Below are 288,358 nucleotides of genomic sequence, written 5' to 3'. Positions count from 1 at the left end.
GCAATGCTGGCCTTTCTGTTTAGGTTCCAAGCTATTTTAGGGATACCCACACACCAGCTCAGGGAAACTGGAAAAATAAGTTTTTCTTTTCACAGGATTTGTATTTTGGATTCTGAAAAGCAGAATTTCTCTAGCAAATATTTCATCAACATTTCTACATTTTGCTGAGTCCCAAATGGAAAAGGTCCAACTAGAAAAAAAATATACTGATCCACCTTTTCCATATCCAATACCCAATACATCTGTTAAAAAAGAATCACAGATGTTAGAGATGGAAAAGACCCTACTAGTTCTTCTTGGATAGCCCAAAGATGGCAATGCAGGATTACTCCCCCAGTATATTCACCAGTGTCATGTACAGTCCAGTTTTAAATGTTAGGAAGTGACAAAGTTGTCAGGGGTATACATAATGGAATCTGGGAAACCCTTCATTGGTTGCTTTCTTTGACATTTGAAAAAGTGTCTAGAGATAAAAGGATTTATTCACACAAGGATGATGATCTCTGCTGAGTCAAAATGATTTTTCAAGCTTCCAAAGGCTTTTTTGGCCTCCCACATTTAGTGTGGGCACAGAGGCAAAAGGAAGAGACATATGTGCATGGTATAAGTGGCAGGCCACTACTTTTATTCAACTTAAACACAGGGGATGGGCGCTAACCACCCATCACCCTTACTCTCCTATACCAGGCAATTAATTGGTTCCAGTGTGGGGGTTACAGGGCTCCTTACCATTGAGCTCATAAATGGGCTAGGCTCTCCAAAGTCTATACCCCTTTCCCCCAGGACTCAGCTCTGAGTCCTCGCACCCTTCCCCCTGTGAGGGGGACAGAGGGTGCAGCAGGGTAGGGACCTCAGCCTGCGAAGGCCACAAGATCTCACCCTATCACTTGCACCCAAGGGCAATGACCAAAATCCCAGGTCTTTTACCTCTGAGAACCATTCATTTTATTCATAGAATCATAAAAGTGTATGAATAGAAGGGACCTCAAAAAGTCATCTAGTCCAGTCCCCTGCACTGAAGGCAGGACTATATTATCTAGACCGTCCCTGACAGGTGTCATCTAACCTGTTCTTAAAAATCTCCAGTGACAGAAATTCCAGAACCTCCCTACACAATTTGTTCTAGTGCTTACCTACCCTGACAGTTAAGAAGGTTTTCCTAATGTCCAACCAAAACCGCTCTTGCTACAATTTAAGACCATTGCTTCTTGTTCTATCCTCAGAGGTTAATGAGAACAATTTTTCACTCTACACCTTGTAACAACCTTTTATGTACTTGAAAACTGTTATGTCCCCCATCAGTCTTCTCTTCTCCAGACTAAACAAACCCAACCGTTTCAATCTTTCCTCATAGGTCATATTTTCTAGACCTTTAATCATTTTTGTTGCTCTCCTCTGGACTTTCTCCAAATTGTCCACATCTTTCCTGAATTGTGGCGCCTAGAACTGGACACAATACTGCAGCTGAGGTCTTATCTGCTTAGAGTAGAGAGGAAAAATTACTTCTCAACTCTTGCTTACAGCACTCCTGCTAATACATTCTAGGATAATGGTCACTTTTTTTGCAACAGTGTTACACTGTTGACTCATATTTAGCTTATGAGCCACTATAACCATTATATCCCTTTCCACTGTGACATTACTCCTTACTAGGCAGTCATTTCCCAATTTGTATGTGTACAATTAATTGTTCCTACTTAAGTGGAGTACTTAGCATTTGTCCTTATTGAATTTCATCCTATTTATATCAGATCATTTCTCTAATTTGTCCAGATCATTTTGAATTTCAATCTTAGTTGTGGCACCTCCTGCTGGCAGTCCTGGGAATTAGCTTAGTTCACCAGTGCACCCTTGTCTGGTGACGTCTTGCCACCGTCATGTCTGCTCCAGGAAGTGTGTTGTCCCCAAAGAATACAGCGTCCTCTTCAGGACACAGCCCTCCAGCTGTGTCACACTCTGTTCTCCCCCCTTCCAGGGGACCCATCGTCCACTGTCCAGTCACTTCCTCAGTAGTAAGTAGGGGTAAGGCAGGGACCCGGGCCTGCCCACTACTCCAGGTCCTGACCCAGGAACCATGTAGATGCTAGCCACGTGCTGCGTCCCCTCCGACCCCAGAGTCTACTTCACTGGGCTACTTCCCCGCAGCCCCAGCACCTTCTCCACCCTTGTCTCAGGGCCCCAGCATGTCAGCCGGGAGCTCACTCTTGCTCCCCTGATCCTGCCCAGCACTGCTCTATGCAAGGTGCTAGCTGCCCTCTGCCTGCAAGGCTGCCAGTATCCCTCCCTCCTTGAGGACCAGGGAGTGACGGCCTTGCAGCTCTTCTTATATGGGCCTGCCCGGCCCTGATTGGCTGCTCCTCGTAGCCCTCTCCAATTGGCTGTCTCCTGCACAGCCTCCCTACAGTCCTCTACAATTGGCTGCCTGTTGCACCACCTCCCTAGTGTTCTATTAACCTTTTATGGGCTAGTGTGGGGCAGACGCTCCACCACATCCCCCAAAGCACTTGCAACTTGGTATCATCTGCAAACGTTATAAATGTACTCTATGCCATTATCTAAATTATTTATGAAGATATTAAACAGAACAGGACTCAGAACCGAAGCCTGCGGGACCCCACTTGATATACCCTTTCAGTTTGACTGTGAATCACTGATAACTACTCTCTGGGAATGGTTTTCTAACCAGTAATGCAACCACTTTATAGTAGTTCCACCTGGGGTGTGTTTTGCTAGTTTGTTTACAGGAAGGTCATGTGAGACAGTATCAAAAACCTTATTAAAGTCAAAATATACCACATCTACTGCTACCCCCTATCCACAAGGTTTGTTACACTGTCGAAGAAAGCTATCAGGTTGTTTTGACATGATTTGTTCTTGACAAATCCATGTTGACTGTTTCTTATAACCTTATTATCTTCTAGGTGTTAGCAAATTGATTGCTTGATTATTTGCTACATTATCCTTCCAGGTACAGAAGTTAAGCTGACTGGTCTGTAATTCCCTGGGTTGTCCTTATTCTCCTTATAGATTGGCACTATGTTTGCCCTCTTCCAGTCCTCTGGAATCCCTCCCTTCTTTCATGAGTTTTTGAATATAATTACTCATGGTTCAGATATCTCCTCAGTCAGCTCCTTGAGTATTCTAGGATGTATTTTATTAGGTCCTGCTGACCTGAAGACATCTAACTTGTCTAAGCAATTTTTAGCTTTTTCTTTCCCTATTTTAGCCTCAGATCCTACCTTATTTTCACTGGCATTTACTATGTTAGACGTTCAATTGTTACTAACCATTCTGGTGAAAACAGGAACAAAAAAAGGCATTTAGCACTGCTGCCATTTCCACATTTTCTGTTATTGTCTTTCCCCCCCTTTCCCTGTGCCTCAGTGGTTCACAGATGAGGATGCCAGATTCAGAACAAACTGCTGAGAAAAAGGGCAGACTCACCCCAAACTGGTGGTTATTTTACCATTAGATCTACCAAGACAGTAACAAAAATAAACTTTTATCTCACCACACTGGTTAACAAAAAGTCAAAAATGCAGTCTCCTTAGGCATTCCAGCACTTATTTCACTACCCAGACACTAGACTTTATGAGGAGTGGTTATTGAAAATGAATTTAATCAAACAAAGGGTTCTTCTGATCTCAAGAGGTCAGCCACACAGTCAGGTCAATATATAACTCAGATCTTACCCAATAATAATGCTGTTGCCAATCCTTTAATCGCTAAAATCTAAAGGTTTATTTTTAAGAGAAAAGAAATAAAGAGTTAAAATGGTTAATAGATCATATAGTACAATCATTACAAAGTTCTTATATCAAGTTTGTAGCCATGACAGAATAAACTGCTAGTTTGCCAAAGTCTATCTGGAAATTACCCAAACAGCTGGGGGTTCTTAAGTTCTTGTTTTGAGCTTCCTTGTTAGAAATCCAGTCCAGAGAAACAAAGCAGGAAATGAAGACAAAATGGAGATGTTTCCAGGGTCTTTTATACCCTCTCCTATGTGGAGGGAATTTTACAATCCTAAACAAAGCTCCCTGGCACAGTTTGTGGGAAAGTACAGGCACAAGATGGAGTCCAAGGTCACATGAGCAAGTCACACCCCGTTACATGGCTTGCTGACTCACAAGGGCAAGCCATTGGCCACTTGGAGGCTAAGGCATCTGCAGGAAGAGCCACCTGGGTGGAATGAGTTTTGTCTATGGCCCATTCTGAGAGTCAGTTGCCTTTGATGGGCCATCAACACAAAGCTATCTATCTTCAATGTAGATTTTACGTGGTGGGTGTTACCCGGGAATAGAGCACATATGTAGGATGCCAGTACATAGTTAATATTTATAACTTCAGATACAAAAATGACATGTGCATAAAAACAGAACAATGAGGAGTCTGGTTGCACCTTAAAGACTAACAGATTTATTTGGGCATAAGTTTCCATGGGTAAAAAACCTACTTCTTCAGATGCAAAACAGGAGAATCATTCTCAGTAAAACATAACTTTTCCATTGACACCTTACATGACATTCTTTGTACAAGATCTGTTGCAATTATCTAACAGTGGCAATATCAGTGTTATACATGGCCATATTTCAATCATATAGCATCGCACCCCCTCACTAAGTAATGGGCCTACCCTGTCCTTGGTCTTCCTCTTTCTTCTAATGTATTATTTTAATCACACTGGAAACCAGCTGCAAGTTGCAACAAATAAAAAACACTACCCCAGCCCCTCAGTTAGGTACAAAGTGTGTTCTTACTTAACCTACTGTGGCTTGAAAGTGCTGTGAGGATGGCAAAAACCTCCCTGGTCCTCTGCCAATTGACCCATGGGAGAAAAAATTCCTTCTTGATCCCCTAAATAGGCAATCAGCTAGACCTGCAGCATCTGTTAGGCTGAGATCCCATTCCTATTTCAGGTGGATAGGGTGGGCTGCTGGAAAGGATCTGAAAGAGGATTCAGGCACCTGCACTGAGCTAAATCCCAGGAGCTGGGGAATGTTGGCCAATCAGTAGCCCTCTCCCCCAGCTGGTCAACGGGTGCCAGAGACTCCCGGGGGGACTTACCTATTGTCCCTTGGTGGGTATCTCCCTCCCTTGTTACTGGCAAAGTCCCCATTTCACTGCCAGCCCCATCAAGTTCCCCCATCCATTGATGCAGGAGAGTGGCATTTCTCCAATCTTATGATTCCAACCTAAAATCATCACTCTTTTTTCCCTTAAAAGCTGAAATCATGTGTCAGATTGAGTTTTTATTCCCCATTGCAGATGAATAATTAAACTTTTCTCATCTCAAACATTCTCTTCTCCAGTAGTCTACTTCTTCCTGTCTAATATTAGGATACAAATCTGGTACAACAACAACATTTTGGACACTGCTATATTTAGTGGAATCTCCAAGCACTGGGGAATTAGTATGGGCTCTTCTTGTACTTTACATCAGTGCTAAGAAAACATAATTGCACGAAGAAATTTTCTTCTTTGTAATCAGTGGCAATTGAACATGTTTTTACTACCCGGTCAGTGTGAGCCTGAATCACATTCACACACAAGCCTTAAGGTGTGGGTGGGAAATAACAGCTCAAATTTTAAAAATAAAAAAACAGTCATACAACAAACACTGAGCGATTTTAGTACATTTCTGGAAAACCTTGACAAGAGCTGTAAAGTACAAGTCAATATTAAAGCTCTGTAACAAATTAATACCTTTTAAAAACTCACTGGTATTCAAATTCAGACAAAGACTTTTAAGTGGTAAAGAAATAACCAAGTTATTGCTGTAATTATAAATTCAGGGCTCTCGTATCCAATATGAAAAGGAAATAAGAGTGTTGAGGTGAATATTAAACTTGTAGACAACAGGCACTTCTGAGAAAGTTTTCAGAATGCTGTGTAAGATTTTCCACTACACAACTTCCATTGTATAATGGGAATCAGAGAGAGAAATCCACCGCAAAGCTATCCTTTTCTGTTAATCATTTCATTTCACAACAGTAACTTTGCCTACTTAGCCATCTTTGGACTCAGGAAACCATTTACATTATATTACAGACAGGATTGAACAGCAAACAGTTTGGATTGGATAGTCCAATCTGGCATTTGAATCAATCCATTACAGGGCTAGCAGGGAGTGGTGAAATTTGGATTAATGATTTAAATTGGGATCTTATTCTAAGCATCAGCTATACAACAGGGTTTGAAAAATAATGACATGAAAGAACTATGGCAAATATAACTCATGAAAACAAAATTTCAAAACTAAAAAAAAATCTAAAACTTTTTAAAAAAATGTGTTATTTGGATAATTCTTCTAACCTTTAATGGATGATGAGATATTCATGCAAGACTCTGAAGTTTACACAAAATTCACATAACCAAAAGCTTTATTAAAGGAATGGCACTACAACTGAGACAAGAAGCAAGCAAACAAACAAAAACAAACACAAAATACAGCCCATAAGTCTGGTTACCATACATTCTGTTTTGGCCAGGACAGTCCCCTTTCTAAGCCCTGTCTCGGCCGTCTCGACTTTTTGGCAAATGTGGGCATTTGTCCCATTTGCTTTTGCCAACTTGATCAGGTGGCAAGAGCAAATGGGACAAATACTCGCTTTTGTCAAAAAAAAGTCAGATGGGGTGCAGTGTAGAAGAACGTGCGGGGGGGCAAGGGGCGATGCCATCCCCTTACAGCAGGGGACCTAGGGCTTGTGCAGGGGAGGGGAGCCAAGCAGGGTTCCAGCAACCAGTGACAGCCTCTTGCGGGAGACAGGCAGAGTTCCAGCAACCTCAGCCTCGCACAGGGGATCCGAGGGAGGGGGAGGCGGCCTCGGGCGAGGCGGCTCAAGCCAGCCCTTGCGGGGGTGAGGGGAGAGCAGGGCCAGCCCCCTGGGGGCAGGAGAGGGTTCAGGCCAGCTCCACGCAGGGTTCTGTTTTCCCTTTGGGAAATATGGTCACCCTACCCATCAGCTATCACAGGTGAAACATGTAAATCCTCCAACTTTTACATACAATGTGGAATACTGCCATTATGAAACTAAAGGGCCATTCTATTAGAGTGTGAGTAGATGTTATAGGGTACATGTTTCAAAATAAGCACAAATATCCTGAACATTTAATATTTTGTGGTGCAAGTTTTCACCCTTTACATTTGGTTGTGTGAAATTCATTTTGATGTTTATGGATTAGTTTTGGTCTGCAGACTACAATTTATCGCATGGATGAAAATGAGACAGAGAAAAATCTAATTCACAATATAAAATGCAGCTGGATGGACTACCATACAGCTGGTGTTCACAAATATGGAGCTGTCTGGTGGTTAAAATGTTAGGAACAATATATCTGAGCATTTCAAAAAGCATTAAGCATGATACATACTAAGTTTTTAAACATGAAATCACATCTTAATTTATTTTTTCCTCCCCAGTCTCTTTTGAGGAATAAAGGGTAGTAAAATCTGTTATCAAACACTCCTGGTTTTGTCTTGTACGTCACAGTGTGCCTTACACGATTCACACTGAAAAATGACCAAAGTGATAGTCTTGAAATTTTATTTATATAAAAAGAAAATCTCTCTCTCTATATATATATACATATATATGTATATATATAAAGATATTTAATTTTCAGCTGAGACTTTATACTCCAAGTTCATGTCCAGAGCAATTTTTATGACCAAGAAATAAATATCCCAAAATATGAGTTTACTATACAAAGGGTAACACATTAACTATAGAATTGTAAGAAGGTATCTGCAACTATGTTCAGCTGCAGTGAATTGTATGTAACTTGCTGCTGAAGTGCTGAGCACACCTGAACAGCTGATGCATTTCCACAGGAAGGTGTGTGTATACAGAAATGTTCATTCTGTGAGCAGATATAGGATAGGTTTTTGCCTTTGTTTTCTTGCTATTTACAAGGTACACAGCGGGGTTTGGAAAAAAGTTAAACACGTAAAAAGAGATGAGTATATAAAATAAATCAAAGCTGTGCTTTAATCTGGTTTTACATTGAAAGTGACATTTTTATTTAGCAAGAACACAGAGTGCATAAATATTTTCTCATTTGGATCCTGAGGTGGAGGTGACTGGAAAAAATTGTTTCCACAACTAAAATTTCATATAAATAGTTCTGAGAGTTATTCATAGCATTATAGTCCAGGTACAATGCTAGTGTACTTTTACTTGCTATTGATAAGTTTTTCAATAGTTTTGAGAGTGTCTTAGGGGGAAAAGACTTAAGAATCTTTATCCTTACTCTTTACATAAAGAGGCACTGTAAAAACTGACGGGGTTAACTTAACTGTGGTTTAGATAGCAAGCTTGCACCTCCACAAGCAACTCAGTCTGCAGGATTCTTATGGCCCAGCAGGTAGTTACTGGACTGGGAGGAAGTCACTACCTCTCTGTTGCTAAGAGTGCTGCGGAAGCCAGAGTAAAAAGAGATGGCACAAAAGGGAACCCCGTGGGGAAAAGAAGAAGATTCAATCCCTCTCCTCCCCCCCACAGCACAAGAGGAGGAAGCAGTAAGGCTGATTGACATTTTATGTTCAATTTTATTTATTTATTAACTTATGCAAAATTTGCCCATTTTTCCAAAACATTAGAATTTTAGTGCAAATATATCCATTTCCTCAAAATGTTCCGTTTTTCAGATTTATTAAAACTCTTCCAGTTATTATGCTTGGATCTCTTCCCCTGCTCCCAACCTCACCCTACCCCATCAGTTTTGATTGATTAGTTTAGACAGTTGGTGGAATTTTTCAGAACTGAAACATTTCATTTAAGAAAATTAAGATTTTCAAAAACAAAGAAAAAACAAAGCTCTGAAAATGTGCCCATATGCATCTCATTGAGGGATAATCCAGCCAAACCACCTCTCCTCTAGTGTAGCAGCAGGCTAACGAACTAAATGGCCAACGAAGCATCAGAGCTATTCCTAGGCACACTCACCATAAATATTTTAAAAATAAACCAAACTCATGGAGAAATTGCACACAAAAAGAAAGACAGCGGCTATGGTAGTAAATGTCATATTCAATATAGCATGGAAAATAATTATAGTTTTCAGGAATACCTAAATGACTGCAATGAAACAACTCTTTTTGTTATAAATGCCTTGTAGAGGAAAATTTGCATTGCATGACTGCTATGTGCTGTCTTATGTGTTATTAGTCAGATATATTTATTTAGCTGATAAAGATCACATTGAGTGATCAGTTAATGGGCAACCCACTGGGGATGAGAATTTTAGCTTATTACAGAGGTGATCTTTACTCTTGTCTTCTAATTTGGTTATTGTTTGAATCCTCTCCCAATCTTTTAAAAAAAGGTTTTCTGAGGGAAAGGAAAAAAAAGAATGTTTGAGTTGTGCATTGCATGTGACCCGTGTACTAGAGCTGGACAGCTTTGCCTAACAGAACCCATAGGAGTGGTGCTCATTCCCTGAGGCCATAGCTCCTCCGCTGGCCATATAAGGCTGGTGTCATCACGACTCCCTCAGTTCCTTCACACCAAACATCAGAAGTACAGACTCCGATGCGGAGAGGATGGAGGGGGGGATCATGTAATATACATCTGCATCACATCTCAAAGAACTGTTACAGGTAGATAACGATTTTTTTTCTTCTTTGAGTAGATGCAGCCCTGTATTCCATGTGGTTAACTTGTAAGCAGTACTCATAGCAGGTCTTGGAGCCTGCTTAAAGAAGGACTGCCACCCAACGTTTGCATCTGATCTAGACGCAGCCATAATGGCACAGTGGTTTGTGAAAGTATACACAGGAGACCAAGTAGCTGCCCTGCAAAAGTCCAATATAGTAATGTATGCTGTGTTGGTGTAGCCGTGTTGGTCCCAGGATATTAGAGAGACAAAGTGGGTGAGATAATATCTTTTATTGGACCAACTTCTGTTGGTGAGAGAGATAAGCTTTCGAGTTTACACAGAGCTCTTCTTCAGGCCTGAAGAAGCTTGAAAGGTTGTCTCTCTTACCAACAGAAGTTGGTCCAATAAAAGATATGACTCATCCACATTGTCGCTCCAATATAGAAATGTCATTTAGAAATGTTGTTGATGTTGCCTGAACTGTCCTAGAATGAGCTCAGACCCCTTGAGTAGGCATAGCCTGGGCTACTGCGTATGCTATCATCATGCAAGAAGTTATACACTTGGAAATTGTCTCTGAAGAGACCACTTGACCCTTCATTGGGTCCACATATGAAACAAACAGATGAGGTGATGAAAGGAAAGGTTTAGTTCTATCCAGATAAATAACTAGACTTCACCTGACATCCAGTGTGTTAAGATGCTGTTCCTCTGGGGTTGAATGTGGCTTAGAGAAGAACACTGGCAGATATGTAACTTGGTTCAAGAGAAACTGGGAAACCACCTTTGATAAAAACTTAGTATGCATGTAAGAAAGCCTGGAACTTGCACACTCTCCTTGCAGACGTTATCACCACAAAAGCAGCAATTTTCTGATACAGAAGGGGGAAAGAAGATGTCACCAGAGGCACAAACAGAGGTCCCATAAGGGCCACTAAGACAATATTAAGGTCCCACAAAGGAATCAGCTTTTTAATCAGTGGGTGAAGATGAATGACTCCTAAGAACCCCACTGCCATGGAATTTGAAAATCCCAACTGCCCATGGATGGGAAGTTGCAACAGGTACTCCAAGATGTCCAGGATACAAGCTAGCATCAGCTGAACTCCTCAGGCTAACGAGCATATTAAGAATTGTTTCCACTTGGCTGAATAGGCTGCCCTGTTGGAGGGCTTCCTATTGTTAATCCTCCTCCTCATCTAGTCATGCAGCATCCACCCTGTGAGATGCAGGGAGCTGAGTGCTGGATGCAAAACCTCACCACAATGCTGAATCAGGAGGTTGGGATGAAGAGGAAGGGATATGGAAGGGTAAACCACTAATGTGAAGAGGTTGGAGAACCAACATTGTCTTGACTATGCTGGAGCAATAAGAATGAGCTTGGCACGATCCAATTTCAGCTTGAGAATGACCTGTGGGACAATCAGAAAAGCATACAGGAGCGCTGATTCCCAGCTCAGGTGAAAAGCATCGGTCAAGGAGCCTGACTTAGATCCCCTCAGGAGCAGAACATCTGGCATTTCTCGTTTTCTCTCATGGTGAACAATTCACCACCAGGATGCCCCAAACTGCAAAGCTGAATTGCAGGGAGCTGGGCTTCAGAGACCACACATGAGTCAGGGAGAAATTCCAGCTGAGGTGGTCCACCCAGTGATTGTGTATCCCAGGCAAATGATCAGCCACAAGATAATGTTTTCCCTAAGTCAAAACTGCCAGAGCCTGATTGCCACCTGACAATGCACATTGAATGTGCAGCCCCACCCCGTCTGTTCACAAAATACTTCACGTAGTACTGTTGCAATGGATGAAAACCTCTGAGCCCGATGTGATCCTGAAAAGCCTGACACACTGTAGATGTGCTACAAAGATCATTTTCCGAGTCTTTTGCTTTGACCATTCACCCCTCCTCTTTTTGACCTCAATCGGCTCTCTCTTCTCTACTATATCAAACATAAGCTATTTGTCTTCACCCTCAAGGCCCTTCACGGCCTATCCCCACCCTACCTATCATCTCTCATTTGTATCAAAAGCTCGATTCCCACCACTGATCAACCCATGAGGCCAGCCTCCAACGCCCACTTGTTACATTTTCAAACAAACACCTTAATGCTTTCTCCTTGTGCTTGGGAGGTGCTCCCCAGGAACATTCGCAAAGCGACCTCATTATCCTCCTTCAAAGCCCTCCTCAAAACTCTCCTTTGTCATGATGCCAACTCTTCCTTGCTGTAATGTCAACAAAAAAAGCCCTGACAGTAGGCTGAGAACACAGCCTATCACGCTGACCAATATTGGCTCATTGCTTCTTTGTACTCCTCTGTCAGTATTCATCTTGCCTTAGACTGTAAGGTCCTTGGGGCAAGGATTCTTTTTTGTTTTCTGTTTGGACAGTACCTAGCACAGTGGGATCCTAGCCTATAACTGTATGATAATACAAATAAATAGTAATAACAATGTAAAGCATCTCAAGGAGATTCACCATTCTCTGGCATGGAAAACACACATCTGTTATTCTCTAGGTGCAGAGAAAGGGCATCTGTGAGCCATCTCCTGTATCTTTGACTAGTCTAAAATAGGCTGCTATTTTCTAGGTTTTCTAATATGTGACTGTTTGTAGATGAATCATAACATGATGCTGGAAACTTGGCAATTACATCAATAATTCTGCACTGTGCATTGTACATGACCTGCATTCTAAGGAAAGAGGATAGGAAAGAAAGCTTTTGCAGTTCCTGAAACTCACCTCATCTCATTATATCAGTTGTGTGCACAGTCTGAGTTGCTTAGAAGATAGATGTAAAAGCAGCAGCATCCTACAATTCATGCATTACTTGCTATAGCTGCTGAAGTTCCCCTGGAACAATAAAATAGCAACCAGTTATTCTGAGATTTGAGTCTGCAAAAAGTATAGAAAAAATGTCCTGCAACAGAGTCCTATTTGTAGCATCCCTCACAAAGAGATTTAAGAGAGCCAAACCACAATTTTCAAATGTGGGTACCTGCAACAAAGCACCTAAATCCTTATTCAGGCACCTAAATAAATGTGGCCTGATTTTCAGAGGTGCTTAACACTTACAGCACTCATAGTTTACCACTAAGATTATACAAAATCATCTTGCATAATCTACACCCTCGAAAGAAAAGTCCTCATGTGAAAACTCAGAAGAACCTTTGCAGATAAATGTGGTTAGTACAAAATAAATTATCTTTCTTTCCTGGAAGTAAGTGCCAGGGGCTCAGTATATTTTTCCAAACACACCCTAACTAGCTTTTTGTTCTATGAAGAGGCAACTGCCTACAACTCTTTTGACTGAATTTTCTCTTAACACACAATTTATTTTCCACAGAGGTTTTCACCCAAATTATCCCAAAATGCTTTATGGCGAGAGGATGCTTTACAGACCTGGGAATAGTGACTGCCATACAGAAAGGAAAACAACATGGGAAAGGAGTAGAGGAAAAGAATAACTGGGAGTTCATATTCATTCAAAAGCTGATTTAATTATTTATTTATAATATGGAGAAATAAAGATGCCACTGCATCGAATAGGAGCCCACAAAGAATTAACAAGATTTTTAATAGAGCGTATCAGTCTCTACATGAAATGCCCACTCTGTTGTTTCAATATTTTACATATGGCATTTTCCCTTTGAACACAGGTCATGGATACACGTATTTAAAGAAAATGCCTGCACTCATTTTCGTCTACATTCATTGTCATTGGGAAATGAGTGAAGGATGGACCCCAGAGTACAGTTCTCAAAACTCAAGCAATCTGTGCCTATTTTCTTCTTCGAACAGACACTATTAATTAAGGTGATAGTGAATAAGAATGACATCCAGTGGTTCTATTTTTCCTAAGAAACTAGTCTATTTCCCATTATTGTTTTCAATACCCATTCTTTCATTGTGTAGTGCAAATATGTATTGGCTTTCCGTTGTGAAGATAGTTAGGAACATTCAACTACTTTAGTTTTTACCCCTTGAGAAAAAACAAGGAGGAAATAGCTTAGTTTAAAATGATTGTCATGATCCACATCTTTACAATACAGTGTAATTCCTAGTAAACATTCCCATGATGACCCATACAGTTTCCACAAAACAGTATTTTCTGTAAACCATAAGGGTAATTGAACAAAAAAAGATATTGTTCATATTAGACTCAGTGGTAGTCCAAAAGATTCTCCTTGCATACTGGCTAGCGATATATTCTGAAAGATGCCCATATATTTTCTTCTGTCAGCTGCTGGGCCAAATTCTGGCCTAATTTGAACCCATGCAACTTTATTTATTTCATTATGGTTGCACAGGGTGTCAGTCAAAGAATTCACCCCTTTGTAATGAATATCTACACACCTGGGACATTCTAAAGGATGGCCATAGGGAGCTGGATCTAGGATTCTGTTCTATTTTAAACTGACAGGATGAAGTGAGCCAGGTAGAGCTGGGGGAAGCTGTATTTGCCCACTGCTCAGACAGGGTTCTTCCACCTTTCCACAGAAGAACCGTTTCAACCCATCTTCCAAAGCAGGTTATCAACTGAGAAAATTGTCAGTAGAAAGTAGTAAAGCATCAAAGTAAGGTATGCAATTCCCTAGATGGAAATGGTATGATAGAACAGACCATTGAAGAAGTGAGTATAATGGTATCACAGTCTGAAATTGTCCTAGATGGTGACTAATTCCACATGGCATTTGCCCAGTTGTTAAGACATCTAATCTGTTGTCTTTGATGAAAACTTTGATCAAGCAGGACGTACTCCTGTCCTGGTATCTTACATTAGGTACGTTTGCCAGTTAAAAGTATACAAGCTAATGTTTAACACTTATCTTTATAGCTCCTTGCAAATATTAATTAATTAATCCTCATGACACCCATATGAGGTAGCTAAGAGAAAATTACTTAATTCTGCTTCACCAGAGATACCACCTGTGCAGGATTCTCACTCCTGAATCTCAGCTCCATAGCATGAGACAGGCAGAACACCCCAAACTCTTATGATCTTTTGATTCCTAAGGCAGTGGCAGCAGATCAGACTGCGAGCAGCCCTCTACCATCCCAGCTAGTCATTAATGTCACCTTCTGAGCTTAACTGCTGGCCTTGGAGCCTTCTGTTCAGTTCCTCATTGAACAGGAAGCAAAGGAAATGTGATGAAAAATTATTGGGGAAAAAATGAAAGATGTCTCAAAATATAAATAATACAACAGAGGTGTAAAGCCCAAAACTACCTCAAACAATTCCCCTCCAGGTTCAGAAGGGAGGATCCTGAATGATATCTTCAGACAATGAAACATTATTTACTTTTCATTCTGCTTTTCTGAATATATCATCTGGCAGGAATCTCAATCCTGGAGAGTAGGACATTTGAGGGATTTCCAAAAGAAAATGTTTTACATTCACAAAGTGCAAACAGGCAACACAGTAAAGACAATTCCAACAGAGAGAAAATATGTATTTTTAAAATTTTAACCATGCAATAAAAAGTAAGCTAAAGTAAGATAACTCCTCAAAAATTAGGTTTAACCCTTTGAGAGCCTGAAATCCAAAAAGATGTTAAACCTTTTGACAAACTCATATAACAGACATCCCCAAAGAAACAAAATTTTAAGAAGCAAGAAAGTTGGGCTCTCCTTTTCGAGAAAGCAGTTCTGCAGGAGCAAGAGACTGAAACAAGATTCCATCCTAAAAGACATATTTAGGTAAAAGTGTATGTAAATGTCCAGAGTAAGGATAAGGTAAATACTTTGCATGTCAGTGACACAACATTCGTAATGCGGGTAGTGGAGGCTGCCTTGCCAAGAACCTAGGGTGCCTTGATGTTGGTCATCCATGGCTCAGGACAGCCAGATCATTGCAATGTGACATGCCCTGAAATTTCAGTTTAGATGTGGTGCTCTTCGAAACAGTACCGTCTGGTGATCTGGTGTCAAATGAAAACAAAAAGTTGGGTGGATTTTCTAAGGACTTAAAATCACTCCAAGTAGAAATACTTCACATCAGGTTTCCGGAGAAGGGTCAAGGGATGGGCATGGCAAAAATGTTTACAGGATAATAGATTCACTAAGGTGGAATTCCATCACTACCTAAGAAAGGAATCTTGAACAAGCCCATCCCAACACCACAGTGCTGTAAAATTTGGATAAAGTGGACCAGTCACAAAGGTACTTTGTTCACTGCCACTAAGAAAATGGCCCTCTATGTATGAAACTTCAGATCTCAGACACTAATTGGTTCAAAAAGAGTTTTCATCATCTTTGGCAAGACTACACTAACATCCCATGACACAGAAGACTTTTTAATGAGGAGTTTCAAAAGAGTTGAGCCCCTCCTGAACCTAATGACAAACGGTGCAGAGATACTGGTTTCTCTCAGAACTGTGTGACTGGGCAACAAAATGGCAGATTAAATTCAATATTGATAAATGCAAAGTAATGCACATTGGAAAACATAATCCTGACTGTACATATAAAATAATGGGGTCTAAATTAGCTGTTACCACTCAAGAAAGAGATCTTGGAGTCATTGTGGATAGTTTTCTGAAAACATCCACTCAATGTACAGTGGCAGTCAAAAAAGCTAACACAATGTTGGGAATCATTAAGAAAGGGACAGATAATAAGGCAGAAAATATCATATTGCCTCTATATAAAATCTCTGATAAGCCCACATCTTGAATATTGCATGCAGATGTGGCCATCCTATCTCAAAAAAGATATATTGGAATTGGAAAAGGTTCAGAAAAGGGCAACAAAAATTATTAGGGATATGGAATGGCTGCCGTATGAGGAGAGATTAATAAGACAGGGATTTTTCAGCTTGGAAAAGAAATGACTAAAGGGGGAATATTATTAAGGTCTATAAAATCATGACTGGTGTGGAGAAAGTAAATAAGGAAATGTTTACTCCTTCTCATAACACAAGAACTAGGGGTCACCAAATGAAATTAATAGGCAGAAGGTTTAAAACAAACAAAAGGAAGTATTTCTTCACACAATGAACAGTCTGTGGAACAGTCTTTGCCAGAGGATGTTGTGGAGGCCAAGACTATAACAGGGTTCAAAAAAGAACTAGACAAATTCATGGAGGATAGGGTCCATCAATGACATCCCTAGCTTCTGTTTGGCAGAAGCTGGGAATGAGCGACGGGGAATGGATCACTTGATGATTACCTATTCATTCCCTCTGAGGCATCTGGCATTGGCCACTATCGGAAGACACGATACTGAGCAATATGGACTTTTGGTCTGACCCAGTATGGCTGTTCTTATGGTTTCCTTTTGCCTCATTCATGACAGGCTGAAACAGCTGCCAAAGGCACCTGAAAGAACTTAGATAATTGAAGAAGACTGGCCTGATTACACACCCTATTGCAAACCTTTAGCACACAGAATTTCAAGTCCTTCTTGCTGACAGCTTCCAAGATGCCAGGGCGCATCAGTTACTTGCAGAATACAAACTGCCAAGGAGTCTTCATGGACTGCGATGTAGAAAAATGCCCTGGCTCTGAATGATGATCCTAGGCCAGACTCTCAGCCTGATGTGATCATTTTTTTTTTTTTTTTAACTAGAAATGGTTGGAAAATAGGGGTTTTTTCTCTCATAGAAAATTTAAACTTTTCAGCAAAATATCAAAACTCAAAATATTTCAGCTATAAGCCACAATATTTTTATTTAAAATGGCACTATGGTGTCTCATGGGAGTTGTAGTTCAGGTGCCTTATCACCCCCGTCTCCTCTATGGGCCAGCCTTCCTAGCCAGACTACATTTGCCACGATACACCACTTGCTCCCTTCTTGGAGACGGGTACATGTTAGGAGGCCCTGAATGTGGCGTGTCATGGGAGATGTAGTCTGGCCAGAGAGCTTGGCCTATAGAAGAGATTGGGAGCACTGGGCACCTGAAGTTCATCTCCCATGCGGCACCATGGTGCCATTTCGAATCAAAATATTTTGATGTCTTGTTTTGGTTTGTTTTTTAAGCAAAATATCCAAATTTTCTGAGAAAGGCAGAACTTTTTGCACACAAAAAATTGTAATTTTTATGCAATTTTCCAACCAGTCCTATTTTTGACCATGCGCAACAGAGCTGAGAACCATGTTTGTTTGTGCTGCTATGGGGCTATTAAGATAATTGAACTCTTTATCTCTCCTGAAGTTTGCCAGGAGTTTTGCTACTAGAGAAACTGATAAAAAGGCATACAAAAAGCCTCCTTAACCAATAAATGGAGATGATGTCCCTGGATAGACTGGTTTCTTCTTGTGGAAAGAGCAGAAGACTGGAATCTCATCTTTTTTCAGTGAGTGGCAAAGAGTTGCCTGGAAGAGATTAAAAGGAAGAGATTGATTAACATCACAGGGTGCTGTTGGGAGTAAAGGTATATTTAAGCCTGATAAGGAGACTGCCATGATTTTTAAGAGTCTGTTCTGATAAAAGTTAAGAGTTTAAGTATAATAGAACTGCGCATGTGTAAGAAATTGCCAAGTAATCATGTTCGGGAGGAAAAATAAAAGATAAAGTAACTACAAAGCTAGAGAAGATCTGTTTTAGCTAACGCAAAACTTATACTTGATGGGGAGGAGAGTTAACATGGAAATGAAAGACTAATACATATGTATAAGAAAAGATTACAAAAGTTATAAATAAGTCAGATTAACAACAAGAAGCTGAAGCTGTGTATTGTGTGGGGCTGGAGGTGACTGTGTGGTGAGATGACTGTCCTGATGAGCTTCCCACTTATGATTAACTGATCATTATTTGCTAATGTTTTGCCTTAATAAAGATTTATTAGACCCATCTGCTGAGTAGTGAATCTTTCAGTCCAGCCGGTGCTACATACACCAGTATGGGGGCGGGAAGGAGAGGAGGCGGCCTGGATCGCTTTTCAACCTGCTACCGCCACAGTTAGCATCCTAAAACTCTAAGAGCTTGCAGAGTTCCCCCATTTTTCAGGCTAAGGGGTTCAACATAGGAGCGAGAACTGTACACAAAGATTACCTGATTTTCCAGGTGGGGAAACTGAAATGGGGTTAAGTTACTTGCCTAAGGCTATAAAGGAAATCATTGTCAATGCCAGAATTGGAACTCAGTAGTTCCTGGATCCCTGTTCTGTGCTCAGACCCTTAGATAATTTTATCTCAATTTAAACAAAAATCATCTTCACTGTAACATAGCATAAAAGCCTTAAAATAAGGCTGCATTCTTTTTATTTTTTAGAAACACTATTAATAAGGAGAGAGAGAGAGATTGGGTGGCAGCTGTTAATGATTAGAACCTTCCTGAGCACAGGATATATTGTACTTGCCAAAGCAACACACAGCTCTTGGTGATGTAGGACTATGAAAAAGAGACAGAATTAATACAGCTAACATATGCTTACTCATGCCATCACTTCTGAATAAAATAAACTTTAATGGAATGAACCTGGAACACTAGATAGGGAGAATAAGATTTCCCCAATGTCTACTTTCAATCTTTTTTTACATCATCAAAAAATGTGATTCAATTATTTATCTACCCATTATTTATTTATTCACCTAGTAGTATCTCAGTAAACTAGCATGTGGTTTGGTTTCCCAGTTTTCCTCTAAGAATTCTGGCCAAGCACTCCTTCACAAAGGAAAACCAAGGAGCATTTTTATTTGAAAATGTACAGAAAGATATTTGAGAGTAAAGGAGGAGAGTATATATGCTCATCTCTACCTTATCAAATCTCTTTCATTACAACTAACTGATGAGGGACAAATCACAAAAGGTCTGGAGGTTCAGTTTAGCTAAAGCCTTCAGGTGCTCAGAGTCATATCTGACCCTATGGAGTATCTCATCCCAAATGAGGCCCACACAAAGCAACGCCCACAACACAGTTCCTCCTAAACATTTCCCATCCCTGTTTTGAGTTTCAAGAGCCATGCAGTCTGGAAAGCCCCAATCCCTTGAATGTGCTGAAGAACTTGATTTATCATGTGTGCCAAATACGGGGGGGAAAGACATACACAAGTTCTCATAATAAAACCACCCATTTTACTAGAACAGCTTACCTGGGTCCCTTAGACTACACTTGTTATTCTCTGAACACATAGCTCACAACTCTTGCAGCTTCACTTTCCTTTCACTTCCTAGTTCTCCTCTCCTGCATCCTGCCTTAGGGCTCTAAGTTACAGCCATGCAAGCCTTGCCACTTTCAGTTTATATGCCTCCCACTCTCCCCTTTTTCACTCTTTATTGAACAAACCTGAAAACTCATAAGCAAGAAACAATCATCAGGTTTCAGCTCTACACCCTGTAAAACCTAACACAAAATCCAAAAATCCTTCTCTGTATCTCATGGAGAAAAATGAGGTTTGTTCATATTTGACCAGGTTCGCATCACCAGTTTCAGCAAATGTGGGCCAAGTTTCATGAAAGCACAGCATAGCTCTACTCCCAATTATGCCACTCTGTAAATATAGCAACAGTATTTCTCCTGTTATTGGATACAACTGATAATTGTGCAGTAATTCAGTGTGGAGGCACTGGAGCTCAGAGGTAGCATCTAGCTCCTGCAACATATCTTTAAAAAGGAGGGACTCAGAGCTGGGGGAAGACTCATGGCAAGAAAAGTGGAGTTGGGAGGGGCTGACAGGCAGAGAGAGGTGGCATAGTGGGAATCAGGAAGCAGAGATGTCTATAGAAGACCACCCACCACAGAGAGTCAGAGGCCTCCTTAACCAAACTAATCTGCAAAAAGATACAGATTTGGGATGAGAGTCAAGCTGTATTGGACCACTCATTAACTGGTCCCTAATTTTAACACATTAATTTAATATATTGTGTAGTGAAGGATTAGAGCTCACTTAGTTTTATATCTACAGCTAGCTAGCTCTAAAGTGCAAACTGTAAAACTTGAGACAGTCTCTTATTTTTGTCTCTCAACGGGGTGAAAAACTTGATTAAACTCAGATATTAGCAATGAAAGTCTTGTGTTCATACTGTAAGCGTGAAGAAAGAAACCATATTGTAGGCTAGCAATTACTGTCCTTGTGTCTTAAACGATTTCCCCTATTTAGAAGTGAGGAGAGGCTATTCAGTCTCCAAGACCACTTTAGGCTTGGCATTTTCCTCTTCAGAGATTGTGAAAATGCACGTGGAGAACTTGTGAAGTGTATAAAGCTGAATAAACCCACCTTACCTTAACAGTGCAGCCTGGAACTAAACCCATATTTACTTCACTTCTTCATTGTAAGGATTATTTGTAAAGCTCTTCAAAATCCTAGGAGGAAAGGTGCAAGTGATCCTAAATACAAATGGATATTTTAAGACTGTATCAGGGAATAAATTCACCTGTGCACAGTAGCCTATGAGCAATTTAGGTCCCACTTAAGTCCTCAAAATAGGATTTACATGGTTCATAGGCCTTGTCCTGGCATTCTGCTCAGGGATGACATTTACCCTTACTGAATATTTACCTGTAGTGCCATGTTCAAAGAATTGTAAGCAATAAAGCAAATTGTTGTGACTGTGTCGAAGTGCTATAACTCAGGGATCCAACTGGTCAGGATATTTCAAGAAACTTCTTAAACAATTCAAGACATTCTCTCTTGGTTCAGACATGTACTGTACTTACCTTCCTCATCTAATCCTCTTTAGACAGTCCCTTGGAGCAATGAACTCTACAGTAATATAGCTAATTATAGTAATAAAAATGCATATGGTAATATGCCTAACTTGAAGATTTGTACGTATCCAATTTTATTTTTTGTTTTAAAAGGGCAATAACAACTAAATTATAGTATTGTGCAGGAGTCTTAGCATTTGCATCACACTCATCAGGACAGAATTTGTTATCATGGTGTTCAGGTACCAGATGATGGGCATGGCATAATTCCTAGACAAACCTGGGCACTTTAGACAAATCATCTAACTAATAGCATAAAGACACCTATATGATCTACAGTCAATGGGTCTTCAACTCCTAAATACCTAAAATGTTTTGGAAATGGTACCCTAGTCTACATTTTAGCCATTACACTATAACAGTACAGCTGGTCAAATTATTTGTTGCACTGAAGCTCAGTTAAGAGACTGTGCAAACAAAGTGATGCATCCGACGAAGTGGGTATTTACCCACGAAAGCTTATGCTCCAATACGTCTGTTCGTCTATAAGGTGCCACAGGATTCTTTGCCACTTGTGCAAACGTAGTCCATCCTGCTGCAATTCCTGTCCATGTGTGAAGTCAGCCTTAATGACAAGCAAAACAAGCAGCTTCTTACAGGCCTGCACCCATTCAACCTCTGCAACTCACATGCTGTCACTAGCCCCCTACTCCAGCACCGAACCTGGCAGGGAACGAAGTAACTTGCCATAGAATCCCTCCTGCAACAGGACAAGAAAGGCAAACCTGATTTTCCCCATTTCCAGCCAGGTGCTTCAACTGAAAGGCCAGCCATGACAACAAGAATGATGCATTTATTTTTCAACAGCATAGTAGTCCTTTCTCTCTTTCTGTGAAATAATGAGGTAATCTCAGACACAAACCTACCTACAACTTGGCTAGTGGAAAATTCAGATGCAAACACCAACATGTCAGACATCCATGGCTGCAGAGGTACCATCGCTGAACCATCTTCAGAAATAAACCACAGACTAGTTGTTTCACTTTAGGAACAGGGCTTGAGAAAGCCCATAACATAGTTAGACTTAGTTCCGTCTCACCGATCCCCTTTTAGGCCTTTCCTACACTTCTCTTTGTATTCTCTCTTTAAGTGTAAGACTGTGGTGCTGACTGCCACTGAGGCGCTACGCTATGCTACCCCAGGCAGTCATGTTTCCAGTACTTCTTCAAACACCAAATTAACATACTGCATATTTTAGTTTCACAAGAGCCGCAGGATCCAATTATCAAGGGGTATTTCAGTGGCACTTGCAGGCACCTAGATAGGTTGGCTCTCTCATATTGAGTGTTTCAATGCCTATCCATTTTCACTTAAAAACTCATAATGCTTAATACTTCAGTCAACGCCAATGGGGATTTACCATGAAGTTTAGTATCTCATCCAGATGAAGAGATCTTTTTGGACGTTCTTGTTTTCCAGTTGAGTAGCACGTGCCCATTGTAGCAGTAAGTCCCTCATGGTGTAACAGATGCCTTTATAATTTAATTCACGCTTGTTCCATGAATACTTATGTGTATTAGTTGAAAATTATTCAGTAGTTGTCACACTGTTCTATGTCCCCTACTCTACAAATAGGAAGAAATACCCATCCTTGCCAAATGTTTATCTGTTATTAATATACAATAACAAATGTCATATTCTCTTCTGGGAACATTATATTGTAATTTGTTGTTATTGCTTAGTAGGCTATTAGGGCATACCTGTCTATCAGAATGCAGAAGATAATGTTGCTGTTGTACATTGATTGATTTCTTGTGCCATCTTGTGGAAACAATATTAACTGCAATACAGTCTCATTGCACTACTTCAGAGTTCTGTGTAAGCAGAAACTGCAGATATCTGAATTATGTCTCACTGAACCACACAATGAAAAATCTGTGTTTGTCTATTCAACAAACGAGATACTTTTCATTATGATACATTCAAAAATATTTTTTCTTGATTATTCCCATTTTACCTGAGTCATACCCCTTTGTACACTCTCTGAATGGTTCAGAGAATTAGTTGTTTAGCTCTAATTTGAACCATTATCCTTGTTACAAACTATTTTTAGACCTTCCTCTGTGTTAACTTACTGGAAAACATATTGTGCATATTTTAAATTTTTCCCACTATGCAACAGTGATTTATTTATTTGAGCTCCTACTCAGAATCAAGTGACACTTTTCAGAGCAACAGAAATGGTAAATTCTTACAATACAGGTTCAGTAATTGCTTAATTAAACTTATGAAATGAAACAAATTTACCAAAACCAGCTACCGTAACTTTCAAACAAGAGAACTTGTTACTTGATGAAATTTAACTTTTTCCTTTATTCAGTGTAAAATCAAATAGTTCTAGTAGGGAAATGAATAAACATACATTCTGGAAAACGGATTTTGCCATGAGTACTTAAATAGGACTGTATTGGACTCACACAGGGCTCATGCAGGACATTAGCATTTTGCAAGAGGTTATGGTCATCTTTCCATTCTAAATCCATTTTCAGTCACTCAGAATTCATAAGAGAATTCTTTTCTGTTCTGTCCCCTTTAGCCATATAATATCCCAGCTGTAAGCAAACTAAATTAAATCCCATATCTCTAATCTATAGGCACTCACTAAGCTACATTCATGTAAGGATACAAATGATAAGCGCTCAGAAACCACAAAGAGAGTGTTGTAGAAAAATAGCAAGAGGTAAGTTTTCAAAGCAATGCTTCGAGGATTTAATTGTGCAGCTCTTTTTAGTATGAATGTGAGTCAAAACCTTAATCTTCATGTTCCTCTTTGAAAATATATCTGTGAGAGTTGGAATGATTTTCTCTTTTTTATGGTTATCCCTATATAATATATCACAACGTGTGAACATCATCAAATGACAAAATGATTGGAAGGTCTCTGAAATATCTACTTGCCGCAAGGCAAATAAGACCAAGTTTCACAAGCACAATGTAACCAGGCAAAAACTACATAAACTTTTCCCTACAGTTTTGACATCCTTGCACCTTAATTCAGATGTGAAACTCCATTATCCCATTTTTGGGCTCTCTAGAGTAGATCCTCCAATCATATAAATTATAAAAAATATGTGGTGGTTTGTCAAATATCCTCTAAGAACTAGTGTGAGATCAACAAACTCATTTTCTTTTATGACTTGTGGATGATTTAAATAAAGTGTCTTGACATAACAAGCAAATGCAATAACACACGGCAGCACATAGCTGCTCCAAACTGTACTATTGTAAATTAATTCCTCTGATCTTGCAAATACCTTTCTTAGTTCTCTACTGCAGCAGGAGCTTTTTTCAGTTAAGCTTACTGAACCTACCTGTAGGGATATGAATGCTTGTGGAGAATAGAGGATATTCTTTGATTGTGTCACGGTCTACCCATATGAGGGTCAATCAAGATATGTAAAACATCAAGGCCTCTGTGGCTTGTGGCAAAACTATAGCTCTGACAGGTTCCTTGCTACAGTTCCATCATTGCATTAGTACTCTGAGTGTTGAATCAATTAAAAAGAAGTCCCTCTCTCACAGTCTTTCTTGCCCTCTGTTCATTACTAAACCTCCCAGAAGACTCACAAAACAAGAAAACGGAAATTACCCCAATTTCCTGATCTAGAACTGTAGATCCATCACTTTTATAAGGGCTTGTCCACACAGGGAAAAAGTCCAGAGTAGCTACTGCATAAAAGCTATTCTGCACTAGCTCTCCATGTGGACACTCTTATTCAGGGATGCTGGAACAATTTGTATAGTGGGGGTGCTGAGAGCCATTGAACCAAACTGTATACCCTGTATATGATGGAAGCCACTTCAAGCCAGGGGGGTGCGTCAGCTCCCCCAGCACTCTTAGTTCCAGAACCTATGCTCTTATTATGCAATAAGTCTCCATACAGGGAGTTAGTGCAGAATGGCTTTTGCACCTTAGATTTACACCCTAGCTTATCCTTCCATAATTCAAGCCTCGTTTCCAGATTTAAGCCTGCAGTTGTAAAATCCCTATATAGTAGGACATCATACAAGTGTTGATGTTCTTTGTGATCCCTTCTCTGCCCACCACCTCTGCTACACATCCATATTTCCATCGGTTTTTAGAATCTGAATACCAACCTTGCTGTGCAATATCCCTAAGGTGGAATAAGAATTCTGGTTATTGGTGCAATTCATTCAAAATTGCTTCTAATGTTCCCATATCCAGACATTGTACTGCCACATACACTGGAACTCCTTATACTGAAGCCAAATTTATCCACTCTGTACTTAACAATTTAACACGTTGACAGTTTCACTCCAATGTTATCCTTCACATCTGCTATGTTCAAAACAAAAAGTATTTACAGAGCTGAGCTATAGTTTTAAAAAAGAGGAGTACATCTACACTTACATATTTAGTCATGTTTCAACAAGTGTCAGTTAACAGGGTTGTAAAAATCTAGTGCTGACAGGGTACAAATCTTGTCTGCATTAGAATTTATTTGGTTTGTACCAGGATGAACAATTCAAGCATAGCTGTTCTCTCCAATTCAGTTTTGCTGCTGCTATTCACCTACAATAAAGTAGTCTGCACCATGAATCTAAGTTATTTCTCCATTTTGTAAATGCTAAAATATTACAAGTGGACTTGTGCATTGGTTACCAATTCTGCAGTCAAAACTTTCCATTGTGTTACTCTCAATTTATGCTAACGTAACTGAGAGCAGAATTTGATCTTTGTTTCACTCTGGAACACTTCCCATTCTTCCCTCGTTGACCCAGATATTCCTCCTCAGATCTCCATGTGGTGAGGACCTCTGTGGCACCATTTCCCACCTCCATCCCCCTGCTTTTGATGGAGGAGGACAGATCACAGACTGGATAGGACCAGGTTGAATGTGTAGAAGAGCTCCAGCATTGCCACCCTCAAGCATTCAAAGAAGCATGAGTCAGCCCCCCAAAAATCATCAGATTGGCTAAAAAATCATTATTAAAAGAAAACCAATACAATTATATTTGCCTTCTGGCTTTTGAGCCTCTAGGGTTCACTCAGGTCATATTTTCCAGGTTCTCTCTGCAGCCATAAGGGCCAGAATTTTTTTTAAATTGAAAGCTAAAATAGTTATGTCATAACATGACTCCAAGAGCTGGGGCTTTAAGAAAAAACACCAAATACCACAAGACTATTGTGATAAAATCATGAGAGTTGGTAACACTGCATCCTCTTTTAGCCTAATGAAGATTCCCTGAAAAGCATAAAATGCAGTTTGAAGCAAAGTACTGCACAATGGGTTCTGATGGTTGCCATGGTCAGAGGAGGTCCTTCGTAGCCATGCCTCTAGATCTGAGACAGATTATCACTAGTAATAAAGATTCTACAGCTCAAATTAGGCATTTGGTAACACCTGTGGGAACTCAGTCTTCTGATTATCCATTGCCTTCAGCAGGGTTGCACATATGTAACTGACTGGAACCTGGCAAACAATTATGTTGATGAGGCACAAAAGGAATAAAATCCATTTCCCTCCTTCTCAGCTGTGTTGACTCTGCAGGATTAATTGGAGAAAAATATATTTTGTCACTACAGTGAGCAACTGTGGTGTAGGGAGTAGATACGAGGAGTAGAAAAAGCTGCCATTTTTCCATAATGACATTTCAGAGAAGAACTTCACTTTTTCCTTTTCTTCCCTTCCACTCGTGAGACACTCCCTCTTCAATATTCCCTTTAGCTGCTGTTTTATAAGCCTTGTTCTGCTTCATCTCACCTTCCTGAGCATAAGGTCTGTTGCAGTAGAGGGCATACTTATTAACCTCCCATGTTAGAGATTCTTGTTAATATCAGTTTGTATACCCAAGAATCCTAATGCATATTTACAAAATGTTTTGGTGATTCCTTGACATACTGTTGTAAATGATTTCTTAGAAAAGAGCTTTTTTACAGTTGATGAATAGTTGGTGATTGTCTGTCTTTACTGCTTAATTTTAAGTTAATTTGAAGTATAATTCACCAACTATAAAGTGTTCTGAGACTACTAAAAAATGAGTCACATTAAATGAACTTCATTATAAATCATCTTCTTTATATAATATTCAAATGTGTGTTAGGAGAAAAGTGGAGGGTATAAATTAATGCATCAAAGCACGATTCCCAATGTTTCACTTAAACAGAAAATTTATTTCCGAATTAATTAAAATGAACAGCACTAGGTGAGTATTTAAGTTGTTTGTGGGAAGTTGCTATTCCAGAGTTGAGAAACTAAGCTTGCATCTAGTAATTATTGATAAATCTGTAAACTTTTGGTGAATATTACAAGGAAAAAAATTTCTGCTACCTTTTACACTCACTAACCAACAGAATTTTCAACTGTTTCAGGTCATTCAGAAAGCAAAAGATTCAAAACTACTATTCAGGGTCCAAAGAAGAAACAACGGCCAATGGAATTACACTAGGGATGAGTTTGGCCTTGTATATTTAAGAACAATAAAATCTATTACAACAATGAGAACAATATAAAATCCTTGTACTATATTTTCAAAATAAATCGAAGATATCCTTATATCAAAATTCAAATAAAGGCTTCAAACTATTAATAAGCTCAACTATTTACAAAGAAATTCAATGAGAGAGTTCCTGAGAGATATAGTCCTGGATGACTAATGATCCAAATGCTGGAACCTGCATTTTTGTAAGAGCACAGTTTGTTCCATTGTCTCAACATCGGTCCCTTGGTGACACTTACTTGTTTGGAACAAGAAAGGAAAACACAGAGGTAGGCTGAACCAGTTTGAAAATTACCATGTAATTCTACTCATGTGGGTGTTTGAAGGCCTATAGTGCATGCACATAGGCAACCAGATCAGATACTCACACAGTTAGTCTGAACTAGCCATTAAAGATATTTACAATGAAACAAAACACTTCTCTGATGAAGGAAACATAGCATTGAACATTTCAAATGGATTTTAAAAGTTTTTTAAATCAATTACATAAGAGGGATGTGAATTCTTTTAGGAGGTTAATTGTGTTTGTTTGTGCACTGCCTAATGACATGCCAGTTCGATGTATTGTATTTAATCTTTCAATGGCACACTACACAGTTAACAACCGCCAGCTGGCTATCAAGACCACTGTTTTGGTTAATTTATGAATACACATCAGCTTTGACCTTTCATCTCCCTCCCATTTCTTTATCGCCTATCATTTTTTGTCCTAAGACACAGACCAAGCATGTGGAAAAATTCAGCCTGAATGGTTGAAGTTTGGCAAAATCATGAGCAACTGCTGAGAATGGGAAGCGTAGGGGACCTTAAATTTAGGTGTTGCTACCCACTCCGCCTGTAATTGTAAGGATTTTTTTTTTTTTAAGGCAAACACCTGAATGTGCACAGTGAAAGTTGAGTTTGTAGCCATAATATTGAATTTCTTGATTTTTGAGTGCTTGATATATTAATATACATTTAATATACGTTACATTCTCCTCTCCAGTGGTGACATATGGGGGGGCATGCAGGGTCACGTGCCCCCTCTCCCCCGATTTGCTGCTTGGCTTGTACTGAGCATGATGCCTTCACTCTTCCCCCCGCCCTGCCCCCTCCCCTGGCAGGCACAGGTTATCTCTGCGCCTCTCCACTGCTATCTAAAATAGATACATAAAATATTGAAAGAAGAGAAAAGAGGAAATAAGAATTAGAAAATTGGAGCCACAGTAGGAAGTTTATCAGAGATTCAAACTTGATACAGAGGCCTTTTCAAAATTGCATACTAGCTCTTAAACTTGGATGGAGTATGTGTGAAGAGTTTAAAAACATGTAACTGGTCCAACAAATTCCAGGCAAATTTCAAGCAGAGTTGCTGCAATCATAAACTAATGACTAGTCCAAATGGAATCACGGAGTCATAACCTCACTCTAACCAGGGGTTCCATTTTTTTAGTCTATGTATGAGCAGACACTTGAATATCAAAAACTGAGAGCCAGAGGGAATCCAGACAGAATCCAAACAGAACACTTTTAAATGGCCTATTTTTCTTACCCATTTTATATTTATCTGACTAAGCAAAGATCTACAAATCGAAGTCTTTATAATCACAGGACAAAACCCCCTAAAAAGTGTGGCACAGGGAGGAAGGGACGCTTGTGTGTGTGGGCGTGAGTGAGAGCACCACAAGAGATCTATTTTACTTGTTTTTAAGTATCTGATGCCAATGGGCAAGGGAAAGAGAAACTAGGTTAAGGTTGCCTAACCCACTACTTTAGTTTTGTTTTAAGTGCTTAAATATGTTCTTCCTTGGAGATTTTTCTTGGTTTAAATCAGAGGTCAGCCATGGAGAATGGAAAAATTAAAAGCTTTGTGAATGTATGCATGAAAATAGTATCTTTTAAAAGCTACAAAAAGAAAAGGAGTACTTGTGGCACCTTAGAGACTAACAAATTTATTTGAGCATAAGCTACAGCTCATGAAAGCTTATGCTCAAATAAATTTGTTAGTCTCTAAGGTACCACAAGTACTCCTTTTCTTTTTGCGAATACAGATGAACACGGCTGCTACTCTGAAACCTGTCATTATTAAAAACTACAGTAACTAGTGATGAGCAAACCTCCAAAGATTTGAAAACTGAGTATATTATGAGAAATGCAGGTCTTCTCCCAAATCTGAATCTGTGGAAGTTAACATCTCCTACCTCCATGCTTTCCCACCTGCAGCTGGCTCCTGGAACTCTGTGTCCCTAAGTAGGAGTGAAACTCTGCACTGAAAACTAAAAGATACAAAAGTCATTCTGCAGCACTGGGAAAATTCTTCTCAGTTCAGTATTGGTCTTTAGGTACATTCCATACATACCATTCACATTTAAATAAAATGGTACGTTTGAAACATTCAAGAATAATATAAAATTGTTAGTGACTTTTTTCTTAAACTGAAATGGGTGTGAATACGTATGTGATGGACCAAATTCACTGGCACTCTCCACATGTTCTGTGTACTGGTGAGACAGACCCTATAATTACAAATGTGTGTTGTAATTTGTAGTTACCGGACATTAGAACTATGTGTCGTGTGTGTATATAGGTATCCCTTTTTCTGTTTCTCCTTTGGATTTGATTTGCACTCCTCAATTATATTTGTCATTCTGTTAAATCTAAAAAAAAACCAAAAAACCTTTTTTGTATTTATACAAATAGTCCTTTGTATCACCTGATATCAGTCCTTTGTATCACACACACACACACACACACACACACACACACACACACAACCTCTCTTCCTCAATAAATCAAAAGCAGCAGGAGGTAATGGTGGAGGTATCAGAAGCTACACCTTATAAAATATACCTACAGGGGGTACAAGAAAATCTGCAAATGTCAAATGCACAAAAAAGTAACAGAATTCAGAAGAAAACATGGAATAATTGTAAGATAAACCCAGGGGGGAATAACACAAAGGCAGAGAAACCTATGATCCTAAGGTAGAAGCAGCACTACACTAATATATGAGAGAGGATGCAAAGGAGAAAACTCAGGAGACCGACATTCCAGTAATGAAGTGACTGCCAGGACAATGTATTACCCAAGCAAAGAGTTCTGTTTTAAGGTAGACTTACTAGACAGCTAACTACCAGCACAATTATCCAGTTTCCCATAAGATTGTCAATGCCAAGATATTTTGCTACATAACAAAGCATTAAATTAATGGCTATAGCAGTATCATGGACAACACATCTTGATCATATTTTGCTACTGAAATGCTGCATTCATACAATACTTTAACCAAATCAATAAAAAGCTTTGAGAAAGCGTGAACAAACATTCATAATACTATCATAGGACTAAAACTGCCTGCATGTCACGTCACCCTGGGTTATTCCAAAAAGCACCTGACTGATTTAGTAGCCATGACTTTAAAAAAACACACTCCACTTTGTGCCTCTAGGTTTAACAAAGTTTGCAGAAACTTATAAATCAATACTTGCATGTCTTTCCCCAAGTTTAATATCACTGAGAACAGAGTCAGTGTTGTAAGAACAATGTAAAATTTCACATATGCCACATTCTACACACAGTCTGGATATACTGTCTGGGGTGCCTGGTTTCCTAACAGTGACCATCTAATATGGACGGAACATATTCTGACAGACCTTTGTAGTTCTCAGTTCTGTGGATGCAGATATGTGGCAGTTCTCAAAATATCTCATCTATATTTCTGTGAAAACGCATTTTCTGTGAAGTGACAATTATTTCTACCTACAACCTCATGTTCCAGGAAGGGCTGTTTAAATAGACACACAGTGATTTGATTGCAAAAATGCAATTTTCCAAACCCATGTATTCAAGGTGAAATGTTGACAATATGGAAAGTTCTGATTAAATACCATTTCTGTATCTAGTCTGCTTATGTGACTGGTGCCAATATAGGGTCTGATGGAAGCCAAAGGGAGTTTGGCTATTAGCTTTAATGACCCATATTTTCTGCCACTGACAGTAATAATAAGCAGTAAAGAATGTGGATTCAAAGTAATAGGTTAAGAAAGAAAATGAATCATTTAAATATGAATCCAATGTCATCCTTCTGTCATATGATAACCCATTAGATTATTTAGGCCTTGATTCAGAAAAACATTTAAATACATGCTTAATTTTAAGCACATGAGAAGTCCCATAGAAGTCAATGGGACTATTTTTGTACTTAACGTCAAGCATATACTTAGATGCTTTACTAGATCAGGTCTTATACAGAGACTGAACAGCAAAGTCAAACTCCTAAAAGGCATCTCTTTCCTCCACACTCATGCAAAATAAAAAATACACTATACAGTCAGATCCACTTAATATCGATTAATTTAAAGGAAAACCCCACTCACTGGAAACATCTCTCCATACATCAAACCTTTTAGTTCTAGTTTAGCCCTTATGTGCTCATATAATACCAACTGCTATCAAATTATTTCCTGTTTAATGTCAATTGAAAGTCACTGGCTTCCTAATCCAAATAGCACTTGAATCTGCGGTCACCAAATGCAAAATGTCTTAAGACTTACTTAAAAGCTTATGATCATATTTAAAGATCTGATGCTTATTTTTTATTAAAGATTTTTCTATTAACGATGATTATTGAAAATGAGCAATGAGGGGACACCAAATTCAGAAATTGACAGTGCACCAGTTATGGGGATTTTGATTTTCAGCTGGAGGAAGAATAGATAGTTTATTGGAACATAAATTACAGTAAACTGAAGTTAGTTAAGCATGCTTGTCTTCACTTTGTTCTGGTGCATCGGCAGTCAAAAAAGGTAACTGAATGTTAGGAACCTTTAGGAAAGAGGTAGATAAGACAGAAAATATAATATTGCCTCTGTATAAATCCATGGTACGCCCACATCTTGAATACTGTGTGCAGATTTGGTCGCACCATCTCAAAAAGGATATATTGGAATTGAAAAAGGTGCAGAGAAGAGGAACAAAAATGATCAGGGGCATGGAACAGCTTATCTATGAGGAGAGATTAAAAAGATTAGGACTCTTCAGCTTGGAAAAGAGATGACTAAGGGGGGATATGACAGAGGTCTATAAAATCATGACTGGTGTGGAGAAAGTAAATAAGGAAGTGTTATTTACTCCTTCTCATAACACAAGAACTAGGGGTCACCCAATGAAACTAATAGGCAGCAAGTTTAAAATTAACAAAAGGAAGCACTTCTTCAAACACACAGTCAATCTGTGGAACTCTTTGCCAGGGGATGTTGTGAACTAGATAAGTTCATGGAGGACAGGTCCATCAATGGCTATTAGTCAGGATGGGCAGGGATGCAACACCGTGTTCTGAGTGTCCCTAGCCTCTGTTTGCCAGAAGCTGGGAGTGGATGACAGGGTATGGATCACTTGATGATTACCTGTTCTGTTCATTCCCTTGAAGCACCTGGCATTGGCCACTATTGGAAGACAGGATACTGGGCTAGATGGATCATTAGTCTGACCCAGTATGGCCGTTCTTATGTTCTAGTCTAAGGGAAGGACAGCTGTGAGTAGAGGAAAACTTAAGTTATGTCTACAACAGGCAAATACTGTAATATAGTGTGGGGTAACTTCGTAAGGGCTGATCCTGCAACGAGCTCTGTAGAAGCAGATGCCTATGCCCACATTAAGCCCCACTGAAATCAATAGGGATTCAGCCATGTGGAGCTAATTCTAAAGGATGGCCACTATTCTGCAAAGGGTTGAGGGGTACAGCACACAGAAACAAGAGACCAAGCTCTCCCTTTATAACTTGTATACCCTGCTCCTAGAGAATGCAAGGTTAATACTCACACTAATTCCCAAGATATATGAAATTCCTTTTCATTGCCTTACTGCATTCCACCCTTTGAAGCAGTGATAAGTTATCGCTCACTTTTCTTGGACTGGTTTCAATATTGAGTACTTTAAGTTTATTCCTAAGAGCCTTAGATTTTTTTTCTCCATTTTAAATTCCTATGGACTTTAAATGACCTTCCCCAGACTTCTGTACATTTTTTAAAAAGCAATCTCACTCACCATTGCTCCTTTTCTCCAATTTTACCAACAAAAAACTACCTCCGCTTGCTCTAGATAAATGACTTAAACTAAGATTTTTATACATACAGAAATAATGGCCCAGCCCCATCAGTGTGACTACTCCCATGGGTAAAGTTAAGCACATTCATGTTTGAAGGACCTGAACCTAATAAATAAGATTCTGCTACTGTGTGGAATCCAGTTAGAGCCCAAACCTGAAAGCATTCTGCAAGAGGAACTGCTACTAGCTTCAGTGGGAATTCTGGGAGAGAAGAACTGGAAGGATCAGTCCCATCATTTCCTCAGAGGAATGCTCACTAAAGATTTTCGTATGACAATATCAGACCATAATTACTTTGATATTGCAGTACAATTTTTCATTAAAAAAAGTTTTCAAGCTTGGCATTGAAAGAAAGTAAAAGTAAATTTAACGTGTGCAGCCCTACGTTCACTGGAAAATTATTCAAGGAGAAATACAGGAAACAAAAAATGAAATACAAGAATGTAGGAAAATACTGATTACAAAGACTTGAAGAATGCCAAATTCATGCAAAGCAAATATGTAAAAATGTGATATATACACTTAACACTTAATGCATCTATCTAGTATTACAATAAAACCTAAGTAGTAAATCTCTATGAAGGATGGGCAAAATTTCTCTTTAAAAACAGAGCTTAATCTAAAACATGAATGCAAATTTTTCTGAGATTCTGAACAGTTTCTCCTTACTTATTTATATTTTCATGCATCACCACATTTTTGGGGGTCCAGACAAAACTGGAAGTGCTGAAATAGCACAGGACAGGATGCTGTATTTCTACCCTAAGTAGAAGTAAGTAGTACTGGAAATCTTGTTTCAAAGTCTGTTTTCCACTCCACTTTTACTGACACAGGAAGCTCTGACAAGGTTGAGATAAATATCTGATTCTAGGTGCTTATTCTGATTTGCACCATCCAGTATTTTAACTTCTCCTTTCCACTAATATTAGTTGGAAGTTTAAAACAAACTCTGAACCTAACACTATGCAACTCTGGTTTGCTTAATGCTTATTATTATTATTTGTATGACAGTAGTCCTCAGAAGCCACAATTAGGATTGGGGCCTTCCTGCGCTCAGAGCTGTACAGATGAACAACAGACAACTCCTGCCCCAAAGATTAAGCTCATGGAGAAAAAAATAAAGTGACAATGCAAATGGACAGTTATAGAAACAGAAATTCCATCAGGATGAGCACAAAAGTATTCTGTGGATTCTACCCTAAGGCGGCATGTAGAGAACCTACACAGCATGCCCCCCAGCATGGCTATAGTCTAGACAGTGTGACACTGTTTAGGCTAGAAGAGTACGGATATGCCAGAACCCTACACATCTCTCTACACACCCAAGCAGCGCCTCCCATAGCTACACTGCCATTTGTAGCAATGTAGTGTCCCTGCTGCCAGAGCCTTTCATTGCTGCACGTAGCTACTCACTGCAGTGTGGACACAGACCGACTTTCACTGTGGTGCGTAGCTACCTATATCCTACATGCCACCACCAGTGTAGGCAATGCCTGAGATACAATCTTAATTGGCCACAACTTTAAGACCATGCCTTCGACCCCTGTCTTTAGTACTATGCCCCAGCACTATGCCTCATGGCATGGTGATGGCAGACCTGGCAGCTGCAAGGGGAGTCTGGTGCAATAGTGGCTGGAAGAGCCAAGCACAAGGGACCTATGGAGACTCTTTTCAGCCAGAAAGGCCAGAAGGCTGCAATAGCTCCATCCTGTACAAGTAGGATTTGGGGTGTGCTCATGTGTGGACCCTGCCCCAGGGGCTGGCCCCTTGGTGGTGGGGGACCTGCAGGAAGATGGGTGCACGTGTCGGTGGGTTCTCTCTTCCTGGGGGGTCACTCAGTCCGGGCTGGGCCCAGAGCAGTGCCTTCAGCTGGGTCATCCGGGCAGACAAAGCCATATCCCCTTTCCGGTGCTCCTTCCTATGGCACCACACCCACAGAGGGAGCCGGGGTTGGGGAGGTTGTGTGGATTCTCCTGCTGTAGCACTTTGACCCCTCCACAGTTCCTTCCCCTTGGCCCTCCAGTCTCATTGGTGGGGGAGCCACCCAGCAAGTGCATGGGGCACTGCTCCTGGTCTGGGCGAGGGCAGAAGCGGAGGAGCAGTGTGCACGGCGTATATCCTCTGGTTCTCCCACAGCAGCTCCAACCAGTGGCACAAATGCATTGTCCGTGTTGCACCTCAGCCAGTAGCCAGGGTCCACTCATGACTGCAACTGCCCCACAGGAAAGGGGCATAGGAGCTGCCTGCTGCTGGGTGGGGCCACTGCATCCAGCAGCTTCCCAGGGAAAAGGAAGGGCTCTGATCTGGGGATGGGCTGAGTCCCAGTGGTCCTGTACTCCTCTCCATCCCTGGGTTGATGTGTGTGGCCCAGGCTGGCTCCTAAAGCCAGGTCCAATACGCTCAGTGACAAGAGAGAACAGGATGAGATGAACCCCCCGCCCAAGGGAAGGACTGGGGACAGAGAGCCCCAGAAAGCCCAGCTCATTGCATCTGCGATGGGCTATTATAGCAGGGAAGCCCGAAGGGATGCATAGACTAGAGTTTGGTGTCCATTAATGAGTTAATTGATTGCCAAATAACCAGTGTTAACCAACCATCTTAGATCAGGGTTAGATTATAACATCACAGCCACGGGGCCCCCTGTGAATACTTAAGTACAGATCAGACCACTTCGGTAGGGTGACCAGATGTCCCAATTTTATAGGGACAGTCCCGATATTTGGAGCTTTGTCTTACATAGGCGCCTATTACCCTCCATCCCCGTCTCGATTTTTCACACTTGCTGTCTGGTCACCCTACACTTCAGTCTCCTTCATCACCACCATGTTGTAGTATATTCTTTCAATAGGCCTCTGTCTGTAGTGCTATTTGCATATATTTAAAAATACCAGTGAGCTCCCCCACATGCTTCAGGCTGTCTACCTCTGCCTTCCTTCAGGCTCCCACTTCTCCCTCCTTCCAGGGCTTCCCCCTCTATTTACCCCCTCAGCTGTAGCACCACTTGTTAATTGATCTTCCAATTAGTCCCAGTTAAACTATATTGGTGGGAATTTGAGTGACAGGGTGCTGAGTCAACTCCTGCCTCAGCATACCCTATTACATTCACCTTGCCAGGACTGCTTCCAAGTCCTCCTTCTACCCTTCCCAATGCAGTTCATTATTAGGATTTTAATCTCTGCTACTGGACAGAGTTTCACTTGTCCTGTTTCTGCTGTTGCGAGCAGACTTCATTGGCCCACCCAAGTGACCCTCAGAACATTTTCTCACACTGGCCCAACAACTATTTAAATATTTTTGTAAAATAAGTGAAACAGCTTCAACAGGAAAGACAGCAGTTCCTCAGAGCCCCTAGCACAGTGGTCCAGGCACTCATCTGGAAGATGGGACACCTGTGTTCAAGTCCCTGCTCTGAGTCAGGCAGGTGAGTGCTCTAAACACTAGGCTATGGGGTAAAGGGGGTCACCACCACCCTCTTGTTTTTTGTGAGAAAGGGCTGGCCTGGCTTAATCAGGTAACTCCACAGCAGCTGTGAATGCTAAGTAGAGGGAAACACCTCCTTCCAGCCCAGAGTTTGGTGCCTAACTTCCTTTAAAAGACAGGGCTTAAGCCACCCCACTCTTCTCAATGTTTCCTACTGGCTAGTTTAGGTGGCTCCTTGCTCAGAGTGCTGGCTCTCATAAATCCCATTCCTAGCTGACTAGCTCTCCCTGTGCAATGTATAAGGAGCCTGTATGCATAAGTCAGGGCCAATGATTCCATTGGCTGGCCGGGCACCTAAAGCTAGCTTATGCAATACCGAGTTTAAGTCCCTTCTGTGGATCTAACCCTGACTGACTTCACTAGAGGACTGAGACAGCCAGTTCCAATGTAGGATACCAGTAAGATCCTTTGGACCATATTTGTAAATTATTGCCTCTTGTTTATCCCAACCCTTTAGCAACTCTGGAACCTGTATACAAGCACTGAGTGCCTCAGGCTCCTTGTTTTGTGTAAGTACCTGTGACACTTGATCAAATAACACTAACTCTATGGTTGGTTGCTTTCAAAATACCCCACTGACAAAACAAAATTTTACTCCCACCAGTTATTGTCGCTCTGTCCACCTGGCTCAGGATCAAACACTGGTACGTCATCCGAAAGGAGTAGTGAGACCTTTTTCAGGGCACTTTGGTGTAACCACAAATTCCTTTAACAAAAACATAGCCAATCTCATCAAATATGTGATCAGTTTTAGACTATATATATATATATTCAACAATTTCCAGAACGAGGAAGTTATAAATCTTTGAAAAATATAATGTTTCACTCACAATTAAATTTATAACTGTATTTTCAAAATAAATGTATTAACTGCTGTTTATTAAAAGCAGACCCTTGCTAATATATGCATGCTAGTTTCCATGCACAAACCAAGAGATTAGATTTTCCTGCTAGGTTATTTTGGCAAAGATCATGCTCATGGGCATAATCAAGTTAATGAAAGCCATGACAGAAAACACAGTATGTTCTATGAATATATATGGTATCCACAGAACAAATTAAGGTGTTAGTATGGCACATTACCATGTAAAATAAACATTTGGAAGTGCTTTCTGGAGAAAGGAAATGTAACGTTTGGTTTATATTAATGGCACATATGCTGGAAACTATTTTAAGAAACCAGAATTCTACACCATATTTTAATAGTACAATGATTACAACATAGTGAGAACTTATCTAACAGAACAAAAATGGTTGTTCATGATGGCCTTGATCCAAAGCCCATTGAAGTCTATGGGAATCTTTTCATTGACTTCAGAGGGCTTTGGTTCATGCCCTATAAGAACATTTGTCATTATAAGATGCATCTTTTTACTTCAGACCATTTTTCAGAAGTAAAGTGCCCTTTGTCAATTCAATGGTGTCTGTGTATCTGGGTGCTTACACATCATAGTAGTAACTAAAGTACCTCACAGCCAACTTAAACTGTAAGCATCCAGAGGCAGGGATTGACTTCGTTATGTGCTTATACAGTGCTTAGCACGATGGGGTCTATAACTGGGATTAGTAGGCGCTATATATAAAAATGATTAATGAATTTACCCCATGATACCTGTGTAAGTTAGGGAAATATTACCTCCATTTTATAGATGGGGAACAAACATAAGTGACTGCCCAGAGTCACACAAGATGACTGTGGCTATGTTGCGAGTTGAAAGCAGCACCCAAGTCCCAATCCAGTCCCTTGTATAATGTATTTTATTTTTTGATGGGAATTATGTGCATATTAGGAAAAGTCTAGACGTGCCCAAGACTACCATGGGGGAATAAGAAGTTAAAAAGACAATCTCCATTTTGTGCATAGTTTTGTCCATGCAGACAGTTAAATGGACAGTTTGAACATTCACTTATGCGTGCAACTGAGAGAATTTACCCAGACCAAATAATCACTTGGGAGGAGAACTATTGCCTTCACATGCAACTATCAGAGTAGGTGCAGGGGGACCCCACTACATCTCTTGTACAGAGCAGCCTCTCTGGCTGACATGGAGCTATCAATACAGGAACTGTAGATATTGTTTTCATTAGGACACATGACCCAGCTGTCATGCCGTCACCCAGGAAAGAGTGTGCTGGATGGGCCTGCGATGCTTCTACAAAAATGCATCCACAAAAATGTTGCTATTCACATTAGCATTGTTACTGATTCCAGCATAGTGTTGGATTCGACATGTGACAATTCATGGTTCACATTACACATTTGATCCTGGAGTTATAAAACGAAAACATTGCTAAGAGTTGAAGAAAAGGAAGCATTCATGTTTTACAAGGTTTACATGTAGAGGCCATAACAAGATTAGAGATGAGCTCGAACTGCAAAATAAGGATCTGGGTTTCAGATAGACACCTTAAGGTTGTTTGGATGTGGGTAGGATCCATCAATAAACCACAAAATGAAAGACATTTCTTTTGTGCTTTTTTTTATGTTGGTGCGTGTTTTTCAGTATTCTAAGTATATATTTGAAATAGAAAGAGTCTTGTAGGTTGTCTCTAGTGAACACTATTCCAAGTGTAGAAAATACATTAATGAATGCTGTTGTTCTCCTTTGAAAAATGTGTCAGGGAGTAAAGGTCAGGAATAGGTTCTAGGATGGGAAAATGGAGGAAAGATAGAATGCAAGTTACCTGCTCCACAAGAAGAAATGAACTTGTAGTCCCAAGTATTACACAGTTAACCGTTAGGAGTCTAAATTATTCCACCATTACTTTATACAGAAATAATCATTCACTATGGTGGGACTTAGGCAAGGCAAGCAGAGATACATGAAGGAGAGGCATACCCTGGTTGGGGAAATGAGGTATATTGTGGGAACAGTCACAATGTGAGAAGCCTATAGTCAAATCTATTTTATAAGCCTTTTCTCTATCCTTTTCAGGTAGCATCTCAAATACATATTTAATTAAAATTTGATATGACAATAATGGAGTAGTAAACAGACAATATCAGATTCATAACTATGTCTTTCATAGGATTAACAGTTTTGTAAGATATTTATCTTTACCATAATTGTAAAATCTCAAAATATGTTTGGGAATAACCAGCCCCTATTTAATGTAAGTCACATTAACTCTAAATTAAATTCACATATGACACTGAAAGTCTTACCATTTTTAAGGCCCCAGAGACTACCTCAGCTTAGTCAGCTGCTGCTCTAGTCTGCGATCAAGTTTCTTAGATACACTCCATAAATTAGTAAAACAGTTTGTGATTCTGAAAGGAATTCATTTAATTTGTTAATGATGGTTCATGTTGAGTTCACACAAAGTGGTAAGTAGCAGGGTTTAAAATTCCTACAATTTTACAAATCCAGTTTCATTCCAATAAACTCCCAATTAACAGCCAGGAGAGATTTTGGCAGCTGTTATTTCTTGAAAATTAATTTTGATTCAGGATAGTCAATAGTTCCAGTCTCATAAAGTACTTCAAATCTACTTCCCTGGACTATTTTAGAAGTAATTGTTTTCAAATTTAATTTGAAATTAGACTTTGAGGCAGAGTGTCTAACTGAGCAAATATATCTTTCAGCCACAAAAACACAGTATGCAGCAACCAAATCACATTTATATAATCAAATCCTCTGGTGATTAATGGTTATTTGGTGCACAGATACAAACATTTGATTTAATTAAAAGGAGGTGGTAAATTCAGTCCTTAAGTCTTTCCAAATTATTCTGTATTTAGAGTTAACAAAAAACCCAGTGAGCAGATGTATTATTTCCCATTTTAGTCTCAGGTGTTAAGAAGGACAGTTAAACCATCAGGTCCGCTGTATTTGAGATAAAGTAAAGTTCCTCTTTCAGATCAATGGAAATGAGAAGTAACTATATCTGACCACGAGTTCCTTTAATATTGTATTATTTTAAAATCTGACTCTCCTGGAGATTTATAACCTGTGAACCCCATACAAGTTCCACTTCCTGCCATAACCTCAGTTATATTACTTCCCTCTGCTTGTGCAATGTGCCACTGCTCTGTTAAGATTTAAAGCTATGTTTTCAGTGTGTTCCATTTAAAGAAAGTGACTTCGTACTACTTCTTCTCTACTTAATGTTTTGCATTTACCCTGTTCTACCTCACAAGCATATCTTGTATTAGGACAAAAAGTTAAAGTTAAGTTGCTTGTGTATTGAAGAAATGACATGGGGGCGGGAGGGGAAGCATGAGGGAGGTACTAACATACATAGAATCATCTACAAGGATTTACTTCCTAATAAAACAAAGAATATAAAATAGTCTACACCAGTTGCAGCACATCCTAGGTGAATGAGAGTCACAATTACTTAGCCCTAGAGTTTGACATGTGCTTATGAAGATAGGCACAAGAAAAGGCTTTCAACGGGAGTTATTAGATTGTAAACTCTTTAGGGCAGAGACCATATCTTTTTATGCTTTTGCAGCACCTAGCACAATGGGGGCCTTATTAGAGCATTTTGGTGCTACTGTAATAGAAATATTATATACAAATAATAATTGGATGCTTTGGATGTTGAAAGATTGGATGTTTTTTGGGGGGAAGCTCTTTGATCTGTGTTATACAGGAGGTCAGATGAGATGATCACAATGGTCACTTCTGGCCTTGGAATCTATGAATCTCCTTGTGTCTCACATGAAAGGGCCTTCAGAATTGCAGTGTCTGCACTATGAGTTGCACAGGAATTGCTTCCTCAGTGTACCCCAAAGTTGGTTGGGGCCATAGTCCACACCCTCCCACTCAGCACTAGCCCACATAGGGGCAATATGCTTTACCCCATGACAGCATGAAGGGTGATCTAGAAGGAATTATGTCTCCTTGTGCCAGAATCCCCATTGGAGCTTATTGTGAAGTGGTGTAGCTATTCCCAAAGGGCACCTAAATCATTAAAGGAAATAAAAGTTTGCTTACTACTGCTAGCAGAAACTCTTTGGTTTCAGACTTGCAAAATGTCTCACCTTACACTCATGCCTAGAATCAGACCTGGTGCCTCCTTGCTTGTTCACATAAGACATCACTGTGGAGTTGTCAGTGAGTAGCTGGACAATCCTGCCCTGAATGTGAGGCAGGAACTACTGAGATATTGTGTGCAATTTGAGTATGTTTATGTGAAGCCCCAGTCTCGTTGGCAGTCCACAAACCCTGAGCCTGAAGGGTGCCCAGATGTACCCTCCCAGTCCTACCCCATGGCTCAGACAGCCCTTATCAGAATCATGGGTGGGGGCTTGGGGAGAGAAGAGAACTCCCTACATGTCTTGGCTCTTCCATCAGTTCAGCAAGGACAATATCCTGTCTGGGATGCATACCAGCCTATCTAGATGGGGAAACTGAGGATGATAGACTGCCTTGAACCATGCCCCCAGGGCCCTGAGGTGCAGCCTGACATAACAGATCAAATATGTATATGCGGCCATGTGACTTAAAACGTGAGGCAAATGCTGACAGTGGTCTGAGGATGGCCTTCAGGGGGATGCAAGGAGATCCCACTGAATTTGAAACCTGGAAAGAAACAGGAATGCTCCGGCACATATTGAATCCAAAATGACATCAATGAATTCTATTCTTTGCAGAGTGATCTCAACTTCTCTTTGCTTATTTTCAGGCCCAGGATGTTGAACAGTCATGTTGTTTGATGGACTGTGGCCTGTACCTGGTGTGGAAGGACCCCAGACTAACTAGTTGTTCAGATAAGGACACAGGTGGAGATCTTTTCTGCAGAGGTATGTAGCCACTAGTGTCATGCACTTGGTAAAAACCCTCGGTGCCAATGACAGGCCAAATATCAGGATGGTGAACTGGTAATGATCTTCTCCTACAACAAATCTCAGGAATTTCCTGTGGGCAGAATGAATTGCCACATGGAAGTATACATCCTGTAAGGTTGGGGCAGCACACCAGTCTCCTGAATCTAAGGAAGGGATCATCATAGCCAGAGACACCATATGGAACTTTATCTTCTTGATGCGGTTCTGAAGGTCTAGGATGGGTTGGAGACCTCCTCTGGCCTTGGGTATGAGAAAATCCAGGAAATAAAATCCCTTTCCCAATGAAGAGAGGACACCTCTTTTGTGGCTCCTAAAGAATGTAGACCCTAAACTTCTTGTCTTAGCACAGACTTATGAAAGGGGCACATAATGAGGGCTGTGGAGGGGAGTTGAAGTGGGGGTGGGGAGAAGAAAAGAAGTGCAGAGTATATCCGACCTGCTGAGCACCCATTTGTCTGAAATGGAGAACGGTCATGAATTTAGGAAATGGGATAGCTTGTCCTGGAAAGGTGGGGAGGGCCCAGTGAGATCCAGATCAGGTAGTATGCTGTCATCAACATAAGAGTTAAAATTGCTGCTTGGAGATGCCTTGAAGAAGAGACAGAGGAAATAGAAAGCAGTGTCTTTCTGCTCTGGAACCTTTGCCTTTTCTTAGATTGGTCAGCTGGATGAAAGGGGTAGGCTATCGTCTAGTCTGGTATTGAGGACAATATTTTGTCCTCTACATGGCAGGAGCATAGAGGCCCAAGGACTTCAGAACAGCTAGACTTCTTTAGGGTATGCAAAGCCTCATCCATTTTGGATGAAAACAAGGCACATCCTTCTAAGGGGAGGTCCTCAAATTGTGTGTTGCACTCCACAGGAATTCCAGAGGACTGTGACCAGGTGGAATGGCACATCATTATTGTCATCACCATGACCCTGGCTACAGAGTCTGCCCTATCTAGGGAAGCCTGTTGGGCTGATTGAGAAATAAGGTGGCCCTCAGTAATGAGTTATTTGAACTGCTCACTGAAGATGCTGGAATGATACTGGGCTCCAGTCATGTCTGGTCCAAGCATCCCAATCCATGGCAGAACTCTTTACCAAGCCACGGTGATGAGAGTGGGAGCTCTTGACTCTCTGTACTGTGACACTTGAGAGCCTACTTCAGAGTAACCTGAAAAAGGTGATGTGATACTGGAGGAGTCCTCTGTGACTGATATCTATAGAGGCAGGAACAGAGCTGGAGAGAGCACAGATGGCTTTCTAGTAGCTGGTGATGTGTGGCATGGAAGATTTGGAACTGAACCAGAGGAGGTGGGAGGAGGTGGTACTGAGCCTAAAGCCGGTGACCCCAGAGAGAAACATCCTGGTGCCAAAGATCTCTGTAGCTGCACAGGTCTTCGACCTGAAGCAATAGCAGTACTGACAGGCATAACAAGTCCCTGGTCGCAGCATAAGCCTCTGGCTTAGTTGGTATGGAACAGGTTGCTGACCTACAGGGATCACATAGATGACTGCTTAGTTGCCACCAAAGTAGCTGGTCTCAACAGTCTCTGAGAGGGAGCAGTGTTGACAGCTCTGGTCACTGTAAATAAGCCAGTACAGGGGAGCAGTGAGCTGAAGCGCACATGCTACCATTGGTACTGGCATGCCCTTCTGTGGAACAATCCCTCACTCTGGACTTCAAACAGACAGATTCCAACATCTGGTTATGCTTGTGCAGCTAAGTCTGGGGCCTCATAGAAGACAGTCATGGAGATGGGGATCTCCTGCAGCCTCTTTCTGCAGGCAGAACTGGAAGAGCACTTCAGGAAGGAGTCCTGAAAGAGTTTCCCTTGGACGACTCAGGATGCTCTGGAGCCAGTCTAAGTTATATTGGAAGCGCTCATCCCTCAGGTTCTTCATTCTGCTCTTGAAGCTGTGACAAATGGAGCTCCTGTCTCTAACATCACTCTCACCCCAGCACTTAAACAGCAGGAATGAGGGTCACTAACAGGCATAGACTTTTTGTAGTCCGCATAAGGTTTGAAACCTGGGGACCTTGGCATAGGGCACCTGGTACAGGGTGGGATCTGAACATCTGATGGAGTGGAAAATCAGACTCAAAACTAAATTTCAAAATGAAAAGGAGGAAATAAGAGGAAAAAACCTAAAATTCAAGAACCAAGAGGTTTTCTTTGTTCATAAAAAACACAAACACTTCAATCACCGATGGCTTTGCCTGTGTGGCCAGAAAATAAAAAATTCTGCCCGTGTAAACTTGAAAAAAGTCAGAACTTGATTAGATAAACTTTACTTCCAGGGACAATGTTAGTGCTATTGAGCTGTCTCAGGAGCATTGCTAATGAACTATATAATGTTACTCTTGGGTAAGTATCTGAAAGTCTTAAGCCAAATCTTCTGAGACTAAGTGATCCCTGTGAGAAGTCTTCTCACAACAAACCTCAGCTCACTCGCCTCACATCCCACACTGCCAAAGAGGGCTTCAGTGGAAGAATCCTTCCCATATGGAATTAAATTCAATTGTTCCTTTCTGTACTGAGAAGCAGAGCTCAAAATCAGATCACTAGTGAGATTGGGAGTGACGGCTACAGTGAAGCAAATTTTCCTTAGAGTATTAGAACTACAATGTGCCCAACAGGGGCAGCCCTAGACTAGCGCCCCCACCCCAAACCCCAGGGGCAGATCTAGGCTGAGGTTTTTGGTAAACTGGGAAATATTTTGCCCCTTTTTTTCCTTTTAATGTTTTTTAAGCGTGTTTTTTTTTTTTAAACAGAGGCTTGATTTTTCAGTTTGTCCATCCATCTGTCCAACCAATGTTTCTGAGATCAGATAAAATAGAGACATGAAATTTTCAGAATAGATTTGTACACGACAGCTAGATGATATTTCAGGCTAATTTCAAATAAAAATGCATTAAAAATGTTAATTATAATTTTTATTATTACAAATCCAAAAGCATCCATTACACTATCCTGCTTCAGCTGCCATTACCACCACATCCAATATAGAAAGAAATAAGAAAACTCTTAAATGAACTTTAACCTGTATTTACAAAACACTCTGAATAAAAAATACTCTGTGCTCTTAAAACATGACTTTTCTTGCTTTAAGTTTAAAAAATTCAGTCACTAGTTCTTTTAGATCCAGTTTTCCAACTATTTCATGCTCTATTGACATAGCAGCAAGTCCAACAAGTCTCTTGCATCGCTGTTGAATGCAAATATATTTTTATCAATTTTAACTTTGAGAAGCTACGTTCCCCACTAGCTACAGAAACTGGCAAAGTGAAAAGAATGCATAGAGCTATAAAAATGTTTGGAAAACTGTCTGAGTTTATTTTCACAAACAAACTTCAGTACTTCTTCAGGAGTGGAATGTTTCTTAAGTTGTCTTGAAAAAGCCTGAAGCTCACTACACAAATCTGTAGTATCAATGCCTTTTGAATTTTCATGAGTCAATGCCGACTCCAGTTTTATACAAAATTCTCTCATCTGTTTTGCTGTTTTCTTTTGCAAGCTGTGGATCTCATATAGAAAGCCAAATACTGACTCTAGTTGCTGCATCTGTTGAAATCTTTCATCAACCGAGTGAATAGCAGTGTCAAGGACTGCAAAGTAGAAATTAACTTTGAACCTTTGTTTTGGGTTCTGAATGGGTGTGTCTCATCCTTCATAAGAAAACTGCTGTTTCTTTTGCCAAATGCGAACTGGCTCTGGTTCAAATTCTGTCAAAAAGTCTGTTTCTTCAGCAAGCTTGAAATAATCTACCAGAGTTCTTTCGAACCCGTCATCACTTCTGAATTCCTCCAGAATATTTTTAGTTTGCTGCAGTTTTTGAATAGCAGAATGTACATTCAAGTTCTTTTCCTGAAGCTGCTTACTAGTGAGGTTAATCTTGAAAAGGATATTATACCACAAAATGAGTGAAGTCACAAATTTGAACTTGGAAAGGCCATTTGCAAGAGCTTCTGCATCTGAACGTCCCGTATTGCCAGATGATCCAGTAAAGGTAGTATCATCAGAAATTTCAATTAGGGCATCAAAAATGTTTCCAAGTTCATAGCGAAGAGGCTTCAAAGCATCAATGTGACTCTCCCATCTTGTCTGACTAAGTGGTTTCACAGTTAGAGAATTCACATGGAGAGTCAGAATCTCCCAACAGCATGTTGAGCTTGAGAAAAACTATATTATATAAACACATTGCACCAGGTCAAAGAAACTGCTTGCCTCCAAACATCTGGCAGCATCACTGAAAATCAAATTCAGAGAATGTGCACTGCAAGGAACGAAAAGGCCCTAGGATGGATTCCCTCATTCCCCTTTGCACACTATTGTCTTTACTCTTCATATTACTCCCATTATCATAGCCTTGGCCACATGAGCTTTCAACAGATAATGACATTGTTTCAAGCTCTTGTAGAATAGTTTCAGTCATAAATGCTCCAGTCGTGTCCTTCAGTGGTATGAAACCCCCCAAAAGTCCCTTTATAAGCACTTCAACATTATCTTCATCTGCAGACTTTTCCATATCCACAAAACGAATGATCATCGTCATTTGTTCAACTTGACTCACATCTGGTGTACAGTCCAGTATTATTGAAAAGTATTTTGCAGAATGGGCAGATTCTACAATTCTCTTTTTAACGGTATTTGCTAGGATTTGAATCAGTTCATTCTGCATATTTTTTCCTAAGTAATGAACCTGTGTTTCATGATCAATTATTTTAAGTAGATGCTCCTTCATGACTAGATCAAACAAAGCTAGGTATTCAACAAATTTTAAAAAGTTTCCATTACCTGGAGTGTATAATTTTTCATTTCTACCATGGCCGCGGAATGCTAAATTTTGCCCATCGAGAACTCTCACTAAAGCAATCAGACGCTCTAATATTTATTGCCAATATTCTTTTTCCTTGATCACACGTACATTTTCTTCATCGATAGTTTTTCCTTTTTTCAATTCTAATTCAAGTTTTCCAATTTTGACAACAGTCCAAATGTTCTGTACTTCTTTCATGTGAAGAGAGAATTGAAGATATGCTTTTCCAGTTCTTCGAACCATTTTCAGTAAGTGATGTACCAATTGCTTGATTTTCTAAACAACTTGCAGCAAAAGCAAAACACAGAGTCCTTCGACACTGAATTTGTAATCAGTTTCAATGAATTTCTTCCCCATTAATGAGTTTCCTCTTGTAATGCTGAGCAGAGAATTTTCTTTTATTTCCATCCTTAGGGAAGGGAAATTCATGAACTTGTTCGGGTCCATGTTCCACGAGAATTTGCCACACACTGTCATCACATCTGAGCCATGAAGCTGGGTCCCCATACTGTAACTTGTTTGTAACTTCCTCATCCTTTCTTCCTTCTACTTCATTTACTTCAATTTCTGCATGGGTCTCTGAAGGTGAATACATTTTCTCCACTTCCATATCAGTCTGATGCTGTGAGCTGCCTTCATCTAGAAGTAACTTTCCATCATCTTGAGTTTCCAAGTTGCCTTTTTGTGGATGTGAGCTACCCTCATCTCGAAGTAATATACCTTCATCTTGATGTTCCAAACTGCTTCCATGCGAGTGTGAGCTAACCTCCTCTCCAAGTAAAATTCCTTCATCTGGATGCTGTGAACTGCTCCCATCTTTATTTGAATTAAAGCAAAGATATTACAGGAAGGATCCCTGCTGTTTTGCTTGGTCCTTTTCCTTCTCAGCCTTTCATTGATGATACTCAGCTCCTGAGAGTTTTCTTTTTCCTCTTTGTGCCATGGGGCATTTGAATATTGTTATGTACTGTGCTCCCGACTGCAAGCATTATAGCGTTAAGGATAGTTGGCGATTTAAACCACATTGCAGCCATCCCAACATGTCTTTTCACTTCTTAAAGGTTCAGTGATTAGTAACATACACTAACGTACTTATTAAAACAGTTACTTACAGCTTTTACACGGAAACAAAATGACTTTTTTTGACGTTATAACCTGACACTGGTTGTTTGGAAAGTAATCCCCTTCCTCACGGTTACCCGCTTGGAGTGTGATGTCATCGCTTTTGTAGTCTATTAAGCGTTAATGCTGTAACTTTTCTTTTATGGACCTTATTTATTACATTTGAACCAGTTATAACAAAGAAAGTTCATAATTATATAGTCTGATAATAATGCTTAGGTTTAATAAGGCTTAAAGATACTCACATTTTGGATTTATAATGCTGAAAGACATTATTCTTTATTCTTTGGCACCAAGAAACAATTTTCCACAGTACTCGTTCAATTCTTAACCATCTACCTGCGACGTGTGTTAAAATGACCGTTTGACATCTACCAACTCATGATATCTCTGCTCTACATGAATTTCCAGCTATGCGACCTTGATGTATATTCGAGTTAGGTGTCACTAGCATTGCAGCTCTTGTTGCTGGTGGATGTTTCTCATTGTGGCTGAGTTATTGCTTATCAAAACTGTGAAGTGGGTCATCTTGACCCTACGTCGCAAATTGAAAAAAAAATCACTAAAATACTATTTATATTTGCAGTAAATAAAAGATGACATATTAATAAATTCTCAGAAATATAGAGAAATGAATTACAATTCATATTCCCTCCGTACACGCACAGGAATTGAAATAACATCTTAGTTATTTTATTTGTATTTTTCTCCATCTTTTTCTTTTTTTTTTTTATTTTTCCCCCTCAAAATTGGTGCCCCATTTAACTTGGCACCCTAGGCGACTGCCTAGTTGACCTACATGGATGGGCCTCCCCTGACACCCAACCCTGGCAGATCCAGGAAGCTCAGTACAAATGTTCTTATGGAGGGGTGTGCATGTGATCACTTAGAATTGTGGGTCAGGCTTTATGCCAATTATTAGTGTCAAATATTAAACAGTGTGATTAAGTGATGCCTAAAGAATGAAACTTCCTCTCAAAGCTCAGAAAAATAGGATACATCTGTATTTATAAATTTGTGTTATTTATGAAATTGTATCTCTGCTTTCAAATTAGCTTTTCCCCACATAAGTAAAAGCCTACAATGCTCTTGGAGTGGTACGGCAGAGTGACTTTTGAGGGACTGTTTTAAATCCACATGAACTGAGGCACTGAATTCATTGGCTGGGAAAGTCTTACCTCTTACAGATGTATCAAAGTCACAGAAGGGCGGGAAGGGACCTTGAGAGATTATCATATCCAGCCCCCTATGCTGAGGCAGGACCAAGTAAACCTCAACCATCCCTGACAGATGTTTGTCTAACCTGTTCTTAAAAACTTCCAATGACAGGGATTCCACAACCTCCCTTGGAAGCCTATTCCAGAGTTTAACTACCCTTATAGTTAGAAAGCTTTTCCTAATATCTAACCTAAATTTACCTTGCTGCAGATTATGCATTACTTCTTGTCCACTGGAGACGGGACATGGAGAACAACTGATCACAGTCCTCTTTATAACAGCTCTTAACATAGTTGAAGACTTGTAAGTTTCCCTTCCACCTTCTTTTTTCAAGACTAAACATGCCCAGTTTTTTTAACCTTTCTTCATAACTCAGGTTTCCTAGACCTTTTATCATTTTGTTGGTCTCCTCTGCACTCTCCCCAATTTGTCCACATCTTTCCTCAAGACTGGCATCTGTAATTGGACACAGTACTACAGCTGAGGCCTCACCAGTGCCAAGTAAAGCCAGACAATGACCTCCCATGTCTTACATACTACATTCCTCGTACTACACTAGAGTGATATTAGCTTTTTGCAACTGCATCACATTGTTGTTGTATTCAATTTGTGACCCACTCTAGCCCCCAGATCTTTTTCAGCAGTACTACCACTTAGCCAGGTACTTCCATTTTGTAGTTGTGCTTTTGATTTTCCTTCCTAAGTGCAGTACTTTGCACTTGTCTTTATTGAATTTTATCATGGTGATTTCAGACCAATGCTCCAATTTGTCAAGGTAATTTTGAACTCTAATCGTATTCTCCAAAGTGCATGGAACCCCTTCCTGCTTGGTGTTATCTGCAAATTTTATAAGCATGCTCTCCATTCCACTACCCAAGTTAATAATAAAAATATTGAATAGTACGGGATCCAAAACTGACCTTAGAAACAGTTTTTCAACAAGTGGAGGACCCCCACTTTATAGTATCTTCATCTAGACCACATTTCCCTAGTTTGTTTATGATTATCATGGTTTCTGAAAAGCCCACGGGTATATTTTGTACTACTGACTTTCTTCTGCTCTGTAGTAAAAGCAACTAAAATAGCTGGAAAAACTAGAAGCAACATCCCACCACTATGTAATGTGAACTTTGATTTTATATGCATCCTTTAGTTCAGGGCAGCATTTTGCAATTCAGATAATTGAAGTATTTATATTTTTCCATGTCTCACCTGATTTTACAATGTTTAGAATACTCAAAGGCCTGGAAATTAGCAGAGCACAAATGGGATAAATGGGGAAACAAATGCCTAAAGAGTTCCCTTACACTTCCCCTCTTCCACCATCAGTTGGATTGAGAGATGATTTAGGCTTCACATAAGGAGAAAACAAATCATAAAATGCTTGATTTTTTTTCTGATTGCACTGATACGCTAAATTTATGAGGAGTGAGGATGCAGATTAGGAGAGTTTATAAAACCAAAAATTGTGAAGATGTTGGATTGTATTAACTGTAGTAAACTTTAGGATGTATTGTTCAGAACTGGTTCCATTGTGCATCAGTAATTAATATTTGATTTCTCTTACTGGAGAATTTTGGACATCACTTGACCAGCCTTGCCTCTAATTCTTTGTCAGTAAATAAAAAAGTAAGCAAAAGAGAAGATGACAAGCGGAATATGCTGTTACATATCAAAGCCAAAATAATTTTAAAAAGACAAAAGTAGTAATTCCAAAATATTTATAATGTTTTATTAATAGCATCCAAAGCCACCTTACATGAACAAAAGCAGTAGAGCTTTTTCATTGTTTTCCTACCAGTGCATTTCCAAGTCCAGGTGAAAAGCTAGAAACCAGTAAAGCAGTGACATAGGCTGTAGGTTACAATGATGCACACCTTGTAAGTAGATCCAAATTGAGTATAGTAGTAGTTTAAAAAAAGCTGTAACCATGAGGAACTTTGGCCATTTCCACTTCTACAGTGTACTTCATTTCACAAAGTGTTGTAACAAAAATAACTTCTGTAGGACTGTAAAGATAACTTAATCCAACGTTTTGCATCACTTTATTGGATATTCCGTGTTGGATTTACAATTTATGACTATACTGTGTGTAGGCTATTACAATACTACAGTGCGTGTCTGTATTACAGAAACAGTCATGAAATGTATAGACCTGCTTATATATTTTACAAAATGAACCAAAAAAATACAATAAAACTGCATCCCAAGTGGATAATGTAAACGATTAAATTATAAAGCCTTTTCTTCAAAGTTCAAAATACTTAAATGAAAAAGGTATATAAAATGTAATAAAACATAAATTACATTTAAAGATCTGTACATGATTCATCTTGCAAGAAGCACAAAAACAGCATTCTGTACAATACTGCTTATTTTGGTCTTCTAAAATTCAAAAATCCATTTTCACTAAAAAGGCAGGAAACTAACAAGGTTTTACATGCAATCTAGCACTATCCTCACTCAAATCAGGTGAGTTCATAACCCTGCAAAAAGTTTTAAAATGTAGAAATATGTATCTTAAGCCCTTTTCTGTACTTGACAACCAACATGCAACAGAAGTTGGATTGTTAAGTTAGTGCACGGCCTCCAATGTGTCTGCTTTTGGTTAACAATGTATTAAGGCTACTTGCTACTAAAAATATGCAGCAGTGAAGGAACTCATTCACAGAGGAAATCAACTGATCTCATTGGAAGTTTCTGCCATAGTCCCTGGGAGTAATGTAAGAAAGACATTCTCTCTTTTCTCACGTTATGTCCCGTTTCCCTAATTTTCTGCCTATTGTAATACAAACATGGAACGATATTCTTAACTTGTTTTTTTCAGATTTAAAAAATAAACATACAATCTCTTGTCCATTATATCAAAGAGAAAATACTATACGCTAAGCTGTCCATCACATCCAGGGCACTTCTTCACACTCAGAGCAATCCTGCGTGCTACTGTAGTTTGATTCCTTTTTCTGTTATTGACTTAAGAATAATTCACTAAAATTACAATCACAGATCATGATATACATGATGTGCAATGCTACTCCGCAATATGTTGCACAGCAACAGTACATTATAGTAAAGCAGCCTCTCTCAAGAACGGTAGTCAAAAAAATTAGAAACAGCAATTCTATACCATCATGTTTGTTGCCATCAGATTTTTGCAATGATCAATAAACTTGGTATATCATTACTGCTGAATTTTATTTGATTTTATTTTTAAGTTTGGTCAGTTGTGGCTAAAAAGTCAGATCAAAATGACTGATCTTAAGTCAAAGGGACTACAGTCTCCAGCTGCACTGAAGTGATGTGAAACTTTCTCTTAGTAGTGAGTCCAATTTCATTAGGCTTCGGATTGAATCTCCGCTTCATCCATCTGAAGAGTGTCATTATCCCCTAGTAATTCTGTTTCTGGTACAGAACCCTCCTCCTCCTCCTCTTCCTGGACAGGTTTTTGGGCTATATCTTCTGCTCCATTATGTGTATCATCTGTACCCTCTGAGAGCAGAGCAGCCCTGTCGGCCACAGATGCATTGGAGGGTGCTGTTGTTACATAGCCTGTGCTGGTAGAACCACTCCCACTGTGATGGGAGCCTGGTTTTGGAATCATCTGTGGAGGCATTTGCTGTGGAGCCATTTGCATTGGGATTTGGACAGGGTAAAAATTTGGCAAGTAGGCGCCATATGCTGGCATCGGTTGATAACCATTGACAGGAATGTAGAGCTGAGGAGGTGGGACCATTGGTCTGATCTGCCCTTTCATTTGTATGAACTGTGGCTGAGGGAAAGCTTGAGTTTTCTGCTTTGGTCCAACATACCTAGCATTGCTGATATTACTAACAGGGCTTGTGCTGAGAGAACTTGTTTGTGTGGTGTTGCTTGCCCCAGAGGTTTGTGCTGAGCTGTTGTAATTAGAAATGTTTCCCCATGTTCTTAGTCTATTGTGAATATCTTTAAATCTTGGTCTTCTGTTGGGGAATTCATTCCAACATTCCAACATCAAAGTGTATATCCATGTGGGGCAGTCGTCTGGACATGGCAAAACCTGTCGATTCCTTATCATTTCAATGACATCCTGGTTAGAATAACCACAGTAAGGCTGCAGGCCATAGCTGAAAATTTCCCACAGCACAACTCCATAGGACCAAATATCTGAATCAACAGAAAATTTGCCGTACATGATAGCCTCAGGGGACATCCATCGGATAGGAAGAAGGGAATTTCCCATGAGTTTAAAGTAATCAGCAGAGTAAACTTCCCTGAAAAGGCCTAAATCAGATATTTTCACATTAAGCTTATCAAATACCAATATATTTCTGGTGGCTAAGTCCTTGTGAACGATATGATGACTTGAGAGGTATTCCATTCCCGCAGCTACCTGAGTCACAATGTGAAAAAAATCTGCTGGTTCCAGAGCTGATTTTACTGTCTTGTCATCATCAGTGCTGCCAACATCAGAATGGGGAGATCTCATAACTAAAAACTCATGGAGATCACTGTGGGAACAATAACTAAAAATCATGCTGATGGGCTGTTCTTTTGTCACTATTCCCAGCAAGCAGACAATATTTGGGTGCTGTAAACGTGATCTCATCATTGCTTCATGTTTGAATTCTTCCCGAAGAGCCAATTCTGCTTTGTCTTTGAGTGTTTTGATGGCAATAGCTTGTGTCTGTTCACCGGGCGTTGTACCAAACAGATGCCCCTTGTAGACTTTTCCAAACCTCTCTTCCCCTAGCTCTTCCATAAACCTCACAGTAGACAGATTGATCTCTTTAAGTTTAGTCTGGAAAAAAAAATCAAGGTAATTCATAGTATTTTATAACACTACAATTCTCTATTAAAGACAAAACTAATGGTTACATGCTACCACAGGATGACGGTTTTGTCAAAAGTTTATTTTCCATTTAAATCATTGTTGTATGTTCAACTAGATCTTAATTTTACTCATAACCCTGAAACGGATGATACTATTATCAGAAGTCCAAATTTAATTGTGTTGGAAGGTGAGCATGATTATTTCAATTGATAAATACAAAAGAGCACCATATTTCTGCAAGTTGAAAAGATTATCAATTCTGGGTAAAACTGGCAGCTTTAGAAACAAGGGAGTACTTGTTTAACCATAGGTCAATCAGACCCGGTGTATACTCCCCATACAGCTCTGCCATTAAACTTCATTCCTTAATGGATTCACAAAATTAATACACAGTTTGGTTCAACTGGCAATGTCCATTCTTTCAGCTGACAGTTTCCTGAACAGGTGTTGCCAACTGTACCAAATTGTGTATTGTCTTTTTGAACTAACATTTAGTAAATACTAGGATAAAAAAAATCTACTTTAGATCTGAACTGAATTCTAACATGGAGACCTTTTAATTAGCCAGAAAATCATTCATATTCTGGAAGTTAAAAAATAGAAGTTTATCAAAAATTTAAAAAGTCATTTTGATTGTACTGTCTTCTGAGGTACCCAGGCTTAGAAGAATATTGTACACAGACTCTTCCATATCCTCTTCCCCCGGTCCAGTGAGGACTTCAGCATATTGGAAACCAAAGTAGAGTAATTTGGAAGGAAAATTGTTGCATGTACTGCTGAAAACAAGCAAAACTACAAGCCATTACTGGGGCAAAATTAAGAATGAATCATAGATATCAAGATTTCTAGTCACTGAAGTAAGAAGACAAAGCAAAGAATGACTAGGAGTGCCACTTACACACACAGATACAAACTACACAGAAATATTTTTGTATTGAAAGCTGTATTGACTGTGGATTTGGGTGCTCAATTTTGGGAGATACCACAAAGGGCCTGATTTTCATAAGTTGGGTGCTTTGTAAACACTCTGAAAATCAGGCCTTTTACAGATGCCTCAATTTGGCCAAAATGTGAGGCATTCAAAACCACGACATTTTTCACAATCTTGGCCTTTAAAAAGTCTGCAAAAAATACCTGTTTGTGCTGATTAATAAGTGGCATTTCCATGTCCTGGCTAGGAGATGCCATCAACTGGCGACGTTGGGGTGTAGCAGCAGATGCCTTTTGTTTGTTCCTACACACGCAGACCAAGAAGAAAAGGCAGGCAATAACCAAAGGGATGGCTATGCTAGGAACCAGAATGTAGAGGATCCCCATTTTGCTGTTGTCACGTGGACCTGTTGGGATTTAAATATTTATTGTTTTCAGGTGATGTTGTTTTTTTAAAGTATTCAAAAGCAAAGTAAGTTTAAAAAAACTCGTGTGAATATTGAGAATAATCTTTAAACAAAAGAAGCAAATCACATGATTTTAAAACAGAAGTTACATTCTAAGTACAGGCTTTTAATTCCATCAGCCACAAACTAATTTTCCGTCCAATATTCCTGAGAATAAATGTTGAATGGACATGGCAACTAGTGGGTTCAAGGATACGCAACGAAAGCATTGGATCCATTTAATTTATAGTTTATTTTACATCTGAAACACTATTTTTGAACTTTCCCAGTACAGAAACTGCAGAATACAGACTGTTGTGAAACTGCATTAACTTGCTTACTGGATGAAGTACAGTGATTAGTCTTCATCATTATACATGTAGGTATGCATGCACGGGTGATCTCAATGTGATAAACTGCAGAGCCATATGACAAACAGTCCTTATCATCCAACTTTAACCCTTTCATCAGCACTTTGCCCACTACTTTAACTCTGCCAACACTACTGTGTTGGCCCACAAAATGTGAAATCTCTCCCCACCTCCAAATTATTTAGATACCATTGAACTTTTTGGTATCAAGGTAGTCTTATTTCTCAGGCAGACACGGATAAAAAATAGTGTCAATATATTTAATAAAGGCTCTCTAAAGAATTTCTAAAATATTTTTCTGTAAAATGTGTGGCATATACAGAGTACAGGACAGCATGGTATGGTACAAAAGGTTTTATTGGCACTCATGTGGGATGCCTTATGAAATTTGTGACTATGCCATTTGTGAGTGCTTCCCTCCCAAACTCATATGAATAAAATCTTCATAACACATCATCATGTAATATAGATTTTTTCTTTTTAAGTCAAATCAAGTAATGAAGTGAGGTAAATCAGAAATTTTACATTTTACAGTTTTAATTTTAAGTACTGCCTGTCTCTAATGAAGCAACGTTTGTGAGGCTTATACTTCACACTTATCGCAGCAGGGATCGTGCCTTTTTCCTTGTTCTGCACAGTACTGAGTTCACCTTTGGCACTCAAACTACCAGTAATGGCTCTAGAATGAATTCTATGCTAATGCATTGAAGCTAAAGGGACTGTACTAAAGTGTCACTATAGGGCAGGACTCCGTTGGGTTAACTAGGATGGCTTCTTGCTAATACTAATGCAATACTGATTCATGAGCATTTTCACTACTAGGTATTTAGTCTAGAAGATTTATTTTAAAATCATGATCTGCATGGTGCCTTTGATTCTATGCTTTTGATTTTGTTTCCTATAACCAAGTATAATGCTTTATCTCCCTCTACAGGATGTGTGAATTATCATCTCCTTTTTCCAATGCCAAAGCTGGGTAAAGCCGACTTTTGTTGGTTTCTTGGCTTAGTACATAGATTGCCATCCACCTCAAGGCCAGACTGAGAATCTATGTTCTCCAAACTAAGATGCCTTAGATAGAAACAGTAAGATAATGCTGAATAGCGTTAAATAAAACCAAATTATTTCTTAACCTATATTCAGAGCAACACCAACTATATTAACCAAATCAGAAACTAAACTGTATACGGAAATATGGATATATTAAATGTATGTAATATCGTTAATTATTGTCTCTGTTTTTTGCTCCAGAAATACAATAAATAGGCAGTACAGAGTTCCAGGCAACAAACTTTGGTCTGAAAACAACATTACAAATGTGTAACAAGAAACAATGGTGCCACACTACAACCAATGAAAACATTAGAATTGTAAATTTCTCAATGAGTGATACTCTAACAATTAGCAATATTTAAAACCATAAAAGCTTTAGGACAGTAGTAAAGGGGAAATAAAAGAGAATACATACTACAAGACGGTACTTCACACAGTTCCATGCGTACGTTTTTATTCTGTGTAAAACACCAGGGACCATCCATCTGACTTCCAGGATTTCGGCAATATGCATGTCCACCTCCTAGCTCTGGAAACTGTGTGCTTGTCAGATCATGGTTATGAGGATGCTGGGAATTCCAATGCTGACAATTGTGGCCTGATTTGGTGACACTAATGGTCCCTCTATAATCAGCTCCAGAGCCATTGTAACACTGGTGATCTGTAACAAGGGATTTCACATAAAATTAAAATAAATGAAGAGAACACTTTATTACTGCTGTTCTCACATGTAGAACTTCACCCATTAGAGGGAGTGCCATGAACCCTAAGAAGCATGGGAAATTATGCTTGCTATTAGCCCCTGGAGCCAGAGTTGATTGGCTGACTCCTTCCCTTGCTTGGTTATTCTCTTTCCCCTGATCCCAGTTGCTTTTGTTTTCTCCATTCCCTCTGGCTGGTATCTTTTCCAACTCCCTGGCTGATTTTTAATCCCTCTTCCCCCACAAACACACCTCTTTGGCTGATTCTGCTTCTCAGCTACCTGGAACTAATCAGCTCCTAAGTACCTCTGCATTGCAACTCAAATGGTTACATTTCATCCTAATTGACCCCGACCAGCTCTACAAAACTGCCCCTGCTGCTCAACTCTGCTGATTGCTAGAAGAGGAGGAGGTACTGAAAGGATGGGAATTCAGAGTAAGCTTAGCAGACTATGAATCTTGCCAGCTATCTACGTATAGTCATGTTAGTCTAATGTAGCTGAGCATGTGGGTATGGCGATCAGTTATAGGGGAATGGAGTAGGTAGAGAAAAATAGCAGTATACACTAACAATGAATCTAACCCTTGGATGCTAATAAAACACCCACAGATGTATGCATCCAGTATAGCAAGGAGAATTACACTCCCAGCTTGATTTGCAGGATTAATAGTCCATATTAAAAGAACGAAAGTTAATTATCCTAAAATGTATAGTTTCTTAACAGCCATTTCAAGTGAAGCTTTTGTGACCTACTTAAAGATTACTGAAATTCAAACAAAACCTACACATACATGGATACGGAGTCTCAGCCAAGAGGCCAAGGACTGAACAGGACAGGTGAGTGAACTGCACTCTTACTACACAGGGATCCTACAGAACAGAGTTGTGATACACTGACAGTGGCGTGGGGAAGCTTTCACTTGTTTCTGGTGTACTTCTTGTGTGGATACAGGCCTTTATCTTCCAGAGTTGTCAATTCAGCAGCTTTCATGATCACTCAATTCCTCTAAGCTTCCCATCTAGCTCTATATTTTGCAACAGTGCAGGTTATGATCAGTATTATGCATTATGAAAGGCAATCAGATCTCCTTATGAAAACATTCAGTATGACAATAAGTTTATGTAGCTAGAGTCACTGTAGACCATCTCATTTTATAATCTTGTCAGTGACAAGAGAAATAAAAAAGCTCAAAGCTTGAAACATTAAACCTTACATCTGTTGAGCCGTTCTACAGGGATCCCAATTCTTATGCAGTTGGCAGCCTCCAGAGTGTCAGGCAGTGGCAGGTCCTCACACTTGGGCAGTTGTAGTTGCATCAGGATGAGGGGATTGGACCTAGCAATGTTATATTCCTGCCTACAGAGGTCATTCTCCAGAACTTCACATTCATCCCGACACAGCTCCCTTGGCTTGGGGGTCCGAGAGCGCTCATCACACAGTGGAAACACAAAGTGGCAGAATGACGGAATGGCAAACTGCGAGCACTGATCAGATAAATGGGTAGAAGTGCCAATCATGGTAAATGCGGCTGGAAATAAGCAAAAATTACTGGATGAGCACTAGTACATAATAAACTAAACAAAACAAATAAAAGTTTTTACGTTAACACAGCACCCTGTGTCTTGAAGGATCTCAAAGCCTATCTTCGTGCAGTATCAATGAGGTGGAGTGTGGAAGCTAGGCCGACAAATAATGCACAGAATAGTGGAAAGGAAATATTGGCTAGACTTAATGGGGCAAACCCAAATGCTGTTGTATCTTTAACGTCCATGCAGAGTGCACAGGACCTCAGTTTCGATGGTGTGATTCAAGACACCCTTATAGAGTAAACTGTATGGTGCTTAATTTATTTGTCTTAGAAGGACTGAGCCAACCCTGTCAGGACTTGAATCTGTAGTGTCAAGGTTTCTAGTTAGGTCAAACCTGAGTTTAGATCACTAAGCCTCATGCTTTCATTTTCATCAATAAGCCAGGCAATCTTTATTTTCAATCCTTGCCAGACAAAAGGAAGGACTCTATTAACATTTGATGATATTTTACAATAAGAAGCCCGATAGCAGGTGCTGAGATAAAATGCATATTGATAATCCCAAAGCCCCAGTCCTATTAAGACAAGTGTCACAACTCACTAAGGACTTGATCCTCCCCATAGGCACTGAACGCCTACACACTGCCATTTATCTGGGAGTTTTCTTTAACGTTTTAAAGAAGAAGAGATAAATAATGATGTGCATCATGTATCCGAGGGATGAATCAAGCCCTAAATATAGTAATATTCCCACACAAAAAAAATTAACTTTGAGTTAGGGTTGTTAGACCGCTTATTCCACCAATGCAAACCATTAAAAGCAAGGAAATAAGCTGTTAAATCATTCAATGCCCCGTCTATGATCCACTCATTAGGTCCTCTCCTCAGCTTCACTACCATCCTTCCACCAATTATGCCAACATATCTCTTCCTGAACAGACAACGTGCTGCTGCTTCAACTTGAGCCCTGTTTACTGGTTATAAATTCAGGTGCTTTGATTATTAACATAGGCTTTCATCAGTTCTATTGTAAGTAGTTCTGTAAGCGTCTTTGTACTGGAGTAAGTGCAAGTAAGTGAGGTATTGTTTTCAGACGGCAAAACAGCTGTAAGATATGCTTCTCTGTAAAGTTTAGGAGAAAATGTCAATGTGAATGGGTGATCTAATTGTTAGTGACCGTTCGAAATTTGGTACAGACAAGGTGGGAGAAGTAATACCTTTTACTGCACCAACTTCAACAACAGGTATTACCTCAGTCACCATGTCTCTTTAATATCCTGGGATGAACACAGCTAAAATACTGCAAACAACTACATTTGGTAGTAATTTTTATGTAGGTATTACAGACTTCAGATCTGCATACGTGAGTGATAGGTGTATTCTGATGAGGACTTGGTATTGTTGGGTGCTTGAAGAGAACAGGGTTGGGGGTGGAGACAGCAGGGGCTGAAGTATGCCTCACAGATGTGCAGGAACATCAGAAACGTGAGGGAGGCATGTTCTTACTGGTGCACCAGAGAGCCAAGGCAGCAGTGCTGTGGAGCAGAGTATCTGCACAGGGGCCTTGGCTCTTGAAGGACTTTCTTATCAGCACTGCTGCCTTGGTGCACTGGGGCAACCTTCAAGGCCTAATGCCTTGGCACAGAGACACTGGTGCCCCTCCACTCCTGGCCTACTGCACAAAAAGGCTCTTCCCTCTATCTTAGTGGTTTGCAAACTGTGGGTCGCAGAATGTAAGGCAGTGGGTCACGGCAGCTCTGGTCAGCACTGCTGACTGGGCCGTTAAAAGTCCCATCAGTGGTGCTGCCCGGCTAAGGCAGGCTAGTCCCTACCTGTCCTGGCTCCGTGCTGCGCCCCGGAAGCGGCCAGCAGCAGGTACAGCTCCTAGGTGGGGGGCCTCAAGGCTCCAAGTGCTGCTCCCTCCCCGAGCACTGGCTCTGCACTCCCATTGGCCAGGAACCAGCCAATGGGAGCTGGGGGGAGGAGGGCACGGTGCCTGTGGGTGAGAGCCGCACGCCTCCACCTAGGAGGTGGACCTGCTGCTGGCCACTTCCGGGGCGCAGCAGGGCCTGCAGTGCCAGGAAGCCTCCCTTAGCATTCCTGCTGCGCCGCTAACCGGGAGCCACCCAAGGTAAGCTCACACCCCAGTCCCCTTCCCCAGCCCTGAGGACCCCCAAACCCTGAGCCCCCTCCTGTACCCCAAACCCCTCATTCCTGGCCCCACCCCAGAGCCCGCACCCCCAGCCCAGAGCCCTGGCCCCCTCCCGCATTCCATCCCCCTGCCCGGAGCCCCCTCCCACACCCCAAACCCCTCATCCCCAGCTCCATTGGGTCATGGGCATCAACAATTTTCTTCAACTGGGTCGCCAGGAAAAAAAAGTTTGAAAACCACTGATCTATCCCCTGCACATCCCTGATAAACCCTCATCTCCCCAAAGACCCACTCAACCCTTCATGTTTCTCAATCTGCCTACTCCCTCAAAGTCTCCCTAGAAGCCATCCTCATATCCCCTAGCCTCTAGCTTGCTTCCCTTATTCACCAGGTATACTTATCTAATTCTTCTTTGAACTCAGTTATACTTTTGGCCTTCACAGCATCCGCTGGAAACGAGTTCCACGGCTTGACTATGCGTTGTGTGAAGTACTTCCTTACGTTTATTTTCAACCAGCTGCCTATTAATGTCATCGGGCCATCCCCAGTTCTTGTGTTATGTGAAGAGGTAAATAACACTTCCCTATTCATTTTCTGCACACCATTCATAACTTTATAGACTATTACCATATATAATTCGATCATAAGCCGACCTCCCCCCAAGATGGATAAGTAAAAATGGAAAATTTTTATGACCTATTCATAAGATGACCCTATAATTCAGCGGTCAGCAAACTTTGGCTCCTGGGCCATCAGGATAAGCTGCTGGTGGGTCGAGATGGTTTGTTTACCTCAAGCATCCGCAGGCACGGAGGTAAGCCTAATTAAACAAAGTGTCCCGGCGCGCCAGCTGCTTACCCTGATGAGCCAGGACAGAGACTGATGGGGAAATTTTTTGCGGGGGGAGCAATCCCTGTGGCCACCCCCCACATGACCCCACCCCTAGCCTGGGACCCCCACACTCTTCCCATCTCATCCCTTCCCACCTTATCTGGGGAGGGCCAGGGGAGGATGTCTCTGGCCTGACCGGAGCTGCTCCAGCGGGCCAGACCGGGCGGCGTGGCCGCAGCGTGTTCCAGCGGGCTGGGCCGGGTGGCGCGGCCACAGCCTGCTCTGGTGGACGGGGCCAAGCGGCCTGTCTGCAGCCTACCAGCCCCAGAGCTGCAGCTGCTTCGGAGGCTGGGGGGAGAGCAGCATGGCCAGAAGCGGAGAGACTCTGGCCCCGCCTCTTCCCTTCTGGCTCTGCTGGCTCTCCTTGCACCTTCTGTTGTGGGGAGGGGCTGTGTCCCATCTCTTCCTCTCTATACCCATTCATAAGCCAACTCCCTTCTCTGGTGCTTCCCTTTTTTACTAAAAAAATTCGGCTTATGAATGAGGATATATGGTATATCCCCCCATTAGTCGTCTCTCTTTTCTACGATGAGCAGCCCCAGTCTTTTCAATCTCACCTCAAAAAGAACCTGGCCCAAACCCCAAATCATTTCTCTTGCCCTTCTCCGTACTTTTTCCAATTCTAATATATCTTTATGAAATGATAGGCAACCAGAACTGTATGCAGTATTCAAGGTGCAGGCATACCATTGTGACGTTATGATATTTTCTATCTGATTATCTATCCTTTTCCAAATGGTTCCTAACATTGTTAACTTTTTTGGCTGTTGCTGCATATTGAGCGGCTGTTTGCAGAAAATTATCTAAGACGACTCCAAGACCTCTTTCTTGAGTGGTAACAGCTAATTTAAACCCCCATAATTTTGTATGTATAACTGGCATTATGTTTTCCAATGTGCATTACTTTGCATTTATCAACACTGAATTTTCATCAGCCATTTTTTTGCCCAGTCACCCAGTTTAGTGAGACCGCATTGTGACTCTTCACAGTCAGCTTCGGACTTAACTATTTGGAGTAATTTTGTATGATCAGCAAATTTTGCCACCTCACTGTTTACCCCTTTTCCAGATAATTTATGAAAATATGTTGAACAGCACTGGTCCCAGTACAGATCCCTGGTGGCCACCCCTCTCCATTGTGAAACTGACCGTTTATTCCTACTCTTTGTTACCTATCTTTTAACTATTTAGTGATCCAGGAGAGGTCTTTCCCTCTTATCCCATGACTGCCTACTTTGCTTAAGAGACTGTGGTTAGGGATCTTGTCAAAGGCTTTCTGAACGTTCAAGTGCACGGTATCGACTGTAACACCCTTGTCCACATACTTACAGACCCCCACGCCAAATAATTCGAATAGATTGGTGAGGCATAATTTCCCTTTACAAAAGCTCTTCCCCAACATATTGTGTTTCTATATATGTCTGATAATTCTGTTCTTTACTATAGTTGCACCTCATACAAGTACTGTAGTGCAATGTCTTTGTCATGAAAGTGCAACTTACAAATGTAGATTTCTTTTTGTTATATAACTACACTCAAACAGTGTAAAACTTCAGAGCCTACAAGTCCACTTGAGAGCCTACAGTCCTACTTCTAGTTCAGCCAATCGCTGAGACAAACAAGTTTGTTTACATTTACAGGAGATAATGCTGCCCTCTTCTTATTTACAGTGTCACCCGTAAGTGAGAACAGGCATTCGCATGGCACTTTTGTAGCCAGTATTGCAATGTATTTACATGCGAGATATGCCAGACATTCGTATGCCCCTACATGCTTCGGCCACCATTCCAGAGGACGTGCTTCCATGCTGATGACATTTGTTAAAAAAAATAATGCGTTAATTAAATTTGTGACTGAACTCCTTGTGGGAGAGTTGTATGCCCCCTGCTCTGTTTTACCTGCATTCTGCCATATTACAGCATGTTACATGTTACAGCAGTCTTGGATGATGACCCAGCACATCTTGTTCATTTTCAGAACACTTTCACTGTAGATTTGAGAAAACGCAAAGAAGGTACCAATGTGAGATTTCTGAAGAGAGCTATAGCACTCGACCCAAGGTTTAAGAATCTGAAGTGCTTTCCAAAATCTAAGAGCGACAAGGTGTGGAGCATGCTTTCAGATGTCAGAAAAGAGCAACGCTCCAATGCGGAAACTACAGAATCCGAACCACCAAAAAAGAAAACCAACCTTCTACTGGTGGCATCTGACTCAAATAATGAAAATGAACATGCATTGGTCTGCACTGCTTTGGATTGTTATCGAGCAGAACCCATCATTAGCATGGATGCATATCCTATGGAATGGTGGCTGAAGCATGAAGGGACATATGAGTCTTTAGCGCATCTGACACAAATATCTTGCGATGCAGGCAATGACAGTACTATGAGAACGCCTGTTCTCACTTTCAGGGACATTGTTAACAAGAAGTGGGCGGCATTATCTCTTGTAAATGTATGCAAACTTGTTTGTCTGAGCGATTGGCTGAACAAGAAGTAGGACTGAGTGGACTAGTAGACTCTAAAATATTACATTTTATTTTTGAATGCAGGTTTTTTTCTACATAATTCTACATTTGTAAGTTCAACTTTCATGATAAAGAGATTGCACTAAAGTACTTGAATTGGTGAATTGAATAATACTATTTTGTTTTTTACAATGCACATATATAAATATAAAGTGAGCACTGTACACTTTGTATTCTGTGTTGTAATTGAAAGCCATATATTTAAAAATGTAGAAAACATCCAAAAATATTTAAATTAATGGTATTCTATTATTGTTTAATAGTGCGATTAATCAAGATTAATTTTAATCGCTTGATAGCCCTCCTAATTACAGACTTCGGGTACTGTTGCTCTCTGTTCATGTGAGAAGGACCAGGGAAGTGAGCAGGTGAAGGAATAAGCCTCCTAACAAGATTCCTCTAGAGAAAGTACTCAGGGGGAAGAGAAGGAGACAAACTGAAAGCTAGGAGAGCCTGACAAAGGGAGTCCTCTGATTAGAGACACCTTGCCCCTCACCACCTACCCCTTTTGGAGAAGGGGTTGAATTTGAGATACGGTGTAAAAGTGTGGACAAACTGACATGTATTGGTGGAGGGATTAAAACACCATAAATAAACTACAAGTTGGTGCTTACAAGCACTAAGGTCTCAGGGCAGTCTGAGTTTGCAAAAGAGGAAATGGTATCGCACGCTGCACTGTCACAACTCAGGGCTTGTCCAGGATTAGCTTGTATCCATGAGAATGGAGAACTTAACAGAGAAGCTGGTGTAGAGATCTGGCAGTCTGGGTGACGAAGGGAACACTGCAATGGTGGTGGAGCCACAAAGAGATATGCAGAAGACCGTCCTGACTTTCCAACCCCACAAGAAAGGAAACAGTTCTGGCCTGCCTGGTACGCTGAGCAGTGAAAGAGCCTTCAGGAATTTATAAGGGAGCAAGCTCAGGTTCAGCAGCAACTCTTGTAAAGTTTGGTGAGTCCTGCGATGGGAAACCGAGCACAGGACTCTGGAAGATGGGACCTGCAGGTGACCCTGATGTAGTTTTGCTTACTTTAGAAAAAGTGGACATAGGAGCCAGTTGGGACAGAACAATGTGGGCCCTTCAGCAGCCACCCTGTTTAACCAGGGAAGTACAGTTTGCGTATATGGCTCTCAGTAGAGACTTTGCCGTGGTTAAGGGAGCCACCCTGAACCAGGTGGGTGTGTCCACAGAAAAATACTGCCAGAAATTGAGACCCACAAGATGGACTAGGGGGTTACAGCCCTGTGCATTTGCACAGAAATTAACAGACTGTGCCACTCATTGGTTAAGGCCTGATACCCAAACTGGAGCGGGAGGCAGGAGAGATTATGGGCTCTGATTCTGGAACAGTTTCTTCAGAGTCGCCCTGACAATACCAGAGTATGGGTTAGGTGCATCAACCAGTTAATTTTACAGAGGAGTTTGCAGAGGTGGACATTCCCAGAGTAAGTCGGTGGGTTATGGAACTAGATCTGGGGAGGAGGAGGAGGAGGAGGACTGGGACACCTACAGCTGAAAAGGGCCCCAAGAAGATGAAGGAGGTGCCCGACGAAACTCTGGCAGGGGCTTGGGCCACAGTGTATTTCCAATGTGGACGTGACAGACATATACATGGACTGTGGGCTTTCACGGTTTTGTGGGTAGGCCGAGACCCCCAGGCAGGGAAGAAAAAAGAAAGTACTGTACCTACCATCTTAGTAATGGTAAGAAGGAGGTACCAAGATAGGGAGGAGGCGCCAAATGGATCTAGTGGACGTGGCTTCATTCCTTTTGCTAATAAGGTGGGAGTTAATGAAACCACAGAGGATACTGGAAGTAGGGTCAAAACTGAATGTGTACATGGGGACATGAAATTCTGCCCCATGGCACAGGTGTCCCTGGAAGTCAAGGGGACATGAAGGTGGAAACATATAGAGGTAGTGGATGGATTGCCCCACTCCCTTGTAGTGGGCACAGAGGCCCAGGAGGGAGGAAATACAACCTGCAGAACAAGGAAAAAAACGTAGAGGAAATAAATGAAATTATAAGCCGCGGACAGAGAAGTCCCCCCACTGACGTGGGGGTGGGACCAAAGGGTTCGGAGTGTGGGAGGGAGCTCAGGGTTGGGGCAGAGGGTTGGGGTGTGGATCTGGGGGGGGGGGTGGGGATGAGGGGCTCTGGGCTGGGGTAGAGGGTTGGGGTGCAGGGGGAGAGGGCTCTGGCTGGGGGTGCAGGCTCTGGGTTGGGGCCAGGGATGAAGGGTTTGGGGTACAGGCTGCTTCGGGACTACAGTGGGGAGAGAGGACTCCCCGCAGCAGCACCTGGGCTTGGCGGGAGAGGTGCCTCTCCTTGCCACGATAGCTCCGGGCCTGGGGCTGGGGCTGCGAAATAGGCACCCCTCCCCTGGCAGGGCCGGGCCTGGGTTTGGGCTGCCCACCCCCTGGCTGCGGCAGGTCTGGGGGCTGAGTTGAGGCCGGGAGAAGGGTGCTCCAGCCGCAGCAGGTCTGGGCCGAAGCTGGGCCGCTCCTCCCCCAGCCATGGCAGGTTAGGGGCTGGGCTGGGGCCTGGGGAGGGGTGCCCTTCCCTCATAGGTCCCAGCCAGGCAGGTTCCCTGAGCACCTGTGCGTGGCTTAACAGGCTGCTGCATGGCCGCGCAGTTTACATGGAACTTAGGACCCCATCAACAACAAAGAGGGCACAGGCAGGGAGAACAGCTCAGCATGCTGCCCTTGGTGTGATGACATGTGGGCAGAGACATAATTATGAGGACAACCCCCATCCACCCAATGCAATTTTTGTGGGTGGAGAATGGATGGACCCTATAATAGGACCCAAAATGAACAACATGAGGACTAGAAGGGGCAGAAGCCTGATAGATCCTCCTGTAAAGAAGGAAGAGTATGAGGGAAGAAACTCCTAAGAACATAAGAACAGCCATACTGGGTCAGACCAAAGGTCCATCTAGTCCAGTATCCCGTCTTCTGATAGTGGCCAATGTGAGCTGCTTCACAGGGAATGAACAGAACAGGTAAACTCCCTTCTGTTGGGAAAGGGGAGGAGGTATGTGACAGAGTACTGAGGGCTAGCACTTGAGCAATTACTCTAGTCACTATTAGGACTAATTAGGTTTCCCTGGGGAAGACTTAATTGGACAGTGGTGTGTACCTGGTTACCAGGCTAGATTGGCACTAGTGAGCTGATTAACAGGGAAGCTGTATAAAAGGGCACAGGAAGAAGGCTCAAAGGCTCAAGGGAAAGAGAATGAGAGAAACAGAAGGCTAGGATAACCTGACAAATGGAATCCTCTGAGTAGAGACGCCTTATGCTCCATCCCCTCCTTTTGGAGAAGGGGTTAGAAAGTTGAGCTACAGTGTAAAAGTGTGGAAACACTGATGTGTTTTGGTGGAAGGATTAAAACACTGTAAATAAAATACATGATGGAGTTTACAAGCAAGAACGTCTCAGAACACTGTGTTCATGGAAGAGACGGGGGTACAGCACACCACTCCATCATCACACTTACATACCACAGTTAGTAGTTCTGCAGTTGGGTATTTGAGTTCCTTCAAAACTCTTGGGCAAATATCATCTGGACCTGAGGACTTATTAATGTTTAATGTATTAATTTGTTCCCAAAGATCCTCTGTTGACACCTCAATCTGGGACAGTTCCTCAGATTTGTCACCTAAAAAGAATGAGCCAGAATGCATGTGAATCAACATGCACAAAGGAAGTTTGGAGTTCTTGAGGGCTGAGGTTGTTTAGCTAGAGAAACCCAAAGAAAGGTGAAGAAAATGGCAACTGTCAAGAAGAGTAAATTAAACAAACAAACAAAAACCACAGCATGCACAAAGGAAGTTTGGAGTTCTTGAGGGCTGAGGTTGTTTAGCTAGAGAAACCCAAAGAAAGGTGAAGAAAATGGCAACTGTCAAGAAGCGTAAATTAAACAAACAAACAAAAACCACAGCACATCAGCTGGCTTTTCTTTAAATTGCAAGAGTTGGCAACACTGTGAATAACTGAATACTTCACACCACCACAAAATGTCAGGCTACCACAGGTAAAATTTGCTCTTCAGTCCCTGAACAAGAGTATTTTGTTCTTCAGTGAAGTAAAAATGACTGCAAAGACCATATTGTTTACTTCAGTGAAAAAACAAAAACTGATTTTTCAGTGTTAAATGATACAACAATATTGCTAATCCTGAGCATTCAAAAATCATGAGTCAGATCTCCAATAATCATGAGATTGGCTTAAAATCATAAAAATAATAAATTTGGGTCTCTGTTTATTTGCCTTCTGACTTTTTGAGTCTCTAGAGGTCGTGTTTACAAGCTTTTCTCCAGAGCCATAAAGGCTGGAAAGTTTTTTTTAAATGAAAGCTGAGATTCTCAGATATCACATGACTTTAGGAGATAAGATTTTAATTAAAAATACCAAATATCAGCTGGCTTTTGTTTAAATTACAAGAGTTGGCAACACTGAACTGAATACTTCACATGACCACAAAATGTCAGACCACCATAGGTAAATTTTACTCTTCAGGCCCAGAACAAAACCCATACCTACATGACATTTTAACTGTCAGTTTTAGCTTTGGACAGTAGGTGTCCCTACTACCCATTCACAAAGAGCCACAGTCTTCACTATACAGTATATACCTCTACGCAAGTACAAATGGAGAGGTTTGGGTTTGTTTTTTTAAAAAAAGAGATTGCTTATTAGTTGAGAAACAGCTAACAAGCTCAATCCCCAAAATACGAAGATATTTGCTTAAAGGCTTTCAATATACACTGAAGGGTTACATTTAAGAATCTCCACAACAACTGAGCACATTGCAAAATCTATAGCAATTAGTCCACAAGGCATTTGGTAAACATCTCTCAAAATTCAGATACTTTAAAAATACTATTTGGTCATGCCTTCTCATTACCACCTATATATGCACTAAGGCCCCAATCCTGCAGTTGCCTCTGCATGGTGGATCCCTGCTCCTGCACATGGCCACATAGAAATCAGAGGCACTCTGGGCAGGCACAGGGCTAATGCCTGCACAGATCTATTTGCAGGATCTGGGTGTAAGTGCTGTATCAAACTTTATTAACTGACATCAACTCCACAAAAAACATAATTTGAACCCCAGGCCTGCATACTAAACACACAACCCCCACAAACACCAATATTACTCAATCAGCATGCGGAAGGCCACATGTATATGGGAACAAATTTAACTTGATCAAAAAGTAGCTACATTTTCTGGAAAACCTCACTGCAGCAAACATGTTAATCCTTTTCTTAAGAGTTCAAATATACAGTGATGATGGTGAGCGAAATGGTAATAAATAGGATCATGTTTGGTTTGCTTTGCTCCTTAGAGGTGTATGGATTTATCTGACTGCTCTAGCAGAGGGGCATTAGAATCAACTGCTGCTAATATCACTGATCACTCTGGCGTGGTTCTGTGAAGAAACTGAATGTTCATCTACTGTGCCGGAAAAATAATTAAACTTTTGAACACCAAATGTTTCTGAGCGTGTATCAAAATGGTGTTCACAGAAAGAATTAGCAGGAGTAGAGCATGGAAAGGTCATTACTTCGTTTATATAGATCAATGTTAAATCAGAACTCTCCTGGGATTTTGCAGAAAAAGGGAGGAAGCCTAAGGACAAAGTCACCACAACAGTTTTTCATTACACTACAATGCACTTGGACTTTTAAAAATGTACTTCCATTTGAATCTATCATGTAAAACACACCAATATAAATTACAAGCTGTTAAAGAGTCAAGCCTTTGACACTTCACTTAAGGTGAAAAATGTTTTTAACATGATAGCAGATTTTTGGCCTGTAAAACAATGTTTTTCGAATACAAGAGAGAGAAAGGGGATTGCTTATTCAAACCTCACTATAAGGGTAACTTATTGATAAGTCTATGTGGTAATAAAACTAGTAATGTTGGCACTTGAACTGGATACTGGAACAAATGATTATTGTCCCACTAGAGGCATATAATCCTACCAGTAATTCGGTTTTCAATTTCTCCTTGCATCTGGAGGGAGTCCACGTAAATGGTCCTGTTTCCAATGATTCGTGCACATGCAATTCCCCTGTAAGGCTGACAGAACCCGTCTTCATGGTAATCTTCTCTGCAAAAGACAAGGGGATTCTGTAAGTGCATCTGCAGATGTCCAGCTGTCCCCAATGAATTTTTAAGGAATATACTCTTAAAATGACTTAAATCTGAAACTCCTCAATACTCCAGGTGCTACTGTCTCCCCTATGCCTACCTTCACACCACTTTGGAAGTATTTATGGGGGCACCACTGCAAACATCTAATTCAAGAAAGAAGGTAAAACCAAGAATAATCTCTAAATCATAGGCTAATGGTAATGGGATTTGACATATGAACCTATTAAAAAGCTGTTAAACTGAAACAGTAATATAGATCATGTTACACATCCTCATGTATTTCTGGCATCTGACTGCATTGAATACAATTAGGCAAGCAGTTGGCTCTCGTCTCCCACCTCCTTCTACAATTCTTTATTTCCTTAAGCAAATAGCAAAATAGGACTTGCCCAAGATTCATTTAAAATACGGCATAATTCTGAACCAAGAGTTGGATAAACAGAATGAAAAGTAATTAGGTGTTAACTTCTTTTCTACTCCCCTTGTTTAGATTCTTGAGACAGACACTCCTTTGCATGGGTGAATAAAGGGGAAATGGAGGGAAGCAAACCTGTCACGCTGTGGTCTCCCACAGGAGGGGCCATCTTATTATAGACTGCCATTTATTACATATTTGCCAAGTGCCTAACATAATGGAGCTCTGACCTGGTTGAAGCCGCTAAGCCAGGGGTGGGCAAACTATGGCCCGCGGGCCGGATCCAGCCCCGGCACCTCAGGGCCTTGGATCCGGCCTGCGGGATTTCCCCCCCGTGGTGCTGCAGGCCCTGCGCCGCTCTCAGAAGCGGCTAGCACCATGTCCGTGGGGCCCTGGAGGGGAAGGCAGAGGGCTCCGTGCGTTGCCCTTGCCTCCAGGCACCACCTGCCGCAGCTCCCATTGGCTGGGAACCGGGAACTACAGCCAATGGGAGCTTTGGGGGAGGTACCTGGACGGGTGACAAGGGCAGCCCGCGGAGCCCTGTCCCGCCCCGTCCCCCAGGGGCTGCGCAGGGACGTGGTGCCGGCCGCTTCCCGGAGCAGCGGAGCCTGCCCTGGCCCCGGTGCGCACTGCTGCCACCTGAGAGCTACTTTAGGTAAGCAGTGCCAGGCCGGAGCTCGCACCCCTCCTGCCCCCACCCCCCGGCCCAGAGCCCCCTGCCACACCCACACCCCTCCTGCACCCCAACTCTCTGCCCTGAGCCCCTGTCGCACCCCAATCCCCTGCCCTGAGTTCCCTCCTGCACTCTGCACCTCTCCAGAATCCCAACCTCCTTCCCTGAGCCCCCTCATACACCTCACACCCCTCCTCTTCCCCAATCCCTTGCGCTGAGCCCATTCCTGCACACCGCACCCCTTCCCCCCGCACTCCCTCCCGCACCCCAACCCCCTGCCCTGGCCCTGCATACAATTTCCCCACCCAGATGTGGTCCTCGGCCCAGAAAGTTTGCCCACCCCTGTGCTAAATCCTACCACAATATACATGTTAAACATTAATAAAATAAGAATTCATCCACAAATGCTGAATGAAGATTAACCACCACAGAGACATTTCACTTTTCTCCAATGGGAACAAAGGACAGGTTGAATCAGAAGCTTTCAGGACAAGTTAATTGCAACAGTGAACAGTTTTCAGCTGCACACTCATTATCGTATTAAAACCTCATTTTCTAACAATTCCTAAATACTCAGAGTCCAAAAAAATTGAAGTGTTGCACAAGCTGCACAGTTTAGTCAGCCCAGACCACCCCAATAGGAAAGTCAACGATCTCCATAATGAACTGCATGAATATGAAACCCGTTTGATCTCTTTCACTGTTCAAACACTGATCATGAGGAACAAAGTCAGTTAAGAGAACTATGTGTAACCATATCTCACCCTCCTGCTCCACCTCTCTGCCAGCATAAAGAATTTGAAGGAATAAGTAATCTAATTAACAAGGTTTTGGTGACAAGAGCAGTATGATCACTCAGGTTCAATTTGTTTATTTCTGTCAGAACTTGCAAATATCGTTCAGATATGGTGTATATACACATGTTAATACAGAGTTTCTCTGTGGAATGTTATAGTCAACTACTGATTAAACTGAAATATGGCCATTATCTTGGATGGGCACAAAAATTAACAGCAATCAGATGTCAGAGGTTCTGACAGAAGCAAGACTCTTGTTATTAAAATGCCATGTTCCAAATGAATCCTTTATATCTCTCTAATATAGCCCAGGCAAAACACTAAAATGAGTCTGGCAAGTCTGGCTGACAACTTCAAAGAAAACGATCTCAAATGCTTATGGGTCAATGTATTAAGAGATAAAGTGTAAGGTGGAGTATTAGCTGGTGTATGCTACAGACCACCAAATCACACTAGGGAAACAGGATGGTTGGCTCCTTATGCACCTACCTATAATGTGTAAGGAAAAAAAGCTGCATGATCACAGGGGACTTCAGTTTGAGTGACACATGTTGGAGGTCTCATGTTTCCAGTGCTAAAATATTATTGGAATTTCTATATATTATACATGACATTTTCCTAACTCAAAACATGTTACAATCAACACAGAAGAATTCTATAATAGACCTAATCTTGACAGATAAAGAGGTACTGATCACAGAAACTAAAAATTAATGGTAGCTTAGGTACAAGTGATCATGACTTGATGATATTTATAATGTGCAAACAGAATAAAATCCAAACCAGTAATATACACTTGGTGCTTTAGAGGGGCCAATTTCACAAAGCTGAAAACAATTCTGAGCCATATCAGCTGCAAGGAAGAATTTAATCAGAAAAATGTGGAAGATAATTGGGAATAGTTTAAGAACGTTTTACTACTTACCCAAGAAGCCACAATCCCATAATCGAGGAAGAAGGCCATACTGGTGAAAATCAATCAATCACTCTGTGTGTGTGTACCCCAAGTCTCTACACTGAGCCCCCCCGTCGCACCCTGCACCCCAATCCTCTGAGCTCCCTCCTGCATTCCGCACCCCTCCTGAACCCAACCTCCTTCCCTGAGCCCCCTCCCACACCCGACACCCCTCCTCTGTCCCAATCCCTTGCTTTGAGCCCATTCCTGCACACTGCACCCCCTCCCACACCCCGCACTCCCTTCCGCACCCCAACCCCCTGCCCTAGCCCTGCATACAATTTCCCCACCCAGATGTGGCCCTCGGCGCACACACACACACGCACACACACACACACACGTACGTATACATAAAATAAATAGAAGAATGGGGAAGTTGAATGTAATGAATATAAATCAGAAGCTAGGAATTATAGAACATTGATAAGGGAAGCAAAGGAACACAAGAAGAACTCTATGGCCAGCAGAGTTAAGGTCAATAAAAAAAGATTTTTAAAAGTATATTGGGAACAAAAAGAATCCTAATGATGGTATTGGTCCATTGCTAGATGGAAAAGATAGAATTATCAATAATAATGCAGAAAAGGCAGAACTGTTCAATAAATATTTCTGTTCTATACTTGGGGAAAACAGATGATATAGTCTTATCATATGAGGATAACACTCTGCATTTCACTAGTATCTCAGGAGGATGTTAAACAGCAGCTACTAAAGTTAGACATTTTAAAATCATCAGGTCCAGATAACTTGCATCCAACAGTTTTAAAAGAGCTGGCTGAGGCACTTACTTGACTGCTAATACTGACTTTCAATAAGCCTTGGAACAATGGGAAGTTCCAGAAGACTGGAAGCAAGCTAATATGTGCCCATATTTAAAAAGAATAAAAACAGGATGACCTGGCTAATTATAGGCCTGTCAGTCTAGCACTGATCCAGAGCAAGACAATGAGGCAGCTGATATGGGGCTTGATTAATAAAGAATTAAAGGAGGTGTAATATAATTAATACCAATCAAGGTGGGTTTATGGAAAATAGATCCTGTTAAACTAGTTTATCTTTGGTTGATGAGATTACCAGTTTAGCTCAAAAAGGTAATAGTGTTAATATAATATACTTAGATTTCTGTAAAACTTGATACTGCACAACTTTTTGACTAAAAAACTACAATGATATAGAAGTTAACATGGCACATTAAATGGACTAAAAGCTGGCTGACATTGAGTAGGTGTGTTTCTAGTGGAGTTCTGACAGGGACTGGTTCTTGGCCCTATGGTATTTAACATTTTTATCAATGGCTTGAAAGAAAATATAAAATCTTCACTGATAAAGTTTGCAGATGACATAAAAATTTGGGGGAGTGGTAAATAATGAAGACAGAGTGATCTGGATTGCTTAGTAAACTGGGCACAAACAAATAATATGTGTTTTAATACATTTAAACATAAACGTATACATCTAGGAACAAAGAATGTAGGCCACACTTATAGGATGGGAATTCTGGGAAGTAGTGATTCTGAAAAAAAGATCTGGTGCGCATGCGGGATAATCAGCTGAACATGAGCTTTCACTGTGATGCTGCAGCCAAGAGAGCTAATGCAATCCTGGGATGCATAAACAGGGGAATCCTGAGCAGGAGTAGAGAAGATATTTTACCTCTGATTTTGACATTGGTTTGACTGTTGCTGGAGTACTGTGTCAGTTTAGGTGTCCACAATTCAAGAAGGATGTTGATACATTGGAGAGAATTTAGAAAAGAGCCACAAGAATGATTAAAGGATTAGAAAACATGCCTTATAGACTCAAGCAAAAATCTATTTAGCTTAACAAAGAGAAGGTTAAGGGTGATTTGATCAGTCTATAAGTATCTACACAGGGAAAATCTACATTCATAATGAGCTTTTCAGTCTAGCAGAGAAAGCTGTAATATGATCCAACGGCTGGAAGTTGAAGCTAGACAAATTCAGACTGGATATAAGACATATATTTTTAATAGTGAGAGTAATTAACCATTGGAACAATTTATCAAGGGTTATGGTGGATTTTCCATCACTGACAATTTTTAAATCAAAACTGGATGTTTTTCTAAAAGATCTGCTCTAGGAATTATTTTGGGGAAGTTCTCTGGCCTGTGTTATACAGGAAGTCAGAGTTGATGATCACAAAGGTCCTTTCTGGCCTTGGACTCTATGAGTAGTAGTGACTTTGAGTACTATGCTACATTTAATCCTTTTGAAAAGGTAGTCATGTTCAACAAAGCTACAGAAATGGTGGCACAGATAGCCCACTCCACGATTAATGTTCAATTAATGTTACTCAGCTGCGCATATAGTCACCATGGGGCATAACACATGGAGCAAAAGTACAGGGGGAATTGTTGAAGGAAAACGAGAGGGGCTTCATTCTCCATTCAAGCAGAGTTCTTTGGAGTCACATGAAGCTTTTGATATTTGTCCCAAACTAGAGGCCAGTAACTGAATTTCTGGATAGAGCAGAAGTTAGAGTGGCTGAAAATAGGCAGAAACACAGCCTCTTCAATTTTCTGCTGCTTGAGCTGAAAAGGTTGCTCAGATCAACGTTACAAGAACAAATCTTAAACTTAACTCAGCAGCTCATGACAGCTCAGTCTGTCCCAGGCTACTGAGATCCTAAAGATGAACTGCAAAGGAAAAAACTTTTTTGCTTTTGTCTTTTACTAATTATTTATGTATGTTTAAAGATTACCTCACTTTTCCCAGGTTGTTATTGTTGGGGTTTTGTCATTGTTGCTGTTTTTTGCTTTCTACTTGTTTTTAACAGAGAGGTATCAAGAAGACTAAAAGTCTTTACTTCCTGCTTTGTTTGTTTGGCTTTTTTGCTGAAGAATACTCTCAAAGTCTGGAGACCTAGAGCAGCAATTTCTTAGGCTTGGTCTACGCTACATTGTTAGGTTAACATAAGCTACCTTGCGTCGAACTAAGCTGTGTAAGTGTTTTCATTTGTATTTGGTTCCCATCGACATTAAGTGCCTCTCTACAACAATTTAGTAATGCCATCTCCATGAGGTACGTAGACTCATGGTCAACGTAATTAGGTCAACGCACTGTCAGTGTTGATGCTGAGTTTCTTACGTTGACTCCTGAATGCCAGCAACAGTCATCCCATTATGCCTGACACTGACAATACAATTGACATAAGCACTCCTGGTGAGGACACGCACTGCCGACACAAGGAGCCAAGTGTGCACACACACAAACAATGTAATAACTGCAGTGGCTGTATACCAACGTAAGTTTGGTCAACACATTTTTGTAGCATAGACTTGGCCTTAGTGTTTCATTAAAGGGGAGATGCAATGCAATTTTTCTTCAAAAAGAATTATTCTCCCAAGTGTTTGTCAGTAGTTTTAAACAAACAATCTGACTGAACATTCCCATTTCTCTTAACACCCAATTTCAGTCTCTTGTGATGATAATCCCACTGGCCTTCCTGCACTGCAAGGAGTACTCCAGAAAAAGAGAGAAGTCAAGAACTGATATTTCTAATGTAAAATCAAAGAAGGAGAACAACCTTTTGTGGGGAAAAGATGGGGAGGGGGAAGGGGGAAATAAAAGCCAAGAAACACCGAGGTTTGTCTTTATGCTTCATAAGAAAAGAAAATGGTCTTTTTAACTTTTGTAGCTGATGTTCAACTCATGCCAGGCTCACAGGGCCCATGTCAGAGAGTAAAGAGGGCTCAGCATTGATAAGAGAATGTGTGTGGGGGGGTGCAGTTAGCTCCTTATCACAGATACATTACAACCTGGTTAAACACAGTCTCTCCAACTGCTATCCTACAACTTTGAATCTGTGAAAGGAAGGAAATAGATATGCAATATGGGGAAAGCAAAACAATAAACAAAGCCCTAGATTCCTTTTCTCTATAACGCAAAATACACTAGAGTGCCATCTTCCCACTCAGGTGGCATTTCAGGCCCCCATAAACCTTTTGTGTGCTTTGGAAACAGGAATGTTATAAGAGATCTTTCAAAATAATCTGTTATGCAGAACTGAAAATATCCTCAATTACTGTTGTTTTGTTAAACATTTATTATTTCCATATAAATAATCACTTTGCAATCATGTAACGTCAACTGTACTTAAAGGTTATAGAACAATATAGCTTCATGCAAACATATATCTCATTTGAAATATTTACAATATATAAAACGCTGTGTACGACAGGCATTGCATAAATATACTGAACCCACTAATACATACTATTTACACTACTATTATTAATCATGTTTATTATGTAGTGCCTAAGAACCAAATCAAGAATAGGGCCCATTGCGCTAGGGACTGTACAAACACAGAGCAGCAGAGCCCTGATGAGCTCACAATCTAACTAAGCAAGACTGGCAGGGTGGACGAAGGGAAACACCACACTGTGATGGCAGCAAACAGCAGGTTAGTGCCACAATTTCTTTTCTGGGGGGGAAGAAGGGGGTTTAGAAAGGAGGGGATCAGCTACATGGGCAGAAAAGGGAAGGGAGAGGTGACACTGAAGGGAAGGTGGGTGAGGGAACAGGGCAGGGGAGAGGGGAGCCTGAGCGACAGGTGTGGAGTGAAGAGACTGCGTAAGGGGGAAGGAGAAAGTTGCAGCAAACAGCCAATCAGCACAGTGCAGTGGCGGCGTTTTCCTCATCATGGCCCCCTGCAAAGCGCAATTCGGGGGCCCCTACTGGCATCGCTGCCAGTCATGTTAGGAGGGGTTTGTGTCCCTGCATCATCATGCTGGGCAGTGTTTGTGATTCACTTTGGCTTTCACTTTGTCACCAGGGACAAGTAACTGAGTCACCGTATCGGAAGCCCAACTCACTGCTTCAGACCCCACTGCGATTGCATGGGTTGCAGGTGCCTAATGCTGCCACTGAGCATAGAGCAGAGACAATCCAGTCAAAACTGCAGCAAGTTCTCTGAATGTCCAAAGATCCCTGCTTTGGCTGCAGCTGCTCCTCTGGGCTGGAGTGTCTGGCTGGCTCCTCTTCAGTTTTTTAGGAGAGGGGAGGCATCATCTGGGTTCTAGTACCCCCAAAGTGGCGGTAAGAGAGAGTCTCTGCTGCACTGTTCTGGAGCCAGAGGTGCTAAGGGGAGGGGTAGCTCCACCTGGCCCCCATTTTACCCTTTTCCCCCAGTGCAGCAGTCCCTGCTTTGACTGCTTATCTAACTCTTCTTACCGTCTAGAGTCTCTAAATATTACTTTAACTTTATAGATGATACTCCACCACCTAGACAAAGACATCAAAGAAAAGACCTACAAAACGAAGGGGCCTTTCTTAATGGAAAAGCTGAAATGGTGAAAAGAATAAACATGGACAGAATGCAACACATGATAACTGTAACACAATCTATTGTACACAACTGTCACAGCTGAACAGGCTGGAGGGCACATTAGAGGAAAATGTCCAAAGAACTGAAGAGTGACTCATGGAAACTTCATTCTATATTAAATTCCTTTCCTGGAGGTAAATAGGAATAGATAAACCAGTAAGAGCCTAAAGTGGGCATGCACTTGGTGTCCTTGACAATAAAGAGGATCAGACCCAGTGGCTTATGTTGAAAAATGTAGAATATTCCTAGTTTAAATTTGGATGTTAAAGATGATATTTCATATGTTAATACATGTTACAAAATCCCAGACAGAACTTCAGGCAACAGGAACACACATGATGGCACACAGGTTTTACATAGATGGTGCACAGAAACACGATGATTTAGAGATTTTTAACTATCAAACAGAAGGGTTCATTGAACGCATTTTGAAAGCAGGTACTGCTAAGAGGGACCTAATATTTGCTAATGAGAGCTTTTCTTCTTTCTGTCTTGGTCCCACAAACTCAAGCTAGAACATAAGGAAAACTTATACATTAAAATTACTTTGTTTAAGAAGTTAAAGATACCATACTCTTTCCTGCAAAGCTGTGTGTCAACAATAAACAGGAATTCTCTTACCTTGAACATTTAACTATTGACTAACAAATTGTTAGCTAAGGCAAACTAAGGATATGAATTGTTATCCATTAAGTAGGTATCCAGAACTCGTTTATATCCTGTTCAACTGCTACCAGTAACTCATGGCATTTATGCACTGTTCATGAAAAATTTAGTGTTTTACTTTAAATCAAAGATGTCTGTGACAATATGAGATAGAGAGACTCTTAAGTGTTCTTAGTAATAATGTTGATTCATTTCTCTGCTCCTATAACAATTAACAGATCGAACATTAAGTAACTAGGAGCCCAATCCTGCCAGATAAGTGAACTGGAGTTGAGGGAACTCAGCAACTTGAAGGATATTAAACCTTAATGCAAAAAAGCATTTAAGAATGTGCTTAAATCTGTGCCGATTCAGGAAAACAGAGAGGCAAAAGCGCATGTGTTTTCCTGAATCAGAGCCTAAAAGATTAAATAGTAAAGAGCCTGATGGAGTTTACATTTCTCCTGATCGATGCAAAAAATAAAAATGTAATTGTACAAATATTTGGTCTACAGGATTGTTAGATCTGGTCTGGTTATTGTGCAACATCTATTATTGTCACTGTCCACTATGTGCACCCAAACATCAAGATGATCAGCATTCTAAGAATCTAGACAGATATATTTCAGAAAATTAAGTTTTAAAAATAAATATCCCATTAATCTATTGTACCATATGTAAGTAACACAAAAGGATTACTTAAAATAATTTGAGGGGGATTTCTCTTTTAATGTAATAAATGGATAAATAGATTCATGGCCCCATATGATTGTTATCAAATTAGTAGGAAGAACCCTCATATTATATTCTAACAACCATTTAAGAGCAGAGGTGGGTTAACTTTTTGGCCCAAGGGCCACATCTGGGTGGGGAAATTGCATGCAGGACCATGAATGTAGGGTTGGGGCAGGGCGTTGGGGTGTGGGAGAGAGTGTGGGGTGTGGGAGGGGGTGTGGTGTGCAGGAAGGGGCTTAGGGCAAGGGGTTGGGGCAGAGGAGAGGTGAGGAGTGTATGAGGGGGCTCAGGGTGCAGGGGGGGATGCGGAATGTGTGAGAGGGCTCAGGGCAGGGGTTGGGGAGCAGGAGGGGTCTGGCAGGAGGCTCAGGTCAGGGGGTTGGGGAACAGGAGGGGTGCAGGCTCTGGCCTGGCACCACTTACCTGGAGTGGCTCTGAGGTGGCAGCGGTGCACAGCGAGGCTAAGGCAGGCTCCCTGCCTGCCCTGGCCCTGCGCTGCTCCCGGAAGCGGCCGGCACCACGTCCTTGCGGCCCCTGGGATGTGGTGTGCAGGGCTCCATGAGCTGCCCTCGCCTGTGGGTATCTCCCCCAAAGCTCCCATTGGCTGCGGTTCCCATTCCTGGCCAATGGGAGCAGCGGGGGGCGATGCCTGCACGCGAGGGCAGCGCACCAAGCCCTCTGCCCCCCACTCCCCCAGGGATGTGGTGCTGGCCACTTCAGGGAGTGGCGCAGGGCCTGCGGCGCCACGGGGGTGGCAATCCCGCAGGCCGGATCCAAAGCCCTGATGGACCAGATCTGGTCCGTGGGCCATAGTTTGCCCACCCTTGATTTAAAGCAACCTATAGAATATAACAGATATCTATAGTTATTTTAAAAATTCTGTAGAAAGGATATCATGAAAGGAACTGGTAAGTGCCTTTAAAAATTTCCATCCATATGTCCACAATAAGCATGTAAACCTCAACTTCTGACTCTCTCCCTATGTTACTGACCTCACCTACTCCAAGATAAGAAATATTATTTAATTAAAAATTATTTAATGTGGGAAGAGGAGATTTAAGCCATCCCTAACGACAAGTAGGAGTGGAGTTGCAAAGATATTGGGAAGACTAGAGTTGGCTAGTGCAACAGGCTCAGTAGAGTGCCTAAACCTAAACAGACGGTACCAGATCTTCAACTTGTATAAACAGTCACAGCTCAAGCAAAGTCCATGGTGCTATGACAATTTATATAAGCTGAGGATATGGCCCATGAATGTTGGCACCACACACTCATTCAGTTTTGGAGCACCCCAGAATATAGTTGTTACAATATTTAATGTTTCAGGCCTTTAATCTAAATAAAGTGAAATGGGATGTTATCAGACTTTCACTGGCATTTTATTGGTTGGCGATTAACATTTATTTAATTTTGTTAAGAAAAAGTTATCTAGAAAGAATTCCCTGAAAAAAATGGTATTTCAAGCAAGGGGCATTTTATTAGTCGAAGCTCCAGAATTAATGTCTAAAAATATCTAAAAAATAAAGACTGTCCTCCAAAACAGCATCAGGCATGTTTAATTTGTTACTGTTAATTAGATCATGTGATGTAATGTATTAAACCAAGTATTCAGTATGCACCTAAACATGTTCATGGCATTCCTATTTGTTGAAATGGTCATACTGAAATTTTATTGGCTGAGCTCGCGAAGGCCTTACGCTCAATTTGACCGCATTTCTCTGTTTGTACGTCTGTAAAGTGATAACGTGCGGCATCCAATCAATTCTGAAATTTCAGGGAATGTTCTACGGAAGGTGGGTGAGGTAATAACTTTTATTGGACCAACTTTGGTTAGTGAGAGAGACAAGCTTTCAAGCTTACCCAGAGCTCTTCAGGTACACAGCAGCTGGAAGATGTGATTCCCTCCTTGGGTAGACATTTACAGGCTAGCTCTGCTGGACCTCATGCCTAAAAATAGCAGTGTGGCTGTGGTGGCCTGGACAGCTGGGGATTATACTTGGGCGCCCAGTCCTACCCACCACCTCTGCTGCTGCATCCACACTGCTACTTTTAGGTGCTAGCTTGACGAGAGCTAGCATGCATCTGTGCTTAAATTCCCTTAAATTTTCTATGACAACTCTGCCTTCAGATGATGGGTTTTTTTTGAAAGTTTCAGCAACAGTGGCTCAGTCATTTCTAAGAATGAGGTTAGGGAAAAATACATGTTTTGCTCATGATAAAAAAAATTACAACCATTTCATTGAGAAGCTTTGGCACCCTCATGCTTCATGAAATTAGGCGGGGGAACAAGCTTGGTGTCAGGAATGTGCCTTTTGCTGTTCCCATGAAAAACTGCCCAAATTTGGCCAAATTATAAGCCTTTCTAAAATCTCAGTTCACACACACAGAACAGAGACTTGACAGAATTTGCCAGTCAGTTCTCCAAAGATTCTTCCTGCAGCTACTACTTCTGGCTACTGCAAGTTGCTGGGGTGCTGGGACCTAGAACTGAGAACAGGGAGACTGTCTCTCCTGTGCTCTCAATGACTGCCCCTGCTGGCACCCAGGCAGTATGGAGAAAGAAACCTGACTGAAATTCAGAAGGGACAAGAACCAGACTTGCTTGTGATGGAAGGAGCAGACTGAGACAAGGAACCTGGCTGCGGGAGGGGTAGGAGAGAGTAGGACTGAGAATAGATGCGGAACCTCGGACAGGGAGCCTGGGAGTGAGGGGGAAGACTGGGACTGCAACAAGTAGTTTGGTGGGAATGGAAGGGGGCAGACTGGGACAAGAAGCTGGGGGATGGGGAAGCGATATGGTACTTGGACAGAGTTAGAAGTGTCTAATTACTAGAGAACACACCCCTCCAGAACCTGGAATGGAACCCAAGATTCCTAAATCTCACCATTCCTCCACTGTCAGCAAATATCTGTGAAACCCACTGGCCAATTGCATCTCTCATCCCCTCTAGTGCTGGCCCACACAGAGGATGAAAACCTGCTTTGGCTATCAGTTACTCACTTAAGAGGCAGAGATCAGTGTAGCAGAGCTAAAGTTTCCAACCCTGATGAGCCATGCAGATGTCAATATAATTCCACATGATTGATATTTTTTCAGTTTGCTATTTTAAAGCGCTTAGAATGACACACCGATCTCAACCAATGCCTCTGGAATTCAAGGGAAGTTTAAATCAAACAGCTCCCAACTACTATACATTTCCTGAAAGGGTGCAATATGCGTAATCCTAAGATCATTTTCTTTTAGTTTTTGTTCCTTTCAATTCAAAACCAATTACTGGGTGTCAATCATCATTTATTTCTAAAGCATTCTCTTTTTTTCTCCATCCTCCTTCGAATTCATGCTTCAGTGCAACATCTATTCATCTGAACTCTGCTACTATATTATAAAAATTAGTGGAAACTATCGTACAAAGCTCTGGTAAAGCAAACTGGCCTATGTTCAAAAGTCACAATTGTCATTTACTTTGGGACTCCATGCACGTCAAGTTATGCCAATTTATTGGTTATAAGCAATGGTACATGGCAACTGCATAAATTCACCTAATCATATGCAAAGTTAATAATCAATAAAAACACTTAGAAATTCAAGTAAGAAAACAAATATTGTTCCTAAACTTAGTACGGAAGCACTTAGCTCTTCATGCCTCACACTAATGTCCTGCATGTATTGAGATTTCTGTCAGCTTGGGTAAAGGAGATATGAATATACGATGACCATTATTTTCATTTCCCCCCCGCCACCCGCCCCCCCCCCAAAACCAACCCAACTAATAATGGCAGAAAAACACATTATTTTAATAGCAGCACCTGGTAACCTCCTAAAGCTTTTACACACTAATCTCAAACATGCTGCTGACAGCAATCAGAGAGATTGTGAGAGAGTATGAGAGCCACTGGAGCACTGGGCTGTAAACAGTCGACTAAGCACACCACAGACCATCTCGGATCATATTTAAGAAGCAGCTACAGTATTTCAACCCTACAAACACAGAATACAACCTCCAAAGAATGTTTTCTCTAATTTCAGATTCCGGTTTAACAGATTTGGCAGTTATAATTATGCTTTAGTGTAACATTTAATAAACTGCAGTCCATTGCAACAGAGGAGAGAATGGAAAGATAGACTCTGATCTTAAGAGAAAGAAAGAAAGAAAGAAAGAAAGAAAGAAAGAAAGAAAGAAAGAAAGAAAGAAAGAAAGAAAGAAAGAAAGAAAAAGAAAGAAAGAAAGAAAGAAAGAAAAAGAAAGAAAGAAAGACAGGAGTTACCTTCATATTAAACAATTTCCTAATACCATTGACAGCTCAGCCAGGTTTTTCCCCACTTTCTGGGAAACCTGCTGTAGTAACATTACACACATTTCATGCACATCTTTTAGCACTGCAAAACAATGAGCCATTCTATTGACACTTAGAGTGTCAAAAGAGGAACTTTTCAAAACTGATTTTGTAGAATAAAGTAGGTGAAAATGTCAAAATTTCTGTAGTTCAACATATCGAGAGAACAGTTTCACAAATATACAGAAGGGCTGTAAATGCAAAAAGAGAAAGTTTACCTCCCATTCTGAATTTGGAAAATACTGATTTTCCAACTCTAAAGTGGGGGAGATATAGCTTAGGCTTGTGAATTTCACTTGTAAACCAAAAAAAAATTTCACTTGTAAACCAAACAAAACTAAGTTTGAAACTACTTCTTTCATGCTTGCAGCTATATAAACCAAAACTGACAAAAATGTGGCTCTGAAGTAACTACCCCTTTGTTTCATATTACTATCAGACTTAATAAAATGTCAAAAAAGACATTGTGGTTAGTAATTTGGGGGGTGGGGGGGTGTAAATGTTTTACATTACTTAATTTTTAGAGAAATATTTCCTATGTCACCTCATATTTTAGACTTAATGGGGAATTAGAAGCTTTTTTTTTTAAAAAAAAAAGTCACTTCTATTGGAATTTTTAACCTATTTTTATTACAAACACCATCTAAGATAATTTTAGTTTAATTAAAAAGTAAAAAGCCGTCTTTTTTCAGTTTGTTTACTTTGTACTGTCTGTTTCACTTTTTCCTCAAACAACAGTCAATTAGGTAAGTTTCACATATTGTCTGTGTGGTTCTATCAAAGAGCAAAAGGGGAAAATAAAGCATTTAAAAATAAGAAAGCGTGATTATGAAACCATAAAAATAGGCAGAATGCCTAAGTAATACCTGAAATTACTTTTAACTCATTTTTTGAAATTGACTAGATTTTATGATAAGTGTTCCCTCTATCTTCTTGCCTCCCCTCACCCATGCATACCTTTCACCCACTTTAAGGCCAGTATGCATCCTAAGGCACTCTAATTAAACTCAATGTGGCATAAAATGCTGCACAGGAAGTCACAAGAACAAACAACTGCCCTTTTGTAGGGACACAATAAATACTTTGAAAGCCATTTAAGTTACTGAACAGTTGGGGTTAAAAGTAAATTCAAAACAAACTAAAGATCATCAGGGATATCCAACAGCTGCAGTAGCGGAATAAGCCCTAGGGCTATCGCTAATTCGCATATCGATTTACATATACACATTGTTTAAAAATAACAAATGCACAAACAAGCCCTACCTGTAACTTCTTTGACAGAATAATTTAAATTGTTTCTTTGATCTCACCAAAAATAAGTACCTGCTACCGATCAGCTCCCTTCCCAGCCTGTGTTCACTGGGAGAGGGCATCTGGGACTCAAATTTTATGAGGTCAGAGATGCATTTGGCCTTTAGCTGTACGCTGTGCACCTGAGTTACTGCTTCCCACTTGACCAATGTGATAGCATGCTGACTACTAAAAACAAACTGCAGCTCTCTAGCCAAAAAGATACATTCTGACCTCTACTGCATATGAAGGAGGCACCTGGGGAACACTCATACAAGTTGTGTGTCAAACCTCCCACATGGTGACATTAGACAGTGCATTTATATCTGTCGGCAAGTTTACATTTTAAACTCGAAGTATGGGATTTACAGGAAAACAAACATTTACCACATTTTTATACTTTTATCTTTCATCGAATACATTACAGGACTGTATGTTGTAGCCTATGTGAAGCAGGGTTGCAAGTAACATGTCCAAACCCTTCAGACAATCTTAAAAATTCTGAAGTATTATAAACAGATGGCAGTTTTCCCATTTAGCTATGCTTATAGCAATAAAAACAGATACATACTTCACAAGATGTGACAGAAGAGATTCAACTTTTAAGGATAAATAAGCCAGAGACAGATGCTCTATCTTCTGACCAAAGTCAACAAACAGATTTAGAAGAGTCATGTTACAGGGAAGAACAATGGCCCAGATCTTCAGTTGTGGCCAATGAGAACACACCACAATTAAGGAAGGGGAGGAGAGGCACCCTTTGCATTTCCCCCAACCCTGTATTAGCTATATGTCAGGTATGTCCACCGTAACATTAATTTAGCGCAGCCTGAAGTATGCTTTAAATTATGCCAGCTACCCATGTCCAGTAGGGGCCAATCTGACAGCTGGAGTTCTGCAGAGCATAAGGAAGCTCTGATCAGAGCCCCTTCTTTCTGTGTCAACAACAGGGTGCAGGAGCATAGGATCCCCAATGTTACTGTAAGATCTCACAATAAATGACCCTCCTATAGCTGATATTCCTGTTTTGAGGGCCAGGATCTGCTAGTGATGCAATAAAAATATCATGTTTAGACAATGGCATGGAAGAAGGTAAAGTTCCATTGTACGACTTCATTTTTATATTTGGGTTAGTATTTGTTTTGAGAATCCAAACCACGTGTATTAACAGCAACAACCTCTATTAGCCTATTTTTCAACTTTTCTCAGTCAACCCTTTCTTTATGAAATCCAAGACCATTTTTTATAGGAAGGGAAAAATCCAATCTGTTACAGTCCTGCTACCAATGCCACTCAAATGATCAAATTGCATGTGTAGAAACTAACATTTATTGAAACTAGTACATGTAGCATTAACTCTGAACACTTTTTAAAAGGAACCGTGAATGAAACCAGAAAGGAACAGACACCCCAAAGAACCTAAAAACTTTACTGCCTATGACCCTGTCTCCTTGGCCTTGACCTCCCCATCCCCCAAACAAGGGGTGAGGGACATGGTGGCAGAAACTGTTCTGGGGGACAAATGGGTCATCTCCTGAGCAGGGTTTGGGGGCCAGATACATGCTGGTCTTCAGGCACAGTCTCAGGCTCATTGTTCCTCTCCTGCATAGTCACAAGGCTCCCCAGGAGGGATTTTGGGTGCCAGTCCAGGATGTCGTGCAAGGAGTCCTGTGGCTACCTCATCGTCATGGGGTAGGTGGTTGGGTCCTATGTCTCAGTATTGATACTTTTCAGCATTTCAGGAATGCAGTTGTTCAGCATCCTTCAGTATCACAAACAACTTCTGCAGCCCCCCAGAAAGGAGCATCTGCTGAAAATGGAAGGGCGCATGAACTAATGGTTTTAAAATTTTAATGCACTGACGTGTATGTATTTCTTCTTTGAAGGCTGGTCATCAGTTGGAGAACATACAATTTTGAAAGTACCAGACTGGAAAAGGGCATGATGTGGGGATCCGGCAATCTATGCCAGAGAGATATTTGTGCTACTTGTTACCCCTGTACTTATTGCTGAATGGAGGGGTCTGGAGAGCTATGAAGGTGGACCAAGCAAATTGGCACTGCCATTGAACCTTAAGAACCAGCTTGAGTTTCTGCTGTACCAGAAATTTGCTGACATATGCTTACAGGACTGGCAGGCAATTTGCATGGAAATAGACTATATTCCAAGCTAGCAGATGGAGCCTGCATGGAGAGGGAGTCGCAAACCAATGCAAATGCCCATCCACCCCCAAGCCTCCCCCTGCACCATCAGGAAACCTGGTCCCTTTATCCAGCAAAGACTGGAGAAAGGAACAGGGAGGAATAAAGAGTCGCATTCCGTGAACTTTCCAGTCAAGACCGCAAGCCACTCGCAAAGAGACACTGCAGGGTGTCTGTGCAGCTGTGGGAGCGGATCCCTCACCCATCCCCCTTTCTCCTGACTTGTGCAGCCTGGCTTCAAGCAGGAAGACGCTGGACACTAGGGACCGGCAATGCTTGAGAACATTCATACTGTGACAGAGGACCACTGTCACATTCCTCTCAGAAGCAAAGGTTCTCCTTTTCCGTCCCGGCCCTGATACTAAACCGACCCTCCCTTTCGCATAGCTCCCATTTGTAGAGCTGTGGGGGATTACTGTACTGAAAGTCTGTGATCTTGAAAGGAGCAGAAAACAGCTGTAACTTTGGAGAACCATTAATCACATACAAATGTCCTGTCCCCAAACCTGAACTTTCTTCCCACCCCCACCCCCTCCCTTGCTGTCAGACTGTTGGCCAACAAACGCACAGACCCATGAGTAACATGATAGTTAGCTAATAATCTGTTCTATAGCTTCTGCCAAAAGCTGCATAGTGGTTCATGGTAATTCAATAAAATGTTGAATTTAAGTTGTGTTTTGGTTGGGGACCATTGTATGTGTTGACAGAAGGGGTGGGTGGCCTTCCAGTCCTCCATGCAGACCCAGAGAATGAGGGAGGGGATGTTGGTGGGGAGGGTGGAGTTTTAGCTTACTTGTCTTGGGTTCTGGTTTCTGCTGTGTCTCAGGGCCTCCCTCCTTTTCAGAAGGGACTTGCAGAACCAGCTCCTTCATGCAGAGGTGCAGGATAACATCCTCTTCTTCCTCTGGGGCCTCCTCCTCCCCTGTCCCCACTGCTTCCACACCCTGGCCTTCTTCAGCACCCTTCAGACAATGAGGCTGGCGGGTTTGAGGAAAGGGGTCATGTGTCCCTCAGGCTCAGTACTGGGACTGCTGGAGAGCACCCAGTCCAGCTCTTTGAGAATGGTCATGTTGGAGGCCCCTCCCAGCGCAACTGCTGGAGTCTTTTGCCTTGTGGTACTGGAACCTGGGATGCTTTATCTGTCCCTGGCACTGGGCTGGAATACAGTGAATGAGACTGGTGCCAGCCTCTCCCAAACTTCCCAGTACAAGTGTAAGTTCCTCATGCTGCGGGAGAAGTCGTGGAGTACAGTGAACTCAGACCACACATTGATGAGCTCGGCTGACCAGATGGCTGCTCTCAGAGCATGTTCCATGTTCATGTGTGCCGGTGCAGTGAAAACTGTTAAGTGGTCAGTGCAGCTTGCTATTATGGGTGAGAATGATGGGACAGAGACCTTTATAGATTTGGGTAAGGGTCAAGCAGGAAAGAGTTCGGCGCATTGTGAGAACAGGGCTGGAGGACTTTTGATCGTGGGACTCAGGACATGCTCCTTGCCCCTGTCCACACTACAAACTGGCAAAAGTAGAGGGCTATGCCATTGCCCAAGGCATGTTCATACCCACACCGCTCAGGTGTGCTAGCATTCTTGCCCCACACATGCCTTCAAACCCATATTTCTGAGGTTTAGATGTGGATCGCAGAGGGATTCTCATACAACCACCTGCTTGGACCCACATCCAGTTGACGGTGTAGACATAGCTCTAGGGCAGGGACAGGCAAACTTTTTGGCCTGAGGGCCACTTCGGGTTTCCAAAATTGTATGGAGGGCTGGTTTGGGAAGGCTGTGCCTCCTCAAACAGCCAGGTGTGGCCTGGCTCCGACCCCTATCTGACCCCCTGCTTCTCGCCCCCTGACGCTCCCCCCCACTCCCCGGGACTCCTGCCACATCCACCTCCCCCTGCTCCCTGTTCCCTGACTGCCCCCCACTGCCCCGTCCAACCCCTCCTCTCATTCCTGACTGCCCCCCGGGGACCCCCTCCATTTCCCACCCTCTGACCGCCCCAATCCCTATCCACACCCCAGGCCCCTGACCACCCCCTCAAACTCCCCTTCCCTCTATCCAGAGGTGAAAGTAAGCCGGTCCGGTCTACCGGCAAGAGCCAGTATACCGTGCCGGACCGGACCGGCTTCCCCGGCGGTGATTTAGAGGGCCCAGTGCTCCTGCCACTGCAGGGAGCCCCAGGCCCTTTAAATCACCTCCGGAACTCTGGCAGCTGGACTTGGGCGGTGCTTTAAAGGGCCAGGGGCTCCCCGCAGTGGCAGTACCCCTGGGCCCTTTAAAGCACCGTTGGAGCCCGGCTGCCAGAGCTCTGGCAGCGGGGCTCGGGTGGAGGCTCCCAGCATTGGCCGGAGCACCGGGCCCTTTAAATCCCCGCTTGAGCCCAGCTGCCGGAGCCCCGGGGCTCTGGCAGCCGGGCTCCAGCAGGGATTTAAAATGCCCGGAGCTCTGTGGTGGCCGGGAGCCCTAGGCCCTTTAATTCACCCCTAAGCCCCGGGGCTCCCAGCCGCCTCTGCAGTGGAGTGATTTAAAGGCCCCAGGGCTCCTTCTTTTCTGAGAGAAGGGCAAATTGCAATTCCTTTTCAGAAGTGAGTAACGTTGATCGTAGACGATAACAGGATTACACAGTAAAACAGAAAGGAAAGAGTTTGTGTCTAATCATTCCTCTACTGCTGTATTATGAAACGGAAAATGTGACAACCTTCATACCACAGCAAAGGATGGTCAGACACTTTAAAAAAAATAAAAACAAACAAAAAAACCAACTTTCCATTATAGATTTGAAAGTGTGCTTTTACCACGGCCATCAGCCAGGGAATTAAAAGTTAATGGTTGGATAATACAAATCACCAAACTAGAATTGATTTACAAACCAAATGTGGTAATTTTGATAAATCTGTATTTTTACATCTTTCTAGAAACATACTCCAGAACTTTACAGATAATTAAAAACCTTTATGGAAAAATTTTAAACCAACCTCTTCTAGAAAGTCTTTAAAAGAAAATTAAAATCTGTATGTCTTTAGTGTAATTGTTATACAACCTTATTTAGGCTTTTATTAAACCCTATTGACTTCATCCTTATTGAAGTCTACAGTCCTTTTTTATATGGGCAAATCTGACTCTTAATGTGTTTGGCAATCCTTGATTGTTACACAGTCTTCTAGAAGCCCGGCTTAGGACATGGCCGCAACATAAGCATATGGATTAAATTAAAATTTATATGATAGATTATATCAAACAGATAAAGGTTGATATTCTTTAAGACTTAGGGATTGTTTTAAACTGAGGTACAACGGACTTCAGTGTTCTCACTGAAGAGTATCTTTTTAAAAAACATTAATGCCAAGAGGCATGGAACTTTGTGCTTCAGATGGAAACTGGATTGGATGGCTAATGAATAAAAGGAGCCCTTTGTTCCACACCAATTCCTTCTGTAGTCTAGTTCTGCTGGCAGTTCAGAAGGCCATCTCTCTCCTCCTCTTCCCTCACTCCCTGCTCCCTCCCACCCACCCATGCATACATGACTGGTTGCATAATTTAAAAAAAAAAAAAAAAATCATTTGCAGCCAAAACAAAAATTAATACTTGACAAAATACAAGACCCCAAAATACAATGAAAAAGACATAAGTATTGATCGGGTATACCTGGAAAAAAAAACAGATATTTTCAACTAGAAGACGAGCAAATAAGAAAGCCCAGAATCTTGGTGCATGTCAGAATTATATTCAGCATACCGCAGAGAGGGGCAAAAGACGTTAAATAAAACTGGATTCTCTGGCTAGCAAGGCTACTTTAACCTATGCCTAGCAGCTTATGTTCTTGATGGACTGTTCTGACTGCTAGGAATAAATAGTTGGATCACCCCAGTCACATCCTGTTTTTCCCTGCCATGTCCCCTATGCAAAGCTTCTGGAACGGGAGCCTGAATCTGTCTCAAATACTTTTTAAATACACATATTAATTCCTGAAAACAAAAAATTAATTCCAAGGCATTTAAAGATTGCTAAAGTGATAATTCCACCACCAAACATAAAAGGCAAGAAAACATTAAAGTGCTCACCCAACCCTTGCAACTTCTTCTTCCATATCCACCAGCCAAAGAGCACACGTCTTCCCATTTCCACACAAAATGTGCAGTCTTCAGTTCAGACACTAGAGTCATCAGGGATGGATGCTTTCTAATTGTTTGGGATGATGATCTCATATTGTGTTGAAGGAGAAGGCTAGTGTGTATAGTCAGGTGAGGATTTAGTTGATGGTGACATTTAAGACTGGCGTGCTAGATTATTGTTTATGGGGCGTTTAACACTTTGTGAAGTTATTGTTGGTAACATTCCCCAGGAATGTTATTTAGGTGATGTAATGAGAACGTACAGTGCTGTGCACTGTTTTTCAATAGCTGATATGTGGTACTGAAGTTAAAGTTCCTCCTTGTGTGTGAAGATGAAGAGAGGAGGCGTGTGGCTCTGGGTGGTGGATATAGTCAAGTTACAGTAATGCTGAGAAAGCAAAATCATAGTTGGAAGTTGCAACTGTGGGGTGAGGACTAACTAGTGATTTTCTTGCTTTTTTATGCTTGTTTTCGTGGTATATGCACTTGGATGAGCACCTATGTAGAAGGAATTTCTGAGTTTCTAATGAAGTCTGTGTCAGTGGAGTGAAGTCTAATAGTTATCAACATTGTTAGCTATCAGTGGTGACATGTATTCTCTTCCCTATGTCTCCCCAAAACCCCACTCCGCAACATCTCTCTCCATACCCACATCCATTATTCCCTACCCACATTCCAGATCCCCCTATTTCCCTACCACATTCAGATTTTAAACATCAATTGTAGGTGGTTTGTGCAAAGAAATCTGTATTTCAAGTTGCCCAACAATTTCCATGATAAGATCCTGTTGCCAACTGTTAAATTTAAAGCATTCATGCTCAAATTGTCTATGTTAGGTGTCTGCCAATGGCCACTTATTTTTGTGGAATGTTTCAGGTAAAATGGTTCAGTCATTTCCAGAAATAAAGTCAGGGGGAAATATGTTGTTTTGCCCATGTTAAAAAAAAAAAAATCTTACAACTATTTCTCTGAAAAGCTCTAGTGCCTCCATGCTTTGGAGAAAAGACTTAAAATTTGACAAGGGATTGGGGGGGAGGGAGAGGTGAGAAGCTGGGGCGAGTCAGCCTGGTGTCAGGACTTTTGCCATACCTGTGAAAATGTGCCTAAACTGGCCCATTTATAAGCCTCTGAACAATCTACTACTGAACACTAGCTTCACAGAATTTACATGAAGAAATGATACAATAAAGCTTACTTAAATTTATTCAAACAAACGGCAAATGGCAAAACAAAGCCAATCTTCCTTTTCTTTCTTTCTTTCTTTCTTTTTTTTTTTTGGTAATTTGGTTAGCCCACCAACTCCAGGCAGCTGACAGAAATAAGGAAGCCATCATGAAACTTTCATGTATAAATTACGTTACATTACAGAACAGAGGTTTCCTAATTGCTCAGAGACAAATACCTGAACTAATTTTACTTGATTTTTCAAGTTACAGTAACATAACATGGGTAAAGTTACAACCGCAGTGACCTAAAATTTGACCTCTTCATTTCTGACCACCAGTGTTGCTCATGCTTGTCCTGTAAACGGTTACTGTCTAGAATCACAGTTTTGCAGTATTTTGCATCTCTAAAATATGAAATATGCAAGCAGAAGTTGCTTAAGAAAATTCTGTCAAACCAAAACTAACTGTAATACAATGCTATCCTTGTTTGAAAAGACTTCAGCCATTCTGAGGGTTTTCAATCAAGCTAAATATTTTTAGCAAAGACATGTGGTGACTGCCAGCAGTGTTTACAGGATTTATGACCCAAATTCTTTCACAGCAAAATCATTAAGGATGCAGTAAATGATTTCCAAAAAGTACTTACTGAAAATTGTGATTCGGGCTGTTTGTTGGACCTATGAACATAAAACAAATAAAAATTATTGATAAATTCAGCTCATGACTGTAGCATTAAGAAAAGCTAGTAGCAGGCTAAATAGAACTCCATAGATTTCTTTAAGGAAGGGTTTGCAAAGCATCAAATAAAAGACTGTGAGTTCCTGCCCATAATACGGTTATTTTCAAAACCACAAATAAAAATCACATGAATCTTCTGTCTACTCAGGCACAAACCTGAGTGGACTTCATTTTTGTTAGAATGCATCTCATGGTATAGAAACATACACCCTCAGAAATACAAAACATTATCTTGGCATATCACTTATTTCTTACTAAGCCCAATTAAAATCATTCTAGGCTTAATATCAGAGCTGTTAGGATGTGTCGGGGCATGCCTGTAACCTGTGTCACAAAAGGAACATGATATGATGCCCTAGTATTTAATACATCTCTCTAAACAAATAGCGGAGTTAGTCATTACCTTAATATTAAACAGTATCTAGGAAATGGAGTGTCCCTAGAGTTTTGTGCCATCACCTCAGGGACTTTTAAAAACCACATAAAAAAAAGTCCTGGTTGCAGATTAAGTGACCAATCCCTCAAAAGGGATGAGCACCTCCTACCAGGTACTGTGTGCCCTCAACTTCCATTAATTTCACCCATTTGAGGGCATTCAGTCTCTCACAAGGATTGGGCTCGAAACTACGAACACCAGTGAACATTTTGAACTGTTATTCATTCCCCTTTTCCTTTCAAAAGCTCTTTTTTACAGAGTGAGTTCAGGGAGTGGTCCTGCTTTGAGCAGGGGGTTGGACTAGATGACCTCCTGAGGTCCCTTCCAACCCTGATATTCTATGATTCTATGAATATTGTGATAATTTGAAAGCAATGAAACATACCATTTTTGTACCTTGTACTGGGTCTTCTTTAACATTTGTGATTTTCTTTGAGATGTATATTTACAGACCATTCCATCTATATTTCCTTTCTTTTATTGCAAGTAAATGGGTATCAGGTTTAGCTAAGAGCTCCTGTGCATAACAAGAGAGGCCTTAGGCAACAACTTTTATTTATTTCTTTTAATGCTGAGGGGGGTTTTTTAAACAGCAAATTAATTTCTCATTTTGCTATTGTGAAAACTAAGAACTAGGCTATAAACTATTTAAAGTAGTCATAAAAGCCACATTTTAATGCAAAATGACTCACCAAGCCTTACAAAAAGAACTCCTGTTGCAGTTATTGTCTTCATTCCATTAGTAGCTACACACTGATAGTATCCAGTGTCAGTAGTGTCGAGATCTTGGATTCTTAACCGTGAACCATAATCTGTTTTCCTTATGATGATCCTTCTTGGCTCCTGAACCACTGGTGCATCATTTTTTAACCATCTGACATTGGGGGAAGGATTTCCTGCTACTTTGCAATGGAGAATTGCTGTCTGGCCCTGGACTATGGTGATATTGTTGACTGGTTCCAGAAAGGTCAGAAAGTAACCTGTAAAAGTGAAAGTTCAGAAAAGATCAAACTTCAGTGGAATTTGGATAAGAGACTGCCCAAGGGCTCATTTTTTATGAGCAGCTCTTTAAAATGGTTTCAGTTTTCTTTTAAATATATGCTAGGCAGAAACACAATTCTCATCACCCTGGATTTGGAACAGTATCATCCTCCAATTTCTGTCTCATGAATGAGGGCTTACCTACACGGCAAGTTACACGGAGATAAGGTAAAATGTAAATTTATACAACTATAACTGCCTGTGTGGAATTCTGGAATAAGATTTTTTCTCGTCTATTTAGCTTGTGTCATAAGAATGGCCATACTGGGTCAGACCAATGGTCCATTTAGTCCAGTATCCTGTCTTCCAGTGATGGCCAGTGCCAGATACTTCAGAGGGAATGAACAGAACAGGGCAATTTCACGTGATCCATCCCCAATTTTTGACAGTCAGAGGTTTAAGGACACCCAGAGCATGGGATTGCATCCCTGACCACCTTGGATAATAGCCACTAACAGATCTATCCTCTTTGAATGTATCTAATTCTTTTGTGAACACAGTATATTTTTGGCCTTCACAACATCCTCTGGCAACGAGTTCCACACCTTTTGTCTGAAGACTGACAAAAAACGTGGATGTGGGAGAAGCTATGCTGTTGGCTCACTGGCAATTTAGTCACTAAGCCACAAAAGGTAGAAGCACTGCACAAATAGGATATTGACCCATGGTTTTGGTCAGGTGGGCAGAGATAGGGAAGACAGAGAGAACAGGTTACCAGAAATCAATGAGGCACTCTCCTGGAAGGAGGAGCATTAAGAAGGAAACATGTCCAGCCTCTTCAAAAGAAGTGGAAGTGTCACCTTGATGTAGGGCCTTTTTGAGGGAAGCAGTTAAAGATGGTAAATAAGACATCCTGAAACACCTCTTCAAAAATTTGATTCTTTTAAAAAAATAAGGGGGGAAGGGGAAGGAGGGAAGCAAAGAGCAATTCAAAAGGGAAAGAACATAGAAATGAGGGAGACAATGATTAAATGGAGCATCGGAGAATAACAAAAAATACAAGAAGGCAGAAAGTAAAATTATAAAATTGGATTGGTAGTTGCAAAAATAAAATTCTCCCCAATACTTTGCAATTCTATTTGATTGTCTGTATGAAGGAGATTACACAATCACGCACAAATGAAGCTACATTTGTTGTAACATAATTCTAGTTAGATTTTATTTTTGTAGTCTTTGAACTAAAAGGATGACATGCCTGCATGTAGACAGAACATCCTCACACTGAGGATATGTATCCGGGGGGGAGACCCCATTATTAGGAAGAGAAGAGTAATAGTAATGGAAGATTTAATTATTAGAATGATAGACAATTGGGTTAGTGATGACCAGGAGAACCTCATAATGAATTGCTTGTCGGATGCAAAGATTGCAGACCTCTCGAGTCACCTAGACAGACTTACGTGCAGTACTGCAGAGGCATTGGTAGTTGTGGTACGTGTAGGTACCAATGACATAGGGAAAGATAGGAGAGAGTCCTGGAGGCCAAATCTAGGCTGCTAGGTCAAAGATTAAATCCAGGACCTCCATGATAACATTCTCTGAAATGCTTCCAGTTCCATGTGCAGGGCCACTTAGACAGGCAGAACTGCAAGGCCTCAAGGCATAGATGAGCCGATCATGTTTGAAGGAGGGATTTTGGTTTATTAGGAACTGGGGAACCTTGTGGGAAAGGAAGAAGCTATACAGGAAGGATGGGCTGCACCTAAACCAAAATGGAACCAGGCTGTGGGAATGTAAAATTAAAAAGGTTGAAGAGGAGTTTTTAAACCAAGGGAAAGCTGACAAGTGCAGGGGAGCACATGGTTCAGACACAGACATTCTTTAGGGAAGGATTTATTAAAAGGGATACCCCATATCCTAATAAAGAGGAGAAGATAGAAGTTGAAAAGTACAGGTAGGAACTAAAGAAAAACTATCAAATGAAAAAGAGGCCCATTCAGTTACATTACATGAAGACAGACAAATATTGACAATTTTTATAAGTACTTCTATACAAATTCTAAGTCTAAATGCTAAAATGGGTTAACTTGGGTACCTGGTATTAAATGAGGATACTGATATAATAGGCATCATAGAAACTTGGTGGAAAGATGATAATTGATGGGGCATGGTAATAAGAGAACAAAATACACAGGAATGGCAGAGTAGGTCACAGTGGTGGAGAAGTGGCACTATATGTGAAAGAAACCATACAGTGAAATATAGTAAAAATCTTAAATGAATCAAAACTGTACCACAGAATAGCTATGGATAGAATTTCATGCTTGAACAACAATATACCAGTAGGAACACACTACTGACTCCCTCACCAGTATGGTGACAGGGATTGTACGATACTCAGATTGAGATTAGAGAGTCTACAAAAATAGAACACCAAATAATAATGGGGGATTTCAACGATCCCTGTATTGACTGGGAAAATGTCATCTCAGAACAGGATACAGAACACCATTAATGACTGCTTCTTGAAGCAGCTAGTTCTGAAACCCACAAGAGGAGAGGCAATTCTTGATTTAGTTCTAAATTGCGTACAGGATCTGGTCCAAGAGATTAATATAACTGAACCACTCGGTAACAACAACCACAATGTAATTAAATTTAACGTGTGTGTGTGTGTGCGTGCGCGCAGGGGGATACTAAAGAAACCCACCACGGTAGCATTTAACTTCAAAAAGGAGAACTACACAAAAATGAGGAGGCTCTTTAACCAGAAATTAAATCACAAGAGTGAAATGCCAGCAAGTTGCATGGAATCTTTTAAAAAACACCAAAATATAAGCTCAAATTAAATATATAACCCAAATTAAAAAAAAAAAAAAATTAAGAGGATGAAAAAAATACCACCATGGCTAAATAGAGGAAAAGAGGTGGTTGGAGACAAAAAGAAATCATTTAAAAATTGGAAGTCAAATCCTGCTTAGGAAAATAGAAAGGAGCATAAACACTGGCAAGTCAAGTGTAAAAGTATAATTAATCAGGCCAAAAAAGAATTTGAAGAGCAACTAGCAAAAGTCAAAAAACTAACAGCAGCAAAAAAAAGTACATCAGAAGCCCTGGACAACTGTGGTGCTGAAGTAGCACTCAAGGAAAACAAGGCCATTGTGGAGAAGCTAAATTAATTCATTGCATCAGTCTTCACTGCAGAGGATTTGAGGGAGATTCCCACACCTGAGCCATTCTTTTTAGGTGACAAATCTGAGGGACTGTCCCAGACTGAGGTGTCAATAGAGAAGGTTTTGGAACAAACTGATACATTAAACAGTAATAAGTCACCAGATGGTATTCATTCAAGAGTTCTGAAGGAACTCAGATATGAAATTAAAGAATTTCTAACTGCAGTCTTAATCTATCACTTAAATCACATTCTGTGACAGATGACTGGAATGTCATGCTTTTCAAAAAGGTTCCAGAGGTGATCTTAGCAATTAATGGCTGGTAAACCTAACTTCACTACCAGACAAATTGGTTGCAACTATAGTAAAGAACAGAATTATAAGACACACAGATGAACATGATATGTTGTGGAAGAGTCAACACAAAACTTTTGTAAAAGGAAATCATACCTATCAATCTATTAGAATTGTTTGGAGGGGTCAACAAACATGTGGACAAGGGTGATTCTGTTGATACAGTGTACTTGGACTTTCAGACAGGGTCCCTTAACAAAGGCTCCTAAGCAAAGTAGGCATACATAGGATAAGGGGGAAGGTCTTCTAGTTTAGTTTCTACACAGGGTAGAAATCAATGTTCAGTTGTCCCAGTGGAGAGAGATAAATAGCAGGATCCCCCAAAGATCTGTACTAGGATCTGTGCTATTCAGCATAGTCAAAGATCTGGAAAAAGGGGTAAACAGCGAGGTGGGAAAGTCTGGAGAGGATACAAAATTATTCAATAAATAAATAGGCAGCAAGTTTAAAATAAACATAAGGAAGTACTTCTTCACACAACATACAGTGAAGCTGTGGAACTCCTTGCCGGGGAAGTTGTGAAGGCCCAAAGTAGAATTGGTTCAAAAAAGAATTAGATAAGTTCTTGGGGAATAGGTCCATCAATGGCTATTAGCCAAGATGGTCAGGGATGCAATCCCATTCTCTAGGTGTCCCTAAACTTCTGTCAGAAGCTGGGACAGGACGACAGGTGAATTGCCCTGTTCTGTTCATGGCCTCTGAATCATCTGGCACTGGACACTTTTGGAAGGCCAGATACTGGGCTAGATGGACCATTGGTCTGACACAGTATGCCCACTGTGATATTCTTATGTTCTTAGAAAATCACCAGTTGATCTTTCTGTATCTTTTGATACCTTCTTTATTGGGAGGGGTACAAGTAACTAATTTCTAACTATTATTTGAATTTAACACTTCTGAAGAACACCCACACCCACACACCAGTATTTCAATTCGCAACAGAGAACGCACATCCATCCCACCACAAATGAGAATAGCAATTTCTAAGACTATCTCATCCTTAACATAGTATTTAAAAATTCCAAAACTGATATTGCCACTTTTACAAAGCCAGTAACAACAACATAGTTTACTTTCGCTTTGGGTTGTCAAGGCAGAGATGGGAGGAAGAAGATGGCCAGGTTGCAATAATTCAATATACTTGTCAAAGTATGGGTTTCCAATGATACCACTTACGTCAGAAAAAATATTTAATGAAAAGAAACAAAAATAAAGTTCTGCTCTCCAATTCTGACAAAATCATCAAGCCCTAAGTTTGGGACACTTGTATGTAAAGACATACAGTTGACAGCTCTAGTGTGGTAGCTATCTAAACGGAAGAGGAGTGGAACCATAATTCTTGTGACTACGGGTGGGGGCACAAGTTTAAACAGGAAGTTTAGCAGCTGAGTGGGCCAGGCTTAATACGTTAATCACAGGCGATGGGGCAGGAAGGTTCGGCAGAAAAGATGTGGATGAGACTGAGGTCTGTGTCGTGTGTGTTTGTTTGGGGAGTGGGGGGGGGGAGTTTTGGCTGCCAGAGAACGTTTTGCACACAAGAGTAAGAGACACTGGGATGCAGCAGCACCCTGTGCAGTTTGCCAGTCTTATCCCACAATGGGATCCTCAGACGCAGAGGCACTTGCAAACGGGGTGAGGCAGTAAGGGAATATCCGAGTCTCCGTTAAAGGGCACCCGATACAAAATTATTAAAAGTTTGGAGCTCAGTTTCAGAGACTGCTCACATCATTTATCCATCCTTAATGTCATCAGTGAGAATGTTCTTTGAATTTGTTGGTTTCATGGCAGCGTCTTTACCTGAGGACAGTGAAAGCCTGGGCACGATCATTACAGCACATAGTTCTATCACATACATAGGGCAGGATCTAATATAGTAGTACCCACCCTTTTCAGTCCCAGGGCCCAACTTTATTCCAAAAGGGTTAAGGGGCAACAATTGATACTTTGGGTCATTTCTTCTCATTTCCTCCACTATACTTGTGCCACCCAAACAGCAATCAGGGAGAAGAAGCCACCCACAAGTCACTTGTCTGGATTCCCCAGGCATGGGGGATTTTCGAGGGGCTAGCATATTTGGCTACTATATTCTCTCTCTGCTACCCCTGGCTGTTCCCAGGCTGTTATAACCTGAACCACGTCAGAGAGTCAGGGAGCTGTAACTGGTTGCTGGTGCTTTCCTCCTTTTCCTCCTCTCGTGGGCCTTCTGCATGGCTGTATGGAGGAGAGGAGCTATCCTTTACTAGGTACTTCCTTCGGCTCAGGCAGAACCAGTTGAATTCCCATCCTTGAACTACCCAGTTACTCTCTTCTCTCTTCCCTGTGATATAGCAGATGGCCAGATCAGAAGCTGCTCTGCGGTTGTAGCCGGGAAACAACAGCTGCTACTCAGAGCATTCCCAGGTCATATCAGAGCTGCTTCTGGTTCTGCCAGGCAAGTGGCAGAAGGCAGTTGGGGTCACCGTGCTCCATACCACCTCTCTGTAGTGAAGGGGCTGCTTTAAGCACTTTTGTTTGAAAGCCACAGGGTGCAGTCAGGAAGCACTCTTTCAACTCATAACTAAAAACTTTTTCTTCTTAATATGATCACCCTTGAGAGCCACAAATTGGCCTCTAGCTCATAGGCTAGGCACCACCTGCTTCAATACTTTTTACTGTCAGCTATTTAAAAATCTTAACTTGGAGTGAATTTGGCTAAATCAGCCTAGTCAAAGACATTCCCTTGTAAATTAAAATTTATTCAACTGTAGAATGGTATTTAATTCAGCGAGATAGGATGCACGAGAGGTAATTATTACAGATCAAAACCTCAACCAAAAAGGATTACTAGACAAATTGGCTCAAATTCATTTCTGTGCAATTTCAGTGAAACCAGTTACTCTAAGAATGAATTTGCACCACATCTTTTAAGTGATCCAGAATATGTGATCTGAACTTAAGAACCAGATACAAAAAGTGACAGGAACAAAACTGCTATCAGAGAAAGAAACACCAGTATTCTATGGCCAAATTCAGATCTGGTGTGACCAGATGCTATTTCCCTGAAGTCAATGAAATGAAATCCACTTTCACTAACTCTGACTTTGGCTCAAATTCATTTTTTTCTCCTGCCATTTTTACGAACATGTTCAACAATATTTTAAGTTACTTTGTTATGACAAATCAAGCAATAAATATTTTTGACCTACTGAACTACCCTGGCACCAATGTTTCCTACCAATATCCTACAGAAAAAGTTAAAAACATAAGCACAATGTACTACACTTACCCCATTTCTGTATCAGCACCCTGAAGCACACATTCTTTATTTGGTAGTTTCATTTCTTCTGAGAAATGATACAGAAGCCTGCTGTTTACAGAATTTACTAAATCTGAAGTAATTGTATGACATTGCAGCCAGCCATTTGTTATGCTGCCCTGTTATTTGAAGTTCTTTTCAGATAACCTATAATTGCAAATCTTCCAAACAAAGTGGAAAATTTAACCAACTATATTGTTAAGAATGTTTTCTTTATTTAATTTCTGTGGTGATAATGAACAGTTACTTTTTATGGTGCACGGTATGCCACAAATATTGTGTGGATTCCACTTAGATGCAATGATTTGGGGTAAGAAACTGATTTCTTTCATTAATTGTGCATCTCATGATTCCTAAAAAATTTGGTGCTCTCTCCTTAAAAATATTCTGTTTCCCATAAATGTATGAAAAAGTGAAATGCAATGTAACAGAACTTGAATTATGTTTACGTATTTAAATTGTGTCTTGTGAGCAATACTTCAAATACTGTGCCAGCCAACTAGAGACTTTGTAAACATAAACCGATTTAGTAATCTGCTATAGCAGTGGCATATGTTAAGAAACAAGGAAAGAAAAGCCCCTACAAAAATGGTGAAGGTTCACTATGTTCAAATAGTATTACTGCAGTTATAAATATGTGTTATGTTCCAACAATTACATTTGCGTTGGGATACAGATATTCAAGTAGAAAACTATTATTTTTAAAAGTCCTATTATATTGCACACTAATTTGCTCCATTATATATAAGTTATTGTTATGGAATCTTTGCTTTACTCTGACTTTGATCCAAAGCCCATTGAAATCAAAGGAAAAACTCCCATTGCCTTCAATAGGCTTCGGATCTGCTGTCTGAATGCCAAAGATTCAGACAGAAAAATCTATCTGCTGGATATTTCTGTATTTGCCATAGGCACAGTAGTTTTAAATTAAACTTCTCACTTGTTATGGTTTATAAAATGTCTTACAATCAATTCTACTATTCCATCTTGCCTGGACAAATTCAAAACTGTTCTGTCAAGAGTTTAGAGGTTAGCAAAATTTAGTCTACATATCAAATTATGATAGCCCTGGCATCCCACATATACACTAAGTTACAGAAACAACTGACACTGCAATATAGTCAGAACTCTTTTATATATTGAATTGCTTCTGTTAGATTGCCTGTTCCTCATCTTTTAAAATGGAATGAAAATAATACAAATTATAGCCAACAGAATCTCACAGTAAACAGATTAAGATGGAGCAGTGATTCTTGTGACTGCTGGAAAGACGGTAGAAATAAGGAAACTTCTTTCACAGATTATGGGAATATTATCAAACTGTTACCAAATTCTCAAGAACAGTTATTAAACAGGTTAAAAAACAAAGGCTACAACTACCCCTAGACTGATCATACTTTTGGGCTTCCCAATGAAGAAAATATATATGGTTTAAATAATATCCATCTTGGAACACATAGCTGACTGCAGCAAGAAGTGAAATCACTGCTACATGCAAAATCTCACTCACAAAGGAAGACCTTTTAGGTAAAGATCTCAAAACAACATTCTGGAAAGAGGCCCTACCCAGGTCAATAATAAAAAATGCATGTGCAATGCCATAGCTTACATTTGTGTGTGTGATCACCATGAAAACATATTTGTATACACACATAGGGTAGTTGCTTCATGTAAATGTAGGCACACAATTGTGGGAGCATTTGTCAGTTTAGATGTTCAGGCACACACATAGATGGCCCAATTTTCAAAAGTGCTGAGCTCCCAGAAACTCCTGGGTGCTATAAGGTTTGAAAGTTGGCCAGAAATTTCAAAGGCATCTAAAAGAGTTACATGCTTCAAATTCCAAAGAATTTCACTGGGTCTTGGACAAATAACTCCCTTAGGGTGGAATTTTCAGAAGAACCCGTGTCTAAATATTAATTTGGAGTCAAACTTTAGGCTTCTATTTTTTTAAATCTTGGCGGTCATTCTTCTATTTTTTCCAACTTTTCTGTTTGCTGAATATTTCCCCAAAATTTGTTTTCAGTTTGACCTGAAATTAATTCTATTTTCCAATTTTTCAGAGTTCCAAGCAAACTAAAATATAAAACAGTTAATAACCTTTCATAACGTTTGTTCTTCCAGATGCGTTGCTCATGTCCATTCCATGATAGATGTGTGCGTGCCGCATGCACAGTTGCTGGAAATTTTTCCCTCAGTGGTATCGGTAAGGCAGGCTCTAGCACCCTCTGGAGTCACACGCGTATGCGCCGGTATAAGGGGTGCCACCAGTCCCATACACACTCAGTTACTTCTTGCCAGTAACTCCAACAGAGAGGTAGGAGGGTGGGTCATGGAATGGATATGAGCAACACATCTCGAAAAAACAACAGTTATGAAAGGTTAGTAACCATTTTTTCCTTTTTCAAGTGCTTGCTCATGTCCATTTCATGCTCAGTGACTCACAAGCAATAACCCCAGAGGTCAGCTCATGGATGTGCTGATTGCAACACTGGTCTCCTGAAACTGGCATCGTCACGGGCCTGTTGGGTGATGGCGTAGCAGGATGCAAAGGTATGAACCAACGACCATGTGGCGGCTCTACAGATATCCTGGATTAGTACCTGTGTGAGGAACGCTGCTGATGAAGCCTGGGCTCTCATGGAATGCGCAGTCATGATGGCCAGAAGCAGAACCTTTGCCTGCCCATAGCAAGCTCAGATACAGGCGGTTATCCAGGATGAGATTCTTTGGGATGACACAGGTAGCCCGCTCATCCTTTCTGTTACTGCTACAGCGAGTTGTGTGGACTTGTGGAAGAGCTTGGTACTCTCAATATAGAAGGTGAGGGCCCGCCTAACATCCAGTGTACAAAATATGATGTTCCTCTGCCATCTTGTGAGGATTTGGGAAGACAGGAAGAAAAAGGTCCTAGTTGTTGTGGAACTGTGACACCACCCTTGGTAGGAAGGCCAGATGGGTTCCTTGAAGAACATCATATAAGGGAATTCTGACATCAGGACTTTGATCTCAGATACCCTTTGGCCAAAGTGATGGCCATCAGGAAGGTGACCTTCCAAGAGAGAAGCAGTATGGGGCATGATGCTAATGGCTTGAAGGGAGACCCAGTGAGCCTGAACAGGACCAGGTTTAAGTCCCAGGAGGGGATCAGCTCACGAACCTGAGGGTAGAGTCTTTCCAGCCCCTTGAGAAACCTGTCATCTCATGGGAGAACACTCATCTGCCATGAACTGGAGGGTGGAAGGCTGAAATGGCTGCCAAGTGAACTTTAATAGATGAGAGAGCCAGACCTTGATGCTTTGGGTGGAGCAGATCATCCAAGATAGATTGCAGAGAGGACCGGAATGGAGAGAGATTCTATTCAGAGGCCCAACAAATGAAATGTCTCCACTTAGCCAAGTAGGTAGTCCTGGTGGAAGGCTTTCTACTACCTAGCAAGACCTGTTGAACCTGTTCCAAGCAGGCCTACTCTTCAGGGTTCAGCAATCATGCCATCAGGTGCAGGGAGGTGAGGTTCAGGCCAAGCAACCGTCCGTGGTCTTGTGAAATCAAGTCCAGGCAGGGTGGGAGCATGAGTGGAACTGCCACTGAGAGGTTCAGAAACATACCGAACTGTGACAAGGTGCGGGGCAGGAATCCCTGAGCCAACAGACAGAAAGGGGGAAGCCAGAGAGTGGAAGGAGAGGGGTAGCTCTTCCTTCCTGACTGCAGAGATTGAGAATTCCTTAAGGCTGAAACCCCCAAGCTGTAGATGGTGAGAAGGTGGTGAGATTACATGCTGTAAATAAACTGCACCAGTGATTGCTGAGCCAGAATGTCTCTGAGTGGTTTTTGGAACAGAGTAGAAGCAGGAGCAAAGGGGGGGAAGGCGCCCCTGCTACGCCCTGTTACACGAACCAATGCTGGCGTGACCGCGCAGGAGTTATCAGGATAACCTTCGCCTTGTCCCGTTTGATCTTTAGGAAGACCTTGTGAACCAAGGGAACAGGTGGGAAGACATACAGTAGGCAATCTGCCCACAAGAGCAGGAAGGCATCGGAGAGGGAGCCCATGCTGTGCCCGTGCAGTGAACTGAACTGATGGCATTTCCTGCTGTGTCTGGTGGCAAACAGGTCCACCTGGGGGGACCCCCACTTCTTGAAGATGACACTGACTAGCACTGGGTGAAGAGACCATTTGTGGTGAGAGGAAAAGGATCTGCTGAGGCTATCCACCATCATATTTCAGACTCCTGGGAGATGTGACGCCTCAAGATGAATAGAGTATTTCACGCCCGAAGTCCCACAGCCTGTGGGCCTCTTGGCACAGGGCTGAAGATTGAGTCCCTCCCTGCTTGTTGATGTAAAACAGTGGTCTCCAACCTTTTTACACACAAGATCACTTTTTGAATTTAAGTGCAACCCAGGATCTACCCTGCCCCTTCCCTGAGTCCCCCCCACTTTCACCGGATTGGGGCTGGAGGTGTGGGCTCTGGGCTGGGACCGAGGGGTTCGGAGTGTGGGAGGCGCCTCTGGACTGATCCTGGGGCAGGGAGTTGGGATGCAGGAGGGGATGAGGGGAGCAAGCTCTGAGATGGAGTTTGGGTGCAGGAGGGGGCTCCAGATTGGGGCAGAGTGCTGAGGTGCATGGTGTGCTGGCTCTGGGAGGGGGCTCAGGACTGGGCTCCCACTGGGCGGCACTTACCTCAGGTGGCTCCCAGGAGGCTCCCTGCCTGCCCCAGCCCCACACACCGCTCCTGGAAGGGGCCAACGTGCTCCTATGGCCCCGGGGGCAGGCACATGGCTCTGTGCATTTTCTCTCTCTGCAAGCACTGCCCCTGAAGCTCCCATTGGCTGCAGTTCCCCATTCCCAGCCAATGGGAGATGCAGCAGTGGTGCTTGCAGGCAGGAGCAGTATGCGGAGACCACTGCCCCCCATGCCCACCCCAGGGCCGCTGAGGCATGCTGGCCACTTCCGGGAGAGGCCTGAGGTCAGGGCAGGCAGGGAGCCTGCCTTAGCGGCAGTCCCATTGTACCACCAGACTTTTAGCAGCCAGAGATTGCCATCAACTGGCAGAGGCTCCAGGATCGACCAATCTATCGCAATTTACGGGTTGGTGACCACTGATGTGTAAAACATTGATGCCGTGTTGTCTGTCAAGACCTGCACCACTTTGCCTGAGATCTGGGGAAGGAGCACCTGGCAAGCCAACCGTACCGTAGAGTTCCCTGACATTTAGATGCAGGGAGAGTTCTTCCTGGGACTAGAGGCCCTGGTTCCTGACACTGCCAAGGTCTGACGCCCCAGATCTGACACATCTGAGACCAAGGTTACTGATGGATGAGGGGCAGCAAAATGCACCCTTTCATTACAGATCCTGGGTCTCTCCACCAGGTCAGTGAAGCGAGGACCAGAGGTGAAATCATGAGTATCGAGTCCAGAAGGTGTCTGCTAGGAGAGTAGACTGACGCCAGCCACATCCAAAGGTGTTTGAGGTACAGCCTTGTGTGCTATATCATGTAGGTGCATGCCATGTCACTCGTCATGTCACCCAACAGCTTGAGGCAGACCCGAGCTGTCGTTAGTGGGTGGATCATGACTCTGGAAATCTGGTCCAACATAGCTTGGAAATGGGCAGCCGGTAGGGAGGCCATGGCCTGGGCTGAATCGAGCAATGCCTCGATGAACTCTATTCTCTGAACCGGGACCAGGGTTGACTTCTGCTCGTTTATCAATAGACCCAGTGGGTGGAAGGTGACCTGTACTGTGCTGATACTGTGCCGCAGCTGAGCCAATGACCGACCTATGATCACCCTGTCATCAAGGTATGGATAGACTTGCATGCTTCGAAGCCTGAGGAAGGCTGCCATCACCACCATATGCTTAGTCAAAACCCATGGGGCTGCTGACAGACAGAAGGGAAGAGTAGTGTATTGGTAGTGGCGTTACCCCACCATGAACCTGAAGAATCTTCTGTGGCTGCAGAAGATAGAGATGTGGAAATAGGCATCCTTTAAGTCAAGGGTGGAGTATCAGTCTCCTGGATCCAGGGAAGCAATGATGGAGGCCAGAGAGTCCATGGAGAACCTCACTTTCTCGAGATATTTGTTGAGGCCACGCAGGTCCAGGATAGGCAGTAGTCCCCCCATGGTCTTCGGGATCAGGGCTCGAGGAACCTCCTCCACCAGCTCCACGCATTGGAGGGCTTGCACCTCCTAGATGAGAAGCTGCTCGTGAGGAGTGGATGAAAATTGAAGGTTGTAACCAGCTGTTACTGTATTCAATATCCAACTGTCTGATGTTATATAGGATCATGCTGGGCTGAAGGGTGACAGGTGTCCAAAAACAAAAGAGGAGGCGCATCTGGAGCTGAGACTGGTATAATGCCCTTGGGCATACCTTCAAAAGGCCTGCTGGCCCCACCAGAGTATCTGTGAGAGCCTGACTGGGAGGCAGAGGTAGAAGGGAGGGGTTGTTGTCGTTTATAATCCTTCCCCTTACTTCTGTAGGGCTCCTGCTTGGACGGTGCGCGAACCTGGAAGGTTGCTGGTGCCTAAAGAGCTTCCTGGAGGCTGGTGGCGTATAAAAGCCTAATTAACAAAGTGTAATTCTTGAGTCCTTGAAGTTGTGGAGCTTCAAGTCTGTCTACTCAGAAAACAGGGAGGAGCCTTCAAAGGGGAGGTCTTGGACAGTCTTCTAAACCCCATGAGCAAGGCCAGACAATTGAAGCCACAAACAGTGTCTCATGGTGACAGCTGAAGCCATAGTCCTGGCTGCTGAGTTGGCCACATACAGAACTGCCTAAAGGGAAGTTCTGGCCACAGTCTTGTCCTCCTCCAAGATGGCCATAAATTCCTGCCTTGATTCCTGTGGGAGGGAGTCTTTACATTTGGACAGCGAGTCCCACAGATTAAAACTGTACCTCCCCAGTAGAGCCTACTGGTTGGAGATACATAGTTGGTGTGGAAGAAAAATAATCTAATAAGACCTTTCCAATTTTTTTAAGAACTCCCTATTGCAGAATAATAGTATGTGCTAAGGAAAGATGAGTAAAGGTCATCTTAGTGGGTGGCCAAGAGAAAATATGGCAGCAAAAGAGTTTCTGAAAGCCGGACTATCCAGCCAGTTCCGCTTAAAATTCCCCTAACCGCAATATTGTTATGGCCTACTCTTAACTGCACTTGGCCTATGATTTACCCTCAAAGCTTGCTTAAACTGGAAAAGTTGCTTATTGCTGCAATATGTATGATCTTGTCCTTATAAGGCATTGTTGGAAAGGTCTGTGGAAAAGTATCCATGCAAAAGTGTATTGTTCGAGAATGCTACTGAAAACCCTATATAAGTCTGTTGAAGTGTATGGAAAACAGAGCAGCTTGCCACCCTGCGTGGGGCTATGCTGACTCTCCTTGCATATATGCTCGCATAAAATAAAAAGCCTCAGGCGATTCTGACTCCTAAAAGATGAGTGGTTAATTTTCCACTACATTGGAAACTGCCCATTGAATAAACCTTCTGTCCAAAGAAGTCCAGTCTCTTAGCTTCTTTATTTTTGGGGGTAGCACTCAACTGCCCCTGTCTACCCTGCTCATTCACCACCGACACTACCAGGGATCTCAGGGGAAAGTACGAATAAAGGAAGTCAAACCCGCTTGCTGGGACATAGTATTTGTTTTCTGCCTTCTTTGAGGTGGGGGGCAGAGAAGAAGGGGTCTGCCACAGTGTCTTATCGGGCCCCAACACTACCTCATTTATGGGTAAGGCCATACTGGAGGGAGGAGCGGCAGCCAGGATGTCCATCAGGCTCTACACCAACTCCTTAAGCTCTTCCACCTCCAGACCCAAGTTCGCCATGAACGTTTTCAGGAGGTCCTGGTGGGCCCTGAAGTAGTCTTGAGGGAGCAGGGTACTACGGCCTGCAACTGCCTCATCCGGGGAGGAGGAGGAGGCGGCCTGTGCTGGAGGAGGGGCTCCCTCCTCTTCCTCTGCTTTGAATACATCCATTGCAACCACCTGCTGAACATCGGCACTGGGATCGATGCTGGAATCCGGTGCCCGGTGGATGAGGTAGTGGCCCACCTTTCTGACACCACCAAGTCGAGTAGTGGGAAGGGGATCCTGGTATCTGTGGAAACCCCCAGAGGTTCCAGTACATTGGCCAGTGGCCTGGTGGCTAGGTGCCGGCGGGAGGGCCGGTACCGAAATCTGGAGGCTGGGTATCGACAGGTCTTTGAAGGGGAATCCTTCACTCCTTCCAACTCCTAAGACGATTCTTTCCTTGGAGACCATGGTGGTGCAGTACTCGCTTCCACTATTCGTCAGTGCTGAGAGACTGGGGACCAGTGTCAGGACAGTGACCATGACTGATACCATGGAGGGCTTGCCTCAGGACGGTGCCTCATACTGGGACGGAGCTTGATGGACTTCTTCCCTTCTGACCCTGGTTGCCCTCGCCGGCAGGGGCCTTAGGAGTCAGCGGGATCAGGAGGGACAGCAGATCCTTCGCAACCTGAAAAGCCTCCGGTGTCAAGAGGGACAGGAACCATCTGGCTACATGGCTGTTCATGGGATTCTGTGGAAGGTACTCTAGGCGGAGTCTGTGGAGCCATCAGTGGCTCGGGGGAGGACAAGTGGACCGATGCAGGTCTCACTATGCCAGCTCCTTCCTGCTTGTCTCTATTCAGCACCGGGAATGGAGAATGGTGCTGGGAAGCACATGGTACTGGAGGAGTGCTCGGTGCTGATTCGGAGAGGCTTAGTTCTGAGGCTGGTTTGAGGGCCATCTGCATAAGAATGGCTTTCATTTGAATTTCCCTGTCCTTTCTGGTATGGGGTTTGAAGTCCCTGCAGATCTGGCCCTTCTCTCTGACATGAGACTGCCCAACCACTTTAGACAGCTAGTGTACGGCATCGGCTTGCAGCAAGAGGCACCTGGCTTGAAGCCTGGGAAACAGGGCATGTCCAGCCCTTGGGGCAAACAGTCCCTTGATGACAGGGACAACTACTATATACACTAACCCTAACTAAGAGCTATGTACACTAACTATGACCAAGAAAATCCAACCACTGAGAAAGAAAACCTTGCCACAGCAAGAAGGAGAGAGAGACGGAGTTATTGCACACAAAGAAAACTGTTAAACCAATGAAGATATATAAACTCAACACTAAATATGAAATAAGACTCTCCCCCAACAAGAGAAAAAAGAAAAGATAAATAGCAGCTTTGCTGAAAAATATGCTTGTTACTCCCCAGGATGCAATAATTTCAAAAGAGCCATATGATTCTGTCCCCATCTCCTCCTCAAATCCCTGCTCTATAATATTATCAGCAGTACGATGTTTAATGATACTACATCATGACCATTATTCTCGTCAATTAATAGTATTTTGCTTGTTTATAGCATCCTTTATATAGTGGCAGTTCTGGGGCTTTGTCACTGTTTTCCTTTCCCCACTGTGACCTTGCTTTAGTATTGTATGTGGTAAGGGAGCTGGCAGAAAGACATTACCAAAAACAGTCATGTCAAAATACAGGTAAGTAATGCAAACATGCATTTCCTGAGATTGTATCCAAACTGGAATGTAGCATCTCATAGGTATGTCACTTTTTATGCTCCCTATGGAGTAACAGAATGATATCGTTTTATTGAGTATGTAACAGAAACTACTATTTTTTGTTTTTTTGTGGTTCAGTCATCAAATTACCCAACACGTTTCTGAAGGAAAGTTTAAACAAAAATTAATCATGAGACTCCTGGAATCTAGATGAGATCACTGATGAGGGTGAGTATTTTCCATACCAATATTAAGTCACATTTGGGACACAACATGGGCAAGCCCTGTGGTACAGCAGTATGTCAGTGCACACTATGGAACTTTTAGTGCACATCAGTAGGGTCCACATGGACAGTTAGAGTGCAGAATGCTGGAGTACTGTAGATTTAAACCCTGGCTTGTCAGGCAGTAAGTGTTTGTGTAGACATGCCCTATCTTTCTCACAACATATTGATGCCTGGGTAAACAAAGGAAGTACATAACAAAAATAACTCCTTTGCATAGTACATTTTAAAGTACACTTTTACTCAAAAGAAGAAAAGAATTGAAATCATTCTTATTTTTACCTTTAGGTGTTGGAATTTGCCTGTCATGTCCATCCACTTGACTCAGAGGATCATTGGAATCTGGTATCTCCATTTCACCTAAGTGAAAAATAAACCATTGAAATTTTAAACCAGTTGAGATTGAGCTGATCTTTCTCTTCTTGAACAGAATAAAAATATTGGGTATTTAAACTCACTTGGGGCCAAAACTTGGTCCCACTGAAGCCTGTGGCAAAATTCCCATTGACTTCAAGGGGATCAGGAATTAGCCCTTATTGACTATAAGATCTATTCAGCACAACAAATTGAAGGTATTGTGCTTGACATAGTGACAGCATTAAAAAGTGTGTTACAGTTCTGTCCACACACAAAAAATAAAATTCAAATACTTTCTGCAAACTGCCTTTGTCATACCAGATTACTCAGTAGTGAAACTCTGTTGACATTCTTGAGCGAAACATGGCATAAGATTTACTTTTGAGAATATATTACATTCATTTAAATTCTATTTTCACAAGTTAGACCCATCTCTGATGCCTTGTGCTTCCCAGCCCCAACTCCACCTTTTGAATGATGATCTAACCACCCACCAAGGCATTGAAAGACAGCAAAAGAATTCAAATCAGAGTGTTTTATAACTACACATTATTTGCTATTTGTAAAAGTCTCTTAGAACTGGGGGCTTGAAAATCTAGTATTTTCTCCAGCCAGTTCTATCATTTTACCATTAGCGCACACTCAGACTAAGGCCAGAAGGGACCATCATGATCATCTAGTCTGACCTCCCGCACATTGCAGGCCAGAAACCTGCCCACTTCTGAAATAAACCCATAACCTCTGGCTTAGTTACTGAAGTCCTCAAATCTTGATTTAAAGATTTACAGAGAATCCACCATTTACTCTAGGTCAAACCAGCACACTGAACTCTCTTCCTCCCCACCCCAATATTCCAAATGGTGTTGAAATTAATATCTTTTTGTTCAACTTTTTGTTTACGCACCAGTATACAATATCACAGCACAGCACTGGAAACTGTTAGTTGGCTGCTCCTGAAGAGCAATAGGGACAGCATACAGAGGGTTTTTTTTTTTATTTTTACGGTTTTTGCGAAAATTATGACTACTGTTGCAGGGTTTTGACTTTTTTTGTTTTAAACATTCTTTCAGCAACAGGGAGGGGATGGATTTATAAGAGATACAGTTATAGAGCTGCTTTCACTAAACCTACTTCTCGCAAGAAACAGCTCAGCCACTAACTCCACCAGACGGGTTCCCAGCTCAAGCAGAGATAGGTGCCTCCCTGCAGCTCAGATGTTGGGCACTGAACTCTGTGAGGAGGTGGGGCTTGGGAATACCCCTCACTGACATCTCCCATTGGCTAGTGTGCTGGCTGTTATGGCTGCCATTCTCAAGCACCTCTCTCTCCCCACACATTGTATCGGGAGCACCTAACTCAAGCTTTAAGGATTCCAGTGTCTTTCAATGTGCCCAAGTCCCTTTGTGGATCCAGGCAAAACCTACTTCATAATCCTATACTCTTTCCTGTGGTTCACTTCACCTAGCTACTTTGGTAAAATTACACTGCCTTGTCTCCACTAGGATTGTTACAGTGGGACAGCTAATGCATGTTAATTATTCTGCTGTAAAAACACACTTTTTTTTTTTTTTTTTGGCAGTGAAGCCAAAGCCTCATGCCAAGAGTTGGAGGGGAAGGCAGAGTGTGACAATCCTGGAGAGGCGGTCTTTGAGTCACTTGTGCATAAACCCAGCCTGTTCTCAATGTTATGCTCTCAACTGATGACTTCAAGTGATCGGAGTACACTGGGAATTACAAAAGAACAGGACAGTTTTACAAATAAAATTTTGGACAGGCGCAGTTATGATACATGATGACCTACACTCACACTCCTCTATGGAATGTTCAATGCCCATGCAATGATTTAAGTGTCCTTGACTATTTTTTTTATGTTATTGATCTATGCTCAACTTCATTTCCTGTGTTTTCTGCATTCCTTTATCAGTTAAGTGGGATTCTCAAAAGGGACAAACATGAGAAGCCTATACAGAGCGGCCTCTCTCTTCCCACACCCACATCCCTAGTTGGTGTTTTTTAACTCTCACATTAGAATGGAATGAGAAAAAGCATCTGCTGATTTTAAAATGCTTTAATAATAGTTTTATGTAATTCCTCCTTGTGCTTGGTATGTTTACGTCTGGCAAAAACATTTGTCTCCAGATGTGCCTTATCAGAAAATAACTGCAAACCACAGACAGTATACACCAGCAAAGTCTCCATGACTAAGCAATGTTAAATTGAAAAATGCTCTGTGTGGGCTGTAAATTATAAATCCGAAACAGATCTGCCATTTTCAACTGTCACTATAATGAAAGAAACATTTTATCTTTTAAATATTCTAATCTGAAAGTTTTCTTTTTTAAACCATATTTATTATGAACTCTTAATTTTAATTAGGGCTGTCAAGCGATTAAAAATAATCACAATTAATGACAAGATAAAAATAGTAGCAATTAATCATGGTTTTAATCACAGTGCTAACAACAGAATACCAATTTAAATTTATTATAAATATTTTTGAATGTTTTTCTACATTTTCAAATATATTGATTTCAATTACAACAGAGAATACAAAGGTTTCAGAGTAGCAGCCGTGTTAGTCTGTATCCGCAAAAAGAAAAGGAGTACTTGTGGCACCTTAGAGACTCACAAATTTATTTGAGCACACGAAAGCTTATGCTCAAATAAATTTGTTAGGCCTGGTCTACAGTACGCGGTTATTTCGGAATTATCCGAGTTACCTCAAAATAAAACTGGTTCCGTCCACATGACCAAACCAGTTTTTTTCGATTTAAAGGGCTCTTTACTCCAATTTCTGTACTCCACCTCGGCAAGTGGAGTAGCACTAAAATCGAGATCGCAGTTCCGGGTTACAGGTACTGTGGACACAATTCGATGATATTGGCCTCTGGGAGCTATCCCAGAATGCTCCCTTGTGACCGCTCTGGACAACACACTGAACTCTGATGCACTAGCCAGGTAGGCAGTAAAAGCCCTAGGAACTTTTGAATTTCCTGTTTGGTCACCATCAGCACAAGTGACCATCAGCACAGTACACCATCACAGGTGACCATGCAGAGTCCACCATCACAGGCAATCACGCAGTCCCGGATTCGCAGACGAGCTCCAGCATGGTCCGAACGGGAGGTACTGGATCTCATTGCATGTTGGGGAGACGAATCTGTTATGGCAGAACTACGTTCCAAAAAAAGGAACGCAAATATGTATGCTAAAGTCTCCAGGGCCATGCCGGAAAGAGGCTACTCCAGGGACACAGAGCTGTGTCGTACATAAATCAAGGAGCTCAGGCAAGTGTACCAAAAAGCCAGGGAGGCAAACGGGCGCTCTGCGTCACAGCCCCAAACATGCTGCTTCTACCGTGAGCTGCATGCAAATTATGGGGGGTGATGACACCACTACCCCACCACTGTCCGTGGACACCTGCAAGGGGGGAGTAGCACGGAGCGAGGAGGATGAGTTTTTCGAGGACAAAGAGGAGGAGGAGGACGGTGCACAGGCAGCAAGCGGGGAATCTGTTTTCTCCCCTAGCCAGGAACTATTCTTAACGCTGGAGCCAATAGCCTCCCCCTACTCCCGAAGCATGCTCCCAGACCATGACCCTGGAGAAGGCACTTCTGGTGAGTGAGAGCTTGATCGGAGCCACGCAGGGGGTGGCGGGAAACCTAATCACGCTGGGCTGTTCGCATTTAGTTTAAAGGGCTCATCCCTGCTCAGAGCCTCATCAGAGCCCTGCGGGGTGTGGGAAGGGGGGAAAAGGGGGAAGGGTGTTGTGTGAAGCAATCATCCCAGAGAGCTTGCAGGCTGCCTGCAAGCTGAATTCCGTTGCCTGGCCGCTGCCTGCAAGCTGAATTCTGTTGCCTGGCCGCATGTAATGGCTTACTCACACCAAAGTGGCAAGCACTTCAGTATAAGAGGCAAAATGAGACCTTGTACAGAAAGAACATGTGCTGTGTATTATGAATTGCCTGTTTCACTGAGAAACAGTGTCCCCTTTGTTCTCTAAAATGTATCTTTTTAAATACTACCCTCCCTTTTTCTCCTCCTGCAGCAGGTCCAAATGTTTCAATGTGGCCCCTATCTACTCCATCCCAGAGGCTGGTCCAGATTAGAAGGCAGAAAAAAAGAACTCGGGACGACATGTTGCAGAGCTCATGCAGTTCTCCTGCACTGATAGGGCCCAATTGAATGCGTGGAAGCAAACAATTGCGGAGTAGCGTAAAGCGTTACATGAATACGAAGAGAGGAGGGATATGCGCAATGAGATCAGGCAGGATGCTATGGTCAAGTTCATGGGGAAGCAAACTGACATGCTCCGCTGTATGGTGGATCTAATGCAGGAAAGGCAGCAAGACCACAGACTGCCACTGCAACCCCTGAATAACTTCCCTCCCTCCTCCCCAAGTTCCATAGCCTCCTCACCCAGACGCCCAAGAACACGGGAGTGGGGGGCAGGCTATGGGGACCCACACAGTCAACCCCAGAGGATTGCACAAGCAGCAGAAAGCTGGCATATCCTAAATTTTGATTTGGTTTCTGGACTTGTCCTTCCCTCCTCCGCCACCCCCCAACCCAATATCCCTCTTCCCCCGTCTAGCTTCTGATTTCTCTCAATGTTTTGTGCAACAAATAATAAAGAACGGTTTTTAAACAACTGTGACTTTATTTCCTTTAATATATATATATAGGGGGCAGGTAACTTTAAGAGAAACAAACACAACTTTTACACCGTACCCTGGCCAGTCATGAAACTGGCTTTCAAATCATAGAATATCAGGGTTGGAAGGGACCTCAGGAGGTCATCTAGTCCAAACCCCTGCTCAAAGCAGGACCAATCCCCAATTAAATCATCCCAACCAGGGCTTTGACAAGCCTGACCTTAAAAACTTCTAAGGAAGGAGATTCCACCACCTCCCTAGGTAATGCATTCCAGTGTTTCACCACCCTCCTAGTGAAAAAGTTTTTCCTAATATCCAACCTAAATCTCCCCCACTGCAACTTGAGACCATTACTCCTTGTTCTGTCATCTGCTACCACTGAGAACAGTCTAGAGCCATCCTCTTTGGAACCCCCTTTTAGATAGTTGAAAGCAGCTATCAAATCCCCCCTCATTTCTTCTCTTCCACAGACTAAACAATCCCAGTTCCTTCAGCCTCGCCTCATAAGTCATGTGTTCCAGTCCCCTAATCATTTTTGTTGCCCTCCGCTGGACGTTTTCCAATTTTTTTCACATCCTTCTTGTAGTGTGGGGCCCATAACTGGACACAGTACTCCAGATGAGGCCTCACCAATGCTGAAGAGAGGGGAACGATCACGTCCCTCGATCTGCTGGCAATGCCCCTACTTATACATCCCAAAATGCCATTAGCCTTCTTGGCCACAACTGTTGACTCAAATCCAGCTTCTCGTCCACTATAATGCGTAGGTCCTTTTCTGCAGAACTGCTGCCTAGCCATTCGGTCCCTAGTCTGTAGCGGTGCATGGGATTCTTCCGTCCTAAGTGCAGGACTCTGCACTTGTCCTTGTTGAACCTCATCAGATTTCTTTTGGCCCAATCCTCTAATTTGTCTAGGTTCCTCTGTGTCCTATCCCTACCCTCCAGCATATCCACCTCTCCTCCCAGTTTAGCGTCATCTGTAAACTTGCTGAGAGTGCAATCCACACCATCCTCCAGATCATTTATGAAGATATTAAACAAAACCGGCCCCAGAACCGACCCTTGGGGCAGTCCACTTGATACCAGCTGCCAACTAGACATGGAGCCATTGATCACTACCCGTTGAACCCGACAATCTCGCCAACTTTCTATCCACCTTACAGGCCATTCATCCAGCCCATACTACTTTAACTTGCTGGCAAGAATACTGTGGGAGACCGTGTCAAAAGCTTTGCTAAAGTCAAGGAACAACATGTCCACTGCTTTCCCCTCATCCACAGAGCCAGTTATCTCGTCATAGAAGACAATTAGATTAGTCAGGCATGACTTGCCCTTGGTGAATCCATGCTGACTGTTCCTGATCACTTTCCTCTCCTCTAAGTGCTTCAGAATTGATTCCTTGAGGACCTGCTCCATGATTTTTCCAGGGACTGAGGGGAGGCTGACTGGCCTGCAGTTCCCAGGATCCTCCTCCTTCCCTTTTTTAAAGATGGGCACTACATTAGCCTTTTTCCAGTCGTCCGGGACTTCCCCCGATCGCCATGAGTTTTCAAAGATAATGGCCAATGGCTCTGCAATCACATCTGCCAACTTCTTTAGCACTCTCGGATGCAGCGCATCCGGCCCCATGGACTTGTGCTTGTCCAGCTTTTCTAAATAGTCCCGAACCACTTCTTTCTCCACAGAGGGCTGGTCACCTCCTCCCCCTGCTGTGCTGCCCAGTGCAGTAGTCTGGGAGCTGACCTTGTTTGTGAAGACAGAGGCAAAAAAAGCATTGAGTACATTAGCTTTTTCCACATCCTCTGTCACTAGGTTGCCTCCCTCATTCAGTAAGGGGACCACACTTTCCTTGACTTTCTTCTTGTTGCTAACATACCTGAAGAAACCCTTCTTGTTACTCTTAATATCTCTTGCTAGCTGCAACTCCAGGTGTGATTTGGCCTTCCTGATTTCACTCCTGCATGCCTTGTCTTTAAGATCAGCAATGATTTCACTGTTAAGCCAAGCTGGTCGCCTGCCATATTTACCATTCTTTCTACACATCGGGATGGTTTGTCCCTGTAACCTCAATAAGGATTCTTTAAAATACAGCTAGCTCTCCTGGACTCCTTTCCCCCTCATGTTATTCTCCCAGGGGATCCTGCCCATCAGTTCCCTGAGGGAGTCAAAGTAAGCTTTTCTGAAGTCCAGGGTCCGTATTCTGCTGCTCTCCTTTCTTCCCTGTGTCAGGATCCTGAACTTGACCATCTCATGGTCACTGCCTCCCAGGTTCCCATCCACTTTTGCTTCCCCTACTAATTCTTCCTGGTTTGTGAGCAGCAGGTCAAGAAGAGCTCTGCCCCTAGTTGGTTCCTCCAGCACTTGCACCAGGAAATTGTCCCCTACACTTTCCAAAAACTTCCTGGATTGTCTGTGCACCACTGTATTGCTCTCCCAGCAGATATCAGGGTGATTGAAGTCTCCCATGAGAACCAGGGCCTGCGATCTAGTAACTTCCATGAGTTGCCGGAAGAAAGCCTCGTCCACCTCATCCCCCTGGTCCGGTGGTCTATAGCAGACTCCCACCACGACATCACCCTTGTTGCTCATGCTTCTAAACTTAATCCAGAGATTCTCAGGTTTTTCTGAAGTTTCATACTTGAGCTCTGAGCAGTCATACTGCTCCCTTACATACAATGCAACTCCCCAACCTTTTCTGCCCTGCCTGTCCTTCCTGAACAGTTTATATCCATCCATGACAGTACTCCAGTCATGTGAGTTATCCCACCAAGTCTCTGTTATTCCAATCACATCATAATTCCTTGACTGTACTAGGACTTCCAGTTCTCTCTGCTTGTTTCCCAGGCTTCTTGCATTTGTGTATAGGCACTTGAGATAACTCGTTGATCGTCCCACTTTCTCAGTATGAGGCAGGAGCCCTCTCCTCTCGCGCGCTCCTGCTCGTGCTTCCTCCCTGTATCCCACTTCCCCACTTACTTCAGGACTTTCTTCTCCTTCCCCCAATTAACCTAGTTTAAAGCCCTCCTCACTAGGTTAGCCAGCCTGTTTGCGAAGATGCTCTTCCCTCTCTTCGTAAGGTGGAGCCCGTCTCTGCCTAGCACTCCTCCTTCTTGGAACACCATCCCACGGTCAAAGAATCCAAAGCCTTCTCTCTGACAGCACCTGCATAGCCATTTGTTGACTTCCACGATTCGACGATCTCTACCGGCCTTTTCCTTCCACAGGGAGGATGGAAGCTTCTCTGATGTGTGTCGTCAGAGAAGCTTCTCTGATGTGCAGCGCGCCTTGCTGCGCTCTTCTAATTGCCCTGTTGTCTGACTGTGCGAAACTGGCCACCAGGCGATTTTCCTCAACCTCCCACCCCACCATAAATGTCTCCCCCTTACTCTCAAAGATATTGTGGAGCACACAACAAGCAGCAATTACAATTGGAATATTGGTTGTGCTGAGATCTAACCGAGTCAGTAAACTGCACCAGCGCGCTTTCAAACGTCCAAACGCACATTCTACCACCATTCAGCACTTGCCCAGCCTATAGAATCATAGAATATCAGGGTTGGAAGGGACCTCAGGAGATCATCTAGTCCAACCCCCTGCTCAAAGCAGGACCAATCCCCAACTAAATCATCCCAGCCAGGGCTTTATCAAGCCTGACCTTAAAAACTTCTAAGGAAGGAGATTCCACCACCTCCCAAGGTAATACATTCCAGTGTTTCACCACCCTCCTAGTGAAAAAGTTTTTCCTAATATCCAACCTAAACCTCCCCCACTGCAACTTGAGACCATTATTCCTTGTTCTGTCGTCTACTACCACTGAGAACAGTCTAGATCCATCCTCTTTGGAACCCCCTTTCAGGTAGTTGAAAGCAGCTATCAAATCCCCCCTCATTCTTCTCTTCCACAGACTAAACAATCCCAGTTCCCTCAGCCTCTCTTCATAAGTCATGTGTTCCAGTCCCCTAATCATTTTTGTTGCCCTCCGCTGGACATTTTCCAATTTTTCCACATCCTTCTTCTAGTGTGGGGCCCAAAACTGGACACAGTACTCCAGATGAGGCCTCACCAATGTCGAATAGAGGGGAACGATCACGTCCCTCGATCTGCTGGCAATGCCCCTACTTATACATCCCAAAATGCCTTGGCCTTCTTGGCAACAAGAGCACACTGTTGACTCATATCCAGCTTCTCATCCACTGTCACCCCTAGGTCCTTTTCTGCAGAACTGCTGCCTAGCCATTCGGTCCCTAGTCTGTAGCGGTGCATAGGATTCTTCCGTCCTAAGTGCAGGAATCTGCACTTGTCCTTGTTGAACCTCATCAGATTTCTTTTGGCCCAATCCTCCAATTTGTCTAGGTCTCTCTGTATCCTATCCCTACCCTCCAGCGTATCTACCTCTCCTCCCAGTTTAGTGTCATCTGTAAACTTGCTGAAGGTGCAGGCCACGCCATCCTCCAGATCATTAATTAAGATATTGAATAAAACCGGCCCCAGGACTGACCCTTGGGGCACTCCACTTGATACCAGCTGCCAATTAGACATGGAGCCATTGATCACTACCCATAGAGTTCGACAATCTAGCCAACTTTCTGTCCACTTTATAGTCCATTCATCCAGCCCATACTTCTTTAACTTACTGGCAAGAATACTGTGGGAGACCGTGTCAAAAGCTTTGCTAAAGTCAAGGAACAACGTGTCCACTGCTTTCCCCTCATCCACAGAGCCAGTTATCTCATCATAGAAGGCAATTAGATTAGTCAGGCATGACTTGCCCTTGGTGAATCCATGCTGACTGTTCCTGATCACTTTCCTCTCCTCTAAGTGCTTCAGAATTGATTCCTTGAGGACCTGCTCCATGATTTTTCCAGGGACTGAGGTGAGGCTGACTGGCCTGTAGTTCCCAGGATCCTCCTTCTTCCCTTTTTTAAAGATGGGCACTACATTAGCCTTTTTCCAGTCATCCGGGACTTCCCCCAATCACCATGAGTTTTCAAAGATAATGGCCAATGGCTCTGCAGTCACATCCGCCAATTCCTTTAGCACTCTCGGATGCAGCGCATCCGGCCCCATGGACTTGTGCTCGTCCAGCTTTTCTAAATAGTCCTGAACCACTTCTTTCTCCACAGAGGGCTGATCACCTCCTCCCCATGCTGTGCTGCCCAGTGCAGCAGTCTGGGAGCTGACCTCGTTCGTGAAGACAGAGGCAAAAAAAGCATTGAGTACATTAGCTATTTCCACATCCTCGGTCACTAGGTTGCGTCCCTCATTCAGTAAGGGGCCCACACTTTCCTTGACTTTCTTCTTGTTGCTAACATACCTGAAGAAACCCTTCTTGTTACTCTTAACATCCCTTGCTAGCTGCAACTCCAGGTGTGATTTGGCCTTCCTGATTTCACTGCTGCATGCCCGAGCAATATTTTTATACTCTTCCCTGGTCATTTGTCCAATCTTCCACTTCTTGTAAGCTTCTTTTTTGTATTTAAGATCAGCAAGGATTTCACTGTTAAGCCAAGCTGGTCGCCTGTCATATTTACTATTCTTTCTACACATTGGGATGGTTTGTCCCTGTAACCTCAATAAGGATTCTTTAAAATACAGCCAGCTCTCCTGGACTCCTTTCCCCCTCATGTTATTCTCCCAGGGGATCCTACCCATCAATTCCCTGAGGAGTCAAAGTCTGCTTTTCTGAAGTCCAGGGTCTGTATTCTGCTGCTCTCCTTTCTTCCCTGTGTCAGGATCCTGAACTCGACCATCTCATGGTCACTGCCTCCCAGGTTCCCATCCACTTTTGCTTCTCCTACTAATTCTTCCCGGTTTGTGAGCAGCAGGTCAAGAAGAGCTCTGCCCCTAATTGGTTCCTCCAGCACTTGCACCAGGAAATTGTCCCCTACACTTTCCAAAAACTTCCTGGATTGTCTGTGCACCGCTGTATTGCTCTCCCAGCGGATATCAGGGTGATTGAAGTCTCCCATGAGAACCACGGCCTGCGATCTAGTAGTTGAACTGCTCCTTACTACTGTCCAGGGTGCCTGTGTACGGCTTCATGAGCCATGGCATTAAGGGGTAAGCTGGGTCCCCGAGGATAGCTATATGCATTTCAACATCCCCAGAAGTAATTTTCTGGTCTGGGAACTAAGTTCCTTCCTGCAGCTGTTCAAACAGACCAGAGTTCCTGAAGATGCGAGTGTCATGCACCTTTCCCGGCCATCCCACGTTGATGCCAGTGAAACGGCCCTTGTGATCCACCAGTGCTTGCAGCACCATGGAAAAGTACCCCTTGCGGTTCATGTACTGGCCACCCCAGTGTTCCGGGGCCAAGATAGGGATATGTGTTCCGTCTGTCGCCTCGCTGCAGTTAGGGAAACCCAGCCCATTAAAGCCATCCACAATGGTCTGCACATTTCCCAAACTCACTACCCTTGACAGCAGCTGGTCAATGATTGCATTGGCTGCTTGCAGCACAGCAGCCCCCACAGTAGATTTCCCCACTCCAAATTGATTCCTGACTGACCGGTAGCTGTTGGGCGTTGCAAGCTTCCACAGGGCTATGGCCACTCACTTCTCAACTGTGAGGGCTGCTCTCATTTTGGTGTCTTTGCGCTTCAGGGCAGGGGACAGCAAGTCACAAAGTTCCATGAAAGTGACCCTACGCATACGAAATTTTCTCAGCCACTGGGAATCATCCCATACCTGCAACAGTATGCGGTCCCACCAGTCTGTGCTTGTTTCCCGGGCCCAGAATTGGCATTCCACAGCATGAACCTGGCCCAACAGTACCATGATCTCCCAATCACCACATGCTGTGGTCCATGTCCTCATCACTATAGTAATCGCACTGTCGTCGCTTCCTCGCCCGGTTTTGCAGGTACTGCACATACTGCTGGATAATGCACGAGGTATTTACAATGGTCAGAACTGCAGCGGAGATCTGATCGGGCTCCATGGCTATGGTGCCTGCATGGGTAATCCTGGAAAAAGGGTGCGAAATGTAGGAGAGCAGAGTGGCAGCGGAAGCTGTGCTGTTTGGTTCATGGTAGCTGAACAAAGGCTGAAAATGATGGTCTTCTGTGGATTTCACGGAGGTGGGAGCCCAGGACAGACAACATGGAGAAGCTCGGAAGCATGGCAATAGCAGGAGAGCAGAGTTGGCAGCGGAAGCTGTGCTGCTTGGTTCACGATGGCTGAGCACAGTTGAGTTGGAGAGGTGGATTCACAGTAGCAGGAGAGCAGCGGTGCACTGTCTGCTGAAAGCAGTATGGTGTTTGCATGCCAAAAAGGCACGAAAAGATTGTCTGCTGTAGCTTTCTGAAAACACACACCCGGAAACACCCGTGAGAATCTTTTTGCCCCATCATGCACTGGGAGCTTAACCCAGAATTCCAATGGGCGGCGGGAACTGAGGGAATTGTGGGATAGCTACCCACAGGGCACCACTCCGACATTCGATGCTAGCCTTGGTACTGCGGATGCAATCTGCTGAATTCACGTGCTTTAGTGGAGACACAGAAGACCGAATGTATAAAATAGCTTCCAAAAATTCGAATAGAATAATTTCTAAATAATTTTGTCCTGTGGACGTATCCTTAGTCTCTAAGGTGCCACAAGTACTCCTTTTCTTTTAGAGAATACGAAGTGTACAGTGCCTCACAGGGGAAGGGAGGACAGGGTAAAGGACGAGAGGGAGAAATTATTATTCTTTATTACAAATATTTACACTGTAAAAAACAAAATAAATAGTATTTTTCAGTTCACCTCATACAAGCACTGCAGTGCAATGTCTATCATGAAAGTGCAACTTACAAATGTAGAATTATTTTTAACACAACTGCACGCAAAAGACAAAACAATATAAAACTTTAGAGCCTAGAAGTCAAAGCACGAAGAGGCATATGAATGTTTAACATATCTGGTAAGTAAATACCTTGCAAGGCCACCTATAACAGTTCCTGCAAACGCCTGTTCTCACTTTCAGGTGACGTAAATAAGAAATGGGCAGCATTATCTCTTGTAAATGTAAACAAACTTGTTTGTCTTAGGCCTGGTCTACACTGGGGGTGGGAGGGGCAGAAATCGATCTAAGATACGCAACTTCAGCTACATGAAGTTAACATACTTAATTCTACTCACTGCGGTGTCTTCACTGCATTGAGTCGACTGCTGACGCTCCCCCGTCAACTCCGCCTGTGCCTCTCGCTAAGGTAAAGTACAGGAGTCAACGGGAGAGCACTTGGGAGTCGATTTATCGCGTCTACACTAGACACGATAAATTGACCCCCACTGGATCAATCGCTGCCCGCTGATCCGGCGGGTAGTATAGACATACCCTTAGCTACTGGCTGTACAAGGAGGACTGAGTGGACTTGTAGGCGCTAAAGTTTTACATTGTTTTGTTTTTGAGTGCAGTAACATAAAAAAATAATTCTACATTTTTAAAGTTGCTCTTTCACGATAAAGAGATTTCACTACAGTACTCACATGAGGTGAGATGAAAAATATTATTTCTTTTGTTTTTTACAGTGCAAATATTTGTAATAAAAATAATATAAAGTGAGCACAGTACACTTTGTATTCTGTTGTAATTGAAATCAATATATTTGAAAATGTAGAAAAACATCCCAAAATATTTATAATAAATTTAAATTGGTATTTTACTATTAAGAATGCGTTAATTGACAGCCCTAATTCTAACCCTGACATTTCTGAACTAACAGTTAAAGCAACACAGAGTTGTATTCAATATGAAATATTCCAAAGATTTTACATTGTACATGCCTCTGAATCAGACCTGCCAATGAGTCATTTTGCACATGGAAAGCTTTTTCCCTTTAAATTAAACAATATGAGAGAACCACAGATTCAAAAGTGCCAAGAGCCGCTCAGAGGAAGAGTTCATGCACCCACTTCTCCATTCCTGTTGACTGCTTCTCTCAATTCTTCATAATTTTACATTCCTGTCGTCTTAATACATTCTCCTCTACTAGAACTGGATCCACAGTGCTGAGCTAAAACAGAAAATGATCCTTGATGTATCCCCCATCCATTCACTCCCTGGATTGCTATGGCAGAGGGAGCCACGTTCCTTGTGATCTCTGCATGAAGTCTACACTGCTGGTAGTCCTTTGAGACCTCACACATCTCTTCTCCAGCCTACATCTGAGACCTTGTGTGTCACTGCATCTCTTCTCCACTCCGCTGTGTCAAGATCCCAACTCTGATTTCCCAATTTGCCCCTTCCTGGTGGCTTACTCTCCCATTTTTTCCTTTCTTCCCGTGCATTTTTCACACCATCATGCACACATGGACTGAACAAAAAACCTCCAGTTTATTTCCTTCCAGGGCATCCTGTTTGACCATTCTAGACTGTAAATTCCTTGAGGCGGCTACGGTCTTCACTGATTTCTTGCAGAGTGCACAGTATATTTATTACTAAGCATATGAATAATAATTACAAATAAAAATAAAAGTAACAGTAATAATGGTATATCGTATCTGTGTTCCTAAACATTAATTTGGCTGGGAGTCTGGAGAATAAAAGGTTTTAAAACTTAAAGGTTCAAGCTGTTCCTCATATTGTACACAGAATTTAAAATATTATGCATTTAAGGCCATGGTTTAGATATTCCTGCTATTACAACTGGGCGGAGAACTGGTTGGCTGCCATGTTACCCAATACTTTAATTGGTAGTGACAGAGGAGCAGACCTACTGGATCTTTTCAGATGCATGACTTTTATGTTTGTGCTACAGTGTCTTTACAAGTAGATAACTTTTGGTAGATAAGACCTAATTGCATATTATTACATTAATTTCAGATGTGACAAAAACACCAGACTTCATGTAGTACACAGTTCCAGCAGTGCTGCTCAACCTTACCAAAAAATGCCACCCATTCACTTCAACGGGTGGAGGACTTGACAGGGCTGGCACTGAAGAGGGAAAAGTCCCGTGCAGCGAAGAAGGAAGATATTCACTGTGGGATGCCAGATAGCTCCCCCCTCCCCTATGGGAGTCTTGATCCCCCACTGGCCAACTGGGGGGAGAAGGATGCTGCTTGGCCAGCATGCCCCAGCTCCCAGGATTTAACCTAGTACAGGGGCCATGCGGAGCCTCTTTCAGCTCCATTCCAGCAGCCCTGCTCTACCCATACTGACCTAGGAATGGTCCTGACAGATGCTGGGCCTGGGGCTCATAGGATAAAGTAAGACCTTGTGGCCCTTGAGGGCCATGGTCCCCCGCCAGCACCTCCTGCACTCTCTGTCCCCCTCGCAGGGAGGAGGATGGCAGAACTCAGAGCGAGTTGAATCCTGGTAGGTAGGCTGAGGAGAGCCAATCCTGAATTACAGGTTCTATGGTAAGGAGCATGTAACCCCCTCACTGTAACCTATTAAATACTTGGTATAAAACAGTATGGGTGATGGACAGGTAGTTCCCCTCTACTGTGTTAAAATGTATTAAAAGTTGTGACCTGCTGTTTATTCCATGAATGTGACTGTCCTCATTTTGCCACTGTGTCTGCATCAAAACTTAAGTACGTCAACTAGCAAAGGATGGATACGCAAGTGAGCAACCAGGATTACAGGTATGAAAGAATAGGTGGAGGATGAACTGCCATCACATTAACTGTATGCAAACAGCTATAATTAAATAATTGACTTAGAGAGAAATGCACATGATCTGAAGCCTAGCTGCGATAGTATCAACTCACATTGCTAAAATGTTAGCTGAGTAGCATGCTGGTATGTAAATATGTAGTTAACTGAAGTCAGACAAACCACCATGGCTACTGTGGAGCACTCAGTAACCAGAGTGTCAATAGTCCCCTTTGAAAATGCTGACTGACAGAAAAAGGAGCTATTAATCGCTCAGGCCAACAGAACAGATCCTTAAGAAACCACAAACAGAAGAAAGAGATTGATGTAATTTCATCTTTAATGCTTTATCTGAAAGACAGCAGCATCGGATAGTACTGCTCTCTCTTTGGATTGGTTGAATTATACATTGGTCATAAAGAGTAAGACTACAGAGACAGGTGTGTGAACTGAACTCCTAACCTTTTGGTACTAAGCAATTAAAGTATACTGATAAAATCTGAAAGAGCAGTAAGTCTCATCACTAAGTTCTAGCGGTTTCGTTAGTTCATTGGGTGTGCTATATTTGTTGTTTGCATAGATAAGAAATCTCTTAGTTCGTAAGAGCTTGTATGCCATAAGCTAGTTATGAAGATTTTATTTTTTAAAAAATCTATTCATTATTCAATAAAAGGAAACATAAGAGAACAGCCTGTATTTTTGCACATACTTTGCAAGGATGCAGCCATGCTTGCAAATTTCAGAAAGAAAAACAGTAATGTAAAAATCAAGGTCCTTGCCCAAATTGGATTTAAAAACCAACCCTCTACACTAAGCATGGTATTATCCCTTCCTCTGTCAATTCCATCCCTTTCAGAATGTACTCTTTTGTGATAGAGCATGAGGAAAAGTGGTCAACTTGATAGGGATTTGGGGGGTAGACAGTTTAGGCCACCTTTTATAAAAATTCTTGGGACTCCTTCTCATGAACTGGCATAGAAGTAAACATCCTGTAAGGCAGAGGCAAGATTGTCCTAGCACATGTACCAACACAGAATTCGTGATTTCTCAGTTGAACAAAAAGTCTAATCACAGGGCATACACAACTGGTAAAATAACAGTTAAATACTCATTTCAGAATTTAACTATTTCTTTAGTTCAGGGATCATCTCAGTATATGCAAATCAGTTGTAATAAATAGAGTTGATAATGTTTATGGATGTAACGCTATTAAAATATTACGTGGCATGTTTATCAGCCACACAAAAAAACCCCCCAAAACAGATTACATGTAAGCTCCCACTGCTTAAACACTAACCATTTTTATATTTTAAAAGAATTATTTGTAAATTATAACGAGGAGCAAACCTTAGATCTTAGTTCTGTCCAATCCTTTCACTTATCAATATATATTAATCCAGGAGCTGAATTAATTTTCTAGAATTAAAATAGTAACACACCCCCTTTACCACTCACTATGTCAACCTTTGACTTAGGTTCTAACTTTATTTCAATAATATAAAACTCCCAAAAGAAAAAAAACTTCAGTTTAATACCCCCTAATATTCTGTTCTTTTCTTCATAAAACTTTGTTGACCTTCTGTCAATTACTAACCTCTAGAACTCCCCAAACAAAGGGCCCACTGTCGGCTATGATTCAGCTGCCAATCTGAATACTTTGGATTTGGGAAGCAGGCTATTTAGGTTGCTGAATCAGGGCCTTTAATTGAAATTCCTTTTCCAACATCTTCAGCCCTGGCAACCAATTGCAAAGTGGGCTTGGCAAACCTGTAAAGGGCGGTGAACAGTCCACAAAAGATGCAGTTAGTACTACATGATCAGTACACTGCTTTTATAGTTACAGAAGATTTAGGAGTTCTACTTTTTCTGTGACAGTTGTCATTTCACATAAAAATACAAAAGAGGGAAAATGTCTATACTTTTTGATTCAGTTGTTTGGTGCCAGAGGCATTACATACAGTTCTTAGAACATACACAACACACTGTGAAGTTATCTAAACAATTATTTCAGTGTAAAAGTTCATTTTTTTGATTCCTCAGGGAAAGTATCCTTTAATGTGATCTCAAGCTAAATTGACAGCAATAGGAGCTTTCACTGTTAAAATGTTAGAATTTGAGTCAGCCTTTCTACGTCTGCTCTAACTTCAACAAGAGCTAACCAGCAAATTCACATGATACAAGAATGTTGAACCTAAGAGAAACGCCAACCTTACAAGTAACTAAAACTCAAGTTGGCACAACACACATCTAAATAAGAAGCCATTTTACTAGGGGTCAGAGAGATATATATAAGTTGTCCTCATTATTTATAAGCATCTCTCTTGAAATCATGAAACTTGTTTCCTTAACATAAATTTGTTCTGTTTTTCATGACTGCTAGACTGAAATGGTTCATTTTTAGAAAAATAAGAAAAAAAACACATTGAAACAAAATATATATGAACTAGAGGGCTAGCTCACATTTGGGGCCAATCAACCTCGACAGTGGCTAATGCATTCACTTTTTTGGTCAGAAATTTTTGCATAAAATTAAAATAAGTTTTTAAGCAATGCATGCTATATCACCTTCATACAATCCTCTCCTGTATTATCTACAAACAAGATTTCCAGGGTGGACTTTTGTATAGAGGGTGCCCAATCTTCAAATGATTGCATCTTAATAGGACTTCAAAATCGCATAATCAGAGACTCAGTTGGCACTTAGGCACTCAAAAACGGAATTTGCATACATGTACTAATCTGAATGTTTGTGCTCATATGCTTATTATGATATATTAATTTGCCTATGTTTGAAAATTGATCCTCCAATATCAAATGCATGTCCCCAAAAAGAGATAAAACACCTTATTCAGTGTAGCATTAAAAAAAAAAGCTGAATCTACATAAAGCTGGAATGATCTTGATCTCCACAGGAAACCTTACCCCCACTTCCAAAAAGAAAAACCTTACAATGAAGATTTGTAGTATATCTACTTTTTACTCATCCTCCAGGTGCCCCTACATGTAGCATCAGGTCAATGTTAAACGCAGAACCAGTCCAGCCATCTAAAATAATAATACCAGAGATTCATACACAGAGTTCAGCGAATCATCTGATTCATTCAGACTCCTCATATCTTTTATGCATATTCTATACCACACAGCATTTCCAACTCCCTACCAATCTTTTGCCTTCCATTTACACAGCTCACATTTTGTGAGTTAAGTTGTTAAAATGACTTAAAATTCTTCCCTCTGCATATCATAGTTGCATCTTAAAAATGAAAGGTCAAATGCTATATAAACCTTAGAGAGACACACATGGAATAAATATTTATTCCGATCTCCTTCAGAATAAAAACCTCATTGAGAAATAACAACAACATTGTGGTAGCAACTAGTTATGGTTTCATTTTTAAGTCCCCATTTTCCAATACAAATTATTTCTGAAAAAGCTAAACTATGGTATAAAAATTGTCAGTCAAAAAGATCTTTAAAAAAGGGTAGGGTATAATCCAACTTGTCTGCTTTTGTTAGATTGAGAGAGAGAAATAGAAGGTAATAGAAGACCTGAGTTCAATTCTCTGCTTTGCCACAGATTTCCTGACTGGCCCTGATCAAATTACCAGATTTTCACAGGTATTTAAGCACCTAGAGATGCAGATAGGCACCTTGTGGGATTTTCAAAAGTGTGTAGGTACCTAACTCCCACTGACTTCAAAATCTGTCCCTTAACCTCTTTGTTCCCCATCTGTAAAATAGAAATAGTAGTATTTCCTTTCCTCATAGGGAATTGTGAGGCTACATATAATACAATATGATACAAATTGTGAGGTGCTCAGATATGATGGGGGGGAGGGGACATATAAGCACCTAAGACAAGACAGCTAGAAAGATCTAGGCATGAAAATAGGGGAGTGCTCAGCAGTTAACATAATTTTCAGAGTTTTAACTGTAAAACAAGTCCTGATTTGCCAGGGACTTACTCCTCAATGAAAAGGAGTACTTGTGGCACCTTAGGGACTAACAAAAATTTATTTGAGCATAAGCTTTCGTGAGCTACAGCTCACTTCATCGGATGTATTGAAGTGAGCTGTAGCTCATGAAAGCTTATGCTCAAATAAATTTGTTAGTCCCTAAGGTGCCACAAGTACTCCTTTTCTTTTTGCGAATACAGACTAACACGACTGCTACTCTGAAACTCCTCAATGAAACATTTAAAGGAGTTTGGTTTAGAAATAATGAAGCTATAAAAGCAAAGAGAAGGACGTGAATGAAGGTGAAAACACACTTGCTAGAGCATAGGACAGCAGGGAACCCTATCAAGAGTCCATAAACTTTATCTACTAATAGAGGCCATATTTTTCTATACTAAATGGAGAAACTATATTGTCTGTGTACTCATAATAAAAAGGGGCAAAGAAAACAGGCTTTGTGAATATTAATAAAGAGATGGCCAGGGCCAAATAAAACTGTGTTTCAGATAGTTAATAATAAAACTCTGTGGTATTTATGACATAAAACACTTGAGTCATTTAAGACATGAAGACACGTCAAAGTCATATGTGATTTTTGCAACTTATGAACCCGTAAATTGACTAGGTATCACAAATACACACCATGTCATACGTAGAAACCATATCTATGTTAAACAGCTCTGAAGCAAAAACACACACCGCTAAGTCAATACATTCAGGAACATGTAAAAACCCTTAAACTTTGTGGGGTTTTTTTTTTTTTTTTTTTATATAAAGGTAAAGACATGGAACTCAAGCTAGCTTTCATAACAGACAGTAATTATTGGTTAAGTGTTCTACTACATAAAACCTTTTGGAAAACATGGACACATTCCAAAGCTCTTCTCCACCTCAGCTGTAAAATCTTAACTTAAAAGCACTCAACAGCAGCACTAAACACACCTGCAGCTCAAAGAACCTCAAGTTAACAAGACAATTATTCATGATGTTATTACATGATTCATTATTTTACTGCTTCTGGCTGTGAAAATAAAACAGTCTCAACCAAAAGACTAAAAATAATCATGATTTACGAGTATAACACTCCACCATTAGGAGAAAACAATTTTCATAGTGCTCAGTTTCTAAAAAATCATTTAAAATCCAAAAATACAAGTCCTGTGTGCAGCCTTGGGCTGAAATCTTTAAAGGCCGCACATGAGAAAAACACCCCTATTCAAGGAAGACACTTAAGCATGGGCTTAACTCTAAGCCCATGCTTAAGTAATTTCCTGTATTAGGGCCAAAGTAATAACATTAGACCTTTGTTATAGGAAGTAGGCTAAAAAGAATATAGGTCACAGTTGAGTCTGACAAAGAAAAAATATTTTATCCTAAAAGTCATTTTCACATTTTGATGGTTGATTACCATAAATTATGATGCTGCAATAACGTTAAACTTTTGGAAGGCTATCAACTAGGGCTGTCGATTAATTGCAGTTAACTAAAAGAAAATTAATCGTGATTAATTGCACTGTTAAACAATAGAATACCAATTGAAATTTATTAAGTATTTTTGGATGTTTTTCTATATTTTCAAACATATTTTACAACACAGAATACAAAGTATACAATACTCACTTTATATTTTTATTACAAATATTTGCACTGTAAAAATGATAAAAGAAATAGTATTTTTCAATTCACCTCATACAAGTACTATAGTGCAATCTCTTTATCATGAAAGTGCAATTTACAAATGTAGGGTTTTTTTGTTACATAACTGCACTCAAAAATAAAACAATGTAAAACTTTAAAGGCTACAAGTCCACTCAGTCCTACTTCTTGTTCAGCCAATTGCTCAGACAAACAAGTTTGTTTACATTTGCAGGAAATAATGCTTCCCGATTCTTGTTTACAATGTCACCGGAAAGTGAGAACAGGCGTTAGCATGGCACTTTTGTAACCAGCGTCGCAAGATATTTACATGTCAGATGCGCTAGAGATTCATATGTCCCCTTCACGCTTTGGCCATTGTTCCAGAGGACATGCTTCATGCTGATGACACTCGTTAAAAAAAAAAGGTGTTAATTATATTTGTGACTGAACTCCTTGGGGGAGAATTGTATGTCTCCTACTCTGTTTTACCTGCATTCTGCCATATATTTCATGTTACAGCAGTCGCAGATGATGACCCAGCAAATGTTGTTCATTTTAAGAAAACTTTCACCGCAAATCTGACAAAATGCAAAGATACCAATGTGAGATTTCTAAAGATAGCTACAGCACTTGACCCAAGATTTAAGAATCTGAAATGCCTTCCAAAATCTGAGAGGGTGAGGTGTGGAGCATGCTTTCAGAAGTCTTAAAAGAGCAACACTCTGATACAGATACTAGAGAACCTGAACCACCAAAAAAACCCAAAACAAACAGTCTGCTGGTGGCATCTGACTCAGATGATGAAAATGAACATGCCCTGCTTTGGATCGTTGTCGAGCAGAACCCATCATCAGCATGGACGTATGTCCTCTAGAATGGAGGTTGAAGCATCAAGGGACATTGAATCTTTAGCGCATCTGACATGTAAATATCTTGCGAGGCCAGCTACAGCAGTGCCATGCGAACGACTGTTCTCACTTAAAGATGACATTGTAAACAAGAAGCAGGCAGCATTATCTTCTGCAAATGTAAACAAACTTGTTTGTCTGAGCAATTGGCTGAACAAGAAATAGGACTGATTGGAGTTGTAGGCTCTAAAATTTTACATTGTTTTATTTTTGAATACTAGTTTTTTTTGTACTTGATTCTACATTTGTAAGTTGCACTTTCATGATAAAGAGATTGCACTACAGTACTTGTATTAGGTGAATTGAAAAATACTATTTCCTTTGTTTTTTACAGTGCAAATATTTGTACTCAAAAATAAATATAAAGCGAGCACTGTAAACTTTGTATTCTGTATTGTAATTGAAATCAATATATTTGAACATGTAGAAAATATCCAAAAATATTTAAATAAATGGTATTTTACTATTATTTAACAGCTTGATTAATCATGATTAATTTTTTTAATCGCTTGACTGCCCTAATATCAACATCTTGTAACTATCTTCCAAAAATAAAAAAATTACTTCAGTCTGAAAAGAAGGGGTGGCTTGAGTGCTAGCCAATCTACTCTCCTACAAATAACAAGTGCAAAGTATTATACAGTACTCAAGAAACTAAAAGCTTTTTTAAAAATGGTAAAATATTCGTGGGTAAGCACTTACCATCTCTATCTTACCAATACAGAATTTGAAATAGAGACAAATTAGCACTAAAATTTTCAAACCTGTGAACCTAAAGTTAAATATTAATTGAAGTAATGTAAGCACCTAAATAAAAGGTGATTTTTCAGAGGTGCAGCGTACTCAAAACTTCCTAATGCACTGTAGTACAATATTTATTCTCAAGTAGTTTAGTGGATGCTTAGAATTATTTTCTTTGAAATCAGCTGACTTGGCAATGCTAGACAAATTCCATGCAGACAAACAGGCAGATGTGCGTTATTACCACCATGTTTGGGCTTGTCTTCTCTAGAAAATTAGGTCATTTTAGAACACAACTTTGCAAAGTCATGTTAACAAACACAATGGGACTGTGACCATTGTGTTTAAAACTTCATGTCAGCTGCTTGCAGATCAACGTTACTTCAACCATAGGTTTACTCATGACCAGCTGACGTGATGGTTAAACATAACATTTCTGGATTTGTAGATTGCAAAGTTGTGTATAACACTGCATTAGTTAATATGACTCCTCAAGGTGGTGTTCTAACAAGACAATTTTCTAGCGAAGAGAAGCTTTTAAATACAACTACTGCTTATAGTTTCTACATATACAAAAGGTGGCCACCTCTCTCCCTTGCTAGGGATAACTGTACAGAGATGAATGAAACTGGATGGCTCTGGAAAATGGGATAGAGTCTCTGTGAAACATGCCACCAGTCTGAACGGAATTCAGGTAAGCAACATCTGAAAGTCATTACCATTTTGGTGGATTTGTGTGGTCTAGGTGAAACAAACTGTTCTAGTTCCTACAGCATATGTATTCTCATCACAAAAACTGAAGTACTATTGCAGTTGATGTTAACTGGCATCACTGTTGACCGTTTCAGTGCAGCCCAAAGTCTGTGTTAGCACAAAGACTCAGGGCTGGGGTAGAGGTGCATTAGCAGGTAAGCTTTCAGTACTACTCTGTGCTGTAACTGCGTTGTGGACAGAGAACTTCTCAGTCTGCATGTAGTCAATCTGAACTTTCACAAGCAGTCATGGATGGTTTTTAAAAAAATAAAAAATAAAAACAAAACTAAAGTGTGTTTAGTGTATGGAATCTGAATTCCCAGATAGGGAGGATTCAGGAGTAGAGCTGGTCAAAATTCTTCAATTTTTAAAAACATAAATAAAAATTTTAACAAAATCAGAGAAAAAAATCATGAACGTTATTTATACTGGTTTTTCAGTCAGCTTCTTCTCATGTTTGGGTTCACTGCACCCAAATTACTACATTTTGATGGCAATTACATTCTCTTTTGAATGGGCTTTCTTTCCAATTTGAAATGCACACAAAAACTATTCTTAGTGCACATCCCACAGTCCTGCACGTACATATTGGGGCACCAGGGCTAGTGGTATTATCTTGAGACATAAGAACAAGGACCTTGCAGGTACACTTCGTGTTCAGGCATGGTCAGTGCTGCATTTCCTATTTGCCAGTCTTGGAGTGCTGCTTCGGAAACTGCCACACTGCACCACTTTCTCAAGCAACCAAACCACCTCTGTTTTCTGGGGAGCTATAGGGGGATGAGTTTTTAAACTCAACACAGCTCAGCCTACTTTCAGCACTGAGCTCAGGTTCACATGCTGTTTAACGGTTCTAGGCAGGACAAGTGCTTCCTTCTCTCACTGAAGAGCCTGTCTGAGCTCTCTGATTAAAACTGAGAAAGGATAAACAATCTCCACATGAGAAATTCCTGTTTCTCCTCCTTCTCAAGCCTCCCTTAAAGCTACAGGAATGATTCATAGCTCAGCAACCTAAAACAGAGCTGCTGCCAGTTACTCTTAATATATTTATTTTAATTGGTAGAGCTATAACAAAAAACTTTTTTACACTACAAAAAGACAAAATTTACTGAGCTTTATTCTTTCCTCAAAATAAAACACGGAAGCAAGTAACTGAATGGTGGGAGTATACCCAGCTGGAAACACTTGCAGCTTTCAGTGGGTGGACAGCATGCAACCAAAACTAAAATCTGGTCACAGTTCCACAGATTCTAGCCAACAAGCTCATTCTCAACAATACACTGATGTACAGAAAATGTCTTCTGCTGAGCCTGCCTGAATGCAAAGGGCACAGTTTCCTAAATCAGCATGTGGGCACACGCACTTGTGGGTGGGTTTTCAAAAGCGTTGGCAGTTTGAGCTGAACTGCGACATTTTCTCTAAGTCAGGCAGGGAACTCCTATAACTCATTATCCAGTTACATGACTGCAACTCATATTAATCACAAGCAGTTCATCTGTAATCACATTATGATGATCTACTCTTAATAGCATCATTTAAGGAAGTCGCCACACTGTCACATTAATGAATTGGCAAAGTAAATGGCTATCCAGAAAGTGACAGCTACTGGAAATGCAGTTCAACTCAGAAAATGATTGTAAAACTGGCAACTTCTTACTCAAAAGGTCTGTTCCCTGTGCATACTTGTATCTGCTTCCTTTACTGTGTAAAACATGCTTTACTATTTTAAATTCCTATTACCACTGTAAAGCCAATACAACTTTAGGATAGTGAGCTTCATAAAACAATTTATGAAGTTTTGATCACAGAATTTCCATTGTTGTTGATACATAAGCCAGAAACACATCTTGACCTTTAGATTCCAAGGTGAGAACTGAAAATCAAAGAAAAAAACAAACCCCACATCTAATAAACTGAGTAAATTTGATCTTGAAGTCAGTCACATTCAAACACAGAACACCACATGCATGTTTTTACACTCATTTCCATTGTATTACTATAGTTTAATTAAGGCCACTTAATTTCAACACATGCAATGAAAACTGATGTCCATGGAAAAAAGCGTTCTAAACATATTCATATGCAGAAGTGGAACAAGCTGTGCTCTATTATACCCCAGCAGTATTTACTCATGTAAAATTGATTGGTTCTACCCTTAAATTATGAAGTCCACAAAAGTAGACACCAAGGCCAAGCAACTGTCAGATACACCCAACAGTACTCCTAACAGTTCTGAAATATGACATAGTTTCACTTATCTTTGGCATTTGAATGGGATTTTGTTTTCAAGACATTTGTGAAACAGAATACTATCCACAGTGAGAATACAAAGTGAGCAAAGATATGCATTTCATCTTAATGCATTCAAATAAAATGTCTACACTTCAAAATATAGATGATATATATATTATAGGCGCTTTACAATCCCACAGGTATTTATGTACACACCTTAATTGTCACTTTTAGATTTGATCCATTTACTTACAACCACTGTTTACCTAATCAAAAAGGACAGGTGTGGTTTTCATTATCCTTAAGCAAATATTTGAACAAGTAATACTTATTTGTGTGATACATTACAATAAAGTTATGCAAGTAAGAGTCAAAAAAACACCAACCCACTTCTCTTGCAAATGAATACTTTATAACAGCTAGGGGCAACTGCCAAAGAAATTGTTCCCAGCACGTAAGCAATCAAGTTCCTTTACATTAGTTATAGGTATCTTTTAAAGTTTAGGATATAGAAAAGGGTACAGGTTGGTAGATCTAATATACAGGAAAGCACACAAGAACCAATAGCGCTTCTTTATATCCAGGCACTAAACAGAACAGTGTTAACAGATTATGTGACTGTAGGTCCTCGGAGGAGATGCGGTAATGAGGCTTCACGTGGATTGGCGCACTCCATGTATCTGATATTTGTAGAAGCAGCATGGTTATCTTGTGCAATGGAAAGTGAGAAAGCTTAGGGGGTAAGGATGCAGCAACGGTTTCAACAGCAAATTATCTCAGTTCTTATAAAACACCTAGGAATATGAATCCAGTCAGGTTATTCAATTAACTAAACATTTCAAAGCCTTTCTTGGGAGAGTGATGTCATGGAAGGAGATTACTGAATAGCTCAGGGTATTAATGAAATACAACAGACTATCACTTCTAGTTAGGGTGGCCAGACATCACCAGGGCTGTTCAAGTCAATTCTGTGAAACTAGGGGTTTGTTCTGGTTTGTACATATCACCTGGTCACCTTCTCTGTGCTTCGTGAGTGGTCTTCAGCCCAGCTGTACTTGTACCTATCGGATTGTGAATTATGGTGCTTTCCCAAGTGAGTTCCATAATCCATAGTGTGACAGTGCAGCATAATCAGTGAGGAGTTTGCCAGAAGGCAGAAAGGTGACACGTTGGGATTAGCATACAGCTGAGGCTCAGATAAGGAACATGAAGGAGGAGATCATAGCAGCAGAACCCAGGGTCCATAAAGGTAGAGGAAAGGGTGGGTCATAAGAGAGTGGGAGGGTAGGTGGCTGACAAGAGAGGCTGAAAAGCAATGGACTCTTCCTCCAATGTCAGAAAACTTTGCAACTCACATCACCCATCACCATCAACATTCCAGTAATAGGTTTCTCATCTTAAAAATCTGTTCACTAGCTGAGGTTGGGAATAAAAAGTAGGCAGCTGATGGCTGCTTCCTGGTAAATGAGCATTTGCATCACAAAAGACTACCATCAAAACTAGCAATAACTGGCACTCGTTAGCAGTCTCGTAGAGGTGCCAACATTTAGCAGTCAGAAATGATCCCTCAGAGAGATGCAGGGTTCAATTATACTGTCAAGGCGGAAGGGGTGAGGGAGGTTTACAATACCTGGCACCCAAAAAGTAACTTTTATTAACACAAAACTTGTCTCCAAGCCTGTCATACTTGAATTTCTCAGCACCAAGGGGTTTTTTTTAAGTGATGTTACTTTCATTCATTTTGTGAACTTACAAACTATTTCATTGTCCCTAATTGGGGGATGGACAGAGGCAAATGTTTACATTCTGATCTAAATAATAAACCACAGCTAAATTATGAAGATCTTTTTGGTGGGAGGGACTATAATTTGTTGCACTGGGTATTTGCTGGCATTGTAATAAAATATGCGGGCATTGCTGCCATGTAATTTGTGTACTTTGGGGAAACATTTTAAAAATTCTGTTCAAAGCATTAAACAAAAACATACCATGTTAATCAGTGTTATGTGTTATGGGACTGAAGAAATGCATGTCTGAAAAGATCAGAATGACTATTTGTCTGCACTGCACTTTCTGCCACGAGATAAGAAGTTACGATGCACTAAAAAAGCTCCTCTAGACTTTCCATTACATGATGGTTCTCAGTTTTTCTACAAAGCAGTTGACATGAAAGAGACTTTGTGATTTACAATGATGCTGTATGGATGTAGATAAGATCCGGTCAAAGATCTAACACCAAGAACTCTGTACTACTCCTAGAATGGGTTCTCAAATATTTAAACTATGACCCAGAAACTCAAAAGATGGATATATTCCCCTCTGACCTTGTTTTATTCTTTTGCTGGCTCTGTTCTTCTCTGTTCTGTTTCTGTGCCCCTTTAGTGTAGATTAATTTGAAATAGCTAACCTGATTTGCTTGACAGAATAAGCATTGTATTTCTAATAAATTAAGAAGTGCTCTGCTCAATTATGTGTTTGTCCATTAGTGTCTCTTAGCTTCATAGCATGGGTTCGATAAATGAGGCATCTCTTTTGCTCATGTGATGATTCATCTAAGAAAAACATCAGTGGGAGAAGTTATTAAGATACTTAAGAGTCAAATGTCAAGTAACACTTCAAATGTTTTAAAAAGAGCAGTTAACTTCAGATTATATTAAAACGCAAAAGGTGCTATCTGCACAAACCTCTTGTTAAACTAAGACTCACACATAAGTAAAAAGCTGGACACTACATGGTTGTATGCATCAAAATGACCGGAATCGCCATGTTCTAATGAACTTCTCCAATTACCTGCAATAAAGTTGAAGGCAGTCAAAATTCTTACCTCACTTCCCTCAAGAAATAATTTGATAAAATAAAGGCAAACTCGTTCCTTTATATATATTTTTTCCTGTATAGGCAGATTATTGATAAAACATAGGCAAAACTTTGTACCAGAAATAAGTAACAGTCACTTTGAACATACAAACATGACTTATGAGTTAAAAAAAAAAAAAAATGAAAGGAACTCAAACATATTCACTTATATACAAGCAACAAAAATGACTGCAGAATATCATGTAATTATTCAGCATTTATGTTTACACACAAACACACACACAGAGCTATGTGAAAAAAATTAGAAAATAACCTAAAGTTTACAGCTGCTGTATAAGACAAAAAAAAGATGCTAGAAATAAAATGGCCTGGCACTGCAGTTCTTGCATATTCAAAATTTGCATTGATATGAATAGAAGTCTGAGTATGGAACAATAACATATTTGAGTCCTTAACTGGACTAAATCCCCTTCCAGGAATGGGTATACAAAATGGGCAAAGTAGAATAAAATAATGACAAGAGTTCCATAGCATGTAATAGTTGAGTTGAGACATATCCTATCCCAGTCACACCATCACAACTCAAGTCCTAACGGGCAATAGAAGAGTTGAATTCCTTTATCAGGATCCAATTTTACCCTCTTTACCAATTACCGTTTCATGGGACAAAAGGTCAGAGGAATTGTTCTCCAGTCATATTAACTTATTAAACAACTGCATAAACAAAAGAAGCAATGTATACACCTTCTTATGCTGCTAAAGCAAGGCCTTTAAGGGGATTACAAATGACCTTATTGATCTGAGTCATGAAAAAGTGATCTTGGTGTACTCATAATTTATGGTCAAACTTAATTCATTTGGAAAGGTTCTTTGTGGCTTTAGTTTAGAATATAAAATTAAATCTCCTACTTTATTAAATTTTGATCTGCATGTTTTTTGTTGATTTAAAGCAAAAGGAGCCATGATACGCTGGCTATTAATAGAGCTCCAGCATGCTATTACTAATCAAGTCACTAATCAAAGAGGAATTAAATGCATGTATTCATTTTGCTACTCATTAAAAGAAACAGACTCAACATCAACACCCAGGCCTAAGCTACACAGTTTTTGCACCAATGTAATTATATTGATATAAAACCTAAAATTGTTAGATTGGTGTAACAACATGTAGAATAAGTTATATTTATTTAAAGTATTAATGATAGGCAGGGTCTGTAGGGTCTAGACCCAAGGATGCCCCAAGATCTATGGGATTTCCCCCTTGATAAACAGTTCCTATTTTACATGAAAGAGGAACTACACTGATGCAGTGAGGTTAAATAAAGCCTGATATTAGCTTTACCTACCTTCGTAAGTCTGATATTTTCTCCCCTTGACTTCATTGAATTTATAGCTACATAGCTACACTGTACGCTACATACTAGTATAGAAACACCACAGCGAACATACTGAAAAATATTACAGGATACACTGCTGATGTCCAACATTCAATACAAATACTTTCATCACCAATAAACTTTCCTTTGTAAAGATCCTGAACCAATAGCATAATGATTTTACTCTTTTTCAAAAGTTATAACAGACCAAAGAGCCAACGATGAAGCAGAGATTTGCATATGCAGCCAGTCTAGCAGCATGAACTCAGGGTGAACTATCATTAAGTGCAGATAACCCAATCAGAATGTAGGCATATTCACTGAAATAAACTGGGACTGTAAATCTGATTGACAAAAAATTAGGACCTTCTGAGGGGAATACTCATGGAGTAAGGTATTCAATTGGTGCACTTCTCTCTCTCCAATATTCACTTGTGGCACATAAAAAGCTGGTCATCTATGGTTTCATTTTGGTTGTGGGGTTCAGTGTGTTGGTGGCTTGTGATATATAGGCAGTCACACTAGATGTTCTGGTGGTCTCTTCTGGCCTTTAAGTCTGTGAACATGAATAAAGGTGGCAGAATCTAGCCCAGAGGTGAGCTAACTATGGCCTGGGGGCCGCATCTGGCCCCCCAGACATTTTAATCCAGCCCTTGAGCTCCCACCAGGGTCCGGGGCTTGGCCTGCTCCGGTGCTCCAGTCGGGGAGTGGGGTCTGGGGCTTGCCCCACTCTGCACGGCTCCCAGAAGCAGCGGCATGTCCCCCCTCTGGTTCCTATGCATAGGGGCAGCCACAGGGCTCCGTATGCTGCCTGCGCCCCAAGCGCCGCGCCTGCAGCTCCCATTGGCTGTGCAGGCAGCACACAGAGCCACCTGGGCACGCCTCCGTGTAGGAGCCGGAGGCGAGACATACCGCTGCTTCTGGGAGCTGCTTGAGGTAAACTGCTGCCCAGAGCCTGCATCCCCGACCCCTTCCCACGCCCCAACCTCCTGTCCCAGCCCTGATCCCCCTCCCGCCCTCCAAACCCCTTGGTTCCAGCCTGGAGCATTGTTCTGCGCCCCCAGCCCTCATCCCCAGCCCCACCCCAGAGCCCGTACCCCTAGCCAGAACCCTAATCCCCACCCCAACCCCACACCCTAACCCCCAGTTTTGTAAGCATTCATGGCCTGTCATACAATTTCCATACCCAGATGTGGCCCACAGGCCAAAAAATTTGCCCACCCCGATCTAGCCCATCATTTTATTTCAGAATTTTTTATTTTGTACTATTAAATATTATACAGGTTTTGATCTTGATTACACATAGGATTTGTGCCTGTGAGATGTAAAAAAACATACTACACTCCATACTTAAAAACAAGAGTTCATCAAAACTCAAGAAGAAAAACAAATTAGAGTCCCACTGGAAACTACTGTATTAATTCCTCTGTTCTACGCTGTTGATGGTCTATACAAGTAAGCTTTTAAGACAGGTGGAACAAGATCTGCATTGATTGTGTGACTGACAAATCTCTTTTCACTTTATATTTCATGTAGTAGTTTGAAAGTGTGCTTCTTGATATTAAACTTGTGGGTGGTTGTTGCTACAGTTAAGAATGTGTTTACATTTTATTATAAATAAGAAAAAGTTTTTGTCATAGATATTATTAGTAAAAGTCATGGACAGGTCACTGACAACAAAAATTCACAGAAGCCTGTGACCTTTCCCTGACCTTCACTAAAAATATCCCTGACAAAATGGGGAAGCGGATTCAGCACCCACTGCTGCTGGGGGTCCTGGGGGTCCATCCCCCCCCACCACTGAACTGAGTGGGAGCTCCAGGGTACCCCTGTTCACGGGCACTGGGCTGCTGTGAGGTCCCCTCACCCACCACTGTGGCTGGGCAGCTGCAGGGTCCTCCCACCAGGGCAGTAGCTGAGAGCTGCCAGGGGGTGGGGGGTAGGGGGATGGCTGGGAGCTCCAGCCCTGGGGCAGAAAATGTCAGGGAGTTCAATGGAAGTCACAGATTCCATGACTTCTGTGACATAATCATAGCCTTAATTATGAACACAGTTTCCCGCCCCCCTCCCCCTCCGCCCCAGAGGTTTAAATCCAGGCCATTTTAACTCACATCAAGCTGAAGCTTGTCAGGAGATCCAGGTGCAATACCCAGCTTTGCCACTGACTTCCTGTGTGACCATGGACAAGTCAGCAAATCTCTCTGTGCCTCATTTCCCCATTGGTAAAATGGAGATACTTCCTTACTTCTGCTCTGTCTGTCTTGTCTATTTATATTGTAAGCTCTTAGGGACAGCGACCATCTCTTATGATGTGTTTGTATAGTGGCTAACACAGTGAGTCCTACACGTAGTTGGGGCCCCAAAGTGCTTCTAGTATACAAATAATAAATAATCACAATAGTCAAAATATTCCATAAAATGGGCCACTAATTCCCAGTAGGAGTTGTAATACTTCATATTTCGTAAACATTAACTTTTTTCAGCAAGGTGGAAGAGTTAGCGGACAAGGTTATATAACTGAAGACCAATTTTAATTGCAATTCCCAAGTGCAGAGAATGTCTCAAAATCCTCAGATGAAAACCAAATTAAGAACATACTTAGTGGTGGTGTCAGAAGTTGCTCCACAATAGCTACCATCAGGGCCGTCCCTTAGGGGTTGCGGAGCCCAGGGCAGAAGTGACAGATTCATCTTTTTTGGGACCAACCACACTGGTCAATTGCACCGGGCCTCAAAAGCGCGGGGCCCGGAGCAGCCGCCCCAATTCGCCCTACCCAAAGGACAGCTCTGGCTACCACAAAGATGTAAATATATCAGAAATCAAAGAATAGGTGACTTTTACTTGAACTAAGCAAGAGTGTTCTTTGCTGCATAAATAAAGTACTTAAATACAAAAGGAAGAGAATCTGACAGAGAAGATCTATTAGTGCCCTTTGCCAGGTTACCTATTCCTGTGAACAGAAGGAAGCCTGGTCTAGTATACGTTGGTGAAACTGATTTAAGACCTGGGATCAGAACTGTTGAACAAAGAACAGGACCACCTATGTATCGGTCTGATTTAACTCCCAAAGACATCAATCGGAATTGGATCAAGTGCTATTCGAGCACAAAGTCTGGACACATTCCTGCCAGTAGTCTGCCGTGTAAATCAGATTTATTGTCCTATAAGAGTGGGTAACCATATGACTGACTGAATAAACTGAGGGAAAGTGCCTGGGTTTTGTGACACATCTTGATTATTTTTCTTAAAATGGATCTCCAGATACAACTCTAACCACTAGGCACAACCACCCATATCCCAGTCACTGACAATTCCTATCAACATACTGCTTTATATTCATAATGGGACCAATTCATCTCTTAAAATCAATCCCTTTACATCAGGTATTAACTTCAGGGTTTTTTTTATATCTACGTATTATCATGGGCTATATCCCTATAGCACCTCAGTACCTCCCTCATCCCCAACATACCTCTCTGGCTGACTCTTTGGAGTGTAGGGTGCAGTCTCCTGGGTGTAAGTCCTAGGGCTGCAATTCCCTCACTTCAAGGCATAACCTCAGTCCAAGACGAAAACAAGGGCAAACAAAATAATCCTGCAGCCCACAAAATGGGCCAGGATAGCTGTGCTGTTCCTCATAAGGCAGCCTCTCTGAAGGGCATTCCTACCCCCCTTTGTGTCTAATAGCCCCAGACTGAGCACCCTGGCTCTAATGAAAAGGAAGTAAAGCAAAGATAAGATAACCCCTCTACCTCTCCGGTGGAACCAGGTAGCAGAGGCTTGTCAGCAGCTTGCTGGGCAGGCAGCCCTGCTCTAGGGGGCTAGGAAGCTTTGTGCTGTAGATTTGCTTCCCTCCAAGTACTGCCCTCCACTGGGCTTAGACTCTCTCTTTTAAGGATCTGCCCCTCTCCAGGTGCCACAGGTGCACCAAGTTGGGGCTCATTGTGCCCAGAGGAGCTCTAACTCCTTCCTGACCAGGGTGGGAACCTGTCCCACTACATAACCTGCCCCACAAGATGGAATTCTGGTTCCCCTCACCCCTCCATGTTCATTCCCTCATTTCCCACAAAAAGACACCTGTATTGTTGTGTTTTGCTCTGTCACAATGTTGCACCCTAAAACTATAGCGCTGAAGAACTAAGTGCCATTGCATAATTCAGGAATATGTTCCTTTCATTGTGTTTAGCCACCAGAATAGGCATGGTCTGTAATGAAGGAAAAGGGGTTACCAAGTAAATAATACCTAAGGGACTCTATGGTTCATTTGACTGAGAGTGCCTCCTTTTCAATCACAGAGTAGGCCATCTCCTTGCGAAACACCTTCCTATTTAGATACAAAACTGGGTGCTGCTCAGCATTCATCTCCTGCAACAGTACCACACCAGGCCTACCTCTGAGGCATCCATCTGTAAAATAACTCCTTCGAGAAATTTGGATTGAAAAGACAATGAGGCGTCCTTGTGGCACCTTAGAGACTAACAAATTTATTTGGGCATAAGCTTTTGTGGGAGATAAACCACTTCATCAGATGCATGGAGTGGAAAATACAGTAAGCAGGTATAAATATACAGCACATGAAAAGATGGAAGTTGCCTTACCAAGCGTGGGGTCAGTGCTAATGAGGCCAATTCAATTAGGGTGGAAGTGGCCCATTCCCAACAGTTGACAAGAAGGGGTGAATATCAACAGAGGGAAAACTACTTTTTGTAGTGACCCAGCCATTCCTAGTCTTTATTCAGGCCTAATTTGATGGTGTCAAGTTTGCAAAATTAACTCCAAAGTTCTGCAGTTTCTGGCTGAAGTCTCTTTTGGAAGTTTTTTTGTTGAAGAATGGCGACTTTTAAGTCTGTTATTGAGTGTTCAGGGAGATTGAAGTGCTCTCCTACTGGTTTTTAAATGTTACAATGCTTGATGTCTGATTTGTGTCCAATTATTCTTTTGCGTAGAGACTGTCAGGTTTGGCCAATGTACGTGGCAGAGTGGCATTGCTGGCACATGATGGCATATATCACACTGGTGGATGTGCAGGTGAATGAGCCTCTGATAGTGTGGCTGATGTGATTAGGCTCTATGATGGTGTCCCCTGAATAGATATGTGGACACAGTTGGCAACGGGCTTTGTTGCAAGGATAGGTTCCTGGGTTAGTGGTTCTGTTGTGTGGCGTATGGTTGCTGGTGAGTATTTGCTTCAGGTTGGGGGGCTGTCTGTAAGCAAGGACTGACCTGTCTCCCAAGATCTGTGAAAGTGATGGGTCGTCCTTCAGGGTAGGTTGTAGATCCTTGATACGTTGGGGAGGTTTTAGTTGGGGGCTGAAGGTGATGGCTAGTGGTGTTCTGTTATTATCTTTGTTGGGCCTGTCCTGTAGTAGGTGACTTCTGGGTACTCTTCTGGCTCTGTCAATCTGTTTCTTCACTTCAGCAGGTGGGTATTGTAGTTGTAAGAATGCTTGATAGAGATCTTGTAGGTGTTTGTCTCTGTCTGAGGGGTTGGAGCAAATGCGGTTGTATCGTAGAGCTTGGCTGTAGACAATGGATCGTGTGGTGTGATCTGAGTGAAAGCTGGAGGCATGTAGGTAGGAATAGCTGTCAGTAGGTTTCCGATATAGGGTGGTGTTTATGTGAGCATCGCTTATTAGCACCATAGTGTCCAGGAAGTAGATCTCTTGTGTGGACTGGTCCAGGCTGAGGTTGATGGTGGGATGGAAATTGTTGAAATCATGGTGGAATTCTTCAAGGGCCTCCTTCCCATGGGTCCAGATGACGAAGATGTCATCAATGTAGCACAAGTAGAGTAGGGACATTAGGGGACAAGAGCTGCGGAAGCGTTGTTCTAAGTTAGAGATAAAAATGTTGGCATACTGTGGGGCCATGCGGGTACCCATAGCAGTGCCGCTGACTTGAAGGTATAAATTGTCCCCAAATCTGAAATGGTTATGGGTGAGGACAAAGTCACAAAGCTCAGACATCAGGTTTGCCGTGACATTATCGGGGATACTGTTCCTGATTGAAAAGGATTCACTCCTGGCAAAATCAGTTCTTCAAGGGGCTATAGGCCTTTTTCACAGTGGTCGCACCAGTGGATCTTCCTCAGACTACAACCTTTTATTAGGTAGCTAGAAGGGTCGCCATGGTGGTGAAACCAGGGGCAGATCGCTGTAATAGGCGGGCAACTGAAGGACTTGTCTTATCTGTTTTTTTGTTTTAAGAATGGGATGTGCTGACAATGCCTGCACTTTGCTAACTAGCAGCCTAAAGTGGCCTCTTCCTACATATAACCCAGGCAGGTAACTTCTTTATTTGTCAATTTCCATTTGGCCAGATTGGCTGAGAGACCCGTTTCAACCAAGGACTGGAGAACAGTTTGTACTTGTTGCATGTGATCACCACAGTTGGCACTATATATAGCTTTATTGTCCAAATATGCAGTGGCATAGTGCTGAGGAGGCCTGAGCACCATTAAACGTTGAAACATTGTGGTTGCTCAAATGTAAGCCAAAGAGCACTGACCTGTAATGAAAGAGATCAAAGGTTCAGAAGGCTGTGTTTTCTTACAATGGGGGTGACAAAGGGATCTGCACTTTTGTAAGATCTGAAGTACTGATATATTTGGCAGCCCCTAGATGCTCCAATGGGTCATCCAGTTGTGGCATCAAGTACGCCTCACACTTAGATGTCATTAACTTTTTGGAAGCATGCAGAAGCATATTGAGCCATTGGTTTTGGGTGAAATACAATGGGACTTTGTCAGTCATTTCAGGACTCCTCAACTACTCCTTGATCCAGGATAGTCTATAACTCCTCAGAGACTGTCTTCCACATCTTCCAAGGTAAGGGCTGAGGATTATCTCCAACCTGTCTTGAAGCGATAGTATACGAATTGGCTCTGACAGCTACAGAGAACACACTGGGGAAGGAGCAATGAGATATAAAACTTGGGCTCTTTGTTCTGGTGGAAGTTCACCCACCCATCTGCACTTGTGCTGACTCTTGGTGAATGGGTGCTTGAGCACCTTACCTGCCAGAGCTGGAGTTAATATCATCCCCTCTCTGGTTTTCCAAGGCTTGAGCAGGTTTCACATGGTACAACTTAGCTTCTTTCCACCTCCCAGACAAATAGATCTCACTTTCTACCAGGCAAAACTGATGGATCTCTTCAAAAAGTCCTTGCCATCTGTGAGCAATTTGAGTTCCAGTCTGCTCCTCCCGCTGTAACCACTGCTAGCAATGGTCCTTAGTTTTTGTGCTACCACTTATGGCCAGGCTCCCGGGATACATTTCCAACCAGAAGCACAGGTAGTGGTATATCTGATATTGAGAAAGTCCAGAACGGCAGCCTTCACCAGTGTAGAATCCTGTAGAGACACAGGACCAAGCCCCTGCCTGGAGTGGGCCAGCAAAGTAGGGCCAGCACAAGGGCTCAATGCTCTGGAAGACACTGCCACCCACTCAAAAGAAGTCAGGAAGAGAGGTCAGCATGAGGCCCCAGATTAATCAGCTTCATGGGTACTGGTGGGAGTACAGGCCCTGGGCTCACAGCTCCAGCCATTGGATCTTGGGCTGCCTTGGCCAGATGTAGCCTCATCAGTAACTGCTGTACCTGGTTTTGTTACAGGTCTTTTGGCTAGGTCACCATCTCATGCAGCAGCTATTGGGTCACTTGGTGCTATTCTTGAGTGGCCCACAGTTGCAACAGTTGCTGCTGGCACTGCTCTACTGGGTTGCCTGTTGTCGCTGGCTCTCTCAGCCACTTGAACTCTGGATCTATGCTGTTTAGGTTCTTTCATGCATGGGCTTTCAATCTGCCTTTGATTTACTCTTGCATGAGGAATGGAAAGTGAATGCCTGCATTCTCCAGCATGTGTCACAGGCTGTCCCTCTCTAGAGAGCCTCTCTCATCCCCAACATTTCTCTCTGGCTGTAGGTGTTGCTCTAGCCTTCAAGACACGACTGCAACCCAAGACAAAAGAGGGCAAACAAAATAATTCAGCGCCCACAAAACAGTCTTGGCACACCCTGCTGCTCTTTGCAAAGCAAGAATCATCACACTGAAATAAATCAATGAGGGCTTACATAAATGTTCTGGTTCCATGTGGTCCCCACCTGTGGCTGCTGCCAAACCCTTCAGGAGGATTCCACAGAGCTGTCATCAAAATGATAGTGTCAACATTGCACACATCGGTAAATTGTAGGGCTGTCAAGTGATTAAAAAAATTAATCACGATTAACCGCTCTGTTAATAATAGAATACCATTTATTTAAATATTTTGGGATGTTTTCTACATTTTCAAATATATTGATTTCAATCATAACAGAATACAAAGTGTACAGTGCTCACTTTATATTTATTTTGGATTACAAATATGTGTACTGTAAAAAACAAAGGAAATAGTATTTTTCAATTCACCGCACACAAATACTGTAGTGCAATCTCTATCATGAAAGTGCAACTTACAAATGTAGAATTATGTACAAAAAATAACTGAATTCAAAAATAAAACAATGTAAAACTTTAGAGCTTAAAACTCCAATCAGTCCTACTTTGTGTTCAGCCAATCACTCAAACAAGTTTGCTTACATTTGGAAGAGATAATACTGCCTGCTTCTTGCTCACAATGTCACCTGAAAGTGAGACCGTTGTAGTGACATGGCACTGTTGTAGCTGGCATCGCAAGATATTTACATGCCAGATGTGCTAAAGATTCATGTGTCCCTTCATGCTTCAACCACCATTCCAGAGGACATGCGTCCATGCTGATGATGAATTCTGCTCAATAACAATCCAAAGCAGTGCAGACCGATGCATGTTCATTTTCATCATCTGAGTCAGATGCCAGCAGCAGACTGTTTATTTTCTTTTTTGGTGGTTTGGATTCTCTAGTATCTGTATCAGAGCATTTCTCTTTTAAGACTTCTGAAAGCATGCTCCACACCTCACCCCTCTCAGATTTTGGAAGACACTTCAGATTCTTAAACCTTGGGTTGAGTGCTGTAGCTATCTTTAGAAATCTAACATTGGTACCGTCTTTGTTTTTTGTCAAATCTACAGCTAAAGTTAAAATGTTCTTAAAATGAACGTGCTGAGTCATCATCTGAAACTACGATAATATGGAATATATGGCAGGATGCAGGTAAAATAGAGCAGGAGACATACAATTCTTCCCCAAGGAGTTCAGCCACAAATTTAATTATCGCATTTTTTTTTTTAACAAGCGTCATCAGCATGGAAGCATGTCCCCTGGAATGGTGGCCGAAGCACAAAGGGGCATACGAATGTTTAGCGTATCTGGCTCAAAAATACTTTGCAATACCGGCTACAAAAGTTCCATGTGAATGCCTATTCTCACTTACGGGTGACACTGTAAATAAGAAGTGGGCGGCATTATCTCCAGTAAATAAACTTGTTTGACTTGGCAATTGGCTGAACAAGAAGCAGGACTGAGTGGACTTGTAGGCTCTAAAGTTTTGCATTGTTTTGTTTTTGTGTGCAGTTATGTAACAAAAAACCCCCTACAATTGTAAGTTACACTTTCACAGTAAAGAGATTGCACTACAGTACTCATATGAGGTTAATTGAAAAATACTATCTTTAGTTTATCATTTTTACAGTGCAAGTATTTGTAATCAAATAATATAAAGTGAGCACTATACACTTTGATCTGTGTTGTAATTGAAATAAATATATTTAACAATGTGATTAAAACTGCAATTAATCAAGATTAATTTTTTTAATCACGATTAATTTGAGTTAATCGCATGAGTTAACTGTGATTAAATCGACAGCCCTAGTAAATTGCCATAGGTATGCATGGGTGGGGGAGAGAAGGGAAAGAATGCCCCGGGGAGTACAGAGCCCTGCAAATCCGCCTTATATCCAAGGATATCCGCATCTGCGGACTATGTTTGCGAATCATGAATCAAATGCAGATACAGATGTATCGACCAGGGCTCTAGAGATCTGGTCATTCCCTTAGGTCCCTCCTATCCTCTGTCTCTAGAGCCACAATGTCATTATGTATCCACAGAAAGGTTTCTACAAGATTGATGCAGGAAGAAGAAATGATTCCACCAAGCTTCTGTTCTCTCATACACATGGGGGCCTGCTGCATTTGGATCTCCTCCATGTGAAGTCGCAGAGGGGAGTATAGCACCTGCATGTTAAGGATTGAACAGAAAAATGAAATCTGGTTTGGTAGACCCTTAATGTCACTTGAATGTAGTCCATTTAGCATTTAATATACTTCTACCTGTTTCTTATTTTTCCTGAATTAACTTGGTCTTTTCTTCAAGGTGGAAAACACTTCTTCCATAAATCTGTGCAGCCCTTAGAGGAGAAACCTCACGCTACAGACTTGAGTTTGGGGTTTATTTTGCACATCAGGTGTTATTGCTTTGAAAAACGTTGCTGTATTATAAATAAAAACAGAACATTAACCAGACTAATGAAAATAGGGGGGCTAAAAAGAAAGTTAACACATCTGTGAAAAAAAATCCTATGAAGTAATTCAAAAATCCAAGATCCCCACTATTAATGATTCCGAAACATGCCAGTTAAAACCAATAACTAACTTTAATTCTATGTCCCTGCTCACGAATGTAATAGCACATGGGCAGTTTACGATTACTTGTGTGGTCACAATCTCAGACTAACTGGCGGTACATACTGTGGTGCTCCTGTACAAATTCTGGACTTATGCCATAGAATATGAACCATGCTCTGTTTAACAAAAATTCCCTGAACCAGAGACACATTACACCTTACCCTTTTGTCTGTAAAGGAAAACTCGTAACTTTACCCATGTTGTCATTTTTTACAATCTCATCCAAAAGACTATATTCACCATGGCCAAAATATTCAAACCTGGATGTTTAAAATTAGGCTTTAAAATGTCAGTCACTTAAAGAAAAGGGGCCTGATTTTCTGAAGTCTAGATCAACCCCAGATTCCACTAAAGTATATTGCAGGTGCTTCATACTTTTGGAAAAAATCAGTCCACTTTCACTTTGTTTCTTTAATATGGATTAAAGCATTTATTTTAAGCACCTAGGTTTGAAATTTTTGGCTCCTATTTCTTTAGCCAGAAGAGGATCAAACTTTTAAAGTTCATGTTCTAATTTCTGAAGCATATTTCTGGACTGAAATAGTTTTTCAAAATTACCTTTTAATGTTATTAAATTTTTACATATTGGCAAATACTGTACGTAAATAAATGTAATTTAATGGATACTTGTTTTCCTGATTCTTTTTTCCCCTAATTTCATCCAGTTACGAAATATTTACTAAAAACAGACTTTTCTAAGATGAAGATTTATTACTAATAATGTAGTGAAGTGCTATATTCTGTTTACAAGAAGATATAGCTTAATGCATTTTGTGGAATTCTTTGCTGCCAGATGTTGCCCTAGTCAAACCTTGTACCCAGCAGAGGAAACGTAACGGTGAAATCTTGCCTGTTGGCAAAGTGACAAAATATACATACACTAAATGTCGACTCTCTATAGTTTACATCACTCACACCCTCCGTCTACAAGGACCTACAAATTACAGCTGTTGAAGTTTTTGCATAACCTAAACTTTCAGCTCCAGAGAACTCTTAGTTGTCTAAATTTATTTATATTCTCGGTAATGGAGTGGTTCATTATTTATACTAGTTGTTTAAACAGTAACAGGGTTGTTTTAGGGATTGTGCATTTGTGTAGACATGGGGTATAACTTTTTATGCATCTAAAGAAAATCAAGTTTCAGTAATCATAATAAGATAACCCAAATCTGAACGCTCAAAGTAGTAGAAATTTTCCCCTAAATTGTTTAACAAGTGTTTTTTAGCAAGGAAATTGTATAGGGATTAAATCTTTGCTAGCTCTGTAGCACCACTGTTTAGATTTATCATTGTTAAAAACTAAAATGCAGTGCTTTTTATTTATAGCTTTTACTTAGAGTATCCTTTATTTTATTTTTTTTTTCATGTGTAATGTTAATTATATGTTAGCAACTACTCTGTGGAAATGTGGTATCAGAGAGTTATTACCTATGTAATAAATAATCCCCTACCTGAACCCAACCCAAATCCAAGTTTGGCACTCTACAAATATTCAAAGATATGGATGGGTGAACCTTGTTGAATTGGAAGAGTTTCAAGGCTCAAACTCATTTGCGGGGCGGGAGGGGAGGCAGTGTTTGCAGCATTCATTGCAGTAGCTGGAATACACACATCTTTTAACCACCAGTGTTTTAAATCCATATTTCTTTTCAAGGCTGATACCATTAAAATATTTAGTCATGATTTGTAGTTAAACAGAAATCTATGCTAAGTTAACAAGAGATAAATGATGCCTCAAAATGTAGGTTGGCATAAGCAGGCATACTGTGTGCATGTGTGTGCACATCCCCTTCCCACCATTTTATTATTATTTTTTCCCTCTGCTGTTTCCCTCATACACTGCCTTTCAAGCAGAGTGGAAACCCAATAATGTAGGAATGAGTGTTTCATATTTGAAACCTATGATGTTTAGCGGGTTCAATATAAGTAAAAATTAGTTTGCTCATACTCCAAGAAAACTTTCTTAATCTACTCTTCAAGAATTCTAAAACATATCAACAACATATTCTGGATCTCACTTCCCAGACCTTAAATCCACCTAACAAAGATGTTACAGAATTCATATTAAAACATGGTAGTGACCATGTACCAGCACAAAGGTGAGTGTTTATGACCTTAGTGAGATGGGATTTCCATTTCCTTTAATGAGTCAAGACATCAGAGCAGCACTCAACTCACTCTTCTACAGAAGCTCCCCCTGGGACAATACATCTATTTTAGGGGAAGCAAAGCTAAGTAGTAGTGCAGAATGGGGGAGGGGACCTGCCTAAGAAATATTTGGGCAATGAGGCTCTTTGGGGTGGCCAATCTTTTTCAGGACACTTGTTTACGAAAGGAGAAAACACAGATCATACAGTGATGAAAATTCTCACCTAACTGAGAAGGCCTCTGTGGCTCATAGTACTCCCTGCTCTATGTAAGCAGTACCTCATCATCAGCTAACTTTTTGCTTTCAATGGACACTCCAACAATGGCACATATCAATGTGAATTACTTCTTTTGGTAACTCTCATTAGCCTGATCTAAGTGTCAGTTGATTCACTCTGTACATTTCCCACTGCCAGAATGATGACCTGAGCTGATGGAATGGAGAGTTTTCTCACAGCAACATGGCCTTTGATATGATGGAGACTTGTCCTTCATGCCTGGCTTACAATCACATACCATTTAGTGTTGGCTAGGAAAGAGTGCCAACTAGGCCAGAAGTGGTGCATGGCATTTTGGAGTTTATGGTGTCATTCTGCCATTCACTCTTTCCTACCCACTATAAACGCATGTATCTCCTCCAACTGATACACCTAAATTCTCCACATTTGGTATGTATGGTCAAATATACTTAACCCAAGCAGTTCAACAATATGAAGATTTAAAAAACCCAACTACGTTGGAAAGCTCTTTGGAGGTGTAAGACAATGGCGGGTGGGGGGGAGGGAGAGAGAGAGAAAGATACACTTCAGTAAGCCAAATTAGTTAAGACTTACATATGCTGGATATATGATGCACAAGTGCTCAAGCAAATTACTAGCAGATGTTTCATACCCTGAAATGCTTTGATTTATTTTTCTATCATTTGCAGTATTGAAGGAGAAGCTGATACAGCAGACTATATAATCTTGCATAACCAAAAACAATGAGTTTATTTTTAGAAGAAAGCACTATCAAAGTATCTAGTTTGCCTCTGAACAAATATATTTTATAAATACATCTACTGCTAGGTTTGGAATTCTTAGAGAATGAAATGGAGAGTTGCTCTTTGATATTGTGAATTAGACTATATTCTCACGACTTTTAAAACAAAAGAGGAGTTGGTATCTAAACTATATTTCTCAGATTCCTAAAATTTAGGGTTCCACTTGCTGAACTCTTACAAAAATGCAACCCAAAAAAAGTAACGCGCACAGTGTGGTTCTTTGAGGTTTATGAGTCTGAAGTCAACTGACCTGGTTCTTTACCTCATGCAGTAGAGGCTTACACTTTTAAATCCAGAGTGTGACGGGTTCCCCCTGGGGTGCCCACTGGAACTGGGGTGCCGCGGAGCATTCTGACCCACCAACCTGGGCTCCCTCTCACTCTGTGATGCTGTGACAAACTGCAGACTTGCTCCTGGTCTTACACTTCCACCAGCATACACACAGGTAGAGACACACCCAGCTGCAGTTACATGCAGGCTCTCTGACCAGCCACTGCATATGAACCAACAATAGAGAGGCTAAAGCCAACACAACTCTCAGCTCCCCAGGCACGCACCCTCTCTGGAGCATAAACCCCAAATTATACTATCTTGCGCTGCACAGGGAACTGTACAGTATAAGCTCAGAGTCTGCCCACCCCAGCCCCGCACCCATGTGGAGAGAAATATGCAACAGCCTCTCTGAGCTAAGATTCCCATGCACTTCATTCAAAACTCACTGGTTTAGATTAAAACAAAATAAAATCTATCTTTTGTAGTTAATAAATTGAAGAGATAGCAAACACATCAAAGCAGATTACCTAACAAATAAACAAAAACGCAAACTGAGTTTAATATACTAGATAGATTGGATATGAATTAGCAAGTTCTCATTGATGGTACAGGCAGACTTGTAGATTCTTAAGGCACAAGCTGCATTAACTTTACAGCTTGGGTTTCTGAGGTCTTTCATACATAAGTTAGAAATCCCTTTAGCCTGGGTCCAGCACTTCCCCCAGTTCAGTCTTTGTTCCTCAGGTGTCTCCAGGAGTCGTCTTGTGTGGAGAGTGAAGAACAACAGATGATGTCACTCCCTGCCTTATATAGCTTTAGCATATGGTGGGAACCCTTTGTTTCAAAACTTGATTCCCAGACCAGTTTGTGGAAAAATACTGACATCCCAAGTTGGAGTCCAGAATCATGTGGCTTGATCACATGACCTTGCAGTGTTATAACAGCCATTGCTTACAGGCTGGCCAAAACACCCACAGGAAGATTAAGATATTCCACAGTCCATTGTCTTTGCTGATGGGCCATCAGCATTGTCTGGCTTCTTCAGTGTTGTACCAGAAAGGCTAGTTGTGGGTGTCACCCAGAGTAAGCACAATTGAAATACAGATACATAGTCAATATTCCTAACTTTATATACAAGAATGATACATGCATACATGTAGGATAATCATATTCAGCAAATCATAACTTTTTCAATGACACCTCACATGACTTATCTTGTACAAAATGCGTAATAATTATGCCATAATCATATCATAATAATACTACTATGACAAATATAGGGTGCAGTATCACACAGAGGACCCGGGTTCACTCCCTCTAGAGGACCCAACCAGGGATGTCATTACACAAACTATAGGAAACACAGAACATTATGAGTAGGAGCAAGGTAATAAAAAAAGTAAGTGTTGGCTAACTTTTTAGCCAATTTTCAAAAAGGCAATGAAGTCCATATATGCAACTGGCAAAGTCTACTCAAAGAAAGTTTCCATAGAGATTTGCCTCTAATATCCACCAGGAATTATACACGACTCACTCTCTTATAATTTCCACTTGCCTGAATTCTTCCACAAGGAGAATAATGGGGCCCCTGCCCTATTTCCTGTAGATGAAATGAATAGTGGCTCAGGGCACAAAAGGTGTAAGAGGAGCCACTCTGGAGGGTCTGCTAGCTGTGAAGGTACAATGACTGGGAACTAAATGCCAGAAGAGCATGGACGACAACTATGTGTGTGGTAGAGCCCAATGTTAATGCAGTAATACAAAACTCTTTTTAGTCCATTTTGCCTAATAGTAGATTGAGGCAGCAAATAGAAGGTCCAATTGTGTGATGGATCTAAGAAATCAAATTATAAATTTAGACATTTAATTTCCTACTTAAAATAGGCCAACCAATCTTAATAATCCCATATTACATACACTACTACCTATGGGTAAATAAGTTATAGCCCCTTGTCATTTATTATAACAGTATAGTGCAAGTTATTTTCCTCTGAAGAATAGTTTTATACCAATTAGCAGTGCATTTTACCTCAGTAGCAATGTATTACAAAGCATTTTCATTCGTTAATATGATTTGTCATTTCAAAAGTGAAACTTTAAGGCAACTGGAATACGACATGAAGCTACAAAGTAGTACTTGAAACAGAACATTAAACGTTTAAGGAAAAATGTGTATATTTTAATACAGAATGAGGTACTAAATCAACTAAAACCTACTTCTGTCAGACTAGTGATGAATTATGGGATTTTCACTAATCCTCAGCTAAACAAAGTGAATACTGTTCTTGATGCAGAAATTGCCTGTTAAATCATACACAGCATAGTTCTGGTATTGCTGGAAAATATGACATTACCTTGATTGTCAGACAGCCTTCTAGAAACACGCAATTTTCCAGCTGCCCACTGTATAAGCATACAAATTAAAAGAAAAATTATGTGATAGAAGGTATAAACACATAAAACACTACCTAGCAATGTAGATGTTTAAAAGAGCTTTCTATACTCATGATCAAGGGAGAAAAACGCCTTTAAAATGTACTAAGAAAGCAGTAAAAGGAAATAGATGTAGTTGGAATTATTTTGTCTAAGAAAATGAAGCCCTGTCATCCTTCACCAACGAAAAGCTCTGAAGGTACTCCGTGTCTGTGTCAGTTTGTTACAGACAAGAGGTAGAATACTGCATGTTTGGTTTCATGTCTGCATTACAAAGATAATCCACATCCACGTTTGGCGGTGAGACTCTAACACTGCAATTCATGACAAAACTATATTTGTGTGTAATGCACTGGATTATGGAATCACGAATAAAACATATTTGTTTCAAAGAAATACCCCGTGAGTAAATGCAACATATGTAGGGCTCTACATTGCAAACTGAAGATTAGCCAAGGCAGGATTTGCAAATGGAGTCTTTCCAGTTTAAGCATTTTATTTTAATGTTTATCAAGTACTTCTGGTTAAAAATTTAAGAAGTGTAAACGGCAGATCAACAGAATTAGATTATATCAGTCTCCCTTCCTAACAGACACATAATATTATGTTTTTGTTGAATAGGAAAATTTATCCATGCTTTCCTCAAACATTTCTTTTCTTCAGGTACTCAGGTCCACAGATCCCACAGTGGATATTCAACTAGCCTGAAGTTTGGAAGCACAGACCTGTTACAGTCTTTGGAAATGGCTTAGCCCTTTAATATTTCACAGTAAGAAAGTCTTTGTTCAAGGAAAAGAAGTAAACAAAGTTTATTTGCAGCTCATCCTTTAAATATCTTCACCCAAGAGTTATGGATGATGCAGCAATGGAGGCAGAGCTAGATTAACCAGTTCCAGAACTGGCTTGCAGATGCTTTGATGGATTCTGGCTTCTAGTCCTAAAGTCTGTATCTCAAGCGGGCAGCCTCAGTAAATCCACCAATGCTATCAGGTCCTGTAGGTATAGTCCTCTTTCCCTTAAAAGTGGAGATGATGACTTCCCCCCCATGCAGTACGCCATAGTGGTGCAACCGCACTGTTCTGGAGCCAGAAAAAAAAAAAAAAAAGCACTAACTCATTTTTTCCTGTTACACAAGCAACTTACGTTACCTTTTTACAAAACTGATCTCCTTGTCTTCTGTTACTTGATGCTAAATTCTCATGTTTTCCTGTTTTAATGTTTGCTGGGATACATTATGTAATTTTTTTTTCCCATCGAGTTTAAGGGTGACCTGCACACTGCAGGCACAGAACCTCACCCACCCAAGCCTTTAAAGACCCCTAACTTCTGGCTGAGTTACTGAAGTCCTCAAAACATGATCTAAAGACTTCAAGTTACTGAGAATCCACCATTTACACTAGTTTAAACCTGCATGTGACCCATGACCCATGCTGCAAAAGAAGGTGAAAAACCCCCAGGGTCTCTGCCAATCTAACCTGTGGGAAAATTCCTTCCTAACCCCAAATATCGCGATCCATCTCCAATCAGCCTCTGGCATTAGGTGTTTCACATAAAGTCTCCTCATCTCCAGTGAGCATCTTCAAAACATTTTGAGATGAGGTTTAATTACCATGCAAATGGAGGAAAGTCCTAATACAGAAAACTAAACATTAACATTGTGACGTTGCACTCTATATGATTTTATGAGAATATGCTAATGAGTATGAATATAATGCAACTGGAATATGCTTCATGCAAAAGGTCTCTTGTAAGGTATCATTACAAAGCTTATAATCTACTGAGTATGGTCATCCTATTTGTATAAATGTATCACTCTTATCTGAAACTAGAAATATGAAATATAACTGAGGGCCTACTGTAATTATCCAAAAGCGTGGGCCATTAATGGTGGTTGGGAAACTTGATGGCTCCCATCAGCCAGGACAATTGACTGTGGATGGCTCTGTTTGTAGAAAGGCCTTCTTGTGAGTCAGGCTGGGAGTAATGAAGGCTTGGGTCTCACAGAACATGTGACCATGTCACCTGGTACTGAAATCCATCTTAAACCTGGTACTTTTCCATTGTGGGGGGGACTCAGAGAGACAAAGGATTCCCGCCTTGTGCCAAGGCCATATAAGGGGGTGGAACAGAAAAAAGGAGGCAGCCATCATAAGAAATCCCCTAGCTACCACCTGAGCTGGAACAAGGGTTGTACCGGGAAAAGGACTGTACCCAGACTAGGAAGTCGTCCAGTCTGTGAAAGAAACTTATTGAAACATCTCTGAGGGTGAGATTTTATCTGAATTCAGTTATGACTGTATTAGGCTTAGATTTGCGTGTTTTATTTTACTTTTGCTTGGTAATTCACTTTGTTCTGTCTTTTACTACTTGGAACCACTTAAATCCTACTTTCTGTATTTAATAAAATCACTTTTTACTTAATCATTTTTTTACTTATATAAGCTTTATACAGGGTAAAACAGGTTTATTTAGGGTTTGGACCCCACTGGGACTTGGGCATCTGAATGTTAAAGACAGGAACACTTCTGTAAGCTGCTTCCAGTTAAACCTACAGCTGTTAGGGAACGTGGTACAGACCTGGGTCTGGGTTTGCAGCAGGCTAGCGGGTCTGGCTCAAACCAGGCAGGACACGGAAGTCCTAAGCTGACAGGGCAGGAAAGCAGGAGCAGAAGTAGTCTTGGCACATCAGGTGGCAGTCCCAAGGGGGTTTCTGTGATCCAATCCGACACAAACATTACCATGATTAATATAGTAGATACAGTTCATATTATACAGGCTCATCATTGACTATGACAGTTACATATGCATTCTTATTATTACTTTAACTTCTATTTTATTTATCCTGGTGAAACTAAACATCTGCGGTACCCACTGACTTTTCTACTAGGTCCTGGTCTACACACAAAGGGGCATCCATTTAATAAAAAGTGTGAAGCTGCACTGATTTAGTTAAACTACTGCACCTTTAGGCTGGTTTTTACACAGGTTTTTTAGGGTATGTCTTCACTGATAGAGTTATAGCGCCGGCAGTTACCGCGCCGCACAGAGCGCACTGAAGAGAAACCGCTGTTGTGTGTTCACACTGTCAGCTGCCTGCACAAGAGCATGTTCACACTTGCGGCACTTGCAGTGGTTTTCGGAGCAGTGCTCTCTGGGCAGCTATCCACAGAGCATCTCTTCCTCTTCTGCTGCTAAGAGTTATAGGAAGATGGAGGGGGTTGCAGGGCATCCTGGGTCCTGTCCCAATGCACAGTGATGCATTGTTTCGCATCCCAGCAATCCCTGTGCTTCCATCCACATTTGGCGCCATCTTTCAACCATTTGTGTACTGCGCGCTCTGCCTCTTCAGTCTGCAGGAATAGATCCCGCACTGTTGATCAATATGCTGCTCACTCTCACTAACACATCACAAGTGGCAATGGAGTTATTCCTTAAACTACAAAGGGCAGAGGAGTTCAACACTGATGTCACCACGCATAGTAGCTATGACACGAGATTGCTTGTGGCATTCACGGAGGCACTGACTATAGCGGAACGCCACTTTTGGGCTCGGGAAACAAGCACTGAGTGGAGGGATCACATCGTCTTGCATGTCCGGGATGATGAACAGTGGCTGCAGAACTTTCGGACAAGGAAAGCCATTTTCATGGGACTGTGTGATGAACTTGCCCCAGCCCTGCAGCACAAGGACACGAGAACGAGAGCTGTCCTGCCGCTGGAGAAGCACATGGCGATTGCACTGTGGAAGCTGGCTACTCCAGACTGCTACCGATCAGGCGCTAACCAGTTTGGAGTGGGAAAGTCAACTATTGGACTCGTGTTGACGGAAGTGTGCAGGGCCATTAATCACATCCTGCTCTGAAAGACCGTGACTCTGGCAACATGCATGACATTATGGATGGCTTTACACAAATAGGCTTCACTAACTGCAGAGGGGCGATAGATGGCACGTATATTCCAATTCTGGCACCAGACCACCTAGCCACCAAGTACGTTAACTGGAAGAGGTATTTCTTGATGGTTCTCCAGGCGCTTCTGGATCACTGTGGGCGTTTCATGGACATTAACGCAGGCTGGTCCACAAAGATGCATGACGCACACATCTTTTGGAACACTGGCCTGTTCCGGTAGCTGCGAACAAGGACTTTCTTCCCAGACCAGAAGATCACCGTAGGGGAAGTCGAAATACCCACTGTGATCCTGGGAGACCCTGCGTACCCCTTAATGCCGTGGCTTATGAAGCCATATATTGGGCACATTGACAGCAGCAAGGAACAGTTCAACAACAGGCTGAGCAAGTGCAGAATGATTGTTGAGTGTGCTTTTGGCCGTTTAAAGACCCGCTAGCGCTGCCTATATGGGAGGCTGGACCTGGCTGATGACAATATTCCTATGCTTATAGCCGCATGCTGTATGCTCCGTAATATTAGGGAAGGGTGAAAGTTTCACTCAGGGCTGGACAGCTGAGGCTCCGCCTGAAGGCTGAATTTGAACAGCCAGAGACCAGGGCTATTAGAGGGGTGCAGCACGGCGCCATAAGGATCAAGGATCCCTTGAGGCAGCAGTTTGAAGCTGAAAGCCACTAGTATTTGTTGCTATGCTCAGGAGTGCAGTGCTTGTAATACTAGGAGGTGATTGTGATTGGTGCAGTTGATGCACTATGAAGGTTTAAGAAAATTGCCTGTTGCTTTGCAGGGCTCTGTTTGCTTTCAATTACTGGAATAAAGATTGCTTTCAAACCAAAACAATTCTTTTATTAAAAAACAACAACCGGAGGGGAGAGAGAAACAAAAAAAACACATCAGCAGCGAGGGGCATGGGGGAAGGGAAGGTCCCAGGAGGAGGTGGGGTCCCAGGACGATTAAAGATTTGTGTATGTCCAGGTATTATATCCAACCTTCTCCTTTGGAATACAGTGCATCAGGTACTGTACTTCAGCAGGGCTAAACTGCAGAGGGACGGGTGTTGAGTGCAGTGGGTACTGGGAGTCTGCAGTGATGGACTGTGACAGGGAAAAAGTGGAATGCCGCGGGTACAGACTGGAGCCAGGAGGTTGATAAGAGTGTTTTGGCGGTGTGTGGGGGGCGCATCGGAAAGAGTTTTGCAACAGTAGCTGCAGGGGAAGACAGGCATGGAGCTGCCCGGTTTGCAGGGCCAGTAGCATCTGGAGCGCATCTGCTTGGCGCTCCATAATGTTTAAGAGCTGCTCCATGGCTTCGCTCTGGCACGTCACATTCTCCTTTCAGTCCCTCTTCTCGCTGTCCCGCCACTCCTTCATTTCTTGTTTTTCGGCCGTGGAGTGCAGACCTCACAGAGAAAGTCCTCTTCAGTACTTTGTGGCCGCTTTCTAATTCTGCGCAACCATTTGGCCACCGATAAAGAGGGAGGCTGGGCTCCCAAGGTCATATCTGTGAAGCCAAAACGCAACATTTTACAGCAGGAGTATTGTTTGCAACACACAGACCACTGATTCAGTGATTTAAAACACAGCCACTAGTCACATACCTATCACTCTGGCTGACCCCAGGCAAGCACACATCAGTCACAAGACCCCCAAAATGGTAAATAACCACATGGGCAGGGGAAATCAGAGTTCCAGGACCGTACTGTACCCTGGACACATGGCTCTTCGGGAGAGCCAGCACTTGTCGTGAGGGGCCTGATAATCATTCCTATCCCCACATTTTCCACAGGCTGTGGTCATTATGGAAGATATCTTACTGCTGAGGGTGAGCAGGTGAATCAAGGGAGGGTCTTCTCCAAGACTGCAGCTTCCACCCTAGCCCTTATGTGGCTTGCCTGTGTGCAGCCATGGTCCCCGCCTCCCTCCCTCTCCCGCTCCATACGACAGCAGAGTGGTGCAGGAAAGTTACCCTTAATGGGGCAAGAAACAAAGCAGCTCTGCCAAAGAACCTGTGGCAGTGGATTGCCCAGTATCTCCATGAGAGTTTCATGGAGATCTCTAAGGCAGATTCTCATGAAGTGGGGGAGTCAGTCAACACTCTCTTCCACTGCTCAAACTAGGCATGTGGTAGTATGCGCATCATACAGACACAAGCCTGGTTTCTGCAACCCTCTTGCCCCCAACAACTTGCTTCAGCAATTCCCAAAATCAAAGACACTTACCAGGGGCCTCCTCTCCTGTTTGCGCTTTGCCAAGCTTCGACAGCTGTGACTGGCTAGTCTCCTCCAGGGTAGAGAAGAGCTCCTGATTACATGCATCTCTGACCTCCGAGTCATCTTCTGCCTCTGGGTCCCCTTCCCCATCCTCATCCAAGATTTCCTCCTTCTGGCTCGGTCCACTCTCAAGTGGCACGTGAGCTACCGAAGTAGCCACAGTAGCCTTCGCAGTGGAGGTTTGGTCACCACAGAGTATCAAGTCCAGCTCTTTGTAGAACTGGCAGCTTGTGTGGGCGCAGCATTGGAGTGGCGGTTTGCCTCCTGTGCCTTGTGGTAGGCATTCCGCAACTCCTTCACTTTGATCCTGTACTGCAATGTGTCCCGGTCATGGCCCCTTTCTGTCATGCATTGTGAAATCTCTCCATAGCTATCATAATTCCTACGGCTGGAGCGCAGCTGGGACTGGGCAGCCTCCTCTCCCCAAATGTTGATGAGGTCCAGCAGCTCATCATTACTCCAAGTGGGGGATTGCCCTGTGCATGGAGCAGGCCTGGCCACCTGGAAAGATGCACTGAGACCACTGCACGTAACACAGAGCAAACAGGAAGGTGACTTTGAAAATTCCCAAGAAATTTAAGGGTTGGGGATGATAGTTGGTCGCCTGAGGGCAGGGCAGTAGAGTTCAAACCGATGACCAGAGAGGAGAGAACAGGCATTGTGGGACCCCTCTCAGAGGCCAGTCGCAGGGCTGTAATCGACCACTGTGTCTACACTGGCACCGCAGCGCTGTAGCCTCGGCGCAGAAAGCTGTACGCCTCTCGTCAGGGTGGGTTTTTTTACAGCACTGCAACTGCACAGTTTCTGCGCACTAAGTGGCTTGGCAGTGTGTACACCTCGGGAGTTACACCGCAGAAAGCTGCTTTACTGCGCAGAAACTTGCCAGTGTAGACAAGGCCTTAGACCAATTTACCTCTATCTGTTCAGAAACTGATTTAGGGTTGTCCATACTTAAAATGCTACAGCGGAACAACAGCAATACTGCAGCTGCACCAGTGTAGCACTTCAGTGTAGATACTCCCTAAGTAGATGGCAGGGATTCTCACATCGACAGAGGTAATCCACCTCCCTGAGAGATGGTAGCTATGGTGACAGAAGAATTCCATCTGTCTACACCGGGACTTAGGTTAGCTGAACTACACTGCTCAGGGGTGTGACTTTTTCTTACCACTGACTAATTTTCTAGTGTAGACCAGGCCTTAGTTAAAGTGATACCAACCCCCTAGTAAGGACACAGTTATGCTAATATAAAGGTGATTATATTGAGATTGTTTGTTTCTGTTCCTTTACAGCTTCTGAATTGATGTAGTTAAAGAAATACAAGAATTGGATGTCGGCCAGCCCTTTATGTCTGGACACTCTTACACTGCTTTAAACCAGGTTTACATCAGCTTAATTTACCACAGTTAAATAAAGCCACTTCTACACACAATAGTTGTACCAATTTAACTTAAATTGATTTTCAACCTGCTTTGGGAAGGAGAAGTGGTAGTAAAGAAGACATCTGCAATTAATGAAATAAAAAAGTATAGACAAAAGCAAGTTAGGGAACAATATATGGGTCCAATTTGTTCTTCCATCTCAGTGGAGAATGGAATAGCAATCTCTGACAGACTATACCCATGTTCACACACTATTGTAATAATGTTTGTACAAGGTCTGTCTTGTGAAGTATCATTTAAAAACACATAATCTGCTGATCAATAATATAATGGAAAATGCATGTAGCAGCATTACATGTGAAGTTATAAACAAACTGATATTATGATTAAAAATATGTTTTCTAGAGAAGTCTGGGGAGTGGCCAAACCAGTTCCTCATAGAAAAAGGGTAAGCTGACACCTCAGCCAGAGATAAATAAGGCTGATGGATCATTACATGCTAAGTGGCCATTCTTTGGCAGGAAATGGGGCAGAGGCAAAAAAAAATCTGCATCTCAGCAAAGAAACATCATGGAGTTCCCTTCCACACAGACTTCCTTGCTCCCAGCTGGAAATGCTTCTCAAAGAGGGGACAGGACTATAAAAAGAAGGGGCAGACACCCCCCTACCAACTGCATTCACTGCACCTGAAGCGACAAAGGAACCATTCATTGGACAGTGGGGAGGGTCCTGACCAACAAGGTTTGGTCTGTGAGACTGCAGGAAAACTTTGCTTGAATCTGATATAGCGGCTAAGTTAGGTAGTTTCATTAGTAAACATCTTATCTTTATTTTTCTTGTAACCATTTCTGACTTTTATGCCTCGTTACTTGTACTCACTTAAAATCTCTCGTTGTAGTTAATAAACTTGTTTTACTATTTTATGTCATCCTGTGTGTTTAAATTGAAGTGTCTGAATAACTATCTGAAATAATACACTGGCATATTGTTTCCTTAAAGGAATAATGAACCTAAAATATTTTGAACTTGCCTGGAGAGGGCTGGGCAGCACAGGACATACATTTCTGGGGGAAATCTGGGACTGGGGTATGTTTTGGGTTCTCCCTGCATAAGGGTTACAATCTGGCTCTCACCAGCCAAGTGTGGCTGGCAGGCTGCAGTTACACACAGACACTCAGGGTGTGGCTTGCATGCTGGCAGGCTGTTTGTGACCAGCCCAGATGGAAGCTACTACAGCAAGGCATTAAGGCACCTACAATTGCAGGGCAGGGGTGACACAGCTGCTCATTAGTCTGGAGTGTACGCTGGTATGTCCCACACTCCAGAAAACCTCAGTACAGGAGTACTATTAAAGTATTCAGAACTGGCCAAAAGACCCTGAACAGGTTTAGTAATTACATTTTTCTAACTTGATAAACAGAGATTCTCTCTTTTAAATAGTGATTAATCTCAAGAGAAAAATCCCTACAATATCCTGCCAACTGAAGTGTGTTCCAAAACACAGATTAAAAGCTCAAAGCCAGATTTTCAATAGAACTCATCACCCCAGAGCTCCCACTGAGAACAGAAGCAGCTGCTGGGTGCCAAGCACTTTTGAAAGTCTGGTCCTACAAGTTCGATTTCCATTTCTAAAAACTGTATGCCACTTTGTTAATTCTTTCAATTCAGAAAAATACAGGGAATTAACTCCGATTCACGCCAAACTCACTTATGCATAAAGAGATAAACCTTACTACTACAGTTTGTTAGGAACTATGAATTTAAATACTACACTTTTTTTAAAAAATAGCCAACAGGAAACTAATTTGTTTGCAGCAAAAAAGTATAAAGTTATGTTTGTGACTGAATTCTCAATACCTGAATTCGGATTAATCCTCTCTAAATCTCAAGAAATCTATATCAGTTAGAATCTGACAGGGAATAACATATTTACCTTCATGTCTAAACAATTTTCAAAAATCTTTCATGAAGATTTTTAAAACAAATATTTAAAATAAGGCAATAGACCTTCTAACAGGTAATTTACCCAAGTGAGAATAGTAATTTAGCCAACAAATTTCATTATTCTCAATTTATTACGTTAATTTACTTTTTTTAAAAATGTTTACAATTATGGAAACTCATAGAAATTACCTTCAGTCATCGGTTCACACATTTTCCTGTTTCTCCTAAAGGCCTAACAAAACATTGTGAACCTTGTGCTATACCAGCTTTGAAAGTAGGCTGAAGAGACAAACCTGCTAAACTAGCGTGCACTTGAGCAAATATTTCCACCCGCCACACCCAGAGGAAATGTCAAAATAGTTCTCTAGAATCACTTGAAGAGAGACAGCCTTACTAGGCATGCTATTAATCCAGCTTTCTTAGTTCCTGTCGACTTCACACACCACTGAAGATGTCTCAAAAACAACGATATAATTAAATTTGCAGTCTCAGCCAACTCCTCATGGGGACCATGAGGGGAAGAAGCTTTAAAGGAACTGAGTTAGAATGCAATGGAATGCATATCTTCATATCATTAGGAATTTATTTTCTGTTCCGAAGAGTAACTGTGCATAATCCCATTTGCAACAAAAAGGCACAAGACAATGGAAAGCAGTTACTTAAAACAAGGAAAACCAAAGCAGTAGTTTGTTTTTCCCACCACATTAAAACCGACAGACATTACCTGCTCAGAAAACGTCATCTAAACATCCTGGATAATTCCAATAAATCTTTATAACACTAAGGATGCAACAAACATCGTCAGCATCTCTCCTTCCAATGTATGTGTTCCCTCCCATTATCCTTGAGTAAAACAGAAACACTCACCTCCCTTGCCTCACATCAAGTACTAAACACCTCCACAGACTACCCCAAAAAGAGGAACCTCCATGCCTTGCTGACCCTGCGCTTTTATGCTGTAGACTCCATGACTGAGTCTTCCCAGCCTCAAACTTGACATCCTACTGTAACATGCCTCTCCCCTCCTGTTTCCCAGATAAAAAAGGAAGGGAGCAGCAGGAGACATCAACACTGCAGAGAAGTGAGGTGAAAGGGAGGCTGGGAGTATCCAAAACCTCCCTGGCACAGCGCACAAGCACTCTAGGAAAATAGCCAGCTCCCAGTAAAACTGGGGATGAGCCAGTTTTGTAAGGGTTAACAATTTAGTTTCTGTCCTTTCTTTATAGCTGTTCCCGACAACATGAAATTGGAGGCGGGGTGGGGAAGGGGTGTGTGCAAAGAATGAACTTTTGTGAATTATGCAATTCTTAGAATCATTTCCTTTTCTCTAGGGCCAAAAACTGTGTTCACTTCAGTCTTTGCTTTTCTAAAATACATATTTGTTGTGTAGTTTCTGCCAACTTAAATCAATTCAGCTTGTGACAACCTTTAAAGAGTCATAATTTGCTTGGTCACACAAAGTTTGACTTTTTTTCAAAGAATTGTCAACATAATTTAACTAAGTTTTACAATTAATGTCACTAATTATTCAGATCTGTGTCACATAACTGTAAATTAGTGAACTGTAAAGTGGCATCAGTGAACAGTGAGCTCTAAACACATTTTTTCACTCAATAATTAGGACAGTAATAGCTTATTTCTTCTGCAATGGCACAACCTATATCTAATGAACTCTATTGTGGGGCTCATTTTAACAAAACCAAGAACTGACCATCGAACTGCCTCACACTAAGGGACACTGGCTACAGATTTTATAAAGAATATTTTCTAAATATGTATTAGAGAGAAGCTTTTCTTAATGTATACCACAAAGTTAAACATGTCACTCTGAAGTACTCCAATTATCTGACTATGCAGATAACTGACATACCCAATAATCCACTTATTTAAAACTACAAAGTGAAAAGGAAGGAATATACAAAATGTTATACCAAATTCACGGTCCATTTTGGTCAATTTCACGGTTATAGGATTTTAAAAAATCATAAATTTCATGATTTCAGATATTTAAATCTGAAATTTCATGGTGTTGTAACTGGAGGGGTCTTGACTCAAAAGCAGGTTGGGGGTGGGGGTCGCAAAGTTATTGTAAGGGGGTTGCAGTATTGCCATCCTTACTTCTACACTGCTGCCTTCAGAGCTGGGCTCTCCAGCTCCCCAGCTCTGAAGGCAGTGCACAAGTAAGGGTGGCAATACCGCGACACCCCTACAATAATCCTGCGACACCCCCATAGTCCCCTTTTGGGTCAGGATCCCCAGTTTGAGAAACTCTCGTCTTCCCCATGAAATCTGTATAGCATAGGGTAAAAGTACACAAAAGACCAGATTTCACAGTCTGTGATGCATTTTTCATGGCCATGAATTTGGTGGGGCCCTAAATATAGGTAACTGGGGCTCCAATACATATTTTCTAACCCATTTTAATGAGCTCTAAAACTCAAAACAAAGCACAACATTCTGTAATTTCTTTTTCAAGTATACTATAGCTCATAAGGCCTCATGGTAAGAAAAGGGAGGAATTTCACAAAGCAATGAACATCCCTTCCCACCCAATTTTTTAGGTGGGATTGTAACAGGAAGATGTGGTCTAAAAATGAAAAATTAGTTTCACAAAATTTCCGTTGTTTTCATTCTGAAGGGTTCAAACTAACCCATTTTTGTTTTATTATAAAAGAAGAGAAATCTAGCGCAGAACAGTAAAATCAAAGGAATATTGGTAGGTGGTAGAGATAAAATCTTAAAGTCTTCTGTGCAGGGATTGTGTGTTCATGTGCGTGTTAACAGCGTACATAGTTGGTTCTCACAGAATACAAATAATTAAACCAGTAATAATTAATAATAGTCAAGTGGACTGTAATACGGGAGTATTTAGTTATCCCTCTATTACTTTCAAAGAAAAGACAGAGCATCCTACTTTAAATGGTCCAAAACAGTACAGATTACAATAATGCTGTTACAATTTCACTATTGTAAATATATACAGTATATATAGTTTACAGTATAGTATACAATATATATACACACACTGTTTATAGTTTACAGTCGTGAAACTAATAGCACTATTGTAACCTGTACTATTTTGGACCATTTAAGGTAGGATGCTATCTACACACACACACACACACACACACACACAGGATGAGGAAGTCAGACTATTATGTCACTGCATGGTTCTGAATATAGAGAAGGCATTTGGCAGGGTGAATGGGAATCTCTCTTACCAGATGCAACAAAGATCCATGCTTTTTCATCAGATAGGTCAACTCAATCCCAGAGCATTAGTGCTCTGCGATTGCCCAGGTTTTTCCTCTTCCTCATTTTCTTAAGGTTTAAAATATAATCTACTGTCACAAGTATGTTTGTAGTGCACTGAGGAATATGCAAATTTAGCCCCAGGCTTCCATTGTTTTGTCTCTTTATGACACATCATATTGTCATTTATTTTTCTGTCTATACACTATGACTGATTTGTTTAGTTATTTTATGATTATGTATCCAAGAGGCAAAATAAAGAGGAAAAGTTTTTAGAAGACTTCAAATAAGCTGAGACTGAACCAATCATTTACGAAGTCTCCACTGCCTAACACCATAATAAAAATCCTGCAGATCTGTTAAGTCAAGACAAATTCCAATATACTATTTATGCAAAGCAAGAGTCTGATGCAAATCCCATTGAAGTCACTGGGAATCTTTCCATTGACTTCAATGGACCTGTGCTATTGAGGTTTGATGCAAAGTGAGATATGTAAGCAAGTTACTTAATATTTACAAGAAAACACCTTTAAATGATTATGTACCATAAAAAGAAAAACTGAAGCTATTAAATGTGTGCTCACATAACTATGCCAGGCCAAGCTGCCTTAGGCCCGTATGCTCCATTTACTCTTACATCAATTTATCTCAGTCCATTTGTAGTTAGAGTTTAAACAAATTTCTATTACTTTTGAAATATTCTACCAATTTGACCAACCTATTGTCCCTTTCAAAATACACCCACAGTAATAGAAAAAAGATTTCACTGGTCAACAAGAAAAACAGACTGTACATTTTAAATCTGATGGCCAAAGGAAAAAGAAAGGTGAGATTTAATCGACACCAAGCTTGTAGCCAAATACACAAAGATCCCAGAGAGCTATCCTACCAAAGAAAATAGTTTATGAAGTTCTGGCAAAATAATTTGTACCTTTGAAACCTCAAGGTATTACCAAAGTACAGGCAGACTTACAGATCAGGTGCATGGGGAGCCAGTGTAAAAATTTAACTTCTCTGAACCTCAGAGGTTCATATCAGCACTGAAATAATCAGCTTTCCAGAGCTTTTGATATTTTAAGTCATAATTTGGGGCCCAAACATGCAGCCACTATGCAAATAGAACTCCATTTGAGTTCATTTGGGAGTTCCAGGTTTAGAGTGGTTGCAGAACTGGGCCTATAAATTGAACTGTAAAAATTCAAATTTCCAATTCTTAAGACACTTAACAGAATTAAATCCGAAGTTCTAAAAGTCACCCACTTTAGGTACAGATAATTTGTGTTCCAGGGGCTTGTCTCTTCTAAACTTCTCACTTCTAGTTTTGCTTGCAGTAAATTTCATAGAAGAAATGGTTGTAAGGGATAATCTTGGCTCAAGTGATCATGAGCTAACTCAGTTCAAACTGAACGGAAGGATTAACAAAAATAAATCTGCAACTAGGGTTTTTGATTTCAAAAGGGCTGACTTTCAAAAATTAAGGAAATTAGTTAGGGAAGTGGATTGGATTGAAGAATTTATGGATCTAAAGGTAGAGGAGGCCTGGGATTATTTTATATAAAAGCTGCAGAAGCTATCAGAAGCCTGCATCCCAAGAAAGGGGAAAAAATTCATAGGCAGGAGTTGTAGACCAAGCTGGATGAGCAAGCATCTCAGAGAGGTGATTAAGAAAAAGCAGAAAGCATACAGAGAGTGGAAGAGGGATCAGCAAGGAAAGCTACCTTATTGAGGTCAGAACATGTAGGGATAAAGTGAGACAGGCTAAAAGTCAAGTAGAGTTGGACCTTGCAAAGGGAATTAAAACCAATAGTAAAAGGTTCTATAGCCATATAAATAAGAAGAAAACAAAGAAAGAAGAAGTGGGACCGCTAAACACTGAGGATGGAGTGGAGGTGAAGGATAATCTAGGCATGGCCCAATATCTAAACAAATACTTTGCCTCAGTCTTTAATAAGACTAAAGAGGATCTTCGGGATAATGGTAGCATGACAAATGGGAATGAGGATATGGAGGTAGATATTACCATATCTGAGGTAGAAGCGAAACTCAAACAGCTTAATGGGACTAAATCGGGGGGCCCAGATAATCTTCATCCAAGAATATTAAAGGAATTGGCACATGAAATTGAAAGCCCGTTAGCAAGAATTTTTAATGAATCTGTAAACTCAGGGGTTGTTCCGTATGATTGGAGAATTGCTAACATAGTTCCTATTTTTAAGAAAGGTAAAAAAGGTGATCCGGGTAACTATAGGCCTGTTAGTTTGACATCTGTAGTATGCAAGGTCTTGGAAAAAATTTTGAAGGAGAAGGTAGTTAAGGACATTGAAATCAATGGTAAATGGGACAAAATACAACATGGTTTTACAAAAGGTATATCGTGCTGAACCAACCTGATCTCCTTTTTTGAGAAAGTAACAGATTTTTTAGACAAAGGAAATGCCGTGGATCTAATTTACCTAGATTTCAGTAAGGCGTTTGATATGGTGCCACATGGGGAATTATTAGTTAAATTGGATAAGATGGGGATCAATATGAAAATTGAAAGGTGGATAAGGAATTGGTTAACCGGGAGACTACAACGGGTCCTACTGAAAGGTGCACTGTCAGACTGGAGGGAGGTTACAAGTGGAGTTCCTCAAGGATCGCTTTTGGGACCAATCTTATTTAATCTTTTTATTACTGACCTTGGCACAAAAAGTGGGAGTGTGCTGATAAAGTTTGCGGATGATACAAAGCTGGCAGGTATTGCCAATTTAGAGAAGGACAGGGATATCCTACAGGAGGATCTGGATGACCTTGTAAACTGGAGTAATAGCAATAGGATGAAATTTAATAGTGAGACGTGTAAGGTCATGCATTTAGGGATTAACAACAAGAATTTTAGTTATAAACTGGGGACACATCAATTAGAAGTAACGGAGGAGGAGAAGGACCTTGGAGTATTGATTGATCATAGGATGACTATGAGCCGCCAATGTGATATGGCTGTGAAAAAAGCTAATGTGGTCTTGAGATGCATCAGGAGAGGTATTTCCAGTAGGGATAAGGAGGTTTTAGTACCGTTATACAAGGCACTGGTGAGACCTCACCTGGAATACTGTGTGCAGTTCTGGTCTCCCATGTTTAAGAAGAATGAATTCAAACTGGAACGGGTACAGAGAAGGGCTACTAGGATGATCCGAGGAATGGAAAATCTGTCTTATGAAAGGAGACTCAAGGAGCTTGGCTTGTTTAGCCTAACCAAAAGAAGGTTGAGGGGAGATATGATTGCTCTCTATAAATATATCAGAGGGATAAATACCGGAAAGGGAGAGGAATTATTTAAGCTCAGTACCAATGTGAACACAAGAACAAATGGATATAAACTGGCCACCAGGAAGTTTAGACTTGAAATTAGATGAAGGTTTCTAACCATCAGAGGAGTGAAGTTTTGGAATAGCCTTCCAAGGGAAGCAGTGGGGGCAAAAGATCTATCTGGCTTTAAGATTAAACTCGATACGTTTATGGAGGAGATGGTATGATGGGATAACATGGTTTTGGTAATTAAATATTCACGGTAAATAGGCCCAATGGCCTGTGATGGGATATTAGATGGGGTGGGATCTGAGTTACCCAGGAAAGAATTTTCTGTAGTATCTGGCTGGTGAATCTTGCCCATACGCTCAGGGTTTAGCTGATCGCCATATTTGGGGTTGGGAAGGAATTTTCCTGCAGGGCAGACTGGAAGAGGCCCCGGAGGTTTTTCGCCTTCCTCTGTAGCATGGGGCACGGGTCACTTGCTGGAGGATTCTCTGCTCCTTAAAGTCTTTAAACCACGATTTGAGGACTTCAATAGCTCAGACATAGGTGAGAGGTTTTTTGCAGGAGTGGTGGGTGAAATTCTGTGGCCTGTGTTGTGCAGGAGGTCAGACTAGATGATCATAATGGTCCCTTCTGACCTAAATATCTATGAATCTAAAAAAATTAAACACATTAGCAGTGCAATAACCCCTTTTTGACTACCGTAAGTCTCTCTCTCTCTCTCTGTAGGTATGACTAATTGACAATATGGAGGTATACAAACTCAGATGAAATTTCAGTAATAGCCAAAATAGCTAATTACCCTAAATCTGATAAACTGACTAAGTCAAAACCAACCATAACTCAAACAAAATTTCAGCTCCTACTCCACAATCCTATTGCTATTATTAATCACTTCCATGCACCTCCGCATATTGTGGTGATGGCAAGAGTTGGCAGTAGAAGCGTCAAATTAAGCAAGATAGCCAGTTCTGTACATCCCAAAGGACTGAAGAACTTGGATAAGGCTCAAGTCAACACCCCAAAATTTGCACACTTATCCAAAATTATCCTCTGAACATTGGTTTGTCCAAGAACTAGTGAAAATAATAGTGAAATAAATGTTTAGCAATAACCTGCATGGTTGCATTACTCAGAACTTGATCAGATCACCATTAGAATTACAGTTATTTAAAAACATATGTAGAATAATTAATTATTGATTATTATTATTATTATAAACCTGCAATACGCTAGCTATTTTACATAAAAAGGACAGGTCCCTATACAACACAAACTAATATTTGAATGGCAAAATTTAGAACCTTTACAGTCTTTTCTCCTTATAGACTACTTATAGTAAATAGGAATCTTTTAGAAGAGCACAGAGAAGAAGAAAAAAAAGATTGGTTCCTCTTAAACTTCTGAGGTTTAAAAGCTTTCACATCCAGGCTCTGCTGTTGAGAAGCCGGCATTTGTATTGCAACAGTTACTTTTGATAAAGAGCTTACATAACTGGACAGATAAGGAGAGTGGAAAACTGGGGATTTCCAAGCTCTTCTCAACCTCCCAAAGACAGGCTCTGAGTCGATGATGGAAGTTAGTTAAAGGCCAACCAACTCCTATCATCGATCAATAGAGTAACTAATTTTCAAAATCTGTTACCTTGAACAGTCTTATTGTTGAAATATTTTGGGGTGCTTAGTGCCTACAGAGCAGCTGTTCTTTGTCACTAACTGATGAACCAGGCTTGCGCTGACATGGAACAGGACTGCAAAGGGCTGTCATACATACACACTGAACCAGGGCATATGATCAGTCACTTTTTGAGCCCAGTGACCTGCTCTTTATAAATACTCCCATGTGTTTGCAATTAGTTAGTGAACTACTTTAGCACAAAAAGAGGGTTGCTGAAGTCCGTTTTCCAGAAAAAAAATCTTTCTGAACAACCAAGACTCAGCCTTAGCATGGTTTATAACACGACAGCCAAACAGTAGGCTCCTGCACGTGTATAATCTCACTGAGAAAATTAAACGGAAGGATTCATCTGCTTTCTTCTGCAAAAATCGGTCATGTTGTAAATCATAAGGACCACAGATGGACTTGTGCAGCTCTCAGAAGCTGATGACAAACAGACGCCTTGAAAAGTATAGTGAAATTTTTAGAAAATTCACATCTATTTTTATCCATTTCAATGAGGTCTTAATACACAGAAGCTCAAACTTTTAGGATTCTGACTATCACAGATACAGAGGAAAGCATAGGATAGTTTGTGAAGGATTAAAATATCTGCTGATCTCAATCTCATAGTGGAAGTGGTTTAATTACTGCATTCTGTTAGTCGCATGTTTCCCACTGAAATTTCCAAGCATCTGCCCAATGAAAAAGCTGTAGGTTGTATCTCAAGAAATATATGCATTTTTTCTTTGCAGGAAGGCACAAAAGTGGAGGCCCTTCATTTCCAGGAATTTACGTAAAACAGAGATGCAACCAACACATTACTGGAGTAAAACACCACAGCCTTGAAACATGCACATGGGTGTATAATGGTGACCTGCATCATCTTCTGAGTTACTTCACAATATATTGAGACATGACATCCATTTATTGCTTTTATATCACAAGATAACTCAGATGTTTAACACGTCACCACTGTATTCAGTAATTATGAGATACTGTGATAAGGGTAGACGTCAAATAGTCCATGTGTTGTAATAATATCTTGAGATAGCTCAATAAACACAGATGTTAACTTATCATTAATGGGATTGTATGCTTAATTATTCTCATGGAGAGTGCAAATTTCAAGATGTGGATAAGCAAATGAAGAGAAAACATACATTGTAAACAATGACAGGTTTCAGAGTAGCAGCCGTGTTAGTCTGTATTCGCAAAAAGAAAAGGAGTACTTGTGGCACCTTAGAGACTAACAAATTTAGTTGAGCATCAGCTTTCGTGAGCTACAGCTCACTTCATCGGATGCATCCGATGCTGTAGCTCACGAAAGCTTATGCTCAAATAAATTTGTTAGTCTCTAAGGTGCCACAAGTACTCCTTTTCTTATTGTAAACAATGTTCAAATTTTGAAAGCCTATCTGAGTTACTGGCTGAGATTTAAACTGTAGCACTTAAACTAAGCAGCACAACAGGGTACAAATAATTAAACAGCAGATTCAAGTTGCATTATATCCCAGGAAGAGTGGCTAGCATCGTTAGCAATGTATCAGCCACCCAACTACAAGGAGAATTTCCAGACACCTTTTTAAAAGTCAGGGCAGCTACTCAAGCTTTAAGAAATAAAATTAAAAACCCAAATTTGGCACCTGTGCCCGGAGTCTCATCTGAGTTGGTGATTCTGTTTCCCGCATAGTATTTTCATTACAATGGGCAAAAAGAGTGCCCAAACAAACACAAGAACATACTTTGCCCCACACATGTTTACAAGCCATTTTCTCTTCTTTAGGTCATCCCATTGGTACACTGCCTGGTGACTGCTCAATGTATCCCAAACAGTGGCAAGCCGGCTGAGTCAACAGCAAGCATCAGTGGCTACAGTCAAGAGCAGCAGCAGTTAACTTGGGTACAATTCTATATTACAAGAACGATTTCATTCTACGGTGGAAGTCTCCAATTACATTTACTAGTGAAATCAGCAATAATTTAGAAAATATGGAACTAGGGAAAGAAAACACTATGTAAAGTTGGGATTAAAAGTAATTTTTCGTCCTTCATTTTATTGTATTCTATACAGTAAGTTTGCTGATTACACAGAGAATAGGTAAAATGCAAAAATACTCCTAAAACAAAAGGAGAAAGTATCCCTGAAGTAGACCTTAGTTTCACCAATGATTTTAAAATTTGTATTTAGTTGTCACAAATTATGTTTTCTCTGTTAGCACATAACATGAGTTTATTAAGAGCTGGAGTCAGAAAAATACTCTCAAGGAAAGCAGACAGATTATTATTTATATAGTACAACAGACATACATGACATTTTACAGAACAATTGAAGTTCCAAAAAGCGTACAGGCAGGAGGCCGATTCTGCAAAAGACAATTACACTGAGTTCCTATCAGTGGGATTACTCGTTATCAGGGTTGCCAAATCAGGCCCTACATTAAGAAAAGAACTAGAGAAGTAGACAATACTGGTAAAGGATGAAAATGGGCAAGACAGAGGTAAGGACAAAAAAAATTATGCCATCTCTTGGGTGGCTCTTGACGATTTACATGTCTGTGTAAAAGAAAATTACTGGATACTGAAATTCCATATCTGGTCAACAAAAAAAATCAAAAATATATAGTTTGAATGTAATTAATGTATTTTATTATATATTTAATACAGATGGGTCAAAAAACAGAACCAACCATCTGAACCCCTGCAGTTTCTTGGAGGAAATGGGAGTCCAATCTAGGTTAGATCCAAAAACCAGATGGGATGGAATTTTCCAGTACTGATTCAGATGCCGACAATCTCACAAGGTAATCTGATCTCATATTCTTACCATTTGGGGATGAAATGCTCTGATAAACTGTTCCCAGGAATTCAGCATAATTGAAGTCAGACCCACATCATAGCCAGGATTCAGGCTTGAACCCAAACCCTAGGTGAAAACTAGCCCACATCCAAATGCTGCTTCCTCAGGCACCTCTAATAATTAACACTATTAGAAATGCAAGAAAAACAAACCTGAGTAGAACATCATCATCATTAGGGAAATTTGTACTATTCTATGATAATGGATAAGATCAATATTTACTGTTATCTATTTAAAAACAGTTACAAATGAAAACTAGGTATGTCTCATAAGGCAGACTTCTTGGATACTTCAACGCTCCCCTTGCCTCTCTACGCTGTTATTGTGAGCAGAGTGGAGGAATAAAACATGTAAGGTCATAAAGGCAAAGTAACTCAGCATCCTTTTGTTGTGAATAGACTGTTAATTTCCCAGTACTTTTAGTGAGGCAGTAGTTACAAACCTTGTTTTTGAAAGAACATTTTAAAAATCAGGTTATTTATAATAAAGATGAAATTGTATGTTTTACCTTTACAACATCCCTTTGAAAAAAATAAGAAGAGAGAATTAAAGAACATAAGCTTTGTAATAGCTTCTTTATAGGCACTATTACATGTCACAGATTATCAGGAAAAAAATCTGTCAGCAATTTACACCCCAGATTTATCAAAACTGATCACCACTGTACTAGATACAGAGGATGAACTGTAATGTGGGTCCAGCGGAGGGTTTCACTTTATATACTTCATCCACTTGGGGGGGAAAAAAAATCCCAGTAGTAAAGTTATAAACCTTTTCATCACTGTGTAGGAAACTAGTTGGAAATTTCTGCCCCTGAACACTCAGTATTTTCAGATCACCATCATCTCTGTTTATACGGAATGTTTCCCTTTATAAGCAGATGGCGTAGTTTGATGTTGTTACAACATAGTGACCTCTGATGTCAATGGCTTTCCAGAGTTTACAAGCCTAAGGCTTCACTGGAATCCAGCACAGTATCTCATTTACAATTGATTATAGTTAAGGAATGTTTGTCGTACGAAGGAACCAGCAGGCAGATAAAGAAATAAATGTGGCCAGTAATATGACTGTGAAGAGAGTCTAATATCTACATTGATTTTACATTTCTTATCCATAATGTATTAGTCACTAACAATATTTTGCACTTATGATTCAGAAGTGCTAACGGATGTTAAAATATACAATAGATCACCTACTTGTCTCCCTGCCAAAAAAAGGATATTTTCTAGTGTTTTACCCAGTCTAGTTCTGCAAGTCTTAAGTAATGGGACTCCCACCACCTCCCACGAGAAACAGTTCCTGAGAGCAAAATATATTGACAGTGAAACTGAAAAAACGTTGTCTTAGTTTCATCCCATTATTATTCCTAGTTATGTTGTGCCCGTGTACCACAATATTTCTGTATACACCATCCAAATATTTGTAAATGTTGTAAATTTAAGTCTCTCTTCATGTAGCCATCACTTAGCCAAGCTATTCACATTTAGCCCTTTCAACCTTTCTTCATAATTCCATATCTCCAGCCCCTGATTATTTTTGTTGACCTTTTCTCAACTCTCTCCAATTTGTGATCCTCTTTCCAATAATATGGTAAACGGATCTGAACAAGATATTCACTTCCTCAATCCACTCAAGAAGGGTCTGACTTAAGTAAACATGACAGTTCCACCTCTAAAGAGGAAGAATCAGTTACACCAGTATCATATGAAGGACTGGGGGGGTTTTTTGTTGTTGAATCAATCAGCACTGTTTAAAGAGTAAGGTCACTATGTTCCCATAGGCTCTAGACCCGGGGCGGGCAAACTTTTTGGCCTGAAGGTTTCCGAAACTGTATGGAGGGCCGGTTAGGGGAGGCTGTGCCTCCCCAAACAGCCAGGCGTGGCCCGGCCCCCACCTCCATCCAATCCCCCCTGCTTCTCAACCCCTGACGGCCCCCTGGGATTCCTGCTTCATCCAACCCCCCCCGGAGCCCCTGACCGCCCCCATATCCCCCACCCCTAACTGCCCCCCGCTGCCCCATTGAACCCCTCTTCTCATTCCTGACTGCCCGCCCAGGACCCCTGCCCCATCCAACCACCCCTTCTCCCTGTCCCCTGACCGCCCCTGGAACCCCTGCCCCCGACTGCCCCCCACCACCCCATCCAACCCCCCTTCTCCTTTCTGACTGTCTCCCCCCCCCCCGGGACCCCTGTCCTATCCACCCCTCCCTGTCCGATGACCGTCCCCGGATCCCCCACCCCTGACTGCCCCCCCCCGCTGCCCCATCCAACCCCTCTTCTCATTCCTGACTGCCCCCCAGGGACTCCTACCCCATCCACCCACCCCTTCTCCCTGTCCCCTGACAGCCCCTGGAAACCCTGCCCCTGACTGCTGCCCCCCACTGCCTCATCCAACCTCCCCTCTCCTTCCTGACTGCCCCTCCGGGACCCCTGTCCCCATTCAACACCCCTGTTCCCCGTCCTCTGACCCCTATCCACACCCCCACCACCCCGACCACAACCCTGAACTCCCCTGCCCTCTATCCAACCGCCTCCCCCCCACTCCCTGCCCCCTTACCGTGCTGCCTGGAGCACCGGTGGCTGGCAGAGCTACAGCCGCACCGCCCAGAGGACCAGGACAGGCAGCCATGCCGCCCGGCTGGAGCCAGCCATACCACCGCCCAGCATAGAGCACCAGGTCAGGCCAGGCTCTTCTGCTGCACTGCCCAGCAAGAGCTCACAGCCCCGCTGCACAGAGCATTGCGCCAGCGACGCAGTGAGCTGAGGCTGCGGTGGAGGGGGAACAGCGGTGGAGGGGCCAGGAACTAGCGTCCTGAGCCAGGAGTTCAGAGGCCAGGCAGGAGGGTCCTGCGGGTCGTGGTATGCCCACCTCTGCTCTAGACCAAGGAAACTGCTACCAAAACCGAGATCTTAAAAAATCAAGAGGCATAAGGAGAAGCTATCCCACTGCCTCAATAAAATATATGCTGATCAACAGTATAATTAAGGCTCAGCTGTGTATTTATGATATAAATCACATTGGAGATTAAACTCTTGGGGGGATTGTGCTTCATGAAGTCACAATGCATTCTGGAGCCCCTGAGAACACAGGCAGAGTACTTCCATTACACCATTCTGTTAAAAGGTGTGCCATCTGCTTACCTTATACCTCATCTCTTTGGCAGATGAGAATGCAAGGCCTTGAATCATCCACACTAACTCAAAATGTTCAAAAATCTTAAGTTGGGGAGACTAAGTCACAAGATTTTAAAATAATAAGTCAGATAGGGTATATCTACACTGCAACAAAATCACCATGGCTGCCCATGCCAACTGACTTGGGCTCACAGGGCTGGGGCTACAAGATTTCAGTGTAGGTCCTGCAAGATCCCAGGGCTTAGGCCGGAGCTCGAGCCTGAGCCTCTACACAGCAATTTTGTAGGCCTGCAGTCTGAGCCCCGCAAGCCTGAGTCAGCTGACATGGAATATAGCCGCAGGTATTTTATTGTAATGTGGACATACCCAGAGTTCTTACCTGTGTTTTGAATTCTCACATTTGGGAGGAAGCCACTGATTCCCTACTTGTGTGCTATCACCCCTCAGGGTAAAAATACCATCCTTAAATACACAAAAATGTTACCCCCCTATTCATTGACTGAAGAGAATTCTACCCATCCACTTTTGCCCCTGGGGTATGGAGAGTATCCCTCACTTATTCCACACTACCTAGACAGGAAAGACAGTTGCGCCATGCATGTCCTCCCTACATACTCCCCCACCCCGTCTCTTGTCCCACGTGCACCTCCTAAATTCCCCTCCCTTTCCCCTTATAGTCTCCTACTCACAGGGGTGAAAGTAAGTCTAGGGACTTACCAGTACGGGGCTGGACTGGTGCCGGCTCTGGCCTCCGGAAGGGGCGGGGCCTCGGGCAGAAGGGGGGTCAGAGCGAGCCCTGGCCCACCCTGTACCGGTAAGTGCCTCCCCCCGCTGGGGTAACAGCGGCAGCTGGGGCTCTGGCAGCGGTTTAAAGGGCCCGGGATGGTAGCAGCAGCCGGAAGCCTGGGCCCTTTAAATTGTCCCTGGAGCCCCACCGCCGCTTCTCCAGGGCTCAGGGAGCAGGGCTCCGGGGACGGGGCTCCGGCCGCCACTACCACCCTGGGCCCTTTAAATTGCCGCCCCAGTCCCCCCACCCCCGCCGCTACCCCAGGGCTCTGGCAGCAATTTAAAGGGCTGGGGACTTCAGCCACTGCTGGGAGCTGCAGGCCCTTTAAATTGCGCCTGGGGAAGCTGCAGGTACGGCGTACTGGCTTACTTTCACCTCTGCCTACTCATCATATTCTCCCTCTCTATCATACCATATTCCCCTGCAACACCAGTTTCCTGCCCAGGTCCCCAACACATCCTCTTCCCCACAGTCCAATTCCAACACCTGTTCCACATTCTCTTGACTGCTGCCGACAAATACAGTGACTAAGGGGTAACCTTCTTCTCTGAGGACAGTTTGGCTTCAGCCTCTTTGGAAACAATAATCCATCTTTTCTGGTGGCACTCTCACCTTCATTGCAATTGTTAAAGTGACAGAGGCCATCTTGCTAAGGGAAATCTGTGGCTTTTGTCCCATGACAGGAATGGGAGATGGTTGCTATTTTGGATCAGAACAATGTGGGAGATTCAAGTCAGAAATTCACAAATCCCCTTCTCCCACTCCCCCCGCCCCACCAACAAATCAAAAAAACCCAAACCCAAGTTATCAGAAGACTTATAAAGTTATGAGAGATGGCAACATTGAATTATGCCCACTCATCCAGTAGTTGGAAGTTTCTTGGGCTCTCAGACTTCATACAATGTCCAATACAGGCCCCCAATATCCAACATGTGCATTTCACATCTCCCTTCCTCCTCCTGTACGAAATTTAAAATGTAATTTTTATAAGGACAAATGCATATTTTGCTCCGTAAAATATAAATTAGTATGCTAATAATTATCTAGACCTATTTTGTATCATTATCATATTTCCTTTTGCTTGTAGATGTAAGTAACATATATGGCAGTTAGAAGATGGCCTGAAATATTCTCCGTCTGATGTGCGCATACTTAATATTGTTGCCCATTGGAAAAGAAATACAATAGCTGAAGGATTGTGATGTTTCTGTAATTTGTGATAGTATAATAATTGTTTTGGATGATGGATGAAATAACCAGCCAAGATGACTGCTTTGAAATGCCTCAAACACGTTAAAGATCAAAGGTTTAGGACTCTCTCTCTTTCACCTCTCTCCTCACGACAATAAAGCATATGTCTCACCACCTCTGATACAGAGATACAGGGAAAAGAACAGGTGATCTGACAGAAAACAAGAAAGAATAGGACCATTATTGCCACAAAGTATTTATAAAACATCTATCACTGTAGTACCTCATTGCACTATATAAAGGTCAGAACAGTACCAAACTTTTACTCCAACATAGAAAACATTTCCTTTACACTTGCAGGATATGACCCAGACTCACTTAGAGTATACATGATGGCAGATAGTAGCCAGTAAAGAAAATCTCAGGAGGTTCCATATTCTGCAGTTAGTGAAAAGCCTGAACAAAGAGGACTCTTACACCTTGCACTGAAAAATGGACAGGTTCAAGAGCCTGTCTCTGAAAGTACCCTGCCTCCTGCTTCTGCAAGTTTCACCTTTGGGACAAATATCCAATACCTTCCTTCTGAAAACAGATGTTATAAGTGGTTCAAGATAATGGGCGCCTGGATCAGTAAGGACTGTATTTAACAGCATCTTCAGCTCCACCCTGAAGTGCGCTGGCAGCCAATGAAGAATTGATAGCACAGGTGTAATAGCTCTTCTTCAGTCTGTTTTACCTCAAAAGTAAGCAAACACATTTTGCACTAACTGAAGCAATATCAAGGCTAATCCCAGGCAAAGCACACTGCAATAGCCTACCCTCAAAGTATAAAGGCATGGTTGATATTTGAGAGGAATGGTACCATCTCTCAGCCAGCCAAAGATGAAAGGATATTAAGGAAAACCAAGCAAGAATGCCATAAAAATATGCTTCTACTTGTTGCAAGGCTCTGATGAATTATGTGCAAGGTGAACATTACAGTGCCAGGTGAGTTAGTCAGACAATACAGATCTAAACATAAAAATGCTGCCAATTTAGGATGAAATGAGGTTGTAAAGGCTTTACTGCCTTTGATCCAGGGGGTGAATTAGCTTTATCCCTCTCCTTTTGTGCTATAGGTTCCATGGTTGTATTTTGATAATGTTTCTGAGAAAACAAGTAAGCTCCCATTCTACATGGCCTCTGACTGAGATACTAGACTTCTTTCCCCCTTAGGGTAACAGCTGCCTTGGTGCAATTAGCCCAAATTGACCCCACAATTGTAGGCTGATGGGATTGCCTGCATTCCAGACGTTTTCTTTCCTTTCTGTGTGCACAGTCTGACATTTGAGAGGGAGAAAGAAAAACAGCAATTCAACAATTAGGAGGTCAAGTTACTGGGACTCTCTCATAAGGCAGAACAATTGTAGAGGAAGTGTCACAGCAGGACAAAACAGGCCCTGTGGTACCAAAGTATGCTTGGTGGTGATCAGAGGTACTGCTGCCTGTTTGAAAAAGGAGGAGCTACAACCCTTCAGTTCCAAACTAGCATACTAAGAGTACTCACAATGCTTTTCTGCTTTATATGGACATCTGTCTTAGTTAATTAGGGGTATCAGTCACCAGTATCTAGGCACAAAATACAATGTAAAGATAAGCCTAATAAGATTTGAATTCTACTCTTTCTACCTTAGCAGTTTAAATAAGCTTTTGGTTTCTAGTCTGTTCCTTCCTGCTTCTGCCTCTTATTGAAGGTCAGCTATAAAAACAGGCAGCTTTAAGTTCATTTTGATACCTGCCAGGAGGGTGTTCGAAAATCTAGGACTCACAGTTAATGCTGAGCCTTAAGCGTTTATACTTCACACATCCCTGATGAGGGAATTTGCAGCTGATGAGGCAATCCTTGAGACAGCATAGTACAAGAACAACATCAGCTTTAACTAGAATGAAATGAGGAGCCAGTAGTGTGCGCCTTTCTCTGCCCTCAAGATGTGGGCTGTAGTGTGCTGTATCATGTATGGAGTTTTTGGAATGGCTTTGACTAACACAGGAAGTTACAGTAGTCCAGTCTTGAGGTGACTAATGTGCAGATCATGGTTGCTAGATCTTCATCCAAATTTCAAACATGATTTGTGTCAGAAGTCCATGTCCTGAAAATTTAAGGAAGAGATGAGCATTTGGGGATGTATTCATATTCCGGCCCAAATACAAAAACACAGTTGTTCTAGCCAATACCTTATTTATACTTCATTATTCACTTTCCTTTCCCTGCAAGCAGAGTCAAGCAGTGCATAAATCTCTTAAGGCCCATGTTAAATATTATGAATAAGCATTTATTTTAAAAAGGGGAGGAGATTTTAAAAATACATCCCATCAAGGAAAATATTGTTGAAATGTGTGCAGATGTTATGCATCTCTATCTTTTAAGCCTCTGGCTTTAAGAGTTTTCAGCTCTGCAAAAGTGACTTCTGACCCTTCTCAGCCCATAGGAAAATATTCCATTTCATGCAACAGGACAGTGCTTAGTAACCATCATCCTCAAGAAGTGCTAGCTCTCAAATCAGCTGCAGAAATCCTGATCTAGCTTTTGGAATCTCAGTCATGACATGTGGATACAGTTCCTTTCTAGTCTACCAAAATTATCTGGGATGAGAAAAGCAAAATGAGTTCCACAACACATATCTCAAGCCACTTCAATTCATTAAAAAGTGATTCAATACTTCCAACCCAGAGGAGGCTCAAATAATAATATCTATTCTTCAATTATTTTAGCATTATTCAGTTAAGAATCAGGATTTACAAGGTGTTTCTCCATAGCTCAAATCTTCCCTTCCAAATTATCTGTTTTAGAGTATATCTTTATATTCACAAGTGTTACCATAATTAAAAGTGCTTGGGGGGTGGGGGGAGAGGTTAAACCACATTTCCTATGTTTTTTCCTCAGTTACTACTATGTGCAGCTCAGAGATAAATTATACTGCCCTCATTAGCCAAGACGAATACAGTGTAGTGTAAATCACTGAAATAATCATCTGAATACTAAGAATTTGATAGGCAGGGCTGCTAGTCTCAAGTTAAAAAACAAGACAATGAATAGCATTATTTATGTCACCATACTCATTCTCTAGACCACGTAGATTTAACAGATTAAGTTTATAGTCCAACAAAAGGTAATGCAGACTGTACATGACTGCATTTACATTTATTTTTAAAACAACGCAAAAATAATATTTTCAAGGCCTACAGTCTAGTCAAAATACCAGCATTATATAACCTCACAGCCACATCTATCAAAACAGTAGAACTCTCCGGAAATATAAAAATATGTTTTGTTTATGTTATTTTTTTTTAATGAGTCATTTTCACAAAAGGTAATTTTCAAAACTGAAAAGTGATTTCAGAGTTAAATAAAACACTTTTCCTCAATCCTACATTTCATACAGACATGACCCATTAGATGCAGCACAAAGGTTTACCTAAAAGTTCTATTTAAACAACTTCTTTTGACTCCCACAAGGCCCAAGATAAACAGGGCCCTAATAAAAGTTGATAGCATGGGCTCTGTTCACGTGAAACCACTTTATAACTTGACCAACTGTGTTCTCTGCCAGGAAATGATTGCTTTTCCAGTTCAGCCCAAGAATGTTGCTCTGCCTTATGTCTGCTGGCAACAATGTCTCTGTTTATGGGTGGGCTAAAGAGGGAGGATTCAGAGGCTAAGTTTAGGCCTTAGATAATGGTGGCAGAATTAAGATTTGGTCCTGGATTTTACGGTTCTGTCATACTGCTCTTGTTAGAAGCAGCTAACATATAAGGAAGGCTCTGTAAGGTATTACGTAGTTTGCTAAGCATCTGTTTTTCTTCCCCTTAATTTATACTTAGCCAGTACTTCATCGTTCAAATCAGAACAAGGTTTACAATAATAAAACCACAAACATGCATTATTTATTTAACTTACTATACAACATTAAAAGATATCATGTACTCTCTTGTCTAAATTGTTATAAACTCAATGTAGTTCTTTGTAAGAAACTTTGTATCTGACAGCAACTTCCTTTTTGCTTGAAGATCTTTCCATGATATGGCACTAGCCCTGCAGCAAAAACAGCCATGTCTCTTTCCCTACTATGTACTGCAGCACCCTCTTCTTACTAAAAAGAAAAGGAGGACTTGTGGCACCTGAGAGACTAACAAATTTATTTGAGCATAAGCTTTCGTGAGCTACAGCTCACTTCATCGGATGCATTCAGTGGAAAATACAGTGGGGAGATTTATATACATAGAGAACATGAAACAATGGGTGTTACCATACACACTGTAAGGAGAGTGATCACTTAAGATGAGCTAATACAAGCAGGAGAGCGGGGAAGAGAAGAAAGCCTTTTGTAGTGATAATCAAGGTGGACCATTTCCAGCAGTTGACAAGAACGTCTGAGGAAAACGGGGGTGGTGGGGGGGAATAAACACGGGGAAATAGTTTTACTTTGTGTAATGACCCATCCACTCCCAGTCTCTATTCAAGCCTAAGTTAATTGTATCCAGTTTGCAAATGAATTCCAATTCAGCAGTCTCTCGTTGGAGTCTGTTTTTGAAGTTTTTTTATTGAAGAATTGTCACTTTTAGGTCTCTAATCGAGTGACCAGAGAGATTCTCCAACTGGTTTTTGAATGTTAAAATTCTTGATATCTGATTTGTGTCCAATTATTCTTTTACGTAGAGACTGTCCAGTTTGACCAATGTATGTGGCAGAGGGGCATTACTGGCACATGATGACATATATCACATTGGTGGATGTGCAGGTGAACGAGCCTCTGATAGAGTGGCTGATGTGATTAGGCCCTATGATGGCGTCCCCTGAATAGATATGTGGACACAGTTGGCAACGGGCTTTGTTGCAAGGATAGGTTCCTGGGTTAGTGGTTCTGTTGGGTGGTGTGTGGTTGCTGGTGAGTATTTGCTTCAGGTTGGGGGGCTGTCTGTAAGCAAGGACTGGCCTGTCTCCCAAGATCTGTGCGAGTGATGGGTCGTCCTTCAGGATAGGTTATAGATCCTTGATGATGCGTTGGGGAGGTTTTAGTTGGGGGCTGAAGGTGATGGCTAGTGGCGTTCTGTTATTTTCTTTGTTGGGCCTGTCCTGTAGTAGGTGACTTCTGGGTACTCTTCTGGCTCTGTCAATCTGTTTCTTCACTTCAGCAGGTGGGTACTGTAGTTGTAAGAATGCTTGATAGAGATCTTGTAGGTGTTTGTCTCTGTCTGAGGGGTTGGAGCAAATGCGGTTGTATCGTAGAGCTTGGCTGTAGACAATGGATCGTGTGGTGTGATCTGGGTGAAAGCTGGAGGCATGTAGGTAGGAATAGCTGTCAGTAGGTTTCCGGTATAGGGTGGTGTTTGTGTGACCATCGCTTATTAGCACCATAGTGTCCAGGAAGTGGATCTCTTGTGTGGACTTGTCCAGGCTGAGGTTGATGGTGGGATGGAAATTGTTGAAATCATGGTGGAATTCCTCAAGGGCCTCCTTCCCGTGGGTCCAGATGATGAAGATGTCATCAATGTAGCGCAAGCACAGTAGGTGCATTAGGGGACGAGAAATGAGGAAGCGTTGTTCTAAGTCAGCCATAAAAACGTTGGCATACTGTGGGGCCATGCGGGTACCCATAGCAGTGCCACTGATTTGAAGGTATACATTGTCCCCAAATGTGAAATAGTTATGAGTGAGGACAAAGTTCAGCCACCAGGTTTGCTGTGACATTATCGGGGATACTGTTCCTGACGGCTTGTAGTCCATCAGAAAATAGTCTTCCTCCAAAGCAGATTCCCATCCATGTTAGCCATGAGGTATTGCCAGGGTATAAAAAAAGCATTCTCACGCACTAAGATTGAAGGCATCACATCAACAATACGACCACAGTCTCTAGCACAGGCAGTGAAAGACAACCCTATGGATTATCTAAATTTTCATTCTAATGACAGCAAAATGCCTTACCATTAAGCTACCCTCTTCAAATAAATAAGGAATTTTTTTCCCATCCATGAGCATTAGGCATAATATTTAACGTCTGTCATGACATTAAATTCAAAAAATTACGTTTTAACTACCCAGTGACAATCTGTGTCACTGTCAAACAGTCTCCAATATTGAGTATTTTGGGATAGATGTGTTTCATTTCTTCGTTAAGTATGCAACCTACAGTTTCAACTGATCCCTTACAGCAGGCTGCATGCCATTCCTTCCTTAATAAATGTTGTGCAGCACAAAAAGGCTTCAGTGTTGGGCCCTTTTGAAAGGAAAGCCAGTAAGGTAACAAAGCAGAATGACTGTATCAGAGAGGAGTAAGGCAAATGAAGAAGAGGATCAGCCCCAGGCTTTTTCTAGTCAAGAAAAGCAGAGGAGAGGGAGAGAACATAAAGGAACTGCCCCTAAGAAAAAAAACAATGGGAACATCTCTCTCATGATGTCCCAATTTTTTTAAAATTAAAAAGTATGTTGACTTTAGGTAGGCCCTGCAGTAAGTGCAAAAAATCTTTCTTTATGCTGCTTACACTACTGTGCTGCTTGCAATACCTGGTATGCTTTCTCCCTTCTTGGCTCTCCAGTCAGAGTGTACAATGTACAGAGTTGGAAAATGAGTGAATTCAGTAGCATGGGATAAGCACGCCTGCTGAGAGAAGTGAGCATGAGATCACAAAGTTAACGGATCAGGATTATGCAGCAAATAGAGGTGGTCACAAAACTAACGTTCCCACAATTTTCATATACCGGACAATCATGGAGGAAAATGAGGAATACAGCAAGATGGGAGATCAAAGGGGCAGAAGTCGTCAGATAAGGCAAAAGAAACAAAGGGGAAAGGAAGAAGAGAAAAGAGGGGAAAGGGGCATAAAAGGTAACTAAAGAAAGATGAAGATAATCCAGCGTGCCAGAAACAGCACTCTTGCCACAGGCGATTGTGCCTTGAGAAGCTGATTCAGGCTTAAGGCTGTAGGAGCAATATGCAAGGACCATACCACCCTACACGGACATTGGTGGATGCAAGTTTATTATGTTCCACTATGCCATCAGAAAAGCAATTATATTACTAGGCCTCCATTTCCCAGGCCTACTCTGAAGGTTAGATCTGGAGTATGCGAGCTTGCATGACTTTACCTAGCAGCTGCTAAAGTAACCGCATGGTTGTAATGCAGGCCTTGAGATCCCTAGCAAAAATACAAGTTATTAATGGGCCCAGCAAGAATTCAGTTAGCTCAGGCAGTCATCTAAGAAAGTAACGAGGTGATCTTTACACCACCAAAATTCCTAAATTAAGGTTTCCCACTATTCAGACAAAGCACACTCAAATTTGGAATGGGGTGCCTCCTACAATTCAGGCCACATGTAAAAGGGCATGACCACACTCCATTCATGAGTTTGTCCTAAACTGAGTATTTTACAGCAGATGGCACAGCCAAACAGGGTGAGAATATTGTTAAGCAAGTCTAAATGATGAAAATAAGGTGCAACATCTCGTCTATATCAAACTGTGGAAAACTAATGAACTAGCACTGGCAGGAAATTAGGCTCCTTGTGTATTATTATCTCAGAGTTATGTCCAAAATTGACAATTGGGGGATAAGTGTTTAACACGATTTAATCTGATTAGTAACCTCTTTGAATCTTGTTTTCCCAGATCCATCATTACAGATATTTGAAGACCCCATCGACCCAAAATTATTTCTTTCCACGTCCTCCAAATACTCAAACTGGTAATGCAGATTAAACTATTTTGGCCATCCTAACAGGGCCTCTGAAGAAGAGGCCCATCTGTTTAAAGTGGGGTCCCAAGAGATGGACCACAAATTATGCTCTCCTTGGACATCTGGAAGAACACACTTCACTTCATCCTGCCTGCTACCATCTGAGTAGTCTTTGGCCTGTTTTTTATTTCAACTTGCTCTCCATTAGAGGTGAATAAGAGGGGACAAATTAGTTTTGGATAAAATTTTGCCATCTTTTAAAAATAACCCTTTCATTTAGCCTGCTTCTCTCTTTTCCACATTTCACTTGCCAGAATTTCAAATATCCAAAAGGGATATCTTAATGAGCACACATATAGATATACAGCAAGCTGTATTTCTTCCCTCCCCACCGCAAATCAGACTCATCCCAAATTTTTGAAGGCTTATCCTAATATCAAATTCCAAGTTTCATCCATAACTTTCAGTAATTTTATGGAATAATTATTGAAACACTATTGGTTTAATTCTCATCAAATTCTGTAAGACTTTTCCAGAAGAGTCACAACATTCCATGGAAATAACTTGAACATTTAATTACATATTAAAAGAATAATATTGCATGATGGACTTCTTTGTATCACTGTAACGATTCACAAAAGGCTTGAAGGAAACTGTCTGTGGACTTACAGGTGAACGGAAACATTAAGTAACAAATTGGCATTTCATTACTATTAATTGGTGAATGCCCTAGGGAACAAAAATATCTAAACATTTGAACTGTCTCATAAGCATGCACAATGTTTTACAGACTTAGAATTAAGACAGTCGTGCCCTGGGGAGTTTATAATTCAAGACCAGAAAACTAGTGCATGAAAACCAGCGTGCAGAGACATAAGTGAGGGCAAAAATGTCAGAAAGATTAATAAAAAGTGAGGAGGAACTTGCAGTGGTAGGCAAAAAAAAACAAAACAAAAAAAACCAGGAGACTTCCAAGCATAGTGGGTAGCAAGATCAAAGGCAAAAAGGTTACCTTGGGGAAAGGAAACAATGAAGTAATAGAATAGGAGGAATGTGAAGGAGTGAAAGGAAAACGAGGGTGAAGTGGAAGGGACAGGAGCGGAGATATAGATAGGGGAGATATTATGTGGGACGAACGAGACAGAGAAGGAGGAGATGACGAGTGAGTTCAAAGTGATACGGTAACAGACAGGAAGCCAATAAAGAAGTGGAGCAGGAGAGGAAAAGAGAGCAGCTGGAGAGCAAAATGATTTTAGCATCACTATTTTGGATATAGTTTGGATATAATGAAGAAGGTTACTGTAACCAAGATGAGAGTCAATATGTGGACAAGGATACAGTGAGGCAAGCACTTCTGCTGGTTGATTTATTTGGGCTCATCACCTTACTATCCAAGAGCAAAACATAATGTGAGGGGACAGAACTTAAAAAGATCCTTGTTGAAAAGTGTAGAGGAGGAGGAAGAGAGAGAAATCAAAGACAATCCCAAAAGTTGAGAGCTGGAGTGAAAGAGGAAGAATGTCAGCAGTAAGCAAAGGGAGGAAGTGAAGTGATATTAGTAGGGAGGAGAGTTTGGACAGACAGCTTTTGAGATGGACATCCAAGAAAAGACGTCTGAAACTCAGTTCAAGATGCAATATTGGAGATAGGATGAGTTGTCAGCCCACTGTCAACTAATGTAACAACAGATTTGGGTGTGGCAGTTGAAACCCTGAGAGAAAAAGAGGTGTCCAAAGTATATAGAGTGAAAACAAGAAAGGTCAAAAGACACTGATGGGGACGTTTTCCCTTATTTAAAAAGGTATCAAGTTTAACGTATGGAATTTGGATGGAAGGAATTTTCAAAAAAGTACTCAGCATTGGCTTAACTCCATCAAAGTCAATGCCAAGTGAATACCACAGCTACCGTGTATAGTATGGGCCAACTGGTTTGGACAGGGCCCACAGATCCATACTTATACTTCTTGGTATCTCAATAACCTTCTACACAGTTGTTCAGATCATGATGTACTGATGGTCATGTGTGGACAGAGAAGAAAATTTTAAAAAGCCTGAACTACTGAAAATAGCTTGAATTCCATGAATACAGAAAAAGTTTCACTAAGTATCAAGTGGGTATCCACAGTGAGACCCATATGCTGAAAATGGTTATTCACAAATGTGAAATTACTGAAGATAAGGGTTTGTAGGATCGGGATCTAATTCTGCCCATAAATTTGTTTACTGTAATTATATATTTCCATCATTAAACAAACTGTCCAGAGCCTGGAAAAGAGACCAAATGACAAAAGATGGAGATTGTATTCAAATCACCGTCAGTCAATTATGCACACCACGGCAGTGGCAATGTAGCCTAATGCTAATCAATCACATCAATACCATTGAAAACACATTACAAATTAAAAGCACAAGAAAGCCAGAATGGAATACAGGCAGTCCTCAGACTTGCGACACAACTGGTTCCTAAAAATTAATGTTGCAACTTGGAACCACAATATACTCCATTGAGGGACTGAGCGTCGTAAAGTCAAAACCAACTGTCGTAAGTCGAATCAGGGTGTCAAATCAGAAACGTAAGTGTCATTCATTGCAGATCGAATGTCGTAAAGTCGAGGAATGCCTGTACCTTTATCATTGTCAAAACTCGTTCAAGCTATTCATAACAAAACTGAACACACTGAAAAAGGTGGCACCTTTTAGAATGCATAGGTTTGTTTGTTGTTGTTTTTTAAATGTAGTTTTAGACAATTTCTGGTCAAATTTTTTTTGAAGTTTAATACTGATTCCCCGTCCCACACACTCACTATGTAAACCACACACCTGGGGAACTTTCAAAACCACTATTCTTGCTGGACCCTCTCATTACCAATCACTTATCATAAAAAGCCTCAGATTGAAACTTGCTCTAGAACGCCCAGCTGTTTTGTAGTCTTTCTATTTAGGGCTAGATTATGCCATGCAAGTATAACACAGACTAAGCAGTGGTACACAACCGCATTGTACCAACAGGAGTACCACCAAGCAGCCTAGAGTGTTCCCTGGGGTTCCCTGGTATGACAGGGTGCACTTGCTGCTGCACCCAGTTATGCAGTACAGCCTTTTCCCTTCTGCATGCTTATCCTGCTCCATGTGCCTATGCAGAGGGTTACTGAAGTATGATCCTGCCTTCTCTTTATCCACACTGGGATGCTGTATCCCAGTAACACAGGGATGGTTATCCTCCCTCGCCTTAAAGGAGGGACTGAGAGGGGTGGGAAAGACTTCTTATGCTCTCCCCCTACTGCCACCTGCATAAAGACTAGGAAAAATTGCAGCCCCAGCACTCAACATTTAAAAATTTGGCCCTTAGATTGTAACCTCCTCTGGAGAGTTAAAATGTCTTCTTCTGTGTCATACTTTGCACCAAGTACACAGTTAGCCCTTAGAAAACAGTAAAGGATCCAAAATGAAGTTTTGTGATGGCTTCTTTGGATAATGCAGACAAAAATCATATCGTACTGGTTCTGTTTCCTCATCTGAGCCTTCCCATGTGAGTGGAGGCCATTTTGACTAACTACAGTCTCTCTCTGAAAAAGATGTAAGTATGCCCTAAATGGAGACATTTAAAAATGGCCATTTTTTACCCAACAGCTCTGTCTCCTGTGTGATTCAGAGTAAGGCCCTCATTTTAAAGACAACAATAAGTAATTTTCACTACATTTTACTTCCATTATTCCTGAAAGGCCATGACAGTCAAGAGGAAGTAAAATAGATTGTGTTCCTTTTTGCACATCAATATGCTCATTTACCGACTACCAAACAGTAAAACCTGCATAACCACACTGAAGACAGTGGTGTTACACAGCTGTAAGTAAAGGCACAATGTGTTATCCATGATGATTCATGAGATTAAAGAGACTCCAGCTTGACTTCTTCACACAATGCACAGTCAACCTGTGGAACTCCTTGTCAGAGGATGTTGTGAAGGCCAAGACCATAACAGGGTTCAAAAAAGAACTAGATAAATTCATGGAGGATAGGTCCATCCTATTAGCCAGGATGGGCAGGAATAGTGTCCCTAGCTTCTGTTTGCCAGAAGTTGGGAATGAGTGACAGGGGAGTAATCAATTGATGATTACCTGCTCTGTTCATTCCCTCTGGGGCACTTGGCGCTGGCCACTGTCAGAAGACAGGATACTGGGCTAGACGGACCTTTGGTCTGACCCAGTAGGGCCATTCTTACATTCTTATGACTCAGAACCCATGCTGAGTTTGCAGGGCTGGCAGTTAGAAAAAAATATTTTACTCCAATAGAACATTTATTATATAAAATTTGAGATAGGACTCCATGATGCTATTTGCACAGTCACTTTTCAGCAGAACTATGTTTACAGCAGGGATCTCAAACATGCGGTCCATGGGCCATGTGCGGCCCGCGGATTATCTCCTGCAGCCTGTCATAGGCACCGACTCCACCGGCAGCCAAGCTCCCCTCCCTCTCTGCCTCCCTCCGAGGGCACCGGGTCCCCGCTCCTCCGCCTACCTCCCAGCACTTAGGACTTCCCAGGAGGGAGGGGGAGAAGAGGGGACTCAGCGCGCTCAGAGGAGGCGGCGCAACAGAGGCAGGGCCAGGGCGGGGATTTGGGGAAGGGGTGGGGCCTGATGGACTAGACAAGCAATCTGAGGTATGAAGTTCCACATGTATGATTCTTTGCTGTGAGCAGCTGGGAAGAATGTTTGCTAAAAGTGGCAATGTATTTTGTACAAATAGTGACTTTAAAAAGTTGCTGCTATTACAGCTATCTTGATAGACTGTTAGTGTAGATCAGCATCCGTGTGACTGACCACATAAGGAATAGTTACAGGTATTTAAATTTTATTAAAGCCCCTCTTCGCATTGCAGTTTTTAAAAAGTTAATACACTGACTTTTAATAGCATACTATATTACTTTTTGTTTTTCATTTTTGACTATATTTTTGTATCGTTGTATGAAAAGGTTTCAATGATGCAGCCCTCAGGCCATGTACTAATCCTCATGTGGCCCTCATGGTGATTTGAGTTTGAGATCCCTGGTTTACAGCTTATTTGAGACCATGATGTTTCTGACTATCTGTGCTTTTACTTTATCACAGACTAAATAATTATATACTCAGAGAACAGATTACTATTCAAGCTCTGAATCCATAGATCTCCCAAAGTTACTGATTTAGTTTTATAAGGAGAACATGAGCAGCCCACCTTCTGAGGGGACTGGGAAGCCTATATTCCTCAAGGCTTATTGCCTTGTGTAATTCTCTGATTTTCCCCATCTATGTATCACATGACTGAGGCCTGATTCAAACAACAAGTTTACGCAATTGCTTTGTTTAATCTTCCCTTGGCTATACAGCCAGGGAATTGACTGGATTTTAATCCATTTGACATTAGAACTAAACCCTGCATTCTACCTCACTTTTAGACCTGGAACACAAAGGTCTTTTCTAGTTGAGTAAGGCATCAGTGTGTTTCAACACATAGATAAAATGAGTAGTAGCAGCACCTTTAGCAACAGAGATCATTAATACATCTCCAAAACATGCATTATTACCAAAGCCAAAATTTTCAACAGGATGAAAATCAGAACACCCAACACTGGACACACACATTAGTTAACTTCTGAAAATCTGCCTACAAGACTCTACTGCAGGAAGTGAGAGAAGCTTCCCTATAACTCCCAGATAGTTCTATTTACATCTCCTTTACAGCTAGCAACATAAATGTCTACAGTCAAAAGTGTAATTGGTATGAGCAGGTAAACAAGGACTGGAGGGTGGAGAAAGGGAATATATGTGATCTTGTGCTGTGCATACTGCTACTAAGTTGTGAGTCTCTAAGGACAGGATGTTTAGCTCAGCCTCTAGCACCTGCAACCACTTTAACTAGTCCAACTTCATGACATCATTGTAAGGACCTCCAGGTGCGAAGTCATCTTTACTGCCACAGGAGGCAGTAACAGTCAAATTTCATGCTGTACATGGTACAATGGCTGTATAAGCAATCCACAGAAATGTAACAGCTGTACTTGTGTTTCCTCGAAACCCAGAAGACATGAACCAGTCATTTCTCTGCACATTACTGGATTTTTCAGGTACTCTGAAAACAACAAGTGAAACTGTTGCATTTCCACAGAATGCTCATATAGCCACTGCAGCATGTAAAGCATTGGATTTTACGGCAGCACTACCTCCTGTGGCAAGAAAGATCACTTGGCACCTGGAGGTCCTTACGACAGTGCCACGAAGTTGGACCAGTTAAAGTGGTTGCAGGTGCTAGAGGCTGAGCTAAACATCCTGTCCATATCCTCATTTACTCATGAGGAACTGCCTCATAACTAAGTTCAAGCAGTATGCAAAACCAAAGGATAGTGACTGTGATAGTGCCATTTTATCATTTGCCAATTTATACTGATGGGTCATGGATCTGAGGCTCCTCTGATTCCGAGATACGTGTTTAAGTGTTTTCCTAAATAGGGGACTAATTTGTAATGTAAAAAAGAAACATGCCAACACCACTACTACAGGCAGGAAAAAACTCAGTACAATGCACTTTTTGGGTGCAGAGCAAGGAAAGAGGCTTTCTTCAAACATAATAAAGAAGCAAAAGGGAGGCAAAAAGCCAATATTTTATTTCTCTTCACATGTCATTCTGAAATCTAAAAATCTGTGTTAGCCATGATGTGTGGCCTTGAGTTTGAGAAGCATTAGCCATGATGTGTAGCCTTGAGTTTGAGCAGCAAAGAGCGGTGGGGACAAGACATACAAGGAGATCTTCAGGGGTGAAAAGGACCACCCTTCTCCTCCAACTGGAACTCACACAACATGCTCCCTAGTAAAAGTTATCTGAATATAAACTGTTTAAGTTGAATGTTAAGAACCGAAATATTTACAGTACAACCGGTAAAGTTTAACAGGCTTTAAAATGTCCATTATAAAACAGAATACTAGTAGATAAATGACAAAACTGCATATGCATGGAAAAATATTAGGAATGGGTAAACATTAAATCTCCATTCAGTCTTCTTTATCTACACAAAGTAAAATTAAGAGACAAAGACATTTTTCTAGCCAATTAAAAGTAAATGAAAGGAAATTTTAAAAAGATAACTTCATCTTGCCTCATTCCCGAGAGCCCCTCTGCCATCCAATTTTACAGGTGGTATGTCCAACTTTACTCTGTTTGCAAGCTATACAGCTACTGCCATATATTGTCTTTATTGCCTTTTCTGCATTAACATTATTTTTAATGTGGTAGTACCTAAAATGCGTTCAGTGCCTTACAAACAAGGAAAACCACACTGCACTAAAGAGCTTCTATGACCCCAATCCTCCACAAAGATTCATATAGGCTGATGCTTGCCTCCATGAGACTAGTGAAATAAAACAATTATAACATCAGTGGAGCTCTGTTCATGTGCACAGGTTAGGGATGCCACCCCTTCCAGACTGGCCAGGAATCTTCCGGAATCGGCCTCAATCTCTCAGTTGCTATTGAAAGCAATCCGGGAGATTTTAACCCAAACGTCTGGTCGGCAGGGATAAGGCAGGCTCCCTACCTGCCCTGGCTCCGTGTGGCTCCTGGAAGTGGTTGGCATATCCCTGCGGCCCCTAAGCGCAGGGGCAATCAGGGAAGCTCCACACACTGCCGGCTCCACAGCTCCTATTGGCCAGGACCCTCAGGCAATGGGAGCTGCGGGGGCAGTGCCCACAGACGGGGGCAGCGTGCAGAGCCACCTGGCCACCCCCAAACCTAGAAGACACAGGGACATGCTAGCCGCTTCCAGCGGCCACCTGAGGTAAGCACCCCCCAGCCAAAGCCTGCACCCCAAACCCTCTCCTGCATCCCAACCCCCCTGCCCCAGCCCTGAGCTCCCTCCCACACCCAAACTCCCTCCCAGAGCCCGCATCCTCCACCCCAACCCCTTGCCCCAGGCTCAGCCTGGAGCCCCCTCCCACACTCCAAACCTCTAGGCCCCACCCCCCAGCCCGCACCTCCTCCCACACCCCAACCCTCTGCCAGTGAAATTGAGTGATGGTGGGAAAGAGCAAGTGATGGAGGGAGGCGGGATGGAGTGAGAAGGCGTTTGGGATTGTGCAACTAGACAGTTGGCAACCCTGGCACAGGTCCATCTGTGTGCATCCTAGTGCAGGACTGGGGCCTAAATGTATATCTTATTCCCTTTGAGGTCTTTGATATATAGCTGATACAAAAGGCAGTATCGAAAATACATCTGTTTTCTATTTTGACTAAATATTGAGAAGAAGTAAGATATATTGACTTTAATGTATCTTAAAATATGAAGAAAAAATGAAAGTGAAGTAGATGATCAGTGGGAAATGTCATCCCACTATAATCATTCATGCTACATCTTTTTAAGTCATTTTCATAAAACAGACAGATGTTCTGTTCTTAGCTAAAAAAAGTGTATATAGGAATAAGAATACAGAGTTTTGCCACACACAGTAAAACTGTACTTCACTAAAACTGAAAAAAAGGCTTCTTTGTGCACTCTAAGGGGAAAACTAGATTAATTTCTGTTTTACCAGAGAGGAAAACCTAATAACCAAATCCCGGGCAGAGTGTCAAAAACGACATTAAAATAAAGATACAGAAAATACATACTGCACAGGATACTGATGATATCCATACTTCTTAAGGGCAAGGCTTACCTCAAAGCCTTTAATGATCCAAATATGGAACAATAGCACTTAAAAACTTAATCATGTAACAGAATATGAAGTAACATTTACACAAAAAACCCAAACCTTTGGACCAATTCCTGGCGCCGCTGGTTGAGCGGGGAACCACAAGCACAATGTATTTACAGCAAGTTTTCCAGATCACGCTGCAAGAGCCAGGAGCTGTTTCTGTACACTGGAGGCCTCACCCCACCCCAAGAAGTCACTTCACATCCGAGTTGTGTGCATTTAATAAAGCCTCTCAGTCACATTTTTGTATTTTCATGTCACATTGTTTATATTACTCTGTATTAATTTCCTCTTTGTAAAATTCCTCCAAACTGCTTGTAAAACTGCCTAAAAAAGGAAGAAAAGGATCCGGGTTGGGAATCAAGGAAGAGAAACGAGGCTATTGTTCAGTAGAGCTGCAGAGAACAAACGTGAAAGGAAAAATAATTTAGAACGGATTGCTGTACGGAACTTTCCAACAGATCCAAATCATGGATCAGAACCCGCACTGTGTGCTTCTGAGTGGTGCTGAGCATCCTCACTTTCATCCATTTCCCTGGAGACCCTCAGGGCCAGACAAAGGTATTTAGGCCTCTAAAAATACAGATAAGTGCCTAACTCCCATTGATTTCAAGGAGAGCAGTGGTGTAGTTGAATTGGAGGATACTGAAACACTGTTTTGGTACTACTGAGCAGCCCTGCTCAGCCTTCTGACCCCTGCCCAGCTGTACTCCCCGCTACTGCACCTCTCAGTGTTTCCGCCAACTGGCACCAGCTCAGATGCTCCCAGGGGCAGGAGACTGCTGCACCAGGGACCCCTGAGTAGTAGCAACAGAGTCCAGGGCCCTGACACTTAAAACCTCTGGCCGGGTAACTTGGTGCTGGCCCCAGCTCCTACTCCCTTCTCCAGCCTCAGAGATGGCAACGGAGAAACTGCTGTTCTGGTTGGGCTGCTCTGGCCCTCAGAGTCAGTGCTGACACCCGTCAATCTCCCCGCCTCATCGCTGTCCTTCCCTCTCCCCCCAAAAAATCAGGGAGTTCAGAGTCATCCCTCAGGGCAAGGAGCCCAGACATCTCATGTCTGCAGCGCATGTCTGAGCGGTGGCAAGGCCAGCTCCAGCATAAGCTGCTGCATTGGTGAGGAAGCCCCAATCTGACCCTCCCCTATCCCCTACTGACTCCTCTACTGAGCTCCTACCTTCTCCCTGAGCCCCCATGCCTCTAAGGTACAAGCAAGAGGGGCAGACAGGGGTGTCTTTGGGCAGCGGCAGAAATTGGAGTCGGGAGCTGGAGGCACCACTTCCCAGGAGTGACTAGGAGAAGCTTCTCTGGGATTCTGGGTCCCACTGCATTAATTCTCCTTAGACCCTCTATACTAGACACTCCTGGTCTGAGCCCTAACCAGCCACTATTCCCCACCCTGCATAATAACCCCCCGTTCCTTCTGCGCCCACCCCCAAGTCTCACCCCCATTCTCTGCCCTTTTAGTGAGTGGCATTCCAGAACCTTCAGATTTAGGACTACACCACTGAATGGGAGCTAGGCATTTTTTGAAAATCCCACTAGGCACCTATCTGCATTGTTAGGGGAGACTAAATACTTTTCCAAATCTGGCCCACTGTTCCTTGCAGGATCAAGCTACATAAGCTTTAGTGCCTGCTGCAAGAAAAAGACCACTCGTATGAAGAATGAGGCAAAGCAATGGTAGGAAAAGTTGCTGAAAATTAACTGTCACAATCCACGAATAAGAAGAAAAATCTTAAGACCCACCTTTGTCATGATGTCATCGGTAACCATGATAATTATTTCCAACTGCTATCTTATAAAGAGACATCCTTAAATTCCCATTTTCATAAATCTTCACTGATAAGAAATATTTATTGCTGTTGAAAAGTGTCATTGAGTTATTACAAATGTTGCAAAGTTTCCATTTCTTCCTCTTTATTTTTTTTTTTGAAAAAGGACAAATATAGTCTATTTCTGTTTTCATTTAAGTAATCACTTACAGGTTTCACGTAGACCCATCCCTCTGAGTAGGGCTGCATGTCTGCCATTAGGTGCTAAGGGGATAAAACTGCCCTTTAGCAGCACTATTACTTTTGTGCTATCAGTCATTTTGATTTCCACTGTTTCCTTCGTTGGACTCCATTCTACCACCCCAATTATATTCACATCAGACCCCTACCACACGCCAACCCCACCCAGTGGAGAAGAGCAGGAAGAGAAGCAATGGAATCCTGTATTTTGAGTTCCTATGTTGTGCAGCAAACAAACCACAATATGGTTTTGAATCAGCAGAAAAGCAGTAGGCAATGACTGCATGTTTCCTAGCAACCTCCAAGCTCTGATGTGAGGACAAGAGATAAAATATTATCTCAAGTGCTTTGGCTTCTTTGATCCTCCTCCAAGGACAACTCAACATATTAGTTTCACAGGAATATTGTGAACTACTGTTTGTCACCCAAAGTTTGGGAAAGATGTCACAGGGCACAAGTCATCCAGTTAGGCTCTAAATGATATTTAGAGCAAGTAATTACTAAAATAATTTGTCGTTAAGATTCCAGCATTTGTCTCCATACTGAGTCCCGCTAAACATACATTTATCATACATTTGGATTATCTGTCTATTCGAAAGCCATAATTGTTTGACTAGAAACTAAAACAGTATTTAAAAATAACCAAGATCTGGCTGAAGTTCAATATAGACTTAGGGTCAAGAGTTTCAAAACTGACTAATGATTTTGAGTGCCTCCATTTTTTTTGGTATCCAACTTGAGACGGCTTAAAGGAGCCTGATTTCAAGTGGGCAGTGCTTAGCACTTTCTCAAAATTGGATCCTTTTAAGGTGTCTCAAGTTGAGCACCCAAAAAATCAATAGATTTCTAGATCAAGATTTTCAAAAACGATTAATTTTATGCTTAATTTTTTTAAAATCTTGCCTCACTTCATTGTGGTTTCTCTCCCACTACCAAAATTCTTGCAATCTACCTACACCTCTTAATTTTAAAGACATGATTACAGATTCAGCTCCTAATATTAATATTTTCTATTCTAACCAAACTTCTGACAGGTTATAATGATAGCTAGACACTTTCTCCACCAAGGAGCCAGCTTGTTAGAAGTACAATGACGGTCAGTCTCTCTCTGCTGTTGAGAGCACAAGCCAGCGAGGCACTAAACAGTGGCACCACAAGCAAGGTAGAGGCCACAGAACTTCTAACAAGCTGGGTGTCTGGAAGGACTGGTGGATAATTCTAAGGAGCTGCCATATTGGTGAGGGAAGGAGTGTCATCTCCAAGCTGGCTCTTGAATACTCAGCACTGTCAACTCTCACAACATTACTGCAAATCTCACAGTATTTGGTTTTTTTCTTGAAACCCCAGCTCCCGGAGGAATGTGAATAGTTGTGAATCTTAGTTTTCATTTAACAAATAAATTAAGTTTTCTGGCCATAGTGGTAAAAGCTTGAATACAGAACCTTAAACACTCAAATACTAGAACCCCAAATTATTACTTTTAAAATCTGATTATTTTTAAGCTATCATCTTTATTTTTTAAATCTAATTCATTATTTTTGAAAGCTTGTGCCGAGCAATGCTGGATACTCCCAGACAATGTCCTTCTCCAACAGCAACACGTGTAGGCTGTGCACACACCTACTCTGACTCTCCCCAAAAGAGCACATGAATATGCAATTGCCACATCAGGAAACCAGCGGGTGAGCATAAGCAAGGCCTAAACTCATGCTGGCATAGGAAGAAAGCAGCTCCTGGCCACAGTCCAGGATTTAATTTAAAGGGAGAGATTTTCCTAAAGTTACTTTTTAGATTTTCATTTGCGATGAAAAGGAGGTGAAGGCTGAAACTTTTCATAATGTGGATGAACTGACTGGAAACCAGGATTAAGCAAAAACCAAGCAGCCAATCTTAAAAACTGTAAATCTAAATAAATTAGAGGGGGAAAAGATCACCACTAAGTTTCTCACAATCAGAAAGTGGAGAGCTAAAAACATGTTATCCCCAAAGTTTTGCAGGAGAGCATTTCAATTATCATAAATGGATTACCAAGGTAACATAATAATAGTAAACCATAAACAACATTTAAGCATTGATTTCTTGTGGATCATTTGTTGGAAGTTCTGCACAGTTGAATGCAATATATAATTAACTATCCAATACCTAAATTTTAAAAGCTACTTAAACTTGATCTTATTTAACCGAAGTGATTTATTGCCATTCTAGTTCCCCTCCCTCATTCAAAACTGTTAAATAGTTTAAATAAACTAACTCTGGTGTAACAGTGAATCTGGGACAAATTCTGCAGTTGTTAATCTGGAGTTTTACTCAAGTAAAGAAGTAAACCAAAGTCATTTCATTTCAGTCTTAACATCCTGTGTCATAAATCCTCTTTCAGATGCCAGTGTCCTTCCATTATCTGTTTTCTAGCACTGAGATTCCTCCACAAGCTACCTTAAGTACTTCAACAACTGTAAAACATGCAGAACGTAAATCAGAGTACATTTTAGTATTTCTGGATATAGAAGATCTTTCTTCAACTAAATCCCTACCTAAAGTTACCTTGATTTAAACCTCTGCTCGGAAACAGACTATGTTGGTACTTACTTTAGGAGGTTTGTCCTAACAGATTCCAAGCATAAAGGAATCCATACTCCCTTTGTGTCCTCCCAGTATACTTTCCACACACTGAATTGTTCACTGGGTGGTCTAGCTGTAGGACAGCTTATTTCCACAACTGACAGGTCACTGTCTGGAAGGTGGAAAGTCAGAACTGGGAGGATGTGACCTGACCCCTGCTATTCAGTACTTTCATACAAATTATTTCTGCTCATTCCAAAACACCCTTTGTAATATTTAGCGATGATTGTTTCCAAAGAAAATCATCGACATTTCAAAAGAGTGCACAGATCTCCTTCTGAAAACACTTCCTACAAGCATATTCAATTCTTAGAAGTGAAGAAAGCAAGCCAGGGCTAACATGAACTTCAGGATACAAAGGACAGAATTTTGAAGGAATTTTGTTTGCACAAAACAGAATTGAAAAAAAAGAAAGTTTTGCACTATTGAAAGGAAAAAGACTGGTATGAAGATTATATATATGGCAATTTAAATTAGTGATAGGAGAAACCTGAAAAGATTTAGCCCCCCAAGAGTGATTCCTTTCCTGACCTGACTTTTTTCTACCTTCTTACAAACAGTGCCTCACATCCAATTCCAAACTATCAAGGCCCAGCTGCCCTATGTATAAAACTATTCCCCTTTCCAATCAAGGCTGTCCTAATTCTTTCCCCTAATTATTTATCCTTATGCTTGAAGACCCAACTCCTGTGATTCTGAATAGATGACAATACCTTCAAATGTTTCTACAGCCATTCATCAGAGGGGTAGCCATGTTAGTCTTTATCCACAAAAACAAGGAGTCCGGTGGCACCTTAAAGACTAACAGATTTATTTGGGCATAAGCTTTTGTGGGTAAAAAACCCACTTCTTCAGATGCATGGAGTGCAAGTTACAGACACAGGCATAAATATATTGGCACATGAAGAGAAGGGAGTTTCCTTACAAGTGGAGAACCAGTGTCGACAAGGCCAATTCAGTCAGGGTAGATGTGGTCTGACATCAGGAATGGTAACATACAAAAGCCAGTAGGAGAACACTTCAATCTCCCTGGACATTCAATAACAGATATAAAAGTAGCCATCCTTCAACAAAAAAACTCCAAAAACAGACTTCGAAGAGAAACTGCAGAGCTAAAATTCATTTTCAAACTTACCACCATTAATTTGGGCTTGAATAGGGACTGGGAGTGGCTGGCTCACTAAAAAAGCAATTTTCCCTCTCTTGGTATTGACACCTCCTCATCAATTATTGGGAGTGGACCACATCCACCCTGACTGAATTGGCCTTGTCGACACTGGCTCTCCACTTGTAAGGTAACTCCCTTCTCTTCATGTGCCAATATATTTATGCCTGAATCTGTAATTTTGAAGAAATTGAAGAAACCCATGCATCTGAAGAAGTGTGTTTTTTACCCACGAAAGCTTATGCCCAAATAAATCTGTTAGTTTTCAAGGTTCCACTGGACTCCTTGTTGTTTTTTTTACAGCCATTCATGACTTTCTTTAAGCTCTAATTTAAAAGAAATGTCTTTAGCTCCAAAGACAGGTCCTTTGGATCACAGACAAGTATAGAGGTTCAAACCATCAGTGCCAAACCAGTGACCCACACTGCTTCCTTATCTCAGTCAGTCCAGAACGCAACAGTACTCAAAATAAAAGCATAAGGTAGTAACGGCAGTAAGAGTAACAGTACTGGGTCAGGTGATTCACTTCAGAAGGGTGTGGAGGGTGGAAAGGGAGACAGGAGAACACCATGTCAGATATTTGCATGGTTTTCTCTATAAATTGTGAAGAATGCCCTGATGACTTTGAGTAACATAGAAGCTGCCAGAGGAAACTAGAACTTATGTATCCAAATGCCGCAGGAATTAGCCAATATGCTACTAAGAAAGGTTAAAAACCCCATAATGCCTGTTTTTAGGTCATACTGGACACGAAGAAAGAGAAACTCCTTCATGTCCCCATCAGGTGTTCAGTTTATACTTAGAAGCTTGGGGTTTAATTGACCACAGCAGTACCTTCAACCACAGAGCGGCAAATGTTTACTGTCATAAAATAATCCAGTCTTTTTCATAAAACAATCCAGCTATAATATTTGCCTTGATAACCTCCACTGGTGGTGAACAGCACATATATCAGCTAGCTGTACATTGCATAAACCATCACAGTATTTCCTCTTATTGCTTCTCATTTACTACCCTTAAATTTAGCTTTTAGTGTTTTCATATTATACAATGAAGTAAAAAAGGAGTGATTTGATCATTCCCACCCCATGTCTTTGCCTCACAGCACCACTGATGTTACAACGAATTGTGCCAATTTAAGAATCTAAATAGATAATTCTACATTCTTCAGTCCCAGTCCCATCTAACTCTATTCTTTTCCATGCCAAATAATTCTAGACTATAATGGAATGAACATCACTTAATTTTTTTTTTTTAATTTGAACTGACCTAACCCTTTTTTTAAAAAGAGCTTTTGTTTACACAGGTGGATGTGCCAAAGATGTGAGCCAGCTCTGATTTTTTTCCCTGCAAAGTGATTTGTTTTAATATATCTGATCATGACAGTGTCTGAGAAAATAAATTCATTTAAAAAATTCCTTAACAATTCAAGTATATGAAGAAAAACAACAGCAGGATATTATCTTTCATTGTTTCATAGTTACCACAAGATATATCCCACATTGACCAAACTAGCCTCTCTATAGTTCAGCATTCTCCTTTTGATGTTGATGGAAACCTGCTTTCTGATTAATTTACAAAGTGAAGCACACATTTCCACTGCAACTCCAATGCTAACATCTCAAGGTAGTATAGAAACTCCATGTTAAATGCAAAACAGATGACCCTAAAAAGAAAGTTATTTATATCATGGAATCTTTCAGTTAAATTAGGAACTAAGGGTGACTTATCACCTGTGGCTCACCACTAATGATACTTCAACATGGATATTAAAACTATGCATATGTTGAAGAGAAAGGGAGGGGAAAAGAAAATGAATTTTTCACTAAATCACAAACTTTTATAAAACGATGAAACTTCTAATCTATAAGTTTTGGAAGAACAAATTAATAAGAAGAGGTTAACTAGTGAGGGTTAAAAAGGCAAAGATTATTTAAAACTTCCCATTTTAATATTAAGCACAGCTCTACTCTGAAAAGCAGCTTTCTAAAATGGCATCATGGGGTTCCATGTTTATTGCCCCTCAGTCTTTTCCAGAGTAAATGTGCTCAATTTACAAGTTTTTTCTCCCCTCATGCGACAACTCTACAAATTCAACCTGGATACAGAGAATCAAGCTGGGCTCTTTCCTTCTTGTGTATGAACACAGGAGAGGATAGCATTAACATTCAAAATGATCTGGACAAAATTAGAGAAATGGTCTGAAGTAAACAGGATGAAATTTGATATAGACAAATGCTCCACTTAGGAAGAAACAAATCAGTTTCACACATATGAAATGGAAAATATGCCTAGGAAGGAGTACTGAGGAAAGGGATCTGGCGGTCACAATGGATCACAAAGTAAATATGAGTCAACAATGCAACACTTAGCTGCAAAAAAATATACCAAACATCATTCTGGGATGTATCAGCAGAAGTGTTGGAAGCAAGACACAAGCAGTAATTCTTCCACTCTGCTCCATGCTGATAAGGCCTCAACTGGAGTATTGTGTCCAGTTCTGGGTGCCATGTTTCAGGAAAGATGTGGACAAATTAGGAGAACAACAAAAACCATTGAAAGTCTAGAAAACATGACCCATGAGGAAAAATTGGGGGGAAAAAAGTGTTTGTTTAGTCTCAGAGTAGCAGCCGTGTTAGTCTGTATTCGCAAAAAGAAAAGGAGTACTTGTGGCACCTTAGAGACTAACCAATTTGAGCATATGCATCCGATGAAGTGAGCTGTAGCTCACGAAAGCTTATGCTCAAATAAATTGGTTAGTCTCTAAGGTGCCACAAGTACTCCTTTTCTTTTTGTTTAGTCTGGAGAAGAGAAGACTGGGGTGGGGGAGAACATAACTACAGTTTTCAAGTACATGAAAGGTTGTTACAAGACAGAGGGTGAAAAAATGTTCTCCTTAACCTCAGAGGACAGGACAAGAAGCAAGGGGCTTAAATTGCAACAGGAGAGGTTTAGGTCTGACATTAGGAAAAACTTCTTAACTGTCAAGGTAACTAAGCACTAGAACAAATTGCCTAGGGAGGTTGTGGAATCTGTCATTGCAGGGTTAGCCAACACCTGACAGGAATGGTCTAGTTATTACTTAGATCTGCTTTGAGTGCTGGGGACTGGACTAGATGACCTATTAAGGACCCATCCAGTTCTATACTTCTATGATCAGCAATAATGAAGGCCAAATTCTGCCCTCTGTGACACCTCTGCAACTTCATGGTCTTCAGTGGAGTTGTACGGGGTGTAATTGATTGCCTTGTAATTGAAGTTTAGTAAACTATTCCATACATGGTGCACAAGGAGGAATAAAATCCAGCTCACATTCTTAGCTGTGCTGAGTGCAGGGTCAACATGATTAAAAGGGCGTACACATTTATTTTAGTCACTGATGTCCACAAATATACCTCTAAATACACAGAGTTGAACAAGAAGTTGCCATTCTTACATGGTTACTTTTCAGACTAGATCCACACTTTAGTAATATTAAAATTAAAATGCTTGAACTAAAAAAATATAGGGCAGTGATAGATGTGAGTAATGCCAATGAAATCAGTGTGACTACACATGTGCATAAAGTGAAACACTTATGTAAATGTCTGCAGGATCAGGGCCTTAAGTAGTACCACATGGAGAAACCATATATGTAACACCAGCATACATTGATTTAGTTCTGGACCTAGTAATTCAAGAGTCAGATAGTCATCCCAAATACAGGGAAATAAATAAATTCAGCTACAGAGAATATTGTAGTTTGGGGTATATATACAGTGATTTATAAGAGGAAAATACCTCTTCCTTGCCCACACATATTCTCAAAATAAGACAGCGCCTGTAAAAGTTTCCACATTTTGGATACACCAATCTGGACCGGTGGGTTAGTAACTGACATGCACCATGTAACTGACATCTAGTGGTGCCAAACCAACTGTGCCAGATATTGTTGTACAAAGAACTTGTCATCTTCCTTTCTCCTTTTTCCCTCCCTCAGTTAGGGTTTCTATATCACAGAGAACAAGAAGGGAATATTCAGCAGAATCTGATTACTTTCCCCACTAGAACGCCTTAGGGACAGCAAACAGATCCTTGTTCACCTAAAAGCAGTGGGCTTTCATGAGCCAGAAAGCATAGTGTGTTATTCTCAGCAAGGTCTTACAGTGCCTGTTCTAATGGTTCCTCAGAAAGGTTCTTCTCTCCCTCATTATACAGGTTGAACTTGAGCTAAGTAGCAAGATCTCCACCTATCCCTGAACATAACCAAATGACATTTCCAGTATATGGGCAGAAGCACAAAGATGACTCTGCCTCCCCTCCCTTGAGAAGGTCAGAGGAGATTCTTGCTGCTGCAGTGGAGACAAGAGATATGGGTGGATCTTTCCTTTATGGCTAAGGTCTTTGACTTCAGATTTCAGACTGAGACAAATGGACAATTTTAGACAAAGGAACAACTACTAAGGCTTTGGACACACAAGCAGATCAGCTTATCTTATTTCAAAAGAGACTTAGCGAAGGGGCTCCTATGCACTACTACAATACAAATAAAATACCTACCTACCTAAAGTCTGGTTGGGCACTATGCTGATAGTGCATGATTTCTGGCAGGTGGTATGAAATAAGCACCAGAGGTCCCCAAGTATACAAAGTTTCCTATACCTTCTAGAGTTTTCTATGCTGCCGGGACAAGCTTGTCAGAATTGATGATGAATCACAAACTTGAACGTCCCTAGCTAACAGCTGTAGCAGACACCATCTCATTTAATGGCTAAATATGCTTGAGAACAGAGGCAAATAGATCCCCAAAGAGGCAGGTTGAAGCAAGACCCCACTTGCAAGGCATTTCTTGCCCTTGTTTCTCAGTTCTTCTGTTTCATTTCCTTTCATACAACAGGAATTGCTACTGTGACCAACTAATCAAGGCAGAGTATGTGGTTGGGAAAACAGGAGAAAAAAAAGTGACACTATGATGTATTCTTTAGTACAATCTGATTGTAATTTCTGTCATTCTCAGAATGAAAAATTATAAAGTTATCAATTCAGATTTGTGTTCAAAAGTACAGAAAAATATATTCTTCTAATATCTTCCTTTATCAACCCCATAATTTCTGACACTATCTTTGTTCATATTATTGAGAGGGACATGGCATAATTACTAGCATATCATTAGGAACCAATGAAACTTGGATTCCAATTCAGACATTGACATCAGCTCCCTCTATCACCTTGGTTGGAGCACCTCTGTTTCTATTATAAGAGATGCTAATTGTATCACTTCAATAAAACTAAAATATTTAAAGCTTTAAAAATGAAATGACTTTAAAAAAAAAAAAAAAAGGGAAATGTATCAAAATATACTTTTCCCAGGTAACACTGAAGCACAAAACAACAACAATACATCCAGAGCTGAAGACAACTTCATCTGCAGCTTATTCACATGTGTTTTCATTTAAAATTTGGAAACTAAATTATATAGGTAGAACTATACACTTCTATAGTACATTAAATAACTGTAGGATGTCAAGTTTCTCCAATGCCCGAAAACAAATACTGATCCACCACAAGTTATCAATAAGTCAGTAGAATAGAAGTGAAAACACAAATACAGTTTTTCAACAAATATCTAAATAAAAAGACTAGCAATTGGTTTCTTTTGTTTACCTTGCAGTCTTCTATCACAATTTTTATACAATGTGTTATTCTTTGCAGGTAACTGTAACTAGCTGGAAGTTGAGAACAACAGTGGAATTAAGTCAGCCAGAAATATACATTTAAAAAATTGCAAGCAGGCTTCGTTATTTAAAATGAGACTCTGAGGCACCATAAGGAGAAGCCCTTTATAAATCAAAAGCACTGTGTACACAGTAATTCACTTATCGTACTAAAGAGAGATATTGTTAAAATGAACCAATCCTTTTTTGGTGTGACCTGCAAACAGGCAAGATGGTTTACAAATACAGGTTATAAGCACTATGCTAGGGCTGCCATTCCTATGATCTCAGTCTAACTCTGCAGCATGTAGCTTCCTTTCTGAAAAGTTTAAATATGCTCTCTTTCCTCCTCGCCCCCCAGCTCAGGACAGTTGAATCATTCTCACAGTAGATAAATCTTTCTGACTGCTGATTATTCAGAAAAAGGGAGGCAAAGTGTGTGACAGGGTCCCTTTTGTTTCAATACAGGCCCAACAATCTGTTTTTCATTTAACAGAGTTTTTAGTTCAATCTCCACAACATTTTCCTTTAATTATGATAAAAGACAGTAACTTAATCAAGCATAAATCCTGTTCAAGTGAAATAAGAAAATAAAGGGGTTAACTTTGGAAGGAAAAAGGTTATGCATTGGGACTTCTCTCAATTACAACTGCAGGTAATATACCCCTTACGCACTGTCAAGTGAAAAATTGTTTGTGCTCAAAATATTGCAGTAATGTCAGACTGAAAGAATGAATTAAATAAACCCAAGTTCATGGTGGTTGCAATTAATATGCTCCACACAGAATGTAACTACTCAGTTAAGAAATAATCTTTACTCTCACTCCAAAAGTGTAGCATTATGCATTGCTGCTCCCAGACACGCAAATTTCCATTGTCAATATGTTTACTACAGAGAGCTTGAGGACTAGCACCTCAATATGCCTATTTACCTGATGCAAGGAAGGAAAAAGTTGGGACAGAGGCCTGGCGAGAGAGAGAATATGCACTTATATTTATGCTAGCTACTGCATAAAATCCTTACAAAAACGCATAGGTAAGTTAGAATCAGGGTAATCAGAAAAATAATATTAGTGAATTGTTTATGGCAGTTTTTATATGCTAGATGATGTCCAAACACACAAGGAGGAATGGTCCATGTGCTAAAGGAACTCAAAAATCTAAAGGTAGACTGAGGTTAGGGATAATAAGAAACAGAATATTTTCCCCCTTTATTACTACTTAATTTAGATGTCCTCTCAATACACTGGAGGCAGCATGGGAAAAGTAAGTGGGTCAAGAGGGACTTGTATGTCCAAGTGGTGGAGCCCCTAAAAACAAGCTCAGGAAGGTGGGTCCATGAATAGGAGCAGGAGGGAAGAAGGCACAGAGGAGCTTATGGGTAAGTCTGCACTACAGAAAAAGTTTCTTTTTGCAAGGTGATGGCTGACATGTTATAAGATCCTAGAGTAGATGAGGCAAGTTGTAGTTTTACCTCAATTTAGCTGGTTAATTTAGCAAGGGATCACTTCGATCAGCTAAATAACGGTAAAACTACAACTTGCCCTACCTACTCTAGGATTTTTCATTTCAGCTTTCACATTATAAAATACACACTTTTTCCCCTAGTGTAAGCATACCCTATGTGAGAAGCTTAAAAGCAAACCGTCATGGCTGGGGACAACGGCAGAGCAGAGAGGAGGGGAAGAACAGAGAGACAAATTTAGATAATCTGGGAGGGGTGAAATTATATACTTTTTTTAATAACAATATGAAGAATATGGTGATGCAGTTGAATAGAATTCTATCATTTCCCCTCTTTACTATACTTTATAATAATTTCTCAAAGACTCGAAATAAAATTTGCTATGTGATGTATTCATCTATGTAACCTCTATGCCTTTGCTTCCTGTAGACTTTACTGCTAAATTTTTTAAGGACCCTGATGCCTGCAGAGACAGACAGGTACATATTCAGTTCAGTGCAAACTATCAGAGATAGTCTGATAAACAGTCACTCAATATGATCTCTCATTGGGACTTTACTATTGTTCTATCTTGTTTTTCCTCTTATTCTAAAGAGGAGGCAATTTTGATTGAAAGTATATTTTTGCTCTTCATGTCTGGAAAAAAATACATCATAGCTGGTACAGTGGTACTTGCCTTTTACATCTGGAGACCTCAGTCATATCCCAGCTCTGACAAGTGAGTAAGTATAGTGGTCTAAGCTTAATTGTCCATTTGTCCACCACACAACCACACCATTTCTCATGATTGGCTGTCTGGTCAAGAAAAACCCCAAACAGAAAAGTTGGGTGCCAATATGAAGACACGCTTGTTTTCCAAACTGTCCACACACATTTGCATGCCATCACAGAGAGTGTGTGTACAAATGCACCCAAAATTTTGCATACACAATTCTGAATATCTGGGCCAAAGTATTATAGAATATGAATCTTCAGGCATATAGACTGAAACAATAGCTCTGAGAGCTGTACCCTGTCACCATTCAAATGTCACAGTTCATCTCAGTGAAGTATTCATTCTGAAGTACAGTGTGGACATTATAACTATTTACTCCTCATCAATTTAGCTATGATTCTGTATCGTTGGATGTCAAAAGATTCAGATGGAGAGGATGTACTCAATCATCTCATCCCCTTGCCAGTCATGACTGTACTTAGAGCACTTTCTCTCATGTTTTGTCCCCTTCTGCTACCAACAAAGTGGGAGAAGGAAAAAGGAAAGCAGCAAGCACCAATGGGGTGAGGATAGAAAAGAAGAGCCACAGCTATCAGAGGAGGGTGCAGGAGAGCAGAGGGGAACCACTCAGGGAGACAGCATGATGAATGGGCCATGATTAAGACTTCTACCACTTTTCTTTTTTCCTTTGACCACTGAGTGACACCTGCATCATCACTCTGCGTTAGCTCACCCAACATTTGAAGATAGCAAGGGACAAAGGAAGAGGAGAAAGGAAAGGAAGAGAGTGCACTAAACATTGAAAACAGAGTGGGGAAAAGGACAAGTCAGAAAGACAACATTTCTAGGTGAAAGAGGATTTGAGCGAAAAAAAGAGGCCTTTTGAGAGGATAAAGAATTAGAGGGAGGGAAAAGGATGTTAGAAAATGCTGCAGGAAAAGAGAAAAACATGAGAAATACAACAGGTGATTTTCTAATTTTTATAGGAAATTTTCTTTATTTTTTATTCCTTTTTAATTTATGATTTAACATTGACTTGGTTATTTCTAGCAAAGACAGAATTATTAATATATTACTAGTTCTATTTGCTGACTTTAACTAAAGTTACTTTTTAAAATAGGTAAAAAATTTCAATCTGTGAACTTTAACAGTGGTTGGTACAAGTAACGTATGTGGGTACATATCTCTGTTACAACTAACCATATTCTTTGGATATACCTGTACCTGTTAACGGTATGTTAACTCTAAGGCCAAAGTAACTCAAATGCATAAATGTTTGTATAACTGTGCCTCTACACTGCATACTTTCAACACCAGTCCGCTCTATTAATTAACAAGCTGGCAGATGAATACTCTCAGTCTTGTTTAGAATGACCAGATAGCAGCTGTGAAAAATCGGGACAGGGAGAAAGAGAGTAGTAGGTGCCTCTATAAAACAAAGCCCTGAATATCAGGATTGTTCCTATGAAATCTGGACATCTGGTGACCCTAGTCTTCTTCCCATTAATTATACTTGTGTTAATGTCTGTCCTAGTCACACTGTGACCTGAAAAAACCTGCCAAAAATAACACTATTAAGGACTTGATGAAGCCATGGGGATTTTACTTGAGAGTCAAAATGGCCCTAATATTAGCATGCATGTAATCATTACAATTGCCTACAGAATTTAGCCTCTTTTGAATGTAAAGAAAATGAGATTTTGCTCTGAAAATTAACTGTCAGCCATGATGCCTCGTCTACATAAAAATCACAGAATAACGAATATGTACATGCAGCAGCTTCTATTCTAGCAAGAACAGTTTAATGCATTTTGTGAATGAGATGGACTGCCATTCACATGAATGGAAAGGTCCCACCAGTCACTACACTGAGTTTTCCTATCAAGACTTTCAAGATCATCTATTTTGTAGTTAACACCTTCTCAGCATTTCATCCATTTAAAAAAGAGTTTTTAAGATACAAGTTTTTAAGATGCTATTTATATAAACAATATGTTTGGTTTCTGAAATGAAAGACTTTTTTTACTTAAAGCTGAATAAAACGTTAAATGCGTAAACTGTCAAAAGGAAGAGAAATTCCTTTGTTTTTTAACAATCTGGAGTACATTATTTCACACAGCCTGGAATTGCCTCCAGCTACAGTTATGGAATGGATTTTAAATGAAAACTGATGTTGGTGTGCATAACATTTTGTGCACCTGGGGGAAATATTTATTCAGGCTACATTCAGATCTGAGGGCACTAAACCTGCAGAGGATTTTCTTGAAGTGTCTACAATGGGATTGTCTAAATTACCTGTAGTTTTGGATCATTTCAATTTTAGCTTCTATTTAATGTTCGTGATCCAAAGTTATTACTAATTACCTTTTTGTAAGATCTGTTATTGTGCTAATTAGCATCTAGGATATAAATACAATGAGGTCAAATTTGGTACATAGCTCATTTCATGGTACTGTATTTTCAATATACTGACAGGAACACTGATGTTTTAAAAGTACCAATATCTTTGCATTTATACAATTGATTGTGGGAAGTTTAAAAAAAGAATTAATCCTATATTTCCAGCCAGTCCAAACTTCTCCCTGATCCCATTTCTGTTGTTCCCTATTGCATTGGATTGCATCGTGTCAAGGGAGAAGATACGGAATGTGTCATAATATACTGCATCTTTTCCCATATGCATGAGACAAAACCTACATAATTGATTAAGAACTCAAAGTCCCTTTGGATAATCTTTCAGTGGCCTAATTTTAACTAAAGCAAATTCAATCAGTTTCCTTTTATACTACAGGATGTGGGCTGTTTCCTTTTCTTGGGATGAAATCACAGACTCTCCAACAATGTATAAATCAAACTTGTGGTGTATGCCTCTTCATAAAGAGATTACATATACATTTATACATATACATATATCCACCATTCTGAAATACTGAAAATATGCCAAAAGGAAATAAGTTACACAGTTCACTAAAGTACTCAAAACTGCATCTGTGGCATGTGTTCACTGGGGTGCATAGGCATTTTTCCTAACCAGTAAAATATTTTATCATAACAACTGTAAAGACTGAACTGTTGACAGAACTGTGATGTATGTGCTGCAGTACAGCTGGATCAAGCCATGTCAGAAACATCATCAATGTTAGCCTGCACTTTAGCCACATGCTCCTTGGAACAATCCCCTTTTCAAAAGCTTCAAGCTATAAATTACCTCTGACAAATTGACTTTCACTTTGCCTTCTGAGATAACAAGACCAGGGATGCTACTCAAGACTATATTAAAGAGAGTCTTTTCTGACCCCCAATGTGCATGTTGCATTCAACCATAACCAACCCTGCCTCCAAACCTTTTGTTCTTATGACCTGCAATGTATTTTACATCAATGGGTAGTCAAACAGGCAGGGGAACATGACAGAAGCCACCTGGAAAGGTAAGTTAACAAGCCCCCTGCAGCACAAACTGCCTTGACGTTCCATGAAAGTCATGATAAAACTACAGGGGGAAAATATTTTGGGGGGGTGGGGGGGCGGAATCTAGTTAATTTTGAGGAAGTGTGAAACAGAAACAGATTCATACTGGGATTATCTCAGTGTGAAATACGTAATGTTGCAAATGAAATGAATTTATAAATATTATCATCAAAGAGTTTTTATATTATTTTACTTTTTGCTAAAAAGACCTTTAGTCAAAGTAGTTGCATTGTATATCGAGAATAATTGAGTTTTGGCTATTATAAATTAAAGTTCTAATTTAGAAAACATTTAGAAACCATTATTATATTTATGCAATGACCTTCATACCAATGCATCTCTGAAGGTATTTCACCAGTTTATATAAAGACAGCTGCTTTTAGCAACCCAAACTAAGCCAAATGAATAACATTACATTTTGATTAAAACAAAACAAAAATAGTGACTTTGTATGACCAATCTTCACAAAATAGGAGGGCTTGGCATCTCAGTCATAAAGCTTTCTGCCTTGATTGAGTGGATGTGTATTGCTTGATCACAAACATGAGATCAAGGACCACAGGGGTGGACATGATTTAAATCAGCAAGCAGGAAACCTTAAATTATCAATTGTAATCGGGTTTCACATTTACACTATGCTCCTAAAGAAAGGCTGATTTTCATTGGTTGGTGTCATGTTTTGGGGGTGCAATCCAGACCAGTAAGGGGTTGTGTCACTACCTGCCCAGTAACCCTGGGTGCCTTAAATGCTCTGCTGGTGTGACTCAACGATGTCTTGATAGTAAAGAGATAGTGAAAATTTGCAACGCTAATATTTGACACTTCTCACAAATCACTCATGCTTCTGAAACATCAGTTAATATTTTCACATTAATAGATCTTTGAAAATGTCTGTAGATCTCCCTTATTTCATTGTTTAATGTTTATTATGTTTTTTCCAAATAAACAGTTAAATTTGCTAGTTTATTTACCCACTGATCATAGCTGCTGGAACTAAGGGTGCTGGAGGTGCGGCTGCACCCGTTTACTTGAAATGGTTTCTATTATATACAGGTTTCAGAGTAGCAGCCATATTAGTCTGTATCCGCAAAAAGAAAAGGAGGACTTGTGTAACCTTAGAGACAAACCAATTTATCTGAGCATAAGCTTTCATGAGCTACAGCTCACTTCATCAAATGCATTCAGTGGACAATACAGTGAGGAGATTTATATACACACAGAGCATGAAACAATGGGTGTTATCATACACACTGTAAGGAGAGTGATCACTTAAGATGAGCTAATACCAGCAGGAGAGCAGGGGTGGGGTGGGGGGGAACCTTTTGTAGTGATAATCAAGGTGGGCCATTTCCAGCAGTTGACAAGAACATCTGAGGAACGGTGTGGGGGGGGGGGGGGGGGAACATGGGGAAATAGTTTTACTTTGTGTAATGACCCATCCACTCTCAGTCTCTATTCAAGCCTAAGTTAATTCCAATTCAGCAGTCTCTTGCTGGAGTCTGTTTTTGAAGTTTTTTTGTTGAAGAATTGCCACTTTTAGGTCTGTAAGCGAGTGACCAAAAAGATTGAAGTGTTCTCCGACTGGTTTTTGAATGTTATAATTCTTGACGTCTGATTTGTGTCCATTTATTCTTTTACGTAGAGACTGTCCAGTTTGACCAATGTACATGGCAGAGGGGCATCGCTGGCACATGATGGCATATATCACATTGGTGGATGTGCAGGTGAACGAGCCTCTGATAGCATGGCTGATGTGATTAGGCCCTATGATGGTGTCCCCTGAATAGATGTTTGGATACAGTTGGCAACGGGCTTTGTTGCAAGGATAGGTTCCTGGGTTAGTGGTTCTGTTGTGTGGTATGTGGTTGCCGGTGAGTATTTGCTTCAGGTTGGGGGGCTGTCTGTAAGCAAGGACTGGCCTGTCTCCCAAGATCTGTGAGAGTGATGGGCTGTCCTTCAGGATAGGTTGTAGATCCTTGATGATGCGTTGGGGAGGTTTTAGTTGGGGGTTGAAGGTGATGGCTAGTGGCATTCTGTTATTTTCTTTGTTGGACCTGTCCTATAGTAGATGACTTCTGGGTACTCTTCTGGCTCCGTCAATCTGTTTCTTCACTTCAGCAGGTGGGTATTGTATTTGTAAGAATTCTTGATAGAGATCTTGTAGGTGTTTGTCTCTGTCTGAGGGGTTGGAGCAAATGCGCTTGTATTGTAGAGCTTGGCTGTAGACAATGGATTGTGTGGTGTGATCTGGGTGAAAACTGGAGGCATGTAGATAGGAATAGCTGTCAGTAGGTTTCCGATATAGGGTGGTGTTTATGTGACCATTGCTTATTAGCACCGTAGAGTCCAGCAAGTGGATCTCTTGTGTGGACTGGTCCAGGCTGAGGTTGACGGTGGGATGGAAATTGTTGAGATAATGGTGGAATTCCTCAAGGGCTTCTTTGCCATGGGTCCAGATGATGATGATGTCATCAATGTAGCTCAAGTAGAGCAGGGGCATTAGGGGACGAGAACTGAGAAAGTGTTGTTCTAAGTCAGCCATAAAAATGTTGGCATACTGGGGGCCATAGCAGTGCCGCTGATTTGAAGGTCTACATTGTCCCCAAATGTGAAATAGTTATGAGTGAGGACAAAGTCACAAAGTTCAGCCACCAGGTTTGCCCTGACATTATCGGGGATACTGTTCCTGACGGCTTGTAGTCCATCTTTGTGTGGAATGTTTGGATGTAGAAGCCCTCTACACCCATAGTGGCCAGGATGGTGTTTTCAGGAAGATCACAGATGGATTGTAGTTTCCTCAGGAAGTCAGAGGTGTCTAGAAGATAGCTGGGAGTGCTGGTAGCATAGGGCCTGAGGAGGGAGTCTACATAGCCAGACAATCCTGCTGTCAGGGTGCCAATGCCTGAGATGATGGGGAGTCCAGGATTTCCAGGTTTATGGATCTTGGGTAGCAGATAGAATATCCCAGGTCGGGGTTCCAGGGGTGTGTCTGTGCGGATTTGATCTTGTGCTTTTTCAGGGAGTTTCTTGAGCAAATGCTGTAGTTTCTTTTGGTAACTCTCAGTGGGATCAGAGGGTAATGGCTTGTAGAAAGTGGTGTTGAAGAGCTGCCGAGCAGCCTCTTGTTCATATTCCGACCTATTCATGATGACAACAGCACCTCCTTTGTCAGCCTTTTTGATTATGATGTCAGAGTTGTTTCTGAGGCTGTGGATGGCATTGTGTTCCGCACGGCTGAGGTTGTGGGGCAAGTGATGCTGCTTTTCCACAATTTCAGCCCGTGCATGTCGGCGGAAGCACTCTATGTAGAAGTCCAGTCTGCTGTCTCGACCTTCAGGAGGAGTCCACCTAGAATCCTTCTTTTTGTAGTGTTGGTAGGGAGGTCTCTGTGGATTAGTCTGTTGTTCAGAGGTGTGTTGGAAATATTCCTTGAGTCGGAGACGTCGAAAATAGGACTCTAAGTCACCACTGAACCTTATCATGTTCGTGGGGGTGGAGGAGCAGAAGGAGAGGCCCCGAGATAGGACAGCTGCTTCTGCTGGGCTAAGAGTATAGTTGGATAGGTTAACAACATTGCTGGGTGGGTTGAGGGAACTATTGCTGTGGCCCCTTGTGGCATGTAGTAGTTTAGAAAGTTTAGTGTCCTTTTTCTTTTGTAGAGAAGCAAAGTGTGTGTTGTAAATGGCTTGTCTAGTTTTAGTAAAGTCCAGCCAGGAGGAAGTTTGTGTGGAAGGTTGGTTTTTTATGAGAGTATCCATTTTTGAGAGCTCATTCTTTATCTTTCCCTGTTTGCTGTAGGGGATGTTGATCAGGTGGTTCCGCAGTTTGTTTGAGAGTGTGTGGCACAAGCTGTCAGCATAGTCTGTGTGGTATGTAGATTGTAAAGGGTTTTTTACCTTCAGTCCCTACTACTGTTTCATTTTCATACAAGAACAAAGAGAAGTATTGTTATATTATACTATTTTTGTCTAAGATTTTGTAAATTTAAACTTGCTAACTAAATGAGAGCATTTTAAAAAATTCTGTGTTTTAATCCCTTTTAAGTTACTCCTAAGCATATTTTTTTCTTTTAAATTCAGAACTGATTAAAACAAAACAATGCTGTGTCTAAACCTGCGTTTTTCTTACTACTTTCCAATCATTCCGTCACCATCATCAAGTACTGTATTATTACAATGCAGAATTCTGTAATCAGTCCTGACATGCATCCACTTTCCATTTGGCCTGGCCCCAGCAAACACAGTCGTGCTCTACTGCACATCATTTCTCTCCATAACCTCCCTTTTTCCTTTGGGTAACATACCTCATTTCAGTACTTACCTCTTGCCACATGAAGAGAGCCTACACATCTGTAAGGATTAATCTAGAAGTAGAATATTTGGTGCATGAGTAGGATCTCATTTAGGCCCACAAATACTACTGAACATACAGTGGTTACGTCCTTTTTGACCTTGAACTTAACCAAACCAGCTGCAAATCTAAAATAATATTCTTGTGCTCTCTTATCAAACTGCCTGCACTTACATGGTGAAAGAGGAAGTTTGTACAATGGTCCTCATCTATTGCTTTCCAGAACATCACAGGTTAAAAGACCCGAGGTGTCAGCAGTCCCCAAACTTAATTGATGTGTGTACAACCTTCTTAACATTTTTTTGTGAATGAATTGCTGGAACATCAAGTTCACAGATCACCAGTAGTACACATACTGCATTTTGGAAACTACTTCTCTAGATAACATTGTGATGGGTGTTCTAGAAATACTCAAGCCTAAGAGAGACCGAAGATTTGGCACCATATTCTAAAATGAAAAACTGCTGTCTCATGGTGAGGGGGCACAATATGAATGTCAAATACTGCCCCACTGGTGCTACAATAAGACCCGTGAAAAATGCTTTTCCAAAAAGCAAGAATATCACTCTTAATACACCTCAATGTTTATGGCGGGGCGGGTGAGTGCTCTAACTCAGTTTTAGAATATGCCTTATGTTTACTGATCATTGATATCCAAAGGTCTTGGCGCTTTATTCTTGAAACTCACAATTCAGCACAAACAGCAGCAAAAAAAAATTTCCAGCGTATAAACATCACGAAAAAGAATTTCTATTTTTGCATACATTACAGAAACTGTAAGACAGCAACAGGGAGATTGCTGTTGCTAATGCAAAACAAAACAACCCTAAAAAATATTTGCTGCAGCAAGTTCTCTAACATAATAAGTCATCTTTTGTCTTTTCATTATGGTCCCCATCCCAGAGCATGTTGATGCTTAAAGTTAGATAGTGGTTTCTTAGGCACAATAGGCTTGATCCACAACAGCATTTTAAAAAAACTTCAACTGACTTCAGTGCACTTGGGATCAGGCCTCAACAGCACAAGCCCTAACATAATACTAAATTTGTATGAAGCTTTGGGGCTGTGTTTCTGTCTCCACCAAACAGGCTATGGACTTCCCCTGCCCTCTACTACCTAAAATAAATAAATAGAATAATAAAAAATAACCCCAAACTTTCTTGGACCTAGAACATAGCTGCGGTCAGAAGCATTTTCAGTCCTGTTGCTTAGGAACAGGAAAACCTGTCTGATGATCATAGAATCATAGGACTGGAAGGGACCTTGAGAGGTCATCTAGTCCAGTCCCCTGCACTCAGGGCAGGACTAAGTATTATCTAGACAGTCCCTGACTGATATTTGTCTAACTTGCTCTTAAAAATCTCTGACAACAGAGATTCCACAACCTTCCTAGGCAATTTATTTCAGTGCTTAACCTCCCTGACAGTTAGGAAGTTTTTTCCTAGTGTCCAACCTAAACTGCCCTTCCTGCAATTTAAGCCCATTTTTCTTATCGTCCTATCTTCAGAGGTTAAGGAGAACAATTTTTCTCCCTCCTCCTTGTAACAACCTTTTATGTACTTGAAAACTGCCGTCTTCTCTTCTCCAGACTAAACAAACCTAGTTTTTTCAATCTTCCCTCATAGGTCATAGTTTTAGACCTTTAATCATTTTTGTTGCTCTTCTCTGAACTTTCTCCAAGTTGTCCACATCTTTCCTGAAATGTGGTGCCCAGAACTGGACACAATACTCCAGTTGAAACCTAATCAGGGCAGAGTAAAGCAGAAGAATCACTTCTCGTGTCTTGCTTACAGCACACCTGCTAATACATCCCAGAATGTTGTTTGCTTTAAAAAAAAAATTTTTTTTTTTTACAACGGCGTTACACCGTTGACTCATATTTAGCTTGTGATCCGCTATGACCCCCAGATCCCTTTTCACAGTACTCTTTCCTAGGCAGTCATTTCCCATTTTGTACGTGTGCAACTGATTGTTCCCTCCTAAGTGGAGTACTTTGCATTTGTCCTTTATTGAATTTGTTTACTTCAGACCATTTCTCCAGTTTGTCCAGATCATTTTGAATTTTTATCCTATCCTCCAAAACACTTGTAAACACTCGCTTGATTTATTTAAAAAAAAAAAAAAAAAAAAAAAAAGAAAAATTGTGTACTCAGCAGCCTAAGTTCCCCCTAAGCTGTGCAGCCGCCCACCGGTCTATCAGGTACTTTGTACTTCAGGTGCCTCTCCCCCTCTGCCTTGGAGCCCCTGGCCCAGCCGCTCCTGGGACCCTCCTGCTCACTGTGCAGAGCGGGGGTGCTGATGTCAGGGTGTCCCCTGCCCCTGTTCCCCATCTCCATAGAGCGGGGGTGGGGTGGGGGGCCGTGGGACATGACAGGGCTCAGGAGTGGGACGTAGCTTGCTGGTGGCTGCTGCTGAGTCTGAACAAGCAGGCTTCAGACTGGTAGTGCCAGATCTATTTAAAAGAGCAGGGTGTGGGTGTGTCTCTCTGTCTCCTGTGTGTGTGTGTCTGTCTCTCTCTCTCTCACACACCCCTCCCAGCACATACTTGTATTATTGTTATTTCTTGATAGTTCCTGCAATGCATATATATTCTCTGTAATTTTATTTTATTCTTTCAAAGTGCTGCTGTTTTAGTTTTTTGACTGGTCTATGCATTTCATAATTTTTATTTCTCTTGCGCTTAAATTTAATTCTTTGAGTAGTGAGTTCTAAAAAGCCTAACCTGTCCTGGCTGGAGTAATTATATGTATGATAACTTTTTAAAAAAATATATATTCTATTTAGGTTTTTTGTTTCTTCTGGTGGCACACATCCTCATATTACCTTGGTATTGGTGCACATAACAAAATTCATTCTGCATGTGGATGGAAAAAATTGGAGGGAACATTGCCAGCAGCTCCCACTGAAATTGTAATTCAATGAATGTTAACTATTTTGTAACCAAAATAAAGTTATGTTATAAATATATGAAAATGTATCTCTGTGTTAAACTGGTATCTCTTTTCCATTCAAGCATTTTAGGTATGTAGCAAATTGTAATTAAATATTTGATTGTTTATACAAATAAACAGGATGCCATGTGCCTCCCTCCCTTATTAGACAATCCATTTGTAATAAAGCACTTTTCTAAGGGGTTTCAATAATTTGCATTGCCTTGACCTCATTAGTTAAGTTGTTTAAGTTGTTGGTGAAAGCTCCTTAATCCCTTTTATGTATTTTTTGAAATGTAGCATAGATTCAAAGACAGATCAAATTTAGGCTAATTCTTTATATATATATATTCATTTTTAACTATTCATAAGTGTGCAAAAGTAAGGTGAAACAAAATCTGGATTTACTTATGTAGTCTAAACATGAAGTTTGAGGAAGAAGAAGACATAATTAAGAAATCCAGGAACACTATATATTTCAGAACAAAACAGCGTGGTAAGTTGATACTAACAGTAGGAAAATACACACATTCTCAGCAATGCCAAAGTAATGTAAGGGACAAAACATCCACTTGTGTCTTCTTCCATGCTTGCAAAACATTGTGTCACAGATAATCTGGTCCTTTCAGCCCATGCTTCCCTTCCTGATATCTTGGTTTTATATTTGGAAGAAGAAAAAGTCTCCTCTGTGTGACTTTTGCCGTGTGTCTCCCATCCATTTGATGGATACGACTTCTCCTTTTGAGAAGTAGTCTCAACGAATTCTACATTCAAAACACAATCCCATTAGCTGTAGGCTGAAACACAACGTTCTTTGAGCTGTCTCCTTCTGAGTGACTTCTCCCTGTCACTTTAAAACATGGTGACATTGGCAACCCTTTCTTCCTATCACTACTCCATTCTTCCGCTTCGCCCTCCACCCCCCCCCCCCCCGGTCTATCCTTCAGATTGTCCCAAGCCTGCAGACCCCCCCCCCTTTTTTTTTTTTTTTAATAATGAAGGCCAATTCAAATGCTGAGTCCAATTGGAAATAGAGGATTTTGCCTTGTGTGTCGGAGCATTTAGAATTTCAGCACTTTTCAGGATTGACCCCTTAGTTACATGCCTATTTGTGTGTTTAACTGAGCACCTATACTTACAGAGAAAACGCCATCAGAATTTCAAAAAAATCAGGGGAATCACAATTGTGCATGGATTACCCTCTCCTCTTATTTGTGCTATGTGGACAGCTTTAACGGGTTTTGTGTTCCCAATTCTGTAAATGAATTGCAGAGCGCATCTAACTTCTAAAGAGGATCAGATTCTCAAATCAATCTGTTCTGAGCATTGGACTCAGACAGGTCTATCCTTAGAGCCTCTTCCTAGTCCTGTTTAAAGTCTATGGCAAATCTCCCACTGGCAGCTTTGGGAACAGGATCGGGCCCTATTTTGGAGGGAGGGATCAACAAATCTCAAGTAATCCAAGAGCTACAGTAAATTTTACTTAAAGAACTACCAAACATTGTTCTACCCAAAAGATTAAGGAATGAAGCCTGGTGAAAGGAGACAGATGCTGGAACTGTTCCTGTGCTTAGTGCCAATCCCCTCAGGTTTGAAATGGACACACTTTTACTTTAAAAAAAGAAAAAAAATCAAAAACTGAAGGGACACTTTCAAAGCTACTTGTTGATCCCCAGTTTACCTTATTAACTTTTTAAAATTAATTTAAAAACTTTTCATTTTTAAGCAAGCACGTCTGCTTCTGTGACTCTGGACTTTTGCAGTGAACTTTCCATTGGAAGCTTTCATCCTGTATTCTGCCTTGAAACACTACTGTGGCAGGATTTAAATACAACAGGAGATGGCTTGAGAAGGAGCATTCCTAGATAATACCATTATAATTTGCAAATTATTTAGGAAAATAAACGAAACCTGGAAAAATGGTTTATTAATATTCTGCAGCTCAATTTACCTTGTTTAAAAAAAAAAGGGAATATGCCAGTCTGAAGGGTTTGTATTAGAAAGTCTCCAACTGTGTACTTGTGTACGGATGGGCAGATAACGAACTATTGAGGTTTGTATGCTGTGACCAGTATTCATTCAGTTGAGTGATTAACTCACTTTATATTTCTATAAACGTAAATACTAAATTGTATCGGGGATACAAGTTAACAGAGGTCAATAATGTTTGATCTAGAGCTAGTAATATGTTTTGTTTTCATTTTAAATGAGCTCTTGACAAACAAACTTAACGTTCTTAAGAAGTACTTGGGCAGGTCAGCTGTATCCTTTTAAAGGTGCTGAAATGGTCTGTTTGATGTGAACAGGAACCAATATGGAGTCACATGACTCCATAGCTAACCCGATCAGCCTTTTTTTATTATAAAACTAATTTTGACTCCACCCAGCTTTTTTTATAAAACCCTTTTTTGATTAAAATTTGTCATGTAATCTTTGTTTGGAGAAGATTTTATTTTGGGAAGTTTGGGGTTATTCAGATATGTTGTTTTTGAGTAATTGAAAAAATGGTGTGTTTTCATTCAGTTGTTCTAATTGTTTTTCTGTTCAAAATGACTTGATGTAAAAACTTAAGTGAGAGCTAGTGCACAAGGACTATTCTGTTATGAAGTGGAAGTGCAATAGTCTGAAATTATTAGAAGTAACATTATCATGTGTCATAACTTCTAAGAGAGGTGTGGCAAATGTTACTCTACTTCATGTACTCTAAGTTCTGTTTTATTAAAAAAAAAAATACAAAAAGTAACTCATTTGACATGTATGTTAACCTCTAAAGGGCTCTGGCCACTGCAGTGGCATCTCCTTGTGACTAGGTCTGGGGATTAGCTTTTGCCTCATGTGGCGCCCCCTGTCATCAGTTGCTCACACAGCAGTTACATTCTCTTTGTGACGCAAGGTGCTCAACCCTTCAGACAGGTCACTGTACAGTCCCCCCCCTTCTGGAGTAGACAAGCTGTCCGGATGCCACCTGAGAGAGCCTTTCATTCCACTTCTAGGTCTTATAAGTGGCTGGTATGGGAATCCAGGCCTACTCACAACTCCAGGACCCTGTGACGAGGGATCCTGGTCTGCTCAGTCTCAGACCTTGTTTGTTTCCCTGGGCTCCTCCCTACCCAACTGCTCTATCTCCTGGTCTAACTCAGGCTCTAACACCAGAGCTTCCTCTGCCCGTCCCGGCTACTTCACCCTCTTGCCAGACTCTAGTCCAGGGCAGGATCCCAGGGCTTATTCTCCTCCTGGACTTCCCTCCTTATGCCTGACAGCTAACTCTCTTTCCCTCCAGGGAATGGACTACAGGCTCCCACCCTGTAGCCTCCTCCTGTGCTCACTTCCTGTCTTTTTATAATCCTAGCCCAGCTCCTACCCTGCTGGGCTTTATCTGCTATTGGGCTTTATCAATCCTTGGCTCTCCTCCAGGTGCAGCATATAAAGTTAATTTTGCCCATTCTGGCCCACATTAACCTGCTCAGAGCTTGTGTGGGATAAGCACCCCCATCACATTGCTACACTCCTTTTGTTTCCCTTATAACTTCTGGGTTACTTTTGCCATAATTTTTCCAAAATATCTTTTCTTAATTTCTTCCTTGATTCTCTATCCTCCCAACTGTAAGGACTCCTACCTCCACAGAGGTGGAAGGAGGGTATGGACACGTGGTCAGAGATAAGGCTGGTGGTAAAAACTTTACTAATTTCTTGAATTTTTCATGTATGTATCTAAACTATGACAGTTTAATTTTTTTTGAAAGGTAATATATTCCCAGACTTGTTTTTTCTTTTCACTGAAAATAACCTAACAATGGCTGACATGATCCATTTGAAGTCTTGTTCTTGGAACCCATTCAAGATTTCACTGAGTGATCAAAAGAATCTTCCAACCAGATTTATTCTAGAAATAGGTTTTACTATATTTTTATATTATATTTACTTCATTTTATCATGTTTTCCTAATTAGGAAGGATAAGATTAATGGTTTAGAAACCTTTTGGATGAAGCTGTGTTAAGGAGATGCCAGTAACAGTAATAATTTAGCCCCCTGTGATTTTTGGCAGTTTAAAAAAATGTCTTGAACAGTTATGGCTTATGAAAGGTGTCAATTTTCTTTGGGACGTTACCCCCATCCTCCACTTTCCATACAGTTGAACCTCGGAGTTACAAACATCTTGCAAATGGATGTTGTTTGTAACTCTGAACAAAAAGTTATGGTTGTTCTTTCAAAAGTTTACAACTGAACATTGACTTAATACAGCTTTGAAACTTTACTTTGCAGAAGAAAAATGCTGCTTTTAACCATCTTAATTTAAATGAAACAAGCACAGAAACAGTTTCCTTATCTTGCCAAATCTTTTTTTAAACTTTCGCTTTATTTTTAGTAGTTTATATTTAACACAGTACTATATTTGCTTTTTTCTTGTTTTATTTATTTATTTATTTAGCTTCTGCTGCTGCCTGATTGCATACTTCGAGCTCCGAACGAGAGGTGTGTGGTTGATCGGTCTGTTTGTAACTCTGGTGTTCGTAACTCTGAGGTTCTGCTGTATATCTATAGTTGCACTCTGGTGAGTTGTGATAAATTGGCTTCATGTTTTGTGACAGAAGATGTAGCATTTATTTAATACGGGGAGGTGCTGAAATTTTAATACCATCATTCTATAGTCTAAGACTGGCTTATAAAAGAACCTTCGTGATTAGTAGCTGGATGCAAATGAGTCAGCTTCTAAGTTGCTTTATTTTACTACTTTTTTGAAATACTTTTAAAATCTGTTTAATTAGTTTATCTAGAAGCACTAGTCTTTTCTAATGCATATATTTTGCTCTTTATTATTTTAAGTGATTGCCTTTATTTTAAGTGAACATCTTACTCATATAACTGAGAGCTTTGAGACATGAATAACAATTAACCAAAGCTTGCATACCTGACTGATGAGGGTGAAGTTGATTGATGTTCTCTCTAGTGGAGATTATGCAGTTAGACTTGTCCACTGCTGCAAATCAGGTTTAAATAATTATTACAGACATTTATGGTTGGTTTATAAGTGTTATCTTCCCTAACAATCAAACATAAATATATCTAGTGTTCTAAGATCAGGGTACATGAGACGACAATCCACATTTGTTTCAAAGTTAATTAAGTAGTTTTTAGGATACCTACTTTCAGAAGAATATATTAAATTTTTGAGTAATGAGGGGCACAAGTAGCTGGACCCTACAGAAAATATTTTGATTTAATGTTGCCTCATAAGGAACCAGAAATGAAACTTGAATTCATGTGACAAGAGCAGAGGGTATTAAAAACTGTTTTTGGGGGCAGCAAAGGCAATGCCCTAGTGAAAAGCACAACTCTTCTGTTGCTGGGAACTGGAATGATGTTGGGATTCCTATTAGTGTGCTATATCTGGACGCTGGGGGCACCACCATTTGTACCAGTCTCTGAATGATAAATTTTGCATTGCCACCCCCTTTATCTGCTAAGAATCAGAAGAAGCTTCTGTATGTTCTGCCTCTTGCAAAGTGTGAGGATCTTTACTGCTCCCCAGAGCCAACTAGCTGCTGTGAGATGATGGAGAGGTTGCAGAGAAGAGGTCGGATTACTCTACATATCCCAAAACCTACATATTTTGAGTCCTTCCCCCCAGTGAATAACTCTAGTGCCTGCTTCTGCTGTTCTTTAGAGCTTTTCTAGGCAGTGTGAAATTGACTTGATTTGTAACAGTTTCACTGATTCCACCAGGATTGCAAAGAGCATCTGTAAACCTGACCAGTGACTTAATGTCACTCTGCTTCTATCTGTTTGCAAACTTTAGATAGAAACACTGCATTGATTTACACTGAAATTTTGTTTGTACAACCACAATGGATAAATACTACTATTTTTTTAAAATTGATGTCTTAAATCCTGAAGAAATATATTGTTCATTCTCCCACACTTGCCAGAGAGAGTTCCCACTTCATATTCGTAAGTAGGTGCATAGAATTTTAAAATCTTGATTTTTTTTTTTTACTGGTGTGGAGGTTGTCTTTGAGTAGATACAGCCACGTATTCTACTTGAGTTTCATAGAATCATAGAATATCAGGGTTGGAAGGGACCTCAGGAGGTCATCTACTCCAACCCTCTTGCTTAAAGCAGGACCAATCCCCAATTTTTGGCCCAGATCCCTAAATGGCCCCCTCCAGGATTGAACTCACAACCCTGGGTTTAGCAGGCCAATGCTCAAACCACTGAGCTATCCCACCCCTCAGTTTGTGTGTACCCAGCACATTGGAGCTGGAGAAATTTGCCAAGCAGTACCTGTAGAGGGGCAGGACTCGCACCTCGTGGCCGTAGCCTTTCTCCTGGCTATATGAGGCATTGCTGCCCCAACCTTCCCTCTGTTCTTTCTTAGCACCCATGACTAGAGTCGCAGCCCTGTGTGGCCTTAACCTCACAACCTGTCAACTAGCATAGCATTCTCCTGTTGTGTATATAATTAGTACCCTTAATGTTAGTTGGATTAGTTTAGTTTTACTCGGTGATGCCCTCACTGGGATTTTAACATTGTCTTTTGTGTGGGGGAGCGATCCCTAGCAGCGCTCGCTACACACGGTGGTTACTCTGTCTTAGCGGGGCCCACATTAAAAAATGTGGTGTTATCGGGAGATGGTTCAAGAGGAGTCACCTAACTGGCATGCACGGGTGCATCTACCTGAAGAATAAGAAACAGTTACTGACTATAACTGTGGTTCCTTGAGATGTGATGCAGATGTGTATTACATGACACACCTTCCACTCCTCCTGCATCAGAGTCACATTTCCGTGCCTGTGGTGCGAAGGAATTGAGGGAGGGTGAGGGTGGCACCACTTCAGATAGCCGGGGAGGGCCTATAGCCATGAAGTGCAAGTGCTATCCCTCTACAGTTACTGCTAGGCACGTTTCTGTGGTTCAAGTACGTAGTACCTAAGTGGAATATATGTCTGCATCGCATCTCAAAGACCCACAGTTATAAGTAACCATTTCTTGTTTAGACACTTTACAGGACAGGAGATGTGTGTGACTCACTGCTTTATTGAATTTCATGGGTTGCTTTTCTTGTTTTATTGGTTTTTGGAATGGCCGTTTTGTACTTTCCATTACTGAGCTGGATGTCATCCAGGTACAACTGAATTCCCAAACATTGCCAGCAATCAAGGCTTGTGCCAAATGAGTTATTGGGGATGGGTGGGGAGAGGAGAAAGGACTCCGTATAGAAAAGCTCTGGTTGTTGCTAGATCCAACTGTTTCTCATCAGCAGCGGTGTTGGAACAGTTTTTATAGTGGTGATGCTGAGAATCATTGAACCAAACTGTAAACCCTGTATATAATAAAAAGAAAAGGAGGACTTGTGGCACCTTAGAGACTAACAAATTTATTTGAGCATAAGCTTTTGTGAGCTACAGCTCACTTCATCGGATGCATTCAGTGGAAAATACAGTGGGGAGATTTATATACACAGAGAACATGAAACAATGGGTGTTACCATACACACTGTAAGGAGAGTGATCAGGTAAGGTGAGCTATTACCAGCAGGAGAGTGGAGGGGGGGCAAAGTGGGGAAAACCTTTTGTAGTGATAATCAAGGTGGGCCATTTCCAGCAGTTGACAGGAATGTCTGAGGAACAGCAGGGGGCGGGAATAAACATGGGGAAATAGTTTTACTTTGTCTAATGACCCATCCACTCCCCGTCTTTATTCAAGCATAAGTTAATTCCAATTCAGCAGTCTCTCGTTGGAGTCTGTTTTTGAAGTTTTTTTGTTGAAGAATTGCCACTTTTAGGTCTGTAATTGAGTGACCAAAGAGATTGAAGTGTTCTCCGACTGGTCTTTGAATGTTATAATTCTTGACATCCTCTTTGTACCAGTCTCCTACCAAAAGGACTGAAGGTAAAAAATCCATTACAATCTACATACCACACAGACTATGCTGACAGCTTGTGCCACACACTCTCAAACAAACTGCGGAACCACCTGATCAACATCCCCTACAGCAAACAGGGAAAGAAAGAATGAGCACTCAAAAATGGATACTCTCATAAAAAACCAACCTTCCACACAAACTTCCTCCTGGCTGGACTTTACTAAAACTAGACAAGCCATTTACAACACACACTTTGCTTCTCTACAAAAGAAAAAGGACACTAAACTTTCTAAACTACTACATGCCACAAGGGGCCACAGCAATGGTTCCCTCAACCCACCCAGCAGTATTGTTAACCTATCCAACTATACTCTTAGCCCAGCAGAAGCAGCTGTCCTATCTCGGGGCCTCTCCTTCTGCCCCTCCATCCCCACAAACATGATACAGTTCTGTGGTGACCTAGAATCCTATTTTCGACGTCTCCGACTCAAGGAATATTTCCAACACACCTCTGAACAACATACTAATCCACAGAGACCTCCCTACCAACACTACAAAAAGAAGGATTCTAGGTGGACTCCTCCTGAAGGTCAAGACAGCAGACTGGACTTCTACATAGAGTGCTTCCGCCGACATGCACGGGCTGAAATTGTGGAAAAGCAGCATCACTTGCCCCACAACCTCAGCCCGTGCAAAACACAATGCCATCCACAGCCTCAGAAACAACTCTGACATCATAATCAAAAAGGCTGACAAAGGAGGTGCTGTTGTCATCATGAATAGGTCGGAATATGAACAAGAGGCTGCTCGGCAGCTCTCCAACACCGCTTTCTACAAGCCATTACCCTCTGATCCCACTGAGGGTTACCAAAAGAAACTACAGCATTTGCCCAAGAAACTCCCTGAAAAGGAACAAGAACAAATCCGCACAGACACACCCCTAGAACCCCGACCAGGGGTATTCTATCTGCTACCCAAGATCCATAAACCTGGAAATGCTGGACTCCCCATCATCTCAGGCATTGGCACCCTGACAGCAGGATTGTCTGGCTATGTAGACTCCCTCCTCAGGCCCTACGCTGCCAGCACTCCCAGCTACCTTCGAGACACCACTGACGTCCTGAGGAAACTACAATCCATCGGTGATCTTCCTGAAAACACCATCCTGGCCACTATGGATGTAGAAGCCCTCTACACCAACATTCCACACAAAGATGGACTACAAGCTGTCAAGAACACTATCCCCGATAATCTCACGGCTAACCTGGTGGCTGAACTTTGTGACTTTGTCCTTACCCATAACTATTTTACATTTGGGGACAATGTATACCTTCAAATCAGCGGCACTGCTATGGGTACCCGCATGGCCCCACAGTATGCCAACATTTTTATGGCTGACTTAGCACAACGCTTCCTCAGCTCTCATCCCCTAACACCCCTACTCTAGTTGCGCTATATTGATGACATCTTCATCATCTGGACCCATGGAAAAGAAGCCCTTGAGGAATTCTACCATGATTTCAACAATTTCCATCCCACCATCAACCTCAGCCTGGTCCAGTCCACACAAGAGATCCACTTCCTGGACACTACAGTGCTAATAAACGATGGTCACATAACCACCACCCTATACCGGAAACCTACTGACAGCTATTCCTACCTACATGCCTCCAGCTTTCACCCAGATCACACCACACGATCCATTGTCTACAGCCAAGCTCTACGATACAACCACAGTCTCTACGTAAAAGAATAAATGGACACAAATCAGATGTCAAGAATTATAACGTTCATAAACCAGTCGGAGAACACTTCAATCTCTCTGGTCACTCAATTTCTGATCTCAAAGTGACTATCCTTCAACAAAAAAAACTTTGAAAACAGACTCCAGCGAGAGACTGCTGAATTGGAATTAATTTGCAAATTGGATACAATTAACTTAGGCTTGAATAGAGACTGGGAATGGTTGATTCATTATAAAAAGTAACCTATTTCCCCTTGTTTATTCCTCCCCCCCCCCGCACCCGTCCCCCCCCGCCGTTCCTCACATTTTCTTGTTAAACCCTGGATTTGTGCTGGAAATGGTCCACCTTGATTATCATATACATTGTAAGGAGAGTGATCACTTTAGATAAGCTATTACCAGCAGGAGAGTAGGGTGGGGGGAGAGAAAACCTTTTGTAGTGATAAACACCCATTTTTTTCATGGTCTGTGTGTATAAAAACATCTTCTGTATTTTCCACAGTATGCATCCGATGAAGTGAGCTGTAGCTCACAAAAGCTTATGCTCAAATAAATTGGTTAGTCTCTAAGGTACCACAAGTACTCCTTTTCTTTTTGCAAATACAGACTAACACAGCTGTTACTCCGAAAGTAGTAAAGAATGACAGGAATACGTTTTGGGGCCTATATGAAAAGCATAGATGCTGAATTTTTCATAGTACTAAGAATGATACAGTCAACTGCAGTGATAGCTAGTCCCCAGAAAATATATATTGGTATAAATAAATATTAATGTATTAGAGAGATTTCACATTGAGATTGAGTTCTGTTTTTTGAAGTAAAAATATTTTTTGTTGAATCATTAAAGAAAAAACAATTGGTGAAGGAGAGACAGAAATTTGCCATAGTCTTTAGTTCCATCTGCAAGTCAGCTGAAGCTACAGCATATTAACCATGGAACCTGCATGATGTTTTATAAATAATGTAACAAAGAGATGGATGAAACTGACAAAGTTATTGATATTTAAGCTATTGCTGGGCTAAAATTAAGAGCTTCCTTGTTTCAGCTGCGTCTACCCTCCCTGATACAGGTTGGCAGCACCAAATATCTTCATTGGCATATGAGACACAGTAGCCAGCTGAACAAGCCATAAGGCAATGTTGACTCAGTGTGTCAGAGAGCATGGGCAGAGTAATAAACATTCATCTGCTTGTGCCTGAGAACTGGGTCTTTTAAACAAATTAGGTTTGAATAAGAAAACAACACGGAACTTGCCATATTTACAAAGCCATGTTCCTTTAGCAAGAAAAACAAAAGTGCAACTTTTTTAAAAAAAAAATCAGGCTTTATGTTTGACAGGCAACTGGCTAAGATTTGGCTTAACTGAAATATCTTTTGCTCATGACCTTTGTAGTGGTAGCTGCTGAATTATGGGTTCTGTTTAAAAATGCAAAAAGTATGATAAGAACTTTTCACCTTGAGAAGTCAATAAAAACAACCTTATCCTGGGTTTTATTAAACAACTGTAAATATTTAAGAACCCAGGCAAAAGAGGAATTAGCGTTTCAATCAATTACATAAATAGATTGTGGCACATTTTTATTCTTTTGTATAGAGAAAAAAGCTTGCATGCTTCTTGGGTTTTGTTTGTTTTGTTTTCAGAGATAATACTTTTCAACAAGGTTAAAGAGATAACTATTTCAATTCTTGTTGAGATAAACTATCAAAATTCCCCAACCTGATGTTTGACTTGTATCAATAGGATTAGCAATGGAATGTAGATGTAATATTTCAGGATGTTAATTTATGATTCACACTTCCAATGAAGTTGACAACAGACGACCTACTACTATATTTGCACCGAAGTAAATCAAATACAGAGAAACCCCTGACAAAAGAAACATTTTTGTGCACCCAAATGTAAAGAAAAAGAAACTGGAGTTAACAAGTATACATTTGTTATTGTGGATGAAAATACAGAAAATCCATTTAAGGTTTGTAACAAACAGCAAAGCTCTATTAAACACCTGTTGTAAAACAATCTGAGGCAACCAAGTTATGCACTTTACAGGTTCTTCCTGTAATATTTTAAAATCCCAGCAGGAGATTCTTCCCTCTGGCAATCTGTGTGAATCACTACTGACTCCAAAACATTTCCTTCATGAAGATAAAATTTTGCTCCCATATTTAAAAAAAACAACCAAACAAAAAACCAACAAAGACACAAACCTTTTCCTTATTTTGTTTCAACCAACACTAGTACACAAATACTGAAGCAGGCTTCTATACATTTTCAATTACTATAATAATAATTAGTAATAAATGTTTGTTATTGTAAGTGAAATGGTACAATTACGATCACAAGCATTCAATGCAACTCAGGACTTCCTTTCTTCTTAAAAGGAAAAATAATCCAGAAACCAAAAATTATTTCCTCCCCCAAAAAAATCCAGGGTTAACTTTGGTTTCTTTTTAACGCTTTGGAATTTAAAATGCTAATATTAGGTGCTTCTCGCTAATTAAACAACATTAAACACAAAAATTAAGGTAATTAATAAGCTATTATTCCAACATTTATACAAAAGTTCACTAGCTAGTCACAAAAGCTACTCCAATTCAACCCTGGTATATCTTTCCCCTCAACGGTTTTCCTACAGGCCTGTGGAGGACAAGAGATGGGCTTTGCAGCATTCGGAGGAGGTTAACAAATATGGGCTCTGGTGGACAAATGGAGAAAAACAAGTTCCAAAACCAAGGACCCTTTCATAAAGAATGCAATGCTACCAGACCCAGCCCATTTAAACAGAACAGCCTTTTTTTCAATCACCTCTGCAACTGCAACAGTAATGTCTTTTTTTTTTTTTTTTTTTTTGGGGGGGGGGGGGGGAGTTTCTGTTGTAACCCCAGTTTTCAAACAATTAGGGTTTCACAGGTGAAAACCAACATCTCAACCACCAGAGAATTGCGGAGAGCCAGGGCAGATCCCAGAGCACTTCTGTGATGTACCTCATGCATGGAAGGTCTACTTAATCAGTGGACATCTGCACTGGCTTCAATTTCCAAATGAGTCTCAAAAGCTAGCCCTTGTCCAGACTCTAATCTTAGAGAAACACTGGATCATTTGTTCCACTGCAGTAGCCAGGTCTAGAGCAGGGTTCATGAACATCAAATCCCATGTCATTCCACTAACCCTCCCAATAACCTATATATATACACACACATACACACAGGAAATATAGAGAAATCATGTATTTGGAAAGCTCCTAATAGTATAGACTCTACTGAAATACAAACTACACCCATGATCCCAATAAAACAGAGCCTTGTTATACCTCACAGAAGAGATCCCACAAGGCAGAGAAGGAATTGCCCAATATTACCCTCAGAGATTTCCCTGAAAAGAGAAGCGTAGAGCAACTCCATTCACACCTAGTAAAGGACTCAAATGTGCCAACAGAATCTCATCGCTGAAGTCTTCATATCCAAGGTAACTAACAGGGCCAAAAGACTTAGCATGGATAATCTATCTCTCAGAAGGAGATCAAGCAATACCACCAGTTCAGTTAAAGATAAGCCCAAAACCCGGCCTAAAACTTGACTGACAGATGCGATGGAAATTTGATGACCTAGAAAAAGCCAGAGTTGCCAGGTTACCACCTTCTCAATTACTTTCCCCCAAAATATGAAATTGGGTACAGCTCACGAGTTAGCAACACTGCCAGCATAGAAAGATAGTTTACTGAGCAAAAGATAGGAGGCACCTGCCTTCCACCACATTCCCAATCAGAAGTTGACAAGCTCCACCAACAATGGAACCATGTTTCCTCAATAACCCGCATCCAGAAATGGATGTGAATACAAGCCCAGAGATCTGTTGCCCAGATTGCCTCAGCACCTCACAGAACAACACGAGCCAAAATTCAAGCAAAGATGACTTATTTGTCTCCCCAGGACACTGTTTTAGCTCCATGGTGGGAGACAGCTCAGCCCACTTCAATGGAATTTTCTCTGTAAAGAAAAACAAATTCTGCACAGCAAGTAGGATTCTATAACCAAGGGGAGGCAGCCTGATTATCTAGGAGATAAACCACTCAGCACAATTCTACTGAGGGACAACTTTTTCTAAAGGCTACAGCGGTGAAAGTAAGCCGGTATGATCTGGAACAGTGTACTGGTAAAAAGGGCCAACGGTACCAGCAGGGCCGCTTTTTTTTTTTTTTTTTTGGGGGGGGGGGGGGGGGGGGGGCATGGCGGGGCAAAAGGGGCAGCTGCCCCATGGCCCAGCGATTTAAAAGGGCTCCCCAGCCCCCAGCACCGGTACCCTGGGGCTCCAGCAGCAATTTAAAGGGCCCACAGCTCCCGGCCACTGCTGTGCCTGCGGACAGAACCCCTGACCCTTTAAGTCACCGACGAAGCCCTGGGCAGCGGGGGCTGGGCAGCGCTGAAAGGCTGGCTGGAGGGATTTTGGCCCAGCCCCACCCCTTCCGCCAGAGGCCCACCCCTTTCAGTGACCCAGAGCCACCCCCCGCACACCTTGCCCAGGACCCCAGCCACCCTGCGTACCAGTAATTTAAGTTACTTTCACCCCTGAAAGGCTAGCCCCATCAAAAGTTTTAAAAAGGGGTTTAAGCTGGATTTCTGACATGTCATGATCCATTTAGGCCTCATGAATGGTCAGTAAGTCTCCTGTTATGAAACATTTTTGCTCTACAAACAACTAATCATTTTTAAATGAAGTCACAACTTCATGTATTCTTCTACTCACTATCATACTCTGTCTAAATATATGGTTCTTGTATGTGGCCCATCACCTTAGCATCTCAGTACTTGTGTACAGTGATGATAAATACAGCGCTACGGTTAATAAACACTGGCCAGCAGTGCCTTAGTTCTTGATTTAAAGTTTAGGTAGTAGTGAGCAAAAGAACACAGATGTTTAGGTCTTCTTTGACGTTTACCTTAATGAAAAGACTAATTTGTAAAAGTGACTTAACTAGTGAGGGTAAATATCAAACTTTAGATATCACCTTCTGTACAACTAAGTACAAAAGCAACATAAAATGCTGGAAACTTACACTGATAGGGACACATCTGGTATTAGGAGCACAAAGAAGAAAAGGAAGAAGCCAACATGGAGGTAAAGGGGTAAACAGAAAACAGAAGAGATACAAGTAACCAACCTTATCACTAGAGCAGAGCTTAAGCCATATTTGGTTCAGGCTCGTTTTTGTTACTTCAATTCTCAGGCTGTCAATTAATCACAGTTAATGCATGCAATTAACACAAAACAAATTAACTAGATTAAAAAAAAGTCCCATTAATCACAGCTGTTAAACAACAACAGTTTAAATTAAACAACCAATTTAAATTTATTATAAATATTTTTGGATTTTTTTCTACATTTTCAAATATATTGATTTTATTTACAACATAGAATACAAAGTGTACAGTGATCACTTTATATTATTTTTATTACCAATATTTGCACTGCAAAAAAGATAAAAGAAATAGTATTTTTCAATTCACCTCATACAAGTCCACTCCATCCTACTTCTGTTCAGCCAATCCCTAAGACAAACAAGTTTGTTTACAGTTATGGGAGATAATGCTGCCCACTTCTTATCTGTAACGTCACCTGAAAGTGAGAACAGGCATCCGCATGGCACTGTTGTAGCCAGCATTGAAACGTATTTACATGCCAGATATTCTAAAGCATGATGGGACATACAAATGTTTGTGTTTGAGTGCAGTTATGTTAAAAAAATGTAAAACGTTAGATTAAAAGCATGAAGGGGCAAACAAATCAAAGTAATAATTCTACATTTGTAAGTTGCACTTCTACGATAGAGATTGCCCTGCAGTACTTGTATGTGGTGAACTGAAAAATACTATTTCAGTTATCTTTTTTACCATGCAAATATTTGTAATAAAAAATAATAATATAAAGTGAGCACTTTACACTTTGTATTCTGTGTTGTAATTGAAATCAATATAGAATCATAGAATATTAGGTTTGGAAGAGACCTCAGGAGGTCATCTAGTCCAACCCCCTGCTCAAAGCAGGACCAACACCAACTAAATCATCCCAGGCAGGGCTTTGTCAAACTGGGCCTTAAAAACCTCTAAGGATGGAGATTCCACTACCTCCCTAGGTAACCCATTCCAGTGCTTCACCACCCTCCTAGTGAAATAGTGTTTCCTAATATCCAAGTTAGGCCTCCCCACTGCAACTTGAGACCACTTCTTCTTGTTCTGTCATCTGCCACCCACTGAAAACAGCCTAGCTCCGTCCCCTGTGGAACCCCCTTCAGGTAGCTGAAGGCTGCTATCAAATTCCCCCTCACTCTTCTCTTCTGAAGACTAAGTAACCCCAGTTCCCTCATCCTCTCATCGTAAGTTATGTGCCCCAGCCCCTTAATCATTTCCGTTGCCCGCCGCTGGACTCTCTCCAAATTTGTCCACATCCCTTCTGTAGTGGAGGGACCAAAAATGGACACAATACTCCAGGTGTGGCCTCACCAGTGCCGAATAGAGGGAAATAATCACTTCCCTCGATCTGCTGGCAATGCTCCTACTAATACAGCCCAATATGCCGTTGGCCGCCTTGGCAACAAGGGCATACTGCTGACTCATATCCAGCTTCTCATCCACTGTAATCCCCAGGTCCTTTTCTGCAGTCCTTTTCTGCAGTCGGTCCCCAATCTGTAGCGGTGCATGGGATTCTTCCTTCCTAAGTGCAGGTCTGCACTTGTCCTTGTTGAAGCTCATCAGATTTCTTTTGGCCCAATCCTCCAATTTGTCTATATTTGAAAATGTAGGGGAAAAAAAATCAAAAAATATCTATAATATATTTAAATTGGTATTTATTGTTTAACAGTGTGGCTAAAATAGTGATGAACTGTGACTATTTTTTTAAGCTTGCGATTAATTGGGGGGAGGGGGTTAATTGTTTGACAGCCCTGATTAATTCTGGAAGTCAAATCCTAGACTGCAACTCCAACAGATGAGAGCTCTTCCAGAATCCCTCCTGAAATCTTGAGGGACTGAACACAAATTTCATATTGACAGCTCAAGATTTATTGGATACTTAACCAGAAAATGGAATTTTGCTATGATCTTGATGTGGAAAAGGAACTCCAAGAGCCCACACACTCAACAGGTCACAGACTTGGAATCAAAGTGAAATAAAACTATTGCTTCCAAAATCAAAAGATAAAATCAGCAGTGCAGGCCAGAGGAAAACGAGTCCAAAAGACTCATCTTCTGCAACTTCTTCTTTTCACACGTTAAATCTCCCTTTCAAAACACAACTTCCTTCCACCCTTGATTAGTAAATAAGGTCCATAAGACTAGCACTTGAATACACCTCATGATTAAATACTGTTCTTCAAATGGAGATGAAGGTATCAGGGATCCTTAAAAATCCCCCTTGATAGATCAAACTGCAATTAAAACCCTATGTCTCTGGGAATGGTGGCAGTGGCAGGAAGAAATATGTAGTACAAAGAGTATTTTTAGATTCCATTTGCTATGTATATTTTGCTTTTGGCTAGGAAACTTTGGGTAACTGCTGAAGACTGCATATTAAACAGAATTTGGAAAATTATAGGATAGATTTACTTGCAAGTATGCATGGTTAATTTTTTTTAAATATTACAAACTTCAGCAAGACCATGAGAGAGACATCACTTACAAAAAGACCTTGTAAATTATATCGAATGGTATGTGGCCTCTGTAGAGCTGTGTTTCAGCAGGAGAAACTGACATCATTACAGCAGCTGTGGAAGCCATGCCCTATCTAGCAACAGCTGATTGACAGGACAAGCATGCTATATCTGGCAAACTGAGAATTGGCTGGCCATTTTGAGGACGGAAGCCAGGCCATTGGAGGGGGGAGCAGGGACTGAGCCAAAATGTCAACAGTCTGATAAAGTGCATGGGACTAAATGGCTGAGTCAGGGCAATACATGCACACTGACGCTCTGACTCCCTTAACTCCTTACACCATCAATCACAACTCAGATGGCATCTCTATTTACCCAGATCTGAAACATATATGGCCTTAAAGGTTGTAAACGGGGGGGGGGGGGGGGGGAGGAGGGGGAGTGTTATATTAAATCACATTTGATTTGTGAATTTAGTGCTCATGAATGGTACTAGTTTCGGATGGTAGACAAAGTCGATCGAGCAATAAAAGGCTCTCCCCCTCAGATGAGGGAGGGGCCACAGAACCCAGAATTTAATGCATTACAGGGAACAAAAATGAAAAACAGGAATGGGGTTGCAGATCACTGTATCAAAACAAGGAACCACCAGAGGAACTGAGACTACTCCCACAAGGAGTTAGAGGATGCTGTGCAGAGGATCTCCGCTTGGATGCATGCATGGATGACAGATTTGGAGAAGCCCCCATCCAGCTTTTTCTCCTGGAATGACAACGGTGATGAAGACAGAAGTCCTCCATCACAAAGTACAGATAGTGGCAGTACAAATTTCCAAACAAACACTGCCCCACAATGTGCCTCCACCCTGACCACCTGTAAGAATATGGTTATGTGTCTTTATACAATAAACCGTAGACCATTCTACCTGGGATGGCCAAAAAGGCTGCCAACCACAATGACAGTTTATGTAATGTGGACAACAGTCCACTGGGAATTGGACCTAAATCAGCTACCCCATCTTAAATAATGTAGAAAAAGCATTGAACCGTAATTCTGAAGGAAAGGCACCCAGATTATTTTGGCAAATAGCTTTAGATTTATGAGAGCAATCTCAATAAGAATGAGTTCCAGCATACAACACAGACAAGCTTTTCAAAGAGCACCTTACTGAACCTCATGGTGAATAGACGCTCATATGGTTAAAGCTAGGCAGCATTACGCCATGTTGTCATTACATTCTACAGAGAAACAATAACTGAGTATAATTTAAAACAGCTAATAGATCACAAGCTTTAATGCAGTGTTTAGCTTTCAGCTCTGCAATGCCTGAAGAGATTCTGAATTGCAAAAATAAGAGGATTATTGTCGTCCTCCCCCAATAATTAAATGTTACAGAGTCCAGGAACAGAACAGTGGAGGGCAATCTAGAAGATCTCAGTACCATTAAATAATCTCACTTTTATAAGGTGTTTAAATAATATTCCAGTCCTAGAGAACAGACATCTTTATTGTGCACTACATTCCTGCCATTCCAACCTGTCTACAGGTTCCTGTTCATGTTCTATCTTTTTTTTTCCCCCCTGTAGAGGGTCTCCTTCCATGAAAACATATTGCATTGGTAAATTTCACAGCAACCTAAATTTTCAGATGACATGCCTGAAGTTTAAAATATTACTTGAAAAAAAAAAATGTATCCTTAAAAAAAACCTTGAGACACAGACCAGATGGTATAGAAAGCAAATCAAAGCAGCACAAGGGTTATTAAATTGCATCCACTTGGAACTCTTAACTGGCTGACAACCAGTGCATATGGAGTTCCAAGTAAGCCTAAACATGCAGGGATAGAGTTCTAGGCCCTGATTTAACAGCAGCAACTCAAAACAGAAAAATACCATTGTAAATTTAATGAGGAAAGATGCAATATAGTTTTTAACTGCAACAAGGAAAAAAGTTTAAACAAAAGTATACTTTAATACAATTTACAACGACCCCCTTGATGGGGAGAATCTGAAGACAGGACACTATCCACAGTAATCTGCTTAAACGGAAAAATTCTTCCACTATAATGTGGAGTGGGAGGGAAATTTAAAAGCCCTAAAAATATGATACTTCCTGAAATTCTCACACATGTATTTTTTCCAACAGAAGACAAAGGTGCTCAGTACGTCTGAAAATCAGCCCACTTTTATTTAAAAGTTTGAAAAGTTTAACCCTACTGCACAATGCACAGGCGTAAGGGTTTCAAGAATGCAAAAATTAGCAAGAGTTTTTCCATTGCATTCAGTAGCTGTATCAGAATGTCTCATCTTTTATAGGAATGGAGAGACATAGTGTCTCCTTGTTGCTCTTCAACGCAGGTCCACAACTCTTCAGACACTGTTCATGGAGAACAAAATAGAAAAAAAACCACTCCACAAGAGAGGAGTTTGTTCGCGTTAGAGCCAAAGATTAGTGTAATTACACCACAATAAATCATCAGTTTGGCTACCCATTTAAAAGTAGCTGGTTGGCTGAGAAAGCGCTGGCTCATATTCTAGAAGGGGCATCATGACAGCTCAAGCCAGAGTGTTCCAGGGCAAGTAATAGAATGGAGCAGTTAGTAAGTGGGGAGGAGGACTTAAAAATAAGTACTTCTACTTTACAACATGTAATTAAGAAGTACCAATGAAATCTAGAAGGAGAAATCAAAATTGAAGGAAAAAAGGCAAATGGACCAGTTCAGGAGGAAAGGGAATTACAGACAGTCTGGAGAAATGATTATTAATAATATCTAACAAAACTTTTTTCATCTTCAAAGCACTTCACAATCAGTCTCCTCCTGCTGAGGTTAAGGAAGCATTATCCCTATTTTGCAGATGGTGAAACTGAGGCACAGGTGGCTTGCCCAAGGCTGCAGAGTCATTCAAGTATCAAACCCAGCATCAGCAGTTTCTGGCTCACAAGGGATTTTCAGTTGAAAACAAAAGAACAACTCTTGACTGGAAAGAAAAAAGAAAGAGACCAAAGCAATAACTATCAGGAAGAGGTGATGAACGAAAAGAGCCACGCTCTGTTTTTGTTTTTGATGTTTAAATTGAGGGACAAAAGCAGTGACTGGTAAAAATGTCGAAAGCTGAAAGGAAGCAAGGGACAGCTGCACTAGCCCAGGGCCTTGGAAGCAGTAGAATGGTGAGAAAACTTGTATGTGTTTAATTATTTCTTTATTTATTTCTCCTAGTAATCCAAGAGGCTGGGAGAGGGGAGGCACTAAAGACTGTTTTGGAACTGAGCTTTTTCTTGGACTCCAGAAATTATGGATAACTTCTGCCTTTACAGACTGTCAGACTGAGTGCTGCCTGGTGACACCATATCCCAGAACACAGCGACAGCTGTGAGTGGACATCTCAGAACTAGACTGGTGTCTTAAATGGTATTGAGTGTTTGAGGATTTTTTTTTATTTTTTTTTTTAATATTTTATATATATATATATACACACACACACACACACACACACACAGAGCACATACCTGCCACTTGATTAATCAGTTCTTTGACTAATACACCTGTTTTCTGGTATCTGTAAATCTATTTCTTTTGTTGTACTTTTTACAACTGTTTTGTTGCAAATCTGGATGGCAAGATAAGCCACATGAGGCTTCAGGTCGTACACATGCATTGCAACAAGGGTGTCCCATAGATCAAAACCCATGCCTCTTCCGCTTATCTGCCATTTTGAAATACAGTCCATCAAAAATATGAAGAAACACTCCATATATGGTCACTGACAGGAATTTAAGTTTAAATACTAAGGCTCTCCAAAATAATTTACTCATCAAAAATGCAAAGACTGAAATATGAACATCCTTTAAGGCAGGAATCATTTCTCATCCCTGCTGCGCGGGGGAAAAACCAAAAGCTTGATCTGGCTTTAAGCACAGTGCCCAATATTCTCACAGTTAACAAACACCATGAAACTGAGAGCTATTGAAAATAATATATCCAACAATCAAAATTAGAGTCTGTCATGTTTTGGGGTTCTACCCAGACAAGTAGACACCACCGGCCCTGTAAATGTGAGGCCTTAAATGCTCTACTGTTGTGGCTCACAGCCCAGACACTAGCAGCCAAGCATGCAGTTCACGGAGTGTCTATGTCAGTGGTGGGCAACCTGCGGCCCACAAGACAGTGTTTACATTGACCGTCCACAGGCACAGCCACCTGCAGCTCCCAGTGGCTGCGGTTCACCATTCCCAGCCAATGGGAGCTGTGTGAAGCAATGCAGGCCGCAGGGACGTGCTGGCCGCCACTTCCCACAGCTCCCATTGGCCAGGAACAACAAACCATGGCCACTGGGAGCTGCGGGCGGCCATGCCTACGGATGGTCAATGTAAACACTGTCTCACGGCCTGCCAGCGGATTACCCTGACAAGCCACAGGCTGCCCACCACTGGTCTATGTGCTGTGCAGCCTTGGTTCAGCTTTCTGACCCCAGCAACCTCCCTACAACACAACAGTGCCACCCTGGTCTTCACGAGCCTGGATTACTACCAACATACTCTCAGTTCTGAATTTCCCGAAAACCATCTGCCCTGAAGTGTCGAGCCCTCTCCTCGAACACTAAGAAGTAATAAAGTTAATTGCTCGTTTAAAGAGACAAAAGCACAACCTATTACTTTAACTAGAGCTAACAATCATTTTAGTTCAAACACAGCACTGAGTTGGGTATAGATTAAAAGGAAAACAAGTTTATTTAATCAAAGAGAGCCAAATAAGAGATGTTTTAAGTGAGTTCAGGTACACGGGATAAAGACAAAAATGGTTACAAGCAAATAGAAGAAAAATTATGCTTTCTAATGGCTAAGACCCAACTTAACAAGCCACAGTCTTTGTTCAAGGTAGATTCTTACCAATCTTTCTTTTTTCCAAAATGACTGACTTTTTGCCAGAGAGGACCTTCCACAGAAGTACAAGGTGCTGGTTTCCCTTGTCTTCCTAGGTGAAAGATAAAGATGGAGTTTCTCTCTCTCTCTTACTTATATCCCCAAAGGGATGTCTTTGCCTTACAAGTCAGGAACACCTGATCAGGATTCAGTTTCCTGTGTGTGTCTAACAAGCAGGAACCATGTTCGTTCTCCATTTCTTGAGTTCAGGAACAGGATAGTCCCCACTGGTTTAGCTTGACAGCTTTGTTTACTACTAATATGTAAAATGAGGTAAATCCACATTCTTTTGTCTACGACAGACTTGTTTATCATGTTTTGCACAAATGTCATTGCATTAGTGTATAGGGTATAAATACCAGGGTGCCTAGGGTCACACAGTCCATTATGCAGAAAAATCAGTGGGTGAAATCCTGGTCCTGTTGAAGTCAGTGGAAAAAAAATTCTTTCATTGACCTCAGTGGGATCAGGATTTTACTCTGTGTGTTTGCCAAAAAAAAAAAAAAAAAAAAAAAAACACAACTTACAATCTGTGCCAAAGTCATAGGTAATTCTATACAAGATAAAGACACACCATCTAAATTTTTACAAATTATCCTTCATATTAGCAAGCTTTGTTTTAGTATCAAACATTATCTGTGGGCTGCTAGGAGTCATCTTCTTTCTTTATCTTCCCACACTCTCAGATGCACAGGGCATTCACCAGAGTGTCTTCCATTTATTTCTTTCGGTCTTGTGCTGGTCTGTTCAGACTTCTGAGTGTCATGTGGATGAATTTTGCTTCTTTCTGTATTGCTCTGCACAATGTTTCTCTAGGTCACCCTCTTTTTCTCTTTCCAGGTGGTGTCCACATCATCATCACTTAACATGAAAGTCATGATGGTGGAATCCTTAAAGTATGTCCATCATCTTAAAATTTCTGATGTTGCAAGAAATTCTTTCCAATGGACTCCGAAGATCTTCTGCAGCATTTGCTTTGGAGTAAATTGATTTTCTTATCTTATTCTTGGGCGTTTAAAATACCTTATTTTTCTAATATTCACTTGCAAAGAACTGAGCAAACGGTGAACAGTTAGACTATAAATAAGCAAACCAAATGGTATAATCTGCACACCTCTCAATTAAATGTTAATAGAAAAACAACAAAGCAGGTAAAATGGAGGACTAGTAATAGGCAGTTTCAAAAGGATACCAAAAAAGCTTGAGATTAAAATCAGTCACTTTACCTTGATCCACAGCTAAAAGAATAGGAGTACTTGTGGCACCTTAGAGACTAACAAATTTGAGCATAAGCTTTCATGAGCTACAGCTCACTTCATCGGATGCATTCAGTGGAAAATATAGTGGGGAGATTTATATACATAGAGAACATGAAACAATGGGTGTTACCATACACACTGTAACAAGAGTGATCACTTAAGGTGAGCTATTACCAGCAGGAGGGGGGGAGGGGAACCTTTTGTAGTGATAATCAAGGTGGGCCATTTCCAGCAGTTGACAAGAACGTCTGAGGAACAGTGGGGGGCGGGAATAAACATGGGGAAATAGTTTTACTTTGTGTAATGACCCATCCACTCCCAGTCTCACTCATATTGACAGAGCCAGAAGAGTACCCAGAAGTCATCTACTACAGGACAGGCCCAACAAAGAAAATAACAGAACGCCACTAGCCATCACCTTCAGCCCCCAACTAAAACCTCTCCAACGCATCATCAAGGATCTACAACCTATCCTGAAGGACGACCCATCATTCTCACAGATCTTGGGAGACAGGCCAGTCCTTGCCTACAGACAGCCCCCCAACCTGAAGCAAATACTCACCAGCAACCACACACCACACAACAGAACCACTAACCCAGGAACCTATCCTTGCAACAAAGCCCATTGCCAGCTGTGTCCACATATCTATTCAGGGGACACCATCATAGGGCCTAATCACATCAGCCACGCTATCAGAGGCTCGTTCACCTGCACATCCACCAATATGATATATGCCATCATGTGCCAGCAATGTCCCTCTGCCATGTACATTGGGCAAACTGGACAGTCTCTACGTAAAAGAATAAATGGACACAAATCAGACGTCAAGAATTATAACATTCAAAAACCAGTCGGAGAATGCTTCAATCTCTCTGGTCACTCGATTACAGACCTAAAAGTAGCAATTCTTCAACAAAAAAACTTCAAAAACAGACTCCAGCAAGAGACTGCTGAATTGGAATTTGCAAATTGGATACAATTAACTTAGGCTTGAATAGAGACTGGGAGTGGATGGGTCATTACACAAAGTAAAACTAATTTCCCCATCTTTATTCCCGCCCCCCACTGTTCCTCAGACGTTCTTGTCAACTGCTGGAAATGGCCCACCTTGATCATCACTACAAAAGTTTCCCCCTCCGCCCCGCGCTTTCCTGCTGGTAATAGCTCACCTTAAGTGATCACTCCTTTTTACAGTGTGTATGATAACACCCATTGTTTCATGCTCTGTGTGTATATAAATCTCCTCACTGTATTTTCCACTGAATGCATCCGATGAAGTGAGCTGTAGTTCACGAAAGCTTATGCTCAAATAAATGTTAGTCTCTAAGGTGCCACAAGTACTCCTTTTGTTTTTGCGAATACAGACTAACACGGCTGCTACTCTGAAACCAGCGAAAAGGATGTTATTTACTATGTTACTGATAACTCCCGTGTATGTGAGTTGGCCTAAAAGTCAGACCTTATTATCTAAACCATTCTCAGCAGTAAGGAAAGTCATCTGTCAACTTTACAAGGCTCAAAATTTAACTTTTTTTTTTATTTAGTGATAGATCCTCAGATGGTGTAGATCAGTGCAACTCCATTGACTTCAATGGAACCATACTATGCATTAATCTACACCAGCTGAAGATCCAGCCCATATTTTTTAAAGTGTCTTTCTGAACCCATAAAACATAAGTCTTGTAAAGGAACAGATTTCACGTTCTAGCTATGTCCATTGAGACAGAACAAAAATGGAAAACTGACGGGTGAATTTTCTATTATAGTCAGCAGTATAAAAAGCCACGTACATGAGTGAATGAAATGGCTGAGCAATTCTGTAAAAAGTTTCAGAGTAGCAGCCGTGTTAGGCACGAAAGCTTATGCTCAGATAAATTTGTTAGTCGCTAAGTTGCCATAAGTACTCCTTTCCTTTTTTCTGTAAGAAGTGTGTCTGTTGCTGGGCTCTACACTAAAGGCACAACCTGCCACCTACTTCCTGTAAACTAGTCAGAAAAATATTCCATTTCATTTTGAGCAAATTCTTCCTTCAGGAAATTCCCAGTGTAGTAATGATTCCATTATGCTCTAGGTACTCAAAACATTTGTACTGTAACTGACCTCACTGCAGGGTGCTTCTGTGGTACACCAGGCCCCTATGATGACTGGTAGTGTGCTCTGTGAGCTCAGAGATAGGCTCTGGAGGCACTCCAAATGCTAGATTCTACAGACAAGACCCTGGTGAATTCCCATAAACATTTTTGCTTTGAATAACAAAGAGTTGCTTTACTAGATATGGCAAAACATAGGGTGCAAACACCCTAATACTTACAGTAAACAATCAGAACAGTTCCTAATTCAGCCACAGGGCAGTCCAGTACATGAGTATAAAAGCAAGAGGGCAACCAGAATTTTCTTATGGATGGGAAGTGGGTAGAGACAGTGATGGCTTGTGAACTTTGGGGCAAGTGGGGCATTTACCAACTCAGCAGAGAGGAGTTGGGAGGTGCTGGGAGGAAAATAGAGGCAATGAGGGAGCTCGGGGTGACCCAAGAGAACAGGCAGTGACTCCCTGTAGAGTCCATCCTGTCCCATTTCCCCTCTATCTGTGCAAAACTCCTGCTCCCCAAAGAGGACTCCACTGTCTGGGTGGCCACACTACCCAGCTCCCCACATCATCCAACTCTGCCTAGGACTCCGGGTGGCTCCAGCCCCCTCACATCCCTCCCCAGCTTCAGTTCCAGCTGCAGCACCCCAGCTCCCGCCGCAATAACCCATTGGCAAGCACCTGCCAGCTTGGAGGACACTGCAGTCCAGGAGAGAAAGAGGCCACCTGGCCTGGGACCATCTCCCCTACCAGGTACTAGCGCCAGGGCCCTGTGTGCGCTCTGTAGCCAGGGTCCCCCAGGCAGGGGCCTATTTGTAAGGGGACTGTTGCCCCCTTACTAACATTCAATGGGGGTGTTTTAGTTGCTAGCTCCCAGTACTAAAAAGGGGGAAGAGTCGATGGGGAATCAGGACCCTGAGACTGTCAGCCCGCAGGAACAATGGGGAGAGGCCAATGCTCCAGGTCAGCCTGAATGACAGGACAAGCAGGCTAATCAGGGAGTCAGGAGGCCAGGGAGGTCCCGTCCTCCGTGTGAGCTGGATTTGCCTGGGTCAGACAGAGCGGGGGCCGAGCTAAGGAGAAAGCAGGGGCCCATGCTAAGCTGGGGAGCAGAGCTATTCCAGATCCAGAGGGACCAGAAAAGCAGCCCAGAGAGAGCAGACCCTGTCCTGGGAGCACAGCTGCAGCAACCAGAGCCAGAGGGGCCAGAAAAGCAGCCCAGGAAGCAGGTCAGTGCTGGGAGCAGAGTCACAGAAGCAGCCGGCAGAGCAGACCTGTCCTGGGAGCAGAGCTGTAGCAACCAGAGGCAGAGGGGCCAAAGAAGCAGCCCAGGGAGCTGGAGGCAGAGCAGCAGCAGCAGTGCTGAGACAGAGTGGTGGAGCTGCGGCTGGAGCAGTCCGGAGCTGCGTGCGGTGAGCAGCTGGGAAGACTGAGGGGACCCTGGGCAGCGGGCCCAGCACAGGGAGACGCCTCAGCCAAGAGGCTCTGCAGGCCAGGCTTGGATCGTAACCCGACAGGGCGGGGGCGACACTGGGAAGAAGGGTCCTACCACTTAGAGCCTGAGCGCGTGTGGTCACCACCAGAGCAAGTGTCCAACCCACAGCATCTCTACAGCACAGCCAGGGCCTGAGAAGGATGCCTGGGACTTACAAGGAACAGACTGTGAACTGCCCTGACATTCCAGAGACACTGTTTGTGATGTTCCCTGCCACAGAGCGGGGTGATGTGTTTCCTTTAACCTTTCCCATTTTTCCTTATTCTTTTTAAAATGTAATTGTTGATTAAATAACTTGCATTTGCTTTAACTTGTATGTAATGGTCAGTGGGTCAGAGAAGTGCCCAGTGCCCCGGAGTGGGGACACCCTAGCCCCTAGGTGACCACAGCAGGGGTGGGGGTCGAGCCCCCCAGGAATCCTTTGCCCAGCCTTGTTGGGGTTACGAGGACTGTGCCAGACAGGAGAGTGGAAGGGTAGTCCTCAAGGGCAGGGAGGCCACTGGGTAAAGGAAGTGGGAGCGAGGACTCAGATCCTTTCACTAGCCCACTGTACAGGGGTAGTGCAGAAGCCAGGAAAGTTCCTCACAAGAGCGGGACTATTCTCCCCTTACATATTGCCAAGGGGATCACCCTGACCTCATCCCTCCATAGTCCCAGGTTCATTCTGCTCTGGGGTCTTGCCCCAGAAGCTGAAGGGCCGGGGGAAAGGGCAGAGAGCACCCTCAGCTGCAGAGCCCGGGGCACACACTGCACAGGGATCCATAGTGTGGCTAAGGAGAGCAGGGAGACCGGGGGCCCAACCCTACACCTCCAGCTCTTTGCCTCTGGTATAAATGTAACAATTTCAGTGTAACTACTCCATGCTACTCTCCTATCTGCCAGCCTCTTCTGCTGCAGCTACTGATTGCCCTCTGCCAGCAACAGGGTGAATTTGTTTGACTCTCTGCCTTCCAGTCCCAGCACCCAGGCTACAGTTCATACTCTCATGCAGCTTCTGGTTATCTCCTGAGCCTAGAACCCTCTTCCCCCAGATTGTACTTCCCTTTCTCATTCACTGGGGATTACGGAGCCCCCTACTGGTAGGATATTGAGTGAGGGAAGTGGAAGTACCCAATAACTAGCTAGTACAATGGTTTTCAACCTTTTTTCATTTGCAAACCCCTAAAAGATTTCAAATGGAGGTGCAGACCCATCAGAAACCTTAGTTATAGTCTGTGGACCCGCAGGGGTCTACACAACCACCGACTGAAAACCACTGAGCCAGGAGGTTCTATTGCTTTTCTAGAGATGGAAGTTAGAATTGCCAGCATCGTCCTGTTTTCAGAAAAAAGATCAGTATCCCACTGCTTTTCCCTGACCTGCATGCCTTGAAGCAATTAGGGGAGGGGACATACTAACCGCTAGCCACAATCACAGTCTAAAAAATATTCAGCTTTTCCAACTGTTCCAATACAACTAGAATGACAAATTTTTCATTGTTTTCTAATTGTTCGTATTTCTTTTTCTATTTTTCTTGTTAAAAAACCGATTTAGAAAGAGCAGTTCAGTGGCTGAGCCATTTTAGAAAGATTGTTGATTTTAACTATTTATGAATAGGCCTACTTTTGCTCTTGTATTTCTGTTTTCCCCCAATAAAACAGTTTTTCATCAGTTGTTAGCACTGATTTATTCTGCAGGCATAAAAACTTTGGATATCTGTGACTGGATCCCTCTCCCCTTTTTCATTCCCAGTACTATATTTCCATTACCAGTGCATCAATCCTGGTCAAGATAATGGAATGGCTGATATGGAACCCAATTAATAAAGAATTACGGTAATATAATCAATGCCAATCAACATGGATTTATGAAAAATAGATCCTGTCAACCTAGCTTCATATCTTTTTTTTGATGAGATTACAAGTTAGTTTGATAAAGATAATAATGTTGACATAACAGACTTACGTAAGGCATGTGACTTGGTACCCCACAACATTTTGACTAAAAACCTAAAAGGATATAAATGGCAACTATGTGGATGAAACCAGACAATCACTATTCTCTCGAATGAAGTCACACAGGAAAATGATAAAAGAAAAACACCACATCACCTGTGGGTGAACACTTGTCTGACCTATCCATCCTCAAAGGAAACCTGCACAACACTTTCAAAAGATGAGCCTGGGAGCTTAAGTTCACTACTCTGCTGGACATTAAAAATGAACAGAGACACTGGATTTATGGCTTATTACAATAATCTGTAACCCACTAAGAGCCTCCCCTGCTGCTTTCCCCCACCCCTTCCATTCCTCCCTATTACTGGAGGGGTGTTAACGGGCCATTTCACTTTGAATGGTCCCTTAAAATGTATTAACTACTTATGCTAAACAACCTGTTCTACCTTGTATTTAGGTGTGACACTCTGAGTACACTTCCCAGGCCTTGTCTACACTTTCACTTTATAGCGCTGAAACTTTCTCCCTCAGGGAAATGAAAGACTACCCCCAGAGCAATACAAGTTTCAGTGCTGTGAAGTGGCAGTGTAGACAGTGCACCAGCACTGGGAGCCACTCTTCTAGCGCTGGTAGCTACTCTCATTGTGGGGGTGGGTTTTGTTTTTTGTTTTTTTAACACAGTGCTGAAAGCGTGCTGGTGCCATGGCAGCGCTTTAACATTGGCAGTGAAGACACACCCCCAGACCTGAGGAAGAGCTCTGGGTGCACTCGAAAACTTGTCTCTCTCACTAGCAGAAGTTGGTCCAATAAAAGATATTACCTCACCCACCTTGTCTCTATAACATAGACATGGCACATATTAAATGAATTAAAAGCTGGTTAACAGATCGGTCTCAAAATGTAATTGTAAATGGGGAATTACCATCAAGCGGGTATGTTTCTAGTAGGTCCTGCAGGCATAAGTTCTTGGCCCTAAGCTATTTAACATTTTTATCAATGATCTAGAAGAAAACTTAAAACCATTGCTAATAAAGTTTGCAGTGACAGAAGACTTGGGGGAGTGGTAAATTATGAAGAAGACAAAAAGAAAAGGAGTACTTGCGGCACCTTAGAGACTAACAAATTTATTTGAGCATAAGCTTTCATGAGCTACAGCTCACTTCATCGGATGCATTCAGTGGAAAATACAGTGGGGAGATTTATATACACAGAGAACATGAAACCATGGGTGTTACCATACACACTGTAAGGAGAGCTAATACCAGCAGGAGAGCGGGGCGGGGAGGGGTGGGGTGCGGGGAAGAGAACCTTTTGTAGTGATAATCAAGGTGGGCCATTTCCAGCAGTTGACAAGAACATCTGAGGAACGGGGGTGGAGGGGGGAATAAACATGGGGAAATAGTTTTACTTTGTGTAATGACACATCCACTCCCAGTCTCTATTCAAGCCTAAGTTAATTGTATCCAGTTTGCAAATTAATTGCAATTCAGCAGTCTCTTTGGAGTCTGTTTCTGAAGTCTTTTTGTTGTTCTATTGCGACTTTTAGGTCTGTAATCAAGTGACCAGAGAGACTGAAGTGTTCTCCGACTGGTTTATGAATGTTATAATTCATGACATCTGATTTGTGTCCATTTATTCTTTTACATAGAGACTATCCAGTTTGACCAATGTATATGGCAGAGGGGCATTGCTGGCACATGATGGCATATATCACATTGGTAGATGTGCAGGTGAACGAGCCTCTGATAGTGTAGCTGATGTGATTAGGCCTTATGATGGCGTCCCCAAATAGATACGTGGACACAGCTGGCAACGGGCTTCGTTGCAAGGATAGGTTCCTGGGTTAGAGTTTTTGTTGTGTGGTATGTGTTTGCTGGTGAGTATTTGCTTCAGGTTGGGGGGCTTTCTGTAAGCAAGGACTGGCCCGTCTCCCAAGATCTGTGAGAGTGATGGGTCGTCCTTCAGGATAGGTTGTAGATCCTTGATGATGCGTTGGGGAGGTTTTAGTTGGGGGCTGAAGGTGATGGCTAGTGGCGTTCTGTTATTTTCTTTGTTGGGCCTGTCCTGTAGTAGGTGACTTCTGGGTACTCTTCTGGCTCTGTCGATCTGTTTCTTCACTTCCGCAGGTGGGTATTGTAGTTGTAAGAATGCTTGATAGAGATCTTGTAGGTGTTTGTCTCTGTCTAAGGGGTTGGAGCAAATGCAGTTGTATCGTAGAGCTTGGCTGTAGACAATGGATCGTGTGGTGTGATCTGGGTGAAAGCTGGAGGCACGTAGGTAGGAATAGCTGTCAGTAGATTTCCGATATCGGGTGGTGTTTATGTGACCATCACTCATTAGCACCGTAGTGTCCAGGAAGTGGATCTCTTGTGTGGTTTGGTCCAGGTTGAGGTTGATGGTGGGATGGAAATTGTTGAAATCATGGTGGAATTCCTCGAGGGCTTCTTTGCCATGGGTCCAGATGATGAAGAGGTCATCAATATAGCGCAAGTAGAGTAGGGGTATTAGGGGACGAGAGCTGAAGAAGCGTTGTTCTAAGTCAGCCATAAAAATGTTGGCATACTGTGGGGACATGTGGGTACCCATAGCAGTGCCGCTGATTTGAAGGTATACATTGTCCCCAAATGTGAAACAGTTATGGGTAAGGACAAAGTCACAAAGTTCAGCCACCAGGTTTGCCTTGACATTATCGGGGATACTGTTCCTGACGGCTTGTAGTCCATCTTTGTGTAGAATGTTGGTGTAGAGGGCTTCCACAGCCATCGTGGCCAGGATGGTGTTTTCAGGAAGATCACAGATGGATTGTAGTTTCCTCAGGAAGTCAGTGGTGTCTCGAAGATAGCTGGGAGTGCTGGTAGCGTAGGGCCTGAGGAGGGAGTCTGCATAGCCAGACAATCCTGCTGTCAGGGTGCCAATGCCTGAGATGATGGGGAGTCCAGGATTTCCAGGTTTATGGATCTTGGTTAGCAAACAGAATACCCCAGGTCGGGGTTCCAGGGGTGTGTCTGTGCGGATTTGTTCTTGTGCTTTTTCAGGGAATTTCTTGAGCAAATGGCTTAGTTTCTTTTGGTAGCCCTCAGTGGGATCAGAGGGTAATGGCTTGTAGAGAGTGGTGTTGGAGAGCTGCCTAGCAGCCTCTTGTTCATATTCTGACCTATTCATGATGACGACAGCACCTCCTTTGTCAGCCTTTTTGATAACGATGTCAGAGTTGTTTCTGAGGCTGTGGATGGCATTGTGTTCTGCACGGCTGAGGTTGTGGGGCAAGTGATGCTGCTTTTCCACAATTTCAGCCCGTGCACGTCGGCGGAAGCATTCTATGTAGAAGTCCAGTCTGTTGTTTCGACCTTCAGGAGGAGTCCACCCAGAATCCTTCTTTTTGTAGTGTTGGTAGGAAGGTCTCTGTGGATTAGTATGTTGTTCAGAGGTGTGTTGGAAATATTCCTTGAGTCGGAGACATCGAAAATAGGATTCTAGGTTACCACAGAACTGTATCATGTTCGTGGGGATGGAGGGGCAGAAGGAGAGGCCCCGAGATAGGACATATTCTTCTGCTGGGCTAAGAGTATAGTTGGATAGATTAACAATATTGCTGGGTAGGTTAAGGGAACCATTGCTGTGGCCCACCATCAACCTCCGCCTGGACCAATCCACACAAGAGATCCACTTCCTGGACACTACGGTGCTAATAAGCGATGCTCACATAAACACCACCCTATACTGGAAACCTACTGACCGCTATGCCTACCTACATACCTCCAGCTTTCACCCAGATCACACCACACGATCCATTGTCTACAGCCAAGCTCTACGATACAACCGCATTTGCTCCAACTCCTCAGACAGAGACAAACACCTACAAGATCTCTATCAAGCATTCTTACAACTACAATACCCACCTGCGGAAGTGAAGAAACAGATTGACAGAGCCAGAAGAGTACCCAGAAGTCATCTACTACAGGACAGGCCCAACAAAGAAAACAACAGAATGCCACTAGCCATCACCTTCAGCCCCCAACTAAAACCTCCCCAACGCATCATCAAGGATCTACAACCTATCCTGAAGGACGACCCATCACTCGCACAGATCTTGGGAGACAGGCCAGTCCTTGCTTACGGATAGCCCCCCAACCTGAAGCAAATACTCACCCGCAACCACATAGCACACAACAAAAACACTAACCCAGGAACCTATCCTTGCAACAAAGCCCGTTACCAACTGTGTCCACAAATCTATTCAGGGGACACCATCATAGTGCCTAATCACATCAGCCACACTATCAGAGGCTCGTTCACCTGCACATCTACCAATGTGATTATATGCCATCATGTGCCAGCAATGTCCCTCTGCCATATACATTGGTCAAACTGGACAGTCTCTACATAGAATAAATGGACATAAATCAGATGTCAAGAATTATAACGTTCATAAACCAGTCGGAGAACACTTCAATCTCTCTGGTCACTTGATTACAGACCTAAAAGTCGCAATATTACAACGAAGACTTCAGAAACAGACTCCAACGAGAGACTGCTGAATTGGAATTAATTTGCAAACTGGATACAATTAACTTAGGCTTCAATAGAGACTGGGAGTGGATGGGTCATTACACAAAGTAAAACTATTTCCCCATTTTATCCCCCCCCCCGCCCCCCATTCCTCAGACATTCTTGTCAACTGCTGGAAATGGCCCACCTTGATTATCACTATAAAAGGTTCTCTTCTCCCCCACCCCCCCACTCTCCTGCTGGTATTAGCTCATCTTAAGTGATCACTCTCCTTACAGTGTGTGTGGTAACACCCATGGTTTCATGTTCTCTGTGTATATAAATCTCCCCACTGTATTTTCCACTGAATGCATCCGATGAAGTGAGCTGTAGCTCACGAAAGCTTATGCTCAAATAAATTGGTTAGTCTCTAAGGTGCCACAAGTACTCCTTTTCTTTTTGCGAATACAGACTAATACAGCTGCTACTCTGAAACCTATGAAGAAGACAGGTAACTAATACAGAGTGATACAAATTGGTTGGTAAGGTGGGTATAAGCAAACAATATGCGTTTTAATAAATATAAACAAACAGATCTATGAGCAAAGAATATAAGCCATCCACACAGGATGGGTGACTCCATCCTGGGAAAGCAGTGACTGAAAAAGATTTGGGGGAGGGAGTGAATAGTCAGCTGAATATAAGCTCCCAGTGTGACGCTGTGGCCAAAAGGGCTAATGTGATCCTGGGATTCATTAACAGGGGAATCTCAAAATAGGAGTAGACAGATTATTTTACCTCTGAGACCACTGCTGAAGCACTATGTGCAGTTCTGGTGCCCACAATTCAAGAAGGATGTTGATAAATTGGAGATAATTCAGAGAAGAGCCACAAAAATGACGAAAGGATTAGAAAACATAGCAGCAGTTCTCAAACTGTGAGTCGGGACCCTGTTTTAAAGGGGTCGCCAGCGCTGGCTTAGACTTGCTGTGGCCCAGGGCTGAACCCCAAGCCCCACCGCCTGGGGCCAAAGCCCAAGGGCTTCAGCCCTGGGTGGTGGGGCTCAGGTTACAGGCCCCCTGCCTGGGGCTGAAGACCTTGGACTTCGGCTCTGGACCCCCTGCCCGGGGTGGTGGGACTGGGACTTTGGCTTCTGGGCTCAGGCTCCACTCCCCTCTCCTGGGATCATGTAGTAATTTTTGTTGTCAGAAGGGGGTCACGGTGCAATGAAGTTTGAGAACCCCTGCCTTATAACAATTGAGCTCCTTGAGTTCATCCATTCGACTTAATGAAGAAAAGGTTAAATGGTGACTTGGGGTATGTTTACATGGCAATAACCCACAGCACAACTGCTGCTGGCCAGGGTCAGTAGATTCAGTAAAACTGCAATATAGACATCCAGGCTCAGGCTGGAGCCCAGGCTCTGAGACCTAATAATGGGGGAAAAGCGTCTCACAGCCCGGACTCCAGCCCAAGCCTGAATGCCTACACTGCATTTTTAGCTCCACAGCCCAATCCCCGCAAGCCCGAGTCAGCTGAGCTGGCACTCAAACTCAGTGCTTCAGGTTCTTTAGTGTAGTGCAGACAAACCCTTGATTTCAATCTACATGGGTAACGGATATTTGATAATGACCTCTTCAGTCTGGCAGAGAAAGGTATAACAGTCGAACAACTGGAAGCTGAAGCTAGACTAATTCAGACTGGAAATAAGGAGTAAATTTTAACAGTAAGGATAATTCACCATTAGAACAATTTACAAAGGGATGTGATGAATTCTCCATTCCTGGCCATTTTTAAATCAAGATTCAATGTTTACTAAAAGTATACTGTAGAAATTATTTTGGAGACTTTCTCTGCTCTGTTATGCAGGAGATCACACTAGATTATCACAGTGATTTCTTCTGGCCTTGGAATCTATTAATCCTCATTAAGAACTGTAGTGCTACAAGGTTTAAATGCATCACGATTTTTTTAATTTCTCACTTCCCATGATCAAAATGTTCATGAAATAAAGTCAGCATTATCTGCACTAGTTTTTTTTTTTTTTTCCTTCTTCCCTCTGAAGTTAAAACAACAGGAACTTCTAGTTCAGGATTTTTATTTTAGCATTTTGGTTGGTTATTCTCTCTTTTTTAACTCTTACAGGCTCATCCGTTAATATATTATGCACCTATGCGTGCACATAAGAGGTTAGCTTATATCAAATAATACTTAAATAGACCCTACATTTCCCTTGCTGCATTTAAGTGTAAGATTATTTGCAAGATTTGTCAAAGGAGACTAGAAGATTAATGACCTTCCAACATTATCCTCTGCCCAAGTCATTAACTGTATTCAAGTCTCTGGGGCTCATTTACAGTTTTATTAGTCTTATTAACTTTTTTCCTACTTATCAAATGCATGCAATGGTTCCTATACAGTTGCCAATCTCCGATCAAATTGTTTCTTTTGGCTTTTTTTCCTTACTACCTTTATTAATTATTATTATTTTAACAATCCAGGGCAATCTACAGGGTCACAGTACATTCCTTTTTTATTGGGACATGTCTGACACCAAAACATTCATTCTCCATGCAGAAATTGCCAAACTGAATTAACCAGGATCAAAGCCAATCTTTGCAGTTCTGTAACGGCAAAAAAAATCAAATAAAAATACATTTTTTTATTTACAGTTGAAAACAGTTTAAGAAAAAAATCACATCGTGAACTTGTTTAAGACATTTAATCATTATACTTCAGAACGGAGGCCTGATGATGATCCCCTAGCTTAAGTCTATGGAAGTTCCACTATTCTCTTCAACAGTTGCAGCACTGGGTTCTTAAGATTTTCATATATATTTCAAAATAAAAGACACATTAAAAGCAGTTCTTAGGTTACCACAAGATGTGACCTAAGCACAGGACTGGAAGCCAGAAATTCCAAGTTCTAATGATGGCCCTGACAAAACCTCTCTGTGGTCTACTCACTTAGTCTCTCTGTGTCTCAGGCTATGTAGCTAAGTAGTATTGTTCCAGTTTAATAGCTGTGGAAACTTAGGCCCGACCCATACCTAAAACTTAGGTCAAACTAGCTGTGTCACTCACAGTTTGAAAAATTCGCACCCATGAGATGCGCGGGCACGTCCACACTACAGCCCTAAGTCAACCTGTGTTTGGTCGACTTACAGCCACTGCAGTAAATACTGCATTGGCTGATATCCACACTACCCTCCTTCTGTCAGTGGTGCATATCCTCACCAGGGTGAGGGGCTGAAAGCCAGGACACTCAGCTCTGTGCAACTCCCTGCCGCGAGCTCAGCTGCTTCCCTGGGCTCTCGCCTCCCGCCCAGGAGCAACAAAAATAGCCACCCAGGGCTTCTCACCTCTCTGAGCAGGTAAGCTGGGCAGGCGCACCCGGGCTGGGAGTGGGGAGCCAGGGGCAACCGGGCTCTAACTGCCCAGCTTTCTTGTCAATTTCATAGTCCCAGCATGGAACCATGAAATTGACAAAACAGCCAAACAGCTGATGTACATAATGCAGGGAGTCCCCCTAACTACACCAACATAAGCACTATGCCTCTTGTAGAGGTGGAGTTGTTATATCCATGTAATAGGGCACTTACATCGGCAGGACAAGGCTACAGTATGTACACTGACATAATTAGGTCAACCTAAACTACCTCATGTTCACCTAACTGTGTAGCGTAGACCAGGCCATAGTTAAACCAAACCTAAGCCCTGATATAGACACTGCTAGGTTGTCAGGAGAATTCTTCCATCAACCTAGCTACCACCTCTTGATGGTGTGGATTTAACTCCAGTGAAAGGAAAAACCCCGTCTGTCGCTGTAGCAAGTAACTACATTTTTTTCAGTGCTGCAACACAGGATTTGAAAGTTTAATTCATGGTTGTAAAATTCTAGGAGATCTTTGAATTTAAGTAACACCTGTTCAACCCCAACCCCCAAATCCAAAGTATTATTTACTTGCCAACTCACAATATCTCAAGCATCCAAAGCTGTGTAAGGGATGTAACTCCCTGCTGTGTTTTAGGTGTTACTCATTAACTGTTGGAGAAGTAACACAGAAACCTGGATTCAAGTCTCAGCAGGTAAACTTTTCAGTTCCAATTTTATAAAGCAATATTGTCTCTGTATAGTCCTTTCCATACTTTGTTATGGATTCAATAAAGTACTATACGTTCACTGAAATAACCTGGTTTATCACAAATGGGAAAATTTGTTATCATATTTAACAAAGAGGAGGAAAAATCTCAGTGCCCTTTTCCTAGGATTAGCACTATATTCGCAACAAAGTGGTTTTCAGAAAACCTGTGGTGCTTAGATCAAACAAAAAGAGAGCGTCTGTGATTTAGTTAACTCCTTGCACTTCATCTGTTGAATTATATTACCACTACTTTAATATCTAATGAGTATCCTTTACCACTAGGGAGTGTGTATGTGGAGGAGGGAGGGGGGAGAAGGGACCCAAAAAATACAGATGGAAATGTCTGGTAGAGATATTGGCCTTCCACACTGCATGTGATGGAGCAGAATTGGGGGGCCTTTAGGCATCAATAGTACACAGAGGGTAAGGTTTTACCATCTGCTATGGATAGACACACAGAGAATACTTACATAAATGGCTCCGTTTAACATGGGATGCGTAAATTCACTGCCCTGCACAGGATCAGTCCCAGCAGCTGTATATTTGACAGGTTGAAAGAAATAACTGAGGGACGTATGCACAGGAAGGACTAATTCCTGTACTGCTGTTCAATTAGAGATCATTATTTTCCAAACAAAAATATATACCTACCCTTCAGAGTTTGGTATGCCACTGGCAAAGCCAGGGCCGGATTAACCCATAGGCTAATAAGGCTTAGCCTTAGGCCCTCTTATTTTTAGGCCCTACTGTAGGCCCTCCATTCCATATTGAAGTAACAGCTGAGTGATGATAGCAGGGCCATCGGAAATTTTCTCTCTCATTAGATATTGCTTTGTACAAAGTAATCCATCAAGATCGTGAATTCAATTCATGGTGGTTGTGATTTTGTCTTCGTGGACTAAGCAAGTGTTTGTGGGCCCAAGCAATATTGAACTTTGTACATAGTAGGCCTACACTGGACAATAGAAGCCATGTTGAAAAAAGGAGGCTGGCAGAAATTGAAGGAGGCCAAAGATAGACAGCAAAGGCAAGATGTAGTGCTGAAAGGTACTCCTTCTCTCCTAACGTTTTTTCCTCCTACTAAGTCTGGTGGTGAAGGCGGCCAGGAGAATACCAGCCCAAGTGATCCTGCTTCACCTGTACCTGATGAAAAGGAGCAGCCTCCTGTGACTTCTCTAGCTGCAGTCTCACCCCACTCCTCTGAAGACTTTCCCGGTGATAGTAATATAAAAATATCTTCCTCCAACGATCCAGGCAAGCAGGACATGACTTCTCAAGATCTCATTTCATATTGGACTGAAAAAGGCCCACAGAAGTGCCAGAATCTAGATGCTGACTTTCCACTGACAAAGTGAGAGTACACCAATCAGAACCATTATCTGACCAAATCAATGTTTGAATATGTGAAGCCTAACAGATTGGCAAGCGAGAATGGCTCATCTATTAGCCTTCTAAAAAGGAAGTGTTCTGTTTTTATTGCTGCCTCTTTTCTGATACCAAAATATGGGGAATATTCAGAGAAGTCTTCAGTGATTGGAAGAATACTGCATTCATTACCAATCATGCAATGAGTGAGCAGCGTACGTTGTCAGTTAGCAGCAACCATGCCCAAAAGAAAGTTAGTGGCAGAATTGATACCCAACTGGAAAACCAGTTTTTGGAAGCTCATGTTTATTGGAAGAATATCCTCATATGCGTAGTTGAAACCATAGTTTTTCTTGCTAATCATGGTCTGCCATTCCGTGGCTCATACGAGACTGTTGGATCGAAACCCAATGGCAATTACCTTGGCGTTCTAGAGCTAATGGCTAAATTTGACCCTTTCTTAGCTCAACACATCAATGAACATGCAAATCATGAACAGGCTATACATCATATCTATCAAAGATTACTTGTGATTAATTCATTGCACTGCTGGCAAAGACAACACTATCAGCCATTGTAGATGAGATCAAAGATGTGGGATATTTTTCCGTGTCCATCGCCTCAACACCGGCGGTGTCATATATAGATCAGCTGACTGTCATCTTGCGTAACGTGCTACCCAGCGGACCAGTTGAACGTTTCAGGACCTTCATAAACATCACCAGCCACACAGGGGAGAAACTTGCCTCATACCTACTAAATTTCCTCACCGAAAATGGGATTGACATCAGCCTTTGTCATGTCCAAAGCTATGACAATGCAAGTAATATGAGTGGCAAATATTCAGGGATGCAGGCAAAGATAAAAGAGCGCAATGCTTTGGTTGATTACATACCACGTGCTGCTCACTCAACTTTGTTGACCAGTCTGCCGTGGATTGTTATGTTGATGCAGAGAAAAAAATTGTACAATTCTTGGACAAATCCAAACTGCATCAACCAGCTGATGCAACCAAATGCCGCAAAAGACAAAAGACATGCGACGATGCAACTGCCCACTCACTGAGTGACAAGGAGGCCTTCAGAGTTACCTTCATCACAATCATCGACAAACTGAAGAGTTCACTAGACCATCGGATTGAGCTTATGAAAATATTGACAAAACTGTTCGTGTGCTGACAAATTTTTCACCTAACATTTCAAGTTCCAAAGTCAGTGAAGGTATCAAATGTCTGTGTCAGAAGTACCCAGATGATCTCCCAGTAGATTTTACTAAAGAATTTCTTCAGTTTGTTGAATTCACATCACTCTCAGATATAGAGAGAAAAATGATGAAAGCAAATCTATTCGGATGTACCAAGTTACCACTGAATCCAATATGATAGAATGTTTCCCAAATGTTGTAACTTCATTACGGCTGTGTGTGTCACTAATGATCACTAACTGTAGTGAAGAACGTTCCTTCTCTCTTCTAACAAGGGTCAAAAATGCCCTCCGATACACCATGACTCAAGAGCATCCCAGTGCTTTGTCCCTTTTGAGCACTGAGAATGAAATCGTCAGGTCTTTGAATTACAATGACATCATTCATGACTTTGCCACAGCTAAAGCAAGGGAAAAACTGTGTTTGTTTGAAGATCTGAGTTTAGTGAGAGTAGAATAAACTTGTTAATTTTACATAAATAATACATATGTTTGATGACTTCATATTTTTTTGTAATATGTAATTCATACTTAGGCCCTTCCCTCCCATTAGCCCCTCATAACCTTAATCCAACCCTGCGCAAAGCTACATTATTTGTGGCACTAATCATGCAGGACCAGATCTATGAGATATTAACTATAGGTGATAAGTAGTTTACAGGCAAAATATGAACTCAAAACATGTTTATGGAGTCATGTCTTTCAAGTTCAGTTCAATGGGGGGAGGGGGAGAATCAGGGACAAATTTCTGTCAGAAACGATTCCTGGGTCCTGAAGTTTGAAAAAGGTCCATGTTCAAACAAATGCACTTTCCTCCCCATGATCAGAATCTACAAGCAAGGTTTAGCTTCAGGGCCATTCTCACCACTTTGCTGGTTCACTGAAGCTGGAAATTGAATAAGATCTCATCCCTATTGCAAAAACAGAACTTAGTCTCAGGGAAACAGATTTCCCCTTTTAAGTCTAACCTTTAATTAAGTGAACCAAAATATAAAATAAAATTGAGCTATTTCCCAGTAACTGGAGGAACTGCACTACAGAAAGCCACTACCTGCCAGAGTCAGACAGAAACAGAGACTACAAAAAAAAAATATATTTTTTTCCTCCTAAACTGGAACTCAGCTAACTTGCAGCCTCTCTCAGAGAAACCAATCAAGAATCACTTCTGCTGAGCTGACACTCAAGAGGCACATTTGATATGCCCAGCTAATTAATGGCAAAGGTGAAATACTGTGCAAGTTCCCCCACATGATGTATTACAATAAACACTACTCAAAATTCAATATATCATAGAACAGCGGTCTGACAAAGTTTGCCAATATACAAAAAGGGAGAGGAAAGTTTGCAAAAAGCTTCTACAGGCCATTCATAGATATGAACAATATTTAGAGAAACCACTGCTGGTTCATGGATGCAACTGAAATTCAAACCAAGATTAATTTTCAATAATTTTGCGGGCAAGTCAAAAAACCTCTCACTAATTTACAGAGAACAAACTTTCTGAGGAGGAGACCATCTTTTCATTATGGGTGGATACAATGCCTAGCACAATGAGACCCCTATTTCTAACTAGGCCTTATGTACTACCACAATCCAAAACAACTACAGTAACTAGACAAAGATGAAAAAAACCATACTGCTGGTATCACAAATGTCACTTCACCACCAACACCCAAAAACACAAAAAAAACCCTACCACCACTAGCAGTCGACCAGAAATGCTAATTGTAAGTCAACATTTCAGGTCCATTATTAGGCAAAACTCATGTAAGTCAGTCAATGGGAGCTTTGTCAGAGAAAGGAGCTCAAGACTGGGTCTTTATTTTCAAATACATTTCAGAGTTTATATACAGCATAAAGGTATGAATTTAAATTGTTCTGTAAATCAGAAACTTTGCTCCCTGGGACAGCCTTGTGCACTACTCATCTAACTGAAATGGTTTCAGCCTTTCCTATGGCAAAGATCAGCTTACAATAGTTCTGAGCAGTTTCCAGAAATTTAACTGATTTAAGTGGTTCTAAAAGATTAAAACTATTGCATTTAATTTTAACATATAATTTGAAAGTGTATTTATTTTATTTGCTAAGCAGCCAACTTTTTGCCCTACTCCAGAGACTAAATTCACCACAGAGTAGAGAAATTTTACCACTTCATAAATATCTTGTTAACAGCTAAACTATGACCTAGGCAGGATACTTCATCACAAAACAGAACATTAAATCAACTGAACTCATTTTTGTTAAAGAGGCAATGTAAACTGTAGCCCTTGCATAGTGAAAAAAACAATCCCCTATGGAGGGAGGAATGATAACTAAGTAGTAAAACTGAAAGCACTGCTCTTTTACCCCGGGACCTATGGTTCCAGTCCAAATTATGTTTTTAAATTAAAGACATTTGGTAGTCTCAAGCCTTAGTCTATTTTGGACATTCATCCAAATCACAAAACCACCACACATTTCAGTATAACTTGGCAATCCCTGCACAGAAAAGCCCAAATCTGACCTAACTGACTCAATTACCAAAGAGAGCGGCCTTGCTAGTTCATAGATAAAAGTCACTGGGAGAAAAGTATGAAGAAACTTGCACAGAATGCATATGTTATATGTACTAAAAGGAGAAAGGAGTTCACAATTTCCACTTTTTTGTAACCAACAGTATTAATTCACAGAAAAAAAGAATGTTGATGTCTCTTAAATGGTTAAAAGCCAAGCCCATTATTTTTACTGTAGCATTGTAACTCTCAAAATAAAATGGAGGAACTCATCTCTCCATCACTGTTTCAAATGTAACCATCTGACAGCTGTTCAGTGACTTGAGGTACCTGCCCAACGTAAGAGCCACCACTATAAGTGGCAGGTAGACCAAGATCTGGACACAAACTCCACTCTCTTCTAATCCTTGGGGTAGGGCCCACACTGGTGGAGATGCATGTACTGACAGTGCTATACCTGTTGACTAAGGCAAATTAAGAATCTAGAGTTTTAGGAGATTGGGAGAAAAGGGCCAGAATAAAATTGAGTGTGGGCAGAGAACAACATACCTAATAAGGTGGAAACAGAAAATATGTAAAAAGAAGGGAGAAGTTAGAATGAAGAAACAAGACATACAAAGATGGGGGTTAAAGGAGATGGACAGGGAAGGAGAAAATGCATGATACATGGCAAACATTTATGAAATGCATATTTTTATAGTATTATTTGGCTTTAGTTCTAAGCTTAAACATTTATTTAAATTAGTCTGAAGATTCAAGTTTACTATGATGATGAAGCTGTATGTTCCGAACTATGCAGATACTTGGCTCCTGGCTTGCACTGAGGGATAGTGTGGAGCCAAGTCATCCCAAGGGGAGCTGAGGGAAAGATTGGTCCCAAGGAGGAACAATCCCTCCTATATCTCTCTGGCACACAGTGGGAGCATTCAGTCTGTACAGTACAGACCCGTTTACGCGCGGATGTCGGGAGTCAAGCCGCCACAACCGCGTGTTAACGGACTGCGGGTTAAGAAGGCCACGCTGAAAAAAGTGTCTATGATTCACTTAGAAAAAAATGCCGTTATTTTCTGCTCTTTCTTATGAAGTCTGTCATTTGCCGTAGATGAATGATTTCGATATTTTCCGCATTTTGCTCCTCCATAAATCTTACAACAGTTTCTACAGCACTAAGGGCTTCTGGGGGAGAAATTTTGACCTTTTCAACAACGTCCTCGCCATCACTTTTGTGGTCCGACGTAGCCTCTCAGCCCGTTAATATTTCTTCCTCGGATAGAAATTCTGAAGTCAGGCAATCTTCATCCATCTCCAGCCACTCGGTAATGATTCCGGCGACGTATCCAAACTAAAATCTTTTATCATTTGAAAGGAAAGTTTACCTTTATCCTCTTTTGTCTGCGTGTGTGTTTGTAGGACATCTTCTTCCGAAAATCATTCAAAGTCTGGCTCTGAATCAGTGCCACTGCTGGAGTTTTCCAAGTCTGAGCCATCTTTGACAGAAAAGGCATCACCAAGAGCATTCATCCAGCAGTTTTCAATGGACTTTTGTTTACTCCATCCCAAGCTTTTTTAACTAAATAAATAATTTCCTTCATGTTTACCTGTTTCAGGAATTCGGAAATGCCTGAAGACGTCATGACACGATCGCCGAAATCAGCTCCCGTCGATAATTGTTTTTAAAATTCTGAATAATGCCCTGGTATAAAGTTGAATTTTTGGTGTGTGATGGTAGGTATAGCACTCGAATTTTTCCATCACTCAATACCAATGATTCGGCTGGAGGATGGGCTGGATAATTGTCAAGTAGCAAAAGTGCTTTGGCTTCAAGTTTCTTCCACCGCAGATGCTTATGAACAGCTGGAACAAAGCTGTTGTGGAACCAGTCATCGAAAATGTGTCTCATCATCCAAGCATTTTTGCTGTTAGCATATATTACTGGTAGTTTGGTTCTACTGAGGTTATTAAAGCAGCGAGGGTTATGAAAGCAGCCAATGAGAAGAGGGGCAAGCTTATGGCTGCCCGTCTTATTACTACAGAAAAGAAGAGTCACACGATCTTTTATCTTTTTAAATCCAGCTATTTTCTGTGTCTCGTAATGAAAAGCTAAAGTCTTATCAAGTAGCAGTTTTGCAATAAAGCTGTTTCATCACAATTATAAAGTTGTTCTTTGTGGTAGTCTTAATTTTGTAAAATAGATTTTAACTCAGTGGGAAACACGCTCGCAGCGGATTCATTGGCTTTCTGCAGAAATCGATACCTGCTATGCCATGACACTTTTTAAAACTACTTATAAACCACTTGCTGGCTTGGAATGATTCATCCCCCATTAAATGTCCAAATTTTGTCGCATAGGTTAGAAGAATTGGCCCACTTAGCGGCATTCCTTTCAGCCTCTCCTGAGCAAACCACATGCGCATGGCTTTGTCTATTGTGGGTTTTGCTGAATAGTGCACACTTTTTTGCTTAAACCCCGTGGCAGAATGAATATTTTGTACAAAGCCATTCAGTTTAGATTCGTTTTTTAGCAATCCTCGGAGAGTAGATTCGGCAATCCCAATATCTTTTGGGACTTTGGCCTGGGTTTCTCCGCTATTTACTCCATCTATTGCAGCTAGCTTTTCTTCTACAGCATAGGAATGCTGACGCTTGCCCTCTGCTATTATATTAGGCCTACCGTTAAAATTTTCTAATGTAGTATATACGTATATTACTATATAACTACTATATATTATATCTCTCTCCAGAGTGACAATGACTAAGCATACGTGATACGTCTTTACCGATATTATTAAGATAACACGTTTCTACTCCGCACTTCCTGTCGATTTCTACGTCAGTGAGCAAATCCATAGCGCTACATAGCAAGTTCCTGTTCCGCGTGTTAATGAGTCTCGCGTGTTAAACAGGTAACACTGGGAGGCATGGCGCTACCGCATGTTAAGTGGATTCGCGTGTAAATGGGTCTGTACTGTATATTCATGTTGCCTAAAATGTGGGTGGCATCCCTCAACAGTGAGAGAGTAGTGCACAAATGACTAGTGGGGTTAGGGGTGCAGACAGACCTCAATTCTTCTCCAGAGTTTCAGCTTTCACCTCTTTTGCCCCCCTCCCCCTTCTCTTTCTTTAAGACTTTAGCTGTTATGGTTACAAAAAAAAAAAAATGAAATAAAACAACAACCACCACCTCAGATTGTTAATCAGGTATAACAGATGTAAAGACGCTTTACTGAGATTGCAGAGAGCCTAAAATCGTAGCTCTGAGATATGAACTGCCCCATTCATTTCAATAGATGGTACTCCTCCTCCAGAGTAATGGACCTCCAGGAGTGCACAGGGAGTACATGTAGTACCTGAACTCTCTGAAGTTCTCAGAATTGTTCCTTGCCATTGGATGGGGTACAATGTCATAGGAAAGAATCAGTCCTGGAACTTTCGCTTCCTCCCCCTACACAAGGGCCAGGGGAGTCTGGTCCTTGATTAGTAAGACCACGTTCAAAATAATTTCTGTATGGCAAATCCATTGCCTACTTCTGAGGTAGATTTAACATATCACCTCAATGAGATGTGCAAGTTTTCTTCAAAAATTGACATGATCAGAAATAATTATCTAGAGTAGACAGAACATTTGTAAGACATTTTTCATCTAACATTTAACCCATGCACACTGTCTGCAACAGCAATTACTAGATTCCCCATTCCATAAAATTGTTCATTCATAAGTATCCCATTCCTAACGTTGTGAATGATTCCCAGAATCCTTCTGTTTGATGCCCCTATGGGCACCTATTAAAATGTTTTAGTAATATTATAATCACATCTCATTTCTTTATAATCTTCATTATGTTAGACGATTTTGTAAAAATGTCTAATCTATATGCCCTAAAATTTTCAAAAATAAATCATGACACTCTAGCTAGTTTGATATACTTAAAGTATCAGGATTTAAAGAGATTCAGTAAGTCTTCTACAGCACTATGCTGACAAAAACAGGACAAGGCAAATGAGAGAGGAGCCTCAGAAGGTTCTAAAAGTTGGATAAGTACCCAAAAATTCACATATTAATGTTCAAACCAACTGAGTCTGCAAAACCGGGTTACAACTCTCGCAAGAACAGACACAGTCTTTCAAGACATCTAGTACTGCTTCTGGTCTGGCTGGAAATACCTCAAGATTATTCACCCTTGCAGCATTAAATTACTTCCAGCCAGAACTAGGAAGTGCAGTTATTAAAAAAATTAAAACAGCAAAGTTATCCTCAAATAGGTTTGGTTCAGATCCTGTTCAAGCTTGTAATTTTACCCAAGCCAGATCACCTATCCCTATGCAAGGGATTTTGGTCAAAGAGAAGAGAATTTGCCATCAGCCACCACAGTAACCAGAGAATGTTTTAAATTTTCAAGGTCCCAAATAGTGTCAACTTCAACTATCAGGGTTCCCAGGGTACTCTAGGTGATGTCTTTATTTCCTGTTCCCCAGTAAAGGTATTCCCCACGAGGTTAGTATGTTTTTGGCTTGTCAAAAGATTTTTTTCTTCAGCTTTATTTTTAAACATCTCTTCAAAATGATGTATGGTCTACATCACTTCTTTCAACACACTGTCCTAATACTTATGGGGTAATTATGAATAGACACACCTTCTTCCTTGATACTTTGAATTCAGTTTTATCCTAATATATATTCAAATATAGTTAAGCAGTTGGAAATAAAAAATTAATGTTTTAGTAGGAAGGTATAAACTTCCTCTAGTTGGCATGAGATCCCAGTAGCACATAATTTTTATCTCTAGTCCATATATCATTTTTATGTCATAAAAATAATTATGGCAGAAGACTCTCCTGCCTGACACATTCAGTTTAAAAATGTTCATTCATTTTTACCTACTGTGATGCAAGGCTTAGGATGTAGGTCCTAAAACTGAGCTAAGCAGCATTTGCTGGAGTTTACAATCCAAGGGAGTTTTTGAGGTTCATTACCTTCCTCATTCTGGTAAAAGAAGAAGTGCTTTTGAGCATTTGTCTTTAACCAACAATTACCTAGAAGTTTGCCTCCAGACAGGACACTTGGAGGCCAATGATGTCCTATATGGACATTATGGATGGAGCTCAGGAGCATAAGATTTGCAGACATTTGAATCCTAAGTGGCAATCAGCGGTGAGAATATCCTGAAAAGGTCTGTAATAAAATCAAGCCCAAGCAATTAGAAAATATATGGCACATGCAAAAATATTATCTCTCTCTTAGGTTGTTTTAGGTACAAGATAAAAGAGAGTATGTGAATTTTATTCTAAAATTTATTTGAAAGTCCCACTTCAAGTTCTCAAGTTTTGTTAGTAAGAGAGGTTATAAATTAGAACCACACAGATAAGAGATTATTACTTGTAACCTGTAGAGCATCTATGGCCTTGTCTACACTACACAGTTTTGTTGACAAAAGTCAGGTTTTGTTGACAAAACAGTGGAGGTGTACACACTGAAATGCTTCTCCTGCTGACGTAACTCCCCTGATATGCCAACATACTAAAACATGGGTGGCGAAACTATGGCTTGCAAACCACATGCGGCTCTTTTACAGTTAAAGTGCAGTTCGTGGAGCTCCCCCCCTCCCCCGCACCTACCAGACTGGGAGAGGGGGGAGCCTGGGGTTTCTACCATGCAGCAGGGTGGTGGGGCTAGGGGCTACTGGCTTACTGAGAGCTGGGGGAACAATTTAAAGATTCATCTCCCCCCAACAGCTTGAGTCACACATCCCAGGCATGCCCCCCCCCCGTACCCTCAGCAACCCCTCCATACAGCTCCCAAGTGTTAGCTCCACCTGGACAGGCAGTGGCAAAGAGCTGCTGCAGGGAGGGGCCACTGTTTTAGCTCCATGAGGAGAGGCTTGTTTTGGGAGCCGGCGGGCTCCGAGGGGGGTGCTCTAGGCTCTCTCCCCGCAGATGTGGCGCGCCAGCTGGATGTCCTTGGGCATGATAGTGACTCTCTTGGCATAGATGGTGCACAGGTTGATGTCCTCGAAGAGCCCCACCAGATAGGCCTTGCCCATCTCCTGCAGGGCCATGACGGCTGGCAGATCAGTCTTGAAGTCCTGGGCAACCTCCCGTATCAGGCGCTGGAAGGGCAGCTTGCAGATCAGCAGCTTGGTGAATTTCCCGCAGGGCCATGGTGCTGGGGCAGTAACAACAGGGCTTCTTCACCCCACCCATGGTGGGGGCACTTTTCAGGGCAGCCTTAGTGGTGAGCTGCTTGCAGGGCGTTTTGCTGCTGGTAGATTTACGAGCGGTCTGCTTGCTACGGGCCAGCCTCACTGCAGCGCACTACCAACCTCTCTCTAGCCCAGCAAAAACAGCAGCACTCCCTGCAGCTCCCAGCCGTTTGCTGCTACCTCTAGCCATGGCCACAGCTCCCAGCTGGGCTCTCAGTCCCCCACACTGCCCCTCTTCAGTTGGTGGAAGCACTCCTGGTAAGGACGCATACCACCGACAAAAGGAGGGTAGTGACGACATCAGGCACTGCAGTAATTAATGTGGTGGCTGTAAGTGCACCCAGCATAGGTCGACTTAAGATTGTAGTGTAGAAATAGCCTAAAGCAAATGTTTCTTGAGTATAAATAAGTGACCCTTCAATATAAACAATTAAAGGGATTAGAGATATTAAATCCACCATCCATTTGGTTGAAAAAAAAATTTTTTTTTCCTTTGATGACAGTCCACTGGAAGATATTTAAGGTATAGGGATACAGACAAGAGAAACTGTGATCTTTCTTAACCTCTCAAATGAATCAAAATTACCTTACAGCTCAAATGGAAGAATAATGCTGGGAAATTACAAATTTAAAACATTTTTAAAAAAGAAATTCTAGAGGAGAAATTCTAGAAGTGTATTTTATGGAATTCTCTGGATCTTAGTTAGGAAATGCACATTTATTAAAGTACTGAAAATACTACTGATAGGGCCATATCGGAAAATAAAAAGGGAACTTCTGATTGGCATATCCTTTCACGGACACAGAACTACCAAAAGGGTAAATTATTTTAAAATTGTGTACTACTGGGATCTCATGCCAACTAGACTAAATTTACAGGAGAGAAAGTCTAATAGGTGTTGGGGGTGATGCAGGAAATTCTCTACATATTTGGTGGGAATGCCCAAAGGTAGTAAAATTTTAGAAGCAAACAGTTATACATCTTAAAGAGATTACAGGTCATGACCTCCCTCTTGAGCCACCGATATTATATTTGCATGTCCCAAATGAGAAAGTATATATTTTAGAAAAACAAATTAATGAAACAATTTACTGGTGGCAGCCAGATGTGCAAGTGTTGACGGCTGGAAGAGGAAGGAAGTATCTAGTTTAAAAATGCAGCAAGGCAGAATTTGTATTGATCATGGAAAAACTAGTCTAACAGACATAATAATAAGGAAATGGTATTTCCACGTGCATTAACTTTCATCAATTCTTAAAATTTCTTAGCAAATAAAGTCAAACTCCTTATTTCATACACTAAACAGTATAGATCAAGAAATTCTAGATATTTGAACCAAGTCCTGATGTGCAGTATTATGTTACCTTATTTCAGACAGTAGGATTCTTTGATACTCTGATTTGGATTAATGTTGCTTTATACATTTTGTGGACATATTATTGTATTACTGAAGCATTTTCAGGGATGAGAGAGAGTTGAAGAACAAAGGGAGAGTTCGCACTGTCTCTCTTTTGTTTGCATACTTCTTTATGGTTGATCATTTTAATGTGTGGATATGCATAGCTCTGGTGTGTGCATATGTTGAATTATTAATAGATTAATATCTTACAGATGCAGATATATGTAAACAGATGCTGTTCCCATCTTGCTACCAAGTATATACATAATACAAAAGGTCTTGGTCTATATTTACCCCTTTCCTCACATGTGTCTTTATTGTTAACTTAAAACAAGAAAATATGAACCTTAGCCTAAGCTTTTTCTGGAGTTAGATTGTTCCTAAAGTTCTCTCTTCTGAACCTCTCTTTCTTTGTCCCTGGCTCCCTAATCCTCTGAAAAACACTCAATCCCTTTTGTACATCTGACTTGGTGCTAATGAAACCCACCTGGTCTGGCTGTCAGGTGAGTCAGCAAAATAATTTTCTGAGATTCTCCCCATATAGTAACCTTATTTAAATGTCCTGGGTTGTAGTTTATGTTGTGATAGAAATTTATTTTTCTTTATAATAAAATTTAAGAGAAGAAATGTATTTGGCTAGTACAAACAATATTGATATCTCTATGCAATTACACTTGTAACTGTTTTTCCTGGGGAAGAAATGTGAGTTTAAAAATTTTTTAATATCTTTTACTCTAAGTTACATGGTACTCCAATCACTCTAAATAAAAATGCTATATTGTATGATCTTTACAATGTTAAAATAAAATATTATCCGTATAGTTCAGTTTACGATTCAGTTGGACAGTTACGTATGTTGTGTTGAAAAGTTAGTTTGAATTAATTGAGTGTGAAGACTAACTTGTAGCAGAACCATGACTGAATTTATCTTTTCTTCATACAACAAAGTAAAGTCATTCTAGTTAAATACACAAAAGTATAGAAAAATAACGTTAAGGCATTAAGCTGGCAAAAGCAAGGAAAATCAGTTAAAGAAGCCTCTTCATCCTGAAATAATACTTACCAGATGAGCTGTTAATGAACCGCCTAAAACAATTTTAAACAGGACAAGGAGCAGTGACCTAAAGTGGTGGAAGAAATGTTTAGGCTATAGATATTCAGAGAAGAAGTTTTTAACAGTCAGAGCAATTGGAAGCCAGAAATCTAAGTTCAGTGGGGTTCATAGGTCTCCCCAAGTTTCTCAGTGAGTTTTTTCCAATAGGAGAGAATAACACCAATTAATATTAAGACCACTAAGTCATCTAGTCTGACTTCCACTATGTTGCAGGACATGAAATTTTATCCAGGTACTTTATATAAAGCCACAAAGACTTTAGTTAGACTAAAGCATTTCAGTCCCCAGGGGACTTAACTGTGTGCTACAGGCAGAGAACAGGAGAGGCCCAACGCCACCAATGCCCAAAGTTTGTGCAATGGCAGTGAACTGATTAGATGAGATACGGCCAAATGATCCCAGCTGGCAAATCATGTGCCATATAGCAGAGGAATGCAAAAAAAAAAAAACACAACCCATAAAACCCTGTTGGTGAGAGAGAAAAGCTTACATGGAGCTCTTTTTTAGGTCCTTAAGACCTTGTTTGTCATCAGTACTTTCATTGACTGCCTGTCTATTGAATGTCTGTATAATTGATTACAACTGGTAATATCTTTCAGTGGCTGGTTTCAAAGAATACAACCTTAATTGCTGATTGGGTACTACCAAATCTAGGAACAGGCAAGCCCAAAGGACTCGGTCCGTGGACACAAAGGGACTTAGGCTCAGCACTGCAATGTCCAACTTTAGGTGCCCTGCCACCACTCTAATGGAATCTCCTGTTGAAACTTTCTCACTTTGTTTAAAATACTTGAATTTTCATTGGGGCAAGGACTTGAACCTGACTCTCCCATGTCCTAGGAGAGTTCCCTAAATACTGGAATATAGATGCTGTCTCTATTCCCTCCCACCCCCAGAATATTTCATTATTTTGTACAAAGTAGAACTGCTTCAATAGGAGAGAGCTCTGCTGCAAAATACTCTATAGGCCAGTCAGTTAAGAAGTAGAAGACCTGGATTCAAGTACCTGATCCAAATCAGGCAGAATGGGGATCTGAACCCAGGTTTTCCTGCATTGTGGGAAAGTATTCTAATGACTTGGGAGGACATGTGATGCCACCTCCTCTGGTTGTGCTTTATGCAGGGCCTGATCTGGTAGGTGTGCTCTGAACCTAGTCTGGGACTCCCACTGGGGCTTAAGGCATAAGATAGGCATTGGGCATCAGGATTTAAGCAGCTGTATGCATGCCTATTGGCAGAAACTCAGGCACCATGGGAATTTTGGCACCGACAGGGTCAGGCAGAATCCGAGCATCTAACTATTGAACTTAGGCACCTAAAACAACAACAGACATCTAAATGCTTTGTGGATTTAGTCCAAGGATTTTAAGGCATAGAAAGCATATCCACTCAAAAAATTAGGATCCCCTAGCAAACCAAAATAACTTAAAAGCAACTCCTTGGCAACGCAGTATGACCTTGATAATACTGAAGTAGTCACCTATGTGGTAAAAACCTCACATCATATGTAATGCAAAATATGACCGTATCAGGGAAAAAGAATAATATAATGCCTAAAGGGATTCAGAATGCTACTTTACTTTTTGCAGTCTGCATTTAATACAGAATAAGACAATGGTTAAATTAATGTCCTTTACAGGCAGGCATGGTGTAATCTATTTCTAATAATTATGTGCACTGGCCCTCCGCTCTAGAACTAGAATACCCAGTATGAGTCAATTGGAATCAGTTGCTGCTAGGTTCTACATTAACTGTAACCACCAGGAAAATGAGCTGAATCTTGCTGTAGATAGCTCAATTAAAAACAAAGGCAACAAAATGGTATGTATAAAGAATGGGATAGAAAATAATGAAAATATTATAATACCGTTATATAAACCAATGGCTCGCTCTCACTTGGAATATTATCTATAGGCCTGGAGGCGACCCCATCTCAAAAAAGATATGAAAGCAAAAGGAGTCTAAACACCACTGGCCAGAATGATTAGTGAAATGGAAGGATTTCCACACAGAATATGAAAAAGATTGCAACGACTTAGTTTAGAGAGGAGACAAACGTAGTGAATGGTATAGAGAAAGTAAACCAGTTGCACCTGTTCAGCCTTTCCTAATACAAGAACAAGGGGACACTAATTTCAACTAATAAGGAAACAGATTTAAAAATAAGAGGAAATGTTTTTTACACAATCTATAATTGACCTGTGGAACTCACTTCCACAACATATCACACCTAAAAATTTAGTGGTATTCATTTACATGCGGCAGTAGACATTTATATGTATGAGAACCTCCACAGTTATATTAGACAGAATAAAACTTTTTAGAAGAGACAGAAACTCACCTGGGATAAGAAAGAATCTCTTTCTATGGGCAGTTATTCCATAACTGTCCACTACAGAGTTTCCTGCACCTTCCTGTGATGTCAGAGAGGGGATACTAGGCTAAATGAACCACTGAATGCTCTGAATCAAGCTGTCAATTCCTAAATTTGGGCCTTTAATTTACCTTTTAAAGTTCTCAAGAATTACTTACATTGTTCTCTCTTGGCCACTTGTAACAGTTCTAAATAAGCTGGGTACCAAAACACAGTTTGTACTCACAACACAAAAGTGAAAGTTTGTTTCCCCCTTCTTGGATTCATAATTTCCAAATCGGCAAACTATAAGAAACAGAAAAAACGTACTAGGAATTGATAGATATGATCATCTTATTGACTTTTGTGCAGATAATGAATAATAAGCTAATTGTATCTGTCCAAACTGTTTCGATTTCATTTTGAAACAGAAACATCATTGAAGAGAACTATTTTCTAGAATGCTTTTTGCAACAGAACTAATATTGAGCCAACAGCTCAAAAGGCCTGTACAAAAGTAAATTGGTAAGGGACATTTGACTTCAAACTATTCACATCTTTAGAGGAAAGAATCATTTAAGTTAAATTGTTATTTGTCCCAAATAACTATGCTGCAGGAGCCTGCAGTATTAGTAACAATAAAAAACAAGATTAACAAACAATGCATCTTCTGTCAGTGCAGCAAAATCCTGTTGTTCCTTTTCTTTGAAGCTTTAACTACTTTGTAGTCACTGGATTAGAAGACTTGAGCACTTGCCTACTTTCCAGACATGCTGAGCCTAGTGACACTTCCTTTACAAAGCAACAGGTCCAGAGAGAATAAACAAGCCTAAATAGCAAGCCATCCTTCACACAGGGAGCCTAGTTACAAGAACATTACAAACTAAATGAAATATTGTAAGCAGCATTTCTTCCCTGTTAAGAGAAACACCACACCGCACTTCTATAAACATACTGAGCTGATGCATAACAAAGGTGGTTCACTTTATTTGACATGACTGCTGGGCAGACAATGTACGAACTATGAAAAGGGGACTCTGAAAAAAAGAACTTGACTACTGATTGCGAAGTTGTTTCCAATATATACAGAAGCTAAATGCATCTACCTATCATTTTAACTGAATACAACATTTCACTTGACAATAGAGGTTCTCTGAAGATACTGTCTGAAAAAGACACTAACAAATCTTTATTTAGAACTCATATAACTATCAATGGAGATTCAATACATCTTGCAACAAGACCCTTTCCTTTTTAATTTCATTCCAACCAGTATTTGTTGCTAAAGCTGCTAGTCTCGTAATTAATGAACAAGTACATTTCCATACAAATGACAATACTCAGTACTATTAACACCTTGCCCAAAAGTGCAGTGAATTTAAAAAGAGATCAGCTTTCCTGCAAACAACTGAAAGCTCACTAAATAGGATTAATTCACCCAGCCTGTCAATCTGCCTTTTTCTCCCCACGAAGTTGCATTTCTGTGCTATTTACAGCAGAAAAGAGATTATGGAGAAAAGCATTTGTGATGGAATTGCTATTAACAAAATCAAGACACTCCAGGGGAAAAAAGTTTCAGTGGAAACTTCATTTACCTTTTGACTCAAAGACAAACTGAATTGCTATACAACTGGCATTGTAATTATAACAAAAAAGATTTGTGTCTTGTATGTGGAAAAAAGCTTAGTGAAATGTATTACTAACTGTATTAAGATTCCTCCATTTTCAGAGCTGCATGGGAATTAGCCAAAAAATCTACATTCACTTTCATGGGAAGTCTCTGACTAAATCCCATTTATTAAAGTCAAGGGGGAAGGAAGGGGTCAGTAGATAAATCTAATGCAACTTTAGAAATGCAAGGTTTTTTACTACATCTAGTAATATATTTAAAGGCATTTAGATGTAATCTGCACTATAATAATAACTTTAATACCGTACTCAAAGAAATGTGTTCTCTTCATTAGTAGCATCTACAATTTTATAAAGTGCAGTATTCGTAAAATCATAACACATTTCAGTTTTGATTTCTCTACAAGTAGGAATTTTATTAACAGGAAAAAAATCTTGCACCAATGTCCTGCATCCTTTCTAAGGTACATAAATGGTTGCTATAGGGTCATTAAAATGTGCAGGTCTTGCACCTAACATTAAATAAACAACATTTTTAGAGCCCTGCAAATCTGCGGATTCTGAGGATCAGATGCAGATACGAATTCTGTATAATAATAGGAGTTCTACCACATGCATGCTAATATTTTCAGATCAATGTACGTTTCAGCCAACCTAGCTCTAGGAAAAATAAATAGAGGAAAAAAATCTCCCAACATTTTTTTTAATTGCATTTTTTGATTTATTCTATTTTTAGGACCATTCCACCACAACCAAGTCATATTGCCTACAAAGGCAACTACAAAAATAAAACTAGTATTGTCAATAGAATCTCAGACAACAACAAAATTAAGATTGTGCATGCACAGTTTATATCACCCAACCGGGTTTCCTTAGAATATTTTGTCTTCCACTCAGTGCTTTTGTCCCCACAAAAAAGACATTCCCCTACTAATTCCCAGTAGAGACAACTGCTGCTCACAGGAGATGTAGAGAACTGTTTGGCATGCCTTTGTTTTTGCAGTCAATTATGCAGAGCTGTGTCACTAGCAAACGTTGTGTGACTACACCCTGCGAATAATACTTAAGGGGTCACCCATCAAAGACATCCGCAAGGGAGGGGGAGGGGAGGTTTCTTCTGCCAGCACATGAAGGGAAGGAGTGAGCCGGGAATGTCAGATAATCAATGAATATGCAGATTTGTGTAACAGGCAGCCAAATGTTTGGATTATATTGTTTAGTTACGATGCCATTCATCTATGATTTCACTGCCGAAGCCCTCAAGAGTTTTACAAGAGTACAGAAATCATCTCACCAAAATCAAACTAAGCATATAAGGCAGTTTAGGACTTTGCCTAGAGACTCTTTGTTGAAAGGGGAGGGAGGCGTCCTGTCTTGCAGAGAAGAGTAGAGTAAAACTTTCTGGAAATCCTGTGCAAATCCTTCATGTTGGTCCCTAAAAACAGATCCAGCTGTTTTGAGAAATTGGAAGAAAATGGTGGGGGAGGGGGATGGTATCTGGCATTCGAGCTGGAACGACAGCATACACCGAAAGATCGCCATCTCCACAGCCCAGACTCCGGGAGGCTTTTAAAGGCACCCACTGAACGTCTGCCCCCAGCTCACACCCCGCACCGCTAGGGGCTTGCTGCTTGTGAAACTTCGGCTCCGATGTACACCGAAGCTGTGGCTGAAGTTTCCTGCAGGGAAGCCAGGGCAGCAGTGCAGGGCGCTGCAATCTGCTAGCACTGCCCCCAGGCCCTTCAAAGGGAGCAATAAAAGCCTCAAGAAAAGACGCGCAACGGGAACTGACCCCAAGTCTCTGAGGTGATGCTCCCTTCCTACCCCACCGCCTCCCCCAAAACCCTCCAGCTTTCTCGTGTCTCCCCCCCTCCCTCCATGCTAATGCAGCAAATGGCACGACCGAGGAGCCCAGAGCTGACCAACAGGAAATATAGACATCTGTCACCTCCCGGGGAGAGGTAAGTGGATTACGAAACCAACAAAGGAAAGAAAAACCCTTTCAAACATGCAACTGATTAACAAATCCCCTCCAATCTGCAGCATCACTGTTATTCCTTACAGACATCGTCGGGTTCCTCATGCACGTCAGGGCAATTAAGTTAAAGCCTCTTAAAAAGTAATGAAGAGTCACTAGTTATCAGCCAAACCATTCCGTCGCAAAGTTGACCCAGGACGGACCGGTTACAAACCTGAAATGCACATGACGACTCGGTGTCATCTCCTCCCCAGGATCACTGGGCACAACGCCTCCGGGAAGGGGTTTAGGGAGCAAAGTTTATCAGCTGGGGGGGGGCACTTTTCCAGAGAACGCTTTTGAGAGAGATCAAAGAGTGTCGGACTGAACCCAGCAGCAGCTCCCATCGCCAGTTCCCACTCCACAACCTAGGGGAAAGGAAACGTTAACCCTCTCCCTGCCTGCTTCAAGGGGAGGGCCACACAGCTTAGCTGGGCATGAAACATGCAGTCCATGGATGGAGCTTCTCTTATAGGCACTGTAACTCTTACACCAGAGCAGCTCCCCCGCCCCACACGCTCCCAGAGCTCGCTATAAATCCTGGCGTTGTTGGACCAGGGAGATGCCGGACAAACTGGCAACGTTTCAGCAGCCGCAGCCAGTCCGCCACGGTGCGAGGTCAGATGTTAAAAGGGCCAGTTTATTCAGCTCTCCAAACAATCGCAGTGCTTGGTGAACCGAGTCCGGACGCTTCCTGATCCCCAGGGCTGCCCCCTCGGCTCTCTGCGGCGGCTCAGCCAGGTACACACAGGAAATGGGACCCTCCAAAACACACACACAAAAAGAGACTCAATTAAGCCTCCATCAATGCCAAGCACCGGTGCTTCCCCCCCCCCCCCCACCTTAATCCCCACCCCCATCGAGACTCTGGCAACACTCAACAGCCCAAGTAACAACACATTATTATAGCCATTCGGGGGGCGGGAGGGGGGGGAAGGACCCACCCTGAGCTCCCCATCAGGGCCTCTGACTGCAACAAACGTCCCCCCTCCCCTTCTTTGCTGCCCCCCCCTCCCCTCAAAAAACCAACAAACTTCAGGCCGGGGCACCCACGGCTGAAACCCATTAAGCGGCTCAGCTGCAGGAGCAGCTGGGGGTGAGGAAGAAGAGACGGTGATGGATCACGGGAAGGGGAAGCTTCAAAAGCTTTTTCTCAGCAGTCACCTCCCCCCGCCCCAGCTCCGGGCCTGCCCTGCACAAAATGTAACATCAGGTTTCTATTGGGCCCCCGAAGACAACAACAAACAAACGGGCTCCGCCAGCCCCGGCTCGGAAGGAAGGCGGGCAGGTTTTGCACAGCTAGTCTTCAACCAAGAACACCCCCCCCCCCCCCCCCCCCCCCCACCACCACCACCACAAAAAAGTAGCATCCTCCCTCCGGCCGGGTGGGCAAGGGGGCAGCCAGCGAATAACGACCGTGCCCAACCAGCTGGGGGGGGCACCCACGGTTGAAATAGCCCTTCCTCCCAGCCCCCACCAGCCCTGTAAGGGTGTCCCAGAGCCTCTTACCTGCCGCATAGAGGAGCAGGAGCGAGGAAGCCGCCAGCAGGGCGAGCAGGGAGCTCGCCGCGCCCCGCCGCTGCGCTGGTGCCCCCCTGGCCGCCCCGGTGCGGACCATGCTGCCCGCGGGGCTCCCTCCGGTTCCGCTTCGCCTGCGAGGGAGGCGGGCGCCCGGGCGCCGCACAAAGAGCCCTTTGTGGTTCAGCCGCTCCTGTCCCCGCGGCCGCTGCCCCCTCGCAGAGGCGGCCGGGGCTTTTCCACGCCGCGGCTGGAAGCGGAGGCGCTGCCCGGAGCTCGCTGCGCCCGGTGACAGCCCGGGGCTGGGGGGATTTCACCTCCTCGCTTCAGCGCCGCGCAGCTCGCGTCTGCTCCGGCTCGCGGTTCCTCCAGCGGCGGCCCAGTGCCGAGCAGGCGGGGGCGGGGGCGCCCGGGCTCCAGCCAGCGCTCACTGTAACGGGCCGCCCCGGACTGAGCGAGCAGCGAGCCTCGCCGCCGCCGCCTCCGGCATCCCAGCGTCACTGGGGAGAGTCTCACACAGGGGACGGGGGGCGTGCACAGCCCGCGGCTCACGCGCGGCGCCGAGGGGACGGGAAAGCCCTGCGCTGCTGCCCCCTCTGCCGGCAACCCAGCAAATGCCAGGAGGGGGAGGAGAGCCGGACCCTCGGGAGGGGCTTTTCCTGCTCAGTTCAGGGGCGGCTGGCTCAGGTGCAGTCCGATCTCCGGCTCTGCCGCGAACCGGCCAGGAGTCTGTGTATGGCAATTTACTCCCGTTTTCAGGTGGCAAAACAGTCGCTGCTGGGAGAGCTGAGCCTGAGGTAAGGGCTGTTAGGGGACAAGAGGCCGCAATTAAGGAATGAATTAAGTGGGCAATATAATATTTGCAGAGGACTAGGCACATTTAGGCCATGCAGCAAGCGCGTCCCATAGGGAAAAGCTCCAGTATTCTTCAAGATACCAAAAAAGGGTTTGAAAAGGAAAACGTGAGGGAAGAAACAATACACCGCTTGATGGGACTTGCCTCCCTTTCCCTAGCAGCAGAAAGAGCAGCTTTTTCACTTCCAGCCCCTGTCAAGTGATCACAAACCATTACTCTTTCCAAGGAAACGTCCAGCCTCATTAGCGCTGTAACACACATGAGAAGATGAGAGTACCCCGAGAACGTGATCCTGCCTTGAAAGCACAGCGGATACTCTTTAGTTGAAATGTTAAAAAATAAATCGTCGAATTTTACCCATGAGGGGCAGGATTTGTTCCCTTAAAGCTGCAAGACACAAACCGTAATTTATTACAGTTAGTGCTAAATATTTTGAGCACAATTTAAACTCTTTTTTTTTTTTTGCTTTCTCAAATTTCTTTATTTTGCACATACAAAGAGGTCTTCAACATGAAGAAATCATTCCCTAATGATAATGCAGAAAACAGAGTAGGGACTTGTTCATTCCATAATATAAAATCTAGAGGCCTGATATATTATTTGCAACTGAAATAGTATTTCTAGATATGTATTTGATTTGTTGGAATAAATAAAAGTTGGAATGTTGAAATCTCATCAAATAATTGAGGCTATAAATATATAAGATCTTACAAATATTATTATTCTTTGTTCTAGGTATTGTGTGCAATGGCCTGATGCTGAGTAGTGCTCAGCACACACAACTCGCATTGATTTCAGTGCCTCTCAGAATCAGGCCTTGAATGTACATTTCTTTCAAAAAATATTATTTTGTCCAAAATTTTCTACTTACCATAAACAAAGACAAACACAGCAACATAGTCCTTTATGTCTTTGTGGCCAGTTTCTTTCCTCTAAGTTTTCCAGTCCCAAACTGAAGATTTCTGTGGCATCTCATAATGAAAAAGGAAAGAGACTGGAATAGTCATAATGTCCTCTCTGGTCATTGCTTAGTTAATGCTAACACCAGATCATCATTAGGCAAAAAGGCCTTGATTCATGAAAGCAGTTAGGCACTTTTCTGAACAGGGATGCTTTCTTGAATTGGGGCCAGTAATGCCAGGACTACATTGAATCTGTTTCCACCTCCAGCCATCCTCAGGAAACTTTTACCACCAAAGGCAACCTACGCAGCCAGTATGCCTGAGACACAATTTAAGGGGCCCTGTCCAAATGAAAAAATCATTCTTGAGATTTTCAAAGTAATGTTGGGATTTACGTAATTTCCATTAATTTTAAAGGAAGCTAAGTATCCAGATTCTCTAGCCTGCTCTGAAAATGTATATTTATTATAAAAAAAAAAATCTTATTTTAAAGGAATTATTATTACTAACAGCAACTCTGATTAAATTATAATGTTAAAATCAAATTTATTGTTAACATTTTATGTTAAATGTTGTCAGGCCACACAGCTTGGACAGGAAAAGTAACTAGATTGGTCTATTTCACTTTCTAATTAGTAAACTTCACCTTGCTGGTTTTTATGTACTAGCACACACCCTGCTGCTGCCTTTAGGATTCCAACAGAACATTCCAACTTATATCTACTGACTATAAGGACAAGAATAAGATTTTCCCACTTTTTTGCTCCTGTTTGTACTGTAGAGCTTACATAGTCATGGGAGAATAAGGTAGGCTTGATTATTCTTTCTCCTATGTCTTTAACAAAACTGTCCACTACATTCTGTTGTAAAAATCTTTTTTTCCCATGCATAAATAAGTAATTAAAAATAGTTGAAGTAACTATCCTATCAGTTACTTAAAAGAAAAAAGCTAGTAAGAGAACACTGTAGTTTTCTCAAAAATAAAAGGATTCTAAAGTATGGAAATGTGCAGCGAGCATTATCTAAGCAACCTTAACTCTTTTCCTGTCCCCTGGCAGATCTCACACTTGTTACAAGTAAGGCCATCTTGCTTATAACATGGAGACAGATTCTGAAGCCAGTCAAGTCACTCTGGGGTAAATTAGATCAGAATCTGGTCCAAAGACTGTTAGACAAAACAATGTAGAAAAATTTCCTAAATGCATCCTAGCAGAGAGTTCTTTTCCCAGAACCTCCTCCCATGGGTAACTGCAGGAGAAGTTGATTTTTCCACACACGTACCAATTCTCCACCCCCGCCCCCCCCCCCCCCCCACGATTGCACTTTACAGAATTAGATGCAGTGACTGTTCTGTAAAGAGCAATTATGGATAATATATTTACTGAATTTATCAATTAATTTATCAAGGGACAGTCAATA

The 288,358-nt window shown here is 41.5% G+C and overlaps 1 protein-coding gene and 1 pseudogene across 2 annotated transcripts; both read right to left on the bottom strand.

The window, feature by feature from the left end:
- Window positions 1-51,927: 51,927 nt before the first annotated feature.
- On the bottom strand, window positions 51,928-285,793 carry ROR2 (receptor tyrosine kinase like orphan receptor 2). Of its 2 annotated transcripts, XM_043547159.1 has the most exons (10): window positions 285,173-285,263; window positions 283,839-284,031; window positions 113,550-113,627; window positions 96,342-96,629; window positions 95,122-95,152; window positions 71,627-71,754; window positions 59,744-60,058; window positions 58,243-58,488; window positions 56,162-56,364; window positions 51,928-54,994 (listed from the first exon to the last, which is right to left on the bottom strand). In XM_043547159.1, the coding sequence occupies exons 2-10, from the start codon at window positions 283,849-283,851 to the stop codon at window positions 53,552-53,554; spliced, it is 2,745 nt and encodes a 914-aa protein (XP_043403094.1). In that variant the 5' UTR covers window positions 283,852-284,031; window positions 285,173-285,263; the 3' UTR covers window positions 51,928-53,551. The 2 variants fall into 2 exon arrangements, with proteins under 2 accessions (XP_043403094.1, XP_037757593.1); XM_037901665.2 differs by lacking the exon at window positions 283,839-284,031 and having other exon boundaries at window positions 285,173-285,793.
- Window positions 274,866-283,714, bottom strand: LOC102945001 (annotated as a pseudogene).
- Window positions 285,794-288,358: the final 2,565 nt, after the last annotated feature.

Source organism: Chelonia mydas, chromosome 5 (genome assembly GCF_015237465.2).
Source record: "Chelonia mydas isolate rCheMyd1 chromosome 5, rCheMyd1.pri.v2, whole genome shotgun sequence".
NCBI classification, from domain to species: domain Eukaryota; kingdom Metazoa; phylum Chordata; order Testudines; family Cheloniidae; genus Chelonia; species Chelonia mydas.
The sequence above is the reverse complement of the archived record's forward strand: the minus strand, read 5'-3'. Positions and strand labels throughout refer to the sequence as shown.

Bases quoted from the DNA above. Each gene is read 5' to 3' on its own strand.
- ROR2 (XM_037901665.2), bottom strand. From the start codon at position 285,281: ATGGTCCGCACCGGGGCGGCCAGGGGGGCACCAGCGCAGCGGCGGGGC. The intron at 71,755-95,121 runs GTAAGTACTTTT...TGTCTTTTGCAG, and splicing joins AGCCCGAATCACAATTTTCA to AGAAGATTACCATGAAGACG. The intron at 56,365-58,242 runs GTATGTATTCTC...AAATCCCAACAG, and splicing joins GTGTGAAGTACCGTCTTGTA to GTCCACGTGACAACAGCAAA.